Below are 288,358 nucleotides of genomic sequence, written 5' to 3'. Positions count from 1 at the left end.
TGAGTCCGCAGAGCGCTTTGAACGGAGGCAGCGCCGCAAAGTGCTGGGCCGGCTGGAGCCGCCCTCGTTATATCGGATCCCCAGGCGCCGCGCTGCTGGCAGCGGCCATGCAGGGGCATCGCCGGCGGCACAAGACCCACCGCCACTCCACACACACAGCCGCCAGTCGCGCTATGGCGCACGCTGGCCGCCGCTGTCAGCTAAGCGGATTGCCCGAAACTGAGACTTAGACTTGCACGTCGCGTACGACTGAGCAGTTGCGAGCTTCAATCGGAATATTGATGCTTATATTGTAAGTAGGCTGTTTAAGTTTTTATGTTGGTAACGCCACGTAGCGCTCTATATCAAAATCACTGACTGTGCTGTGTGAAGTCTGTGACTCGTTGGCATTGTTGGAATAGTCGCTATTGTAGTGTTGGGCAGTTGGATGTGGCTAGCGCGTAGCGTTGCGCAGTTGTAGGTGAGCCGCCATCAGTGATGGATGTGGGGAGAGACATGGCGGAGTTTTGAGAGTGGATGATCTGAACGTGTGTCCATCAGAGACAGTAAATTTGTAAGACTGGATATATATATATATATATATATATATATATATATATATATATATATATATATATATATATATATATATTTGAACACTATTAAGGTAAATACATTGTTTGTTCTCTATCAAAATCTTTCATTTGCTTCGTATGCCTATCAGTAGTTAGTGCCTTCAGTAGTTAGAACCTTTTATTTAGCTGGCAGTATTGGCGCTCGCTATGTTGCAGTAGTTCGAGAAACGAAGATTTTTGTGAGTTAAGTGATTCATGAAAGGTAATGGTTATTGTTAGTCAGGGACATTGTTTTTTACGGATTATTGAAAGTCAGCTTTCGTGTCAGTTTATTGATGATCTGAATAAGTAAAGAGAGAAATGTCTCAGCACGTTCAGTTTTGCTCAGCTGTTTGAAAAACAAATAACATAAGAGGTTTATCAGCACAGTAATTCATAAATTTTTCTAAGGGGACGTTTACATATCTTTAAATCTGTTACCTCCACAACAACAAAGAATCGCTATTAATACGGTCATCTGTAGAATGGCTAACTGTTTCTTACAGGATTTGGGGATATGTATTAGTACATGGGCTTCAGCTTTCCGACTGTATTTCTCCTATCGTGCGGTGGCCGTTCGAGGCGGAATCTCCCTCACTGCTACTATCATGACGATAATATAAGAGAAATCTGGACTCGCTCAGAAAAATTTAAATGCTCGTTTTTCCAGCGTAGTTCAAGAGTGGAACGACAGAGAGACAGTTTGAAGATGGTTCATTGAACCCTCTGTCAGGCACTGTATTGTGAATAGCAGAGTAATCACGTAGATGTAGATTTGAGCTACCGTAGTGAGCCGTCTCTGCGCTACTAACCAAGTTATTTTGTTTGTACTGAACTCTATTCCCCGTAGAAACATTCAGCCATCCGCATTGATACTGCAACGAATCAGGCACTTTTATTCACTGTGTAATCACAGGTATGTCCAAACATGACAACTCCTTTCCGTCATTTTGTCTCGTTCGAATGACGTCGAGGCAACTCGTTGCTCTGATACTTTACAGCTTACTGCACGGTGACAAAAGTTCCTGCCAAGATGTACGTCAACAATAAGGGTCTCACAAGCTGTGACCTGATACCTTTTCTCGCGCACCGATACAATGATTGAACACCCAGTTCCCTCCCCCCCTCCCCCTCCCACAAAAAGAAAATAGAGTTATGTTGCTGCGTCTATATTTTTATATAATCAGTATCAGTTTCGAAATTTCAGATCTACGTTTTGGAGAAAAACTACAATGAAAAGTAAGACCCTCTAAAATGGGACGAAATTTTACAGTTACAGTGTTCATTTAATAAGAGGGTATTTTCCAGCTGCAAAGGTGAAAGTCAACCCGCATGGATTTGATTACGACCTGACCGGTAACATTCTATCCAGTTATAGGTCACATTCTCAAGCTGACGGTACTTGCTATCAAGAACAAATCTAACAGTGTTCATAAGTGCACAGGTATCATCGACAAAACACAGGAATACATAATTGTTAAGGCTTCCGTGGTCACTTGTTGACAAACTGACTACTGGATTCTTTCTCGGGCTCTTCGGCCAACGTTCGTCCGATGATTTTACTGACGTTTCGCCAGCACGAGTGGCTGGCACTGTCAAAGCACTGGAGGGTGAAGCTTTGACAATGCCAGTTACTCGTAGTCGGCGAAACGTCAGTAAAATCATCGGACGAACGTCGGCCGAAAAAGCCGAGACAAAAGCCAATAGGTAGTTTGTCAAACCAAAGGAAGTTGAATAAGAGAAGACGTAAGGCGAGAGACCATCCAACATGAAAAGAGGTAAACGGAGGACTGACTTTCGGATCGCACGCAGAAACGACTGAAAGAAACCGAATTCTCCTCATTTACACGCTCAAAAAGCGCTAGTTTTCAGATTTGTGTTTACAATGGCATTACTAAGTGAAATTCTGCAAATGCTAGGTGAGGAGATGGGTATGGTATTGCGCAAATTATGAAGTCGTCCACCTAGTGAGACGCTATAAATATTGTAGTTATTTTATAATTTCAGACGCATGTTCTTAAATTTTCGTAAGTACGCTTCTGAAATGGTATATTTCTTCGGATTGTAATTTCTTGTATATTATAAGGAAGCGATGTGCTAAGTAAGGATGTAAACTAATTATTTTATCAACACTTACCTCGTTCGAAGACATTAATGAGGAATTGGTTGTGGCCCTCCTACTGTTGCCCGGCCTTGTCTCAAAGTAGGCTATTATTAGTGCAGAGCCCGGAACTCCGTAGGATTCGGCCGGGAACTAGATGTAAACCATATACTGGTAGATAGGAATACATTCCCAGGAAGTATACCCTTGCAAATTCCTTAAGTACAAGTAACTATTTACAAATATGCAGAAGTGCTATTATTAGGTCGTACTACTCTTGTCTTCAAAGTACAACTCCTATTGTGGCGGTGCCTAGTCAATCTTCACAAGTACTACCTTTTCCAAATAATACAAGTCCAGAACTTGACCCCGAGCGACAGGGAGGTAGTGTCCCAAGCAACTACCGATTTTGTCTCCCACTACAGTCGGTGGTTGGAGTATTTACAAGGAGCCGATCACACAGCACCACACGTGAGTAGCGTTCCATGATGATTGTGTCGACCTGTGTCGACTGCGATCGTCATGCGGTTGCCGCATGACGTCCGTCGTACTTTTACGTCGTGTACTTGTCGGCGTTGATGCCTGTACCGTTCGAGGGTCAAGTTGCTTAGCTCGCTACAAGCCACGTGACGCTACAATGTCCGTCTCTTGTTAGCTGATGAAACATTGCATAGCGGCATCTAACTCGGCACACTAATATTTCACTTTCTCTCGCCAAGAAATGATTTCGCAACTTTCTTACTAAATTAAGCTGAATTTTAAATGAAACAACAAGTTTACTGTTACCAGTCACCGTTTTATTAATCTCCACGGCGAGTTCCAAAGGTTCGAACCTCCATCATCAGGTGGATTTAGATTAGTTAGTATGACATTTTTGTGTGTGTTGTGTTACGATTTTTTGGAGGAACTTGTGGCACTATCTAGTGGAGGAACAAGACACTATTTCAGAACATGGTTTTGGGTTACTTCTGACAAAAAAAAAATGAAACTTATACCTAACAGTAAACATAAAATTAGTAAAATAGAGTACCTCCAGTGGTCACAGGTTCCTTCCGCTGTCATAACACATCACATGTATACCATCATATTTTAAAACAAATATGCCGTCTGGAAACTGCTGGGTGCAATGTTCGTATAGCAGAAGGGAAGAGATTATGGCAAAGTGCAAATAATATATTTCGTAAGAACATTATTACACAACAATATTTTTAAAGTATTGGGAGGTGTTTGTTTTTAAGTGTCGAATACATGTGTAGGAATAAATAGTTCAGGTGGCATATAAATCCGATTTTGACAAGTTAAAATAGCTTAAACTTCATACTCGTTTATACAATCAGGTAAAATGTTAAAATGGCTTAAACTTCGTACTTATTTATAATAATCAGATGAAATGGCTCTGAGCACTATGGGACTTAACTTCTGAGGTCATCAGTCCACGAGAACTTAGAAATACTTCGACTGAACTAACCTAAGGACATCACACGCATCCATGCGCGAGGCAGGACTCGAATCTGCGACCGTAGCGGTCACGCGGTTCCAGACTGAAGCGCCTAGAACCGCACGGCGACACCGGCCGCCAGAGCTGGGCAGACTGAGGAAGAATCTTTGATGACCTCTCTCCCACTGTTGCCCCCTTCCCCCACACCTTTAGTACGGAGCCTTGGATCTGCGTTTGCGAGTTGTATACCATCCACAACGTTGTAGAGAGATCTTTGCGCCCTCTTAAGGGCAGTAATATGTTGTGAGGTGAGCTTCGATTTGATAAGGGAATGTCTAGTAGCTATAAGACCACTGTAGATGTGGAATTGAGGACAGTTTCCGCCGGTCGGTTTCGGAAGTAACGGCCGCTGGAAAGGGGCGACACGGCCATTAGGGGCGCAGGACGGAAGCGCCGCATCCTTTGGAGCGAGCGGCGACGTCTGGCGCTGCCGCCGCCGGCGCGTCCGTGCCATGTGTGCGGGTCGAGTCCGCGCCAGCCGTGCCGCTGTCTTCCGGCGGCGGCGTCTGCAGCGAGGCGTACGGCGCGCGGCCTGACAGCGAAACGAAGTGCCCGCCCGGGTGGGGGTGGAGGGTGCGGGGGCGGGGCCGGGGGCGGAGGAACCGCCTTTGAGCGCTGCGCTGCGCGGCGCTCCTCCAGTCACCCCTGAAAAGGGGCGCGGGATGTCGGGGCGTAACGACTCGGTAACGACGCGTTTGTCTGTCGGCCGCACAATGCCGCGCGCTTCCCGATGCTTCGCTCCGCGGCAGCGGCAGCGGTACGGCTGTGACTGTGTCGACGCGGAAAAGAGGGAGCATGTTGGCCGGATTAGGAGCTACTGGGCGACTCACTTCCAGCAGAAAGTGGCACTCGCTAGCTTCACTGTAGCAGGCACCGACCGCTGGTCATGTTTGGTTGTTTGTTGATTAATACACTCCTGGAAATTGAAATAAGAACACCGTGAATTCATTGTCCCAGGAAGGGGAAACTTTATTGACACATTCCTGGGGTCAGATACATCACATGATCACACTGACAGAACCACAGGCACATAGACACAGGCAACAGAGCATGCACAATGTCGGCACTAGTACAGTGTATATCCACCTTTCGTAGCAATGCAGGCTGCTATTCTCCCATGGAGACGATCGTAGAGATGCTGGATGTAGTCCTGTGGAACGGCTTGCCATGCCATTTCCACCTGGCGCCTCAGTTGGACCAGCGTTCGTGCTGGACGTGCAGACCGCGTGAGACGACGCTTCATCCAGTCCCAAACATGATCAATGGGGGACAGATCCGGAGATCTTGCTGGCCAGGGTAGTTGACTTACACCTTCTAGAGCACGTTGGGTGGCACGGGATACATAGGGACGTGCATTGTCCTGTTGGAACAGCAAGTTCCCTTGCCGGTCTAGGAATGGTAGAACGATGGGTTCGATGACGGTTTGGATGTACCATGCACTATTCAGTGTCCCCTCGACGATCACCAGAGGTGTACGGCCAGTGAAGGAGATCGCTCCCCACACCATGATGCCGGGTGTTGGCCCTGTGTGGCTCGGTCGTATGCAATCCTGATTGTGGCGCTCACCTGCACGGCGCCAAACACGCATACGACCATCATTGGCACCAAGGCAGAAGCGACTCTCATCGCTGAAGACGACACGTCTCCATTCTTCCCTCCATTCACGCCTGTCGCGACACCACTGGAGGCGGGCTGCACGATGTTGGGGCGTGAGCGGAAGACGGCCTAACGGTGTGCGGGACCGTAGCCCAGCTTCATGGAGACGGTTGCGAATGGTCCTCGCCGATAGCCCAGGAGCAACAGTGTCCCTAATTTGCTGGGAAGTGGCGGTGCGGTCCCCTACGGCACTGCGTAGGATCCTACGGTTTTGGCGTGCATCCGTGCGTCGCTGCGGTCCGGTCCCAGGTCGACGGGCACGTGCACCTTCCGCCGACCACTGGCGACAACATCGGTGTACTGTGGAGACCTCACGCCCCACGTATTGAGCAATTCGGCGGTACGTCCACCCGGCCTCCCACATACGGTTCACGTCCACGCTGTCGCGGCATCCTACCAGTGTTAAAGACTGCGATGGAGCTCCCTATGCCACGGAAAACTGGCTGACACTGACGGCGGCGGTGCACAAATGCTGCGCAGCTAGCGCCATTCGACGGCCAACACTGCGGTTCCTGGTGTGTCCGCTGTGCTTGTACAGCCCTCTCGCAGTGTCCGGAGCAAGTATGGTGGGTCTGACACACCGGTGTCAATGTGTTCTTTTTTCCATTTCCAGGAGTGTAGCTCACAGGTTCAGGAGCCAGATTAAAGTTCAGGGTGAAAGATATCACTAAGAGGATTCCCGTTTTAGAAGTCTTCTGTCGATTCTTGGTAGAAAAACTACACACCAGGTATGGAAGTATGATACCGGAATTTCCCTACAGATGGCGCTAACCGTCACCGTACCGCCAGTGAGATCGCGTCTGCAGCGAAATCTGCGTCCTGTAATTGCTAAAAACAAATGTCAAATCGGAGTCACCAAAGTTCCATACATCGGTATCTGTTTCAAACCCGTAAACTGAACGAAAGACAGCAAGGAAATTGGAAGTTCAATTTTGAAATGATGCTCGACAGATACAAAAGTACATCATTTCTCCATCGAATAGTGACAGGTGATGAGAAAGGGTATATTTTGAGAATGCTAAGCGTCGTAAACCATAACTGAATCCAAGGAAACCATCGACATCCACTGCAAGACCAGAATTGCTTTGGAAAGAAGACAATGCTCTGTGTTTGATTGGGTCAGAAGGGTGTAATGTTTTATGAGCTGCTAAAACCCTGTGAAAGCTTTAGCACTGATCGAACCCAACAGTAAATTATTGATTTAAAACACACACAGCAAAACAGGTGAAACCGTTAACAGTGATCGAACCCAACAGTAAATGATCGATTTAAATGAGACACAGCGCCGGCCGCGGTGGTCTCGCGGTTCTAGGCGCGCAGTCCGGAACCGTGCGACTGCTACGGTAACAGGTTCGAATCCTGCCTCGGGCATGGATGTGTGTTATGTCCTTAGCTTAGTTACGTTTAAGTAGTTCTAAGTTCTAGGGGACTAATGACCACAACAGTTGAGTCCCATAGTGCTCAGAGCCATTTGAACCATTTTTTTGAGACACAGCAAAACAGGTCACGGAGGCGCTCAGTTGGAAAATACTACGGTATGCGACTAATTCTCCAGACTTGGCTCCGTCCGATTATCATCTATTTGCATCACTGGGACAATGCTTCAATTCGTATGAAAATGTACCATAATCGCTAGCTGGCTGGTTCGCTTTTTGCCTTAGCATTCACAGCCTGCCGAAGAGGTGGGAGAAATGTATAAATAGCAATGGAGATTGTTTTGAATAAAATACTCTTTATCGGTTTCAAACAACAGACGTGTAATAGTTGCAACTAAATTCCGGCTTCATACTTCTACACCTGGTATTACACGATCCAGTCACATTTATATGACGATCGTCTGTGTTCGACGTTAAAATGCTATAACGACTCACAGACGAAGGTGGCAGCACTAACACTGGAGGGTACATAAAACGGGTCGGGGGTTAAGAGTGCAGACGCTGTGGTATGAGCAAACGCAGCAATTTTCTGACACCAAAAAGAGCATAATCATTTTCTTTTGTTCAAACGGTGCAAATTTGGTTGTTTGTTGATCAATAGCTGACAGGTTCAGGAGCCAGATTATAATTCAGAGTGAAAGATATCACTAAGACGAATCTTCCGTCGATTCTTTTTAGAAATACTATATACCAAGTATAGGAGTATGAAACGAAATTTCCCTACAGTTGGTGGTAGCCGTCAGCGTAGGGTCCGTGAGATCGCGTCTGCAGCGCCATCTGCATCCTGTAACGGCTGAAAACAAATGTAAACTCGCAATAACCGAAGTTCCATACATCGGTATCTGTTTCAAACGCGTAAATTGAATGAAAGACAGCAAGCAAATCGAAAGACCACTTGTGATATGCTGCTCGCCAGATACAAAAAAACGTAATTTCTCCATAGAATAGTAACAGATCATGAAAAAGGTTATATTTTGAGATTGTGAAACGTGGTAAATCATGAGTGAATTCAGGGAAACCATCGACATCCACAGGAAGACCAAATCGCTTTGGAAAGAAGACAGTTCTCTGTATTTGATGGGATCACAAGGGTGTCATCTTTTAAGAGCGGCTAAAACCAGGTGAAACAGTTAACAATGAACCGCTCGGCCACCCCAGCCGGCAAAGATGATACAGTTTGTTTTCTTAGAAACATTAATGAAAGACATATGGGGCGTAAACAGTGTAAGCGCAGATATTTTTATATATGTAGTACCTTAATATGCAATCATATCAGTGTGCTGGTTGTTTTTCGTCTGTATCGTACAGTCTTCCTACAAATACGGCACATAAAACGCTACCTGATGTTCTCTGCGCGATCGTAACTACGCTACTAAGTGGATTACTCCTGTCAGTTTAGACTAACCGTTTGGTGTGCACGTGTACGCACTTCAACACCTGAGTTTCTTCTCAGGGAAAAATAAGCATTAATCTTGCCATATGTAATTGGATGTACTACCCAACGCAAAAACATACGACTTGTAAAACCTATAATGGTTAGTCTCCAAATGACGTAAATACTGATGTAATGTTGTCCAGTACACTGTCCTCACTCACTAACAGAAATACCTGAACTTTTAACCATTACACTCTATATTAGCAGTAATAGGTTTTACCACAGGTGGAACTATAGTAATTTCTGCGGTTACTGTCGTATATCTTTTTAAAGAGACGAATTAACCTGCATTTCATTTTCTGAAATCAGGTACTTATTTTCCGAGAATTTATAGTTTAAGAATTTCAATCTCTGAGATTTTCAAGTCAGACTAATATGTGTCTTAAGCAGATATCGATGAGTACATCCCGAAAAGAGAAAATATTGCACGCCAGATGAAGAGGGAACGAAAAATTGTACTGACGCTCAAGAAGGGTCGTCAGAGAGACAGAAACTGAAAATCGGTACGCAGTTACGACTTGCCGCTGTTCATTTGACTCTCATAGGCAAACCTGATTAAACTGCAGTTAACCTCATACAGGCCGAATAAACGCATTTTGATTCTATGAATAAAATTAATAACTATGATTTCTGGGATAATGTCATTTATTTTTTCTCTTGTGAATCTTAAATATCTAGATGCATACGGTGTTAATAATTTCTGTAGATAATCTTGTCGACCTGAGTTTCTGGCGGTCTTGGGAAACGAAACACGCAAGCTTCGTACAAACATTAGGGCTCCGTGTGGACTGAGGATAAATCATTTCTGAGAACCGGACGTTCGTCTAGCGAGTAGTCTGCATTTACTGTGTGCCGCCATGGCAAACGAATCCGCGCAAGTCCCTGAGACTCTGAACAACACTGCCGTCGGAAAATACATTAAAAAAGCTATGTCCTGCTGACTCGAATGTGTAGTTTTATAGCTTTTAGCCTGAGAGGAAATGTTGAACTGCAAGCTTTCTCCGTCGAGGGCGCACCTGAGGCAGCAGCTGGGCCAATATCAAAAGATAGGGGTTCGGCAGATAAACATCTCCTGACCGACCTAAAATACACCAAACTACTTCTACAATTTTTTCGCTCGGTAAGAAGCCGACAGGCCGGTAGCAGAGAGAAAAACTATTTTGCCTTCTTTTATTTCCTATTCTCGGAGAAATCCGCGCTGACGCCCTAAAGAACGGAAATTTTGCGACTAAAAAAATGACATAATATTTGTGTGTGTGTGTGTGTGTGTGTGTGTGTGTGTGTGTGTGTGAATTCCTAAGGGACCAAACTGCTAAGGTCATCGGTCCATAGACTTACACTCTACTTAAACTAACCGGCTCGAAACCTCAGGCGGGAGGGACCACACTATTCGTGACATGGCGCCTATAACCTCGCGACCACTCCGCGCGGCAATGTTTGAGTCCATAGTTTGTAAAATAGTAGAACGGTTGTCCAGATCATTGGAGTTGTTGTTGTTCTCAGCCTCTAGTCGGAGATTTGCGACAACAGAACAGTTCCGCCATTGGATGGAAACTATTATACACAAAGGAGCCAAATAAACTGGTACACCTTCCTAATATCGTGTACAGCCCCCACGAGCACGCAGAAGTGCGGCAACACGACGTGGCATAGACGCGACTAATACCTGGAGTAGTGCTGGAGTGAACTGACACCATGAATCCTACACTGCTGTCCCTAAATCTATAAGAGTACGAAAGGGCGGAGATCGCTTCTGAGCAGCATGCTGCAAGGCATCCCAGATGTGCTCAGTAACGTTCGTGTCTATGGATTTTGGTGGCCAGCGGAAGTGTTTAAACTCAACACAGTGTTCCTGGAGCCTCTCTGTAGCAATTATGGACGTATGGGGTGTCGCATTGTCCTGCTAGAATTGCCGAAGTCCGTCAGAACGCAAAATTGACATGAATGGTCAGACAGGATGCTTACGTAATTGTCACCTGTCAGTCTTACTTAGACGTATTAGGGGTCCCATAGCAGTTCAACTGCACACGTCCCACGCCATTACACAGCCTCCACCAGCTTGAACATTCCCCATCTGAGATGCAGAGCCGGCCGGTGTGGCCGTGCGGTTATAGGCGCTTCAGTCTGGAACCGCGGGACCGCTACGGTCGCAGGTTCGAATCCTGCCTCGGGCATGGATGTGTGTGATGTCCTTCGGTTAGTTAGGTTTAAGTAGTTCTAAGTTCTAGGGGACTGATGACCACAGATGTTAAGTCCCATAGTGCTCAGAGCCATTTTTTTAGAGATGCAGATTCCATGGATTCGTAAGGTTGTCTTCATACCACTACATGTCCATCCGGTATGTACAATTTCAAACGAGACTCGTGCGACCAGGTAACTTGTTTCCAGTTATTAACAGTCCAATGTCGGTGTTGACGTGGCCAGGCGAGGGGTAAAGTTTTGTGTCGTGCAGTCATCAAGGGTACGCGAGTGGGCCTTCGGCTCCGAAAGCCCATATCGATGATGTTTCGTTGAATGGTTCGCACGCTAGCACTTGTTGACGACCCAAAATGGAAATATGCAACAATTTGTGGAAGGGTTGCACTTGCACTCCTATCACGTTGAACGATTCTCTTCAGTCGCCGTTGGTCCCGTACTTGCAGGACCTTTCTTCGGCTGCAGCGATATCGGAGATAAGATGTTTTATCGGATTCCTGATATTCACGGTACAATCGTAAAACGGTCGTGCGGAAATTCCCCACTTCATCGCTACCTTGGAGATGCTGTGCCCCATAGCTCGTGTGCCGACTATAATACGACGTCCAAATTCTCTTAAATCTTGGTAACCTGCCATTGTAGCAGCATTAACCAAACTAACAACTGCGCCAGACACGTGTTGTCTTAAATAGGTATTGCCGACCGCAGCGCCGTGTCCTGCCTGTTTACATATCTCTATATTTGAATACGCCTTCCTATAATAGTTTATTTGGCGCTTCAGTTTAACTTTTTCAAATCGGTGTACAGAGTTGATAGGTACGAAGCAGGAGAGAGGACAGACTGAGTCTTTTTCTTTTTAAACAGCACTCTGATTCGTGATGGACATTCGGTAAGCACTCTGATTTTTGGTCTCATCTGTCTGAGTCTTGCTGCCTAGGCGGATTCCATCCTGTGGCTCTGTCTCACGATTCCCGAGGTATCTCCTCGTGAGTATGACGCTCTGTCCTGCAGCACAGAAATACTGGGTGCTCTCTTTATGTCAACCATCCACGCCATCAGCAGTCAGCTCACACACTGTGAACGAGTTTGGTGAGAATACCTAGCAGAATCGGCGTGTTAGGGGGAAGCAGTATTAGTAATTTATCATAACTTTTCGACTGGACTTCCCATGATTGGAATACAAGCATAGTGGCTTGTGTAACTTTATTATTCTCACTGAATGACTCACAGTCACAGAGTCGTCGAAATATTGCATGAAATCATTTATGTTAGGGAGCTGATGTTACCAGAATTACACATGATAACTGTGCCAACCATGATTTACTATAACGTCCGCCCCCGGTAGCTGAGTGGTCAGCGTGACAGAATGTCAATCCTAAGAGTCCGGGTACGGTTCTCGGCAGGGTCTGAGATTTTCTCCGCTCAGGGAATGGGTGTTGTGTTGTCCTAATCATCATCATTTCATCCCCATCTACACGCAAGTCGCCGAAATGGCGTCATATCGAAAGACTTGCACCCAGCGAACGGTCTACTCGACGGGAGGCCCTAGTAGCACGACATTTTTATTTATTTACTGAACTGTAATTAATATTTTTGTTTTGTACCAATAAATTTCATGGGAGTACTATGCTCTTAATTTTGCACATCAAAGTTTATAAAGAATTCTGGACTTACCTTGGTCTTGTTTGTAATTTCATAGCTAGTAAAACCATTCTCAGCCAGTAATTTATAATGAATATGTGTGGCTAACCCTACTCAGAATAGAGTGGTAAGCGCCAAAATTCATTTATATCGTTAATCAACCCATTGCGTAACCTTTAATTAAGCTCTGAATCCTGAGGGGCGAGCTCTTTCGTTGCATCAGCTCAATCGAGCTGACATAAGCTTTGTCCCAACGTATTCCTGATTTTCAGCACGTATTATGTCGGCTGATTGGACCTTCTTGAAAGTATCCTCTGTAGGAATCAGTATAGATTTCGCGGACTACAGCGTGTGAAAATGGCTCGATCTGTCCGTCCATGGTCCCCGATAGGCTGTAGACACAGACGCGCTAACTGATGCTTTTCTCCTTGGTTTCATGAAAGCTTTCGATACAGTTCAATACCGTCACCCAGTGAACGAAATACATGCGTAATGAATATCAGACGAGCTTCGTATTCCATCGAAAAGTTCCTAGCAAGAGGAATATAGGATATCTTCTTAAGAGAGAAAAAGATTTTCATACGTTAAAGCTTCAGGTGGACAGCGAGGGACTGTTATAGGACTGTCAATGCTCGCAGCTGATATGACTGACTTTATGGATAACATAAGGAATTCGATAAATGTCAAGGTGCCTCCATGCCACCCCCGATGCGCACGCCAGTGATGTCCTTGGGATTAGATCATTGTCGGATGCAACAGTTTTCTGTCCAGTTCAATCTTCTACAAAAAAGGAGCTGTTCGTTGATACATGCAGGATAATTGAAAGCGTTGTGCACGAGTTGATAGAGCAGTCGAAGTATAACAATTCGGGAATAGGACCTTTTGGTCTTATGAGTAATCCTGAGAAACTGAAAGCTTTGGAAAGACAGTAACATCGAAGACAGTCAGTGCACAAACGCTGTAATTTCAGCAAAAAAATAATGTTTCTGTGTTCGCACAATTGCTTTTGGGACGTACATAAAACCTCGTGTACATAATACCTGTTTCCGACGAACAAACACTTATCGGCAGAATACTGTCTGATGAAGCTAACGCAATACCTGTTATACTTAGTAGAGAAGTTAGTATTTTCTACAAACATGTTATGTCCGAATTAAATACCGTTTTCCCAATTTTGAACACCTTCTGTAGCGTACATCATGGATGAGTAAATGTGCATTATCTTTGCTAAACTTAAGAGCATCTGCATCCATTGCCCTTGTGGTTCCTGACTTCCAGATCATTCATTGGTCGTTGTTTTCCAACTCCTCTATCAGCTCCTTTAATTTTCTCGGTACCTTTATAACATCCCTAGAAGACGTCGCAAAACTCGAAAATTGTAATTAAACGCAGGAAGACACGCCGTATAGCGACCCACGATTCCCGGATTGGCGGTTGGCCGTCAAGGTGTTCGTTACCGAACACAAACGCATTAGAAGGTTTTGATCGAGCACTAGTAGCAAACACCACAAGGGAGGCGTCCTTTACGGTGATGTTTACTATTAAATTCCTAGAGCTTACATTATAGTAAGTCAGCCTATATTTTATTTCCGTCTACCTATGTCTCAAGAGGCGACCATAAAGTTAAAAGTAGACGGATTGTGTATGAGTCGGGGCTTAACAGCGATCGCTGCTGGAGCCGAAAAGGAGGGACGTGGAAGTGGTATACAAAATGCCCTGTGCAACGAAACATAACGTGGCTAACAAAGTAAAGATGGATTTCTTTACGTATGTAGAAATGTCTTTAGTGGAAAAATGTATCTGTTTTAGAAACGGTAGTAAACCTGCGGTGAACACACTAGACATCATCATCATCATGTTCTCTCAAAAGGCAGGTCTTCACGTAGTAGTTCTCCAGACTGTCCAGTCTTCTGCCATCCTCTTCAGCTCTGCACAATTTCCTCTTCCGTTTATGTCGTCTACCATCTTGTATCTCCTTCTTCCACTCAGTCTTCTCCCACAAACCAGTCCCTCCAAAGCGTCTGCTAGCAAGCACTCCCTTCGCAATGTTTGTCCCAATCAGTTCTTTTTCCTTTATCTTACAATCTTCAGCAGACATCTTCTCTCACCAACCCTTTTGTGTACTCACTCTTTCCATCCAGCTTATTCTCTCCATTGTCCTCAAATGCTTCTAACCTTTTTTCACCCTCCCGTCACAGAGTCCATGTTTCTGCTCCATATAGTGCCACACTCCAGACAAAACATTTACCAAGCCTTTTCCTTACACCTTTATGTAATTTGACACGTAAGAGTCTCCTCTTTCTGTTGAATGCCTCCTTCGATATGGAAATTTTCACCTCCTGATGACATCTCAAATCTTCAGTTATTGTGCTTCCAAGATATTTAAATGCACTTACTTGGCTAATGGTAGATGGTCCTATTTTAATATTGGACAATCTGTGTCTTGTACTGATGACCAAACTCTTTGTTTTTACTGTTTTTATTTGTATCCCATATTCCACACAAGCTTCATTCAGATCTTTCAGCATGTTATTTACTTTCTGCCACTAATACCATTTCATCAGAATGGTATTAGTGGCAGAAAGTGAGCGGACTGTATTGAACAGTAGATAAAGTAAAGTAAAACATTTCTAAAGAAATGTACCACATATCTGAAATCTGTAGCTTGCTAGGGGTTCATATTTTTTTACATAGGGCAGATAGAGGGGCAAGAATGATCCTCTAATGGCTCGTGTAATTTACTCCACGAACACACGTTGCCTTCCTTACTCATAAAATTTGTTAAGTATGATTATACAAAAACTATGAAAAGCATTTCTTCAGAAGGGCTTCTTAAGTATAACGATAAAGACATCAGCTGTGTTTACTGACAAACTGCTACGTTTGTAAACAAAAATGATATAGGATTAACAACTACTCAAAATAGTAATGAGTGACTGATTTTGAGAAGACTGCTCTGTAGGAGAGATAGCTCTTTAGCCGCCTCCGTGAAAGGAGTAATTGGTCGTGTCACGTTACTGGGATGTAGTCAGACATAGAATTGTCGGCTGGTGTAGGAGCCGAGAGCGTGATAGAAAAACGTCGTGTCAACGCATTTGATCGCATACAGATGGTGGGTACGCATCGCATGGGACACTCATTGGCGAGATCATGCAGCCGCTGGGGCCTGCACGTGACCTCGTGTCAAGGGTGTACGGTGGTTACCTCGATGTGGTGAGAACTGCTGTCGCCAGAATCCAAAACAGAAGCTAGAAACGTGTTCAGGATGCTGAACTGACTGTCGTGGCTTCTAACAGCGCTTACGTGGACAAGAATGTAGCTACAGACTTGCCAAGTGAATGTCGAACAAAACAGCCAGTGGGACATGCACCACCCATATCCATCTCCTCACTTTCTTAACTGTAACAGCAAGAAGGGGACACATGGCTGAAGTAAACGTGACAGTGCAGGTAAGGCACATAATGAAATTAACTTTGCAGTGTTACAGAACTAGTCCTACACTGATCTCAGAATTTTAAAATTCCGTACATTGTAGATCTCTCATGCGCTGTGATCGGTGTCTCTACAAGACAGTTAAGATGCGTGTGGCTGTATTTACCAATTACTGCAACTCTCTTGACGGAGACGCGACTGAGGGACATCAAAAATTGTAACCATAATTTAAACTACAGGTAATTATGCAGGCGGTGATGTATGAAACAGCTGACGCTTAAGATGCATAACAGAAAAGGGAACGAGCCAGTAAATGTTAATTACGAAAATGCATTGTACAAGTTCAACATGGAATTTATTTAATGGGGACTAAAATTAAAAGTAGAAACGAATAGCTCAAAAAGTTGGAACAATATTTAAAAGCAACACATTCTTTGCGCCATTTTGTTGGTGAGGGCGTGACGTGCGTCAATCACTTTGAGTCGTATTACTTGCAGCAATCAAAGATGGGGACGTTAGCAGTCAGTCCTACATCAGAAGAGACGAAGGTGATTACGTGTCACGACTGCTCATTCAGATTCTTTATAGGTTCTCCTCATTAGTTATCTTGGAAACGGTAAAGCAAATACTTAGATAATGATACGGAGCAGGGGTACGCTACTTGAAAATTGCTGAGGAACAAAGACATTGTTGTACAGGAATAATCTCAGACACTGATGGGCGATATGAAACACAGTACATACGTAATAGAGGTGTGGTGGTATTCTTATAACGAAAAACGGCACGAATTTCACCACGTGGGAAGGCAGAATAACAGACATAAATATCTTTCCATGTTTAACACTGGTCAGACTCCTAATGTAAAGATCAATATCGAACTCACAGTGAGTAACCTGCTCTGCTCTGGGAGTAATGCATATTTTGCATCTGTTACACGCGTTTTCTACGAAACTGTTTAGGAGTCCGGGGCATTATCCTACACCTCTCTGAAGTCGGTTTCACACGGTCTTCCACGATTCGAGGAGGATGTGTTCTTCCAAAAACACGTGTGCCAAGAGCAACTCAGCCATGGTCTATAAGGTTTATATTTGGGGATTTTACAGGCAGTTCCATAGTTCAATATCTTCACGTTACACTGTGTCCAACACCTCAACGGTCCTTTGCGGACGGATATTGTCATCCATAAACAGAATGTCGGGTACTAACGCACTTCTAAATAGACGGACATGATCCAGAATAATCTCCCTGCAATACCGCTGTGCAGTAACGGTACTTATGCAGTGATATTCGGCCATTGTGCATAGGCCATATCGAGGACGTTCATGAACAATCTTCGGTGTGAAACGTGTTTCCCATTCCCTCCACTCTAACGAGCAGGATCACTTACCACAGTGAAGCGTGGTTCGTCGGAGAACATCACTGTGGGCTGCACTTGCTGACACCAACCAACACGATCCCTAAGCAACGAACTCTATCCAAGAAATGGCATGCACTTAATAGGCATTTGTGCACACAACGCAGCTTGATTTAATTGCCTGGAAATACACGTGCACCGGTAGCGTTTGCAAGGTTTGCAACGAACTGGTTAGGAATGCGATGTCTGTTACTTCCCACCAGTAGGGATTGGTACTGATTCTCTTGCTATGTGGAGGTCCGTCTACAACCACTGGAATGCTTTTGTATAGCATTTCCACCCTCGGCGGCCTTTTTAACCGTGAAATAACACTTTTGGATACACCCATTACAGAGGTCACAGTAGTGACACTTTAAACCGGCTTCAAGCCGTCCAACTGCTGTTAAGTATTGAAATAATGTCTTGCATACGTTTGTTGTACCACATGGGATGTCGCAGTAATCGATTCCACAACAATCTTAGTGAAACACTGTACTGCATGAACTGTCGAATGCAAATAGAGAGTTCGTGCACAGGATCTCTGTAGTTAGCATGTCACGCGCTCTACATTTAATTTTACTAACACTGGTCGGGTGTTCCGTAGCAATTGACAGTTGTTCCGTAGCAACTGGGAGTAGTTCCTCAGCAAGCACCATTAGTTCTTTAGCAGTTGCCAAGCAGTGTGTTGAAGAAGAATTTAACAGGGTGAGACAGATAAAACTAGCTGCCCAGATTATACCTAAAATGAGTAAATGTATCGAGGTACGATTTTCTTTGAGTTACAGCGAGTAACTTTTAAAGTTACAGCTGGCGAATTATGGCACCAATATTTTTAATGGGACTATATATTGTTTTCTGTGGTTTTATAAAGAGTATTCGGTGAATTCCCAGCCAAAACATGTAGGCAACTTGATGAGATAATATTAAGATAACAGAAGTGCATTCTACTGCTCCACTAACCTCGAGACAATCAAGTATGAATTTATAAAAATCCAACCATTTGATTTGACATAACACACTCGGGATTACGGAAGTGCACGATTCCACGCGTATGGTTTGACGCATTACTTCATCAATATGGAGGAAATGGCTATGCTAAGCCTCTCCAATATGGCGCATATGATGTCACTACATACACTCTGCAACAAACACGAAAATACGTATAAATAAGACAAGAACATCTTCCTACTAAAATACAATAAAACTAACGGGACAACCGCGGGAAATTGGTATTTTTTGAGAGGGGACAAGTTAAATAAACACTCAAAAAGGCGAACAAAAAAATAATTACAAAGTCTATAGGAGTCAGACACTTCCCTTGACCTTGTTAGGTCAACTGCAGCTGACGATATCAAAACACAAACGTCTAGAGCAAAAACTACGGAAATTGCAATCAGACTTTTCCATTGACCGCTGCTGTCGATACCAAAACACCAATACCTAAATATAAAACTACGAAAATTGGAATCAGTCATTTCCCTTGACCTTCGTAGGACAACCACAACTGTTGATACGAAGAAACCAACAGCTACAACTACGAAAAACAAAGACAAAACCACAACACCTCAAAAATTCTAAAGTCAAACATCCCTACGTAAAATAAAAGGCATTCAATACACAATAAATACAGAGAACATTACCACAAACAGACCAAAAAAAACAGTTACTTATCACCAACAGACACAAGACGACATCTACAAACACAACCAACTCAAACACCGCGCCATAAAGACGTCATACACAGAACCCGTACGTCATGGGTCAAATCAGACTGGTGGAATCGGACGCTTCTGTTGACCGTTCAAAAGTTTGTTACATTGAATGGCATACATCCCATAGTTAAGAAGTAAAGCATAATTTTTTCATAAAAGTGCATAACGTGAGACTCGGTAACATTACGTCTTACTACATCTACAGCGAAGACAGAAGTAAGTTACAAGAAGAGGAAGTCTTCGCTTCTTTAAAAAAATATATTGTTTCTTTCTAGGTAAGCATTGATATTACACCTAATACAATAATTTTTAATAGGTTCAAAACTCTTCGCATTCAGTGTGACAGCAAAAGGTTGTTTTAAAGATACATTTTAAGGATCAAAAAGCTGTCCACAGCCATCCAGAGCGTAAATGTTGATTTACTTGCTTAATCAGAGCAGCCGTAGAAAATAGGACAGAAAATTAAAGTAACCCATCGAAGATCCAAGCAATCTTAGTCGCTCACGAATCACGTATTACCACTCAATTTAAAAAAATATCTTTCGCCTTTAAACCTAAACTGCACAAAAATAACCTTTTCTTCTTCTACAAATAACATGGGATATTCCTGGACCATCAGTAATTAGGTGCTATCAATAATTTTGGACCCTCAATAATTCTGCACCATCACTCTGACTGGCTGGACACACAGCTACAGTGTGTAAGGAGTTGTCAGCCTCACTTCATTCACTACAGAATTATAAAAACGTGTTTTTTAGCGTAAAAAGGAGCTCATGGAGTCATTAAACTCCCTCTATATGCCCATGGTGAAGCTATTCTCAAGGAACTTTCGTACGAAGGTTCGCACAGGCTATAACTAGCGATGACCGCTTGTGTACGATTCATCTGTCACATATGTTATTTCGACCCTATCACTACTGCCTCGGAACGATTATTATGGCTACATGTCGATAGCTTAGAGACTATCAAATCTTTCGTTTGCTCTATCGTCTTCTCCTCATTATATCGTTGAAAATAAATTCCTTCCAAATTTAAAAAGACAGCTGATGGTGTACCTTCTGCCGCAATAACCATCCCTCCAATATACTAGCTTGCTGCTCGCTCTCGTTGATCTTCCCTTCCGCAAAACTTTTTCCTACCCCATTTCAGCACAGCTCTTTCTTTAATTTCTGTTCGTTCCTAATAACCACTTGTACTGTCAGTTCAATCTTTTCCTCTTTCTTGATATCTTTCACTTCTAATACATATAAATTTGCTTCAAAGGTGCTACACTAATCAATACCATTTCTAATGCTCTTTCCTAGTACTGTTGGTACCAATTATTAATATTTTATTAGTTTTGTTATTATTGTTAATACTATTCTAAATGTTTTTGTACTATATATGGTTTTTGTTGGTCCTGGACAGATGTAAGAGAGGGACTTAAGGCCCTAATCTGGACAGGCTAAAACAGCAATAAATAAATAAATATTGCTACGAGATGTCACTCCAAATACCAATTCAATAAGGAACATGTAACAATACAAACTTTTCACATTCATTACACACTCTTTATACGAGCGACGTCCCGAAAATAAGTTTCATCATGGTTTCAGAGACAAAAACTTTATTGCCGAAAACAAATACACCATGGAAGCATGAGCTATACACCTTGCACGATTTTCGGCATCATCGCCACCGGCACTGAGGCATTAGTTGTACTGTGTAGTTCGTTCCACCTGTTTCGCCTCAGCACTGGTGCCGAATCGACGTGTCGAAGGTGCGGCTTCCAATGCAGAGAACACGTGAATGTCCGATGGGACAGAATCAGGGTTGTGGGATGGGTGATCCGATCTCTCCCATCCGAAGCCATGAATATGATTGTATGTGAGCTTTGCTGTGTGCGCTTCCTTCCTTGGAGAGCTCTCGTGTTTTTCGAGGAAGGGCGGCCTGAATCTGATTAGGGTGAAGCAGTGGTTATCCATACTGATGGCCTCTAGCTGGAAGGAATGAAGAGAACTCATAACTATACCGTCCCAGTACCTTGTGGCCACAATCATTCCTGTGGGAGGATGAATTTGAAGTTCTTGCTCACTGGTAAACTGGAATACTTACAAGTCATGGGGGAGGGGAGTGAGGGGTGAGCTGGGATTCTCGAGTATAGTGGTGCACTCATGTCCAGTTGCCTGTGATGATTCTGAACGGGAATTCATTTCTCTCTCGTTAGTACCGTATCAAGAAATCGAGGCTGGTTTCCATTCTTGCTCTCTTCTTACCTCGTGTTAAGGTTTCGCGGTACGCATCTCGCAGACACTCTTCAGTAATCCAACACTTCCTGGAGCATATGACAGGGCTGATAATGCCCAGTACTCAATGTAGACGCCAATCTTGACACCACTATCCGAATATCCGATAACAACACGTCCTGTACTCTAGAAATATTGTTTTCATTGGTGGATGTTGAGGAACGCCGACTTCTAACATCATCCTGCACACTCTGGCTTCCTTCTCTGAACATGCAGCATGAGAGGCCAACCTTTGAGGTTAAGTGGCCTCTTCACCACACTCAGTCTGTAGGCATTCATAGCTGGTTGACACACTAGTCCCACATGCCCATTCCCACCGAAAAACAGCACTCACTTCCAATGGCTACCACTTTGTCTGTACATATCTGTCTGCCATTGCGAAGTGCACTCGAATAATCTCGGGCACGTCATCTGCCAGTACTCTCTCTTTTTCGGCGATCTGCGTAAGCGTCCTTTCTCCGCTAATGCCTCTTCCGTCGTTCAACCAGAAACGGGTGTGGGTTCATATGGCGTTTGTTTGTGTCATCTGATCTACTATCTTCTCTCTCAACGACAAGGACGGAAATTATATTTACACCTAAATGTTCTACTTATGAGACGTTGGTAGCACTTACATGTCGGAGGAAGTTGTGAAGAGGACGTTCTCTGGGGGCATTCAAGCAGTGCCTGAGTACCGAGTCGGCACGGTGTTAGATAGGGAGGGTCGCCTGTGTCCCCTGTGTTTGCATCTGACAAGGAGCCTGGGAGGCAGAGGAGCAGGGAGGGTTGGGCGAATCTGCTCGCTTTTGGGGAGGGAGGGAGGAGGAAGGCAGGAAAGCGTGCGGCGGCACCCGGCCACAAATTCACCACCAACAGCAAGGCTCCAGACCGCAGCAGGCAAAACACGCCCCTGCATCGACCGACTGCTAGGGAAGGCCAAGTCCCACTCAGCTCCCGACTTGTCGAGCGTGGAACACCGCTGTCCACGAACAGAGCTCACAGCTGTAACGCCCAATCGCTGGCCGTAGACTTACACTTGATGACACTACAACGCTTAAATAAGCAGTCTCGATAGACTCATTGCCACCGTGGCTTTGTGCTCTGTTTGAACAGCAGAAGAGCACGCTCCTGCATTCAGAAAACCTGCTAAGCATATCATTCTGGTTCTATAGAGGGACCAAAATGCTGTGATACCACTTTCCTGCAAGAAATTTTAGTAACATAAAGTCGTGAAATTCATAAAATGTAGCTGTAGTATAATTAGTAGCGTCGCTTATCTTAACAGCTCATTTAGATAATGGTTTAATTTCGACATTTGTACAGTTTCTATTGTTCCACTGCAAGTGTAAACATTTCCTCAAAATTAAAATCTCTTCACATTCACTGCACGCCTCTTTCGGCTTTCGACTCATCGTGTACTGGCACATATGAAAGGTCTTCTTAAGTAAGTTACACACGTCGCCCCAGGCTAAGATCACTACTCAACAGGATTGGCGGGTTGTCGGAAGAGACGATATGTTCCGGTTTTCATGCAGACACAGATCTGCAGCTTTACGGACAACAGGTACATTACAGCATGCGTCTGAAATGGTACGGCAATTGGAAACGCACTCCGAAGTTGAAGTACACAAGGCAGCACAACTCTTGTAGGCAAACCGTCTAAATTGTACACAGATTCACTGTGAAATTCTGCCAGTATATGGACCAAATACAGTGTCTCATCCAGCAGTGGTTAAAATGTCCCATCAACATGCGTGACCAAGGAGTAGAGACCTATTATCGATGAATTGAACAACTGGTAGAAGGTTCAGAAGGTTGGTTACACTGACTTAGCGATTACGTAGAAAAATAGTGTTATGTATCTGAAGTCTAGTATAACGTTAACTGAAGTTACTTGTCCTGCCACAATAATTTGGGCCTAGATTTTTGAAGACCTTGCTGTTTATCTCGTGAACCGTTCAAGATATCTAAACGATGTTTACTGGACATCAGAGTACGCACAGTGGAACGTAATTTTATCCCATCATTTATTTACGTAACTCTTGTATCAACTGAGATACTGAAGCCCGATTTGTATGTGAAGGTTCTCTGTGACATTCTTGTTTTAACAGAAGCTGTTCATTTAGTCATGGTTTTGTACACGGTTTCCTACGCACCTTCTTATACGCCAGACGTTAGCATACAGTTCCATTTGCTACAGTCGCAGCTGACCCTGTATCTCTGCAGTATAAAAAAGGGCTAAGAAGAAATACGTTTTATTTCAGCACCATAAGTCTACCTTGTTGCTGCATGTGAAGAAAGTGCCTTGCATGGTGGCCGCACTTCTTGCAGTTAGCACTACACTGTTTCTTTCCAGCCACTTCGCCCTTTTGATTCAGGCGCACTTCCCCGATACCTTGGTTGGATAATCCACTGCCAACCGCCACAAGTCTGACTACTTTTCCAATTTGGTATAGGCGTGTCTTAGCCGACACATTAGTGGATGTATATGTCGAGGGGCAATCGCTGTATTGACAGACTAAAACATTGTCAATAGCAGACATTATGTATGAGTTATCACGTACCACGACCTATCTCTTGTATAATTCGTATCTCCAGAACGCTATATCACCTTTGAAAGAGCAAGGCAGTTCATTAATTAGAAGGATTAGCTTTTATTTCCCATATGAAGTAACTCCCTGTACGAGATATCCACATGAAACCGTTCTGTTTTCTAAAGGGAATTAAAAAATTCCCATGAGACATGGCTGTGGTTTATGGCTTGATGCAAAGTAACTGAAAACGTTTTGTACTTTGTGCAAAACATTAATTAATATACATCTAGATGGGCTCCTTTTGTAACCCGTAAAAGGTCTAAACGATACTCGGTGTCAGCCCATCTGTTTATGACACATGTCTGAGTTGATAAAAGCTACTGTATCCACAATTCTTATTGTAACGTTTCTTCTATGTTGACCGTTCATACGCCTTTTTTTTACTTCCCCTTATAAATTATAAAGCTAGGAGGATGAAAAGAGGATAGTTGTCGAGCGTCAAGATTAAGTCACACGTGGGGAGTCAACCGTATGTTAGTTTGTTCTGAAAAAGTTCTAGGAATAAAGCCACGCAGTAAGCGGAGGTGCTTGGATAGAAGTACCAGGCTACGAGTGAATGTGCTGTAACAGCGAAACGCCATTTCTGGTGCTCTAGAAACAAAATTAACTTTGTGAAATGCCAGTAGATGCTCTAACTAATTTGCAGACTGTGGTAGTATTTTTACGCTACGTCAGACCAGGTCATTTATTCAATTTAACGTTTGACTGAAATGGGTGTTTAAAAAGACATGTAGCGAAAAGACAAAGCTCATTATGTGTGTTATGAAAAGTTCCGTGATATATTAAAAATGTATTCCAGTAATTCTTTGTTCTAGTTAGTAGATTAAATTAAGCTGTGAAGCAGTGATGAAATTTGATAACTGGGAAGAGAAATAATTTGCAGTGCAATTTTGATTTATTTGAAAACAGCTTATAAGAACTACTCGTCATATTTATTCCTTGCAATTGTTAAAATGTGTGAGACCTGAATTTTAAAGTTCGTGTAGGGAAAAAGGTATCTAAGCTGTCTGTCAGATTCAGATCCAAGGCCAAATCACTGAAAATTTCAGTTTAATATCTGTTTCGCTTGTTCAAGGATTTAAATATTACACTGCTATTGCGGGCAGTTTCGTTTGAGACAGAACAGAATTACTGTTTCAACAGGCACGACTGGGAGGTTGGAGATGTAAAACAAACAGTTCACGTTTTATTCCTCCAGCTCACTAACAGGAGGAACGTCACGTTATTGGAAGGTCGACCTAGTCTGGTACATTTGAGGTATACAAAGTATCTATACAGAATCCCGCATGAAAAAATCCAGAGAGCCTATTTCCGAAGACTGCGGTGGCCACTTGATTGGTCCTTCACGATCAATTCATCCTTCTGGTAATGTTCGGTCCAAGCAGTCACTAACACGTAAATTCCACTACGGTGGGAGCCATCCTGTTCGAAAAACAGATACAGCTGCAATGATAGGAGCTGAGGGGCAGTAAAATACTCACGGATGTCCATATAAAAGATGCCTGATACTGCTCACTCCATCAAGAGAATCGGTCGAACTATGGTGTCTTTCATCAGAGACACCATACATTCAACTTTTTGGATTGTCTGTCATGTTATCGAAAACTGTGAAGGTTTGCCGAACACCAGATACGAATGTTGCGCAGATTAAGTTTACCATATTTGTGAAAAGTAGCTTCGTCAGAGAAAACATTTCCTAGATAGTAGGGGCTTTGTCCGATCTGGTGCCACAACTCAACAGCATATTCCTGGCGATGTTGCAATACATTTCACTTCAGTGCTTGCAAAATTTGAACTTTATAAGCGTGCAAGCGAAGTCTTGTATGAAGCAACTTGTGAACTGTTGTACGAGGAATGTTTAGTTCTCGTGATGCTCGGTGGAGTGGCGTTGATGGGCCCCTTTGGAGGGTATCTCTGATCTCCTCTACCACTTCATTAGCTGCGTGTTTTCTGCCAGAAACTGACTGTCTTTTTACACTGCCAGTGGCTGGAAATTTTTCATACCAAGGCTTAAACTTCTTAACGTCTGGTGCCTGCTTTAGAAATTCACGTCGGAAATATCTTTGTAGAGCAATGGGATATTCAGTTTCCGCATACCGCACCACCCATTTGGTTCTCTCTTGAGGTGTGGAGATTCCTGAAAATTATTTAGCTCCTGTAGCAAAACAATAGCGATCGTCTGAAATCAAAAATCTACATAAAATTTTGAGTTACTTTAAACTATGCCGAAACCGCAATTATCTATGTCTCCTAGTTTTTAAAGGTATTTTGGGAATCATGGAGTGTCCATGTGGACGTCGTGCATATTATGTAAAAGAAGGAGACAGTTACTGGTTGTAAATGCGTTCTGGAAAAAAGATGAAACAAACAGACACCGTCCGAAGAGGCCATGAGGGCCCAACCGTATCGACCGGCCGTGTCATCCTCAGCCCTAATGCGTCACTGGATGCGGGTATGGAGGGCCAAGTGGTCAGCACACCGCTCTCCTGGCCATTGTCAGTTTTCGAGACGGGCGCCGTTACTTCTCAGTCAAGTAGCTCCTCTGTGGGCCTCACATGGCCTGAATGCACCCAGCTGGTCGCACGGGGTAGCCGCGCGGTTTGAGGCGCCTTGCCACGGTCCGCGCGGCTCCCCCTGTCGGAGGTTCGAGTCCTCCCTCGGGCATGGGTGTGTGGGTTGTCCTAAGCGTAAGTCAGTTTAAGTTAGGTTAAGTAGTGTGTAAGCCTAGGGACCGATGACTTTACAGCAGTTTGGTCCCATACGAACTTACCACCAATGTAATGTGTGATGCTGACTGCTTCCCAATTGCATTCGACAGATACGGACGGTGACCCGCCCAAGTGCTTGTCAAGTCTGACAGCGCTTAACATCGTTGATATGATTGAAACCGGTGTTGCCACTGCGACATGGCCGTTAGTAAGGAACAAAGATAGCCAGATAATTTATGACACAAGTCGAGCTAATGCCTTACTATGCACAGGTCCAGACTTATATTCAGACAAAATAGAACAGAATAAGTCCTACAAGACGTACAGTAGTATTTTGGAAAATACGGCTTAAATTTCGTATTTATGTTTACATCAGTGAAGCCTTAAGAAACAGTACTCAAAACCACAGAAGAACATGTTAGTACAGAAGCAAACGTACAAAGGGTAAAATATGCGAGCATAGCGCCTCTGACCGCTACCGTCATCACAATCGCATACAGCGATTTATTTTATGAGGTATTATACAAACGAAATTGGCACAAAAATGTAATTAATGCCAAATGTACTTTACTTTGTGTGGAGTGCGTACTGTAAGACCTTCAGTACACACACCATCAGATTATTTGACTTGTCGCTCTAATGAAGTAGGCGAGTGTCAGTAATATGTTTCGTGGTCTTATCGTGGCGTGTTTATCTTCTGCCGTTAGGTCACACGATAGAAATGCCACTTGCATGCTTAGAGTAGCAGATTGACGATGACCAACTTTAAACAGAACTTGATTAATTTTCACACACATTTATTAAAATAATAAAAAGCATATAAATAGCTTAACTTGGTTCAGGATGCTGTTTACAATTGACAATCTGAAGTTCCTTTGGTCTTGGTACGTTAATCTTATTCTCACATATACGTCCGAGACTTGACAAAAGTGTCTACACATTTATCTTCATGGCTATGTACAGGAAATTGATAATCTTACTAGGCGCAGACTGAAACTTGACTACAGACGAATGTAGACTAATGCAGACTGGTACAGACTAATGCTAACTAATGCAGACTGACTAATCGGAGGTCTGTACACTCGTTATAATACCTCGTGCGTTCAGGTATCTGCGCGAGTGTGAACCGCGAGGAGAAAAAGTTCTACGTTAGCAGCAGTCTCATTGGGTGCGTTACATATTTATAAGCGGATCGGCGGAAGCAGAATTTGGTCCGTCTCTAAGACAGCGCCATCTTGTAGTGCGTAGACGGACGAGCGCTGCACCTGCGCTGTTGTGCTTAGCGGGGCGCGCTCTAGTGGGAAAGCTGTGTACGCGCTTGCTACCGGAAACTATGTGCACAACACTTTGAAACATTCCTTTGTTTATCCTCCAAGCTTTTGTGTCTTTGTTTGTAGTTACATTCGTGACACTGGAGAGAATGGACACATTTTGCGATGTGCGACATACGAGTATTGTTCCGCAGATTTACACGGAAACGTCTACTGCAAAGCCGAATGAATCCTCTACAACGCTGTACTATTAAATCCGTCTACACCAAAGTCGCAAACTTCCCTTTGATTTGTGATACAACTTTAAACTTCTCACTACTACCAAGTCAATAACGAATGTCTGTACCAGTCGAACAACCCAGAGAAAGATTCACAAATCTGTCCAAGGTACAGGAAAACGTTTACCGCCACCAGTTAATTCACCGCACCACAGAAACGAAAACAAGAAAACTATTCAAAATCAGCAGGTAGACGTTTCATCGAGACAATGTCCTCAAATTATTCTAGAGATAAATGGAATTTATTGGCTTCAGTTAAATCTCGGCAAATTACTAAGCCCGGGAACGGCAAAGCTCTTGCGCATTCTCAAGGTTTTCCGTGGTGGAACAGCAACGTAACTGAACACTGAGGATGACTAACTCTTGGCATCGAAACGTTTAGCACTCTGAAATACAATCTCCGTTTCAGAGGCCCATGCTTGCCTCCTATTACCCAGATAACTGTCGTCCGACCACTCCAGTTGACCAACTCCGATCAGCTTTTCAACACAGAGGCCTCTCAGCCAGTCAGCCTCCAGCAGGGCAGAATGTAGGCAGCGTCACTGACTAACTCCTACTTACGCTAACAGAAGTTATCACCAATCCGATGTTCCTGTTTTGATCTTTTAATACAGTCTCATGAATTGTTCACTTTAGTGGGTAAAACGATTACTCGCCCGGACATCCGCGAGCGTCAGCACATCGCTACCGGGATTCGGGGAGGCACGCGAGTCCTGGATCGACTCGTACCGACGGATTTACGACTACAGCCAGTGTTACGGGTAGCCTGGTTGTGAATTTTAGGTGGGTCCCCATAGCCAACTATCCAACTACGTGAACATTCGGGCGGTACGACGTCACATCTCAGTTGTACGATTTGAAAACCTCTACAAAAACTGTCGCAGATATTCGCGTTGAAAAACGCAGGCAGATTGAGTATAGAAATTGGGAAACACGTCCGCGAATGGATATGTGTGTGAGAGGGGGGGGAGGGGTAAGTATTCCCTCCTACCGCTAACATTGCTATATCCCGTAATCAACACACCGTCCGCTAGAATATATGAGTAAAAGGAGGAGAACAGGAAAAAGAAGTACAAGAAGTAGATAATAGAATGGCCTTGTTTATAATTAAAAATTAAGAATGAGTACTGAAGAATATATTTCAGCCCAAACAAGTTGCAGGTAGCATTCATACTCGTGGGTGCTTTATAATAGTACTAACCTGTTAAGCGGAGCTACCCTTGTGTATGTCTATGTCACATACGAGATGTCTCCTGAGTCTCCTCTTTCCGTTCATCTCCTCCTCCTTCCTATCTCTGTTTATCACCTCCTTCCCCCTCCTCTCTCTCTCTCTCTCTCTCTCTCTCTCTCTCTCTCTCTCTCTCTCTCTCTCTCTCTCTACATCTCAACGTCCACCTCTAGCTGTCCATCTCCTACCCCTCTCCTTGCCCATCTCTGCCTCTTTCTTCTCCCTCTGTCCAACTACTCCTTTCCATTCTCACTATTCATTTCCTTTCCCAGCCTCTACCTGTTCAACTGTGCACATACATATGTATACTGCTGGAATACATTCCGAAACTGCCACATTACACGCCAACCCTGCAGGGTAGCCCAGATGTCGACGTTACTAACCCTTCCCACACCTACCCCCTCACCGGCACCCCAACGTGAGCTAGCTGGTTCTCACTGCCCAAAGTACGTTTCTCCGCACAGTATGTAGTATGTGTACCAAGTCTCCTTGAAATTGATCCTTTATATTTATGGCTTTCCATTCTGGTCTTTGCCATACTGGAACATTCTCCATGAAAATCTCTAAAGCTGAATTCAAACATAACATAAAATGGCTCTGAGCACTATGGGACTTAACATCTAAGGTCATCAGTCCCCTAGAACTTAGAACCATTTAAACCTAACTAACCTAAGGAGATCACACACATCCATACCCGAGGCAGGATTCGAACCTGCGATCGTAGGGGTAGCGCGGTTCCAGACTGTAGCGCCTAGAACCTCTCGGCCACATCAGCCGGCAAACATGATGTAGTACAATGATTGTTACGTATAATGCACACTTGCTGTTAACCTTGCACTTTCGAGCCACATACTTAAATGCAACTAACTTCGTAACTTTTTATTTACATCTTTTCCTCCGAATTCTCTAGTTTATATTATTCCTTCCGTTAAATATTCATGTCTTATCTATCGCGTGACATTAGTTTCACTTTCACTAAACATTTTATCGTTTACAGCTGTTTTATACATTTGACTTTGATTCTTTGAAGAAAAGGGATAGGGGATTTACTGGTCCACAGTGAAATATAATACACTGAAGCGCCGAAGAACCTATTATAAGCTTGCGTATTCAAATACAGAGATATGTAAACGGGCAGAATAAGGCGATGCGGTCGCAACGCCTGTATAAGACAAGTGTCCGACCCAGTTGTTAAGATCGGTTACTGCTGCTGTAATGGCAGTTTATCACCCTTTAAGTGAGTTTGGACATGGTGTTATAGCAGGGCAACGAGGGATGGGACACAGTATCTCCAAGGTAGCGGTGAAGTGGGGATTTTCCCGTACGACCATTTCAGTAGTGTACCGTGAATATCAGGAATCCGGTAAAACGTCAAATCTCCTATATCGCTGCGGCCGGAAAAAGATCCTGCAAGTACGGGACCAACGACGACTCAAGAGAATCGTTCAACGCGACGGAGTGCAGCTCTCCCCAAATTGCTGCATATTTGAATGCTGGGCCATCAACAAGTGTCAGCGTACGTACCATTCAATGAAATATCACCGATGTGGGTTTTTGGAGCTTATGGTCCACTCATGTACCATTGATGACTGCACGACACAAAGCTTTACGCCTCGCCTGAGCCTTTCAACACAGGCATTGGATGTTGAGAAGTGGAAACAAATTGCTTGGTCGGAAGAGTCTTGTTTCAAAATTGTATCGAGCTGATAGACGTGTACGGATATCAACAACCTCATGAACCCATGGACACTGCTTGTCAGCAGGGGACTGTTCAAGCTGGTGGAGACTCTGTAATGGAGTGGGGTGTGTGCCGTTGGAATGATATGAGACCTCTGATATGTCTAGATACGACTCTGACAGATGATCAGGTGATCCGTCTCCAATGACCTCGTTGTCGATGGGACGTTAAACACTGATCTCCTACTCCTCCTCTGACAGATGACACGCAGATAAGCATCCTCCCTGATCATCAGCATCCATTCATGTCCACTGGGCATTCGAACGGACTTCGGCAATTCCAGCAGGACAAAGCGACCCCCCACACGTCCAAAATTGCTACAGAGTAGCTCCAGGAACACTCTTCTGAGTTTAAATACAACCTCTGGCCACCAAACTCCTCAGACATGAACAGTACTGAGCAAAGCTGGGATGTTTTGCAACGAGCTGTTCAAAAGAGATCTCTACTCCGTCGTACTCTCACGGATTCATGGACAACTCTGTAGGATTCGTGGTGTCAATTCCCTCCAGCACTACTTCAGGCGTTAGTCGAGTCCCTGCCACGTCGTGTTGCGGGAGTTCTGCGTGCTCGCGGGGGCCCAACACGACATTAAGTTAGTGGTGCCAGTTTCTTTGATTCTTCATTGCATCTTACAATTCTGTTCGATTCCAGATTCTGCCTACCACCACTCGCGACGTGACGTAGTTGCTCACTCCACTTCTCCAAAACGCATACGCGATTGAACCGTAAAAACTGCATTGTTACAACAAATGTCTTCCTTCCAAATAATGTCCGCCCCCCCCATCACATACAGGTTGTTACAAAAAGTTTCGGCCAAACTTTCAGGAAACATTCGTCACACACAAATAAAGAAGAGATGTTATGTGGACATGTGTCCGGAAACGCTTAATTTCCATGTTAGAGCTCATTTTAGTTTCGTCCACCTACGCTCAATGGAGCGAGTTATCATGATTTCATACGGGATACTCTACCCGTGCTGCTAGAACATGTGCCTTTACCTGTACGACACAACATGTGGTTCATGCACGATGGAGCTGCTGCACATTTCAGTCGAAGTGTTCGTACGCTTCTCAACAACAGATTCAGTGACCGATGGATTGGTAGAGGCGGACCAATTCCACGCTCTCCTGACCTCAACCCTCTTGACTTTCATTTATGGGGAGCATTTGAAAGCTCTTGTCTACGCAACCCCGGTACCAAATGTAGAGACTCTTCGTGCTCGTATTGTGGAAGGTTGTGATAGAATACGGCATTCTCCAGGGCTGCAACAGCGCATCAGGGATTCCATGCGACGGAGAGTAGATGCATCTATCCTCGCTAACGGAGGACATTTTGAACATCTCCTGTAACAAAGTGTTTGAAGTCACGATGATACGTTCTGTTGCTGTGTGTTTCCATTCCATGATTAATGTGATTTGAAGAGAAGTAATAAAATGAGCTCTAACGTGGAAAGTAAGTGTTTCCGGACACATGTCCACATAACATATTTTCTTTCTTCGTGTGTGAGGAATGTTTCCTGAAAGTTTGGCCGTACCTTTTTGTAACACCCTGGATAGTACAGTTTAATGATGATAAAGAAAGGTACCCAAATTCCACGCTTTTAAAATGAAATGTTGTTCGTCTTCCAGCGAAGATTCTTGCAACACTAGACTGCTGTGCGGGCTGACTGTGTTTGCGATCCCGGAGTGACCAGGGAGCAGTAGCAGCCGCGGCCGCGCTGACGCAGCTCTCGGTCAGAGAGGCTTAAGCCGTCCCTCCCGCCATGAGCCAGCGGTCTGCGACTCCCCACGCGGACGTCTCGGCCCGTCGGATTGGATTTCCTCCCTCGATGCGCTCGGACGCCGTCCCTTTCCGGCTCCATTACTTCCTGCTCCGTTGTCAACACCGGAGAACGGAGAACATTCTCCGTATGAATGGCTACCTAACATAATGTTCCAATCTCACTGAACAGATCTGCTCAGCGGATACTGATAAGTGACGAGTAATTCGCAGTTTCCGACCACTGCGCTTGTTCCGGTTATTACTCGCCGATGACAACGCAGTTGGCGTGCAAATGCAAGCTCAATTAGAGGAAATAGAGGAGGTGAGGGTTAGGAGGTGATCATTTGGTAGCAGTAGAGACCGCCAGGAGATGCGGAGATCCATGTTAGAATACTCAGGCGAGTACGTGCACTACTTTTGTTTTAGTCGTGATGAATAGGAGGTCATGACGGCAAAAATTTATGTTAAAATATCACCTCAGCCACCAAGGTAAAGAACATTAGAATATATGCATTTCGAAGGTCAAGCCTTAATCCTCAGACTTTTTTTTTTAATCATCAGTCTGCTGATTGGTCAGACGCAGCCAGCCATGAATTCCTCTCCTGTGCCAACCTTTTCATTTCAGAGTAGCACTTCCAGCCAATGTCTTCAATTGCTTGCTGGATGTATTCCAATCTCTATCCTGCTCCATAGTTTTTACCCTCTACACCTCCTCCTGATGGTACGGTAGTTATTGTCTGATGTGTGAACAGATCTCCTATCATCCAGTGTTTTCCATATATTCCTTTCCTCGACGATTCTGCAGAGAAACTTCTCATTTCTTACCTTAACAGTTCACCTAACTTTTAACATTCGTCTGTAGCGCCACATCTCAAATGCATTGATTCACTTAAGTTCCGGTTTTCCCACAGTCCATGTTTCACCACCGTACAAAGCCGTACACCAAGCGTACATTCTCACAAACGTTTTCCTCAAACTGAGACCTTTATTTGATACTAGCACGATTCTATTGGCTAAGAATGCCCTCTTTTCCTGTTCTAGTCTGCTTTTGATGTCCTCCTTGCTCCGTCCGTCATTGGTTATTTTGCTGCCTAGGAGGTAGAATTCCTTAACTTCACCTTTTCCGTAACCATCAATCCTGATGTTAAGTTTTTCGCTGTTCTATTTTCTGCTACTTCGTATGAATTTCATCTTTCTCGATTTGTTCTTCATCCGTATTCCGTACTCATTAGACTGTTCATTCCATTCAACACATCCTGTAATTTTTTGTACTTACTGCAAAAGAAATCTCTAAGAGGAGTGAATAGAAAATGTAAACATAAGCTAACTATTAGCCATGGCTAATGGTTATATCAAAGCACTGTCAATAAATCAACATTCGAGGAACGGTGCGTGAATACGAAGGAGAATGCCGCGCGGAGTACAAAGACATTTACAAGTCCAGACTTCGGTAATCTTTCTCAAATCTATAAAGTCATACGCTGTGATTCAAGATAAGAAAGTCCTCATCTTTTATATATTTATTCCATTTAGAGACCATAATCTTACATAAAGGGCAATTACTTTCGGTCTAGGATAATCTCTTCTAAGACCTGAGGGTAAATACTTTCGAAACACACCAGCCAACTTATATAAATATTGCACAATCAGAAAACGATACCATAGTTACATACACCGTCCGTCCCAACAGTTGTGAGACTGATTTCATTCCTGGTATAAATGCGACGTCAGCACTTTAGCTACGGTGGCAATTTTCACTAAGAACTTTAAGCAACAGATATGTATTCTATCAGTCAATTGTGAGCAGGCAGTATCAAGCCGGGGAGACGCGACCACGGTGTGTGAACGATTACGCGTAATAAAAGGCAATGGAGAATCGTCTTCAAAACAACTGTTCAAGATACTCTCTAGAATGTTTAGAAAAAGAGAAAAACTTGTGCAAAGTTTTTCCTGCATATCTTGCCTCCTGAACAAAAATAACAACGTGTGGAAGACAGCCACGACATGACTGAAATGCAAAACACGGAGAATTCTCTTACTGAAAAAAAAAAAAAAATCATCGCGGCTTATGACAAGTGGTATTATTAATATGAAACTGTCACAGAACGACGAAGTGAAGAAATTGACATAAAGGGTCAACACTTTGACGAGCTAGTTCAACAACATTCCGAAGAAGGGCTTTGCTAACAGTTTCACATAGCTGTAAGAACGTCCTGTGCGTTCAGCTCAAGTGGAGTTAGACCGTGGAAAGGACCTGAAGCAGTAAAATCTCCATCTTAAATTTTCTCCACTCTTTATTAAACCGGACTCAGGGCATGTTGGCTGTATGTTTTACAAATTCGTTCCTATTGAAGCCTCGAAAGGGTCATTATATGAAGGATTTTTTTTTAATGTCCAATCGGTCACAAAATTAAAAAAACTGTGAAAATAACACGAAGATTTGCATGGATGTGATAACCTGTGTCTCTAGTATGTCTGTTCATCGCGTCACGTCACACTTTTCAGTTCGACGTATACAGAGAGCATCTAAAGGTGCCTAGGCAATAGTCTCCCTCCAGGTGTGAAGTGCGTGCCGCTTCTTCAAACGGAGGGGTTCAGCCTGATTTTGCGCAGCCCACATAAAGTAACTGCCGTGACACACAGCAAAACGTGACAGTGAGGCAGGAATTTTTAAGCGGGAACGTACAGACATTCACAACCCAGGTGGCCAAGGAAGGAAGCGAGTGTCAAATGGCTCAAATGGCTCTAAGCACTGTGGGACTTAACATCTGTGGTCATCAGTCCCCTAGAACTTAGAACTACTTAAACCTAACTATCCTAAGGACACCACACACATCCATGCCCGAGGCAGGATTCGAACCTGCGACCGTAGCAGTCAGTTAGTGGAACACGAATATTAATGGACCGATCTGTTACTACCTAACCATACCTCCGATACGTATGTAAATATTACACAGGGTGTGTCAAAAAGAATCCTCTGATTTTAAGAAAATCATAACCGTTCAGTTACTTGAAATATGTGCGTGACCAACGTACTGTTGGAAATAGCAAACTCTCGAGTTTTATATGGTTCCCGCTAGGTAGCAGCAGTCTGCGGCCACTTCAGTTCTTGTATAAATGGTGTCGAGACAACAGAAAGCGTTTTGTGTTCTATGATTTACCCAGTGGTGGTCAGGAATAACTGTTCAGTGTGACTGTTGTAAGAGGTACGGTGTGGATTCTCCTGCAGCACAGAAATTTGTGGGACCAAACTGCTGAGGTCATCGGTCTCTAGGCTTACACAATACTTAATCCAACTTAAACTAACTTCACACTAAGAACAACAGACACACCCATGCCCGAGAGAGGAGCCGCGCGAACCGTGGCAAGGCGCCCAAGACCACACGGCTACTCCGTGTGGCTCCTGGAGCACAGAGTATTAGACGATGGGATGAACTGTTCCGAGAAACAAGTTGTTTGTGTAAATATAAATCGCCGGGCCGTCCTCTGGTGTGTGACAGACGTCGAACGCATCCGCCACAATTTCAAAAGGAGTCCGCAGAAATCTTTGTCTTTTCCCGCAGTTGGAGACTGATTCGAACGCGTTCATTTACCAACAGGATGGGGCACCATCACACTAGCATCTGGAAGTCTGGGATTTTTAAATAAAAAGGATTAATGAACGATGGATCGGCCGCACTGGAGCAAATGATTCAGCCTTACATTACTGGCCTTCAAGGTCACCCGACCTGGATGTATTTCTTGTGGGGGTTTATAAAAAGAATTCTGTTTATGTGCCTGCGTTGCCAACAACAATCAATGAACTGAAGCATCGCATAACAGCAGCTGAACTGTAACTCAAGACACACTCGCCGCAGTGTGGAAAATTTTCAAATGTGTGTGAAATCTTATGGTACTTAACTGCTAAGGTCATCAGTCCTTAAGCTTACACACTACTTAACCTAAATTATCCTAAGGACAAACACACACTCCCATGCCCGAGGGAGGACTCGAACCTCCGCCGGGACCAGCCGCTCAGTCCAAGACTGCAGCGCCGAACACTGCTCGACTAACTCCACGCGGCGCGTAATGTAGAAACAATTTGAATACCTTATTGACATATGCCGTGCTTTCAAAGGGGGTTATGTTAATACCTATGGCAATGTATGAAAAAAAAATCTTTTTGAGTTTCCTGCTGATCAAAAACCAAAATGCATTGTACATGTTTATTAGTTTCAGAAGTATAAGCGTGCCAAATCGGATTCTTTTGGTACACCCTGTATTGCAACCTGTTTAACAACTAACGAAAAAGCCTACGGTTGTTTGATGCTAAAGAAGTAGCTTATGACAATATTGAGAGGTATTAATGATCGTCGGATCTACCTCATAGGTCATAAGAACTATTTTGTAGTACTGTCATTGAAGCTTTGGTTCTTCATGTCAGTAACGAAGATTCTTAGACCTCCGTCGTCAATTCTTGAACATGTTGACGCACGAGCAGAGAGGATGCGGTTGTAGGAGCACGTTTCCTCGGTACCAGTTACCACACAATGCAGTACACAGCGCTTGCGTCCTCCGCGGAACACCCTGAATTATTATCTAACGGTCTGGGACCTCCACTTTAACGTAAGCTAGCGACCGCTAGTCGGGAAGTGGATGATAATATTTCACTGTCATAACAAGTATATTAACTGATTACAACATGCAGTGCGCATAGCTGTTAGAGGTTTTTCGTTAATCTACTTTTTTTATAAACTGTCGGACTATAAAAGTTTAATATTATTATATTTTGGCCACATTTTAAATTATATTTCTACATTCTACAATCTTTGCTTTCAAGTCTTTGTTGTCTAAACGAGTCCTTGACTCCCGTTGAGATTACTAGGTCTACAGCTTTGCTTCCGCCGTTTTTTCTCGAAGTTCGAGACTTTATTGTGAAAAACTTACAAAAAATTTCCGATTCAAAGTACTGGCCATCGTTGGCCATTGCTTTCTTCTAGCTTTAGGGCAGCATACGATTTCCGCAGTGTATTAACTGGGCATCTTTCGAGTGGAGCCATGAATAGATCCAGTTTTGCACTTGTTCATATGACCGCAAGTGCTAGTCAGCTCGGTCGTGTGTCGTACATAGAGAAAGGTGGCAGTCAGAGGGAGGAATATTTGGAAAATACAGCGGGTAGGGTAGAACTTCCCATTTGAATGTTTCCAATTATGTCTTGACGGGATTATCGACATGGGTACGTGCACTGTCATGCATCAAAATCATTTTTTTCATGTCTATCGCTGTAGTATGGCCCTTTGTCTTTCAGTTCTCGGCTCAAACACATCAGCTGCTTTCGATAACGATCTCCTGAGGTTGTTCCCGCCGGTTGCAGTAGCACTGAAAGCTTTGTCTCTTTCACAACCAAGCCGGTCTTCAACGTAAAAATCACCATTCTTGAAGCATGGAAGCCATTTTCTGCGAAGTTCTGTCACTAACAGGCATGTCATCATAGGTCTTACCCAGCTCTTTATGAGCCTCAGCCGCAGATTTACTCATACCAAAACAGAAAGTTAAAACCTCCTGCGGATGACGAGAACTGGGCTCATAGGTTGGCGTACTCAGTCGAGAATAACTTTATGTTGCAATCAAAAATCGACCGATATTTTGATAGTGTTATGTTCTTAAATACCTAAGCTCACTGTATGACATGATGAACGGCTTGCACCGCTATTTTCCACACTGCGGTCTATTGCAAAACGACGAAAGCAAAGTTGTAGACCAAATAACATTACTGTAAGTGTACTCCACTCAAACATCTCCTGAAAAACTACTAACAGCTGCATTAAATATGCCTGAAACCTTTAGTTTCAAAGTCTTTCCAGAAATAGAGAGCTACAGCACAGTTTCTTCTGTGGCAGTTCTTATCAGAAGCATAACTAAAACTCCACTAAAGAAACCAATAAAGGAACAGCGTCGATTGCTCGGCTAAAATAGAAAGTTTCAGGCAGAGTTCCGTGATTTACATCAATGGGAGTCCTCAAAAGATCTTATATCCGACCATTAGAGAAGATCCACGGCAGATAGAAGAGGAAGATGTGCCGTTAGCTGACCCGGTACAGCACACCGGGGAATAGCAGGGGCTGGAGATCTTCCCAGATAATCGCTGCGTCTTCCAGGCGATTTAAGCTGTCTGCGCACCAGGACACACGTCCTACTGCCCGCAGTGCTATGTAAACGACTTAAAGAGCGAAAGTTGTGAGGGCCAGAAAACTGTTACGATTTCACTAACGGCATGCATGGCCATGAAAGTTACATGAAACAAGAATAATCTGTGGTAGTGTTGGAAAAGGAGATTGCCACTGATACAGTCTTCTTTCTTAAAATTGTTTTTACGTTCGTGTCGTGTTCACATGTTTTCTTACAATTCAAGATGTGACATGTAGTCTGGCTGGGACACTCACACAGAAACTTTTGATTTGTAGTTAATGCAAGACAATGCTCAGGGGATTCTCCAACACACTTTCCACAGTGCCTGGAAGTATTTATTACTTCTGGATTTTAAACAAATATTTTAAACTCTTTAACAAATTTAAATGCCGTGAACATTAAAAAAGTTAAAAATGTACATTGAAAAGTCTTATTCGCAAGGATGCTGAAGACCAGGCAGTCTGGAATTAAACTCTGAACAACGTTGACTGTGAAGAAAGGGCCAAAACCAATAACGACAACTGAAATCACGGTAGTGTGCCACACTTGGTCTCGGCACCACAAACGTAGAATCTGAAAAAAGCCCCCATATGGAATGGGAAGTGTGTCTAGCGATATCATTAGCGTGGAACTGCACTTAATCGTCGCACACACTGATCCGAAAATATGATACTACATTCTATTGGCGCACGCTCCACGAGTGCAGAGAGATTTTACAGAAAAACAAATATGAATTCGACAAGACACTCGAACTACTAAATCGCAGCAACTAAACTTGAGCAATAGAAGCTTAATTTATAGAATGAGATTTTCACTCTGTAGAAGAATGTGCTCTGATATGAAACTTGCCCGCGAAAGGCCAAGGTTCCGAGTTCGAGTCTCAGTCCGGCACACAGTTTTAATCCACTTAATTTATGTTTTGTGAATTAGAAAGTTGGAACTTGACAGAAACAAGACACTAAAGCTCCAGTTGCAAGCTGCTACTCAAACTCGAGTTACGCAGTTCCCAGCTTCTAAAACATTCACGGAAGAACACATTTTCCACCAATAACATCAAAATAACGAACTCCGTGTAAAGACGGCTGTTGTGCCCTTGAATCCACATAATGTGACTAGCGGAAGTTAAGACACCTTTCCACGAAGATGGTGCGATGTGCACCACCCCTCGTTAAAGACACAGAGACTCCAATTCCAAAATTCGTTCCCTCACAATGTTAAAGCCAATGTACTAATGAGACAAATAGGTGGAGCGTGAGAGAGGACAGGAAAACGCACGCTGTTGTTTGCAGAAATATGCATGGGTATCGCGTTTTTACCCTGCTACAAGGTGACAAACTTAAATATCGTACACCCCTGTAGTACCGAAAGGTTGTCACGTTTCAACCAAAGCACGAGTTATAGTGCTTAAACACCACTTGCATACTGTCTTGTATACACTCTCTTCAGAATACCCACAGTATGTCTGCACAATAATGACGGAGAGTTCATTTCACTCGTTCCCAAGATTCATCAAGACTCACTTTCGTCCGCAACCTGCATTACACGCTCTTGCGGTGTGTGTCTCGGGAGACTAATTACGGAACATACTGCATTACTGTCAACAGTCCGCCCCCTTAGCTGAGGGAGTACCGTAGCTAGTTATATTTTAGCCATGATACAATTTCTATGTACGTTTGCATTACTGGAAGTTTCTGATATGTGGTATTATAGTGTAATCTGTGGTGACAGATAAACCAACTTGGAAAAAAAGAGTGTCCAGCGCGTCTAACTACTATGCAGCGGGACTGGGTTCGATTCCCAGCCGGGCCGTAGATTTTTCTCCACTTGGGGGCTGGGTGTTATCCCCATTATAATCATCTCATTATCACCGACACGCAAATTGCCCAGTGTAGCGTCAGCTGGAAAGATTAGCACCTCGACGATCGAACTTGCCCAGATGTGTACTGCCAACCATCAATACCAGATGATCATTTCACTTGATTTCCCTGATCAATGTGGCACTTTTATCACCGGGTCCCAATCGGCTTTCGACACAGCTGTCGTTGATATAAAGTCTTAATAAATGTCTCCAGCAACTCTTTGAACATTGATACAGGGGTAAAAGGTCGTTGTTTCAGTAGCTATGGAGGTCGCAGCGAAAGACGTCAGTGTTATCCCTTGCACTCTTCAACGTTTATGTGAATGCTTCCCGAACACAGACAATACGATGCTACAATCTACAGACCATACAGCCTTCCTCACTAGCGGCCGTCACCATAAAGCGAACGATCGAAGACTTCAAACCCTGCTGACAGCAGTGCAAGGATGGCGCTGGATGAACAAAGCGCATCTAAACTTCAAGATGTGAACCGCTACTTATTTTACCGCCGAGAGGCCTAGATCGGCGCCAGGCTTTCAGTAAATGGTTGTCCAGTTCATAAGGTGAGAGCTTACCTTCAAGACACAAGTCCAAGAGAAACACTGTGTCTCTGTGTCTGGAGAAGGCGCTACTGCTGTTCTTCTTAAGTCACGGACTTGTAACGAACACACAATACAGCTGTACAAGGCCACGATCCGATCTCTAATTTTCTCAGTTCTCAATGGTTGCTTTTTCTGTGTTCTGCCCAGCGACTATCAACTACGGCAGGAACAGGTCGTCAGAAAGAAAGTTCTCCGATAGGTAGTTAGACGCAGCGAGACAACTGAACATTGCTACCTTACACGACCATAACAGGGAATAATCACAGCAGCTAGTCGACGTAATAGACAAATTAATGGAAGTCATACGACAGGCAAGGTATGTCGGCACAACATCCCCCGAAGCAAGAGATCGCTTTAAGGTGCGAAGATCCATCACTGATAACTTGTATCCAGGAGACTTGCTAACTTAAGGCAGAACAATTAAACTACGTTAAATTGAAAGAGACCTGAGATGGTCCGTGGAAAATTCTTTCAAGAGAATAAATTAGGCATCTACCCATAAACCAAACATGGAAGAAGTAGAGACGCAAGAAACACAGTGGTGGGCTTTCAGACCACGATACAATTTTTTTAAAACATGTTAAATGGCGTGACTGGATATGACCACACTGATAAAGTCAAAGATCCTAAGATCTGACGACCACCAATAGCCACGCTATCACCTCTAACAATATCCTTGAAGCTTTAGTAGAAATCTCCACAAAGACAGAGCAGGATGGCAGTTTTTGACGCTGCAGGGCGAAAGGAATCTCAAAATCACGACACTATTTCTTCATTAGAGCCAGCAGCATGATATATGTCAGATTATGACGAGATTTCATACATGTTATCTTCAAGATTGCAATCGCAGTTAATTGAAAATCGTGATAAAAGCAAAACAGACTGCCGTGAATAAAGATTACGTAGTACAAGTAGCTATTTGGTGCATCTTGACTAAAAATCAGAAATTTTTAAATTTTCAAGCAAACAAATGTATTTTATTATCTTTGGTTAGCCCGTGACAAGAACGTCCTTTACATCAGCCACCACCTTGTACTGATTGATCAGTTCACTATTTCACGCGAAACTTTTGCCCACAAATCACCTATACATTCACCACGATCCTATGGTCGTCTGTAAAATCGCAGGTGAATAATCAGAATTTCCTGCTCATTTGAGCGTTCATGCACGCTTTTTGTAGTGGGAGGGAAAGAGTTGATCATTGTGAATCAGCAACTTTCGACATTAGAGGTCATAAGACATTGTATCCTCACTAACGGGCTCACTACTCGCCTCCCAAACGCTGGAGTCGTTTCAGTTCAATTCCAGACTTCACAGTGGGCGAAGCGCTCCCAAAATTACAAATACCACACCTATGTTACTCAGACTTCAGAACAGAGTGGTTGACTTTTCCTCATAACACGGGCAATCACATTGTCCATCCATCTGCTTCTACTGCTAGCGGGACTTCGTTTGAAAAAGCTGCTTTCTGCAAAGATTTCTGAAAATGTTATTCTCTGATGAATGGAAATGGGACAATACCAGACATCAATGAGAAGTTTCTAATCCTTAAACGAGCATAGTAAAAGGCAAAGCAACATCCAGCATACATTGTGTGTCTCGCCTACAGCACAGTTTTCGTGAATTAGGGAAAACAAATCCTTTACAACCAGGAGGACAGGAAAAAGGAAACCGTTAGCACATCGTACTTATCGGATGGCAACACTCGTTAACAGCCATGCTTAAATCCTATAGGGTGTCCACCTATAGGATCAGACACGACACGAAGGAAAATTATTATTGCAAATTCGTTCTCAATGGAATAATTGTCCTCTAATCCCAGGTTTGGATATAAGAGTTTTCAATATTGTCTCCAGAAATCAAGTGTTTGACTCGACAAAGACTTACACAACTTGGAATCACTATTCAAATGCCTTGGGACGATTAACATTGAAGCAAAGTGGAGAAGAACGACTGTTAGAAGTGTTACTGCAAAGAGATTCTCTGACTGCAAAAGAAATCTGTTTTGAAGACTGATGCATTTACAGATTTCTATGATTTATACAGGAATACTGTTAAAAAAAGTTCATAGCCTCTCTCTCTCTCTCGCTCTTTCTCTCTCTCTCTCTCTCTCTCCCTCTCTCAAGTACGTAACCCTCCCACGGTTACAGAAATAAATCATTCTTCTCGTATGCTGTACTGTGATAGGACTAGTTCTCTGAACAGTGTTCTAGTTTTTCACAATCTTGCCGCGAAAAACAACATTTAACTTGTTTTGTCAACAGGTGAATGCGCTTGAAGAAGTCAAACACTTATAAATAGTGAAACGTGCTGCTGACATGTGAGATAGTATCAATAATGATATCGACATATTTTATAAAACACTGAGCTGACAAAAGTCAAGGGACACTTCCTAACACCGTGTCACACTTTTGCCCGGTGTAGTGAAGCAACTCGACGTGGCATGGAATCGACCAGTCCTCGGAAGTCATATGCGGAAATATTGAGCTATGTTCGAGATATTCGTGTCTGGCGATGTGGCTGACCAAATCAGTCGCTCGAACTGTCCAGAATTTTCTTCAAACAACAGTAGTGGCCCTGTGACATGGTACATTGTTATCTATAAAATACCGTCTTTGTTAGGAAACATGAAGTCCAGGAGAGCTGTCATAGGTCCCCAAGTAGCAGAACATAACAATTACCACTCAGTTACCATGTAAACAAAGCCCATGTCATTATGGAGCCACCACCAGCTTGACCAGCGTCTTGTCGACATGGTTTCGTTGGTTCTGCGTCACTCTTGAACCCTGCCATCAGCTATTACCAACTGAAATCGGGACTCATCTGGCCAGGCTACGGTTCCCCGGTCGTCTAGGATCCAACCTATACGGTCTCGAGCCCAGGAGAGGCACTGCAGGCAATATCATGCTGTTAGCAAAGGCACTCGCGTCCGTCGTCTACTGCCGCAGCCTATCAAGTTTTAACTTCGCCGCACTGCATTAACGGATACGTTCGTCATATGTCCCACATTGATTTCTGCGATTATTTGATGAAGCCTTGCTTGTCTGTTACCACTGAAAACTCTACGCAAATGCCCCTGCTCTCGGTCGTTTAGTGAAGGCCGTCGGCCACTGCGTTGTCCGTGGCGAGACGTAATGCCAAAAATTCATTACTCTCTGCACACTCTAGACACAGTTGATCTCCGAATATCGAATTCCCAAATGATCTCTGAAACTGAATGTCCCATGCGTCTAGCTCCAATTATCGTTCCGCATTCCGAGAATGTTGGTTTTCTTCGTGCAGCCGTCATCACGTCAGAAACCTTTCCACATAACTCATCTGGATACAGATGACAGCACTGCCCATGAATTGCCCTTTCATACCTTGAGTACGGGATGCCACGCCATCTGTGTGGTGTGTGCATATAGCTATACCACGACTTTTGTTACCTTAGTGGGAATGGACAGTTACGTATTACGTGGAATGGTTTTTAGGACCAAGAGAATCTTTACACCTAGTATTCGGGGGAAGGGGTGTCGGGAGGTGAGCGGAGTGAGAAACAGAATAGGAAATTGGGGAAATTTTAAATTAAGCTTAACTAAGAAACACGTGATTAATACACACGTATTACTGAATAAAAATGCTGCTGTTAAAGTAAGAGACCTTTAGGACGCCTGGGACAAGGAAAGAGACAGGAAAGGAGTTGAAATTTAGGTTAAGCGTAATAAATCTATCAGAACTTGCCACGGAGGTGCAATAAATTGTTTGGAAGACGTTTTCTATTCCCTTCTCGGACGTAAGCGGAATACTTCAATGTTTTACTAACTCTATGAAAAATATGCTCCCCTAAGGACCGGAAAAGTAAGAAGGGGACTAGCATCTTGGCTAAATGAAGAACTAAAATAGCTCATGAATCTCAATGACGCTGCATATCGAACAGGCAGACTACGCTACATGCTAGAAAATCATATTGCTTATGGGCAGAACCGTAATAGAGTCAGTCAAGCTGAGAAAGACCAACTGACTGTGGAAAAACCTGTATGGTCCTGATATAGGGAAAGTAAAAGCAGAAGCTAATCACATTGTCCCAGTGGAAAAACTGAAATGGAACTTCACGTTACCTGCAACCACAACTGAATCAGAAAATAAATGGAGACTCACTTGGGTAAACGACTGTAGCCACAAAATTTATATTTAAAGCAAATTATTTGCAATGCCATCTAAAGAGCCCCATGCGTATCAGAACAGCATCTACTGGACATGAAGTCACCAGAGACTAAATGATGCAGCTTGTTACTGCCTCCTGTAACAGGTATTTTCAGCTACTTCTTAACGACAAATGATTTTCCCGCGGTTTTGAACAGAGACTTGTTAAGCCATTACCTAAAAGGACGTCACCACAGCATCTTATGATTACCGACCTAGTAGCATTCTTCCTACACTTTCCCAGGCCTTAGAATATATAGTGCATGACCAGCAAAGAAACTTCAAACAACCATCGAGACGCATTCCAATCAAGTTTCCGTAAACATCGCAGCCTAGCATTTGCCTTAATAAAGGTAACCGATGACCTGAAGCTTTCCATGAATACACAAGAGACTACTCTCATGTGATTCTTCGACTTCAGCGAAGCCTTTGACCTTGTCGACTTCGACGTTGTACTTGCCAGACTCAGCATCCTAGATTCCTCGACAAGTGCATTGCAATGCTTTCCTCATGTTTGACATCTCGCCAGCAATACGTCATGCCCAGCACCAAAAAGTCACAATGGTAGCAAAGGGTATCACGCTTCCCACAGGGTACAGTATTAGATCTTATACTCTTTTCGTTGTACCTAAATGATGTGTCAACATTTTTGTCCTACTGAAAATACCACATACGCTGATGACCTCCAGTTGTATCTAAGTGCAAAACTAATAAACATGAAGAGTGCTGTCGCGAATCTCAGTACCAACTGGCGCAGAATACAGGATTAAAGCTCATCCCAACCAAAACCCAAGTGGTACCATTTAGTCATTCTCAGTTCATTAGCCAGAAATATCGGCAATCCTTACCACTTTTAACCCTAAATGTGACAAATAACTACTTCTCTACCTCAGCAAAGATCTAGGACTCATAATAGATGATACACAAATTTCTGCCGAGCAAGTAACTGCATTGTGCAAGAACGAACTAGCATCTCTCTATGCCTTACAAAAACATAAAAAGCTCTTCCCTCTTGACATCAAAAAGAAATCTTGTACAAACACTTATACTTCCAGTTATAGATTCTATCAATGTTATCCTACAAGGCCTTTCTCAGGAAAGCTCATGGTGCCTGGAACTTTTTATGGGTGTCTGCGTCTGTTTATTTTGTGATATTCGACTCTTTGATCATATTTCACCATCATATGCACAGCAATCGTGGCTGCATGTAGGCAAGAAACGAGATTTCCATGCCCTGTGCCTTTTCTACTGTCTTATCAACGAATACTGTCCGTTGTATCTCTCCTCCCTCTTAACGCTCTTATCCGAACAATATGACCGGAAATCCTTTCCCATCTGAGAAAACTACTTTCTGACCCACTCCAACCTTCAGCCACTCTCTTGAAGTACCGGGTGATAAAAAGACAGTATAAATTTGAAAACTTAATAATCTACGGAATAATGTAGATAGGTAAAAACTGACACACATGCTTGGAATGACATGGGGTTTTATTAGAACAAAACAAAAACGAAGTATTGCTAGACGCATGAAAGATCTCTTGCGCGTGTCTTTTGGTGATGATGGTGTGCTCAGCGGCCACTTTCGTCATGCTAGGCCTCCCAGGTCCCCAGACTTCAGTCCGTGCGATTATTGGCTTTGGGGTTACCTGAAGTCGCAAGTGTATCGTCATCGACCGACATATCTAGGGATGCTGAAAGACAGCATCCGACGCCAATGCCTCACCATAACTCCGGACATGCTTTACACTGCTGTTCACAACATTATTCCTCGACTACAGCTATTGTTAAGGAATGATGGTGGACATATTGAGCATTTCCCGTAACGAACATCATCTTTGCTTTGTCTTACTTTGTTATGCTTATTATTGCTATTCTGACCAGATGAAGCGCCATCTGTCGGACGTTTTTTGAACTTTGTATTTCTTGGGTTCTAATAAAACCCCATGTCATTGTAAGCATGTGTGTCAATTTGCACCTCCCTGTTGTTGTTGTTGTTGTGGTCTTCAGTCCTGAAACTGGTTTGATGCAGCTCTCCATGCTACTCTATCCTGTGCAAGCTTCTTCATCTCCCAGTACCTACTGCACCCTACATCCTTCTGAATCTGCTTAGTGTAGTCATCTCTTGGTCTCCCTCTACGATTTTTACCCTCCACGCTGCCCTCCAATACTAAATTGGTGATCCCTTGATGCCTCAGAACATGTCCTACCAACCGATCCCTTCTTCTGGTCCAGTTGTGCCACAAACTTCTCTTCACCCATATCCGATTCAGTACTTCCTCATTAGTTATGTGATCTACCCATCTAATCTTCAGCATTCTTCTGTAGCACCACATTTCGAAAGCTTCTATTCTCTTCTTGTTCAAACTATTTATCGCCCATGATTCACTTCCATACATGGCTACACTCCATACAAATACTTTCAAAAATGACTTCCTGACACTTAAATCTATACTCGATGTTAACAAACTTCTCTTCTTCAGAAACGCTTTCCTTGCCATTGCCAGCCTACATTTTATATCCTCTCTACGAGGACCATCATCAGTTATTTTGCTCCCCTGCACCTCCCTATCTACATTATTCCGTGATTTATTCAGTTTTCAAATTCATACTGATTTTTTAATCACCCGGTACGTTTCAGAAGCAGAAACTCGACTCTGGATAACCTCTCGCATTATATTAGAGAAATGAATAGCATATCCAGGTTCAGAAAGCAGTTAAATATTATCTACTAAAGCGACAATAAGAATTACTATTGTCACTGTAAGCACTAGTTACATTTGTACATTCTTCTTTCCACCAGAACTTCCTCTTTTCGAAGTATCCTTAGACGGTGCAGTGTCCTTAAATTTCCTATCCCCAGACCTCGCTATATCAGATAGCATCTGTCTCGTACACCTATAAATTCTGTTTATATCTGACAGTATCATTGTTGTTAACATTGTCAGTATTAATATTATTACTGTTACCACTATTAGTGGCAACAGCTACAACAGTACAAGTAGTTCCAGCATTACCTTTGTTAGTAGACAGTCAGTATTATTTACATACGTTGCCAATTTGGTCACTCAGATCATTTTAATACTCTTTGTCATACTCAAATTGTTAATTCTTAGGAAACTGTGACTTAGAAAAGGCACTTTATGCATGGAGCGTTGGTCCGATATTGGAGAGTGCCTGATGGATGTAGGAGAGTGTATGATGGCCCATTCACATGTTACAATAAATAAATAAAATCTACGATGCTTGGAGAAATTTATACCAAGCTACATGGGGAGAAAATGTTCATAAGACATGAAATTTACTGCCATACTTAAACTGTGTGACGGTCTGGAATTCGAACATTTGCCTTCCGCTGGAAAATGTTCTACCTGCTGAGCCACCCGACTACGTCTCACGTCCGATCCACCTTCCAAATTTCACATTGCGGGAACAGCACTCCTGGAAGAAAGGACACTGCGGACATTTGGCGTAATAATAGTCCAAGGGATTCTTTCCAGAATAAATTTCCGCTCTGTACACAGTTTTTAAAGCAGTAACGACGGGTATTGAGTCATTCTTGGGTAGCTCAGTTGCTTTTCCTTGAAAGGTGAAGTTCCTGGGTTCAAGTCCTGATGCGGCACACAGTTGTAATATGCCAAGAGATTTCATATCAGCTACACTCCCCTCCAGAGTAAAACAATTCATTCTGGAGGCGTTAGAAATTTCTATAGATGTAGGGGAAGTTCTGGGAATCCTTAAAAACCTGGTGCTGTAACTCCACTAAAATTTTATTATATATGAAGTAAACAATAGCGTCTTTTCGAACGTTGGCAAATTTACTGCTAGGATTGCTGGTAGATGTAGACAGGTTTCAATAAAATTATCAACTCAAAATGGAATTTTTCTTATCACAATATGTGGAGTCGTTTCTTAGTGTATTTCCTGTAGATGCAATGTAATTCATGAGGAATGCACATAATTTGTGAGATGATACTACACGTGAATATAAACGGAAAAAGTCCTATGAACACGTGTGCTATTTTCGATCTGAAGCGAGTTGAAGACTACACACATCCATGAATGACTATAAAGATAAGTGTGAATATTACATACCTACATTGTGTGTAGGGGCTGTGGTGGACGGAATATAGATCAAACAGGTTATTGACCCATTCTGCAAGTGGTGTTCAAGAAGTCCCCCTCCCATCTCATTGCACTTGTCAACGTGTTGGAGAGTGTACTGTGTTGCACATCGAACATCATCTCGGCGGGGTTTAATGTGAGCTACAGCGTCGGTGCTGCGAGCGACAAGTTCTTCACGTGTATACACCTTCGTAGCGATGCCCATCCCCCTTTAACCAGCCCCATAAACAGAAGTCTAATGGGGTTAGGTCGAATGATCTAGCAGGTCAGTTAATGGGTCCGCCGCGGCCAATCCACTACTGGGGCAATATCATATTCAGATACTAGGCTATTTGTCTGGTACAGTGAACCGGTGATCCATTATGTTGCAGGTTCATTTGCCATCGTTGCTGCAATGTGATATCTTCCAAACGTGCAGAAAGATCTTCTTCCAGTGAATATGCATATGCTATGGCCGTCATGCGATTTGGCAGGAACACAGGCCCTATCACCAGGTCATCAATCACATCACAGCAAACGCTCACTGAGGACCTAACTTGAAATCTTGTTTCTTTAGTGGCATGTGGAATCTCCATTGCCAGTTTATGAGAACTGCGTGTGTTCGCGACACTATAGCGTCTAAATGTAGCCTCAACTGTAAATAAAGTGTTTGCGCGACGTCTCTGTGTACAGCCAACAATTCATAAAACTGTTGTCTGCTTACTGACTCACCTGTATGCAGATGTTCTAGAGGCTGCACGTGGAACGAGTACTATATCTAATTCGTCGTGTACTGGTGGTACCATTGCAATAATGTTTTCCCTCACCTCACCTGACTGGATGGTCTCAGGTTCTGATGTTAGGTGTACACTGAGTAGTGTTCCGAAGTCCCTTAATGTTTGATACAGCCTGTTACGGAGATTTCGTCGATCAGGTCTGTGTCTCTGGTATTCTGTACAGGCACACGCACACCACCATTATAGCACACGCACACAAATAACATGTCTGCGTTTACTACATGGGTGAACGTTTGTGACAGAGACTTTACGGAATGGCTCAATTAAACAACACAAAAGCTCTATACGCACACTGATTGACGTCTGCTCGCTGATCCAACCCACGATTGCACACTGGGTGTGCTTGCAGTTGTTGCGTGGGTACGACGTCATAGTGCTGTCATCTGTTGACGAATCCCCACACCTATTGTAGGACTGATCAATCACCTGTCCACCATTCTTCTGTCCACCACAGCATTTCAGTTAGTATTATTCACACTGTATGAATGATATTTTCACTCTGCAGTGGAGTGTACGCTGACATGAAACTTCCTGGAAGACCAAAACTGTGTGCCGGACCGAGACTCGAACTCGGTATCTTTGCCCTTCGCGTGCAAGTGCTCTAGCAACTGAGCTACCCAAGCACGACTCCCGCCCCCTCCTTACAGCTTTACTTCCTACCATACCTCGTCTCCTACTTATCAAACTTCACAGAAGCTCTCCTGCGAACCTGCAAAACTAGCACTACTGGAAGAAAGGATATAGCGGAGACCTGGCTTAGCTACAGCCTGGGGGATGTTTCCAGAATGAGATTTTCACTGCGCAGTGGAATGTGCGCTGATATGAAACTTCCTGGCAGATTAAAACTGTGTGCCGGACCGAGACTTGAACTCGAGATCTTTGCTTTTTGCGGGCAAGTGCTCTACCAACTTTTTTTTGGTTCGATGTATTTGGTCGAAGCGGACGTCACATGACGTCCACAGAAGTTCGTTGTTGATCTTTTAACTCAGTTTTTTTTTATTTCAGAAACGCGTCAGGTCTCTGACCAAACACGCTGAGCTACCGTGCCGGCGAACCAACTGAGCTACCCAAAAACGACTCACGGCCCGTCCTCCAAGTTTGTCTTCATATTCATTCATGTATGTCTGTAGCCTTCAACCGCTCCAGTTCCGTAACGACCGAAAATCGAATACATGTTCATCAGACTTCTTCGGTTTATTTTCACGTGTAGAATCGCCTGTCTGATTATGTCACATTCTTCCTGAATCACTCGGTATGTCGGTAACGGAACTTATTTAGCTGATTTTCCGCGTGTCTTGTGTTCTGGAACACCATACAGAAGTGCGGTGGCTGCTGTTGCGCCCTGGAGCAACGTCTCTCAGCTCGAGCAGACCAGGCCGCCTGTGACGGGAGCCGCTGTGTGTGCTGGAGACGGTTGCGCCGCCGTTTGACGCGCGCACAAAAGTTTACCCCGCTGCGCCGCCTTATATTAACATTCCGCTCGTTTCAGCTCGTTCCTGCACGGAAATGAAACGTCAATCCTCAGAACGCGGCGTCCTCGGAGGCTGGGTTCCTTCCGCAGACGACAGCTCGAGTTTAATTTAACCACCACTACCACCACCAGCGGAGCCTCAAACTGTCGGTCATGTTGGTCAGTTTCAGGTGTATGACGCCCATGATGTATACCACAGTTATGCAGTTAAAACTAGAGAAAACTGTGTTAATTTCACATGCAAACTAAAATCCTAACCTCAAATAACAAATGAGTTCTCTTTCCTTGTTACTATTCAGCAGGCAAAATGCCTACTGTATTATTTAAAACATAAGTAGCCTATTAGTGTATTATCAGTACCAGTTTCCTCTGCTGATTGGTCGGTTCCATAAAAAAAATTGTCCAACAAAGGACGTATACCATACCGAAAGGTGAAACTGAATGAAAATAATTTTGAAATAAGAAGATGCGTCTGCTTGTTCACCCATCTAGGCAATTTATCAGCGAAAGTCTGCGTTTAAGGACAATCAATATCTGAAGGTTAATGGAAATGGTTTAGCAAGTGAGGAGCTGTGAGTGTCTCAAAAAAGACAATTTTTTAAGAAAACTATTATTGTGGATTTATTTTAAGTCATCAAATGTGTCGAAAACAAATGAATGTAAGAAAATCAGAAATAAGAATTTAATATGTCGAATTTGGGAAATTTTCATTTGAGGTTTGGATTTGTAACATTGCATAGAGATTCTGTCTCAAAGTAAATGGAATTAAGCTTAGTGTGTGAGCAAGAACAGACAAAAACTTTTCAGTTAACACAAGTCCCACAGAAATGCGTGGACCATCAATAAATAATTTGTTTGAACTTAAGTTGATAGCAGATCAGAACCCGCAATGATCAGCTATAAAACAATCTCAAATTAACCATTACTTAAATCGGAGAGGCGTTATTAATACTGAAACGTCCCCTTAGAGAAAATTATACTTGACTGTGCTTAAACTGACACACAGTATTTTTAGCGCAACGCAATCTGACATTCAAAAATCCCTATAAAAGAATGGCCCAGACTAACATTAACATAGACGTTTCACAAATCACTTACCTCACAAAAATCTTGGTTACTCGAACAACTACAATACAGTGAGCGCCACTGCTGCCAGCTAAATAAAAGATTCGAACTACTGAAGGCACTAACTACTGATAGGCATAGTTAGCAAATGAAGATTTTGATAGAGAACAAACAATGTATTTACCTTACTAGTGTTCAAAAGTCATAATGTATATAGCACTTCATGACATCAGGTCTTACAAATTTCAAAACTCCGCCATCTCTCTCCCCACATCCACCACTGCTGGCGGCTCACTTCCAACTGCTGAACGCTACGCGCTCTTAGCATCCAGCTGCCGCTGCCCAACACTACAATGGCAGACAACAATGCAAACCAGCCACAGACTGCACACGGCACAGCCAGTGATTTTCATACAGAGCGCTACGTGGGGGCGGCATTGCCAATAAAAAAAACCTAAACAGCCTACTTACAATACTTTCATAAATTTGTGGCAGTGGTCTCATTAAAGTAGTTAAACATGGGATCCAGAAGAATGCAAATCATAGCCGAGGAGGAATGCAGAGAGTGTATTATGATTTTAAAATACAATAATTCAGGCCAGATTCTGTATGGAAGGCAAAAATTGAATTTAAACAACAACGCCCACATGGCATCAATTAAAACAGTAGGTCCAAACAATGAACTTTCGTTAGCCGTAAGTACGAAATGAATTATGACAACCAGCACAAATAATAATATTACGCACGTCAAAAAAAGTTTTGAATCCTCTAGGTTCCTAGAACTCCTGAAGACAGACGTTGACTGTGGATATTTGTTTCAATGACACAGTCCCTTTGACTGTTCAGAGATGTCACAAAACCCGCCCAAACATGTAAACAACCTTGCATGAGCAGGGCCTATAAGACGGATGGGGATCCGACAGCCCATCAGTATCAGTCATACCACCAGGAAGGAGGTACACGGCTCGCGTTGTCTGTACTTCAACCATGGCTAGACGGACAATACCGCGGTTCGATCGCCTCTGCATTGCTACATTGTGCCAGGAAGAGCTCTCATCATGCGAACTGTCCAGGCGTCTCGGAGTGAACCAAAGCGACGTTCTTCGGACATGAAAGAGCTACAGAGACACAGCTGCCTCGCGCCTCCCAACTGCGACTATTGCAGTGGATGACCTCTACCTACGGATTATGGCTCGGAAGAACAGCAAAGCCATCATTTTGAATAATGGTTTTCGTGCAGCCACAGGACGGCATGTTACGACTCAAACTGCGCGCAATAGGCTGCATGATGTGCAACTTAACTCCCGTCGTCCATGGTGAGGTCCATCTTTGCAACCACGACACAATGCAGCGCGGTACAGATGGGCCCAAAAACATGCCGGGTGGACCGCTCAGGATTGGCTTCACGTTCTATTCACGATTGAGTGTCGCATATGCCTTCAACCAAACAATCGTCGGAGACGTGTTTGGAGGCAACCCGGTCAGGCTGAACGTCTTAGACACACGGAGGCTTTCAGACAGTCGTTCTTCCCGCGAACCATACGCGACTGGAACAGAAAGGGGAGATAATGACAGTGGCACGTAAAGTGCCCTCCGCCACACACAGTTTGGTGGCTTGCGGAGTATGAATGTAGATGTAGATGTAGATGTAGATCATCCAGTCAGTGCAGTAAGGTGGAGGTTTCCTAATGTTTTGGGGTGGTATTATGTGGGGCCGACGTACGTTGCTGGTGATCATGGAAGTCCCCGTAACGGCCATCCTCCAACCGATAGTACAAACATATCGGCAGCATATTGGCCAGGCATTCGTCTTCATGGGCGACAATTCGCACCCCCATTGTGCACATCTTGCGAATGGCTTCCTTCAGGATAACGACATCGCTCTACTAAAGTGGCCAGCATGTTCACCAGACATGAATCCTATGGAACATGCCTGGGACAGATTGGAAAGGGTTGTTTATGGACGACATGATCCACAAACCACACTGACGGACTTACGTTGAATCGCCGTTGAGGAGTGGTATAATGTGGATAAAAAGTGCCTCGATGAACTTGTGGATAGTATGCCACGACGAATACAGGCATGCATCAATGCAAGAAAATGTGCTACTAGGTATTAGAAATACCAGTGGGTACAGCAATGTGGACCACCACCTTTGAGGTCTCGCTGTATGGTGGTACAACATGCTACGTGTGGTTTTCATGAGCAACAAAAAGGGCGGATATGATATTTATGTTGTTCTCTATTCCAATTTTCTGTAGGGATTCGTCAACTCTCTGAACAGAAATAATGAAAAAATTTTTGATGTGTGTAATACTCACAAATTACGAATACGGCGCTAATCTGATAGATAAGAATAGCTGTGGGATAAGCAATTTTAGAAATGTAAGTTAGCCAAGTTAAGACCGGTAAGCTCTTGAAATAAAATTGGGATCAATTGATAATTAAAACAGCATAACACAAACGGTATAAAGAAACCTGAAGTCGAGAGGATAGTTCAGAAGAACTATTTGAACAGCGTACATATTAAGATGCTCATCAAACAAATTCAATAACCGTCGATGTCTATGCCTCAGTAGTCCCATTTTGCCATTGAAAACTGCAGACACATACAGCAAACAAAGAGCAAATTGATTTAATTTAATCAAATACATAATAAGGAAATGAAAACGACAGTTTATCATTTTCTTTGTACATTTGCATACTTCATGTGAAGTCACTGTGACAAATCTTAGCGACATACATAATACATAAAAAAAATCACACAACATACCCTGAACAGATTCGAAACGATTGTGGAAAGGAATTAAACAATTCCTGTCAGAAGACAAGCACGAGCCTAGCATGTCTTACAACTCCATCTGCGCCTTTGGGGTGTCTTTTTCGCACTCCAGTACACACAATGTTTTAGAGGCTCATACTGTGGCGGGTGTTTGGCTTCCAACCTTCTCTTTTTCATGGCACCCTTGATGTGAATGTCTTAGGGGGTGGAGTACTACGTCATGGACCTGCTAGTACCTACTAAACCAGTTAGAATATTTCTTCTAAATTCTTTGAGTCGTAAAGTCCTACCAGGCGTTTACAAAATAAATGAATTTACAAATGATATGTCAACAAAATACTAAAACACTCTTAGCAAGAACCTATTTACTTTTCTATCTGTTGTGTAGAATGATCGCAAAACGTCAGATTTCTCAGCTCATCCCACATTCGCATGATTTAACTTAGCAATGTTTGGACAAGCATTTATTTTATGCTACCATCAAGGTCGCGGTATCCTACTGCAGGGTTGTCGATCCTCATGAACGAGATTCGCTCCACAGAGGCGTCTGCAATCACCGAGTATTCTAACTGCGGTACGGTGTCACTGACCTAATATCCTTCACTAAAAGGATAGGAGAGGGAACTGCCACTAGCCTCAGGATCTTCTCTGTTACTAATTATTATTATTTTCGATTATTCTCTTTTGTGATAGCGATTGAACTTGAGTAGTCATGATTTTTTCTTCTTTCTTCGTGCTTCCCAAATTCTCTTCATAGGTTCACTGTGTTCTCACTTGCATTCTTCCGACCACCTTTTTCCCGTGTGTGTGTTTCTTTATGATGTTCCTAAACTGTTCTCTATTGTTTATGTTGTCTTGTGTGATCCCCAGTTCTTTAATGTCTTCTTCTGCTTCAGTGATCCACTTTGTCTTGTTTTTGATCTTGTTTGCTACCTTAAAGATTTGTCTTGTGAGCCTGCTTTTATTCATACTGCTGATATGTCCATAAAACGGTGTCTGTTATTGTTTCTATGTCTTTGAAAATCTCTCTAGCTGACCTCTTCATCCAAATGCCTTCCCGAAACACTGATCCATATATTTTCCTCAGAATTTTTCTTTCCTGCTTTCAATGTCTCTGATCTTCGTATGACCATGAATCCCGGTAGTTTCTGCAGCATAAAGTGCTTCTGGTAGGACTACTATGTTATAATGCCTTAGCTCCACATTGGCAGAAATAGATTTCTTATTATAGTGATTCCAAGTGGGCTTATATGCTTATTGTAATCTGGATATTCTATCTTTATTGACTATTGAGCTCAGTCCTCGTGGTTGGATTATCTCTCCCAGAAATCTGAAGTGGGCAACTTGTGCCACTTTTCCGTACTGAGTAGTAAATGGGAGATTACCTACAGATTTGTTTTCCATATACAGTGTTTTCTCGTAGCAGATTTGTAGCCCAGTTTTATGTGATATTTTGAGTAGTTTTTCTAATGCTAGTTTGACTTCCTCTCTATTGTTAGTTAGATTGGCAAGATCGTTCGCGAAAGCCAGACACTTCACCCTAATTCTCTGTTCTTTTTTTATCTCAAGCCGAATTCCTTTTATTTTATTTTCCCATGTCCTCGCAATTTTTTCCAAAAATATGGCTCTGACCACCATGGGACTTAACATCTATGGTCATCAGTCCCCTAGAACTTAGAACTACTTAAACCTAACTAACCTAAGGACATCACACAGCACCCAGTCATCACGAGGCAGAGAAAACCCCTGACCCCGCCGGGAATCGAACTCGGGAACCCGGGCGTGGGAAGCGAGAACGCTGCGGACAATTTTTTCCAGAACCATGTTAAACAGAAGGGGGGACGTTCCATCTCCTTGGCGAAAACCAGTATGGATATGAAATGCTTCTGATGTTTCTCCCATGAATTTAAGCTTGGAGGTTGTATCTGTAGTTATCTGAATTACTAATACTGTAACTACAGCTAGTTAGCGCGGTGGACATGGTTATGTGCAGTACCTCACGTTATCGGCGAGTACGTGAAGACAGAGGAGGAGGAGGAGAAGCTGCCGGATCGGGCCGCTGCGAGCAACCTGGTTGCTGCAGCCCTGACCCGCTAGACGGCTAGACCGTGGACGCCAGAGCGGTACTGAGGTGGCGGTTCTCTTGCCGGCGAAGCACGCTGCACGGGGCAGCGTTCAGATGCTGTAGTCTTCGCCGCCGCAGGTACACGAGGCACGCCGTATTGCGGGAATTGTTCGCCTGACGCAGCCGCTGCAGAATAATGAAAAAAAAAAAAAAAACAACGATCCTGACATAGTCTGCTGTCGCTGCTGCTATAGGGAAAGAAAGAATACTGATGATTTGTAAGAAGAGTGAGTGTATAATATTACCTATTTCGCTCTGGCCCCTCGGTATCTCCCTCATCTCCTCACAACGACTAAGATCTTCCTCCATCTCCTCCACCCACTGTGGTATTCCGCCTTTGTCTGAACTGGGGAAGGTGTGTGTGTGTTTTACACTCACATCTCCTTGTCCACTCTAGCATATTTTATTTTTCACTTTCTTGTGTCTTTGTCCCGCATCGGTGAAGGATCGGCACATCTGTTAACGAATTTGGCAAGATGCCGGATGCCCATTCTGTCGTCTCCCTTCCCCCCCCCCCCCCCCTCCCCGCCACCCATCCCCTGGAATGTAATATGTGTTACCCAACTGTCTGTTTGTAGTGTCACTCATGTGAAAGTGAGCCGTTGTTTTCAAAACGTTTGTGAAACAGGACTTGGGTAACACCTCAGTATTCACAATGTAGAGTATGGGAAACAGCCTGAAAACCCCATTGAGGCTGATCGGCTCAGCTCGTCGTTAATCTGATGGATAGATTCGATACGAGGCTGATGTAATTCTCCATCCTGGAAGCGATGCTTCAGCATTCACAGCTATCACGATAGGGTCATCCTCGTCCACTGCGTAGCCAAGGATAATCTCAGCAAGTATGCATGTGTGGACGAGTTTAACCAAATATGCCGGTGAGGTAACAGATTTTCTTGTACTCTCAGCTAGTGTGGTGCTGAACTTGACAACTTTCTCCACAGAGTCTGGCAAAGTTACTTCTCTACAAGTGAGAGCGTGTCCCACTTGTTCGCTCCCGACTACTACGTGGTCCTCCTCCACACCCTTGAAGAAATAGGTCTTCACCGCATCTGCTGATGGCTGGGATTGTTGAACGGAATTCTGGGTTCCATTGCCGAGCTGGTAATCGCGAGTCTTCCTTGGAACATGCTTTTGGTACCATTGTTATTTTGATTTATGAGGGTAGGCACTTGCCTTGCGTTTGGAAATAGCTTCTTCAACTTCCTTAAATGCTCAGGGCTGCTTCTTGATTACAATCATGGAGTTTTTCATTCATTTTCGCGAGAGATATTTGAACTTGAAGTCCTCAACATTGACCCTGAGCCACCAGCATGGGTGTCCCTTTCACTGGGAATATTTCTACATTTATTTAAAAGTAGTGGTAGCTTGTATTTTCGAGCATAACGCGCCTGTTATAAGTTAAATTCTGGCGATATAAGGAAGTAAGGTAAATTTTACACCAGGTTACGCAAAGACATTGCTTTCAGCGATCAACTCATACTTTGATGTGTATTTACGTGAATCATATCGCGGGATACTAAAATGTTTCTCTGTTTCTGGCCGGACCACCACAGGTGAATAAAGTAAAGATATCGTGAGCCCAGACTTCCTTACTGAGTAGAATAAGTGATTACACACAGAGTGAATCTCAGTTTGCATAAATCTAAAGGTTTTATTAATTTTACTATGAAGACTCTGACAGCGACTTCAGCATAGCTCCTAGCTCAATTTCTTTCACCTGTGGGGTTCAGCGGTGGTAGAGATGGAACCTGTTCTTTTACTCACCATTTTGCGCGTGCTTACTCAAACAACAGTTCAAGATTTTTCTCCTCTTTCTATGGTCTCCCAGTTTTCATTTCATTCACATCGGTTCTCCCCTGCACTTTTATTTAAGCGTAGTTATGAAAGAAGTAATGGACTTACAATGTCACCGTTCGTTAGACATCAGCCGATGTAATCCATGTGGATTGTTGATTATTTATAATAGATCACCCGTTTCAACTCTCACTATTCTCTCACACATCCTATAGTCCTTTTAGATTCAAAATAATATTTAATCAAATTTCATGTGTAGTGAGTGTTTATGTGAAGTGCACTATGTCTCCGCGTAGTTGAACCACATCAATGGAGCTTCACCTTTGTGCAACGAAATATCAAGGATTTGATGAAGTCTGTAAACCGTCTCGAACAGTCGGCATTCCACGTACGGTGAAGAAGAGTGATACAAAATTTAGGTAAGTTGCGTACTTCCTCTCTTCATTGCAAGTTTCAGAGTCCATGACTATGTGGGAACTAGTGTACAGTCAGTCTTCAGACATTAATTACCCTTAAATTGCGAGACAGAATATAAACAAATACAGTAGTACATTTTCAACGGGCTTTAACATCAGGTGCTACTACATTTGTATGTTACTTTATATTGTAGTGTCTGCGCAACGGGAGGAGACCTGGAGACAGAGAGCTGAAGCTTTTACCCACACAGTTGCTATTCCAAACGCTATTGTATAAGCAAACGTACTAATTGGCAGACACCCATCACAATTTTTCAGCTGCAGAAAGATATCTGCGGCATAAAATACTGTCAAAGTGTCCTCAGAAATTGATGAATCGACGACAAGGTGTTCTCCTGACAGTGGATAATTTAAACGTTTTTATAGAATATGCAGGAATACGTACAGAGAGCAACAGTATTGGCGAGCGTGAGAAAAAAGGGAGTTACGTTACTAACCAAATAATTACACTGCCGAAGTGAAGAATTGGTGCTGACCATTGAGATATGTGGAAAGACTCAAGGCAAACTTTCAGAATGCTGTGGACGAAATCCTGCTATTGAGGAATATTTCACTGCTATGTTTCATATCAGTAACTTCAACCATTGTTTGGTGGTCGCTCAATATTTGGAGTAAGAATGCAGTGATTATTTTGTGCTCAACACTTCAGCATCACACTGTCAGCTCGCCGCTTTGCATTGCCTGACAATGACAAGCACTGAAGGACTTCAGTATAAATCCAGTTCCCACTTATACCTGTGTCTCATGATAATAGCAACTGTCAGAGAAGAGACTGAGATTTTTATTAATGGAGTGGGTATACTAGGTTTTTTTTTTTTTTTTTTAAAGGAAAAATATTAACTGTCTCCGAATAACTTTTGTTAAGTGTCACTGTGATCGACCTAATCATTATCCAAACAGGTAGATTTGTTGAAGTAAAAAACTTTATTTTAATTCGTGCTACTGACATGCATAATCCAATTGCAAGTACTACGCTCATGGGTAATTATTTTATCATTAATTAGCCCAGTGCCCGCTACTTCGCAAGCTTTTGCATAATAATTACAACAAAAATAATTTTATGAACACATCTTAGACCTACTGAAAAATTACTGCGTTAAAGAGCCGTTTCCCTTTGTATACAAATCTGACAGAGCCGGTTTGACGTGGTGACTGTTGAATACCTTTCTTTAATTTATTCCATACATTTTTGCACCGTTTTCTAAACTTTCACTTTAATTAAGGCATCGGAAGCAGGGTATTTGCCGATTATACATCTGACCAAAAATAGATTCTCGTTGATAGAGATAGAGGTTTTTGTTCGTCCTGCCTTTTGAGTTCTTGTGGTGACTTTTCCATAGGAATTTTCATCCTCTATCACACATTTTTTTCTAACCGACAAGTCAAATACCAGTTTTCATAGATTGAGCTTTAAAAATATTTTACAGTGTAACGAACTACACTCCTGGAAATTGAAATACGAACACCGTGAATTCATTGTCCCAGGAAGGGGAAACTTTATTGACACATTCCTGGGGTCAGATACATCACATGATCACACTGACAGAACCACAGGCACATAGACACAGGCAACAGAGCATGCACAATGTCGGCACTAGTACAGAGTATATCCACCTTTCGCAGCAATGCAGGCTGCTATTCTCCCATGGAGACCATCGTAGAGATGCTGGATGTAGTCCTGTGGAACGGCTTGCCATGCCATTTCCACCTGGCGCCTCAGTTGGACCAGCGTTCGTGCTGGACGTGCAGACCGCGTGAGACGACGCTTCATCCAGTCCCAAACATGCTCAATGGGGGACAGATCCGGAGATCTTGCTGGCCAGGGTAGTTGACTTACACCTTCTAGAGCACGTTGGGTGGCACGGGATACATGCGGACGTGCATTGTCCTGTTGGAACAGCAAGTTCCCTTGCCGGTCTAGGAATGGTACAACGATGGGTTCGATGACGGTTTGGATGTACCGTGCACTATTCAGTGTCCCCTCGACGATCACCAGAGGTGTACGGCCAGTGTAGGAGATCACTCCCCACACCATGATGCCGGGTGTTGGCCCTGTGTGCCTCGGTCGTATGCAGTCCTGATTGTGGCGCTCACCTGCACGGCGCCAAACACGCATACGACCATCATTGGCACCAAGGCAGAAGCGACTCTCATCGCTGAAGACGACACGTCTCCATTCGTCCCTCCATTCACGCCTGTCGCGACACCACTGGAGGCGGGCTGCACGATGTTGGGGCGACAACATCGATGTACTGTGGAGACCTCACGCCCCACGTGTTGAGCAATTCGGCGGTATGTCCACCCGGCCTCCCGCATGCCCACTATACGCCCTCACTCAAAGTCCGTCAACTGCACATACGGTTCACGTCCACGCTGTCGCGGCATGCTACCAGTGTTAAAGACTGCGATGGAGCTCCGTGTGCCACGGCAAATTGGCTGACACTGACGGCGGCGGTGCACAAATGCTGCGCAGCTAGCGCCATTCGACGGCCAACACCGCGGTTCCTGGTGTGTCCGCTGTGCCGTGCGTGTGATCATTGCTTGTACAGCCCTCTCGCAGTGTCCGGAGCACGTATGGTGGGTCTGACACACCGGTGTTAATATGTTCTTTTTTACATTTCCAGGAGTGTATTTTCGTACCAGATTTCACCCCCTATTTCAAACTCTTAGAAGTTTCATTTCCAAAAACACAGAAACATGCATTTTGTTATTTTCAGTCGAGAAACCAAGTGAAGATTTTTCACAAATTTAGTTTTAAATATGCTTTCATAATAAAATATCTTCATAAAAATTTTCATCCCCTCTTTCACCCCATCAAGAGTTGAATTTCTAACGGCAATGAAACACGTATACTTTTATATATGTGTGGTGTCTGTTCTTTCGGACATGTTCGAAAGAACACACACCATTTTTACCCAGCAGCTATTATGAATTAAGACACAGACCAATTACAGACACTGGCTGCAAGCGCGCGTTAATACTATGTGGGGAAGTTGAGAACTTTGTCAGGTGGGAGGTGTGGTGGGGTTGTTCGTGCAGTTGCGATGACCACTGTGTCCGGATAGCAGAGCATCTGCCTTGTTGGCAGGTGACCCGGGTTCATTTCCCAGTCCAGCACAAATTTACACTTTCCTCAATGGCTTAAAGCGATTCCCACTAGTAGCTAGTTTCTGTAGTTCCTTTGTGTCTTGACGTATATTTTTGTTCCTAATCGAGAATACAAATACCACTTTTTATATTTGCAGCTTTAAAAATGGTTAAGTAGTTCTATAATAATGACTTACTTAAAAAAAACTAAAATAAAATAAAATAAGAAAAACAAAAATTAAAACAAATTAAAATAAAGAAAGAAGACTTTCGCCCTTTAAGAGTTTAATTTAGAAAAGTGCTGAGATACTTTGTTTTTAGTTTTGATCAATTAACCAAATAAGAATATTCCTAGTCGTGGCTTCAAAATGACCTAAATAGCGACATATTTTCAAAAAAAATTCTCGTCGCCTCTTTTCGAAAAACCCATTTTTAAACGATGTCTGCACTATACGATCAACACGCTCGCCACATTTCAAGCTGCTGTCCTTAGCGGTTGGGGCTGGACGATGAAAAACCAGTCAGTCCCGACATTTCATTTATACAAAGAGATAAACATGACAGAAGTAGCTCACCAATTAGGAGCTCCACTAATTCATCACATCAGCACTTAAAGAAAGCTTGGTCGGACCTACGGAATAGTAGCACATCCAGCTCTCAACCGTATTTCCCAGAATGATTGACACTAAATTTAGTAGCAGTCGGCATGACGCGGTAACGGTATTTTGCTCGTGCTTGTAAGGAGGGAGATTGTTCTTAAATAAGTCACCTCGATTTAGAACTTCCGTGCTTTCGATTAACCACTTCAGTGAAATGTTGAGATAGGCCCTTCAGAAGAACTACGGCTAATTTCTTCTCGTTCATGCTTATCTAACTGAGGTCTACCTCGGTCTTCAATTACTTTGACTTGGGTAGAATGTTAACATATAACGAGTATGTTTTCCTTGACCGAAATATATCATTTAATTTTCATCATTCTCCTATAAAGATTCTGTCCCGATTTTCCCAAAATCCATGTTGCATAAACACACTCTCAGAAATTTCTTCATCAAATTAAGGCCTATGTTTGATAATAATAGACTTCCGTCAGTCCCCTATTTAGTTTGAGAATGGCCTATTTACTTTGATGGTTTTCTTGTTATACTCATTTGGTCCGTCATGCATAACTGTGATAACATCATAGGAAAAGAAATGGAAGGCATTGTTTAAGACGTGTGGAATTCAGTATTACAGTCACATTTTAACAGAGCTTTGGAAGACTAGAGATCAGTAAGTTAGAAGGGATATATAATTCACCTTCGCAAATTCTAAAATCGTTACGAGAAGTGGCAACCGAAGGTCTATTCAAGTTGGTGTGAAGAATCTCTGAGACTGGAGATATGCCATGAGTCTTCCAAAAAGTATCGTCCAGACTATCCTGAAGATAGTAAAGGTAGATATTTGTTAGACGACTATCAGTTTGGCTATAGTGAGATAAAGGCATCAGTGATAGGTTCTGATACTGCGCTTGATAACGGAAGCAAAACTTTAAAAAAAATCAAAACACGCTCATAAGGTTTGTCGACCTGGAACAAGCGTTCTACAGTGTAAAATAGGGCAAGCCAGTAATATTCACGGGAAAATAGGTGCAAGGTTTTGAGAAAGAAGGTCAGTGCAGAAATATATATGAACGAAACGGGAACAATGCACGAAGTATATAGTGCTGGAACTGAAAAGAGTGTAAGAAAGGGATGGCGTTTTCTGCTCAGCTAAAGCAATAACATCAAAGAAGCAATAACAGAAATGACAGAAAGGTATTCACGGCGAAAGAACACCAACGATAAGATTAACTGACACTGCTATCCACAGGAAAGTGAAGAAGAGTTACGGTACCTGTTGAACGAAATAACCAATCGAATGAGTACAGAATATGGACTTGACAGTACGCCGAAGAAAAACGGAAGTAATGAGGAGTATCAGAATATAGATTAGCGATAAACTTAACATGAAAGTTGGTGGCCACAAAAGAGAAGACGAAGATGATGGATGAAGTCAAGATGACACAAAAATTGATTAATACAGACAAAGAGAGCATTCATGATCAAAACAATTTCGCTAGTATGAAACATTGGCTTTTAAGTTGAGAAAAAAATTCTATGAATGTACGTATGAAGCGTAGCAATATGTGGCAGTGAATGATTAACTGTGGGAAACGCGGAAAGAAGAGAATCAATGAGTCTGAGAAGATGTTCTACAGAAAAATTTTGAAAATTAGGTGCACTGAAAAGATAAGAAATGAGGTTCTCCGCAGAATCAGTGTGGAGGGAAAACGTGTCCTATACTGACGAGGAGAAACGAGGGGATGGTAGGACTTGAGTTAAAACGTTGGGAAATACACTCCTGGAAATTGAAATAAGAACACCGTGAATTCATTGTCCCAGGAAGGGAAACTTTATTGACACATTCCTGGGGTCAGATACATCACATAATCACACTGACAGAACCACAGGCACATAGACACAGGCAACAGAGCATGCACAATGTCGGCACTAGTACAGTGTATATCCACCTTTCGCAGCAATGCAGGCTGCTATTCTCCCATGGAGGCGATCGAAGAGATGCTAGATGTAGTCCTGTGGAACGGCTTGCCATGCCATTTCCACCTGGCGCCTCAGTTGGACCAGCGTTCGTGCTGGACGTGCAGACCGCGTGAGACGACGCTTCATCCAGTCCCAAACATGCTCAATGGGGGACAGATCCGGAGATCTTGCTGGCCAGGGTAGTTGACTTACACCTTCTAGAGCACGTTGGGTGGCACGGGATATATGCGGACGTGCATTGTCCTGTTGGAACAGCAAGTTCCCTTGCCGGTCTAGGAATGGTACAACGATGGGTTCGATGACGGTTTGGATGTACCGTGCACTATTCAGTGTCCCCTCGACGATCACCAGAGCTGTACGCCCAGTGTAGGAGATCGCTCCCCACACCATGATACCGGGTGTTGGCCCTGTGTGCCTCGGTCGTATGAAGTCCTCATTGTGGCGCTCAGGTGCACGGCGGCAAACACGCATACGACCATCATTGGCACCAAGGCAGAAGCGACTCTCATCGCTGAAGACAACACGTCTCCATTCGTCCCTCCATTCACGCCTGTCGCGACACCACTGGAGGCGGGCTGCACGATGTTGGGGCGTGAGCGGAAGACGGCCTAACGGTGTGCGGGACCGTACCCCAGCTTCATGGAGACGGTTGCGAATAGTCCTAATTTGCTGGGAAGTGGCGGTGCGGTCCTCTACGGCACTGCGTAGGATCCTACGGTCTTGGCGTGCAATCGTGCGTCGCTGCGGTCCGGTCCCAGGTTGACGGGCACGTGCACCCTCCGCCGACCACTGACGACAACATCGATGTACTGTGGAGACCTCACGCCCCACGTGTTGAGCAATTCGGCGGTACTTCCACCCGGCCTCCCGCATGCCCACTATACGCCCTCGCTCAGTCCGTCAACTGCACATACGGTTCACGTCCACGCTGTCGCGGCATGCTACCAGTGTTAAAGACTGCGATGGAGCTCCGTATGCCACGGCAAACTGGCTGACACTGACGGCGGCGGTGCACAAATGCTACGCAGCTAGCGCCATTCGACGGCCAACACAGCGGTTCCAGGTGTGTCCACTGTGCCGTGCGTGTGATCATTGCTTGTACAGCCCTCTCGCAGTGTCCGGAGCAAGTATGGTGGGTCTGACACACCGGTGTCAATGTGTTCTTTTTCCATTTCCAGGAGTGTACATTCCATGGATTCAGAAGGAGATGTTGTGGGTAAGACAGGGGATGGAATATATCCAAGAAATAACTGAGTGTTACTCTGAGATGAAGAGGATGGCAAAAGAGATAAATTCATGGCGGCTCGCATCAAACCAGCCAGAGAACTGATGACACTAAAAAACTGCCTTGGTGTCAGACTGCAATAGCATTAATAATAATGGCAATAATAATAGTGCATCTACAATGGGAGAGACACTCTTGCGATCTTCTCTCTACCATGAGGTTATTTCACATCTTCGATGTATTCATCACCATACGTTCAACTGCTCACAGCGCGATGTGTAAACAACTCACCAATTCTTGAAATTGATCGAAATGAGAAAATAACCGTACATTGTGTTATAAAAAAACGTAAATCAGGTGGAGATAGCTGCCATAGCTGCAATTTACGGAACGTTCACAGAAATTAATACAAAGACGAATAAAATGTGTTCGTGATGCATCTCGATCAGAGTAAAATTTGTGCGTCTTCAAATGCATAACCGAAATGCTCCCTACTTGCAGTGAATATCCATGCTATGTACCTAAAACATTTGACCATGCCTGTGAGAATATACGTGGTTTCCAGTTGAGGCGATTATTTGTAGTTGTCCAACGACCTGTAGAACTTCGTACTGGCCGCCTCATCCATAAATTCAAGGCAGCACAAAATAAAAGTAAACGCTTATTTAAATCTTTGTGTGGCATTTCAGTGTTCTCAGCAACAAAACAGTGCTGAAAAATTGCAAATAGATATAGTTGTTTGTTACCGTGGAGTGATACCCAGCGTCAATGTCCACATACTACTTCATATTTCAACAGTAGTGGCCAATCTTCTCCCGACCCTAGGGTCTTCGTCCTTTTCCCGGTACCTCTCTCTTCCTCTCGTTCTAAGCAAGTGACCTTCCACCCACAGATTAAATCACTCGTGTGCTCGCAAAGTAAGTCTCTGCAGTAATTTAAGTAACGTGAAAGTTTTTCGACTTTTATACACTAACGATCTTGCTGTGTCAGCCTATTCTTCTTTATTATTAATCTTACGACTGAAAAACGTCCTCCATCTGGATCTGTTAAAAAATAACACTTTCATTTCGTCATCCTTATTCATCCCTGCGTTATTAGTGGCTTGCTTTAAAAATATCTGTCTGAGTCTCCCTCGTGTTTTCCTTCGTAGTACTGTTCCTTCTATAATTTAGCAGGTTTACAAGGAACTGTTTGTGATATATTACGTGACCTACCCACACATATCTTCTTAGTTTGATTGTCTTCCTTAGCGCTCTTTCCTCGTCAGTTTTTTGAAAGAGTTCCTGGTTAATGTTTCTGTCCAATCATTTCATGTTCGATAGCCATCTCCAACACCATACCGCAAACATTACAAGAGATTTCATTTCCTATTTGCCTCTGGACGACGTACATACTCACAAAGTGCTTTAGATGTAGCTGTTTTTCCTCATCTTAATATTAGTGTTTTTTGAGCACATAATGTTCCTTGCGTACGTCTGCAGACTTTCGTGGCTGTTGTGATTGAAGATAAAATGTTCTAGGTCGTTAGAGTTGGCAGTATCCACAGTTATTGAAGCGGTTAGTGTTCAGCTAACGGGAGGCACCAGAAGGTGCTGTTCCAAGCAGAGGGGCTGAAACTAGATCCTTATGAAGAAACTGAAGAGGAAGATGATGGGTCCTAAAAACCTAGAAGGTCTTTCCTTGATTTTCCTTCTATTCGTAAACGTTAGTTATTCATCTTCAGTTATATTATAGCATAAATATTTGTATGAATCTGTTTCACTTTATTTCTCTAATTGTAACGTTTACTTCTTCTGATACCAGCCTTCCATATCTAGTTTATTTACACGTTGTATTCATTTCTTAATACTGAATGCGTTTCTTCTAAGCCTCTTTTGAGATTTCATCTGGTGCTATCATAGCTGTATCAGCGTGTTACAGTTATAAATACACACATGTATAGTGTGATGTAATGAAGTCTAACGTAAATTAGGAACCGTTCGATACGGGTGGGTATTGTCTATAAATTTCCATAAATGGTATTTAATTTGTGAATTACTGCTTTCGTGTGACATCAACTGAAGAATTTTATAGTTAATTAACAGGAAACATTAATACATTCCTTTTAGAAAATTAGTTACAACAACGTTTTCACTAATTTTTGTAATATTTACATAAAACCTGTCTAAAGTTAACCAAAATACATTCGTCGCCTCCTATGTAAATTCTTCGACTTTCTCTTACAATACCGTATATCTGTTGTTCCATCACTCGCCTTGCGAGAAGATATGTAGTATGAATGAGTCACATGAAGTCGATTTAAAGCGAGGCATCTTTGGACTGTTATATGAAAGAGACATTTTTCCAGTAGGGAACTGAAGGCAGTTATTTTGCTGTGAAACCTCGTTGACGGTTTGCTAGTTTTCAACGACAAAACACGGAAGACGAGAGCTTAGGAGAACTCTTATTATTTACAGGCAGAGGAAGAATAGCCAATACAAAAGAAGCTAAGTACCAGATTTTATAATTGATCAATTTGGGCGTGAGTACTTTGAACTTCACGCAAAATGACAGTCACATGTGAAGTTATACGTCACTGGAAATACAAGCTCTACTGGAAACGTATGTCACAGTTGATAACGCCGTTATCAGGCCGCAGGTTGGTTTGGACAGCTCACAAGGGAACCTTCCTGTCTCGCAAATTCAGTTCGGTATGAGACTTCGCAGGTTAGTGGTACATCACAAGGGTATCCACTCATAATTTTCTTAAGGAGCACTATCCAGAACATTCAGAAAAAGGGCTCTGAAGTTTTAAAGGTAGGGAAATAGTTGAGTCAGTTGTGTGCTAGACTATCATACAACCGAATTGAGTTCGATTCTACCTACCTGCCGATTCAGTACAATTTTTTTTTTTTAATTCTTTTAAATATTGTAAAAACTGCTATATAAAGTTAATGACTTAAAGTATTATCAATTAAATAATAAATTATTTTATTTTATTTATGAAATGGCTGTTACAGCTACTTAAAATGTGAAATACACTCATCACCATTTTCCTTTTAAAAAGCTGATGAATTTAAAATGTATTTTAATGGCGGTAAGTTAATTACTTGAAACTAAGAACTAAACTCCACCCCACAAGCCCATGAAGGCCCAACGGTACCACCCGGTCGCCGTGTCATCCTCAGCCTACAGGCGTCACTGGATGCGGATGGGGAGTGGCATGTGGTGAGCACACCGCTCTCCCGGCCGTATGTCAGTTGCGGAAGAGTTTCAACTATGCAAATCTTTTTACAATATCATGTTTATTTGTCAATTTTGTATCTTATGTCCAAGCACCAGAATAATAATTGTCATAAAAAACACTGAAAACAAAACAAAAAAATTTGGGCGTCTTGCACAATTTATGATGGACAATTGTTTACAGCAATAACGTGTCCGCCTCGATGGCTGAGTGGTCACGGAGGCACTGAGTGTTCGGTCAGAGGGTTAGCTGCCCTCTGAAATAAGAAAACTGAGTGAACGGATTAACGAAGTACCTGAAAGGGTGTCATGGGACGTCCGCCCCGAACAAATACAACGAACAACATAGGACAAAATGAGATAAAAAGAAAAGTGGTGAGCGCGGCCGAATGCTGTGCAAAGGGGCTCCGGCTGGATTCACGGCTGGGTCGGAGATTTTCTCCGCTCAGGGACAGGGTGTTGTGTTGTCGTCTTCAACATCATATCACCGCTGTCGACGCGCAAGTCGCCGAATTGGCGTCATCTCGAACACTTGCACCAGGCGACCGGTCTACCCGACGGGAGGCCGTAGCTACACGACATTTCATTTCAGGAATAACGATTTCTTTTAAAGATATGTTGAAAAACGTACTTCGCTAACATTGCTGTTAACATCGCTCATCAGAAAGCCTGGAAGCATACCAGGCATATCGGACCATTTCCTTAAAAATTGACGATGACAACTGAAGATGGACTATTGATTGTATTTTTATACATATTTCACGAGAATTTATTTCTCTATTATTTTCAACAAGATAAGCGCAATTTTGTATACGCTTTATCAGCTTCTTTACTTGTCTTTAAAAACAGACGTCACATGGGTGAACAAGTGAGTACGTGTCGGAGGAATTACCTTAATTGAACATGCTGGTGGTTTCTCGTCGTCCTGAAAGATTTCGTCTATAATTCAGACGTTGCTTGTCCACCACAACGGTCAATAATTTACAGAAACAGTTCTTGATCCGCAAACCACTGGTTGAAACGGTCAGTGTAAAGTTCCGTCGTCAGCTTCCCAGATTTGGAAGACGTTATAACAACGTTTTTATAATTTTGCTCATATTCTGTTACTGTTTTTTGTACTCGGGGACCAAGGTTACCGGTTGCCTCTTGTAAACAAACAAGATAGCATATTAAACGATATATATATATATATATATGCGTCACTTTGTTTACGTCGTTTCTTTTGAGAAAAATAGTTTTGCTTCCTTTGACAGCCAGAGTCTTGTTGTAAACTGATTAATAATAATACCTTGGAAAGAATAAAGAACCTAAACTGAAGTTTTCTGTCAGACAACCGTAAAAAATAAAGATCACATTGAATTTTTAAATACCCTGGAACAAAAACTTGTCTGATCACTGTTGGTAACAAAATCTTTGTTGAAATTCGGTATCAGTTTTAACGTCTGGGTTAGATAGTGTCTGCAGCAGCCAAGATTTCTTCGATTGTCGCTGTTTCTTTTCTAGAAACAAATCTTGTCATTTTTCGCTAGCGAATACTGTGATTATTTTTGAATCTATGAACCTAGCTGTGGTAAGTTTTTAAATTCAGTATCTGTAAATCGTTGTGCTGCTGCTAAAGGCCGCTGTTGGCAATTCCGTGCAGTCAGTTGCTGATAATTCTTTCTGGCTTCAACAAAATGATCATACGTCCAGGAACTGATTGCTCCTTTTTTATTTCTTCTTCCTACTAGGATAAATATTCCTTCTTTCTTAACTAGCTGCATTCCTTTTTTCCGTAATGTTTGTAGTTTCCACGTGGAGTGAGCCTTTGCGATATAAACAACGTTAATATTGTAATCGAAAGAAAGACCGTCTACTTCTCTTGCCTTCTTTTCTTCTGGTTCATATTCATGCGATGAGTTGTGGTCTTCGTACTTTTCGAAAGGTTCACCTTCATAATTTTCATTTTCGTGAGGAAGCTCATCATCAAAATGGTTCAAATGGCTCTGAGCACTATGGGACTTAACTTCTAAGGTCATCAGTCCCCTAAGGACATCACACACATCCATGCCCGAGGCAGGATTCGAACCTGCAACCGTAGCGGTCATGCAGTTCCAGACTGTAGCGCCTAGAACAGCTCGGCCACCACGCCCGGCAGCTCGTCATCATTCACAAGTATTTTTTCAGCCAACATGCCGATAGTACGTCCGTAAATTTCTTCACCCATCAACATTGCTTCATGAGAATTTTTCGTTGAAGATTTCAACACAATCAAGTTATTTGCAGCAAAAAAGCTTTCGTAATAAACAACTGAATCTCTTAACATCACCTTCGACATTTCACTGTATAATGAACCTGCAGCTTCTGATATTTTCTCGATGTCTTTACTGATAGACATTTTTAATTCACAGTATTGTAAACATTCCGATAGTCGTATTTCACGGTACAGAATGCTCTAATCCCTGCGAAAGTCAGGAATGAACTGGCACTGTAGCAGGAAACGCCCATCGCTGGATTAGTTCAGTGCGCGCCCTGACACTTCCTGAACGCCTGCCTGTTTGTATATACAACAGGGCAACAGCTATACTCTGCTTTTCCACGAAGATATCGGTTCCTCGAATTTACAACGATTATTTATAAACTATCCCAAGCTTATAATAAGGCCCAATTTTGTAATAACATTATAATGTCAGTAATTAACGCTTTAATTTATATCCATTAAAATTCATATGAAATTTCTCTATTTTAAAAAATAAAACATTGACGGGTGTAACTGATATTTTTAGTAGCCTGTCACAGTAATTTCATGTACAAAATAAAGTTATTCATGATTTAATTGATAATAATTTAGGTCACTAAAGTTGTTATAATTTTTAAAACAATTGAGATAACAGGATAAAAGAGAGCCTGTAGGTAGAACCGAATACGAATCAGCTGCATGACATTCTAACGCGCTACCAACAGAGCAATTTCATGTACATACTGCAAAGAGATTTCTGCCTCTATATGAGATGCGTATGAGATGTGTGAGAGCTACGCTTATAACTTTGGAGCCCATTTTCTCGGATCGGAATTTTCTGGACAGTATGTTTTAAGATTTCTATGAGTGGACACCCTCGCGGTATACTACGGACCTGGGAAGTTTCTTTCCGAGCTGAATTTCCGAGACCTGAAGGTCCTCTTGAGGTGCTTTCCTAGGCATGGTGCTATTGGAGGTGGTACGCCTTTGCTCTCCTCCGCCATTGTCTTACGGAGTCAAATATAGAGGGACCTGGAGTTTAACGTCGACTTCGAATCACCATGTAACCAGCAATTTTCAGATTAGCTAACATTACCAGAAGTGATAGAAAGTGTAGATTAGTATTACAAGTTTACGAAATGAACTCAGTAATTATATACTCGAAGGTGGCTGGCTCAAATGGCTCTGAGCACTATGGGACTTAACATTGGAGGTCATTAGTCCCATAGAACTTAGAACTACATAAACCTAACTAACCTAAGGACATCACACACACCCATGACCGAGGCAGGATTCGAAACTACGACCGTAGCAGTCACGTGGTTCCGGACCGAAGCGCCTATAACCGCTCGGCTACCATGGCCGGCTTATACGAAGGTGGGCTTAATGTTAAAGTCATTTATGGCCTCCACATGGTAGGCAACCATTTACATCCACACACACACACACACACACACACACACACACACACACACAGACTTTTCTCATTTTAATGTCGTTCATTGGTTGTTTGATTTGGAAGAGGGGCAAAATAGCGAGATCATCAGTCGCAACGAATTAAGGAAGGATGGGAATGGAAGTGGGCAGTTCACTTTCACAGAAACCATCTCGTCATTTAACTGAAGTGAAAACCTATATCATGATGGCCGGACGTGGGTTTGTAAGTCGTCCTCCCGAATGCGAGTACAGTGTGTTAAGCGCTGCGCCACCTCGCTCGGTTTGATTTTTGTACTCACCGTTCAATAATCCTATAATCTTTTCTGGCTCAATTTTATTTTGACTCCATTTCAGAAGATGAAATAATATTTTTCTTTGCAGAGAGCATCGGTCTGGACTGTAGATGAATCAGAAGGGACAATTACGTTGATCTCTTTTTTTTCTGCTTTCCATTTTTTCCAACTGCTCTTAGCTTTTGGACGGCAGTGTATAATTATACAGACCTTGTCATTATAAATCCACGACGTGATTTCCCTGAGAAGAAACAGCAGATGACGGAGCAAGCCCGTGACACAAAGTATCAACAACAGCCTAAACGAGGCAATTTTGTGATGACACACAGCGCGCCATTTCTGAGGTGATGGCTGGTGAGTCAGTACTCTATCCGAGGGCCGGTATCGTAAAAGACGGTGTGAGGAGACAACACTTCCTACGTCTTCGTCTCGGCAGGCTGTGCTGAAGAGAGCCAATAACGTACGGGTCGGCGCCTTCGTCAAATGTACCGTGTCGTAAGGGAGCAATGTAGGGGTGGCCTCAGAGCGAGGGGTCCTGTTATAGCCCGGAGGTATCCTCATCACTGCCACTATCCTATATATCATTCACCCCACACTCAGCGCTTTACTCCTTAAGATGAAAATATTTTCATCACTCGTATCATAGAATTTGCTGAACTTGAGCTATTGGCAAACTGGCCAGACAATTTCCCTAAAATGTACTTTAGTTCTGTTTCTTCACTACTGCAAACTACAATGTGACTTTAGTAGTAGCTTTGTTTCCATAGCGCATCATCACTGATACATTTGCATCCAAACGTTCTTGTTACACTACTGGCCATTAAAATTGCTACACCAAGAAGAAATGCAGATTTATTTTATCCTATCGTGATTTTATACAATATACAGTTGATACAAGGCAAGTGATTTTATACAGTATAAATATGACATAAGACAATAATAAACCTCAAAGTCCGTGTTTTTCAACCAATTAATTAAGCTGGGTGTGAGAGCGGTAAAGTCGTCGGGAATTCCAGGGTATGAATGAAGTGGACAGCGTTGGTCTAAATGTTCAGTTGTCTGCTCTTCTTGATTACATTCACACAATAGTGAACTCATCCAGCCCCATTTGTACCTGAAGTAACTACAACAACAATGTCCAGTCCTTAACCTGTTGAGGCGGCACAAGAGGTTCCTGGGTAGGTCAAAACCTTTTGGCTTCTTTGTGGAATCAACGTGATGGGCTCTTGTTCCCAATGTTTTTGTTGACCATTCATGCTTCCAGCTTTCATTTAGATCAAAACCATCCTCGATGAGTTGTCCTGCAGTAACACTTGCTGGTCTTCTTGATCGCGATCGTTACTGTGGCGGATGACAGAATTCCTGGTGTAGAGATTTTCTTGGCCTCCCTCAGTTCAGCTTGTTTCCAACTAAAGTGAGGTGGAGGGATGTGACTCAGTACAGGTAACCAGTGGCATGGGGTTGATTTGATGGAACCAATAGTGGAGCGCATTGTGTCGTTCAGTTGTGTGTCTGCCTTCTTCACATGTACACTTTCCAACCAGACATGTGAACAGTACTCAGCAGCAGAGTACACAGGACCGATACCGGTTAAACGCAGACAGTCAGCAGAGGTTCCCCAGGTTGTACCACTGAGCTTATGTGGTATGTTGTTCCTTGCAGCAACTTTATGAGAATGCTTGGTGATGTGCTCTCTGTAGCTCAGGGTTCTATCTAGTCGGTGTAGCAATTTTAATGGCCAGTAGTGCATTTCCCAAACTGGTAGGAATCCAACTTAACTCCAATAATTGAAACGTTCTGACCGACTAAAAGTTTTGCCTAACCTAGAGTCTAACGTACTTTGTTGCACAGAAAGATTTAACTGGAAGAAACACCTTTCGCTGTCGCTAAGTGATTACGCAAGTAGCATTTTCTACAGTTAGGCTTCTGTGGAATTTGACATACGCCAGAGTGTCAATGATTCGGATTATAGTTGTGCGTCAGCAGGTAATATTAACGACAGATATTTTCGTTGCCATTGCGACACATTAGAGGGTGCAATATTCTTTTTCACATCATTAGTTTAAGAACATTTCTGGTTTTGTGTTTGAAATTTAATGTAGACATAAAATAACGTATGCAACTAGTATATTATGAAACTGTACATTTTTTGCATTTCGAGGTGAAGTCCAACAGCCGAAATCCGTAAGCAGTTTACAGAATTAATTAATTTGTGGGAGGATGAACATGTTCATATTATAATTCGGGCCGCCCGCTAGTAGGGTAAGGTGGGGTAAAGTGAATCAGTTCAACTTTCTGGGTCACAGAGTGGCAGTAAATATTTCACTAATCGTATTAAATAGTAATGGTGAATAAATCACAGTTATAAGCTATGTCTGACAGAGGTACAATGCTTCAAGATCTATTTTTCTTTATTGTAAACAACAAAATTTGAAACAACGGATACACGAAAAAGTTTTGGGGTTATTGGAATCGTAAAGAGGGCTACGTGAATCATTGGAAACTGTCATACAGTGCAGTTATACACAATATGGAAGATTGCACTTTTTAACTGTTCCAGTAGATATTACACGTATTTCTCTAGGTGGAATTGGTTAAGACCAGCAGCGCCCACACGAATTTCAGGAAACGACACCTCCCACTCATCTCACCCCATCCATTTCCCTTTCTTCACAGATCTAGGGCCGTAATATCTGATGTTGCAGAAATCACGAGATACATTTTATTGCTCAGACCCAGCTTCGGGTGACGATGAAGATGAATCCTCCTCTGAATTTGAAGGTTACATTTGAACATTCAGCACATGTCTCCAACCCTTGACCTTCTTTTTTAGGGTTTTCAGAATGGATTTTTATATTCCTTCTTGTATGGTAGAGATAAACTTGTGAAATCGGAGCGCAAGCTGAATTTTTCTCTCTGATAGCACTTGTGGTATCAATGGTTTTCGTTGGGGCAGGTAAAACAGAAGAAAATGATGATGATGATGATGATGATGATGATGATGTAGCTGAAGTCTGACTTCCTGAAGTCCTTCAAGGATTGGAAAGAGTTTCAGGGCCTGGATTTACTTCCGATTCCGTGGTAACAGAGTTGTGGACGAAGCAAGGCATTTGTGTGATTTTGTTGATATAGAGGACAAAATTCCCGTGCACTCCAATTTATTCACAGCATTTACTACGTTAACTCCACGTCTTCAGGCGATGTTGCAAATTTTACCAAAAACGGAATATAGGTTGACGGCACCCGAAGGATATCGTACTCTGAGTGAACGTTATGAGTACCCAAGGAGTCCGCACCCCGTAATTCTGGCGGTAAAGTGAAATTCCGGCTGCGGACCGGACGGACGGCGCATGCGCAGTGCAGGAGCCCGGCCGTGTGGCCGGAGAGCTACGAACTCCCCAGCCCCTCGCCCCCGCCTCATTACCAGGTGCCGACTGTTTTAGTGGCGGCCGTTAAGCCCCGCGGATGTGGACGCGGACGTGGCTCGCCCGCTTTCAATTAAGCTGTCGCCATTCGCGGCGCAGTAACGAGCCATTGCGACTGCGACAGCGAAAAGGGATGGTCGCCCTGCGTCGGGGGAATCCTCGCTCCGGACAGTGCGCGGTTTCCATGCAGCAGAGCTGCACGCAGACGCCCGTTGTGTGTGTGTGTGTGTGTGTGTGTGTGTGTGTGTGTGTGTCAGAGCGTAGCGCACGCTCAGCGTTGCAGGCAGGCGACAACTGCAGCAAGTTGTCAATAAGATGCGTGAAAGATTTTTTGTCCGTTTTATCTTTGGTGGCTTCTAAGGATGGCAGGACCATAACAGTGAGAAAATACTGAACATACACACAGCTCCGCCTAATAAACGATTTATTTACTTCAAACCGGTTTCGAAGCCAACACTCGTGCAGCGCCGTGCACTACCTGACAAACAACTAAAGGGTGCATTTACATGTCATTAGCATATAATATTGCAGAACGTGTTTCTGTTACATTATTAAAAAGGTCACAATGTTTTCCAAACATAATGAACAAGGAATAAGTGTATTAAAGTAGAGCAGAACCCTAAATACTTTCTTTGATGCTGTACCACCACGTCTCTAACCACTGGTCCATGGCAAACACATACAATTTTCAACATCTGTGTTTTTCATCTTCTAATCTCCTTAAGGTTTTTACCAACAATGTGTCATTAAAGTACTCCATCTACAGGCCACAAGTGGCTCACCGGGCCCATCCGACCGCCGTGTCATCCTCATCTGAGGATGTGGATAGGAGGGGCGTGTGATCAGGACACCGCTCTCCCTGTCGTTGTGACAGTTTTGTATGACCAGGGCCGCTACTATTCAGTCGAGAAACTCCGCAATTGGCATCACGAGGCTGAGTGCAGCCCGAAAAATACCAACAGCGCGTGTCGGCCCGGATGGTCGCCCATCCAAGCACCAGCCACGCCCGACAGCGCTTAACTTCGGTGATCTGACGGGAACCGGTGTATTCACTGCGCAAGACCGTTGCCAGTGTGTCATTAACCAACATTTAATAATAGCAATTTATGCCAAGAGTGATATGTCTGTCTTAGATGTTGAACTCAATGTTTTCTTTAAATGGCATACTGTCATAACATGCAAGTTACGGCACGAAAACTACGAAAAACGACGAATTTCCATATGACGTCTCCAAAGTGACAAATTTAAGATTTCAGCATAACGCAACTGTAGGTAACTCATCTTAGTTATTCCTTACACAATTTTATACGTTTTCCCTAAGGTATGCTGACACAGGACATTTTATCGGCATCATCTGTCTGCAATATCGTTATCCATCCGGACCGTCGTGCATTTCAAAATGCCGCTTCCACGACAGGGTGGTGCACTGGTACCGGATCGAATCCACCTGGCGGATTAATAACGAGGATCGGTGTGCCATCCAACATGGATGTTGTTGTTAGGTGGTTTCCCACATTGCAGTAGGTGAATTGTTTGCTGGTATCCTAAAACCTACTTAGTTACATGATACATATGGAATAGTCTGTCTGTTCTTGGAGGAAGGTTGACACATTAAAGTGTGAATACAAAGTCTTAATGGTTCACAATAATTACAGTAGGGTATTAATATTTTTATTCAAGTTATTAACTGATGCACAAATATTTAAATAACGTCTGCCCATTTTCTTTTGACTAACACCACACGCAAATAGAGTTGTCGTGTAGATGTTCAGTGCCAGGGGACCGGAGGTGGATTGGGGGTTAACAGGGCGGCGACAGGAAGGATCTTAAACCACACCTTAAACTAACCCTGCACCGGTGTGTGAAAAAACCAAAATTACGAGAAAAACGATGGCCACAATATGGTTGCCATCAACATTTGTGCAATGTGCTTGCAATACACTGCAATTTTGTAGTATGCCTGACGTAGCAAACTGTGTAGTTTAACCTGCCGAGTTGTTGAGAGGTTGCTAGTACTGTTCACGATGGATGGAGAATATTTCATATTGGAGAACAATGTACTGTCCATCCTGCCCATATAGGATGGAGGATATTTCGCACTACACGATAATATTTTTCTCTGTCCCTCTCTGTAAATGCTCCACTCTCGCTCTCACATTTGTTTGCTACTTCTCCCACTGATAACGCTGCTGCCATGTGTATGAGCGAAAATCAATAGCGTTTCGCTTTTATCCGAAAGTTTGTGCCCTTACATACAGAAACCTATTTTCTTAGTTGTTTGTTGTGTAAGTACGGATGTATTGGAATAATTAACATCGGGTGATGGTTTTAAAGTAATTCACATGACATGAAAACTTTGTGGAAATACGTCGATTTACTGGAGGCTAGTTTACCCCAGGGAAGTATTCGAGTTGACCATGGCCGGCTGGGGAACGGTGAAGGGAAGCGAAAATAGGCATCTTAGGGTGGCTCAACCTCTGAGAAAGCAGTAACGGGGTGTGGCCTCCAGCTGCCTTAACTTAGTGACAGTGAGTGGGTGGTTCACCCCAAGCTAGTATACTGGGAAGCAGACAGAAAACTTGTACGCCTGTTGCTAAATGTCCGTCATCTCGTTTCCAGGAAAACATATGAGAAAGTCACACAAAGCTACGGTGGAGAGGTCAACAAAGGTCAAAATATGTGTGTTCATGACTGTATCAACTTCACTCTGAATTCACAGTCTGCAGAGTCTGAAGTAAACCAGGTGAAGAGCGACAGAATGAAATACGCCGGCCTCCGAAGGGAACGTAGGACCAAGGAATTTGAAGTACTCTCCTGGGAGTCAGAATTCCGGAAAAATTGGTGTTTGTGGAGGCGCTAACCTTGATGGGTAGCCTGGGAGGAGCTAAATAGCAGAAGTTGAGAGGAAGGGAAATTTTGTGGGAATCTGTTCACTTCCCAGAGCAGGCATTGGTCAGTGCTGGGAAGCGACGCATAATTAAAGCGACTTGCACTGCAATTGGCGTTAGTGATTCTGCTGGAGGAGAAACTCAGGCAAAGAGCGAACTGGGAGAAGTCTCTGTAGAGGTCTTATGTCCCCAGTTTCCCTAGAGTGCCGAAGTGGCGTTCTTTACTCAGCTTGCCTGAGAAAGAATTAGCATCTCTGCAGTTTAGGACTTATCAAATGGAACGATTGAGCTTGGAGATAAGACGTTTTGGTTCAGCTATGTAATGAGCAAGATGGCTAGGAGTGAATAGACGATTGCAGCCTTGGAGCACCAAAAGGCTGGCTGATGTCCACACAGCTACACCACTCCGCCATGCTAATTCGGTGATATTGCGCCCGCTCCGGCCACTGATTAATTTGTTGGATCACGTCGGCAAAGTTTCCATGAGGGTTTCATAGGCCGGGTATTGTAGAATTCTTCTTGCACTTCGTATTACACCTGGGTCTGTCGATAGGAATTACTTTTGATTTATCGCGCTATACTCCACGCAAACGCAATTTATTACCACTGCCTGTTAGGAGAGTCATGTAATGTGATGATTGAAGGTCGTGAGTTAAAATAAATCCGTGCTAATAGACTGCATCGGTTTTCAATCAAGTAGTTGAAATCCCAAGTCACTTTCTTAATTAATTTTATGTTCAACATTTGCATCTGGTGTTCAATAGCTGAATGTAACATCAATGTGCACCCCTTTTAATTAAAAGGGATCAATTCTGAATCAATTAATGTTAACATTGCCACTGCAGTTCAATCAGGAGTCACAGGGCCTAATTACTTTCTTTGCGTTATCCAACATTGCGGCAATTTTGCACTCTGTGTTGATCTGTTAGTGATTTAGTTGGGGTGAACAAACACCAAAACCAGATAAGTGATGGGTGGGGTGATACAGTTGTTGTACACCAACAGAGAGCTGGACATATACGAGAACTACATATTTCGTAAATGCAGCTCATGTTCTACCGCAGTTATCGTGGATGGAAAGTAACGCATGCACAGGTCGCATTCTGAAAAAGGACAGCTGCCAAGTCGTTGCCGATGAGCGCGGAATTGCGCTTGATAAAGCATATAAACTATCTGAGGTCTTCGTTCTTACCTCAAATGCAACGGAAAAATGTTGTGTAGGAGGAAGGGAAGTGGAGGTGGCTCTTCGTCCACATGATTTGCATTTGATGACATTGAGTTCATACTATGTATATTCATGCCATAAACATGAATTGATGGTGTTAACAGTGCTGCGTTCTTGGGCAGAAAAATAAAATGTCAACAACATTTGGGCATCTGTTTCACACATTCATTAATGATTTCCATCAGCCGCTGTACCAGAGCATTATATACTTCTGGTACCAAGAGGCTTAGTGATGAACTCTGCCATTTAAAGAGGTACATTAATTTCTTGAACGAATCACCAGAGCTAGAAACCGAAGTTTGTCCGCCAGTCGGGTTAACTGTCATACACTGTGTCATTTTTGAATCGGTTTTATGAACTGTCAGACTTATTGCTTGTAGGAAATATTCGAAATAATGTGGCGCGCTTCAGAAATGTATTCCTAATTAACGAGGATGTGTATCTGCCGGCCGCAGTGGTCGAGCTGTTTTAAGCCCTTCAGGCTGGAACCGCACGACCGCTACGGTCGCAGGTTCAGATCCTGCCTCGGGCATGGATGTGTGTGATGTCCTTAGGTTAATTACGTTTAAATAGTTCTAAGTTCTAGGGGACTGAGGACCTCAGATGTTAAGTCCCAATTTGGTCAGAGCCATTTGAACCATTTTCCACAAAGCCTTTGTCCTTTCTAACTTCATTCAAGATGCAAAAGTAGGCAAGTTTCATCACTTACACTAGCTCACGTTCAATTATTCTGTGGAAATACTATGGACCAGCGTAAACACTTGTGGCCTCGCAATGTATTGTTGTACTATAATTATCCGTTAGTACTAAAAAATTTTACAATTTTTTTTTCTTTTAACAAATTTTACCTTGAGGTTTGGAATAACAAGTTAATTTCTGCATTAGGCCGTTTACGAATCTTAGAATCATTGAGATACCCTGTAACATTGGACTGATCATAAGTTTTTACAGATAATTCTTGAAATTATGATGATATTCTTAATTCTAAGACAGAAATGACGTACAGAACAACAAAATCAGAAGAAAATGCTGGTGTATATATGTTTTAGAATGGATATCAAGTAAAGCCTCAAAAAGAAGTTACTTTGTTAAGTCAACTAGAATTTTTAAGCCGTAAAAAAGAAGGAGTAAGAGTGGTAGTGATGGAGTCGAAAATACCGCTACCATTCATGTGGCCGTAATATTGCCGAACAACATTGTCGGGATATACTGTCAGAAATATGCAATTGTTGTGGCCAACGTAATCGTACCTTCAGAGAGGTAGTGTTATGTTTGTAAATTAGCGAGTACAGCCTCCATATAGAAGCTACCTCCATTTAGGCTGACTAGAATTTTTAACCTGATAGATCAAAATATGGTAAAACAGGAAATCTTACACAGAATAGCATTTTTCCTCTTCTTTAACATCAAAGCTTTTTAATATCATTTCCGTGAATGTTTTATGCACACATCCACATCTACACACCTAGACCGACCCACACACACAGAAGTATGTTGAGCACAGTTCATGTAGGCTTATAAAAGAAGTAAATGCTGACTTTCCATTTAATGATTCATTATGCTCTGTCGGCCCATAACATAAGCCACTTCCGCATTTTTTTTTTTTTTTTTTTTTTTGTAAAACTGTCGGAGCAGTCAACGTAAATATTTTTGAACGTTATTTATTGGTTCTTCGACAACCTTTTCTGATTTTCTGAAGAAATTCAGTCACGGTTAAGCCCCCACCGAGGAGTTAAAATTGCTCTGATGTCTGCAGAGCTTATCTGAATTTAAAAACAAACAATTTCAATAATCTGTAGGATATTGCTCTCGGAATAATAGCACAGTTTTTGGAAATTTGACAGAATACTAAAATGGGGGAAGTTTGAAATAAGATGTAGTTTTGTCCCGTGTTTTTGGTCACGTTTTGTGCAGTAACTAATGAATAAGTTAAAAATGTTTAAGAAAAATCGCCTGTTACTCCTCGTGGACGCGCCACAGAAGTAAGTCAGCCGAATATCAGAAACATATCTTTATTAGTGCGCCAGTAGTGCTTTCTGGCAACTTGAAAAACATCAGTGTTAAAATATTCAATGAAATGAAATTAAACAGCTTTTATGTTCTTGTTTATTACTATGATGGCACAAGGAAAAATACTAGTCTCTGAAAATATACGTATCTCACCATATTCTGATCTGTAAGCTTAAAATTCTAGCCGACTCAGCGAAATAACTTCTATACTGAGGCCTTACTTGCTATCCATTCTCAAACATATCTAAAATGCAAAACGATAACATAAGAGCATTATCTTCTGGTGTATTTTTCTGTACATCATTTCTGCCTCAGAATTATGAATATTAACGAATGTTCGCGAATGAAATGGAAAATGTGTATTAAGTGGTACGTCAAAGAGTATCTCAATGACTCTGTGACTCGTGAATAGCCTTACGCCGAAATCAACTTGTTATTGTGATCCGCAAGGTGAAATTTGCTAAAAGAACAAATTTTGTGCAAATTTTTAGTATTAACGGATGATTATGGTACGGCTTAGTAGACAAATACCAAAGTACAAATCCGAACAGCTGAGAGTCACAGATGATCAACGTCTATCCGTTTCATGCAACGGACAGGTGCCTTTCAAAAGGCCATTGCCCACCTAAATATGGGCAAGTTTCAATGGGTCAATGGGCCAAACGAAACTGTACAGTAAGTGACTGGAGGCTTGTAGTGTGGTCGGATCAGTCCCAATTTTAGTTTTCCAATAATGCAATGCATCGAGTGCACCAACGACTCAAACATTCGTTTAATTCGCAGCGTCTGAAGGATGTAGTTCAAGATGGAGATGGTTCGGTTATATTCCAGCTATAAACAAATCTTAACTTAAAAAGTAATTGGGAAATATAAGTATTTGGATGTACAAATTTACTTATCAAGAGATAGGAAAATATGAAAGAGTTGAGATTTATAGATTACCAGGGGGAAGTGAGAATGTCTGAAAGATATTGAACACCCCTCTTCTGGGCAGCCACTGCTCGATTTACTACTACTCGCCATTCAAGGATGTGGCCCTCAACAATACTTTGAGATTCTCGCTCTCGGATGGCGTGATTCTACATCTAGGTTAGGTTACTCTAGTCCTCCACTTCAACGTTTCTCTTACAGTCTAATATTACTGTCATGATACTTGTTTCTGTGGCACTTCGGTGACTACACATTTAGTCCTTAATCTATGTTTGCCTGCCTCCACCTGTGACGCTGTAGCCTTATCCTCCCACTACTACTGTCGTCTGCTTCGCTAATACTCTGTGTGGAGTCATTCGTCGTTTGAGCACACTGCCGCTTGTACTCTCGTCACTGCAAGTACTGTTTATTCAGTGCTCTAGATATTCAGTCTCCACAGTCGCTCTCTAAGTTGTTGCGTGACGTCGTCGTGTGGAGGTGCTAGTCGTCTTTGCTGTGACAAACAACCGCAGTGTAGAAGTACACGTTCAAGAGTCTCTCTTGACAGACACCATCAGCCTCTTGAATGGGGCGTACACACAGCAGATGAGTGGGAAAATGTCCAGGATTGGTTAAGAAATGAACCATGTTCCTGCCGGGATTGATACGTTTCACCCTTAGTCGCTATCTGATTTTGGCCAAGAATTCGTACACCCTATGGGCCTTTTCGCAGCTCTCCTACTTCCTTTACCATGAATTCACTCTCCAGCTTACGGGCTCACTCGGTGTCTTCATTTCCGACCTTGAAGAGGTCTCTGCCTGTACCAGGTCCACCAGTTTTCATCCTTAATGTCGCCGAGCAATACTTCTGAGTTATTCTTATTTCGTATATGGTATATGGTATTTGGTAGAATCATGAAAGAAGATTGTATACATGAAAGAACCCTGGAGATAGTAGAAAGTATCAGAGAGATTATACAATGGCAAGACAGAGATTTAGGAACCAGATTTTAAATTGCAAGACATTTCCAGGGGCAGATGTGGACTCTGACCACAATCTATTGGTTATGAACTGTAGATTAAAAGTGAAGAAACTGCAACAACGTGGGAATTTAAGAAGATGGGACCTAGATAAACTGAAAGAACCAGAGGTTGTACAGGGTTTCAGGGAGAGCATAAGGGAACAATTGACAGGAATGGGGAAAAGAAATACAGTAGAAGAAGAATGGGTAGCTTGGAGGGATGATATAGTGAAGGCAGCAGAGTATCAAGTAGGTAAAAAGACGAGGGCTAGTAAAAATCCTTGGGTAACAGAAGAAACATTGAATTTAATTGACGAAAGGAGAAAATACGAAAATGCAGTAAATGAAGCAGGCAAAAAGGAATACAAACGTCTCAAAAATGAGATCGACAGGAAGTGCAAAGTGGCTAAGATGGGATGGCTAGAGGACAAATGTAACGATTTAGAGGCTTATCTCACTAGAGGTAAGATAGATACTGCCTACAGGAAAATTAAAGAGACCTTTGGAGAAAGGAGAACCACTTGCATGTATGTCAAGAGCTTTGATGGAAACCCAGTTCTAAGCAAACAAGGGAAAGCAGAAAGGTGGAAGGAGTATATAGAGGGTCTATGCAAGGGCGATGTACTTGAGGACAATATTATGGAAATGAAAGAGGATGTAGGTGAAGATGAAATGGGAGATATGATACTGCGTGAAGAGTTTGACAGAGCACTGAAAGACTTGAGACGAAAGAAGGCCCCGGAGTAGACAGCATTCCACTAGAACTACTGACGGCCTTGGGAGAGTCAGTCCTCACAAAACTCTACCATATGGTGAACAAGATGTATGAGACAGGCGATATACCCTCAGACTTCAAGAAGAATATAATAATTCCAATCCCAAAGAAAGCAGGTGTTGACAGACGTGAAAATTGCATAACTATCAGTTTAATAAGTCACTGCTGCAAAATGCTAACGCAAATTCTTTACAGACGAATGGAAAACATGATAGTTTCCGACCTCGGGGAAGATCAGTTTGGATTCCGTAGAAATGACGGACACGTGAGGTAATACTGACCCTACGACTTATCTTAGAAGAAAGATTAAGGAAAGACAAACCCACGTTTCTAGTATCTGTAGACTTAGAGAAAGCTTTTCACAATGTTGATTGGAATACTCTCTTTCAAATTCTGAAGGTGGCAGGGTTAAAATATAGGAAGAGAAAGGCTATTTACAATATGTACAGAAACCAGATGGCACTTATAAAAGTCGAAGGATATGAAAGGGAAACAGTGGTTGAGAAGGGAGTGAGACAGGGTTGTAGCCTATCCCCGCTGTTATTCAATCTGTATATTGAGCAAGCAGTAAAGGAAACAAAAGAAAGTTCGGAGCAGGTATTAAAATCCATGGAGAAGAAATAAAAACTTTGAGGTTCGCCGATGACATTGTAATTCTGTCAGACCCAGTAAAGGACTTGGAAAAGCAGTTGAACGGAATGGACAGTGTCTCGAAAGGCGGGTATAAGAAGAACATCAATAAATTCAAAACGAGGATAATGCAATGCAGTCGATTGAAGTCGGGTGATGCTGAGGGAATTAGATTAGGAAATGAGACACTTAAAGTAGTAAAGGAGTTTTGCTATTTAGGGAGCAAAATAACTGATGATGGTTGAAGTAGAGAGGATATAAAATGTAGACTGGCAATGGCAAGGAAAGCGTTTCTGAAGATGAAAAATTCGTTAACATCGAGTATAGATTTAAATGTCAGGAAGTCGTTTCTGAAAGTATTTGTATGGAGTGTAGCCACGTATGGAAGTGAAACATGGACGATAAATAATTTGCACAAGACGAGAATAGAAGCTTTCGAAATGTGGTGCTACAGAAGAATGCTGAAGACTAAATGGGTAGATCACGTAACTAATGAGGAGGTATTGAAAAGAATTGGGGAGAAGAGGAGCTTGTGGCACAACTTGACTAGAAGAAGGGATCGATTGGTAGGACATGTTCTGAGACATCGAGGGATCACCTATTTAGTATTGGAGAGCAGCGTGGAGGGTAAAAATCGGAGATGGAGACCGAGAGGTGAATACACTAAGCAGATTCAGAAGGATATAGGCTGCAGTCGGTACTCCGAGATGAAGAACCTTGCACAGGATAGAGTAGCTTGGAGAGCTGCATCAAAAACCCGTCTCGAGACTGAAGACCACAACAACAACAACATATCCCGAGTACCGCGCATAATGCCTCCACTGATGTGATACTGAAAGCCCCAGACAGCCGCAGGAGCAAACCGCTCTGCCCGCGCCACACCATCACGATACGAGCAGCGGTGCCCACACACTGGCAACAAAACACATTTTTGACTATAAAAGAGCTCAGTGGTATATTGTAATTTTAGTTATGGTTAATTTGTGGTTCATTGCGTCCATTCACTTGCACCTTATACAGTAGTTTGCATGCCCTTTCTCTGGCTGTTTTAATATGCTTGTTAAACTTTAATTCTTGGGCCTGGTATATATCCAAGTATCTTGTAGCCATATTTCTTTTTATGCTATTTCCATCTGGTTTAACTCTGTAATTTGCCTATCACCGTAATGTAGAGGGTTTTATTTGAGGCAATACTGAGTCTATTTCTAGGACACCAGTTCTAGTACTGCTGATGTGTTCGCTTCAAGCTGCTCTCTTGAGCAGGCCGCACCACAAGAAGCAATTCGTTAGCATGCCAGCAAATGTGAGTTCCCTTATGTGCTATCGTCTTCTTCAATTAAAGTTAGAGGGGGTTCGACAACATTGTCGTAGAAAGGGGCTTACGAGTCGGTAAACCTACGAGTGTCACTTAATGATCATTTTGACCACCCTGCGATTCCCCGCTCACCTCTCGGCGACCCTGTTTCTGTAGTTATCAGGAGGACTACTGTGTAGAGCCTACGAGAGAAGTTGGTGTCAAAGGCGTCGAAAAATCGCGGGCCCCCATCAATTGTTGAGTGCCCTGCAGCGTCTATTAGTAAGGCTACAGCGCATATTATTTCTGTTCTGTTTACCATCTGTACAGCCTGATTAGCCGAATCTTCTATCAATTTTACGAATTGATGTGGACTTGTTCCCTGAGAGTCCTCAGCACCTGAAGACGATCACCAAGGAGTCGCCGCTGCACGGTAGTTAGTGCATTTAGAAGGCATTTCGGTTGATGACATTTCGGTTCTGACAGATTTTTGCCCTGAGAATAGAAGCGCTTGAGATGTTATTCTATAGAAGGACGTGTAAATTTGATTAGATGGATAAGTAAGAAGAAGTTTCTCCGCAAAATCGGCGAGGACAAGAACGTGCAGAAAACGCTGACAAATGGAAAGAACAGAATCAAAGGATACATTTCAAGACATCAGGACATAATTTCCACGATACATATGTGTCATCTGTGATTTGTGGGATAGGAAAGCTCAGAGACAAGGTTACACGAAAAAGAGCGGAAAAACTGGTTAAAACGTGGAAAAAATTGTTCAAATGTCTCTGAGCACTATGCAACTTAACTGATGAGGTCATCAGGCCCATAGAACTTAGAACTACTTAAACCTAACTAACCTAAGGACATCACACACATCCATGCCCGAGGCCGGATTCGTACCTGCGACCGCAGCGGTCGCACGGTTCCAGACTGTAGTGCCTAGAACCGCTCGGCCACTCTGACCGGCAAAACGTGGAGAACACCTTAAAACAGAGAAAAAGAAAGAGAAAGCAAATCGACATAAAATTACACTCACTCTCAGTTAATATCACTTACAATTACTCCACAATCACTCTAGCAAACATCAATCCAAAAAAAGAGTTAAATATGGTAATATGTTGTAAAACCCTCAAGTAAAACACAAGTAACACAAAAAGATAACTCAAATAGCTTCACAGGAATATGCGGCAGGTGGATCACTTACTAAAAAACATAGATAAAACGTTAAATGCGTCGTCCTTAAAATTTTGGGGAACAAGGCAGACGTTGCACAAAACCTTAAAAGGTGAACTAGCTTTTGTAGTTGTCGTTTAAAATAGAGGGCACATCGAATGACAAATAAGCTTCTGCCCTCTTTTCCGAATACAAAGTACAGTCTATAAAACACAGCGCACCGTGATCTGCAAGCCACAAGCAGCACACGTAGGAGTGTCCTCTGGCCGGAGTAAGGAGACATATCTTATCCCGGGTGTGTGGCTATAATGAGGCACACCATGACTGAGTTTTGGGCTTTACAAGACACAGTTAGTGACCTGAAACTTCTGGGCACTCGACTTCCCATCAAAGCATAATCTGTAACTGAACAACCAGGTCATATGCTGCAGGCTGATGGTACACTGAATGAACTGATGGTCGCGACACGCCTCCATGGCTGTTACATCCGCCATGTACCCTGGTGCTCACCAGAAATACACATCCTTCCCCAGAATTTCTAAGTGAAGAACGGCGTCGCAGGGTATCCTGGACCATTTTACCTGCTGGGGACAAGTGTTGTAGAGGTTGAAGGATGAAGGATACTTACGGAGTCGGAACAAATGAATTTAGAAGGCACGACACATATCAGCGCCCTCTCCCCCCCCCCCCCCCACCGCCCCCCCCACCCGGACTGCGTATTATTCGACATCGAAGATAGTGATGTCTTGAGACAACTGGATCGTGAGGTCATGATCATGCAAAACAAGAGGCATCCAACGGAATATCCAGGTTAACGGAATAGCCAAGTTTCGATCCATCCATGAAGACAGGTACATTGCTGTGGAGCTCACTTAAAAAGTGGAAAAAATTGTTTCAGATTCGTATGCAGGAGAGCAGCATCTCCTGTACTGCAATAAATGTACACTGGTATCTACAATTAAAGAAAAAAAACTGATATTTCCCCGACATGTGTCTAATTCGTGATGCTATCATACGAAAATGTCAACAGACGTCGTTACGATCGTGTTCTGCACATAGATGCTCTACAAATCACATTTAAGGGCCTGGCAGAGGATTCATCGAACCACCTTCACAATTCTCTGTTACTCCAATGTCGTATAGCGCGCGGAAAGAAACGAGCACCTATATCTTTCCGTACGTGATCTGATTCCCTTATTTTATCGTGGTGATCGTTTCTCTCTAGGTCTCTGTGTCGACAAAATATATTCGCATTAGGAGATGAAAGTTGGTGATTGGAATTTCGTGAGAAGATTCCGTCGCAACGAAAAACGCCTTTCTTTTAAAGATGTCCGATCCAAATCCTGTATTATTTCAGTGACACTCTCACCCATATTTCGTGATCATACCAAACGTGCTGCCCTTCTTTGAACTTTTTCGATGTACTCTGTCAGTCGTATCTGGTAAGGATCTCACACCACGCAGCAGTACTCTAAAAGAGGACGGACAAGCGTAGTGTAGTCTCCTCTGTAGATCTGTTACATTTTCTAAGTGTCCTGCCAATAAAACGCAGCCTTTGGTTAGCTTTCCCCACAACATTTTCTGTGTGTTCCTTCCGACTTAAGTTGTTAGTAATTGTAATTCCTAGGTATTTTGTTGAATTTACGGCTTTTAGATTACACTGATTTATCGTGTAACCGAAGTTTAACGAATTACTTTTAGCACTCATGTGGATGATCTCACACTTTTCGTTATTCAGGGTCAACTGCCAATTTTTGCACCATTCAGATACCTTTTCTAAATCGTCTTGCAATTTGTTATGATCTTCTGATGATTTTATTAATCGATAAACGACAGCGTCATCTGCAAACAACCTAAGACGGCAGCTCAGATTGTCACCCAAATCATTTATATAGATAAGGAACAGCAAAGGCCTGTAACACTACCTTGAGCAACGCCAGAAATCACTTCTGTTTTACTCGATGGCTTTCCGTCAATAACTACGAATTGGGACCTCTCTGGCAGGAAATCACAGATCCAGTCACATAACTGAGACGATATTCCATAACCACGCAATTTCACTAAAAGCCGCGTGTGTGGTACAGTGTCAAAAGCCTTCCGGAAATCCAGAAATACGAAATCGGTCTGAAATCCCTTGTCAATAGCACTCAACACTACATGTGAATAAAGAGCTAGTTGTGTATCACAGGAACGATGTTTTCTAAACCCATGTTGACTGTGTGTCAATAGAAAGTTTTCTCCGGGGTAATTCATATATGTTCCAAAATACTGCAGCATATCGACGTTAACTATATGGGCCTGTAATTTAGTGGCTTACTACTTCTACGTTCCTTCAATATTGGTGTGACCTGTTCAACGTTCCAGACTGATCTTGGGTACGGATCTTTCGTCGAGCGAACGGTTGTATATGATTGTTAAGTATGGAGCTAATGCATCAGCGTACTCTGAAAGGTATCTAATTAGTATACAGTCTGGACCAGAAGACTTGAGTTTATTAAGTGATTTAAGTTGCTCCACTATTCCGAGGATATCTACCTCTACGTTACTGATGTTGGCAGCTGTTCTTGTTTCAGTTCTGGAATATATACTTCGTCTTCTTTCGTGAAGACATTTCGGGAGACTGTGCTTAGTACCTCTGCTTTGGCAGCACTGGCTTCGATAGTATATCAAGCGGAACAGTGTTTGCAGCTTAGTCCCACTACCACAGTCGCTGTGTACACAGTCACAGACAGCGCTGTATGGCACAGAGAAGACGCCTACTGACTCTCTGCTGTGGAGGTCCACAGGAAGTATGGAAGCACGACCGCCGCTAACTGTTGTGGTCCGATGGCTTAATGTGAATCGTTCTGTTGTTTCTCGGATGGGGGGCAGTTTATAGAGAACGAAACTGCATCCCGGAGACGAAGACAGAGTCGACCACGTGTGAAATCAGGAAGAGTGGACCGTTACTTGACTGTAATGGCACGACCGTAACGAATGAGTACTGCATTGCACATGGCATCTGACCTTGTAGGGTCGCCTGGACGTTTTGTATCGAGGCATCAAGTATACAAAAGGCTTAAGCCGAGTGGCTTTTATTGCTGGAAACCTGCTGTCTGTCTAACTCTGGCGTGTCTTCACAGAGAGGAACGTCTTGTGTGGAGCCGTCAACATGCCACCTGGACAGTCGAACGATGGGCCAATGTTCTTTTCACATATGAGAGCCGATTTTGTGTGGAGAGTGATTCTCGGAGGATTTGCGTCCGGAGGTCTCGTGGAACACGATTTCGGGACCCAAACACTATGGAAAGAGACGAATATCGCGAAGCGTCCCTGAGGATGTGGGCAGGGGTTTTGTTGTCCACTCTAACGACTCTTCATGAAATTGTACGGATAAATCAGCAAGATTTAACTGCTGTCAGGTAGCGCGAGGAGGTTTTGAAGACTCATGGGCATTTGTTGCGAAGTGCTGCGCGTCCAGACTTCGTATTGATGGACAATAATGCTCCACCTCATAGAGCAAGGGTGGTTGACGTGTTTTTGGAAACAGAAGATATTGCATGCATGGTGTGGCCCGCTCGCTATCCCAGTTTGAATACCATACCGCATATATGAGATGCATTACTGAGATGGTTTGCATCACGTCAGCGTCCACCAACCACACTCCAAGACATCTGAGCAGCTCTGAAGGAAGAACGGGCGTCGGTGCCTCAGCATGACATTGATGACATCATTCACGGCATGTCCCCCCATCTTTGCCAAGCTTAAATTGATGCAAGAGGTGACCACGCCCCCTGCTTGTTGCAGCTGAATACGTTCTATATTCCTTACATTGTTTCTACTTTACTATCACTTGTTTACACTGTTTTGTGCCAAAAAAAAACACAAGCTTAACAAATTTCCGTTAGTAGCTTTAATTTTGGACACCAGTGTAAAATGATGCTGGAGGACGCTGCAGAGGTTAAAAACCATAGGGAAGTTGTAGAGACTGAAAACTGTAGGGGAGAACTGGAAGGTATCCAAGAAATAATTGAGGACTTTAGTGCAAGGTTTCCACTCAGTAAAGAGGTTTGCACAGGCGAGGAATTCTTGTAGGTCACATCAAACCATTCGGAAGTCTGATTGCAAAGAAAGTTTCTGTCCTTCATAAATTTACTAGTTATCATTTTGTAAATTACTTACTGCATTATATCATGACCTAATAGTTTTAGTTCAAATGCCTCTAAGAACTATGGGACTTAACATCTGAGGTCGTCAGTCCCCTAGAACTTAGAACTACTTAAACCTAACTAACCTAAGGACATCACACACATCCAAGCCCGAGGCAGGAGTCGAACCTGCGACCGTAGCAGCAGTGCGGTCCCGGACTGAAGCAACTAGAACCGCTCGGCCAAGTAGTTTTGGCTCATATGGTTCCACAGAAAGTAATATATAAGTAAGTATACTGACGGAAAATAATTTCAAGCTCCAAGAAATAATTGTCCGGCATAAACGAATGTTTTCAGGCATCTTTGTACATCTGATATCTTTGTACATCTGATAGGTGATGTATATTCAAATTGGGGACCACTCGCAAAAGAGTGTCGCTAGTAGAGTCGCTATGCGGATGCAAATCAGGTTTGCTTTAAATGCTCTCGCTAACGTTCGTGATCGTCAGTTCTTTAAAACTTGACGTGATGAGTTGATTTCAGTCAAGATTGCCTTTACGGTGCGACAGTGACGCCGTTATCAACACCTCACTGAGCTTGAAGTAGGTGGTGTAACCTGGCTAGAGAAAGCTATATGAAATTTCCTGGCGGGAACCGCGCGACCGCTACGGTCGCTGGTTCGAATCCCGCCTCGGGCATGGATTTGTTTGATGTCCTTTGGTCAGTTAGGTTTAAGTAATTCCATGTTCTAGGGGATTGATGACGTCAGACGTTATGTCCCATGGTGCTCAGACCCATTTGAATCTTTTTTTTTTTTTTTTCAAATTTCCAAGCTGTGAGGAAGGTGCGTGAGTCGTGCTTGGGTAACTCAAACGGTAGAGCACTTGCTCGCGAAAGGCAAAGGTCCCGAGTTCGAGTCTCGGTCCGGAATGTAGCCATGGTACGTGATTGATAGCAGCAGTGCTCACCGGAATGCACGGTCGTAAGAAGACAGGGCTCAATAGGGCTACATGGCACTACAGAGAGGAATGACCATCGTGTTCGGCGTATGGCTCTTGGGCACAGTACCGCATCTATAACAGCAATCTGAGCAGCAGTTGATACCACAGTGACAAAACCAACTGTTATAAATCGGTTACTTCAATTAGAGTTCGTAGCCAGACGCTCTGCACCTTGCATTCCACTCAACCCAAACCGCGCCTTTTGCGACTTCAGGGGTGTCAAGCCAGAGCTCTTTGGAGGACAGGGTACATTACTGTTGTACTTTGGATGGAAGAGGGTTCTGCTTCGGTTCCAGTGACAGCCGTGTTTTGGTTACAATGAGGCCACTTGAGAGCCTACAGCCAACTGGTGAGCTTGCTAGATACGCTGGACGTACACTTGGAGTTATGATCTGGGGTCCGACATCGTATGATAACTGGAGCACTCTCCTGGTTATCTCATGCACCCCGCTGCAAATTTTTGCGTCAGTGTGGTGATTGGACCTGTCGTGCTGCCATTCGTGAACAGCATTCCATAGGGTGTTTTCCAATAGGATAACGCTCGTCCACATACCGCTGTTGTAACGCAATATTTTTCACAGAGTGTCGCTATGTTGCGGTGGCCTGCTCGATCAATAAAATTGTCTGCAGTCGACCACATACGGGACATCATAGAATGACAACTCCAGCGTCATCCACAAAAGCAATTAACCGTCCCTGTATTGACCGACCAAGTGCGACAGGCCTGGAACTACATCCCAAAAACTGACGTCCTGCGCCCGTGCGAAACACTGCATCCACGTTTGCATACTGGCATTCAGCATTCTGATTGTCCCATTAAGTTTCGGTTGTGCAGCCGCAAGAATTCTCCTTATTCTTCTTCTAATATTTCGGCCGTATAACGTTCAGCCACCTTCAGAGTGAGCCGCAAGACTGTCGCTCCAGTGCTCGCTTCGTCCCTTCATACTCGTGTACCGCGCAACTGCGCATGCGGCCACAGACGCAAGTGCGCCAGAGACGTTGGGCAGCGGCAGAGGCGTACACAATGCGCAAGTTACGTCTATGACTCTGCAGTCGACCTGTGTTGGCATGTCGATATATCATTGTGAGCTGCAATGTGACGGCGTCTTTGTGAGTGTATTACATCAAGTCCCGGATTCCATGATTTATCAACGTTGAAACCACTATCCCTATTAATTAAATTCGACGTCAAGAGAATTTCAGTTGCCTCCTTGACCATCAAGTCGAGAAAAGGTGATGTAGTTGCCAAAATTTCCTCGTTGTCATACAACACACTGTGACCAGCTTCAATACAGTGCTCTGCCACTGCCAACTTGTTAGGTTGTAAAAGTCGTTCTGTACATCTTTCTTGAACAGTACGAGTTGTTTGTCCAACGTAAGAAATAACACATTTTGTAAACTCCAGATTTTCGGAGCAGCAAATCATCTTTGACGGAGCCCACGAGTGCAGATGTCTTGGATGGAGGACAAATCCGGCTCTTGCTGTAATAAACTCACGAAGACGTCGTCACAGTGCAGCTCACAATGATATATCGACATGCCAACACAGATCGACTGCGGAGTCGTAGATAAAACTCGCGCATTGTGCACGCCTCTGCCGCCGACACTTGCATCTGTGGCCGCATGCGCATTTGCGCGGTACAGGAGTATAAAGGGACGAAGCGAGCACTGGAGTGTCCCCCCCCCCCCCCCCGAGTCCTTTTGTATTCCCCTCCTCCGCCTTCCCCACTCCCTGTCGCGTCTGTCCAGCACACCCACCCCTCTTATGGGTCCTCATGCTGCTTCAGCTCCTTTCCCGCCTCCCCCCCCCCCCATCGCTTTCCCTATCCTTCCCCACTTTTTTTATTTTCCCATCATCTGTCCAGTTTCCTCCCCCCCTCCCCCCACCTGCTCTCGGCCGTGGTATGTCACATTTGCCAACATTTTAGTGTAGTGTTCCTGTGACTGTTCAGTGTTGTTCGTCTTTCTCGTGTTGCGAACAGGAACCACGCTGTCGCTAGGTGTGAATTTTTTGTCTTTTGCGAACAGAAACCAGACTGTCGCCTTGTTTTTTAACTGTCTGTCTATTGTTTTCCCTGTCTGCTTCGTATGTATTTTATTAGCATCATCATCCACGATTTTTTTTTTTTTTTTTTTTGCCTTCTTACTCTTCAAGTCTCTGATTTTATCGCCTGTTTTTATTATTTATTCTCTTCATATTTTTCACAAAGTCTGTAGGCTGAAGAGCGGCGTACTGAGCTGCTGCCAGCCCGCCCCCTTCGGGGGAATTGAAATTCAATAAAAAAAAAAAAAACTGGAGCGGCAGTATTGCGGCTCACTCTGAAGATGGAAGAACATTATACGGCCGAAATATTAGAAGAAGAAGGAGAATTATTACGGCTGCACACCCGAAACTTAATGGAACAGTCATTGCGGGGCCAAAACCTGAAGATCCAGCATTCTGGTTGTTACACTAGTTATTAATGTACCAGCATTTCACGTTGCAATGGCTTATCTCGAACCTACATTCACCTATAATATTGCAATGTTACGTAAATGTGTTGTCAAGACTAATGTATTGCAGAAATTTCATCAGTCCACATCAATTGTTTTTATTGCAATTTTTTCTCGTCTGTGCAGATACTGCAGTATTAAAAGTGCTCCACAGGGGATTATCGTCCATCCGGACACTGTGAAACAGATTGCTGAATAACAACTGCTTCACTGACAGGGGTAATAAAAGGATTCTGCCCACCAGAGTGAGGGACTAAGCCTGTGCCTACGGCGAGTGTGAAACAGCTTCGGGGTCGCCGGGCAGTACAGACTACGGGCTGCCACTGCTGCGCCGTACGCATCGACACCCCGCGCTTAAGCAGTCGATATCCGCGCGCTGTCGCCAGCCGCGCGGTCCCCTGGCGGGCACAATCAGCCCGTGTCCCGGGGCAGTCGCGCCACAAACAGGTCGTTACCGCAGCCGCCGCGCCTCAAAGGGGCAACCAGCCGCCCCCAACCTTGACGTGCCGCAAAGTTGCCCCGGGACAGCACTCGCTCACCGCGCCTCTTCCCGCCTCCCAGACACTAAACTGCCTCCCCCACCAGTCGCAGCACCTCATCTGTTCCCCGAGGGACCGCGCCAGTAATTTCGTTATACATACTTCTCTCACTTTTATTAAATCCTCACAGACGTGGAGGAGGAACTTTACAAAGTACCGCTTAGTACAGCCGGCCGCTGGTAACGGTGCAGATAAATCGTGAGCTGCAGTAATTCGTGAAGACACGTTTCCTTATTACAGTCAGGTCCCTACACGCTAACCTAGCGAGGAAGCACAGAAGTTAGCACACTGGACTCGCATTCGGCAGGACGACAGCCCAAACCCGCCTCAGGTCATCCGGATTTGGATTTTTCGTGATTTCTGTAAATCGCTCCTGGTAAATGAGGGGATGGTTCCTTTCAAAGTGCACGGCCGATTTCCTTCCCCATCCTTGACACAAACGGAACTTGTGCTCTGTCGCTAATGCCATCGATGTCGACGGCACGTTAAACCCAATCTTTCTTCCTTTGGAAACACACGACCTGTCGAAAATAAATTCCTACTAATTCCACATTTTCAAACTCCAGTAACTCTCCATCAAAAACTCTTTTCGTAAGATGCTTACATTTAGTAATCAACGTTAAAATGTACCTAGTGTTTTTAAGCCCTTCCGAACCTAGGGTGGAAAGTATGTGTGGGTGACTGATATATTAATACTGTTACAAATTTTTCAATCTACCCAATAGTCACCAACATTGTTAGCTATTTTTTTTATCATTTTCATTATTTTATTATTAATGTAAATAAACAGACGGTAGTTTAAATTAGATTGAAGGTAAGTAAAGTAAGTTTAAACTATGATATTTATTTTAAAATTCATCAGTGTTCGATAAAACGTACAACACATGCTAAGTCTCAAAATGATTCAAATGGCTCTGAGCACTATGGGATTAACATCTGAGATAATCAGTACCCTAGAACTTAGAACTACTTAAACCTAACTAACCTAAGGACATCACAAACATCCATGGTCGAGGCAGGATTCGAACCTGCGGCCGTAGCGGTCGCGCGGTTCCAGACTGAAACGCCTACAACCGCTCGGCTTAATCCGCTGGCACATTCTAAGTCTGTCTCAAAGTTGGTGCCTTATTTACTGTCCGCATCAGGCGAGACTGACGGATGACATCGAAAAAATACAAAGAAGGGCAGCTCGTTTTGTATTAGAGCGAAATAGGAGAGATAGTGTGACAGAGATGGTACGAGAACTGTAGTGGCAATCATTAAAACAAAGGCGTTTTTCGTTGCGACGGGAGCTTCTCACGAAATTTAAATCACCAGTTTTCTCCTCCGATTGCAAAAACATTGTGTTGGCACCCGCCTACATAGGGAGAAATGATCATAACGATAAAATAAGAGAAATCAGGGCTCGCGCAGATAAATTTAAGTGCTCGTTTTTCCCGAGTGCCGTTCGAGAGTGGAACGGTAGAGAGACAGCTTGAAAATGGTTCATTGAACCCTCTGCCAGGCACTTTATTCTGAATAGCAGAGTAATCACGTAGATGTAGACGAAGATGTAGATGAATTAAGAAAAGTTTTACTCAGAGGGACTCAATTGGCGAAAATGTCATTTTCAAAGAATAGGAAACAGAAAGAATAGGAAACAGGATGCAATACCGCATTCAAACAATCACGCAAAGATATTTGGTGGGTACACAAGAAAGGAACTGAACCATGAGCAATCCATTCTATTTGAGGCAAGGAAATTCCGCCCGTAGCGTAGTCGTGTTCTCAATAGATAACCACAGACTGGTTTTGGAAGTTCGTACAAAGATCACGTGGTTCGATATAGTGATAGCGATTAATTGAATTTGAATACGCGAAACATTGTGCAAAAGAATAGCTGAGGGCTATTTTTGTTACTACAGCTCATGTTCTACGAGCACAAGTACATTTACAGAAAATGTATAATTCTACAATGATTTTAGTGGCGAAACCATGTCCAAACACATGACTTACAAAAAAAAAAAAAAATTCCGAACTGCGTTAATAACGCCGTAGTATTGACCCGATGGCTCGCTAAACAATTTTTAGGAGCACGTGGTACTTTTACTACAAAGCACACACCACGTGGGTGGAAAACAAAGAGAAATTATTAATATGAAGAATTTCAAAGAGAGAACATCTTACAATCACACGCACATTCACACTAAAGAGCGATAATCATAATTAGAATTACGCGTTATGACAACGTGCTTCCACTTTCCTTTATTGGAGTTGAAACAAAGCAGCTACCGCAATACACTCCTAAACCAACATTGAAATCGCATTTCAACGCGATTTAAAATAATATAAAAAACATTTTCGATGTAGATCTGTAAGAAAAGTAATTAATATTTCAGTTAGGTTGAAAACTTAAGAATTTCAATGTCCTTCGGAATCACCAAACAGGTGCTTACCCAGAGATATTACCACTTGACAAACTGCCCGCAGGCTGGCTAGCTTGGGCCACGTCCAAGGGTGTCCCACAGATACAACAGGAAGTGATCAGAGAGGTAGCTTCCATTACCAACCTGACAAGGGATGGACAGGACCACACCAAGGTAACAAACCTCTTTGCCTTAGGACTCGTATCTAATTACTCAGATGTTGGTACTGTTGTTTTTGTGTCCCGCCTGGAAGGCGGTGCGTGGGTCTGTTCCTGTAAACTGAAAGGTTGGCCAAATGAAGAAAGTGAGTAGAAGCAGGAAAAGGTAATTCACGTCGGTACTGCAAGAAAGTAAAAGTGGTTTACTGGTGCATGAATGTATACAGGGCAAACATAACTTTGTAATGATGAGCAACCCGTCGTGAGTAGAGCACACGGTCGTCGGTGTCTGTCGTAGTGCCAACCTAGCAGAGAGTACCTACGTTGTGGCATCATAGCTATCGATATCACAGCTGTTCTCTAGCAGACATATCTACTCTGTTACCATCGAGCATGCAACTATAAATACTTATACTCATTCACAACAGAAGGGAAGGAGGTGACAATACCTTAAGACATCATATACCATCAGAATTACATACAAAAATGTGTTTGAAAATGTTGTATGGCAAGTTTTTCGTATTTATATGTTAATACACTCCTGGAAATTGAAATAAGAACACCGTGAATTCATTGTCCCAGGAAGGGGAAACTTTATTGACACATTCCTGGGGTCAGATACATCACATGATCACACTGACAGAACCACAGGCAACAGAGCATGCCCAATGTCGGCACTAGAACAGTGTATATCCACCTTTCGCAGCAATGCAGGCTGCTATTCTCCTATGGAGACGATCGTAGAGATGCTGGATGTAGTCCTGTGGAACGGCTTGCCATGCCATTTCCACCTGGCGCCTCAGTTGGACCAGCGTTCGTGCTGGACGTGCAGACCGCGTGAGACGACGCTTCATCCAGTCCCAAACATGCTCAATGGGGGACAGATCCGGAGATCTTGCTGGCCAGGGTAGTTGACTTACACCTTCTAGAGCACGTTGGGTGGCACGGGATACATGCGGACGTGCATTGTCCTGTTTGAACAGCAAGTTCCCTTGCCGGTCTAGGAATGGTAGAACGATGGGTTCGATGACGGTTTGGATGTACCGTGCACTATTCAGTGTCCCCTCGACGATCACCAGAGATGTACGGCCAGTGTAGGAGATCGCTCCCCACACCATGATGCCGGGTGTTGGCCCTGTGTGCCTCGGTCGTATGCAGTCCTGATTGTGGCGCTCACCTGCATGGCGCCAAACACGCATACGACCATCATTGGCACCAAGGCAGAAGCGACTCTCATCGCTGAAGACGACACGTCTCCATTCGTCCCTCCATTCACGCCTGTCGCGACACCACTGGAGGCGGGCTGCACGATGTTGGGGCGTGAGCGGAAGACGGCCTAACGGTGTGCGGGACCTTAGCCCAGCTTCATGGAGACGGTTGCGAATGGTCCTCGCCGATACCCCAAGAGCAACAGTGTCCCTAATTTGCTGGGAAGTGGCGGTGCGGTCCCCTACGGCACTGCGTAGGATCCTACGGTCTTGGCGTGCATCCGTGCGTCGCTGCGGTCCGGTCCCAGGTCGACGGGCACGTGAACCTTCCGCCGACCACTGGCGACAACATCGATGTACTGTGGAGACCTCACGCCCCACGTGTTGAGCAATTCGGCGGTACGTCCACCCGGCCTCCCGCATGCCCACTATACGCCCTCGCTCAAAGTCCGTCAACTGCACATACGGTTCACGTCCACACTGTCGCGGCATGCTACCAGTGTTAAAGACTGCGATGGAGCTCCGTATGCCACGGCAAACTGGCTAACACTGACGGCGGCAGTGCACAAATGCTGCGCAGCTAGCGCCAATCGACGGCCAACACCGCGGTTCCTGGTGTGTCCGCTGTGCCGTGCGTGTGATCATTGCTTGTACAGCCCTCTCGCAGTGTCCGGAGCAAGTATGGTGGGTCTGACACACCGGTGTCAATGTGTTCTTTTTTCCATTTCCAGGAGTGTATAACACATTCCACTGCTCAGTCTCCTCCCAGATAAATTTATAAACACCACAGATAAATTTAAAGGTGCAAATGTATGAAATAAACAACAATAAATCGAGGGAAATAGCATAAAAGGAATATAACAGAAACCTTTCAACGTAGTCAGTCAAAATTTGTTGCCTAAAATACCAAAGCACATTACTAAACATAGTCCTTCTGGAAGTGCTATAGCCGGACTGAGCGGCTCTAGGCACTACAGTCTGGAACCGCGCGACCGCTACGGTCGCAGGTTCGAATTCTGCCTCGGGCATAGATTTGTCTGATGTCCTTAGGTTAATTAGGTTTAAGTAGTTCGAAGTTCTAGGGAACTGATGACCTTAGAAGTTAAGTCCGATAGTGCTCAGAGCCATTTGAACCATTTTGGAAGTGCTATATTTTGCTCTTCGGTCGATCTGGACCTGTTTCACTTTCAACGCAGAGGAAACTGCCTTGTAACATCTACATCCGAATCTCATTCCGAAAACGACCTCACAGTGTGAGGGGCGAAGTGCACTTCTGATATCACTATCCACCTCTGCCCCCTTTCGCTAACCCCCCCCCCCCCCTCCCCACCGCAACATCTCGTCATTTCCTACTTCCATTCTCAAACGGTGAATAAGAAGAATAATTGTCTACGAAGTTCAGCGTTTCAGGAGGCATGTGCCAGAGGAACTAATATGTTGGTCCATTCTTTTCGGGACGTACACGCCCCTTACTTCAACAGTAAGTCTCCCTGTGATACACATAGCTTCTCTAGTAGCATGGGACACTGGAGTGTTTCGATCATCTTCCGTCAGATTCTGCTGATAATTAAGATTTCGTAAAGAAACTCATTAGATCTTATCTACGAGAGGCGTTCAGTGAGTAATGTAATACATTTCTGTTTCCTGGGGTGAAATTGATTTTAGACAGGATTCCAAAACACCATGTTATTCCCCATTCTTTAGGCTACAAAACCGTATTTTTCAAAATAATTTCCATTCAATGCGACGCCCTTACGCCTTACCACATGGTACTACTCCACTGATCGGAGTCTGAGCCAGTGTCTTGGTGCATCAACAACGTCCCCATCATCCATGTACTATTTCCAGCTGAATGCATCCTTTCTTGGGCCAAATGGATGGTCTTCCGTTGCTCTTTAAGATCTTCTATTAGGCGGTGAAGATCCCAGTGGGCATACACCTTTGGATAGCCCAACTAGCGGACGTGTACGTCAGCACTACCGACGAGACGTCCAGTTGAGTAGCGATATATTTCACTGTGATCCATCGATCACCTCGAATAAGAGTGTTCCCATGTTCCAACATTGCACGAGTCACAGATGCGTGTGGCCTCCGGCAGGCGGGAGACCGGACGGGTTTGCAGTACCTAGTTGCGATGATGACAGACGCCTAGCCCGATACCTCGCTGTGCTTTTGTTCACTGCCATGGCACCGTTATCCTATCAATGCGGATGTGCTCTGTTCCCGCTAATAGAAGCTCAGAGGGTTCAAATGGCTCTGAGCACTATGGGACTTAACATCTGTCGTCAGTCCCCTAGAACTTAGAACTACTTAAACCGAACTAACTAGCCTAGAACCGCTCGGCCACTGCGGCCGGCTCAATGACAGCTCTCAGACTGGAACACACCTTAGTTGCAGACACCAATCCGAAGGCTTCGTATAGCGCTGCAAGTTATCTATACTTCGTGAAACTGTAGTGGCAGAAGCTGGAATATTGCACGGTGTCCTACAGAAACTTCCGTATTTCCTCAACTAAAATTGGAGAAGAAAAACGCTGTTCCATTACTTACAAGAATTCTCTCCTATTGCGGCGGCGCGGTTCGTTACTGCTGCGCATGAAGTTCCACACACATCATGGTGAATCTCTTTCAACATGCACGCCTCCTTTAAGTTACTGAAATGCAGCTGTCAGCGGAAAAAAGCTATAGAAAAAAAAACAGCTGTGACCCTCGTAACCACAAGTCGCACTAAAAATTATTTTGCCAATGGAAGGAGTAGTAAAATGATAATATTTACATATGAAAAATTTCACCCCAATTACTACCAAGCCTTGCTCTAAGCCGTACTGTCAGAAAAGTCTACAGGCACGCATCATTTATATACACAGAGAGATTGTTGTAACTATTACTTTTCCGCCGTCCGGTGTGGCCGTGCGGTTCTAGGCGCTTCAGTCTGGAACCGCGTGACCACTACGGTCGCAGGTTCGAATCCTTCCTTGGGCATGGATGTGTGTGATGTCTTTAGGTTAGTTAGGTTTAAATAGTTCTAAGTTCTAGGTGACTGACGACCACAGATGTTAACTCCCATAGTGCTCAGAGCCATTTGAACCATTTTATTACTTTTCCTTCACAGAAAGTTTACAAACGAATTGTTTAATTTAGAATAGCTTGCTCAAACGTTGCTATAACCAGTCTCACGTAACAAAATGTTACGTGAGACTGTAAGCAACACGCCAGGCAGAATTTAGTAATTTAAATGTCAGCAAAAGTCATGAATTTCACAGCATGCTTTAAATCGAAGTCTTTTCCACTCTTCAGGGCACGTCTCAAACATTCTGAGACTAAAATATGACAATATTAAAATTTTTCATCGGAGCACCTACCTATACGTCTTATCACTATGAGATCGAAGCCCCGATTATACTCATCTCTCTACATAAAAAAGAAGTTTCCAGTTCCCAAAATGCGTACGAGTATGCCAGTTTCTGGTTGGCAGAGGAACATCACAACCAGCTGGAAAACAGCATCATACCCGCTGAATCCCGCGCGCAGATATATAGAACCAATCAGAACTTGTCACGGAATCAAAACAGTAAATTAACATAAATAAGTTTTGAAAATCCACAAATTAAAAATTAACTCCCCCATAACGAAACTACTTTAGAGAAATCTAATTTCACTGTCGCATTACCAAAAACTGATGAAATAGTTAGTAACAAACTCCGTGGAACCACTGACTAACCCACACACTCCCTTATTGGATTTCGTTTCCCCCGAAGGGGGTGGGCTGGCTGCAACTTAGTACTCCGCTCTTCAGCCTACAGAATCTCTTTTAAAAATGAAGATAATAAATGATAAAAGCAGGCGATAAAATCGGTGACTTAAAAGGTAAAATGACGGAAAATTGTGGAAATTAAATCATAAAACAAAATGTTGGCGATACTAAGAAAATACACAGGAGGCAGACAGGTAAAATAATATGAGGACAATTAAAAAACACCGGCGACAGTCTGGTTCCTGTTCGCAAGAGATATAAAAATTACACCCCAGTGACAGCATGATTTCTGTTCGCAACACTTACAAGGGAACCTCCCCATCGCACCCCCCTCAGATTTAGTTATAAGTTGGCACAGTGGATAGGCCTTGAAAAACTGAACACAGATCGATCGAGAAAACAGGAAGAAGTTGTGTGGAGCTATGAAAAATATAAGCAAAATATACAAACTGAGTAGTCCAAGGAAGAAGTTGTGTGGAACTATGAAAAATATAAGCAAAATATACAAAATGAGTAGTCCATGAGCAACATATGCAACATCAAGGACAAGCCTGAGCTCTGGAGCGCCGTGGTCCCGTGGTTAGCGTCAGCGGCTGCGGAGTTCGAGGTCCTTGGTTCAAGTCTTCCGTCGAGTGTAGAGTTCAATTTTTTATTTTCAGACAATTATCAAAGGTCAGGCACTCACTCATAATCAACTTCGCTCTCCAAAACTCCAGGACAGGTTCAGATTTGCTTGGACATACGCAGGATTTGACGATCTACACAAGGAAAAACGTTAAAAACCGTTAAAATATATGTTTTGACAGAGCACAGGGAAAACTGCGCGCCTGTGGAACTGTTGCATTCATTTGTTGCAGTTTACGTGACACACTCTTATGTTTTCATCACTTTTTTGGGAATGATTGTCACATCCACAAGAAAACCTAAATCGGGCAAGGTAAAACCCATTCGCCAAGTGTACAAGTTCGGTGGGTTGACAACATATTCCTGTCATGTGACGCACATGTCGTCGCCAGTGTCGTATAGAATATATCAGACGTGTTTTCCTGTGGAGGAATCGGTTGACCTATGACCTTGCGATCAAATGTTTTCGATTCCCATTGGAGAGGCACGTCCTTTCGCCTACTAATCGCACGGTTTTGCGGTGCGGTCGCAAAACACAGACACTAAACTTATTACAGTGAACATAAACGTCAATGAACGAACGGATAGATCGTAACTTCGCGAAAATAAAGTCTTCTCTTGAGGGAAGACTTGAACCAAGGACCTCTACTTCCGCAGCTGCTCACGCTAACCGCAGGACCACGGCGCTCCTGAGCTCCCACTATCCCTGATGTTGCCTATCTTTCTCATGGACTACTCAGTTTGTATATTTCTCTTTTTTTTTCATAGTTCCACACAACTTCTTCCTGTTTTCTTGATTGATCTGTGTTCAGTTTTTCAAAGTCTATCCACTGTGCCAACTTATAACTAAATCTGAGGGGGGTGCGATGGGGAGGTTCCCTTGTTAGGAAAAGACGCACAACACTGAACACTCTCTTCAACACTGCAGTAAAGAGTTGCCCCAAATATGACACACCACAGCCGAAGGCAGACGGGGGGACCATAACATACACGTAAATCTCGAACATTTCTCACGAGACCAGTTATTTCAATGTGCAGTATAATAACTTTACACAAAACATTATTTTACATTCACACCTTCATTCACTCTCATAACCAAGCACAATTATAATAGTAATTAATAAATAATTAGAAAATTAAACAAAGAGAACTGCAAATAAAAATGACAGTATTTTGACTGCAGCTCAAAGAGTGTCCGTCAGCTAGCGACCTCTACCAGAACGCACAGAAACAACTTACACTGGGGCATCTGATGCTACCTGTCCTGCGCGTGACTCATATTGCACTTGTGTTCGCTGCTGTTGCGATATCAATAGGTACGACGGAAGCTACCAGGCCTAACTATCCCAATACATCACCATGCGAGTTTGAGAAGAATAGTTAACCAACAGTTTAATTTCAGCATCGCTCACTGCTGCAAGCCTTCGCATTTAGATACACGACGAGAGGATAACGGGGCCGTTAATTAACGGAGCAGCTCATTTCGACCCCGATGGTCTTTTTGGCAGTCAGACGCATCCCAACGGAAGAACGGTCTAGAAATTGCCAATAAACTCTGCGCTGGAGCAGGACGCGACCTGCTACCTTCAGCTAACGAGAATCTCTTAAAGGAAAAGTGAATTCAAGGGGTAGCTGATGCGTTATTAATTAACTAATTAACATGTAATGGATTTTTGCTTGCGCCAAAGCCGACTTTAATGAAAAGTGACGGCTGAGAGACAGGTGTGCTTTCCATTTACGGCATACAGAATTTGATGCTAGCCGTTGCCATTTTGTCGAGTAATGATGTAGCGAGCCAGCAGCGGTGTCGTACATACAAACAGCTCCTTGTTTATAAAGAAACATCAACCAAGTCTGTTTCCTAGTAAACAAGATATTAGCCGTATTCCTCTTTCTCATGTTTCGTTACATGGCGGCAATAAATTCGATGAACCGTTACTTTTTAATTATCGTTTTGCTTGGTTTTTAACGCTCCCGTAATATTTCCTGATCGATTTTATCGGCACTCGCTCCACCTCGACTCCTTTCTTGGAACTGTTTCTGGAAGGAGGTAATTAATTACTAATAGCCTATATAAATTTACTCTCACAGCGCAGAAGTAGTACGTTTCACATCATTTCTAGTCTGACTCATTTGCTGTAAATCGCGTACTAAGCAAAAAGTAAGGGCACTGTGAAGGAAACAGGATGCACTCGTAATTGGGTAGCAGAACCTTCATCGTCTCGAAGTGGTAAAAAAGAAAGCAAAATAAGATTCCGGAGGCCAGTCTCACGGATGTTGAGAATGTGCTGTTGTGCGAAATCCTTTCAGTATTGCATTGCAGTCAACGTTCACTCAAAATATGTGGAATTAATATTAGCTTATTTGTATCCACGCGCTCATTTTTAAACCATCTTCCTAGCTAAGTTCTTTTTCGGAAGAATCGTGATTTCTGTTCCATTTATCTTTCTTTCTTCTTAAATAATTATGGTGCAGTGGACTTACATTCGAGAAGTACGAGACTCAGGTTCCCATCCGATCATCTTGACTGATGTTTCCTGTCCCTAGGTCACCTGAAAGAGAAAATGGTCTTTTAAAAAAGCCTAAGCCATTTCTTTCACCCGCCCTTGTCGAAATGAGATAGCATTTAGGTTCTAATGACCTAAGTGTGGATGAGGCATTAAATTCGAGTCTTTTTTCTTCCATGCCTTTCACCTTTAAGGTCTTAATTATGTTGTTCCCTTTTGTATCACTCTCCAGACTAGCAATTCATAAACGTTGTAGTACCGCCTCAACTGTCAACTGAGACAGGGTATCATGCTCTTCCATCCGAACTAAACTGTTTATTCAGCCACAGAATGCCCTAACTCACTATTTCCTCCTCGTTTAAGATCACTTGAATCATTTTGATGCATACATTCACTGCCGACAGGTAGTTAATATATTTCAAAACTGAAATAAGGAGTAGCGTTTGTTCTACAGAATCTTACATATTTTGCGATGTAAAATACACGATTCTCGCTGTTTTCTGCCATTAATTCGCTAACCTGGTGTTCTCTAACCATAAGTCTACTGAATTTATTAGACTAATAGAATAGGCGGACGAAAAAAAATCATCTCTTACCCCTTGTGCGATCACTACATTATGGATAAGAAACTGATTCGCAGACTGCGAATCTAAGTTGACGTCAGCTGCACAATTTGTTAGTGAAACGTGGTAATTTCTGTCGGACGAGGACTCGAATCCAGATTCTCCGCTTATCGTGAGACTTCACCTTAATAACTCCGGCTGTCTGTGCATGCTTCGCGGGCCAATCCAAAGCTACGTATGCCGTGAAGTAGCAAGATTTTGTAAAACACAGACACTGTAAACAAACAATTACATTAAATATGGTCACTTACATAACAGTGTAAATAACCATACTGGCTTCTTTGTTGCGGCTATCAAATGTGGTGATATTGTTTTGAGATACTAGAAACAGTCCCATAAAATGGTCGCTCTTTCTATGTGTGACACCATTTGTAATGTTATTTGTTTCCTGATTGCTTGTGGCCAGATGCAGCAGAGAAACAAGTCGGCATTTTGATACAGTAACATGAGATTCATTGAACAGGATTTCATGAGTGTAAGTGCAGATGGTGTGATCATTGGTAACTTAAAATATTTATCATTTCAGTGTGTTCGTTTCTTTTCTGCACCTAACACTCTTCCCACAAACATAATTCCATATCTGATGTTTTCCTGCATGGACGTAACTGCACCAGTCAGTGAACCACACCTGTTAGTGTAGACCAAATATTTTGCGTCCGTAGTTCAGCACCTGACCTCATGTTCTAGAGAAAATTAGAATTAATGGCTTGCTGTTGCCACATATACTTGTAGGTACTGACCAACTTAAAATAATATTACTCCTAACAGCTACCATTGTTAGTGTGCAAATGGAGTTAACACTGATGTAATGTTCAGCGCACTGTCGTCTGTCGTCCGTCCCCAATAAAAATATGTGCACTTGTACCCCCAACACTCTGTATAATCACATAATCTGCAGAGCATGTCTTTTGATCCGTCTGTAATACACGGACATTCATGAAAAATAGCTGCTTACACCTAACATTATGTCACAATTCTTTTATGTTATTTTCAACATAACCGGCAACTTCTTTCCATTACGTTCAACATATATTTGTAGTTAAACAATCTTCTTTTCTGTCTATATTTTCTCCTGGTCTAGGTCACTTTGCTTGCATTAAACCTTTTTCTTATTTTTAAATACTGAAGTAGTATAACAGATAACTGTTTGTAAAAAAAAGAAAACAGTTCCACTAAAACATCTTGAATTAGATCTTCTTCTTTTTCTTGTATTGGCCATCTACGGACCATACTAGATCAACTGCACTTTTCCTTTTCCTTGCTCCTAACTTGAGCGCAGTATTCCCGTGATCGTTCCATGTATTGTTCCTTCCTGTCAACTCCACATTCCACGTTTTTGGTTTTGGATTTCTTGGAAACCGAGGCGTTCTTCGAGTTCATTCAGTTGTAAAATGCGTCTATATATATCCTCCAACCATAACCCCTCACCTTGCAGATTTTTTCGACGTCGGTGAGCCATGCTTACCTACTTTTCCTGATAAAGAAAGCAGTGGAAGTTCGGTATGATCAGCCTTGTTAAATTCATACTTTCATTGTGGCATAGAAAACAATCTCCATCTTGCGAACGATGTATACGGTTCCTGGTTATGAGGCCCCATGAATTCACGATTTTCTTCAATTGGGCCTAGAATTTTATTCAATACCTGTCTTACTCTTATTCCTAATTTCTCGATTATACCTTTTCTATTCTTAGCAAGGAACTCTGCAGTTTATAGTGTCTCCGGTCGTACTACTATGTACTAATGTCATGTCTTTGTATTAACTGATATTGATCTATCTTGTAGGTAGTTTTGCCGGCCGCAGTGGTCTCGCGGTTCTAGGCGCGCAGTCCAGAACCGTGCGACTGCTACGGTCGCAGGTTCGAATCCTGCCTCGGGCATGGATGTGTGTGACGTCCTTAGGTTAGTTAGGTTTAAGTAGTTCTAAGTTCTACGGGACTAATGACCACAGCAGTTGAGTCCCATAGTGCTCAGAGCCATTTGAACCATTTTTTCTTTGTAGGAAGTTTTGCTAGTTGATGTTCCGTTTTCATGTTTATGGTCGCTGATGGACAAGCTTCTTTCTTAGAAGTGTTTGTTTCTATTCAATCTCTCGGGGGTGGGTGTTTAACTTACTCACCCATTTACTTTCCCCTTTTTTCTACCTCCAGCATGGGTGGTAACATACAATTTGTAATAAATTCATTTTCCTTGAAGGAAATCTGTAGTCTCGCCTTTGTTGCTTGCATCTTTATTCATTTGTTCCGCAGCTGTATGAAGCGAATCAGGATAAACTGGAAGTTAATTTACAAAACCCAGACAGTCATTCTTGACTCGATTTTCATTTCAGGGTTAGTAATAACAATAATAACTACAATAATTCTAATTATAATAATACGTGCATAAAATGGGCTATTGTAGCTTCTACGGTTGTTTTTTCCCTTCGTACAATACCAAATGTAAAATTTTATAGTGTTAGTTTGAGTAATGTATTCTCTTAAAATTTCACAATTTTCTCGGGTTTCGAGCGATCATTGATCATTTACGAGGGCATATGAACGTCTTGTACATGCAGAAACTGTTACTTGTTACTGACAGTATACAAACCCGCATATTCAGTAGTCTTGTGCATATACAAAGTGAGTCACGTAAGACGTAACATCCCTTTTATTTTATGAAACGAAATTTTCTATAAATGTTACAGCGTCGAGGGGCACATATGTTTTTATTTGGTTAATTTTTTGCGCTGGTATGAACTGCGATATTGAAGCAAGTAATATTTTTTTTTAAATTGATTGTTTTAAATGGAGCCGTAAACTTTTTATAACTGGATTCGATAATTCTTGAGAAAACAATTACAGTAGTATAGCAGTTGTCAATGTTGACATTGAAACCTGTCGTAAGAAATTCGAGAAATATCCTAGAATTTGAAAGCACAGTGGCCGGAAACGGCATTTGTGGTGCAAATGACGCGCGGAGTGGCCGCGTGGTTCGAGGCGTCATGTCACTGATTGCGGTCCGTCTACCGCCGGTGACTCGAATCCTCCCACAGGGATGGGTGTATGTGTTGTTCTTAGCATAACTTAGTTTAAGTAGTGTATACGTCTAGCGGTCGATGACCTCAGCAGTTTGGTCCCTTAGGAATTCACACACTTTTTTTTGTTGTTGTTGTTTTTTCTTTTTTTGTTTGTTTTGTTTTGCAAACACTGCTAATCAGGGGCCTCGGAAGAGTCTCCGCAGTTGTATACCGTAAGGTAGACCTGCGCGACGTGAATAAAGCTTTATTTCCCTTTGAACCAACTTACGACCCATATGCAGGTTCACCTACGAATGTTGTGTATGGAAATACGACATAGGCTAGAATTTAGCATATCAAGGCTTAGAAAAACTATTCCACATTTGCGTATCATCCTAGATTCACCTGAGCTGAGACAGAGAATTCAAATGTCCATGCGTCAGAAGTAAAGAGGTCTTCTACGACGTAAAAAGCAAATACTGTATTAAATACCTAAATGGTAGATGCAATATTTAAACTATCTTTTCCTGTACGTGTTTGTGTGCTTCTTAGAAATAAATACATGCTGTCGGACAGCTGTCTCTACCTACACTGCTGTAAATTATATCATATGGGATACATTCATTGAACTAAACATTTTACTGAAAATAGTTAGGTGACCACGCCAATTGCAAAAGAAGTATTCTTCTTAACGACATGTCGTTTCATACTGAACGTAAGCGCGTAATGCCAATGTTGGCCGGCCGGTGTGGCAGTGCGGTTCTCGGCGCTTCAGTCTGGAACCGCGTGACCGCTACGGTCGCAGGTTCGAATCCTGCCTCGGGCATGAATGTGTGTGATGTCCTTAGGTTAGTTAGGTTTAAGTAGTTCTTAGTTCTAGGGGACTGATGACCACAGATGTTAAGGCCCATAGTGCTCAGAGCCATTTGAACCACTTGAATGCAAATGTTGGCAGTCACGTGCAATACACAATGTTTACTTATTTGACACTGCAGTGCAATCACGTATACATGTAAATGAAATAAGCACTTTATTAACAATGATTTTGTAACCACCCAAATCACATAACATAAATTTAGTCTTCCAAAGAAATAACTTTATCCTTTATTTAAGCAGGTGTTCAATCTGCTGACTGTGGACTGAAAGGAGCGTTTGCAGTGGCCGTCCGAAAGAACGATGAACAGATGTAATTATAATGGATGATATGGTAAAGCATGCACTGACGTTTCGACGACGTACATCATTAGGCGTAGTTGGCGCTTCGTCATAGATTGCATTTTGAGTGGTCTCCAAGGAAAAAACCAAGGGGAGTCCAATCGGAGGGTCTCGTAGTCCATTTGACAACAAAATTTCGTGCTATCCAACGCCCAGGAGGAAAGTTCTCTACCAGTATTTGCGTTGCAACATGGGACGAGTGAGCTGGGCAACCGTAGTGTTGCAGCCACATAGCCAGTGGTGTCTCTTCTGGCAGAATGTTCGTCAGAATGTGTGGGTACGAATATCAGTTTAGAACACCTGAGACCAAGTAAGGTGTCAAAATGTAATTTTCTAAGTTGCCGCACCACGTATTTACGTTCCACGGCCGCTGATGTCGCACCTAACGAAGCGAGTGTGGATTCTACGCTGCCCAGTAGTGCCTGTTATGCAAATTAACATTAGCGTGGTTAGTAAACATTGCTTCATCGGTAAAGCGCACACAGTGAAAAAACTTAGGATCCCCTCTCAGTTGGTGAACGGCAAACCAACACAATTCTGTACGACGTTCGAAATCACGGTGGTCGGTGGTCGAGTACCTGATGTAGTGACAGACGATGGGGAAAGGAATTCTGCCGACGCAGCATGCAAATGATCTTCGTCTGGCTGATTCCACATTCCTTGGCAGTGCGTCTCGTACCACAGTGCGGCTTCATTAGCGTCGGAGCCAAGACAGCTCCCTCGACTTCTCTGTCAGTTGCAGTCTTCTGCCTTAACTTCCTTTTATTGTTCAAGCAGCCCGTCCGCGCTAGCGTCTTAATAAATTCGTGAATTTCCTGGCGCGTTGCATATTCTCTAGCCCGGTAGGTAGTCCTATACCGTTGTAACATTATTTGGAAATTCTTTTACATTCACCATGTAAAATAGCACATCCAATTTCTCGTTGGCTTACATGTGTGCTCCCAACGAGTACTGAAGCAGAAATGAGAAGCCTGCACTCCAGACAAGTAAACAGGCAAATGTGTTGACATTATGACACAGCGTAACACGAGAGCCCTGCTTCGCGGTGTTTGCACCGCTAATGAGGATTCAGGCTACCACGCTCTCACATTCTAGGATAATTCTCGAATTTTTGCGACAGGTTTCAAGGTCAACATTGCGAAACGTTATGTCACTGCAATCGTCTCCTCATGAGCTATCGAATGCGGTTATACACTCCTGGAAACTGAAATAAGAACACCGTGAATTCATTGTCCCAGGAAGGGGAAACTTTATTGTCACATTCCTGGGGTCAGATACATCACATGATCACACTGACAGAACCACAGGCACATGGACACAGGCAACAGAGCATGCACAATGTCGGCACTAGTATAGTGTATATCCACCTTTCGCAGCAATGCAGGCTGCTATTCTCCCATGGAGACGATCGTAGAGATGCTGGATGTAGTCCTGTGGAACGGCTTGCCATGCCATTGCGGCCGCGGTGGTCTCGCGGTTCTAGTCCCGCAGTCCGGAACCGTGCGACTGCTAAGGTCGCAGGTTCGTATCCAGCCTCGGGCATGGATGTGTGTGATGTCCTTAGGTTAGTTAGGTTTACGTAGTTCTAAGTTCTAGGGGACTAATGACCACAGCAGTTGAGTCCCATAGTGCTCAGAGCCATTTGAACCATTTTTTTGCCATGCCATTTCCACCTGACGCCTCAGTTGGACCAGCGTTCGTGCTGGACGTGCAGACCGCGTGAGACGACGCTTCATCCAGTCCCAAACATGCTCAATGGGGGACAGATCCGGAGATCTTGCTGGCCAGGGTAGTTGACTTACACCTTCTAGAGCACGTTGGGTGGCACGGGATACATGCGGACGTGCATTGTCCTGTTGGAACAGCAAGTTCCCTTGCCGGTCTAGGAATGGTAGAACGATGGGTTCGATGACGGTTTGAATGTACCGTGCACTATTCAGTGTCCCCTCGACGATCACCAGAGGTGTACGGCTGAAGACGACACGTCCCCATTCGTCCCTCCATTCACGCCTGTCGCGACACATCTGGAGGCGGGCTGCACGATGTTGGGGCGTGAGCGGAAGACGGCCTAACGGTGTGCGGGACCTTAGCCCAGCCTCATGGAGACGGTTGCGAATGGTCCTCGCCAATACCCCAGGAGCAACAGTGTCCCTAATTTGCTGGGAAGTGGCGGTGCGGTCCCCTACGGCACTGCGTAGGATCCTACGGTCTTGGCGTGCATCCGTGCGTCGCTGCGGTCCGGTCCCAGGTCGACGGGCACGTGCACCTTCCGCCGACCACTGGCGACAACATCGATGTACTGTGGAGACCTCATTCCCCACGTGTTGAGCAATTCGGCGTTACGTCCACCCGGCCTCCCGCATGCCCACTATACGCCCTCGCTCAAAGTCCGTCAACTGCACATACGGTTCACGTCCACGCTTTCGCGGCATGCTACCAGTGTTTAAGACTGCGATGGAGCTCCGTATGCCACGGCAAACTGGCTTACACTGACGGCGACGGTGCACAAACGCTGCGCAGCTAGCGCCATTCGACGGCCAACACCGCGGTTCCTGGTGTGTCCGCTGTGCCGTACGTGTGATCATTGCTTGTACAGCCCTCTCGCAGTGTCCGGAGCTAGTATGGTGGGTCTGACACACCGGTGTCAATGTGTTCTTTTTTCCATTTCCAGGAGTGTAGAAAGTATTCGGTTCCATTAAAAAAAAGTACTTGCTTCGACATCTCTGTTGATTCCAGAGCTAAAAACATTCACCAAACAAAAAAACACTTGCCCCTCGGTGCTCTACACCACGTTTCGATATGTGTAAACATTTACAAAACGAAGCAGGTGTTACGTCTCACGTTCCAAACGCTCTATACAGGGTGTTCCAAAAAGGTACGGCCAAACTTTCAGGAAACATTCCTCACACACAAATAAAGAAAATATGTTATGTGGACATGTATCCGCAAACGCTTAATTTCCATGTTGGAGCTCATTTTAGTTTCGTAGTTCACCTGCGCTCAATGGAGCACGTTATCATGATTTCATACGGGATACTCTACCTGTGCTGCTAGAACATGTGCCTGTACACGTACGACACAACAAGTGGTTCATGCACGATGGAGCTCCTGCACATTTCAGTCGAGGCGTTCGTACGCTTCTCAACAACAGATTGGGTGACCGATGGATTGGTAGAGGCGTACCATTTCCATGGCCTCCACGCTCTCCTGACCTCAACCCTCTTGACTTTCATTTATGGGGGCATTTGAAAGCTCTTGTCTACGCAAACCCGGTGCCAAATGTAGAGACTCTTCGTGCTCGTATTGTGGACGGCCGTGATACAATACGCCATTCTCCAGGGCTGCATCAGCGCATCAGGGATTCCATGCGGCGGAGGGTGGATGCATGTATCCTCGCTAACGGAAGACATTTTGAACATTTCCTGTAACAAAGTGTTTGAAGTCACGCTGGTACGTTCTGTTGTTGTGTGTTTCCATTCCATGATTAACGTGTTTTGAAGAGAAGTAATAAAATGAGCTCTAACATGGAAAGTAAGCGTTTCCGGACACATGTCCACATAACATATTTTCTTTCTTTGTGTGTGAGGAATGTTTCCCGAAAGTTTGGCAGTACCTTTTTGTAACACCCTGTAGTCACAAATTCCTAGTTATATCAGTATTTGCAAAGCATCTGTAGAAGAGAGAATTTCAGAATTTGAAAGATTAAGATTTATATTTCATCGAAAATATACCAAATTATGAAAGCTCCAGGACTGCATTATGTGAAGCAGATAAGGGAAGCAATTGAGACGACCACAACCCTGGCACTAGTTCGGAGGTTCAGGTAAGCGAAAACACTTTGAAATTAACTGAAGGTAATAGCTTCTTGATAACCGACGATGGCTCTGTTCCTGACAAAATAATTTTGATAAGGTATCACCTATTTTATCTGCTTTTCTCCCAAACAAAAGTCAAAGTATACACAAAAGACTTCTTCTGGGTTGAGAAATAAGATGCCTTGGTGGCCACCGAAAACTGTGGTGCTAGACTTTGAGATGGCTACAAATGAAACTATGAAATCTGTGTACCTCGAAACATGTCTTTAGAGTAGCAGTTTACACTTCAACCAATATGTGCGAAAGAAAATGAACAAAACTGGCATTAATGGAGGAATGCAGGAATGAGAAGAAGTCCGGTTGTTTTGTCGCAAGTGTGCTGCGATAGGATGTTGTCGACTAGTGTTGACTGTGCGTGGGTGGTAAAAATACAGCAAATTCCCAGTCAGAACAGGTCAAGAAGTTTGCAGACTATGTGGTTAGCTGAGTTTAGTTATTTGGGGAGCAAAATAACTGATGATGGTTGAAGTAGAGAGGATGTAAAATGTAGATTGGCAATAGCAAGGAAAGCATTTCTAAAGAAGAGAAATTTGTTAACATCGAGTACAGGTTTAAGTGTCAGGAAGTCTTTTCTGAAAATATTTGTATTGAATAGGATTGGGCACAAGAAAAGCTTGTGGCACAACTTGACTGGAAGAAGGGATCGGTTGGTAGGACATGTTCTGAGGCATCAAGGGATCAACAGTTTAGTATTGAACTTATACAACAGTTTTCTAGAAGGCTGCGCTCGCATCGTGTCAGCTGATTTGTGTCTCGGACAAATCCTAATGTCACAAGCAGAGTACAAGTGAGAATAATTATCGAATATATCAAGTTGTAGAGACGTGTGATATTGAAGTCATGAACACGTGTCTTTTCTCTAGATGCCACTATCACGTTATGCTTGAGTATTTTTCAAAATTTTTCATTTCACCGTGAAGTTATCAAAACTTTCCTTTGCGTTTTCGTGAGACAGTTCAACAATCGCTAACTTCAAAGTGAACGCAAATTTAAACAATTAAAGTTGGATATTAACTAAGTGTGACTGGATCTAAGCTACATTGTGGTGATCCATATTTTCGATGCAATATAGACCTCTTAACGCCATGAGATAGTCGTATATAAAATTTAAGCTTTCATTTACGCTAAGAAACTAGATTACATTAAAGTTCGTATAAACTGCATGACCTGAAATCTTTGGGATTTGTGCCCCCTCTGTTAACACCTGTCTTTGATCCTATGCGATACCATTTAAAAATAAATAGTTAAGTTTTACAAACTATACTTGCTAAAGGAATCAAAATAGCATATCTCATGGATGTGGTTTCTAAGATGATGTGAACCATGACACAGCCGAAAATAAGTTTGGTGAGTGCGTATGGAATGTAGTTACAACGAAAACACTGCCACAGTACTTGCACAAACAAAAAATACTTGGTTTGCTTGTATTGCTGACAGTCTTCCAAATCGTATAAATGCAAAGAAGAAGGCAGAAAGCGACGATTAGTGTTTAAAGTTCAGTCGACGGCGAGGTCACTACGAATTGCAATAAACTGACGATGCTAGGAATTGAATTTTGCGTAGTGAGTTATCTGTACAGTGCCAGGCGGGTGCCGCAAGCTACCGATACTGTTTACGGATCCAGTCCGCTGTGTATGTACTCAAAACGTAAAAATGAAGAAGGCCAAAACAACTGGTGAAGAAAAGAATTTCACAAGCAGCAGCGGAACCTAATGTGGCTGGCCCAAAATATGTACCATATAGTGTATCAGCAAGTCACAATAACTAGGGTGATACACCAACAATAACAATTAAAATTTGTAAGATAGCGGTACAAATAGCACCTTACGATCAAGAAAAGACTGGCTGACACAGGAAATGGAGAATTCATTGCTGCTAAATAATAAAAAACAGCAGAAGCAGGCAGCCTTGTTGAGAAGTGCTTACCTAGCAGAAAACTTGTATCTGCCCACAATTCGTTCTCACTGCTATTCGGAGACTTGGAAGTACTTAATTCTATCGGAGCGTTGGCGTCAGCCACTTTCCATGTACCCTTACCTTTGGTGGACTCCACACGAGAGAAATAACAAACAGGTGGAGTGGTACGTTGTCTTGGAATTGGTACCGGCGATGGAACTCGTTTCTCGGAGTTTCTGAAATCTATATTTCTGCTAAATTGCGAAACATTTGTGCATTTTATTACCACCAAAGTATTAAACGTGCCGACATTTTAACACTGTGCGTGTGCTCTGCTGAAAACACTATTAATGTGAATGTCAACAAAAAAAAAGTTTTACCTAACTGTATGTTTTATTGGAGTGTCCGTATTCATGACTATCTTGTGACAGTATGTAATTGTTGTATTTTAAGGCAGGTTTCTACCGCTATGTGTCGGCTTTTGCGCACAGGGAACAACGCAGGTAAAAGTATATGTACTGTGTAAACATACGCTTCTCACCAATGCCACAGGAGTTTAGAAGATAGAATACAATTTCAGGGTGTGGAAGGAGATCGGCTGCGTTTCTTTTAAGTGAACTCTCCCGGCATTTGCCTTAAGCAGTTTTAAGATACCACGGAAACCCTGTAATTGGATGAGCGGATAGAAATTTTAAGCGGCGTCCTCCTGAATGTGTGTCCAGTGTTCTAACACTGCTTCAACTCGCTCGGTGTCACAAAGAAGCAGCTTCAGTTAGGTAGTGAGTATAACGCCTGCACTGCCTACCAACGGAACCTTGTAGTGCAGCGTCTCGAGAATACTTCTCTAATGAAATATAACGTACGTTATGCTTATGTGTGACGATATGAGCGAGAGAGAGTAAAATCCGGTTGGTATTAATCGAACAAACTGAAATTATGGAGAAACTTCCATAACAGGCTGGATGGTGAAATCACAATATTATTCCTCTCTGAGGGAATTTAACTCAGAAGAACTAAGAAGCCTGGCAGTAGACCAGCTTCATTGGATACTGTTCCTAGCAAAAGCTGCAAATAAAAGTTTGTAAGAGAGACGCTAATTCTTGTGATTGCAAGACGACCAAGTATTATGACTTTGCTGGCAGGATAAAATACTTGAAGTTTCCGTTCTTTGCTGTTTGCACAATGACTGTGTTGGATCAAATGCGTGGAAAAGCTATCATGGCTGTCAAATTTTGTCAATATAAAACTTGACATGCCTACGAAGAAAGGAGAGGTGGTTCCATATTTAAGGTGACCCTTCTGTGCGTCACCTCACGTGTACATCTGCTGTGGTATCTGTTATTTGTTGCAGGCTGATGCAAAGTGTGAATCAGCATTGATGAAAACACTGTGAGGAAACCTTTCAGAAACGATAAAGTCTAAGCCAGATGTAGCCTACAGAAACTTCAGAGCATGAGATCCACCATTTTTCTTGGTAGTCATGCCACAGAAAGGATTTTCATATAAAATTTTGCAACCGGCTTTCAGATTGGCTCATAATGTTTATATCTGTAGAATGTGTGCTTTCCCGCATGTGTTCATGTGTAAGGTCCTTGATTCTGAGATTCAAAATCCTGTCATGGCGTCGCTGAGATTTATTGCCTTCCTCCCCTGCCTTGGCTTCACTGGTTAACCAGAACCAAATCCGTAGGAGTAGGGATTTCTTCAACATAATAACACTATGATTACCGGTTGAAACTCACTAAGCCTATTGCAATTCCCCGGCAAGGTTCCTACATGGACAGAAACATCAAGTTTCAGAAGGTTAAGAGTGAGAACACTTGCGGACGGACGAATTAAGATTACGGTGTGACGAGACTTGTTGTTATACAGAAATATTTCTATACTTTAGTGTTGAGTAGGAGGGAGGACTGGGTATAAGAAAGGTAAGAATGAGGCAGTCACCGAATCAAAGTGGACGCAATGCTAGTTAAGTCTCATCAGAGGTGAGTGTTACAGCTCTAAAGTTAACAATCAACTAGCTGCTTCCATTATGCACTTTGACGATTCTACTAGTGTCAAAGGTATTTTGATGGGTTTTTTCTTTAAATCACTAACCATCTTGGAGTCACTGACAGCGACCGCGATTTTTCACATGATTATGCTTTTACTATACTCATCCACCTGTGCCAAAGTTAGATTTCATAATTATAATCTCCTATCCATTTATTATATTTTCACTTACTTATCTTAGTGGGTAGCTTATATGCTGATGCTTTATGGTAATAAAACAATTTGATAATGTGACTGATTGTTTCTGTTGTAGATAGATGAGGCCCTTGACTAATGTTTCAGTGTTTGGTGTGATACTCATATTTCCATGGACAACCTCTAGTAATAATCATTCAGTAAGACGTTATTGTTTGGCACTTGTATTTCATTAGAAGTTGCACGACCTTATGCACAGCTTGTCTTCTCTGTAAGTCACCAGTGATCGAAGTTACAGCATCTTAGGTACAATTAGATCAACATGCACTTTACACAGTCACAGACAGTGTCATGATTTAGAAGAAGTCATTTCCACGAAACAGCTAGGAGCAGCACAACAGCCAAGCCATCCATCCATCAGGAGCAGTCACTATAGTGACATTTCGATGCTGGTGCAGTAAGTGCTATGAGAAATCTGTAGCCATTCGAGGGAGGACAACCGGGTTTCCGGTAATTTCTCAGCAAGAGTTATTAACTTAAGCAACATGCGATATTTTCTCTGTCAAAATACGGGAAGGAACAAAATGCTGCGTCACACTTGTCTCCTATTGTGGTTAAAGTATTTGATTATGGATTGATGGAACTAGTTGCAGTTGGAGCGGTTGTTTATGACATTAAAAGGTAGAACTCAGGAAGCGGGATTTGCTGAAAGGATTAACAGACAGAGTTGTGGGTGTACTTGTTATTGTGCATCTTGCATATTGTGCATCTAGGACTTGACGAGAACTTTTTTCTTGCAAAGAGATTTGATTTCAGCTTTTAATCAAAGTAAGTTCACCATGTGTTTTCGCTATTTTGACAGATACGATCTGACTCGCTGTTTTACCTTATAAAGTTTAGATCAAAGTTTTCAGAAAGAGTTTTAATGGCCATCGGTTCGTATGTTTAGTCATACGTAAAGCGAGTGTGTGTGTGACCAGTATCTGGCAGTCACAATGGATGCAGTAAGAGGAATACCAACTTGAAGGCCGTACACATTGTTGCAGTAAGTAATAGAATTCGTTATTCGATACAAGTCGCCAACATCACATTACGGAAATAAGCGAGTAACTTCCATGTGCGGTGCTGAAGATGATCCTGAAAAGGTTCGAAAACTAACTCTTAGGAAAAAGCAAATATTTCAAATAGTGACTGGTTACAGTTTTCTGTATTGACATGCAGTGCTCAGTCACAGGTTCTAGAACATCCCTAAAGGATAAGCTTAATTTAAAGGAACAGTGATAGTCGATCCAGCCCTCAGATACATAATAAATAAGGGGATTGCTTGCGAAAAACAGAAAATCTTGGTTGCGGTCCCGATATGGCACAATTTTTCAGTTTTCACCATATATCCAGCTTATTTCATAATCAAGTGCGTTTTGCAGAGCTAGTGGTCATTACACTTGATGTGGCAACATGGGAGACATCGCAAAATTGATTGACGCTGGTGGCAAGCGAACGCAGGCGTTCTTAAGACGGCCCCTGTACGTCTTAACGATCCTACCAGCCACTCAGCTCTCGCCTCGGAGGAGCCGACACCTTTCATCGGACCGCTTCCGCCCCCGCCACCTTCCAGAGCCGCGCTGTGACGGACTTACTGGCGGCGCTCGGCGATAAGGCGCCACTCACCGGCGGTATGCCCGGCTATTAGGACGGCGTCCCTCTTCCTGGCCGTGATTTCCGCCCTTATCTGCGGGTCCTCCCTAAACAAAGGCAACGCCAGGTGAGGCGCTAATCTCCCTGCCGACCGCGGGAAAAGTGAACCTGTGTTGCGGCCAGAGGCGGGTGGCTATCAGGTGCGGTAGGGATGGATAGGAGGGGGGATATTAATAGCCGGCGTGAGTTATCGGCTCGGCGCGCCGCAGCCTAATGGAAGCAATAAATCCGCGGCGGCTCCCTTTCAAGCTGGGAGGTCACGGCCCATCTCGGCCACACCGCCGTATCGTCCTCGCCGCCGCCGCCGCCGCCGCCGCCGTCGCTGCGACAGGGCTCGAGCCTCCGCCCCCGGGCGTCCCTAGTTTTTTCCTGCACGGCTTTTAGTGCTGCTACACGGGACGTCGGGAACCCGACCGTCGACTCCGCTCTTCCTGTCGCCGGCCCTTTACGACTGACGAGCGCCGCCTCACTGCCTGTACACGGAAGGCAGGCGGAACTCTGTGGCTACCTTGTATCACAGAAGCCGTGCCAGCCGTAGGGCGAGGCCAAAAGTAATTCTTGTCTCCATGTGTTCAGTTTAATCTCAACTGCCAGACAACCACTTTCAAGTAGTCAACACTTACGGTCGACAAACCAGTGCCGCAGAACACGCGACGTCTCACTAACCCTACGGCTTAGTCTTGGAAGACAAGACTCAAGAAAGGCAAACGTAGATTTACAGCTACTGTATACTTCCGAGAAATGTTTTTCGTAGGAATATTGCAGTATGAGGACGTCTGACTACTGTGTTTTGCACACATATGTATTTCACGTGATTTTTCAATTAATGACGACGATGTAGCTATACAGGGTGATTCGCATAAGACGTAACACACCCATTATTCCGGGGGCGATTGCACGTATCGACAAGCGGTGTTCGGCGAATCATAGCCGTCTATGGGGCACATACTTTGGTACATGCCCAATAATCACAACGTATATATTGACCGAGATAATGAGGCAAGTACATGTTATTTAAATGGGACTCTACACTTTTTTACCATCATTCGAACGATCTGGAAAAGACACGTATAGTGATGTAACTCATGTTACTATTGTGATACAAACTTCCCTTAAAAGACGCTGGGAAATACTGTATGATTGAAGGTCGAGGCGGTCGGAAGCGGCTGCAGGCCGTAAACAAGCCTCTCTGCAACATGCACGGTCTGCGCTAAGTAGGTAGATCCTCATCCGTCCTCTTTAAAGCAAAGTTTGAATCACAATAGCAACATGCGTTACATCAATATACGTGTCTTTTCCAGAGCGTTCGAATGATGGAAAAAAGTATAGCGCCCCATCTAAAAAAACATGTACGTGACTCATTATCTCGGACAATATAAATGTTGTGATTATTGTGCATGTACCAACGTATGTGCCCCATAGTTCGCTATGATTCGCCGAAAACCGCATGCCGATACGTGCAATCGCCCCCGGAATAAATGGGGTGTTACGTCTTACGTGACTCACCCTGTATATCTTGTGAGACACACTTGTGTATGAGCAATGCCTGAAACCAGTAATGTGAAAAATAAAAAAATAAAAATAAAAAAAATGCATAGTCTGGTGGGAAGACGTCGTTCTTCAAATATTTTGAGGATGTAGGGCCCATGCAGAAGAAAATGATCAAAGTTATCTAAACCTTTTACAGATGTCAGACTGAAGCTATAATAGTCGTAGAGAATCGGTGACTGAGAAGGACAGAAGACCAGGTTGTATCCCAGCGTCGCCGGGAAACGTCAGCGAATGTTTTGACGATGGCTGGTTCAAATGGCTCTGAGCACTATGGGACTTAACTTCTAAGGTAATCAGTCCCCCAGAACTTAGAACTACATAGACCTAACTAACCTAAGGACATCACACACATCCATGCCCGAGGCACGATTCGAACCTGAGACAGTAGCGGTCGCGCGGTTCCAGACGGTAGCGCCTAGAACCGCTGTATTTGAATGATCTAGGGGAAAGGGTCAGAAGCTCTGAAAGACTGTTTGCAGATGATGTAATTATCTGTAAGAAAGTACCAACGCCGGAAGACAGTATCGATTTGTAGAGTGATCTATAGAGAACTGATGAATGGTGGTGGTTATGTCAGTGGGCTCTGAATGTAAATAAATGTAGTATATATCCCACATCGAGAGCAAAAGAAATCCAAGATTGTGTGTTACACTACTGATGATGAAAATGAAATAAAATAATCGTGTGGCATCGATGAGCGGACGCCGCCGGGTTATAAGCCTTATTTCGGGCGACGCCGCCATATTGGGCGACTCGCGTGCTAATGATGATGGAATATTGAAGAGAACGCAACAACCAGTGCACGAGCGGAGAAAATCTCCAAACCGGCATGGAATCGAACCCGGGACCGCTGCATGGTGGGCAAAAATGCTACCACTTTCTTCTTTTTTTTTGGTTGATCTCATTTTGTTCGTTATTGTTAGCTGAATTTGTTCGGGGCGGACATACCATGACACCCGTCTAAGTTCATCGTTGATCTAATCACTCGGTTTTTTTCAATTACAGAGGGCAACCATCCCTCTGACCGAACACGCTGAGCTACCGTGCCTGCGGCACTCAGCTCAGCAGATGGACACTGTTCGTGAGAAATTTCTCTAAATACCATCTACAATAAGGTATCTAGTAGTAAGTGTACTGAGCGACCGTAAGTGGAATGACTAGATAAAAAAGTATTATAAAAGCAAATGACAGGCACAGAGTCATAGGAAGGAACTGAAGAAAATGTAACAGCCACGAAGGAAGTGGGTTACAAAGCGCTTGTTTGAACGATTCTTGATTATTGTTCATCTATATGGGGTCCTTACCAGATAGATATGATGTAAGAGATAGAAAAGATCCAACGAAGAGCGTCTCGATTCGTCACGGGATCCTATAGTTGAGGCGAGAGCGCTACATGGATGCTCAAGATAGTTCGGTGGTAGACATTAAAAGGTAGGTGTTGTGAACCAAGTAGAGGCTTAACATCGAAATTTCGAGCGAGAGCTTTTCAGGATGAGTCAGACAAGATGTTATTTCTTAGCACGTACAGTTCACGAAATGACCACGATGGGAAAACTCTGGAAATTATAGCTGACACAAAGGCGTACGGACCATAACACTTCTCACGCGCAGTTCGCGAGTGCAACCAGGGAGGTGGTCAGTTAGCGATACCAGAAATACCCTGTGCCCCACACCGTCAGGTGAGATAGAGAGCATGACGCAGATATAGATGTCCCTAACAAGGAGTGTTCCCAGTAACGTGATCCATCACGTGAAGAATTTTGATACAAAGACATTGAATCACCCTTCACAGGGTGCTCCAGGAGGAACAGTCAATAACAGAAATATGACAGGAACGATCATTCAGAGAGAAAAAAAGTTGTTAACATCGCCTCTAAAATGCATACCTTAAAGAGTAATGACCAGTTCTTCGTTTTCGAAACTGGGAAATAAAACTGAACTACTACTGCAATCTCTTTGCTTTCCATATTTTGAGAGGTCTTGGTATGGGCCACATCAAGTAAATATGGGCTTTAGAGAACATATTTCTAGGGCTATGAGCACTTGTCCATCTCCTTTATTGTTAATACATCTCTCCTAGTGTGCCCATAGCTCTTAAGATACACATTTCAGTGCCAATGTTTACTGGATTTTCCCTGGTTTTCGTCCACACGTCTGTCTCCTAAAATCTGGAAAGCACAGAAACTGCAGTAAACTACATTTGTTTCAGACTATCGAAGATGAAGAACTGCTCATAGCTCTTAAACAATGCACTGTAGAGACCTTGTTTCCTGTAAGATCCGTGGACATTGACCATTCTTCCTCGGAGGCCCAGTATAAATAATTTTAAGTCTCGAGCCGTTTTTTTCTGTCTGTATATCGAGGGAGGTGGTAAAAATTTATAGGCGATTGTTCAACGAAGACCGCCACCTTCTCAATTATTAACCGCCTTCCAACCATGTGTAAAATTGCTTTACTCACAGCGAGACATCTAATGCAAGCAATCCTAAACACATTGTCCAGTGATCTTCGCTAACTTATAGCTGTGAGTGTGGCGAATTTTGTGACGTAACCAGCCAAATTTTGACGTTTATGGCTCCTGTGTTACGACGCTGTCCTGTTTTTAACTGCCGGAGCTACGTAGCTCTTCTGCTGACAGGCAGCTGTTTGCTGCGCTGTTACATTGTTATTGTTTGATAAAGTTATGTTATGGCGCTCTAATGTTCTTCTCAGGCCACAACGGAAGTGTATAATGACACTGAAAATCTGACGAAGTGCGAGTAGGACTCACACACACTGTGGATGTTTCGTACAAACTTAATTATGTGTATAGATAGCTCATCCATCCTGGGACTCGAGAATCTCTACGATTTTAGCCTGTTATTGATATCGATACTGGCAAGGTACCGATCCTGGGAATTGAAAGACATTCGACACTGTGTTTTTCGTGTGATATAAGTACAAATTAAAATTTTTCTGGTTTTTTCCTTTACTTGTATTGTGAAACCTTTTTTCTTGCCAAATTTTATCGCTCTGGGCCAACAGGAAGCACACTGCTCGTTGTGATAAGTGAGGTTGTGTCTATCAAAACATGAGACATCCATTGCTGCATCTTCTGACTGGATTGTTTTAAAAACAAAATTTTTTTACACCGTCAAGGGACGGGCGACCTTAGTGTATGGTATATATTTCAATGCGATACGCTTATACGCTGCTCATGAAAAGGGGTCTTAACAGACGGACAGACAAATTGACGGGTGACAAATGATCAGAAATAATTGTCTTTTGTGTGTTATAATTAGAAATTAACATTTTTTTCCTTCACTTGTACTACGAAACATTGCTGCCTGTCAAATTTCTAGATTCCGGGTCAACGTAAAGGGCCATATAGATTTTGACCTCTATACTTTAGTCGAAACGTTACCGTGATATTAATGATTAATGGAAAGCACCACAGCTGTATTATTACACATCTATTGTCTTACGGCTGGTTTCGTTCGTTAAAGAACGAACGAAAGCCGGTAGTGACACAATAAATGTTTAATAATGCACCTTAGGTCGTTTTCATAAATTTTTGACATTAGTATAAGCAGTGGTGCTCATGCGAGATTAACACCTCGTTATACACTGACGGAAAAAATTGTAACACCAAAAAATAATTACAGTAAATTTAGGGAGTACATTTGTCTAGTAACATATTTAAGTGATTAAAATTGCAGGATCACAAGTTAATGTAACACGAGATAAGCTATTGCATATATGGAATGTTGATAAATTAATAACCGGTGAAAGCGCCATAACTGCTGAATGCCAGCATGCGAAATTGTACACATTAAGCTGCACGTGTGCCAGATGTCGATTTGTGGGATGGAGTTCCGTGCCTGTTGTACTTGATCGGTCAACATAGTGACGGTTAATTGCTTTCGTGGATGACGCTGGAGTTGTCCGATGACGACCCATATGAGCTCGATTTTAAACAGATCTGGTGATCGAGCAGGCCTACGAAACAAGCCGACACTATGTAGAGCACGTTGGACTACAGCAGAGGTATGTGGGCGAGCGTTAACCTGTTGGAAAACACGGCAACACAACAAGTCGTACGAGCAGACTCAGGTACAACTTTCAGTCTCGGTGCGTCGGTTATCCACGAGCGTACTCCAGCTGTCACGTGAAATATCACCACAGATCATATCTCCCGGCGTAGGTCCGGTGTGTCTAGCACGTAGACAGGCTGGTCGAAGGAACTTCACTGGCCTCCTCCGAATCAATGCACGACCGTCACTGACACCGAGACACAATCAGTTTTCATAAGAAAACACGACAGACCTCCACCCTGCCCTCCACTGAGCTCTCGCTTCCCGCCAGTGAAGGCGCAGATGGCGGTGGTTAGGGGGTCGTTGGAATGCGAGCTACACGGCGTCTAGCTCGGAGCTGTCTTTGCAGTAAGTTGTAACAGTTCGATGCGACACTGTAGTGCCAAATACTGCTCAGGTTACTACTGCAGGCGCAGTACGAAGCGCCAGAGCCCGGAACCCGGTCTTCTTGGGGCCGTACGTTCTCGTGACCACCACTGCCAGCAGTCATGTACATTGACCAAATTCCTGCCAAGTCCTCATGCTGTATCGCAGAAGGAACATCCAGCCTCTACAAAGTCCTGTTACACGACCTCGTTTAAGCTCAGTGAGATGTTGGTGATGACGTCTTTGTCACCTTAAAGCCATTCTTGAATAACCTCAGCCCGCCAGCCTCCTAGCTAGCTAACACTGACGACAGTTACAGCATGTGTTTAAAATCAGACCTGAACCGCATCCTCATAGTGGTCCTACCAGCACCACTCTTACGCGCCTGGTGCGAAACATTAATAGATATCATCTTTGAGATGTAGGAACACGAGTACCAACTTTCGTTTATGTCTTACAACTCCTTCTCAGTGCTGCAACTTCTTTCCGTCGGTGTATTTACTCGTTCTGGTCCTTTAAGTGGCCTGTCTTTGCTGCCTCGAACAGTATGTAGGAGCAGCACTACGATGTAAAAGCCAGCTTGGAGTACTGAAAAGTAATACAGGGAAATTCTGTGGAGAAAAACATAGGTGCATTCCTTGTAAATCCCAGTTCCACTCAGTGAAATAAATTAACCAGTTTAAGTGATTTGCATCGCCCGAAGGAAGCAGCACAACAGGGCATGTGGCTGGTGAAGGTACAAACGAAAGCGGCGAGCAGAGGACTCTGAGATAAACAAATAATCTCAATAAACATAGATCCGGAAATGAACGTTTTCCCAGAAATGACGTATGTACAAGTGCAATCATGCCAGTGTTACAACACTGTTAATCCTTGCAAACTCATAACATCAAAAATTAGATTTCTTTTACTTTTCTTTTTTTGTTAGAGTATTAGGCATACATTGAGGCAGAAAAATGTGAAAAACAAGTGTCGCATACGTTAGCTGAACATACACAAGTTGGTTTCAATTGGAACCACTGTGCATGGAAATAATGTCGTTATTTTTGGCAGTAATGTAAAATGCAGATAGATACAAGGCTACTTGACAGAGAGCACACTTATACCTGGTTGTTTGAGGTTACTTCATTGTGCTACACGTACACAGTGCCTTGAGGTGCCACGTGGCTGTAGATGCTTTCCTTCTGTTCCATGCTTTTAAACTGGAACAACATTTGTCCATTTTTTCTTTGCTAGTGCTTCTGATGATTTACTTCGACGTCCAAAACATTCTGATTAGTCTGGAGAATTATTTTTAATAGCGTACTATCCCCAAATCGGGAGCTGCAGGGGTAGCCCCGCGTTCTGGTGTGTCTTGTCACGGTCCGCGCGGCCACCTTCTTCGGGGGTTCAAGTCCTCTCTCGGCCATGGGGGTGTATGTGTGTGTTGTCCTTAGCGTAAGTTAGTTTAAGTTACATTACGTAGTGTGTATGCTTAGGGACAGATGACCTCAGCAGTTTGGTCCCATAAGACCTTCCCACAAATTTCAAATTTTCAGTTTCCCCAACTTGAGATCATTATCTTCAGTTAACTCATCATCTTCGGTTTCCACTACTACTGTCGGTGTGTGAGTCGGCATGAGAGGGAAACCCATGCAGCAGTTAGGCCACAATGTCCTCTTCCCTTATTCTACGAAAGCGCATCGTGTGAAACTGCTAATGTAACAACCTGTCACTGCTAGTCATGTTGCCCTTAGAGGTTCAGTGGTTACAAAGGGAACCACTATAATAATTTTGAAAAAATGAATTAGTTTAATTATTAACGCAATTTATAGAATATAAATTGGAACGGGACAGTTTTCTCTACGTTAACAATGTACATAATAGGGTTTAGAGAGATTTTGAAAACAAAGACGGCAGTGAACTGCATACAAAACTGGCTCCTACGGTTGCTTGTCTAACTGCCAAGATGTGAAAAACATGAAGTAGTTGAATCTGCAGCTGCTAGAGGGAAGCACATACTGGAGATGTAAAGAATTGCTATAAATGTAGCAACTGTGCATATGCCACGAAATGAAGAAATCCTGGGAGGCTTCAAACGGAACCACATCGTCTGAAAGGGTTAATGTCTAAGCTATGTTTATACTAAAGCTTCGCTGCTGGCATATCGCATCCGATTAGCTTAGTGCGCTACTTTTGTTAATGTGAAGAGAAGAGAGATCTTGAAGAACCAGCCAAAGCCAGAATTCGGACCGTGCCAGCGATATGCGAGGAGCAGAACTGCTACTTAAACAAGGCCTAATTCCAAGTACCTGTGAAAGGCAACCGCATTATGAACGTGAAGCGTTTGATGTTGTTGCCGAGGCCCCACACGTGATTTCATACTAGGAACTAGCTCACATTTCACTTCCAGTACGGTCGTGGAAATGGTAATTCACGAGAGCTATGACTGCATCACGAAGCTCATCCTCAGAGAAGATAGCGTGGCGGCAGCCTTCACTAGGTCCCATCAGCGCCTGCACGAGACTGGTTCATTTGAACCTAACATACTACATGAAGGTTGACCAAGTACAGAGTCGGCAGCACAATTGGATGGGTCTTTATTCCAATAAATGCACGCAGTACCGTTCACAAGTACCAGAAGGCTTTCTGTATCACAATATGACGGATATCACCGGATGGCAATTGTACCCACACCATCTACAAGGTGTGCAAGTCCTGACCGCGTTATCTTCTGCTAATGACTTCTTACACGATGTGGAAATGACCTGTAATACCCAGTCCACGTTTTATTTAAAGAAAAACCGTGCTTTAGCAGAGTCGGTTTTATGAATATGCACAACACAAATGTTACAATAATTCACATGTTACCATTCAGAAACGATTTCAGAGGGAATTTTCCGTTAATATATTGGTAGGCTGATATTACCACATTTTCTAACTGGTCCAATTACTTGTCGTGTGTACCTTGACTTACCGCAGCACAAGGTAATCGAATATTCTGCAGATATTCCTCATGCTGAATGGATGCATTTGCAATACATGATAGGTGGTGCACACTTTCCTGTGGCTGTTGTGGGACAGATAGCGTAAATCTCCGTTATCACGTGTATTGGCTGCAGCTCGCCAAAACCATAGCCTTCCAGGTCCCCCGACTTTAAAACTTTGGTTTCACACTTTTTTTTGGCGGGATTTTTAAAAACCTTGATGTATTTTAGCCCCGTTGATAGTGTCGGTGAACTCAAAGAACGCATTGTGTATGGGTGTCGAAGCATTCGAAAAAGGCCTGGAATTTTTGAACATGAGATGACGCGCCGAAGCCTACCTTCACGTGAACGGTGGCGGCGTGGAAGATTTGCTGTGACGCATCTTCAAGTGTATATCTGCAGTCTGAATTCTTAGGGACTCTGGTATAAGACGTTCATGAAGTCACTTGTAATATCATGGAAATTGTTGGTTAACGTACCTATATTCATTATGATTATTTGCCTATCCGTTGCCTTCACGCTACATGCTACGTTCTCCATAGGTGTGAACTCATCACCACCTCTGCTTCGTGCTGCGCCCGTTGTTTATTGAGATGTTGTATTTTCACACCTCCACATCTAGTCACATAAAACACTGATTTGAGTAACGAAAGTGGCCAAGAGCCATTTATTTGTCAATGTATAATATTTAACGATGCATTGTAATGATGTATTTTAACCATTTACAAGGAGAAATGGATCCAGTGCCACTGACGCGCCTAATAAACTATAGACTAATTGAACGCGCATGTAAAAACATCGATATTAAAGTCAGATTCTGAAGATATCTGATATTGCCGGACGATATCACTCTCTTTTTATCTCCTTTATAATACGGACGCACCATTACACAGGCGTCATTATTAGACTTCTAATTTGTTAAACCCTACAGATAAATATTGTGATTTTGTTGGATGTGGAAGTAGCATGTGTGAAAAACGCTGAGTGGTTAATGAATGGACATTTCTACGTGATTTCTAAACTTTTCGAAGCACTCAAACTCTGTCATTGTTATTGACGTTTGTTAACATGTTTATGGACTTATGGACTTAACTTCCAAGTTCGTAATTATAGTGTCAATTACTCTAAATTTGTGTTCGTTTAATCATTTACTTTCTATGTGCCAAGGTTTTTTTCCGGAGCTAACCGTGTCTGACATGTCATTGTGCGGACAGAGCAATCGAGGCTGACGTTAACATACTACTTATATTCCCCCCTTGTAATATTCTTCAAACTCAGTTTTAAACTGTCCATTAGTACATTTTCAGTTCGACTGACGACAGGAATTTCTTAGCATACTTTACTTCTCCAATCGCACATCGCTCGCACAAAGCCTCATTGTCCAACAATGGAAGCGGCACTTTCTAAACGGGAAAGGGAGCCACGCAAGTCTACGTTGCTTCCCCCTCTCAATCTGATGCTTAATAATATTAATAATAATAATTTTACCTTACATCAGATTATCTTGGACTTGATTCGCTTCCTAAGGAAACTACATCGAATTCGATCTATTGCTATAAGTGTATCGACCTTTCCACACAACTTAACGCCGGCCGCGGTGGTCTCGCGGTTCTAGGCGCGCAGTCAGGAACTGTGCGACTGCTACGGTCGCGGGTTCGAATCCTGCCTCGGGCATGGATGTGTGTTATGTCCTTAGGTTAGTTAGGTTTAAGTAGTTCTAAGTTCTTGGGGACTGATGACCGCAGCAGTTAAGTCCCATAGTGCTCAGAGCCATTTGAACACAACTTAACGACAGCACCTTCGTCTACACTGATGGTTCTAAGACCGACCGTAGTGTTAGGAGTGCCTTCGTCTTGGTACCGACCATTCTCGGTACAGGTTTCAAGTACACTGCTCAATATTTACAGCAGAGCTCTTCTCCCTCTATCAGGCCACACAGCACTTTCGGCAACACAGGATATTCAGTTGTGTCATATGCTCTGGTTCTCTCAGCACCCTTCTGTGCCTCTGTGTGCTGTACTCAGTCCACCCCTTAGAGCAAAGGATTCAAGAAAGTTTCCATTTACTCGCTGCTGAGGGAGACACTGTGATGTTCATGTGAGTTCCTGGTCAACTCGGTTCGACGGGAAATGAGGCCAATGACGGTGCTGCGAAGGTTGCAGTGCTCCTACCTCGGTCCGCTAACTTTTCCGTCCCTTCGGATGAACTCCGTGTAGTCGCCTGTCGGCAGGTGGTGTCACTTTGGAATCACCACTGGTATTCTCTTCACGAGAACAGGCGCCGGGGAATTAAACCTCGATGTCGCCAGTCTTTGACGGTTCGCCATATCCTGGCCAAATGTCCTTTTTGAACAACGTACTTTCTCATGGATGTTTCCTTTCTGAATTATCGGTTGTTTTAGTCAACAATGTGCGGGATAATGACTACGTTTTACTTTTTATCCGTCTTAGCAAAATGGCGGAAGACATTTAATCTTTGGTTCGGGACCTCCACTGTCTCGACAGCGTATTTTTTGGACTTTCCTCCACGAGAAAATCGTTGTCCTTGGCTCGATTTCTCTCGTCCATTGGGCTTAACGTACAGTCGCTTTTAAGTTATTTTACTTCTTGATGATAGCAGGTTATGACATGGGTGCTTATGACCTTAGGCGTTTTTGCGCACTATAACAAACAAACAAACCATTTCATATAGCAGTGGACGACACCGCATCCAACTGGAAGCAAGGGCTATATATACATTGTGACAAAGTCATAAGGCTACTGTGTCATGTGGAAATTTTTAAAATCATTTTTAAAGCAATGATAGTTTAACGATCCTTTGTAGGGTTTCGTAACTCAAGCGGTAAAAACGGAACCCCTTATAGGATCACTCTATTGTTCCTCTGTACGTCTTCTACCTGTCTGTCTGTCCGACTGTAAAAATCTCTTTTTCTCAGGAACCGGTCGGTGTGTCAAGTTGAAATTTATGTCACATAGCAAAAGCTTACCGACTCTTGGCGGTGTAAAAGCCAGGAGTTTCTAAGTCAAAGCAATCAAAAGATGCGGCCATTTATGTCACATTTTTTGATACTCGCATCTCACTCATCATAAAGCGTAGGATACTTCCCTTTGATCTACACTTCTTAAATTAGCGGAGAAGCAAACATTCACAGTAAAGATAAAGAAAAATCCGAAAACTGTTAATTTGTAATTAAATCACACGATTCTTTTTGTTATGTTATCCGACTGTGTGCATATCCGTTATTAAACCACTTTTAATCACGAAGGTTTGATCGATCTAGTTCTGATTTAAGTCACATACTAGGGTCTATGGTGGCTTGGTGATGTGAAAAAACATAAGCTTCTAAGTCAATGCAGTCAAAAGATACAGCCATTTATGTCACATATTTCGTTATTTACAAACTGACTCATTAAAATTAATAATGTACTTCCCGTTGATCTGGAATCACGAAATTAAGCAAGAAGCAATGTGTCACAATAAAAGTATTCAGAAATGTGTGAATTTGTAAAAGTATTCAGAAATGTGTTAATTTGTAATTATATGACACAAGATATATATATATATATATATATATATATATATATATATATATATATATATATTCCATTTGTTATCTGACTTGAAAACATTCTCGAATGTCTTGGAATTCACGCGACCTATATGTTCCCAGAATCAATGTTGATAACAGGTAAAAATCTTCGAGAGGATGGGTGCACCATCTGTGTACATAATTAAATTTGTACGGAACCCTCAGAACACGAGACCCACTCACACCTGGCCAACTTTTTCTTGCAAACAGTATAAACATACTGGCCACAGTAGTGCTGAAGGCATAGCGCTCAAAAATTATTTCTAGTCATTCTACTGTGCCTCAATTGCTGAAAGACAGGGAAAGATTATTTACAAAATCAAAGCTCCTCATGCAGATATCGGAAGAGAGCGAACAAGCAATATGTCGAGGAAATAACGAAAAGATTTTGTTTTTCATGAAGGGTACAATACAGTGATTAAACTTTTTGCAGGAACTGGTGATGGTCTGCTGTTTCCAGTAATCAGTACAATCCATTAAGTCCTCATTTTGCTTAAAATTGTTTCAGTTTTAATCTTTGTGTCAGTTGATGTAGTGTAGGAAATGATTTCCAAATACTGGTACCAATTTTGATTGCACTGCATTCAGCTTTAACAGTTCCCTTCCAACAGCTCTATTCATTTCGAACTGTGAATCGTCAGCGTGAATTTTCTATGAATCGTATGAGCTAATACTCTATATAAAGACACTAATTATCGAATTAATAACTTATCTGTCACATCTTCGAATGTATAGTTGGTTTCCATTTGTCTCTTCTACAGTAATTTACATATTTTGCTCTTCGATTGCTTTCTGTGGGAAATGAGGATAGCTTTGTTTCTTTTGCCGAATTGGTGCTATAATTCCGTGCAGCGCAGCAACCCATTTCAATATTTGGACACTAGAAATTTGCTTTCACTGATTAAAATAATAAATAAAGGGTCTAGTGAAACAGGGGATAAAACCCGTCGGCCTTGACCAATGACCTCAGAATTGGCCAGAGAGCACATATTACACAGATGAAAAAGCTGACAAGACTTTTCAGAAAGAAAGGAATAAGAGACGAAGAATACAGTTTACATATATCAAGCCAAGTAGTATTTTCACGTTAAGGATGTCGCATATTTGTATCATGTTATTTCTGTGGAAAATGAAGGGGAAAAATGGATGGAAATATTGGTAGCATAGAATACCCATATATATGGGTTGTAACTCGAACCTCATTCGAACTGTATTGGTTAAATGCAGTATGGGATACAAGTTTAGCGTCCGTCGATTTCTTCGATTTCGTTAGCATTAATATCCTGTTGTTCAGTTGAACTATATAGATCAACTAAAAGACGGGATACAGTCTGTTCTTACATAGATAGTAGTACTACCGATGACAGAAGGAGCTACGTTCATAATATATTTATCCCATACTTCCGGTGACTTATATATATGCACACTACTAAATAAAACGTGTAAATGGACCTACGTTACATTTTCAGCCTGTACCTCAGTTGAACTAAGCGAAGAGGCAATAAGATGACACTTGTACAATTTCTATCCCTTACTTCACTATGGGGTACAGTTTTTTTCTCGCCTTCCATGCTAATGGTATCAGCTGAAACTTATAGTTTCGATCACAGCGGTGACAACAGTATCCCATTCTTTAGTTGAGCTATATAGCTATAGACAACAATTCTATCCTGCTCTCCAGTTGACGTATATAGCTAAGACTCGTCGATGTTACATATGTCGTTCTTTTCGAGTAGATATCGTCGCTGTAAAGGTCTGCTAATGGACGGGATACAAATTTTAGTTGTGTCGGGCGTTTCGTCTTTAATATTGCTAGTACAGATGCGAAAAAACGTAGTAATACTACGAGGTGCATTCACGTTCTAAGGCCTCCGTTTTTTTTCTAATTAACTACTCACCCGAAATCGATGAAACTGGCGTTACTTCTCGACGTAATCGCCCTGCAGACGTACACATTTTTCACAACGCTGACGCCATGATTCCATGGCAGCGGCGAAGGCTTCTTTAGGAGTCTGTTTTGACCACTGGAAAATCGCTGAGGCAATAGAAGCATGGGTGGTGAATGTGCGGCCACGGAAAGTGTCTTTCATTGTTGGAAAAAGCCGAAAGTCACTAGGAGCCACGTCAGGTGAGTAGGGAGCATCAGGAATCACTTCAAAGCTGTTATCACGAAGAAACTGTTGCGTAACTTTAGCTCGATGTGCGGGTGTGTTGTCTTGGTGAAACAGCACACGCGCAGCCCTTCCCGGACGTTTTTGTTGCAGTGCAAGAAGGAATTTGTTCTTCAAAATATTTTCGTAGGATGTACCTGTCACCGTAGTGCCCTTTGGAACGTAATGGGTAAGGATTACGCCCTCGCTGTCCCAGAACATGAACAGCATCATTTTTTCAGCACTGGTGGTTAGCCGAAATTTTTTTGGTGGCGGTGAATCTGTGAGCTTCCATTGAGCTGACTGGCGCTTTGCGTCCGAATTGAAAAATGGCACCCACGTATCATCCATTGTCACAACCGACGAAAAGAAAGTGCCATTCATGCTGTCGTCGCGCGTCAACATTGCTTGGAAACATGCCACACGGGCAGCCATGTGGTCGTCCGTCAGCATTCGTGTCACCCACCTGGATGACACTTTTCGCATTTTCAGGTCGTCATGCAGGATTGTGTGCACAGAACCCACAGAAATGCCAACTTTGGAGGCGATCTGTTCAACAGTCATTCGGCGATCCCACGAAACAATTCTCCCCACTTTCTCGATCATGTCGTCAGACCGGCTTGTTCGAGCCCGACGTTGTTTCGGTTTGTTGTCAAACGATGTTCTGCCTTCATTAAACTGCCGCACCCACGAACGCACTATCGACACATCCATAACTCCATCACCACATGGCTCCTTAAACTGTCGATGAATTTCAATTGGTTTCACACCACGCAAATTCAGAAAACGAATGATTGCAAGCTGTTCAAGTAAGGACGACGTCGCCATGTTAAGTATTTAAAACAGTTCTCATTCTCGCCGCTCGCGGTAAAATTCCATCTGCCCTAAGGTGCTGCCATCTCTGGGACGTATTGACAATGAACGCGGCCTCATTTTAAAACAATGCGCATATTTCTATTTCTTTCCAGTCTGGCAAAAAAAATCGGAGGCTTTAGAACGTGAATGCACCTCGTACTGCTGGGAAACTAAAGAAGGACGACAGCTGCCAAATGTCTATTACGTACTGAAGTATACGAAAACATGCCTAATGGTGTAATACGACAATGAAATACGTCAAAAAAGTCAAATGCAGTAAAAGAAAGAAAAGGCAAAACTGAACTTACCACACGGGAGATTCTTAAAAGAACCCTCTGCAGCGTGATTTTCAATTAAGCTGATCAAAACTTCCTTCCTTCGATTGGATACTACTTTAAACACTACATCGTCGCACTCCTGACCTAAAAGACACAAAAAAATCGCATACCACATACACAACAAACAAAACATTAAGAAAACACAAACACACACACACAGACTCACATACACGCACAGACACACACATTCACCCCTCAGCCCCCACCCTAATGTGAAATTAGCTAACGTATTTTAGACGGTACATTTGCGCAATACGTTGAACAAAACATTTAAACTGGAAATATGTTTGGGGAATACTACGCCTCCATGAATATTTGTCTAAATGACTTTGAAGTGTGAAAATTTGGCGTTTCCCCTTCCCTAAGAGAGATTTCACCGCTGACCAATAACCCTCTGTGCTATTTGTGTAAGCTCCTGTGGACAATGATCTGAACTCAGTATTGTGATTATCTACGAGATGCTCATAAGCCCTTTTCCCTAAATCCCTATATTAAGGTAAACCATCTGAAATTACAGAGGAATCCTCTGCAGTGTGATCTTCAATTAAGCTGACCAAAACTTCCCTCCATCTATTGGGTACTACTTTAAACATACATCGTCACACTCTTGACCTGAAACTACGGCTGTCCAAACCCATAATCCCACCGGAGCTTCCATCCCTGTTGTACTTGCTTTTGCCAAAATGCGACCAGTCATCTCGACAATAACACCCGGCCCCCTCAACGGTCCCCTATATTTCATGTATTCTCCACAAACTTCCCTACAAGAAAAGTACCAATCTACAATTATCCGTTTACTCACACGACATTCATGGACACCCAGCCACATAGGATATCTCAAACGCAAACAATACGTGATTTTCATAATGTCTCTCAAGAGCGAGCTCAGATTTTTCAAACCACGTCCGTCGTCTGATGGGCCTTCACAACCGATCTTCGCTGCAGCGCCGTACGAATAAGTCGTCAGTATTGTGACGAGAGACACTTGTGCGGCGCATATGTTCGCCGCACTCACAACATCGAACATACTCGGCAACGAGACCACACATTTGTAGAAAACAAATCGTGGCCAACCTGTCTACCCCCATAGCCTCTCTCAAATCATCGATGTTCATCGTAACAGATAAATCCATACCTACAAACGAAAATGAGATACTAAAAATTGTGCTAAAATAAGAAACTAATATTCCAAATTACCTCAATATCACTAACAATGAAATTAAGTACCGAATGAAGAATATTTTGAGCACTGTGTAGCGATCTCTTTTAATATCACGTTCAGTTATTTTAATGTACAATGACAGCGCTTTTCCGGAACACAGAACTGTTTTATTATCTATGCTGAAAGTGAAGACATTATGATCTATGAGTTATGTATGACGTCATTGGTCAAAGCTGACGGGTTGTATCCCCTGCTTCACTAGACCCTAAATGAACGCTGTCTCCACAGTCATATAAAGACCCAAAACAGCTAACAATGCAAAGGACGTGTGTTCTGACCTCTCCGGAATAGACTGTGACCGGTTGGAACGGCGCCATACACAAAGACTGACGGAACGACACCGTACAATATCACAAAGCGCATCTCCAATGAGCAGCCAAGTTCCAAGTTTTTCGGATACTGTGTGGCGCACCAGTAAGCCCAAGTTATCGCCATCAAAACACGAAGCCGGTACCTTAGAACACGCAGACGGATACTCCCATCGTCCGCTGGCCGCGCACAAGACCAGCGATGCAAGTCGCCTCCCTCTTCAGTTGTGCAGCCCTTTTCCAGCTATTCGTCAGGAAGCAATGCACAATCTTGTACATTTCGATCGTCCGTTTCGTTACCGCGGCTGGCCGGTCCCAAACCGGAAACACCCGAACAACCTTCCGTGTCATAAGGCACCACACTACTATCGAGTCGTTCGCATAGCAACAGCCTTCCTCTGTTGTCTGACGTTTATAAAAAGAGAAGTGAAGTGCGACAGGGACTCGTCCAAGAGTTATCTTTGAGAGAGAATGGCGATTCTAACCGTCGGATTTAACCAGTAAGGTAGTGAACTTGTGGCGGAAGACGGAATCATAAAGGAGACCATGACTTGATATGTGTGGTGAGCTTACTCTAAGATCTTCAGTACACACACCATAAGATTAATTGACTTGTCGCTCTAACGAAGTAGGCGAGTGTCAGCAATATGTCTCGTGGTCTTATTGTGGCGTGTTTATCTTCTGCCGTTAGGTCAGACGATAGAAATGCCACTTGCACACTTAGAGTAGCAGATTGACGGTAACCAACTTTCAACAGTACTTGATCAATTTTCACACAAATTTATTAAAATAATAACAAGCATAAAAATTACTTAACTTGGTTCTGGATGCTATTTATAACTGACAATCTGAAGTACCTTTGGTATTGGTACGTTAATCTTATTCTCACATATATCTCTCATACTTGACAAAAGTGTCTATACATTTATCTTCATGGCTATGTACAGGAATATGGTAATCTTATTAGGTGCAGACTGAAACTTGACTATAGACTGGTACAGACAATTGCAGACAGATGCAGACTGGTACAGACTAATGCAGACTGGTACAGACTGATGCAGACTGACTAATCGAAGGTCTGTACACTCGTTATAATACCTCGCGCATTCATGTATCACTGCGCGAGTGTGACCCGCGAGGAGAAAAGGTTCTACATAAGCAGCAATATCATTGGCTGCGTTACATATTTATAAGCGGATCGGCGGAAGCAGATTTTGGTCCGTCTCTAAGACAGCGCCATCTCGTAGTGCGGAGACGGACGAGCGCTGCGCCTGCGCTGTTGTGCTTAGCAGGGCGCGCTCTAGTGGGAAAGTTGTGTACGCGCTGACTACGCGGAACTATGTACACAACAATATGATTAGCGATATTCTGCTGCTATATGTCTGATCCATGGCATAGATCTATTTTTCCCATCTAACGGTGTTTAGAGGCTACAAATGGGTAATTTCTAAGAAGCCTTAGATGTCGAAGTTGCGTTGCATATCGAGGGTGCGCCCGTGATGGCAGCAGTACATATCGAACGTTAGATTGTTGAAGGGCAGATTTGAATATTGTTTTGTGCGTTGAGAAGGGAGTGATATTTAACGTTGCGAAGAGCTGTTAGCGAATCTCTTGTAACAGCGGTTTCTAATTCTCTTACGTGGTGCAATTTAATTCCATGCGTATGTATAGTTGAAAAACGCTTCCTGTTCTGTTGGGAATATTGTTTACTGCCGAAATAACACAATTAATAAAATTTTCCGGGCTATTATGCCATGGTCGAATGGATTTCACTTTAAAATCCGACGTTACGTCCCCATCTGCGGAGGACATTCTCAAGGGGGTTAGTAGGTTTATTGAATGTCCGACACACACCCTGGCTCGTTACTGACTGCAGCAGGCGGCCGGGGTAGCCGAGCGATTTTACGCGCTACAGTCGCGAACTGCGCGACCACTACGGTCGCTGGTTCGAATCCTGCCTCGGGTATGGATGTGTGTGGTGTCCTTAGGTTAGTTAGGTTTAAGTAGTTCTTAGTTCTAGGGGACTGATGACCTCAGAAGTTAAGTCCCAGAGTGTTCCACCTCATCCATTGTGTCAAAGTAGCTTCTGTGATCAACTCTGCACCATCAGCATTTTTTTCTATCTGAAATTCCACCTTGTTATTGACATATTCTGGTCTCATTCTGGTTTTGTGGGTGTGGATCTTTGACAGAAGGCTTGCTGTCCCCAACATATATTCACACAGCTTATAAGAAATCAGCCTCAGAATCCTATGAAACATTCCTGATGTTCATGCATGGAATACAGTTTAAATAATGATCCTGATTCCTCATTCAGTCTGTCTGGTTCACACCAAATGGTTTCTCAATTATGTTCTTGATTCTAAAAGCTTAATAACTTAGACTAGACACAGGGAACTCATATTCTTACAAAGACAAATTTCGTCTACATTAATGTTTATACAGTAAGACACTCATTTTCGCAAACTACTCACAACGATACAAGAATTCAAAATCTCATGGACTCTTTGTTAGTTAACAGATGATTCACTAGTCTAATTCTTTTTAACTATTCTTATTTCTATTAATAAACCATACTGTTAGTACATGGTTCACAGATAGTTCACAAGGGGATACAATTTTTCAATAACGATAAGTGTAGATCACACCAAGAATAACTGGTTATTCATTCCTTTTTAGATTGCATGAATTCAGCTGGTAATGAAAAAGCTCTCTTTTAAAGGCCTAAGAACGGTTAGATTCTGAGTTGGAAAAGCATCTAGCAGCCTTTCCATTCAGTGCAATCCAGGTTGTGTCACATTAGTGGTCATGCCGGTGAAAGTTGCTGGGAGATGGAATGTAATGCCTGCTCTGTCACAGGGTGTGTCGTTGACTAGCATTCTGAACTCCATCCTTGTCATGCCTCAATATTTCCCTTGGTCGTAACAATTCACTATCTTTACTTGTGGAGAGAATATCAAGCAAACCCAATTCATGCTCACTCTCTGAAAGTAAGGGTGTGGCGACAACTTCTTCCTCTGACATTCGGCTGTTTCTGTCTTAACATGAAACAGTTGTAATTCACATACCTGTGCACTAGTGTGAACCATCATAATTTGGAAGACTGTAAGACTCTCCCTTTGGCAACCTCAGACTTCCTCTGCCCACATTATCATTTATTGAAAGACTATGAATCATACTTCCCGGCTACAGCAAAATAAACTGCCAGTTCCGATAATTAATATAGATATTCTCAATATCATCTTCGTGCAGAGTCCTCCCCCTTTCAAAAATGTGTACACACTCTGGACAACATCATAGTCACACAGCTTGACAATATCCTGTATCCTATCATTATAGCTTATAGTACTATAAACAAAGAGAAAAGATTCCAGAAACACAACATTCCACAGTAACAAAGTACACACATAGTATAACTCTATTAGATCAATACATTGACGCAGAAAATAAAGTATCTCACATATTATCCACGAAACACATACCAATGTAATGGAGTTATTCTGTGACATTGACTAAGTGAATACAGCACCTTGTGTATTTGTTTTTCACTGATTTTCAGTCACATTTCTTTCTTCTTGGATCTGACATCCTGCGCTGTTGATGGCACTGGCACTGGTGGTAGAGTCTCTACAACTCCCTTAAATTGCTTGACACTTCCTGCATGCTCAACAGAGGTTTTCGTTAGCAGTTGCAACTCAACTTTGACAGGAGATGTAATCTCTGCAATCTGATACGGTCCTTGATATCACATCAGGAACCGTTTGTTTTTCTCATCAGTGTGTATGGATTCGCCAATAAAACCCATTGTCCGACTCTGTATTGAGATAATTTACTGGGTGCTTGGTTTGTTCTTGTCACTTGAATACTTTCGTGTTCGCCTTTTTTGCTTTCTGCTAAACATCATGCAACATCTTCACAAATTTGCTAACTGAATCCCTATTTTTCCGCAGCTTGGGCTTCACTAAGTAGAAGATGGTGGCATTTTCCTGCCACATTCTACTTCGTATGGTGAGAGCCCAAAATTATTGTGTATTTTAGAAGTATGCATCTACACAACAGATCGGAGACAGATACGATTACGATATGCGTTTACATAGGATCTCAAAATTTTTTTAAATTGTAGAATGAACACATTCCGAGTTTCCATTTCAATGAGGGTAGAAAAAAATTGGTCATAAACTTGTGAATATATAGTAAATGGCATACATGTTTCATTAGCTCAGCCTTAAAATTAGTGCCCTGATCTGTGATTATTGTCTTAGGAACACCGAATTTTAAGGACCAATTGTTCACTGTGGTCGAAGTCAGTGTGTAGACGCCAGGATCTGGATTGAAACAACACATTCAGATCATCCGCTCTCAAAACTCCGCCATCTCTCTCCCCACATCCACCACTGCTGGCGGCTCATCTGCAACTGCGCAACGCTACGCGCTGTTTACAGCCAACTGCCCAACACTACAATGGCGAATAAACGCTACGCGCTGTTTACAGCCAACTGCCCAACACTACAATGGCGAATATTACAACAATGCCAACCAGCCGCAGACTGCACACAGCACAACCAGTGATGTTCATACAGAGCACTACGTGGCGTTACCAATAGAAAAACCTAAACAGACTACTTACAACTTGTGACTATATTTATAGTCGAACCAACAGTATCCTCAGTATACAGTTTCTAACGTATTGTTCTGGGTCTCGTTCTCTGGTTCTCCACAAAAAATTTTCAGCTACACAATCTATTGCTCCCTGTGCACCACGACCTGACAGAACATGGTCTTGTGCTGCCTCAGTACAGCGTCTTTAAAAGCTGTGGGACTATCACCCTGGCCCAGCTTGTGTCTCTGTGAGTAGAAAATCTTTGTGTTCTGCAGTCTGTGACAATCTCGTAAAAACTTTACATTTAACATCAAGAGCCCATTCTTTCTGCCGCACGGCTGTGCTCGTAGACAGTGCTTGTAAGACACCATCATTTCTCCATAAGCTATCAGTATTACGGTGCATTATGGTTGATTTATACGTCATCTCCAACTCAAAATTACTTAATTTCAGATGTCGTGTTTAAGTTTACTTGATGGATCTTGTAATGCCAGAAATGACTTCAACACAGGATGGCTTGTCACTGCTTACACTTTTCTTATGTGCTGGTAACAATGGAAGCATGTAGTACCAAAGATGACAGCCAGGATCTCATTTTCCATAGTAGAGTAATTTAGTTCTGATTTATCTGTCTTGATGCATATACCACTGGGTGTCCATTACCATCCACATTTTGGAAGAAATACACCGTATGACCATATTACTTGCATTGCATGTTAAAATAAGTTCTTTCTGAAAGTTCAGCAACACAAATATAAGACTGCATATTGATGATGGTTTTAACTTATAATATGCCACCAGGCAATCGGCAGACCAATGAAACGTCACACCACTTTCTAACAAATGATTTAACACATTAGCAATTTTGGCAAAACCTTAAACGAATATTCGATAATAATTGCAAAGAGCAATGAATGTTTGAAGCAGCTTTGTTGTTTGTGATGGGAAGAGAACATATACTGCAGCGATTAAAGTTGACTAATTACGTACTGCAGGTAGTTCACTTCCATTGCTGCAAAGTTACATTTGTCTACACCCAGTATAAAATGTTCTGTATCTAGCCTCTTGAACACCTTTCTCAATCATTGTACATGACCATGCCCGGGTTCTCGGGTTCGATTCCCGGCGGAGTCACGGATTTTGTCTACCTCGTGATGACTGGGTGTTGTGTGATGTCCTTAGGTTAGTTAAAGTTAAGTAGTTCTAAGTTCTAGGGGACTGATGATCATAGATGTTAAGTCCCATAGCGCTCAGAGCCATTTGAACCATTGTACATGAGTCTCCATATTTTTGGATAACAGAATTATGTCATCGAGATAAATACGCACTGTTTCGGTTTTAACGTCGACTTACTTCATCCAACAAACTTTGTAAAGTGGCTGCAGCATTTTTTAGACTAAACAGCATTCTATGGTTCTAATAATGACTAGATGGGACCTTAAATGTGGTTTTTTGGAACTACTTCCAACTTCCACAAAATACAACATATAATGTACCAATGTTCAGGAAGCCAGCCCTGGTGGGAGTAGAAGCCACAAGCGCCTGCTTGAAATTTTCTGATCAGGTTGTGGCCTGTAGCCATGGTGGCGGTGGCAGAGGCAGCACACCAGCAACAATGTCGTGATGAAGTTGTTTCCCCATATAGTGAGCGTACATAGCCGTCAGCACTACGCAGGATGGCAAACAGCTTCCCATGGAAGATGTCCATCGTACCCTCAACTCCACCATAGACTGCACACAGGGAGCGTGTCTACCAGCTCTGCTCATAGTACTCCAAGATGTGAAGACAAGGCCCATGCCCTTATGTCTGGAGAGAGAGAAACTAATACCACTGTAGTCTGCCACAGACTAGAGGTGAGTGGCAGCGATGGCATGCCGAAATGGTAAGGACCATGATATGCTGCCAGGACCTGCTAGATAGGCCTGCCAAAGGCCTGCAGAATTTTGATGGTCACAGATCCCTGCCAGTCTTGACTCAGTAGTCGCCAGTTCACTTCGCAGAGGCTGTCTCTCTAGACAGGATTTGCTGCTCCATGGAAGATAGAAGGTGATTAGAAGAGCATGAGATCAGTCAACATAGGCCTTCCCTTTCGACATGAGAGCTGCAAAGTGAGTAGAGCTCCACCAGAACAGAAGAAGTATTTATGCCGGGCAAGCTCATATCCTTTGCTACAGTGAGGTGGCAATGCGTCCGTGCACCATACTTTTGTTTGCCCATCTCCCTTGGTCACTTCCGAATTTCACAACTTGATCTTTAAGACGCTCTTTCTACCATGTCAGTATACTGAAGAGTTACTGTTGTTTCTGGCTTAGGTCTTTGTGCAACACTTTGCATAGTGACCATTATGATATTTACATGCCAGCATGACATCATTGTGCTACATTACTGATTAATGTATTCAGCTTCTCCAGTGTGTCATTACAAGTCTGTGTTCACTGACACGCTATCAGTGAACCGTTCTCTCTGGTATCCTGCTTGGCTATTTACCTGTTCTGCTCTACCTCTGTCGTTGGCGGAAATGATCTCTGAAACTTGTATGGCTGTATCAAACGTACAACACTGAAGTGCAGCAAAATATTCGATGGCCATTTAAAAGCATTACAATAGAGAAAATCTTGTTGATATTGTATTTAATGGTCAATCTGTTACATAATTTTTCTTGTGTCCACCAATTCTCAGTAAGTGAAATCAGATTAAACAGTTACTACTCAAATACCTTTTAAAAAAAGAAGCTATAGGAAAGAAAGATAAATACACATTTACAATACAGGTAAAATAGTTAGGAAATTAAAGAAGCTCAGTTCATTTACAAGAATTACATGTTCTACAGTAAAAGACTTTCTTCTGTTTCAAAAGGCACGATGGCGCATGGCTGACAAAGTGTGGCTTAACTGCCCTTGTGTCATACAAACTGTTCTAAAAAATGTGTAGCGTATTACTCACAATAAAATTCTGTTCCAGAATAATAATACACACAGCAAAAAAAGTTTTGCATCACTCCAGTTCCCAGAACTCCTGAAGATAGAGGTTGACTGTGGATATTGTATCCCAGACAGAGTCCCTTTGATTTTTCAGAGATGTCAGTAGACCCACCCAAAGATGTAAAGTACCATGCATGAGCAGCGCCTGTTAGGAGGAGGGGTCCGACATCCGACCAGTTTCAGTCATTCCACCAGGAAGTAGGTACACGGTTCGTGTTATCTGAAGTTCAAGCATGCTTAGACGGTAAAAACCGCGGTTTGGTCGAGTCCGCATTGTTACTTTGTGCCAGGAAGGGTTACCAACAAGGGAAGTGTCCACGCGTCTCAGAGAGAACCAAAGCGATGTTTTTCGGACATGGAGGAGATACAAAGAGACAGGAACTGTCGATGACATGCCACTCTCAAGCCGCCCAAGGGCTACTACTGCAGTGGATGACAGATACCTACGGATTATGGCTCGGAGGATCCCTAACAGCAACGCCACCATGTTGAAAGATGCTTTTCGTGCAGCCACAGGACGTCGTCTTACGACTCAAACTTCCCGCAATAGGCTCCGTGATGCACAACTTCACTCCCAACGTCCATGACGAGCTCTATTTTTGCAACCACACCATGGAGACCGGTACAGATGCGCCCAACAATATGCAGCATGGACCGCTCAGGATTGGCGTCATTTCTCTTCATCGATGAGTGTCGCGTATGCCTTCAACCAGACAATCGTTCAAAAAATGGTTGAAATGGCTCTGAGCACTATGGGACTTAACATCCATGGTCATCAGTCCCCTAGAACGTAGAACTACTTAAACCTAACTAACCTAAGGACAGCACACAACACCCAGCCATCACGTGGCAGAGAAAATCCCTGACCCCGCCGCGAATCGAACCCGGGAACCCGGGCGTGGGAAGCGAGAACGCTACCGCACGACCACGAGATGCGGTCCAGACAATCGTCCGAGACGTGATTGGAAGTAACCCGGTCAGGCTGAACGCCTTAGACCCACTGCCTACCGAGTGCAGCAAGGCAGAGGTTCCCATATGTTTTGGGGTGGCATTATGTAAGGCCGACGTACGCCGCTGGTGGTTACGGAAGATACCGTAATGGCTGTGCGATACGTGAATTCCATGCTCCGACCGATAGTGCAGCTATATCGGCAGCATATTGGCGAGCCATTCATCTTTATGGACGACAATTCGTGCCAGCATCGTGTACATCTTGTGAATGAATTCCATCAGGATAACGACATCGCTCGACTAGAGTGGCCAGCATATTCGCCAGACATGAACCCTATCGAAAATGCCTGGGATAGATTCTAAAGGGCTGTTTATGGACGACGTGACGCACTAACCACTCTGAGGTACCTACGCCGAATCGTCATTCAGGAGCGGGACAATCTGGACCAACAGTGCCTTGATGAACTTGTGGATGGTATGCCACGACGAATACAGGCATGCATCAATGCAAGAGGACGTGCTACTGGGTATGAGGGGTATCGGTATATACAGCAATCTGGAGCACCACCACTGAAGATCTCAGTGTATGGTGAGGCAACATGCAATGTGTGGTGTTCATGAGCAATGAAAAGAGCGGAAATGATGTTTTTGTTGTTTTCTATTCTATTTTTTTGTAAAGGCTCCGGAACTCTCGGAACCGAGGTGATGCCAAACATATTTGATGTGAGTAGTATATACCAAACAGCTTTAATGCGTTATAGAGCACGTAAATACTTAAAACACGAAATATTTACAGATGATGTGCGAAACACAATGTCATGTCTAACAGCAACAGAAACTGCAGAAAATGATGGAAATTGTCTGTGGCGGTCTCTGGTGCGTATTCCCCTCCTTATTCTAAAATCAGTCGCTATTGTGAAATAACTATCCAAATACATTTGTTTTCCTAGGAACACTACTCTAGGTACAAGACTCTCCCCTATTGGGAAATCAAGCGATAAATTTCGTCGCATTGGTAGGATATCAGAAAGTCACAGCCGTATAGGGTATCGGAAAGCCACATTCCTATGAAGTAGAATCTTATTGTACCGCGTGTAGTATTTATAGGGGAACAGAAATCAACTAACTACGGTTGTAGCTAGCCATTACACAAATCTATACCTAATATATATTCTGAAAACACTTTTACTGCATGTATACACGTGCCAGTATTGATTTTATGACCTGTTAAACTCGTGTATTCGCGTGAAGAAAATTTTCTGTTCATATACGACTATAAGCACATAAACACATCTTGTTTTATTCTTGTGATTTCTACTCGGGTTATGAATATGACGCTGGCAGTACAATCATTGCACACTACTCCATGAATGTCTGGTATGCAAACTTAGCCCATAGGATCTCGTCCACGGATTCCAATTTCAGTTCCCCGAGCAGCTATGTTTCACTTTCTTGTGTAGTACACAAAGCTTTATCAATCCCAGCAGCATACCTCTGGAATCTTTAAATACCTGCTGTGATGGCAACTTGATAAGAACTCAAAAAGCTCTAGAAATGCTCTAGAAATATTTTCACTAGTGTATAGTATGAAATATCATGCGCTGTAGTTACCCAGAACGGTTCCTGTCTTTCACCGACACACTACAAGCTCTACTTTTCCTCAGATCTTCTTTCCGCTTCCTCACATCAGCCCGACTCCGATATTTTCCTGTGGGAAACAACACTGCCATCGAAGAATCTTACAGTGTTCGTTCCCATACGAGCAAATATGAAGAGGAACAGAGCAAAATTCGACATATTACTCTTTGTGATGAAATTAAATGTATCGTGACATTATGTACAGAATATCCAGTTTGCTCAAAAAGTCCTTGGAAAAATTCAAAAACATTTTCTGGCAGGGAGCTACAAGTATTCAATAGACCCTCTGTGCCTCTCCATTCAGGACCTTAGAGATATGATTAGACTAAATAAAGTCGTACAGAGACATGTTAGCACTCATTCTTCAGCGAATCTACAGGAATGTGGCCTGAATATATGATACAATAGGAAGTATCCTTCGAATCTGACTTCAAACAGATTTGCCGCTGAAGTTCTTCTGTGAAAATATTTCAGGCGCTGTGGCAACGGGCAGACAGATTGTATGATATTCGTTGAAACTTTCCACCATTCCCTGACCTCCTTCTCATGACTTAAAATGACCTGAAATTTTAGCATTATTGACAAAAGAAAGAAAGACAGAAATGTCCAGGAAAAGGAAGGAATAGAGCAAGTCACTTATGAAATACATCAGTTAAAAGCGCAGGGAAGCTAAGGTTACAGGACAAAGGTGAATAAATCGGATAGTAAACGTCGTAGGAAGCACAGATTCAAGATATAAAATAGTCAAAACAATTTTATAATTATTATAATTAAAAGCAGGGGAATATTCCTCTAGGGATGAGGATGGGGTAAGGCTTGGCGGGGGGAGGGGGGGGGGGGATGGAGGTCTATATTCTACTGTCATGAGATAGAAGAAGAAAATGACTATCGATCTGAGAGACGTAAACCACCCAGTATTAAATCTTTGCAACACTTGTGACGAAATATGGTGCAAGGGATGCTTAAATTTCTTAGGGATTTCGACAGTCATTGGAGGAAGTGACAAATAAACTATTATTCAGGTTAATGTGCAGACTCCATTAAACTAGCAACATACCGTTTGACTTCCGAAGAATATCATCCACACAGTCTTGAAGATGTAGAAGCCAGAAAAAAGTGAGAAGTATCACACAATCAGCTTAACAAAAAAAATGGCTCTGAGCACTATGGGACTCAACTGCTGTGGTCATCAGTCCCCTAGAACTTAGAACTACTTAAACCTAACTAACCTAAGGACATCACACACATCCATGCCCGAGGCAGGATTCGAACCTGCGACCGTAGCAGTCGCACGGTTCCGGACTGCGCGCCTAGAACCGCGAGACCACCGCGGCCGGCCTCAGCTTAACAACTTACGCATCTCTGTAAGCTGCTAATATACAGAAGAATGGAAACAGATTTGAAGATCTGTTAGAAGACGACAACTTTAATTTCAAGAAAACGCAAAGCCGCCAGAAGCAATTCTGAAGTAACGTTTAGTAATGGAGAAGAAACCTAAGGAATAGACCTAGAAAAAGCTCTCTAAAATGTAAAGTGGTGTAAAGTTTTTTAAACTGTCTGAGAAAATAGGTGTAAGTTGTCGAGAATAGTGCGTAATATGCAGTCTATGCAAGAATTAGAAGAGGAAAATAATGAAGGGAGACTACGATAGAAGTAATCAGATTAAAAAGTCATAAGGAAAGAATAGAGTTATCCTCTTCAGCTGCTAAAAGTTTACCCTGAAGAATCAATGATGAAAATGAAAGAAAGAGTCAGAGGCGCCGTGCAAAACTGTGTGTGAAAGAATATGGTTGGTGAGACTCTCTTGTAACATTGCTATCTAAAGTCAGCGAGCATTGCAAGACATGTTGAATGGAATTAATAGCCTAATCACTGTACATTATTGACAGAGATTACACCAGAGAAAGTTGAAATTAATTAATAATAGCAGAAATGAGATTAGCGATAAATTAAACATCAGCTTTTTCAACCATAAATGAATTGTTTGTTCTACTTTCAAGTAAAATAATGCATGACGAAAGAAGCAGTCTGGGTATAAGGTGTAGACTAGTGCAGATAAAGAGGATGTTCCTCGGTAAAATAAGTGTACTAATGTCAGCGACAGGTCTTAAGTTGGGGAGGAAGTATCTGAGAAAGTAGGCCTCGAGCAGAGCACTAGCTTCTGGTGAATCGTGGACTGTGGATAAACCGGAAGAGAAGAGAATCGAATCGTTTGAGATGTGGTTACGCAGAGAGATGAAAATTATGTGGAATTACAATATAAGAAACGGCGAGTTCCTCCGTTGAGTTTGCGAGTAAAAGAATCTTCTGTAAATACTTGCTGGTATATAGGACAGGGTAGTAGGTAATGTGTTAAGGCATAAAGGATTAACTACCATGGTACCAGGCGGACTCGCAGAGAGGAAAAACTGCTGGGAAAGACAGACTGAAGAAAACAGAAAACACTAATCGCTAATGTTGATTGTAGCTGCTGCCCTGAGACGAAGAAATTGACATAGCAGAGGGAGCTGTGACAGCCGTATCATACCAAGGGGAGGACTGACAAAAAAGGTATAGTAAGACAAGCCATTAAAGGCAGATCAACAAGCTGGAGTTAGTCTTAGGATGTCAAGTCGAGCGAAAACTTACAACAATAAACACGCTCGTAAAAACTGCATCTGGAAGTTATCTGGAAAATACAATAGGGATCTGCCTGTTGTCCCCCGTCGTGTTCGTAAACTTGTGGGATGCCTCCGCGGGGTCGCAGTGCTTTTGCGGAATCTGCTGAGTCTGGCTGCGGCTGACTCATCAAACAGCGGCTTCACAGTACCGGCAGCAATAACGGTCCGCTTCGGAGAACTTCGGAATGGCTCTCTAATGCGCGTCGGCTCCATAAACTGGCCGCCTCTACTGCGGATTATCATCGCTTTGGCTGTCTACCGCTGTTTGCTCCGGTCGTAAAGGGAACTAGCAGGCGCAATCCGCTCGCCCCATTATGTCACTGCACTAAAGCCGTATTCAGTAAATTAACGGTCCTACCTATTTCAGACAATCATCACCAAGTTTAGCTTTTATATTCCCACCTACTTCAGTTTTTAGACAGACATCACCAAATTTTAAAAAAAAGTGTGTATTTATTTCTACATGGACTTCGGACACTTACAATATGTAACAGATCTACTAAGGACACTGTCTACACTACGCTTGTCCATCCTCTTTTAGAATACTGCTGCGCGATGTGCGATCCGTCCCAGATAGGACTGACGGAGTACACCGAAAAGTTCAAATAAGGGCAGCACGTTTTGTATTATGGAGGAGAGTCTGACAGAAATGATAATGGATTTGGGCTGGGACATCATTAAAAGAAAGGCGTTTCTCGTTGCGACGGAAATTTCTCATTAAATTCTAATCAGCAACTTTTTCCCCCGAATGCGAAAACATTTTGTTGACACCGACCTACATAGGGAGAAACGATCACCAAGACAAAATAAGGGAATGATATAGTGTTCGTTGTTTCTGCGCGCTAACGAGATGGGAATAATAGAGAACTGTGAAGGTGGCTCGATGAACCCTCTTCCAGGCACTTTAATGTGATTTCCAGAGTATCCATCTACACTCCTGGAAATGGAAAAAAGAACACATTGACACCGGTGTGTCTTGCTCCGGACACTGCGAGAGGGCTGTACAAGCAATGATCACACGCACGGCACAGCGGACACACCAGGAACCGCGGTGTTGGCCGTCGAATAGCGCTAGCTGCGCAGCATTTGTGCACCGCCGCCGTCAGTGTCAACCAGTTTGCCGTGGCATACGGAGCTCCATCGCTGCCTTTAACACTGGTAGCATGCCGCGACAGCTTGGACGTGAACCGTATGTGCAGTTGACGGACTTTGAGCGAGGGCGTATAGTGGGCATGCGGGAGGCCGGGTGGACGTACCGCCGAATTGCTCAACACGTGGGGCGTGAGGTCTCCACAGTACATCGATGTTGTCGCCAGTGGTCGGCGGAAGGTGCACGTGCCCGTCGCCCTGGGACCGGACCGCAGCGACGCACGGCTGCACGCCAAGACCGTAGAATCCTACGCAGTCCCGTAGGGGACCGCACCGCCACTTCCCAGCAAAATAAGGGACACTGTTGCTCCTGGGGTATCGGCGAGGACCATTCGCAACCGTCTCCATGAAGCTGGGCTACGGTCCCGCACACCTTTAGGCCGTCTTCCGCTCACGCCCCAACATCACGCAGCCCGCCTCCAGTGGTGTCGCGACAGGTGTGAATGGAGGGACGAATGGAGACGTGTCGTCTTCAGCGATGAGAGTCGGTTCTGCCTTGGTGCCAATGATGATCGTATGCGTGTTTGGCGCCGTGCAGTTGAGCGCCACGATCAGGACTGCATACGACCGAGGCACACAGGGCCAACACCCGGCATCATGGTGTGGGGAGCGATCTCCTACACTGGCCGTACACCTCTGGTTATCGTCGAGGGGACACCGAATAGTGCACGGTACATGCAAATCGTCATCGAACCCATCGTTCTACCATTGCTAGACCGGCAAGGGAACTTGCTGTTCCAACAGGACAATGCACGTCCGCATGTATCCAGTGCCACCCAACGTGCTCTAGAAGGTGTAAGTCAACTACCCTGCCAACAAGATCTCCGGATCTGTCCCCCATTGAGCATGTTTGGGACTGGATGAAGCGTCGTCTCACGCGGTCTGCACGTCCAGCACGAACGCTGATCCAACTGAGGCGCCAGGTGGAAATGGCATGGCAAGCCGTTCCACAGGACTACATCCAGCATCTCTACGATCGTCTCCATGGGAGAATAGCAGCCTGCATTACTGCGAAAGGTGGATATACACTGTACTAGTGCCGACATTGTGCATGCTCTGTTGCCTGTGTCTATATGCCTGTGGTTCTGTCTGTGTGATCATGTGATGTATCTGACCCCAGGAATGTGTCAATAAAGTTTCCCCTTCCTGGGACAATGAATTCATGGTGTTCTTATTTCAATTTCCAGGAGTGTATATGAAAAACTTTCAGGTATCAGGTGGCGGGTGTAAAGTGGAGACTGAATATCGCATAATCTGAAAACTAACTGCAGTTTTGTTTCATATCCTTTAGCAGAAATTGAAAGATGTGATCATGCCTACATCATTGGAACTGTGTTAGCAAATTTTTATCATTTGGATATAAACTATAAATTTACGGAGTTAATTCTTTAGGCAAAATAACTGTAAAAATTAATTATCTAAACCAAATCTACATTCAGTGGTTTGAAAGTAAAAAGAGTAATGGGTGATGTAATTCTTTCCAGTGTATATGGGTTTATGAGGTATTGAAAAAGCAGGGAGTGAAAATGTGGATTCCGACAATTAGAAAACGAATTTTAGTGCAAAATAAATTGGATAACATCCAGTATAGTGGCAATATAAAATAACATACTACAATAAATATCTGTAGACGATTAATTCCCATCGAGTTTAATACATATAACAGTAAATAATGCTAATGTTGACTATCTCGCTGAAAAACATGTAAGTAACTTAAAGACCAAAAACCTAGCAAAAACAAACGTCGCCACAGAAAATAGCTGAAATTCTAGAACTAATTCGTGTATAGTATGTACGATATCGATAAGTTTAGCACATCTTTTATTCATTACAGATTTCATTTACAGAAGTCAAAGAAATTATACTGCATTTTTGGCGTGTCGATCGCAGTTTAGAAACTTGTGACTTTGAAAAGCTATCTACAACCGAGTTTCGAATTTTATTTCATGGCAGCATCGTGGTGTGGTGGATGTAGTGCATTACTGATTCATCTACTGAATCACTCTGTCGTGATCCTGTCACGGTGTTAAACAAATGTTGAATTAACATTTTCATTGCTTATCGGTACTCCCCTCGTATTAAGGGCATTTAGTCATTTAATCTACCTTGATGCTGCCTGTAATTTAGTCATGTTATAGGAAGTTAACACAGTTGTAACAGGATAATGCGACAAGTACATGGCTTGACACAAACGAAGCCAACGTACTTTCCAAATCGATCACACACTTAGTTAACACCTCTGACACTCAGAAAAAAGAGTGAAGAAAAGTATTTTTAGTACGTCGCACATCTGTTGCCGTTACGTGCGTAAGAAACACAAAAAGTTATATTACAGAGCAGTTATTGGTGTCGAAAACGGTGTAACATGAGAGGAGAATATCAAAGGTCCAAGTGTAAGGTTTACAATTAAATGCTACAGAGCGTGTTTCATGACGTCCTTCACTTACTCGTAGAACTAAAATGTTAAAAAAAACTAAACCCCTCCTGAAGAGGCCACGAACGCCCAAAGGTACCGACCGGCCGCCGTGTCATCCTCCGACCACAAGAAAACCGGATGCTGATGTGGATGGGCAAGATGTCAGCACACTGCTCTCCCGGCCGTATGTCACTTTCCGAGACCATAGCCGCTACTTCTCAATCAAGTAGCTCCTCAGTTTGCCTCATAAGGTCTGAGTGCACCCCGCTTGCCAACAGCGCTCGGCAGACCGGACTGTCACCCATCCAAGTGCTAGCCCAGCCCGACAGCGCTTAACTTCGGTGATCTGACAGGAACCGGTCTTACCACTGTGGCAAGGTCGTTGGCAGAACTAAAACGTTACTGTTTGCAAATTCCTGTAAATAACGAGTGTGGATACAGTACGGCTAATTCCTTGTGGTCGATGAACGGTCACCAGATTCCTTGAATATAAACTGAGTGTGCAATATTATATGAATCACACCGACATTTGTGAGCATTTAGGGCGTTGACTCCAACGAGTTAGTACATCTCACGACAAAGAGTTTCGTATGTATTTTACTACCGACCCACCAGGGATCTGAACGGGTAACACCAAGCATGTAGGTCGGCCGACGCGTCTGACACATGGGTAATAAATTATAAACACAAACCTTTCTCGTGACTCAATCTAGCAGTGAAAACCATATTAAAAGCCCCACAGCAGTTCCTGATATACGGTAAGCCTTCACATACAGAGAGAAAAAAGTGTCTGTAGAACATAATTTATAATATCAGTATATTTCAAGAGACTTATATATTACAGCGACCTATCAGTTCATCAATAATTATAGCGATATATTACACAAGAAAGAGGAGTCGCCATAATAGATACTTTCACACGTACAACAGTATCACCCACCATGTTCATACACCTCGATGGAGGCATAATCTTCTTGCAAATACCTCTGGGTATCCAAAAGCATTGGCACGAAAGCGAAAAAAAACGGCGTCCCTTGCATATAGCAAAAACTACCATATTGCTTAAAGAATACCTTTATATAGGAAAAAAATAAAAAAAATAAAATGAAAAAGCCATCGTAGGCAGAATTAACTGGACAGTTGATAGATTTTTTGGTAGGTCGTCTAAGTTTAGTGACACAAGGACACAACGCATCACAGTGACGTAAATGAAACACTTTAGGCACTTCGCCGATGTTATGCCGGTTAGGAAGTCTCACATCAGGCTAGCAAACATCCGAACAAATAAAGAAGTGAAATAAATCTGTAGTTGCATCCTAAAATTCAAACAATTCTTCATTTCGCTTTCGGGGACGGGCGCTTCCCATGGGCGTCAGCTGCGGAACCCAGATTGGTAAAGCAACGTATTCCTGAAGCCGATGTACTTTTGATTAGATTAAGAAGTGATGCTCATAGTGGAACGTAGATGCTCTGTCTTACAATAAGAAGAAAATTAATCAGTGTTCTACAGTTGAATCCAGCGTCAATAAATATGCCTCACTCCCTGTCTTGATAATTTCTGGATGACCAATGGGAAAAGTCTCAACGTGGCATGTAGGATACTGGACTTACTGTCAGAGGCTCACCACCGCCATTACGACGCGTAGTTACGTGTGAATGCAGGATGCTGAATCTTCTGTAGAGAGTGATACCTGTCCTTTTAGGAACGAAGAAGAATTCCAAAGGAGATTTTGTGATCACAAAGTGAGCGTTAACGGAACGAAGGTACTATCTGAAAACAAAGACCTGGTAACGTCACTGGCGAAGTAAAAGTTTTGGAAAACAGAATAATCGGTGACATGGAAGGTCTATTGTTTAGCTCCATTCTGATATTCATATAGAGCATCGAAGTTTTAAATACACTGGTGTACAAAATAAAAGAAACAAAGGGAAATTGTGATGGTTGCTTTCCGTCTGTCACAAAACAGTATAGACAGGTAATAGCAAAGGAGAAACAATTTAAAGAATAGAGAACGTCAACAACTGCAACATGCCTAACAGTAGACTAAAATGTTCGTCGTTTCTTCCCAACTTAACAGTTATGCTCACACATTGCGACAAGTGTTTAATGGTCTCACTATGGGATGTTACCACCTCTGGCATCAATACAGGCCTGACAGCGACGGAGCAGTCTTCAAATAACATCATCAGTGTCAAGTTGAAGCAATAAGGCTCATCCTTCCTGTGGAGCTGCTCGCAAGTCTTGGAGAGTGGTTGTTGGATGTTGACGTGACGCAACCCTTCTGCCCAGTGCATCCCGGGCATGCTCTTTGGGATTCAAATCCGGAGAGCTATCACGTCACGCCATGCGTGCAATGTATTTCATTTGCAAGAAAACATCAACCACTCGGCAGGCAAAAAGGAATACAAACGTCTCAAAAATGAGATCGAGAAGAAGTGCAAAATGGCTAAGCAGGGATGGCTACAGGTTAAATGTAAGGATTTAGAGGCTTATCTCACTAGGGGTAAGACGGATACTGCCTACAGGAAAATTAAAGAGACCTTTCGAGATAGGAGAACCACTTGTATGAACACCAAGAGCTCAGATGGAAACCCAGTTCTAAGCAAAGAAGAGAAAGCAGAAAGGTGGAAGGAGTATTTAGAGGGTCTATACAAGAGCGATGTATTTGAGGGCAATATTATGGAAATGGAAGAGGATGTAGATGAAGATGAAATGGGAGATATGATACTGCGTGAAGAGTTTGACAGAGCACTGAAAGACCTGCGTCGAAGCAAGGACCCCGGAGTAGACAACATTGCATTGGAACTACTGACGGCCTTGGGAGAGCCAGTCCTGACAAAATTCTACTATCTGGTGAGCAAGATGTATGAAACAGCGAAATACCCTCAGACTTGAAGAATATAATAATTCCAATCCCAAACATAGCCGGTGTTGACAGATGTGAAAATTACCGAACAATCAGTTTAATAAGCCACAGTTGCAAAATACTGAAACGAATTCTTTACAGACGAATGGAAAAACTGGTAGGAGCCGACCTCGGGGAAGATCAGTTTAGATTCCGTAGAAATACTGGAACACGTGAGGCAATACTGACCTTACGACTTATCTTAGAAGAAAGATTAAGGAATGTCAAACCTACGTTTCTAGCATTTGTAGACTTAGAGAAAGCTTTTGACAATGTTGACTGGAATACTCTCTTTCCAATTCTAAAGGTGACAGGGGTAAAATACAGGGAGCGAAAGGCTATTTACAATTTGTACCGAAACCAGATGGCAGTTATAATAGTCGAGGGACATGAAAGGGAAGCAGTGGTTGGAAAGGGAGTAAGATAGGGTTGTAGCCTCTCCCCGATGTTATTCAATCTATATATTGAGCAAGCAGTAAAGGAAACAAAAGAAGAATTCGGAGTAGGTATTAAAATCAATGGAGACGAAATAAAAACTTTGATGTTCGCCGATGACATTCTAATTCGGTCAGAGACACCAAAGGACTTGGAAGAGCAGTTGAACGGAATGGATAGTGTCTTGAAAGGAGGATATAAGATGAACATCAGCAAAAGCAAAATGAGGATAATGGAGTGTAGTCAAATTAAGTCGGGGGATGCTGAGGGAATTAGATTAGGAAATGAGACACTTAAAGTAGTAAAGGAGTTTTGCTATTTGGGGAGCAAAATAACTGATAATTGTAGAAGTAGAGAGGATATAAAACGTAGACTGGCAATTGCAAGGATAGCGTTTCTGAAGAAGAGAAATTTGATAACGTCGAGTATAGCCATGTATGGAAGTGAAACATGGACGATAAATAGTTTGGACAAGAAGAGAATAGAAGCTTTCGAAATGTGGTGCTACAGAAGAATGCTGAAGATTAGGTGGGTAGATCACATAACTAATGAGAAAGTATTGAATAGGTTTGGGGAAAAAATAAGTTTGTGGCACAACTTGACCATAAGAAGGGATTGGTTGGTAGGACATGTTCTGAGGCATCAAGGGATCATTAATTTAGTTTTGGAGGGAGGCGTGCAGGGTAAAAATCGTAGGGGGAGACCAAGAGATGAATACACTAAGCAGATTCAGAAGGATGTAGCTTGCAGTAGGTACTGGGAGATGAAGAAGCTTGCACAGGGTAGAGTCGCATGGAGAGCTGCATCAAACAAGTCTCAGGACTGAAGACCACAACAACAACAACTCGTTCTCTATGAGATTAAGCACTATCGTCCATCAATAAGAAGCCTGGGCGCTCTGGACCTCGCAACAGCCGTACACGAGGTCCCAAGACCTCTTCACAGCATCTGATTATTGTTAAACCTTTCCGATTCACCAGTATAATTTCATGAACAGGTTTTCGAGTGGTCAACACAATCCCTGCCCACACCATTAGTGATCCTCCTCGATATCGCTACCTTTTCACAATATTCTGGTCTCGAAGTCGTGTTCCACATTCCCTTTGGATGCGTATCCGTCTAGAAACACTCTCCAGACCAAATCGGGACTCATCTGTGAAGAACATTGGTCCACTCTTCGAATATCCAAGTGGCATGTGACAACTTCACTCTGGACTTCCCCTTCTGTGAAGACATGTCAGAGGCCCACATATAGAAGATCTCCTACAATAAAGGCCACTGTGTCGAAGCCTTCTCTACACCATTTTCCTCCATACTGCTGGTAAAGTGGATGCTACGAGGTCTGATGCCAGTTGCTGCTGTGAGCCACCTTTTGCATTTCTGCTTTTATGTTTTCGTTTACTTCAAGGGCAAGAAAAAAGGTGAAGTTGTAGTCCAGGGTAGAACCTGCGCCTACAGTCGTGTATTTTTGATTTTCATCTATTAAAAGACATAAGATCTTTTCCTGTTCCTCGGGAAGAGGAAGGACTCTCTCTCTCTTAATGAACGAATGTAGACGCACTTTATTTTAGAGTGTAATCTGTGGTAGACATTTCGGTTGTGAGAATGAGTAAAAAGTCTGTATTTTTATAGACTATTGCATTATTTTACCTTTAAGTTGTATGAGTCATTATGCCAAGTAGTACTGCAATATATAAAAATCCAAGAAGCTCACCTGTCTGATCACGAAGATCAGATACCAATATCAATGCAACGGTCAAGTTTTTGTAGATGGATACGGCGATCGGACGTAGTATTATTAATGGGTAACCATAAATCTACAACAAGACAAAGACTATTTTCTCCTTGTAGAACTAATATGAAAAGATTACTTACCCATTTACGCGCATTGCCCAGCTTATTGTGCTTGTCCGACACTCCGAAAAATTAATCATTTCCATACATCTAAACATCTGTTTTATATTTTTATTATATTGTAAAGCGGCGACAAGTGACACGAAAAATACGTAGCTGACAAAACTGTGAGTACTAGTAATGTGAAGACAATGAAGATACATATATGGTAATAATTTCTTTATGTTCCATGTACTCTGATGACATGACGGAGACGATGATGCAACACAGGAAAAAATGCTAACTGAAAGAAAAAGAAGTAATAAATAAATTAGAAGGAAGAAGACAACAATACTAAGAGTGGACAACTAAAAGTACAATAGAGGGAAGTACCAGTTGCAAGAGAACAATAATATAGGACCACAGGCGTTCCTAGTTGACCTATCAGAAAATGCAAGCACCTATTTCAAAAAAACCAGGTACATAAATCTTCAGAGGTTAACGCAATTGCAACCAAATGGAGAGGATGACATTTCTTTAGCAGTACGAAAAGTATATTGAGTGAACAATACTTGAGATTACAATTACATACAACTGTATATGCCTTCTGTCGTGCGTGAAGTAGCGCGGAAGTAAAATCCCAACAGAGAAAATACTAATTCTGGTAACAGCAGAGGCATATAGATTTCTATAATGGATGGACAAAACAATAAAAAAATGTCATTCCAAAATCAAAATGCGAATGTAGTAGACTTGCATTTGCAAAAGGTAACAATGTGTGGCTTGGAACGCTGCGCGCGACGTGCCATTGTTGCATTGGACGCCCGTGAATACGGAACACTTCATTACAAGTAATACGTTGATTTTCGTAGACGAAATTAATGATACCTCAAGGATAACGAATGTTTTAAATGAAAGTAGTACACGTAGTACAGACACAGATGCTGACAGGTGTAGACCAGAAATGACTAGGTAAGAATTGCAAGTCTCATTTCGAGCTTTAACAGGAATACAAACAGACATGAACGCAACGAAAACAGACATAAATTCAAAAATGTTGGGTTTGGAGACCAATTTGAACAGAGTAAATTAAAAAATGTCGAGTTTAGAAATAATACAAGCGGACATGCCTAATATGAAAGCAAACATGGTCACAGTAAAGTCCGAGACTGTGAAGGTAAATACAAACATGTCACACATATCAGGCGAAGTAAAAAATTTGCGCACAGAGCTCTATAAACTGGATGCGAAGTTCACATAGCAGATATCTAAATCTCCAAGTAGGTGGATAGGAAAATTAACGAACAAGTACAGACTTCAGTTTACGATATGAGTGAGAAATTAAATGCACAGTGGAAGAAAAATTTGAAATACTCACACGCACGAACAGACAGGAGCTATCGGGAATTAGAGAAACTCAGGATAACTTACAGGTAATTCAAAAGAATACGAAGATTAACACATATAATAAATCCAATCCCAAAGAAAGCAGATGTTGACAGAGGTGAAAATTACTGAACTATCAGTTTAATAAGTCACAGCTGCAAAATACCAACACGAATTCTTTACAGACGAATGGAAAAACTGGTAGAAGTGGGCCTCGGGGAAGATCAGTTTGGATTTCGTAGAAATGTTGGAACACGTGATGCAATACTGACCCTACGACTTATCTTAGAAAATAGATTAAGGAAAGACAAACCAACATTCTAGCACTTGTAGACTTAGAGAAAGCATTTGACAATGTTGAATGGAATACTCTCTTTCAAATTCTGAAGGTGGCTGGGGTAAAATACAGGGAGCGAAAGGCTAATTGCAATTTGTACGGAAATCAGATGGCAGTTATAAGAGTCAAGGTACATGAAAGGGAAGCAGTGGTTGGGAAGGTAGTGAGATAGGGTTGTAGCCTCTCCCCGATGTTATTCAATCTGTATATTGAGCAAGCAGTAAAGGAAACAAAAGAATAATTCGGAGTAGGTATTAAAATCAATGGAGACGAAATAAAGACTTTTAGGTTCGCCGATGATATTGTAACTCTGTCAGTGACAGCAAAGGACTTGGAAGAGCAGTTGAACGGAATGGACAGTGTCTTGAAAGTAGGATGTAAGCTGAACATCAACAAAAGCAAAACGAAGATAATGGAATGTAGTCGAATTAAGTAGGGTGATGCTGAGGGAATTAGATTAGGAAATGAGACACTTAAAATAGTAAAGGAGTTTAGCTATTTGGGGAACAAAATAACTGATGATGGTCGAAGTAGAGAGGATATTAAATGTAGGCTGGCAATGGCAAGGAAAGCGTTTCTGAAGAAGAGAAATTTGATAACATTGAGTATAGATTTAAGTGTCAGGAAGTCGTTTGTGAAAGTATTTGTATGGAGTGTGGCAATGTATTGAAGTGAAACATGGACGATAAATAGTTTGGACAAGAAGAGTATAGAAGCTTTCGAAATGTGGTGCTACAGAAGAATACTGAAGATTAGATGGGTAGATCACATAACTAATGACGAGGTATTGAATAGAATTAGGGAGAAGAGGAGTTTGTGGCACAACTTGACTAGAAGAAGGGATTCGTAGGACCATGTTCTGATGCATCAAGAGATCACCAATTTAGTATTGGAGAGCAGCGTTGAGGGAGAAAATCGTAGAGGGAGACCAAGAGATGAATAGACTGAGCAGATGCAGACGGATGTAGGTTGTAGTAGGTACTGGGAGATGAAGAAGCTTGCAGAGGATATAGGAGCATGGAGAGCTGCATCAAACCACCCTCAGGACTGAAGACCACAACAACAACAGCACAGATAATGTGCAATCAGAACTAGCGAAGCTGCATTCATTCTGTGACGACTTACCGGAGTATGTAGAGAAAACCAAAGTGGAGATAGGATTACTTAAGTTAGGACAAAAAGAATCAAATTAGACATTGTGCACCTTTACGAAAGAGTAAAGGATAATACAAAAGATGAAAACACAACGTTCGCGTAAAATGCGTTGGCGAACTGCGGACTTAAGTGAAAGGAGTAAAGGTAGTAATAGGGGACATGGCAGAAGAAATTTCAAAACGAGTAGAACATGATATCAAACAGGTAGAATAAAGATTAATGGACGAATTAGTTAGCAAAGTAGGATAATACCATAGCCGGGGGCGGTAAGCGTGGCTATAAACAGCCGTCCGCCGGTGAGAGAAATTAGTTCTGCGGACAGCAATGCCCAACCCACGTGTCGCGAGCGCATGCCGACGCGCGACGCGAGCAACGAGCAAAACTTTTATGAGACAGCTATGTCATTACCGCGTGTAAACGCTGTTCCGTCACGTTGGAGAGCGTTTTTGATGAAACACCGACAGTTTCCTATATTTTCGAATGAAACTAAGCGAACGCACCCGTTAGTTTTTGTCCGAGACTTAAGGAAAGTAATGCCCAGTACTTGGACAGTAGGTCATAAAGATAAATAAGTGGTAGGACACGCAGAGGGCGACGCCCTCTTGTGTGCTACCGAGATTTCGGAACTCTGCAAGACGTAAGGTCAATCTGAGAATACATTTTTAGATATATATTGGTCAACAGCTATCCAAGAGAGATTAAGAATAGAGGTAATCAACCCACTATCATATCAGGCAAAATTCTGGGGGCTAAGAAACTATTCTGAAACGTATCTAAACAAGACCCGCTACTAGAACAATCCGATATCTCATGTCAAAAATGGTTCAAATGGCTCTGAGCACTATGGGACTTAACTGCTGAGGTTATCAGTCCTCTAGAACATAGAACTACTTAAACCTAACTAACCTAAGGACATCACACACACACACCCATGCCCGAGGCAGTCTTCGAACCTGCGAACGTAGGGGTCGCATGGTTCCAGAATGTAGCGCCTAGAACCGCTCGGCCACTCCGGCCGGCGATATCTCGTGTCGATGGATTGAAAATCTTAATGAACAAGTTGCCTGGCTGCAGTCATGGACTGTGCAATTGGTCCCGGAGGAGTTTCGAGTCCTCCATCGGGCATGGGTGTGTGTGTGTTTGTCCTTAGGATAATTTATGTTAAGTAGTGTGTAAGCTTAGGGACTGATGACCTTAGCAGTTAAGTCCCATAAGATTTCACACATATTTGAACATTTGAATAATTTGCCTGCAAATGTTACGGAAAAAATTTGTAACCATTCCCGAATATGATCTCGTATATTTTCTCTCAGAGCTCGAGTCAATAGATGTAATTCATGAATATGGGCAAGCCATGCCTAGTTAACGTAACGGTAATGAACAAAAGCCAAATGGGAGGAACAACTACGATAACGGCAATGGCTTTGGACACTATAATGGTCGTGTGCGTATGAATAAATGGCACCGCCTCGCCACAACCGAAATCCGTACACTGGGTTTACCTATCAGCCACCAGGTGACTGAAGGTACGAAAATAAATTTTAGCTTCATTGGTACCGTAATGGCCGAGATAGAAGAAATACGAGAGAAAAATCTGATACTAGGAAACAAGGAAATGTAAAGTACCAGGAGATCTGATGTCAGTAGCTGCGCAGTACTAAGGCGGTACCGTCGTTCCCTAATAGCCAAATAACGGTCTTGTCTTCCTAATGTCACACCTGGTCGGCCTTGCCCTGGTCTCTGGGATACAGTTTCTGTCTCTATAAATTGTTGCCACATCCAAGAATCAACAGAACGATTCACGTTAAGCCGCGGGGCCACATGTGTTTGCGACTGCCCTGCTTCCATTCTTCCTATGGTCCAACATCGCAGAGAGTGGTGGGCGTCTTCTCTGACCCATACTGCAACGTCTGTGGCTCCATTTCCCTATGCACAATTACCAAATTACTACTTCGAATGTCTGTTAATTCACTACACAGTGGTGCTGATAAGCTACGCTCGTCGTCACTATTATTTCTCAGTTTATTTTGGAGCCTAGTGTTACGTTTTTCACACGCCATTATTGTCACAATATTTAACACGATAACACAGAAATGCACAATTTGAAGAGCAAAAATAAGAGAACACATTAACGTAGCACTGAAAATAATATCTCGTTAATTGCAAGCGCAGCTGCGAAATACATGCTGCAAATCTACATGCATGCAACAACTGTTTTACTGTACAACAATGAAAAACTACAACTACAAAGGAAATTCTCTCTATAATTACGCGCTAGCAATAAGAAAAAGCTACACTAATTACACAAACTACAAGAAAAAATCAGAAGATTCCAGTGAGGTATCCTCGGCTAAGGTTCAAATGGCTCTGAGCACTATAGGACTTAACTGCTGTGGTCATCAGTCCCCTAGAACTTAGAACTACTTAAACCTAACTAACCTAAGGGCGTCACACACATCCATGCCCGAGGCAGGATTCGAACCTGCGACCGTAGCAGTCGCGCTGTTCCGGACTGAGCGCCTTAACCGCTAGACCACCGCGGCCGGCCTCGGCTAAGGGTCGACATATGAAACGTCCCCTTAGAAAAACGATACAAGACTGTGCTTAAACTGACACACAATAGTTTTAGCGCAACGCAATCTGACTTTCAAAAATCGGTACAAAAAAATGGCCCTGACTAACATTAACCTATACGTTTTACAAATCGCTTACCTCACAAAAATCTTGCTTACTCGAACTACTGCAATACAGTGAGCGCCACTACTGCCAGCTAAATAAAATATTCAAACTACGGAAGACACTAACTACTGATAGGGATAGTTAGCAAATGAAAGATTTTAATAGAGAACAAACAATGTATTTACCTTAATATCATCAAAAGTCATAATATATATAGCAGTTCATGACATCCAGTCTTACAAATTTCAAAACTCCGCCATTTGTCTCCCCACATCCACCACTGCTGGCGGCTCACTTCCATCTGTGCAACGCTACGCGCTGTTAACAGCCAATTGCGCGACACTACAATGGCGAGTATTACAACAATGCCAACCAGCCACAGACTGCACACAGCACAGCCAGTGATTTTTCATACAGAGTGCTACGTTTCGGCGGCGTTACCAATATAAGAACCTAAACAGCCTACTTACACATGTTGCTGCAAACGTCGTCGAACTGTTCGTGCAGATGGTTGCTGTCTGGCAAACGTCCCCATCTGTTGACTCAGGGATGGAGACGTGGCTGCACGATCCGTTACAGCCATGCGGATAAGATGCCTGTCATCTCGACTGCTTGTGCTACGAGGCCGTTGGGATTCAGCACGGCGTTCCGTATTACCCTCCTGAACCACCGATTCCATATTCTGCTAACAATCATTGGATCTCGACCAACGCGAGCAGCAATGTCGTGATACGATAAACCGCAATCGCGATAGGCTACAATCTGAGCTTTATCAAAGTCGGAAACGTGATGGTACGCCTTTCTCCTCCTTACACGAGGCATCACAACAACGTTTCACCAGGCAACGCCGGTGAACTGCTGTTTGTGTATGAGAAGTCGGTTGGAAACTTTCCTCATGTCAGCACGTTGTAGGTGTCGCCTCCGGCGCCAACCTTGTGTCAATGCTCTGAAAAGCTAATCATTTGCGTATTACAGCATCTTCTTCCTGTCGGTTAAATTTCGCGTCTGTAGCACGTCATCTTCGTGGTGTAGCAATTTTAATGGCCAGTAGTATAGAAAGAACGAAACTCATCTAGCTTGAAGGGTGAAACCTGGGGGCGCTATGGTTGGCCCGCTAAATGGCGCTGCTACAGGTCAAACGGATATCAAATGCATTTTTTAAAATAGTTATTCTCATTTTTATTACACATTCGTGTAGTACGTAAAGAAATATCAATGTTTTAGTTGGACTACATGTTTTCGCTTTGTGATAGATGGCTCTGTAATAATCACAAACATATGGCTCACAGTTTTAGACGAACAGTTGAACAGTTGATAACAGGTAGGTTTTTTAAATTTAAATGCAGGTACGTTTGAACATTTTATATCGGTTGTTCCAATGTGGTACATGTACCTTTGTGAACTTATCATTTCTGAGAACACATGCTGTTACAGTGTGATTTCCTGTAAATACCACATCAATGTAATAAATGCTCAAAATGATGTGCGGCAACCTCAGTGCATTTGGCAATACGTGTAACGACATTCCTCTCAACTGCGAGTAGTTCGCCTTCTGTAATGTTCGTACATGCATTGAAAATGCGCTGACACATGTTGTCAGGCGTTGTCGGTAGATCACGATAGCAAATATTCTTCAACTTTCCCCACAAAAAGAAATCTGGGGACGTCAGATCCGGTGAACGTACTTCGAAGACCAATCCACCTGTCATGAAATATGCTATTCAATACCGCTTCAACTGCACGCGAGCTATGTGCTGGACATCCATAATGTTGGAAGTACATCGCCATTCTGTCATATAGTGAAACATCTGGGGTATCGTCTCAGTTGTGCGACTGGATTCGTAATTTCCTGTCAGGAAGGTCGCAGTTCGTAGTAATAGACGGCAACTCATCGAGTAAAACTGAAGTGATATCAGGTGTTCCCTAGGGAAGCGTCCTGGGACCTCTACTGTTCCTGATCTATATAAATGACCTGGGTGACAATCTGAGCAGTTCTCTTAGACTGTTCGCAGATGATGCTGTAATTTACCGTCTAGTAAGGTCATCCGAAGACCAGTATCAGTTGCAAAGCGATTTAGAAAAGATTGCTGTATGGTGTGTCAGGTGGCAGTTGACGCTAAATAACGAAAAGTGTGAGATGATCCACATGAGTTCCAAAAGAAATCCGTTGGAATTCGATTACTCGATAAATAGCACAATTCTCAAGGCTGTCAATTCAACTAAGTACCTGGGTGTTAAAATTACGAACAACTTCAGTTGGAAGGACCACATAGATAATATTGTCGGGAAGGCGAGCCAAAGGTTGCGTTTCATTGGCAGGACACTTAGAAGATGCAACAAGTCCACTAAAGAGACAGCTTACACTACACTCTTCGTCCTCTGTTAGAATATTGCTGCGCGGTGTGGGATCCTTACCAGGTGGGATTGACGGAGGACATCGAAAGGGTGCAAAAAAGGGCAGCTCGTTTCGTATTATCACGTTATAGGGGAGAGAGTGTGGCAGATATGATACACGAGTTGGGATAGAAGTCATTACAGCATAGACGTTTTTCGTCGCGGCGAGACCTTTTTACGAAATTTCAGTCACCAACTTTCTCTTCCGAATGCGAAAATATTTTGTTGAGCCCAACCTACATAGGTAGGAACGATCATCAAAATAAAATAAGAGAAATCAGAGCTCGAACAGAAAGGTTTAGGTGTTCGTTTTTCCCGCTCGCTGTTCGGGAGTGGAATAGTAGAGAGATAGTATGATTGTGGTTCGATGAACCCTCTGCCAAGCACTTAAATGTGAATTGCAGAGTAGTCATGTAGATGTAGATGTAGATCTTGTAGTAACATCGGTAGAAAATAACATAGGAAATCAGCATACATTGCACCATTTAGAATGCCATCGATTAAATGGGGGCCAATTACCCTTCCTCCCATAATGCCGCACCATAAATTAACCCGCCAAGGTCGCTGATGTTCCACTTCTCGCAGCCATCGTGGATTTTCCGTTGCCTAATAGTGCATATTATGCCGGTTTACGTTACCGCTGCTGGTGAATGACGCTTCGTCGCTAAAAAGAACGAGTGCATAATATCTGCCATCGTCCCGTAATATCTCTTGTGCACCGTGGCATAACTGTACACGACGTTCCAAGTCGTCGCCATGCAATTCCTGGTGCATAGAAATATGATCGGTTGCAATATATGTTGATGTAGCATTCTCGACACCGTCGTTTTTGAGATTCCCGATTCTCGCGCAATTTGTGTGCTACTGGTGTGCGGATAAGCCGCGACAGCAGCTAAAACACCTACTTGGGGGTCATCATTTGTTGTAGGTCGCGGCTGACGTTTCACATGTGGCTGAATACTTGCTGTTTTCTTAAATAACGTAGCTATCCGGCGAACGCTCCGAACACTTGGATGATGTCGTCCAGGATACCGAGCAGCATACATAGCACACGCCCTTTGGGCATTTTGATCACAATAGCCATACATCAACATGATATCGGCCATTCCCGCAATTGGTAAACGGTCCTTTTTAACACTGGTAATGTATCATGGAACAAATACCGTCCGTACTGGCGGAACGTTACGTAATACCACGTACTTATATGTTTGTGACTATTACAGCGCCATGTATCACAAAGCGAAAAAGGTGGTACACCTAAAACTTTCATATTTCTTTACGTACTACACGAATATGTAATAACAATTTAAGGTTCCTATTTAAAAAAAAAACGCATTTTATATCCGTTTGACCAATGGCAGCGCCATCTAGCGGGCCAATCATAGCGCCATTTGGTTTCCTCCTTCAAGCCATACGAGCTTCGTTCTTCGTAGATTTTTTGTTTGATGCTTATATCGTGAGATATTTGGCCTGGTCACTATCAATGGGCCACCCTGTCTATCTCATCAGTGACTGCGAGTCACGTCGATTGCATTTATGTCTCCCATGATCTAGTAGAAGTGACGATGGAAGCAGAAAGAGGGTCGTTAGCCATTACTGATCACAGTGCGTACATCTACACTATCACATTACGTCTTTAGAAGGTATGGAGGAGTCGTGGAAGATGGAAAATCGATGTAGCGCAGCTTCTGGGGACTGAATGTCTTCCTCGTAGTAGACACGTGGACCTCCTACAAAGATCGACTGCTGAGATATCCCTCCACTGAAATGGCGGCTCGAATGAGCAAAACTGGCGCTAATGCGCGATGTTGCAGAGTGATAGCAGTCCGTTTGGTCTCGACAAATGACGGAATATTACTTTACATTGCTCCGAGAACTCATGGAAAGCCCACCGTTCCATGACCAACAGGTAAAGATTCATCACACCAGTGCCCAGATAATCTCACATATACGGCTTCGTCTCGAAAGTATCGAGGTGCGATCATGGTGCCAAGACTGCATTGGCGGTGAATCTCCGTCTATGCAACATATTCTTCGTGAACGTCAACAACAACGACGCACAATAATCCACGTTCATCGCATGCCATATGGTCGACGTTCGACTGCAGAGGCAAACTTTGGAATGAAGTCTTTGACCACCATCGACGATTTTCCCATGAGGAGCATTATGATGGTCCAGCTTTTGCTGTCACACTGGACATCGCGTACCTTCGACAACGTATCTCTTATGGTGCCAGTTACCAGCGCAGGCATCGAGGAAGCCGTAGTGAATAGTGCAAGCGACAAGTCCCGTGTTTCTTATGGTATCCCCTTGGAGTTCTACCGGGCGCTACAAGATTTCATTATTCTTCAATGGTCGTTGATGTATCAGGAATTGATGGCGCCTGCTGTCTCACTGCTTTTGTCTTTTAAAGAAAGTCTAATTATCCCGATCTCCAATCCAACAAGGGGCGTTCCATGACCAACAGGTAAAGATTAATCACATCAGTGCCAATATAATCTCACATATACGGCTTCGTCTCGAAAGTATCGTGGTGCGATCATGGTGTCAAGACTACATTGCCGGTGAACCTCCGTCTATGCAACATATTGTTCGTGAACGTCAACAACAACGACGCACAATAATCCACGTTCATCGCATGCCATATGGTCGACGTTCGACTGCAGAGGCAAACTTTGGAATGAATTCTTAGACCACTATCGACGATTTTGCCACGAGGAGCATTATGATGGTCCAGCTTTTGCTGTCACATTGGACATCGCGTACCTTCGACAACGTATCTCTTATGGTGCCAGTTACCAGCGCAGGCATCGAGGAAGCCGTAGTGAATAGTGCAAGAAACAAGTCCCGTGTTTCTTATGGTATCCCCTTAGAGTTCTACCGGGCGCTACAAGATTTCATTATTCTTCAATGGTCGTTGATGTATCAGGAATTGATGGCAACTGCTGTCTCACTGCTTCTGTCTTTTAAAGAAAGTCTAATTATCCCGATATCCAAGCCAACAAGGGGCGAGGGTTTAAGCATTATTGCCGGTTGACTTTTCTCAACAGCGACCTTAAAATAGTCACAAGGCTTCTGGTGACGCGCCTTAAGAGCATCTTGTCCCAAGTACTTTCTACAGAACAAAGATCTATCGGAGGAGCTAATAATATGCAGACAGCGCTTAGTGACTTTCGGGATGCGACAGCCCACGCAGCAGCTTGTCGCCTCCGTGGTTCCCTGACCACAGTGGACGTTGACCATGCTTTTGACAGGGAGGATCATGATTTTCTTGCGGCGGCGATGGCCAGCCTTCCTTGCCTCCGATCTTTGTCAGCGTCATACTCTCACTTCTCCGTGGTGGATAATCGCAAGTGCTATTCAATGGACGTGTGGTAGAAACTGGAAATTTCGTGCTCGGACCGTTAGGGTTGGCGATTCTCAGTGATCTTATCTGCAGTTGCTTACTCTACTTAACTGTGGAATGAAACATTGTCTGTCGGGGTTAACGCTGTGAGGAACACATTTCATTACATTCTATACGCAGATCATCTGATCCTTCTGGCCCGATCGGGCCATTAGTTAACGTCAGCACTGAATGGCTCACGCGATGTGGGATGTCGGAGGGCAGCTGCATGAGCATAGACAAGTTTCGGGCGATAAACGTGGGCAGAGGCCTCCAGGAGGGCAGTGTAGCGCCACCACAATCGTTTTACACGATTAAATGCCTGAGCGTTCTCTTCACTCGCGAAGTCAGCCGCACGGCGACGTTTGATTATAGATGCCTACTACAGGCTGTTTCAATGGGTGTCTGAAGGCAGTTGTTACGAGCATTGCATGTGGTCCAATGAGTCACCTTCATTGACACCTAGGCGGCATCCAGAACACCGCACCTGGTACGTATTTTCCCAATGACGATCGTGATTGACCCTTAGCAAAATTTGCTGTTTTGAAGAGCGCGCCGTAGCGCGTAGTGTAAAACAGTCGCCTTCCGTTTCTGGCGGTGGCGCCGCTGTGGCAATCGCAGCTTTGGTGTCTCCCTCTGCTGTGAAAGGGGAAAGGTTGCTTGTTCACGTGCATTTAAGGGGCGCTATGAGCTCGTCAGGGGGTCAGTCAGTCGTAGGCAGTTGGTCAGCCAGGGCAGTCTGTCAGTCTGAGCGTGTCTGGTCAGTTGGTCAGCCAAGTTAGCCTGGGTCTGTCTCTCGCCCGAATTGGTGAGGCGGTTAGTGTCTGTCGGTCGTCCGGAATGCTAGTATGTGTTAAGCAGCCAGTCTGCTAGAGTTTGCTCAGGCAATGGGTGTTGGTTGTTGTATCGATCGGTTGGTCGGTCACCCACTGGGACACAAGAAGACTGGTCCGCCTGGAGCGTCGGCGCATGTGAGGTCGCCACGTGAGTCCAGTGACCACGCCGTATGGCGAGACGTTCTGGCTTCGCGGCCAACATGAGAGCAACAGGAGTCAACCCACGACATCTACATCTACATCTACATGACTACTCTGCAATTCACATTTCAGTGCTTGGCAGAGGGTTCATCGAACCACAATCATACTATCTCTCTACTATTCCACTCACAAACAGCGAGCGTGAAAAACGAACACCGAAACCTTTCTGTTCGAGCTCTGATTTCTCTTATTTTATTTTGATGATCATTCCTACCTATGTAGGTTGGGCTCAACAAAATATTTACGCATTCGGAAGAGAAAGTTGGTGACTGAAATTTCGTAAAAAGGTCTCGCCGTGACGAAAAACGTCTATGCTGTAATGACTTCCATCCCAACTCGTGTATCATATCTGCCACACTCTCTCCCCTATAACGTGATAATACGAAACGAGCTGCCCTTTTTTGCACCCTTTCGATGTCCTCCGTCAATCCCACCTGGTAAGGATCCCACACCGCGCAGCAATATTCTAACAGAGGACGAACGAGTGTAGTGTAAGCTGTCTCTTTAGTGGACTTGTTGCATCTTCTAAGTGTCCTGCCAATGAAACGCAACCTTTGGCTCGCCTTCCCGACAATATTATCTATGTGGTCCTTCCAACTGAAGTTGTTCGTAATTTTAACACCCAGGTACTTAGTTGAATTGACAGCTTTGAGAATTGTACTATTTATCGAGTAATCGAATTCCAACGGATTTCTTTTGGAACTCATGTGGATCATCTCACACTTTTCGTTATTTAGCGTCAACTGCCACCTGACACACCATACAGCAATCTTTTCTAAATCGCTTTGCAACTGATACTGGTCTTCGGATGACCTTACTAGACGGTAAATTACAGCATCATCTTCGAACAACCTAAGAGAACTGCTCAGATTGTCACCCAGGTCATTTATATAGATCAGGAACAGTAGAGGTCCCAGGACGCTTCCCTTGGGAACACCTGATATCACTTCAGTTTTACTCGATGATTTGCCGTCTATTACTACGAACTGCGACCTTCCTGACAGAAAATCACGAATCCAGTCGCACAACTGAGACGATACCCCATAGCTCCGCAGCTTGATTAGAAGTCGCTTGTGAGGAACGGTGTCAAAAGCTTTCCGGAAATCTAGAAATATGGAATCAACTTGAGATCCCCTGTCGATAGCGGCCGTTACTTCGTGAGAATAAAGAGCTAGCTGCGTTGCACAAGAGCGATGTTTTCTGAAGCCATGCTGATTACGTGTCAATAGATCGTTCCCTTCGAGGTGATTCGTAATGTTTGAATACAGTATATGCTCCAAAACCCTACTGCAAACCGACGTCAATGATATAGGTCTGTAGTTAAATGGATTACTCCTACTACCATTCTTGAACACTGGTGCGACCTGCGCAATTTTCCAATCTGTAGGTACAGATTTATCGGTGAGCGAGCGGTTGTATATGAGTGCTAAGTAGGGAGCTATAGTATCAGCGTAATATGAAAGGAACCTAATCGGTATACAATCTGGAACTGAAGACTTGCCCGTATCAAGCGATTTGAGTTGCTTCGCAACCCCTAAGGTATCTACTTCTAAGAGACTCATGCTAGCAGATGTTCGTGTTTCAAATTCTGGAATATTCCATTCGTCTTCCCTGGTGAAGGAATTTCGGAAAACTGCGTTCAATAACTCCGCTTTAGCGGCACAGTCGTCGATAACAGTACCATCGGCACTGCGCAGCGAAGGTATTGACTGCGTCTTGCCGCTTGTGTACTTTACATACAACCAGAATATCTTCGGATTTTCTACCAAATTTCGAGACAATGTTTCGTTGTGGAACCTATTAAAGGCATCTCGCATCGAAGTACGTGCCAAATTTCGCGCGTCTGTAAATTTTAGCCCATCTTCGGGATTTCGCGTTCTTCTGAACTTCGCATGCTTTTTCCGTTGCCTCTGGCCGGTGCGAGCTGTGATCCGTGAGACGGGAGATCGGCGCACCCTCTTGCGTCCGTTGAAGCGGCTGGCAGCGGACTGTTCGGGAGAGCTTTTGGGGTGTGCTGCGCCAGACCTTTGCCACTAATCGCATTTATTAGAAATTAAGTGATTAGAGATATGTTGTTTCAGTTACTTGTTAAATTCTACTACTGTTCTTGGTCAGTCTCTCGTCCCCAGCTTGCTCGTCTGTCTCTCATCCGCCTTTGTTAGCCAGTTATTGTCTGTCTGTCAGTCTGTCGGTCTGCCGTACGTTAATAGCTGCTTCTGTCACGTTTGTCGGATTCGGTGTTAGCGATTTCCTTAAATATGTTTTTATCTTGCCTATCATCTTGTGAGGCGGTATATGTGTAATGTAGAGCATGTTGTACACTTTATGTATGTCTGAATTTCATGGGTTTTATTTAAATAGTAATTTTTATAAAGTTGCCACCCTTCCACCGTAAAAACGAATTGCACTTTTGGTGGCAAATAATTTCTTAGTGTGTTTGCACCATCCCTCTTACAGGGTGCATAGTTAATGTGTTTGTGTCAGTTGTTAAAATTTTTAGTTTAAAGTAATCTGTTGTGTTGCAGATTTGCACCAGTGTAGTTTTTCAGAGGTCGTTGTGAGCGGTCGTGACTACAGCCGTGTTGAAAGGGGGCGGAAGCTTCTCAGCCCTAGGGCTCCTACTGAAGAAAAAGAAAAACAAGTTATTTAGCCTCTGAATAAATTTTAACTTGATATTTACAGAGTGTTTTCTGAATATAATTTTCAAATCTGTGTTTTTTTAAGAAGAAAGGTTTTTTTACGAATAAAGTTTTCATTTGTCAAAATTCAATTTGTTTTCTATCAGTTACCCATTGGCAACTAGTTCCACGCTCGCCTGGTGTGATTAAATTTATTAATGTTCTTGATGAAGCGTTAGTAAATAAAGCAACTTCTTTAAGAAAAGGTTTTGAAAGTAAATTCACGGGTCAGTGATAGCACGAGTACTAGCGGCATTCTTTTATTTTGCCACTGCTGGACGTATTCAGAAGATACGGTTGACACCATCAGTCTACACACGCGCGACGGTGGGTTGGGGCAGTGGCACTTTGTCAGCACAGTGGTTAAACTGTGGATTCATTGCTGCAAATCTGTCACTGGTCTCCTGATTGAGGTACTGATGCCTGCATCCCGCTTTCCGCGTACTGCCGTTGCACATATCGCGCCCTCTCTCACACATATCAAGACCTTTCCTCTTGAATACAGCCATCCGTTTGCTAAATTTCCAGGACCAGCGTACCAACAGCGACTGACACACATCATCTAATGATGAACGTCACGCTCAGTATGTGATTGAGAGTCGCCGCACCATGGCTCTATATCCCACGGTGGGGAGTGCCAGCCACAGTGACCATCATCGTACAGCAGTGGTGAGCCTCCTAGTACCTTATCGTTAATGAGAAACACGGGACGTTGATTCGACTGCACAATATCGGTATGATTAACTCCCCACTATGCACGCTGTACTGTTTGATGGATGCAGACGAAAATAGTTTAGTGTGTGTACTCTCAGCAGACATGTGGCTGCCGGTATGCGTCATCATCGCCTTTTATCTTCGAACTAATCCACATGTAATCGAGCCACGGATATTTATTCTGACCAGAAGACACATACATTCCAAGCTCTGACGTGTATCAAAGGACTATCAGTTTACTATATTTTCCGAAACGGTACAAAGGATGTGCTGGACTATTGGGCATTTATACAGGAAGGACATGAATCTTCGAAGAAACTTCTACGATAACGTCAGCTTTTTGTCAGTTATTTGGGTACGCCCCCCCCCCCTTCCCTCCGCGCGCAGTTGGGGCGTACCGGAAGGAGGACACGAGGAGGCGACATGTTGCTGCTGTTGTATTGGACTCTGACATGGAAGACGGAGCTACGAATATATTCACCGAGAAGACGTACCCATCCACACGTCACCCGTACTCCGAGTATCTACCACTCGCTTATCCTTTTCTTTATGTTATGGGCGCCGAAAATGTTTCGCTTTTGCTTGAGGGGCTCTTCCATTTTTTTATTTTGATTGCACAGAACCTAAAACCATTTAAAAAGTGGTTAAGGCGACCTCTACCAATAAGTGGTCCGAATTCTGGTCGGCCACAATTTTTCATACGTGCAAACAGCTGACGTCAATCCACATTCGGAAAACTTGATTCCATTTCGTAATATTTATTATGGTCAAAACAGTGTCTGTTCCTTTATAAATGCTTACATGTCTGAAAGACACTGTAAAGTGAAGATATAGACGCCGTACAAACATAGACATTGTAATCATGGAACATAATATTATGTTGCATGATTATGTTGACTGACATATTAAATGTTGACTTTGAGCATGTACAGGTCGTACGATAAGGCAGTTCCACACGCTGAATCGCTTCTGTACAGCATTACGGATCCGTATTGTACGATCTTCAAGCATCAACGCGGTTACCTTGTAGACAAGGTGTATTAATTTCCCTCGCAGACACTTTAAGCCTGTTGAGCGTCTAGGCCATTTTGATTTTCCCGGACGACTCACTTAAATATCTCCAAATGTTCTGTTGACAAGGTATGAAGCTATCTGTGCGGAACGGTCGTGACACCCTTCTCGCTAGAGCCACATGGATCGTCTTACGTGCTGTGGGATGTCTTCCAGTAAATGCGGCTGCTTATCTGTTAGGAACCATAGACCAACTACGTTGAAAGACTTGTGGGCTAGTACGTCAATACAGCTTTATGGCTTCCCACACCACAACAACGCTGGTCCAACTGAGGCGCCAGGTGGAAGTGGCATGGCAAGCCGTTCCACAGGACTACATCCAGCATCTCTACGATCGTCTCCATGGGAGAATAGCAGCCTGCATTGCTGCAAAAGGTGGATATACACTGTACTAATGCCGACATTGTGCATGCTCTGTTGCCTGTGTCTATGTGCCTGTGGTTCTGTCAGTGTGATCATGTGATGTATCTGACCCCAGGAATGTGTCAATAAAGTTACCCCTTCCTGGGACAATGAATTCACGGTGTTCTTATTTCAATTTCCAGGAGAGTAGGTGACAAATGGGAAGATTAAAGGATAATCTGTTCAATTGGGGATACGCCGAAGAAGAACCCTGCCACTGTGGAGGAAAACAAACGGTGATATACACCTGTTCACCTGTCCATCCTTGCTGGTCCCATGCATGGCCAACGACGCTGCAGCGAAGTGTAGCGAGCGCTGGAGAGAGATATGAGCCTTGCTATAGACAATAATGACGACTTACAAATGTGAAGATCATGAATGGATATATAGATGTATAACGAGTATTAAGTTGTCACCCGCCAGGGTAGCTGAGAGCGCTAAGGCGCTGCTACCTGGTCTCTGGCCCCAGATCGAACATGCCCGGAGGACTAACGACGAGCCCCAGTATACGGCCGGCCTGGATTTGGCTTTTAGGCGGTTTTCCACATCCTGCTAGGTGAATACTGGGCTGGTCCCCACGTTGTGCCTCAGTTCCACGGCTAACAGACATTTGAAACTCGTTCGCACTATTCCATGGGTTACACTAGATGCAGACAGTTGGTGTACACACATTCCATCCCAGAGGGTTATGGGGTGGCGACAGTAAGGGCATCCAGCCACTCCTTAAAATTAACACGCCATATACGGTCAACCATAACAGCAGATCCCGATAGTCGGGATTAATGCTTGGGAAGAGAGAGAATTATTATTTAGTTGTATTTGTAACCTAGTATATATAGCCCATTAATTAATTACAGATGAAGCTCAGATTCGATTAAATAAATAAATAAAACCTCTCGTCATACGAAGATACGTCCAGCAGTGTCGAACATGATCGTTTTGATGAGCTTGGTGTTACGGTGTGGGAAGGCGTCATGTTGCATGGGCGCACTGACCTCCAAATCTTTGAAAACAGTCTTCAAATACAATGCACCCACTTGCCAACAACGCAGCGACACTCTACTCATTTCCCATGTGTGTATTTTTAGGATTGTATTCTGCCGCAATTTTATTTTTATGGAAGAAAATGAACGACCGTATTCGGCTCTTGAATTGGTTTGCTTCTCCCCCGACTTAACATTCCACGAAACAGGTGTGGGATGTGTTATGAAGACCCACTGTATCATGCCCAAGTGCACCAACGATCATCCAACAGTTGTGAACCACGCTGATGGAGGAATGGAACCCTGTTCTACAAGAACTGACCACCAACCTTGTGACCAGCATGAGAACGCGTTGCAGAATATGCATTGCCGTCGGCTGTGATAGAACATCCTAATCAGAACAACGTCCGGCGTTTTATCGTATCCTGAGGAACGCGGCACTTCACTGTAATTATTGTCTTTGAATAAAAGTGTCACACCTGTTCGTCTCACTGCGTATTTATTTCAGTTATCTTCCATACTATACAGTAGCAGTTCTTTCTACATGTCGTCCAAGTTTCAACGAGGTTTGTTACTTGGCAGTGACACGTCGAGAAAAAGCTTCTATCATCCTTAAGTTTTGTATGCCTCTGAATTGGAACTTTATGTTGCCAATAACTTCTTGTTGTGATCAAGGGAGAACTGCGCAACACTTGCTTCGGTCGATACCTGAGATTTCATTGTTTCCTTCGGCAACTAATTCCGGCATGAATTTCAGCGATAAGCTGTTTCCAATATGATATGATTTTCAGATACCGTAATCGTCGCCAAACTGCTGTAGGACCTACACCGTAGTGCAAACACTAAGGACCTCAGAAGTATCTCCTTCACAACCGTATATTGTGATCTCACCAAATTCACATCACGTATTTTTTATGTATGCCTCTACTCTGACTTTTAGTTTCCGCTACCAATTAATAAGTGTTTCTTCTGTTCCCAGGGAGAGATACTGTATCATTCCCTAGACTGTCTGTTAGCCGATAGTGCTATATCCTCGTGTATTTCTACCGTGTAACCAGAATAGCAATTTCATTTCACACATAATTTCTATATTCACATAATTCCGTTTAATTGCATGACATAGACTTTACAATCTGATGATGAGAGCATTGTCGTTTGAAACGCGTTGTTAAAATATATGTATAAGAATCGCGGTTGAATGCTAACAGTGATAACCAGTATAACGAAAACTGCTACCTCGACTCCATAATGGACTATATTAAATCACATAATTCCCGTTCTCTTGCATAATCTAACAGAATTACGTTCACGCGGACGTATTACAAATGTCTATTATCGGATGCTATCTACTTTTACGACAACCACCAGATATATCAACGATGTGATATGTTGCTGACCGGATGATATCTCCACAAAAACTCAATAAAAAAGATATTACATTAAATGTAGGTTTACTTCATTACAGTAAAAATTTCCAGAGACTGTTAGGAGTCGTCATTTTGTCCAATATCTACACTATGAGAGCAAAAAATCCGGACACCCACAAAAAATAGTTTATTCATATTAGGTGCATTCTGCTCCCCCGTACTGCGATGTACTCCGTATCAGCGACCTCAGTAGTCATTAGACATCGTGAGAAAGCAGAATGGGGCGCTCCGTGGAACTCACGGACTTCGAACGTGGTCAGGTGACTGCTTGTCACTGGTTTCGTACGTCTGTACGCGAGATTTCCACACTCCTAAATATCCCTAGGTCCACTGTTTCCGATGTGATAGTGAAGTGAAGGGACACGTACAGCACGAAAGGGTACAGGCCGACCTCGTCCGTTGACTGAAGAGACCGCTGACAGTTCAAGATCGGTCGTAATGTGTAATAAGCAGACATCTAGACCATCTCACAGGAATTTAAAACTGCATCAAGATACACTGCAGGTAGTATGAGTGTTGGGTGGGAGGTGAGAAAACTTGGATTTCATGGTCAAGTGAGTGCTCATAAGCCACACATCACGCCGGTAAATGCCAAACTACACCACGCTTGGAGTAAAGAGCGTAAACATTGGATGATTGAACAGTCGAAAAACGTTGTTTGGAGTGACGAATCACGGTACACAATCTGGCGATCCGAAGACAGGCTGTGGGTATGGGGAATGCCCGGTGAACGCAATCTGTCAGCGTATGTAGTGCCAACAGTAAAATTCGGGGCGGTGGTGTTGGTGTGGGCGTGTTTTTCATGGAGGGGCCTTGTACCCCTCGTTGTTTTGCGAAGTATTATCACGGCACAGCCCTACATTGATGTTTTAAGCACCTTCTTACTTCCAACTGTTGAAGAGCAATTCGGGGATAGCGATTGCTTTATTCGTCACGATCGAGCACCTATTCATAATACAAGGCCTGTGGCGGAGTGGTTACACGACAATAACATTCCTGTAATGGACAGGCCTAGACAGAGCCCTGAATCCTAAAGAACACCTTGGGGATGGTTTTTTAACGCAGACTTCATGTCAGGGTTCACTGACCGACATCGATACTTCTCCGAGTGCAGCAATCCGTGAAGAATGGGCTGCAATTCCTCAAGAAACCTTCCAGCACATGCCTGAACGTATGCCTGGTAGAGCGGAAGCCGTCATCAAGGCTAAGGGTGGGCCAACACCATATTGAATTCCAGCATTACCGATGAAGGGTGCCAGGAACTAGTAAGTCGTCTACAGCCATGTGTACGGATACTTTTGATCACATAGTGTGATTCTTGAAATTTTAATGAAGTTTCGGGTCTGCAACCGGTTGACGTCGACTTCTGTACAATATTTGGGCTGATAACCATCCAGCCACCTTCAGCTGAGTGTTCTGCATTGCAATTCCGAAACTTAACTCAATGTATTTCGTACTGAACGCCCAGGTAGAGGCGCACACTCTCTGCCAAGTCAACGCATTTTAGTCAGAGAATATTTGTTGTGATTATTTTGTGGGAGATGTCATGTTAACTTGACGATTCCATTCCCCTTTAGTAACTTAGCTAACAGTCAGGGCCATATGTGACTGTGAATTTTGTTTTGTGCTTGTTCCTCGTTTTTGACAAATGTTTTATTCCTGTCTGTTGCTATGTTTAATATTACAGTAAACTACGTCTGAGGAAAACGCTATTTCATTTCATCAGTATCCTCTTCCTGATCATTTAAGAATTTATCAATTTTTCTGTGAGTTCAGAATACGTCAGGACGCAGGATTCTTACTCAAAATTCCGAACTTAAGATCACTGCTGGGAGCCACAATTTGATTATTAGCATTTTGTTGTCCATTGCGCGAATATAATCAGCGATGAGCCTTATGGGTGGCTCTGGCGTGGACAGGAAATTCCAGATCAGGTATACCAGTAATTATTTTTCATCTCTTACAGTTTGTGAGCCTCTGTGGGTATTTCTGTGTTAGTTGGCGACGTTTGTGAAGATCTTCTCAATACGATAATACTGTCGTGAGGTTAGCTAAACAAAGTTAACTTTTTAGTATTTCAGGGATTGTGAACAAATAAGTTGTAATTAAGTTGCTGGGCGATATGTGTTAATAATACGTATTCTTTTTTCGAGTGGTCATTTTATTGTATGTTTGCTTCCAGTGGGTTCTGTACCACTTGCGTTTCTTGGTTGTTGGGGTTGACAATGGCTTTGTGAATATTTGGAGGGTTATTTCTTTCTTACACTGGTGTGTTTTAACAGTGATGATGTTTGGAAGAATTATGTCCACTGTAGATTCCGTCTTGCATTGATATGTTTGTTTGATATCTGAATGTTAATCACAAGCGAAGCGAGAGTCGTTAAATCAAGGCGTGAAATGGTGAGCTCTGTTGACATGCAGAACAATCAGAATACAGACCGGGATGAAAATTGGAGACGAGGCGGTTGCTTTTCTCGTGGAACAATCAAATTAGGATGTATAGTAGGAACGTTTTAGCGTCACTTTAAAGGTCACTGAAGCCGATAGTGAAGTGAGTGAGGGTGAAAATATGGAAGAAAAGTATGATGTCGATACAGTAGTTCACATTCGAAAACCGTCAGTGGCTGAAAATAACAGGACGATCACGTCTCTGAGTGCAAATGCGGAAATTAGCAATACGACAGACAGTATTCTTGAGTGTTTAGGGCAATGAAAAACGAAAGGGCTTGAGGAAATAGAAAAGTTAAGAAAGGACTTTGAATAAGTGGAAAGGATGAGGAAAGTGGAAGGGGAAGCGGAAGAAAGAAAAAGAGTGGGCATAGAATAAGAAAGTAGGTTATTGGGAAATATCAAGGATGTGCTAGGAGACTTAGGTAAGAGCTAGAAGCTAGCAGACGATGCACGGGAGGTAGCAAAGTAAGAAAAAAGAAAGCTTAAGTTGCTAGAATGGAGGCAGTTGGTGCCCGGAAGGTCGATTCAAAAAGTGACAGGCGCCACTTAAGAACAATCAGATTAAGCCGATTTATTTATCGTTACGTTACCTGAGTACGTATCCACCTAAACGTCTTACGAAAGAATTGGGCAATTTATGTTGGATATGTAGGGCAAAACAGCACACGACGTGACACTTCTGCCCGAAGGATTTACAGGATATAAAAAACGATGTACGCCTTGGTGTTACAATCATGGGCCCTGTCACAGTTCTTAAGAACCGTCAGCCTATGGACATGACATGAGAAGTCACTGAGTCGTTCCCCCACAACCGAGAACAGAATAGAAAGATAACAGAGTGTGCACTACGTAAGATACGAATTGCAGGGAGAAGAAGAAAAGAATGACAGGAAAGCCCAAGAAAAATAATTCTTCATAGGACAGAAAATGTTGTTCATATCGTTTCAACTCTCCAACACATAGAAGCAGGTGCGCCAAAAGCATTTACTGCCTACACTGGACCAGCACACATCAAAAGAATCGCTTACCTCAATTCTGTAGAACCAGAGATATTAAAATCAAGAAAGTTATTCGGCATCCACCATGTCAGCCACATAAAACATTTTTTTTAAATGAGTGAGATGTTAAAAGTCGGATTTTTATAAGGTTACATTGAATAGTTTTAGGTATTCTGTGTTGTATATTATCGTATGACAAGTTTTGAGGTTTTGAGTCGCGCCACTGAGGCATGGTGCGTTTGTTTTCTTGTGGATGCCTTGGACTGTGTCAGCGCTGTGGATGTGCATATTATTCGAAGTGAGCCTAAACTGTTTAGTACACATGAGGATAGCGGCTGGACCCTGCTTTTGCTGATGTGCAAGAGATTCGCGGATGCCCAAAGTTGTTGGCGAATCCAGTGCCACGGTTCTTGTCCGCAAGATACAAGCCCACGCGATAACCTATCAGGCTGATGACAAGAGTCGCAAAGACCACTCGGACGAAGACCAGCTCGATGGAGATGTGCGTTGATCGAGATCAGGTTGTGGGTGGTCCTATACCACGACGAGGCGACTTCTATCGGTAGGATAGGTAAACTAAAATCAAACTACATTGTTTTCCAGGATATCAATGGCTGTGATGCAAAGATCTGGTGGTAAGGTGTGTCATCGATAAAATAACGGTTCACAGAAAACCTACTGTAACGTAAAATTCAAGTAGGTGCTTCGACAGGAGGAATAAGTCAGACTGGTCAGTCGAAGAACGAAAATAAACGAGTATGTATTAAAACGGTACGCCGTATAAACAACACTGAAGCCTTTACTTTAACATTGAGAAATCTCAACCCTTCAAGGAGACTCGATCTCTTGATGCCGAAGTCGAAAAATATGACTTTCCCAAGAGAAACGACCGGACAGTTGCATCAACTTGCACGCGTAGCGGGAATATTTGTGCAGCATAGTACATTTCGCTCAAAATGTAGGAACCTAAGACACGCACTTTGTGAAGAAGACTAAGGGAACGGCGTTCATTTGCCCCTTGAATACGGTTCGTCACCTCCCGAAAACTGAGTGTAGCCATTTTCATTGGGTAACGATCTACCGTAATTCCCAACGATTTGTGGCCAGCAACCACCGTTTCAGGTGGAGTGACAACGCGTTTAAGACCCTGCAGTGGTAATGGGTACATTTCCGTCCATTAATGCGGGCCTCAGAGAGAGATCAAAAGCAATCCAATACATCCTTGAGCAAGGATATGTCGTCGATATGACGTACCAATGCCATAACATCATTCGCGTACGCTCGTACCGAAAACTTTTCTCCTCATGACTTCCAGCAACAATTCAGCAATACGGCGAAACATAGCGTCAAAGGACAAGACCAAAAACAATGTAGAGAGGGGGCTCCTTTGCGGTTTGCCCCGTCGTATGGTGATCTGGGAAGTGAGTTGTCCGACCGCTACGACAGATGCGTGAATGTTAGTCAAAAGATGGAATAATATCTGACACGCAGTATGAGACCGGTCGCTTTGAGTACCTGCATCAAGAAACCGTGACTGACACTGTCAAATGCCTCATTAAAATCAACATAAGGAATGCTGTAGAGACAGAAGACTCTGTACCAGTAAAGTCACTACGAAGTTCTTCATTCAATGCCGGAGTAACCACGCAATCCAGGAGAAAGTAAATGCATCAGGGGCAATCGTATCAGTACATTGAAGCACCAAAGAAACTGGCATAGGCATACGTATTCAAATACAGAGACATGTAAACAGGAAAAATACGACGTTGCTGTCGGCAGCGCCTATATAGGCTAACAAGTGTCTGACACAGTTTTACTTCCTTTATTGCTGCTAGAATGGCAGTTTATCAAGATTCAAGTAAGATTGAACATGGCGCTATAGCCGGCGCACGAGAGACACAGCACCTCCGAGGTGACGATGATGTGGGCATTTTCCTGTACGACAACTTCACTAGTGGACCGTGAATATCAGGAATCCACTAAAACATCAAATCTCCGACATCGTCGTGGCCGAAAAAAGGTCCTGATGACTGATTAGAGTCATTCAACGTGACGTAAGTGCAACCCTTCCATGAATTGCTACAGATTTCAATGCTCGGTCATCAACAACTGTCAAGCGTGAGAACCATTCAATGACACATCATTGATATGGGCTTTCGGAGCCGAAGGCCCACTCGTGTACGCTCGATAGCTGCACGACACAAAGCTTTACGCCTCGCCTGGGCCTGTGGACGCGGACATTTACTGTTGCTGACTGGAAACATGTTGCCTGATCGGATTATTCTTGTTTCAAATTGCATCGAGCGGAAGGACGCGTACAGGTATGGAGACAACCTCATTAATCCATGGACCCTGCATATCCGAGGGGACCGTTCACGATGGTGGAAACTCTATAATGGCGTGGGGCGTGTGCAGTTGCAGTGATATGGGACCCCTGATACGTCTAGGTACGACTCTGACAGATGACACGTACATAACCATTGTGCCTCATCATCTGCATCCATTCATGTCCATTGTGCATTCCGACAGCCCTGCTCAACTCCAGCAGGACAATGCGTCATCCCACGCCTCCGGAATTGCTACAGAGTGACTCCAGGAACACTCTTCTGAGTTTAAACACTTCCGCTCACCACCGAACTCCCCAGACATGAACATCACTGAACATATCTGGGATGTCTTGCAACGTGCTGTTCAGAAGAGATCTCCACCCGCTCGTGTTCTTACGGATTTATGGACAGGTTTCATGGTGTCAACTCTCTTCAGTACTGCTTCAGACATTAGTCGAAGCCATGCCACGTCGTTTGCCGGCACTTCCTCGTGCTAGCGGGGGCCCTACATGATACTAGGCAGGTGCTCGGGTTTCACTGGTTGTTCCACGTAGATGTGGTTAAGGGACGGGATACATGCTCTTTTCCGAAGCGTCCGGGTAAGATGATATAAGGAGATCAATTCATTCTGCAGGAAGGAGCAGGATATTTTTCGCACCCCGTCCTATTTCTTGTCTCTTTAACTGAAGAAGCTTCATCTTAAGGTGGTGCACATCCATAATCTGTAAGGCAGAGAGTTGGGCCCGTTCATAAAATTGTCGCAAGACGAAACAATAAAACTCCAGAATGTGACAGAAATCAGTATCCCTGCGCCGTAATGAGTTGATGCGAGTTTGGCAGCCCTGACCACGACTCCATACGAGAAGGGCCCCTGCTGTGGGGCCGAACCTCTCGAATGATAATCTCGAGGGAATGATCCTTTGGGAGGGATGTGTTCAATAATAAGGGAAGGCGGTACGTTTTTATTAGCTGCGGCACGTGATTTAAAGTTAACACAGTGATCAGTAAGACAAGTGGGTACCACATCTATCGCTACCAGCTGTTCACATAAAGACTCAGAAACATAGACGCGATGGGGTAGGGTGCCTGAAGTAACTTTAAAATGCGTATACCTGACGAGAGTCGGACAGTGACCGATCGACGAATCGCGTATTTGGTCAAATGACACTTCTAACAAAAATATCACAAATTGAAATAAACTGTCGCAGCGCGGCAAATCTATGCTCGGAACTAATTCTGTTGACATTCAAAGTAAGGAAGGTATGGCTTGGATTAATTTATTAACCAAACTATGCAGTTCATTACTTGCAAGGGACCTCTAAAGCCGTGATTCGCAGTCCATGGCAGAGTCAATGGATGAATCTGAATGTAAAGAGCGGAATCTTTCTCGTTCAGCCTCTTTCTATTTTTCTCTTTTTTAGCGAACAGCACGCTTAGGTTGAAAACTGAAAATGCTGTTTGTTGCGGCTGTGCGGAAGGCGACAGCCACGTGGGACAACGTGGAGTGGATGGTGGCTAGGAGGACGGGACTTCGGGAATCCAGTATCAGGGATATACCCCACTTTTCTACACGTGCGAGATGCGGCTCCTGGGATGTCCGGCAAGTCCGTCGATATAGTACGGAGCTCTAGAACTGATCTATCCTCACGAGATTCTGAAGAGGGAGTCACATCTGTCGGGGTGCAGGAAGCTTTCGAATCTTGAACAGAAACCGACATGTTATCACCTGGTTTGAAGTGGGGAAGGGGAGAGTCCTTCTCCGCCGTAATCTGTTCAGTGGAGCTGAGAATGGAAGAGAAATCCAGCGACTCTTCTTCATCTTGTGTCCGTCTACGCTTGTTTTAAATTGGAGGTTGTGCGCCACGGAAGCGACAGTGACAAAGTCCCTATGCGTGGAAATGCCCTAAGACTGTTTCACAGTAGTTTGCGTTGCCCCTTAGAAACTTGAGTAGGCCCAGTGGCTGTCACTTGGAGAGCCACGTCCGCTAAAGTTAGCCTTTCACGTTGTTTGTAAGTGGATCTTAAGGCCATGAAACGACGCGGGCAATTTATGCAGAAGTTTACATTACTTTATCATAACCCCTGTGGAATGTAGCGCGACAGTGCCCTAATGATAATATCCATACCATAAACCAGTAATGGATTTAATTGATACTTTTCTCAGCATGATGTATAGTTTGACAACTACATAACTATTTGAAAACATGTTCTTTTATGCAATATGTTCGTGTTTGAGGGCGGACGCCTCTACACACAGTGTAGGCTGCCAATATCTTCTGCTCTATGACGATGGTTTTCCTCCGAAGTGTGGTATGGATCCTATCGTTGCCTAGGTGACGGACAGCAGCGTGGCAAAGGAAGCAGCCATATTGCGCCGCTGCCATGACAATAGCGCCCATAGGGCCTGGACTAGGCAACAGATAACATCGGAGCAGAGAGGACAGCCATGATGGGCAGCAACCATGGCAACGGCGTCCATAATGCCTGGACTCTGTATATACGATTCCAGTCCAGCAAGTCCGTCGATATAGTATGGATCACACTTAAACTTGTTACGTTATTAAATAATAGAAATAGGATATAAGTAAGCACAAATTAAATACAATACAAACAGGAAATTGTTTCCTTCCATCATAGTTCATTACGAATGAAGATAGGGTAACTTACTAACGTTCTTTTATAAGAATGACTGAAAAGTATTTCACATACTTTTTTATATCTATTTATATAATAGTGTTTCTTTCAATGAACATGGTTTCTTTAAATTGTTTACAATAAGTATGACATTGAAAACGATTTCACATACTTTTTTACATTTATTTGTATAACAGTGTTTTTTTAAATGGACATGGTTTCTTTAAATTGTTTACAATAAGTATGACATTGAAAAGTATTTCACATACTTTTTATGTTTATTTAAACAATTTAAAGAAACCATGTTCATTTAAATAAGTATACATAAATAAATACAAAAAAGTATGTGAAATACTTTTCAATGTCATACTTATAAAAGAACGTTAGTAAGTTACCTTATCTTCATTCGTAATAAACTATGATAGAAGGAAACAATTTTCTGTTTGTATTGTATTTAATTTGTGCTTACTTATATCCTATTTCTATTATTTAATAACGTAACAAGGCACAAATGCCTTGAGAATGGTAGGGTGTGCTCCAGTCGAAATATCGGCGGTGTCCGACGACGTCACCCGGCGGCAAACCCGTGAGTTATTTGAACATTCGATTCGCCGGGAAAAGTTAAGGTAAACACGAATTGTATTTATACTTTCATTTTTAAGCCTAGACATTCACCATTGCTCCCCGCTGGAGGCATTGCTTACGCTCACGTGCTCATAGCTTGTTATATAACCCCAGGCATAGGGTAAATCCTTTACAGTCTCCTGCCAAACCTTGGTAGATGTGACACCACCAGCAGTAAACAAGTAGGTAAAATATTATATTTACGTAATCCATTCTTATAAGAAGATAGTCGTTAGTTTTGTCTAAGATATATATTGAAAACTTCACAGCATGACCTCCCCTCGATGGGCTGAAACCGAACGGCACTAAATAAGTAGAAAACGCGATTAAGACTGTTTTCTTAATGCTCAGTTAAGCGGACGTGTCCATTCTAATTACATATAAATAGGTTCCTTCCTGTCCCGGGTATATTACATATACCTGGTATGCACACACTTGCAAATGAGAGGCAATATTCCGTTCGACCACCATGACCACGGATCAGACTCCACTATAAAGTTGCCAACGATGTTGAGTGGACCAGCGTTCCCGCCATTTATACGTTATGTCCCCAGGCGGAAGCAGGACACTCTTAAGGAACCTGTCATCAACCCCGGACGGAAGGTTAAACATCCTAACATTCATATACCCCACCTCCACGTTAGGCAGAACAACCATACTATTAAAACCATCTCCGTGAGTGAAAGGGATGTGTTTTCCGTGCCGCAAGAGGAGCCTGTCAACCTGAAGCGAGTCTAGAAACTTGACACAAAACATGTACGATTTAGAACCGAAGTAGGCCGTGTGAACCTGTTCTGAAGTGACCTTGATAGTATTTATAGGCCAATTACGGATATCTAACGAAATTGGCTGAACGGGCCATTTGAATTTGTCAAACTAAAACTGACGGTACCTGTGCATTGAATGTTTCTGGGAGTAAAGGACGACATCATGGCGCATCTCTCTGTGTCAGAACTAAATCATGAACTTAAGACACAGAGAGACAACGATGTGACACACACAACGACTCACGTCATACTAAGGACAAACAAGGAAGCTCTCGCAGCGCTGCGGCAGAAGCGGGAACAGGCAGAACCTACTAGCCGAGCATGCGAAGCGGGGATAAACCCAAGGAAGCTCTACATAACAGATGCCGACAGTTATGCTTTTCGTGTGCTCCGTAGTTCAAATCTTACTTATTAGTTACCGCATACACACGTTCCCCTGGATGACAGCACATAGCACAACCTGTATATGAGTTTTGCTTGATGCTCTGTCGATATACAACGTTTGGAACTGATACGACTCTCCGATATGTGGACGTTGGGGGGTCAACGACAGCTTGTAAGATGGCAGGCCTTCTGGCTCTTCCACACTTGGTAGCACTCCCATCCCGCCATTCCATCTTCCACTATTATGTTTGATTCAGCACACATGAACATTGCCTTTAATAAGAGTAACCTTCTAACATTCTGCGTGGTGTCTGTTGTTCTAAATCGAGTCTCCCTACCACTTTCACGCAACGACGCTCTGAGCGTGTTTTTTTTTTTAGGGAATTGACTGGTTTGAACTTGGGACCTGTTGCTGGTAAGGAGACGCCAGACGACACATGACATGTAGAGTCCAGAAGAGTTCAGTGAGACTAGCCATGATATAACAAAATACTTAATGATTTTGGCGTCAGCTCCACTGCACTCCCTGTAAAAGAATCTTAATACTAACTAAATTTAGTGGAAGGGGTTCAAGGCTTTCCTATTTTTAGTTACCTGGTAAAATAACGCCGAAAAAGCAGTTAAGTTTACCACTGGAAATTTTATTCTACTTACAAAACATTGTTTATAAATTGCACTATTGATAAAAAAAAAATGTTTCAATACAGGATGATAAAAACCAACTGCGTTCAACAAAAATGTGAACGAATGTTCCCTGAATGTGTTTCCAAGTTCTACAATGGATCGAAGGATGACCTATGCCATATCACATCTTTAATCTACGTTTAAATTAAGTTTCACAAGGGAGAACAAGGGAGAAAACTATCAAAATGGTATACAGTGGCCCTCAATTATCTTTAATAACTTATCTAACTTGTCGTAAATTATAGTGGCTGATGTGGCTTCTCAATAATTACATAACAGAAAAGTCATCGCATTTCAGATTTTAACATACGTAGCAAACGTGAATACCATGAGCTTCAATTTACGATCGACACTAGTATTGCGTAAAAAGCGGATATAACAGATGAGACTTGTGCAGTTCTGAATGAAGCCATCTCCGAAGCAGTTCTGAGTGAAGCCGTCTCTGAAGCAACCCTCTCCTAACTTCTCCTTACTACAATTTACTAAAGTTGGTTAAAAAAAAAAACTATTTGGCTGTGTTTTCATCTGACCAATCAGGGTCTCAATGTTAACTTTAAGCTCTGCCCACAAAAAATTCTGTCTATCCAATGAGAAACGTTATACTTTTCGTGGTGGGGCAATGTTTTAAAGTTTGCAACGCAACAGAGACGCGAAAAAGTCTCACGCTAAAACTTGCAGCTTGTGTGGCCCTTTTAATGTTATCGTAAGATCTATACTGTTATCCGGAGCTCGCTAGCTTTTAACATGGGCTGGGGGGTGGTCCTGTCAGTTAGCTGGCGACGTGGGTGTCCGTCCCTTATTGTAGGGCCTTCTAGCTTAACACGGTTCTGCTCTCGGCTTCTGTTCTCGTTTCTCCCCTCAGAAAGGCGTCTGTCTCACGGTGGGAAAGTATGACATGAATTTCTGTGGTATTCCATTTGCTCACTCGTTACTCGTATTACTTTGGTTAATTTAATGTCACGATTTATTCGGAGCTATGTGACATACTACTGGATTTGCTTATCATGTCAGGGTTATCATGGAAGGTGTTGGATTTGCCTGTCACCTTACATATCAACACTCTTCGAACTCAATTTTTGCACTGAAGTTAGGCAATGATTCAATCGTTGTCCAAGCCAGTCAAAAATTATTCCTTTATCTAAATTTTGTTACATACTGTTCAGCCACATTATTCTGGTTCTGTGCTATCTTCTATTACTAATTTATATTTTATATACTTCCACATTATTCTCAAAAATATGTTTATATTAACAAGAGAAGAATATAGTTATGATATTATTATTATTATTAATTTTTAATTATTTTCTTTCTGTATTTAAGTGTGAAGTTTGTTTTTTAAGAAGTTTGTTATCAAAAGTGAGGAGTCTTTCACATCGATTTTCTTAGAAATATTTTTTTAATCAATGTAGTAATTAAGTAAAATCTATTCCTAATACGTTTTCTAAATATCATGTTCAAGTAAAATGTTTTTGTTTCTAGACACTCATTTCAACATTGTTACACTAACAAATAAGAATTATTTCCAAGAATTGCTTTGACAAAGATATATACATACACAAGTATTGAGATATTATCCTAACAAATGGTACAAATGTTAAAAAAAGGGAATACATCAAACAAGATAATTTTTATTCTTTGTTTTTACAAGGAGAAAATAAGTAAAATATAGTTATTGGTTTATTTTTATGAGGAGAAAATAAGTGGCATATAGTTTTAGTGTTTATTATGCCTTGCTTTTGTTCTTTATATACTGTCCATTTCAGAACTAATGAGTTATTTTTATCGACAGTCTATTTTTGACTTAAGTCCATAGTCGATGACTGTTATTTTGTAGTTTATTAACTGTCTGGTGTTCTTAACTTATTTTGTTTTTCACCCGTTTCTTTTGCACAATTCCTACATCACATAATTTGATTTCACACATTCACACAATCCTATGAATGTTTAAGCGTGAGGTTGGCGAATGTTTTTGCACGAAGGTGGTGGACTTGAGCGAGATGGATGTGGGCAAGTATTTGATGTACAGCTTCGTTCGTCATTCCTTGTTGGCTTTGTAACAGTGTGTTGCTGTTGTAGAGGTCCCACAATGGAATGCAGCTGTGAGTGCAGAATCTCGTGGTTTGCTGGCTTTGTATGCGTGAAAGTCATCGTTATGTGTCGCTGAAAGCTGTCGTTTTTCGTTGTAATACTTCGCAGACGACTAGTTTACAATAGTATAGGAATTTAGGAAGGTATGTCGTCTATTCTTCATCCATCTTCTTTCTTGGTCTCTATCTTGCGAATCTTCAACTTCTGTTCTTCCTGCTTTTTCTCAGCTTCTTACTTGATTCTTGGTTCTTCTCTGGGCAGGATATTGAAATATTTATTGATAACTAATCGCTTTGAAGTTTTCCTCTTAGTAACAGTTTGATAAATTGTTTGGGCATGTCATTTTTACTTTGTGGAAGTTTTTTCACTTCTGAGCATCAGCGTGCTGTTTAATAGCAGTAGTGTGACTTTTACACATATTTTTTTGCCAGTGGCGGCTTGCCCAAGCGGTCTTCTCGTCGGGCCGTTTTTTGCTGAGTCGGGGCGTTCCAAGACCCTCTGTCCCAGCAGGGTACCGCCACTCTGTGGTTCCGTGTTCTGACCCCAGCTGGGTTCCGCAACCCCTTGGTTCGGCAGATCTACTGCCCACTTCAACTACAAGATTGGCCTCTGTTGGTCTCGCTGTCCTATCCCTTCTCTTGCTAATTATGTCCTTTTCTTTCTTGACACTTCTCACGTTGCAACTTGTGAGTCATTGCATCTGGTCTTTGCTGGAGTTTTTACAATGGTTCTTACAAAAAGTTTTACTTATAATCATCTAACATATGTCTAGTACCTACATTGTTTTACGCCTTCTTAAAAAGCTTTACAAATTTCGGCGTCCTTTCCATGTTACAATTCTAAGATATTTTGAGTCTTAACTTCTACAAGAATCCTCAAATTCGTTTTTTGTTTTTGTGTAGTGTCACGGTGTATAGCATTTTAGTATTTCATGCTGTTAGACTATCTATGCTTTATCCCTTCACCTTAATCTATGGTACTATTGGTGTTATTTTTGTTTTTGTTTTTATTGAAACTACTTTCTTTTTCCCACCTTCCTCTCTCTTCATTCTTCTTTCACCTGATGATCTTATCTGCAACATAATCTTGAAATGTTGTGCTGATTATTTACCAGTAATAAAATTAATCTTCAAACTTGTACTGAAAGTGTTTAATACTGCCAGTCTTAGGCAAAAATACCTCTGCTTTATCCTGTAAAATGCCCTCTAATTCTCTTTTACTGTGTTCCGAAATACCTTGAACTTCTTGGAATTTTTCGTCGACTTCTTTATGGACTTCTAACATGAGTTGAGGTGATTCCCTCTTTTGTGCATACCATTCTAATTCTTCGCCCTCTTTATCTCCCATCATTTTTAATTGTTTGTTTATAACTGGTATTTCTTCTAATTTTAGCTTTTGCTCAAAGAGAAGTGTGACATTCCCAAATGTTACGCTACCTTTCCCCATATCTATTATGTCTCGTCTCTTATTTAAAAAATTTGCACCTATAATCAAATCTACAGTTAGTTTAGGTATAATCACGAAGTTCGCTTCGATCGTATGACCTTGACATGACAGAGTTAACCTTGTTTGTCTCGTAACTTCCACAGCATTGTTTCTAATAGGCCCCCTTACTTTAATCTTATGTGTTTTCAGAACTGGCAATTTCTCATTGGCATTACACTGCATGAATAAACTTTCCGAGATCGCAGTCAGTTCACTTCTGCTATCAATTACAATACTGACTGGGATATACTTTAACATTGCCTTCATTATTGGTTGAATTTGAAAGGGTTGGGTCTGTTCTTCTTCTTCTTCTTCTTGCATCAACAAATCTTCCACTGAATCATACATGAGTCTTTTCAGCAATTTCCATTGTGAATTCGAACTTCCTGTAGGATAAGCTTCGACTGCTACTTCTCTCTCTTTTATTTCATCTTCTCTATTTCTTCCTTCATTTACACTTTCTTCAACATCCTCTACTTTTTCCTCATCCTCGTCTATCTTCTCCTTCTTTGTTGCTACTTCCACATAATCGCATCTAAATGCTCTAATTATCGCTTCATAACTTCCTTCTTTACATACGTTGGGTTGTGTACCCACTAGTAACTTATTTTCAACTTCTGTTGACTGCGCATTATCCTCATTGAATTCGCTTTCCCTGGTTTCCATCTCAAATAGCTCTGCAATACTCACTACTTTGTCCTGTCCTCCTACATCCGTTGTGCATGCCTCTGGTAATTCATCTTCCTCGTCAGTATTCTCCCAATTAATTTCGTCTCAACACGATATTCTTATTTTCCTGTCTTCGTTTTCATCTAGTCCCTGCGGTTTTGTTTCTTCCTTCTTCTCTTCTCGTGATAAGGTATTTGCTTCTCTGTTCAAGGTGCTGCAATTGTCCTGGGTCGGTGCGTCATTCTCTTTGGCATGGCGCTTAGCTGTAAATTCGAACGTTTTTCGGGGTTTGGTGGTCTTACCACCACCTCTTCTATCTGTATTCTCTTTTCTTGTTCAGCTTGTTGATAGTGGTTTCTTTGTTGATAATTTGTCAGTCTATTGGTTCTCCAGTACCCGTTCTGGTTGTCGTTATTCCCTCTGTAATAGTTGTTGCCGTTCCTGGGTGAATTATAGTTGTTGCCATATTCTCTTCTAAATCCATAACCGGTTCTTTGTTGAAATCTATTGTCGTTTCTTGGTGCGAAGTTATCACGTGGTTCGTAATTATTGTTTCTTAGTACTGTGTCTTGTGGATACCACTGCTTTTTGCTTTCCTTTTCACGTGCGCTTCGTCTTTTTCTTGCGTCATGTTCCGAAAATATGAACTCTAGTTCCCTTAGAATACCTTTAAATGCTTCGACGTCATTGCCTCCGCGACCTACTAATGATTGCTGGTATTTCAATGGTAACTTCATCTCGCATAATTTAATCAAGTCTCCGTCACTGTATGGTACATCTAAGGATTGATTTTTCTTTGCCATTAATTCGAAAATTTTCACGGAGCTCTTCTCGCCTGAATTTTCAAAATATGGATTCTGTAATAATTCGTACTTCACTCCATTCTGTGCTTCGCTGGACCAATATCGTGAGAGAAACTTCTCTCTGAAATCTTCGTACGATCTGCATGTCGCTGCAATATTCTGCATGGTTTTGCGACTGTTCTTGATATGTGTGCACATATAAAGTCTAATTTGTGTGCTAGCGTCCAGTGTTCTGGTAATCCTACTCGGAAATGATCAATAAAAGTTCGTGGATGTAATGAGTTTCCTCCTCGAAAGCGCTGAAATTTTCTGACTGTGACGAAATGATGGTTGTCGTACTTCGTCATAGTTCCATATGAAATTCGCGATTCTTCGCCACTTTTGTTTGTGATCATTTCTCCCGTCGTTCTTTCCGGTTGTGGTAGATCCATTGCATATTGTCCATTGTAACTTTCGCGTACCCACGGTGCAGGCTGTCTGATTTCACGTATGTTTCTTTCCGATAGTGATTGGAATCGCAAATGCATGAATATCTTCGTTAATTGTTTGCTTTCCGGTGCTGTTACAGATACTGATGTGGTTGCATACTCAGTGCTTGTTCAATCCTGGTCACTACGCTCTTCCATGGTTTGCAACCACTCTATTCTCAATATCTGAAATTGTCGCTTTGTTTGCGCTTCCATTTTGACTATGAGGTTATCATATCTTTTCAGCGCTGCTTTTGTGATACGTTTGTGTAACACACTGTTTTCCACAACTTCACGCGCTGTACCTGCTGCTTGTCTAGTAATTTCGTTTATCTGTTTCTCTAGTTTCTTGACTTCTCCCTGGGTGTTGTTATGTAATGTTTTGATCTCGTCCTGAATGTCATTAAGCAATGTTTGTACGTCCACTTGTACCTTGTCAATGTCTGTTCTCAATTGATTGTGACCTGTTATTAAGTTTGCTATCACTTCTCGAGATTCTTTTGCTTCGTCTTCAGTATGACTTAGGTGTAACTGAATTTTTTTGTTTTGTTCTTTCATCTCACGTCATTTGTCTCGAGGTTTCTGCATTCTGAATTTTAATTCGGTTCGCAATTTCTTTATTTTGTCTTGTCATGGTTTCCGTCATTAATTGTAATAATTCTGGCAGATTGGTGGGTCATATTGCGTTTTCTTCCGACGTCCTACGCTCTGTGTTTTCGCCCAAGTGTTGGTTTGCAACCGATTGAATTGAACTGTGCGATGACACGTTTCTGCTCGAATTCCTTGTACTCTGTGATGAGGGAGCTCTGATTACTTGTACTATGGGTTCTACGTATTCAAGACGCAAGTTAGAATCCTCATCGGCTGTCTCTCTACTTTCTGTCGTATGCTGACTTACGTTTTCTATGCCTTGACGTACATTATCCTCGTTATGGTGCGTTATATGTCCTATTTCTCGCGATACTGCATCGTCTTTTGTACTGTCCTCTATTCTCTGTCCATTTTCATGCTGGGTCTCTACCTCAGTTCGGTCAAGGTCTAGATGTGCCATTGCTAATCTTTCCGAATCCCTTATTTTCAGTTTTAAAAGTAATTCACGCGCCCTCCTTCGCGTCAACATGCGCTCATACGATCTCACGCGTTTCATAAACTTTTTGTTCACACGACTTGACAAACCATTCACGTACTTGTTGGGTCAGAACCAACTTGTCAACGATGTATCCACCACCTGTGCGCTTGCATTGGAGACAAAACTTAATTCTAACAATATTAAAATTCATAACTTAATTTTGCTATTGTTTCTACCAGAATGTCTCACTTTCTATTGAATACTTTCTTAATATCTATCGCTGCAGCTACTGTTTTCAACTATTTACGCCTTTCAAAAAAAAAATTATTATGAAAATTTTTTATCAGGCTATTTTTCTGACCTAGTTAGGCAAGTCGTCGACCTTCAATCATGGTATTTTACCTTCCAGGGAAGGTCACCATTCTCTAACTTCCTGCGTAGTGTCTGTTGTTCTAAGCCGTGTCTCCCTACCACTTTCTCGCAACGACGCTCTGAACGTATTTTTTAGGGAATTGACTAGTTTCAACCTGGGACCTGTTGCTGGTAAGGAGATGCCAGACCACACATAACATGTAGAGTTCAGAAGAGTTCAGTGAGACGAGCGATGATATAGCCAAATACTTAATGATTTTGGCGTCAGCTCCACTGCACTCCCTGTAAAAGAATCTTAATACTAACTAAATTTAGTGGAAGGGGTTCAAGGCTTTCCTATTTTTAGTTACCTGGTAAAATAACGCCGAAAAAGCAGTTAAGTTTACCATTGGAAATTTTATTCTACTCACAAAACATTGTTTATAAATTGCACTATTGATAAAATGAGATGTTTCAATTCAGGATGATAAAAACCAACTGCGTTCAACAAAAATGTGAACGAATATTCCCTGGATGGGTTTCCAAGTTCTACAATGGATCGAAGGATGACCTATGCCATATCACATCTATAATCTAGGTTTAAATTAAGTTTCACAAGGGAGAAAGCTAGCAAAATGGTCTACAGTGACCTTCAATTATCTTTAATAACTTATCTAACTTGTCGTAAACTACAGTGGCTGATGCGGCTTCTCAATTATTATATAACAGAAAAATCATCACGTTTCAGATTTTAACTTATGTAGCAAATGTGAATACCATGAGCTTCAATTGACGATCGACAGTAGCATTACGTAAAAAGGGGATGTAACAGATGAGACTTCTGCAGTTCTGAGTGAAGCCTTATGAGCTCAAAAATGCGGCATCGCGTACGTTCATTACCTTGTCGGTGTTCGTCACGGGGCGGCGGCCGGCGCAGCACCATCCAGCTCGCCGTCTTTTCTAACTTCTCCTTACTACAATTTACCGAAGTTGGTTTAAAAAAACTATTTGGCTGTGTTTTCATCTGACCAATCGGGGTCTCAGTGTTAACCTTAAGCTCCACCTACAAAAATTCTATCCATCCAATGAGAAACGTTATACTTTTCGTGGTGGGGCAATGTTTTTAAAATTTGCAACGTAACAGAGATGCGAAAAAGTCTCACCCTAACACTTGCAGCTGATGTGGCCTTTTGGTGTTATCGTAAGATCTGTACTGTTCTTCTGGAGCTCTCTAGCTTTTAACATGGGATGGAGGGTGGTCCTGTCGGTTAGCTGGTGACGTGGGTGTCCGTCCCTTATCGTAGAGCGTTCTAGCTTAACACGGTTCTGCTCTCGGCTTCTGTTCTCATTTCTCCCCTCGGAACAGCTTCTGTCTCACAGTGGGAAGGTCTGACATGCATTTAGGCATTCTTATGTTATTCTGTGGTATTCCATTTGCTCACTCGTTACTCGTATTACTTTGGTTAATTTAATGTCACGATTTATTCGGAGCTATGTGACATACTACTGGATTTGCTTATTATGTCAGAGTATTTATGGAAGGTGTTGGATTTGCCTGACACCTTACAACCTTTCATTAAGAATGTGAGTGCACTAAACGACTGTTCACAGCAAACAGTCGTCCTTTTCTATAAGGTTTCATTGCGCAAATATGGATTTTGGTAAGTGCCTAGCAGTTACCAGTGCACGACAAGTGTTTCATAGTATCAATGCATGTCCTAGTACGTCAGTCCCCTGTTTTTCGAGCTTGTGTCAAACTGCGCTCAAGACAAGCAAATTGAAAATTGCCTTCAATACGGGTTGGACTTACTTCGTTACGCAAATCGGTGAGCGGATGCTCTGTACCAACATGAAAGTAAAATAATTAGCATGGGTGATGGATACAATATTTTTTAAATCACATCTTCTTCCACGTTGCTGCGACGGCTGTGGAGCTTTCAGCTGCCAGCTTTGAGCATGGTCGGCGAGGGGAGGAAGCTAATGATTCCCAGAAATGCGGCTGGCATACACAATAGCCGCGCCGGTCCAGCGTTGAGTAGACTGTGGGTGACTGAGGTTACCGGCCACAGAACAGTTGCCTAAGACGTCAATCGCGGCTCGCCTTCTGACATTAGGAATAGACGGCTAACGTAAGCCCCGTACACCGTTTTACGAGGGCTAATGCTATTGTTCAGAGTGGATTGTTTTGTGAGAGAACAGACGCATTGTCTGGTGGAGCTTTGTGGAAGTTGGCACCAGTCCCGACGGGGCGTGAGCCACGGCAGAGTCTCTCATACTCCGTGTATTGAGCATAGCCTGTAGATGTCCGACACCCGAAAGCTTCCCGCGCAGACGTCTCGAGGAGGCTGAGATTGGAAAGTTGACTCTTACGTCAGCTCATCGCGATGGCCGGTATGGATACTGGCGGGAAGGCCTGTCTTTGGCGACTACGGTGACCGAATTTTACAGCCTGAGATTTACAGTCTCGTTTAAAAGCTATGTTTGGCGGGAAAACTGTTGTTGAACGGCGACTGGCTGCTCACTAGAACAACGGAGCAGATGCTCTGGCAGAGGTGTGACGCAGACAAACAGAGTTTCGTGGTCGAGTGTGAAGCACTATATCTCAGACGCCAACAGCCTGAACGCAGCGCACCAGATTATGAATCTCAGCAGTCGTCAACACGCCGAAATTTAGTGTTTGTGGTAATGTATACTGCTCCGGCTAACGGGGTTTCGGTCAATAGATTTCACTCCCCAGCACAGAAGCCTTGTCCGTACAGCGGATGTACTTAGCACCACTTTCCTCTCATTATCACTAGGGTGGCAAAGTGTTCGATCACTGACACGTTAGCTGAGATTACAATTAATTTGCAACTCATTACGGCCTCAGTCACAGGACGTGACCGTGACTCACCGCCTGAATATGACGAATAGGAAACTTGTCGCCGCGCGGGATTAGCCGAGCGGTCTAAGGTGCTGCATTCATGGACTGTAAGGCTCGCCCCGGCGGAGGTTCGAGTCCTCCCTTGGGCATGGATGTGTGTGTTTGTCCTTAGGATAATTTAGGGACTGATGACTTTAGCAGTTAAGTCCCATGAGATTTCACACACATTTGAACACTTTTTTTTTTTTTAACTTGTCGAAACGTTGCTGCAGAGCGACGACTTGACTCAGCTGATAAGCGCGCGATTGGCCTGGCTGCTGCACATACTGCAGAGGAGTCTGCGGACCAACGTCTATAAAGATATGATCTACATGTGAACTCGTCACTTTACCGAGTATGACGAGTACGAAACTTGTGGCGACGTTGCCAAAGAATGACGCCTTTGCCTTGGGTGATAGGCGCGCAGTTGGCCCAGCTGTTTTAGATGACGCGAAGGTGCCTGCGCTCCAGTGACTATACCTATACGAACTAGATATGAATCCGACATATCGCTTGAATATGACAAGTAGGAAATTTGGCTAAACGTTGCTGCAGACGTCTTGGCTGACAAGCACGCTGTAGTCCCAACTGTTGCAGGAGAAGCAGAGGAGTCGGCAGCCCAGTATCTATAAAAATACGAACTGCACAAGAACACGACGTTGCTGCAGAACGACGTCTTTAGTTGGTTGGTTGGTTGTTTGGGGAAGGAGACCAGACAGTGTGGTCATCGGTCTCATCGGTGTACGGAAGGATGGGGAAGGAAGTCTGCCGTGCCCTTTCAGAGGAACCATCCCGGCATTTGCCTGCAGTGATTTAGGGAAATCATTGAAAACCTAAATCAGGATGGTCGGACGCGGGATTGAACCGTCGTCCTCCCGAATGCGAGTCCAGTGCCTTACCACTGCGCCACCTCGCTCGGTGACGTCTTTAGTCGGCTGATAACCCAAGAAGGCTGCATCATCGAAATTTGCCGAACAAGCCTTCGTTCCCATATACAAGCTGTTTGGTACCTGCTACATCTCAGAGAACCCACGTGTACCCACAGGTACTGAATACACAGGGTGGGACCAGGTCTCGCTGACGGCGGTACCCACCGCCGTTTACGCCTGCGTGGCAGCCTCCCGCCTAATAAACGAGCGCCTATTCAGGCAGCGGGGCGGCGTCGCGCCGGCGGCAGTCCGTCATGCGTAACGGCGCTGCCATTGGGTCGGCCTTTTATCTGCAGCGGCGGGGACACGGCGCACAGAGGCGCGCTGTCGGGGATTGATGCCGCCATCCGCGGGATGGGGCCCATCGCTCCCGCAGGCCAGGCTGCGACCAGAGAAATACGATCGGTAATATCTGGCGCCCCCGGCCGCTGTCTTCAGAGCGGTGGTGGGGCCACGCCTACGTATGAGGCGAGCTACGAAGTGCGACGTCGGACATACCCAGCGTGAAAACCTGCCTTACTGAGCCGTCATCTATCAGTCTGGCTCGTACTTGCCTTCGCCAGTTTTCGCACCCCAGAAGTAAATCTTCGGGAATGCACTCGCTACACTTTCCAGAGGAAATTTCAGTATATACTCAAATATACCGTTGTCGTTCCTATAGTCTTTTTGAGGGTATGTTCGCATCTTTGAAGCAGATTAGTGTTGCAACGACTTTGTTTATCTTGCGGAGCTTCTAAATGAACTATACGAATCCAAACAACAGTGTAGGTAGTTTCAACACTAAATTAAACTATAATTCACTGTTTGACTAATCTCGACCGCATGTTTACCTGGCTGAAATTTAATTTCGCTGTCGAGCTTCTTCTGAAGTGTTTAGTAGGCAAACCACTGGGTCGTTCTCTTTAAGTAGAAAATATTCGAAGCACTTCACTGCTTACTTGATTTCTATTTTCCACTATACACAGTGAGTGCACCCACCGCTAGAACAGGAACTTCGTGAAACGTAAAGCTACAGTTTCCCACATGCAGCTGCCTCGTTCTGACGAATGGAATTTTGAAAGCTATATTTGTTTATTCAGCTTCGAACAGTTACTCAGGTTATTTTTCGATCAAGTTAAAACTTGATTTTGAGAACCAGAATGAAACTGACAAGATATTTATCAACTTGTTTTCGGTATTGAAAGTCTGTCCTAAACTCACTTAAGTTCAAATTTTTCATGAGAATAAATATATACTCGTGTACTCTTACAACTTTAAGAAAATGACCTTATGCAAATGATATATGGATATGGTGTCTGTTCTTTCGGACACGGCTGATCCTGGCGAAGGTTCGAGTCCCGAGTCCTCCCTTTTGCATGGGTGTGTGTGTTTGTCCTTAAGATAATTTAGGTTAAGTAGTGTGTAAGCTTAGGGACTGATTACCTTAGCAGTTACGTCCCATAAGATTTCACACACATTTGAACATTTTTTGTACATCTTTCGGACATGAACGAAAGAACACACACCATTGATCACCTGCAGCAGTCTAGAAAGAAATTAGAATTATATAATAATACCTTCGGCTGTTGACGGACGTTGATATATATCAACGGGGACAGGTGAAAATGTGTGTCCCAACCGGGACTCGAATCCGAGATCTCCTGCTTACATGGCAAACGCTCTATTCATCTGAGCCACCGAGGGCACTACGAATGTAGTGTGTGTATTATAAGGTGATAATGTTGGTCTCAAGGGAGACGTGCGCAAGATAGTCCCTGCAGTCGCACTATACTCTTTGCCCTCGGTGGCTCAGCTGTATAGAGCGTCTGCCATGCAGGCAGGAGAACCCAGGTTCGAGCCCCGATTGGGGCACACATTTTCACCTGTCCCCGTTGATATATATCAACGCCCGTCAGCAGCTAAGGTATTAAGCTTTATTGTATAATTCTAATTCCGTAATTATGCAAATGAGTATTACCGAAGCAATGCAGCAAAGCGACCCGTCAAAAATACGTAACTAAAACATTTCAGCATTAAGAGAACATGGCCGCTACTGTTGCTGCTGTTCTAATCATCGCCGTTACATTTGAACGCAATATTAACGAACAATGAAATGGATACTGAAATCAAATACCTACACTCTGTTCGCATATACGACAATATATTGATCACAGAACGATATGATGTAAGTGGAGGAGGAGGAGATTAGTGTTAACGTCCCGTCGACAACTAGGTCATTAGAGACGGAGCGAAAGTTCGGATGAGGGAAGGATGGGGAAGGAAATCGGCCGTGCCCTTTCGAAGGAACCATCCCGGCATTGGCCTGAAGCGATTTAGGGAAATCACGGAGAACCTAAATCAGGATGGCCGGAGAGGGGATTGAACCGTCGTCCTCCCGAATGCGAGTCCAGTGTGCTAACCACTGCGTCACCTCGTTCGGTTGATGTAAGTGGCTTTTCTTTACAATACTGACAGTTAAACAGTTTGTAGCTTTCCTTGTTATGAGCACTGCAGTCGGGGATGTGGCCCGAAAACCACTTCTCCAGATTCTTTAAATCTGTTGTTAAAACGATATGACCATTGCCAAGACAGTTCACATTCAGTGAGGTTAACGTAAAGTCGTGCAACCGCTGCTAGTTCGTAATTGAGCAAGGCGCGTTTTGAAGCCATGGCTAACAAGTACCAGAGACGAGTTTTTAATTCAGATATATTAATAAACGAATCCCTCCAAAAAGTTCTGCAGATGTTAGCACAAATCCTGAAGTCTTGCCGAGCGCGCTTTATACACAACATTTCACTGTCATTGTCGTCTAGCTACCTCTGCTCTTCTTAGTCTGCCTGCGGTAAATATTTTTCCACGTAAATTTACCCTTATCTTAACATTGTCCACCAGGTCTGCTTACTTTGCCTTTACAGTTGTAGGAAAGGCGTTCATCAAACGGAAATGCCAAGGGCAAAAGCTGGGCCTGATTCTGGTCTAATGCCCTCCTTCTTCCTGGTGTATGTTTTTATATTTTTTATGATAATAATTAATATCAAGTTAACGACAAATCCAAACCGCGTATAAATGATTTGATTTATGTCTTAATTCTAGAACAATAATTTCATTTTGCATTTATGATTCGAATTGAACCTTTACAGAAATTACTGTGAGCACTTCGGACCTAGCCAACACATTTCGCACGTGCACAGTAACCCTGTTCTCTTACAAGGAGCTTATCGAATTTTTTACAGTTATGAGTCAAAACATTGTGACGATTCCCCACCGCGGGACTGGTCGCTATCTGATGGCGTTATGAGCACGTGTCGAGGTAAGGAGAGTATGCTGACGGAGCTGAAACTAGTGGGCAAACATTCCAGCGCCGGCAGAAGCTGCAAATGGTGAAATACATTAACACAAGCGAGTACGAAAAAGGGCAGATGGTTATAGATAGATCCCTGAGAACGACAACCTCGAAAGCTGCGAAGCTTGTAAGTAGCCTGTTTATATGTTTGTATATTGGCAGTGCTATAGACTGTATTAATATCACTGGCAACGCTCTGAGCCCTCGGTAATTGACTCTGTGCTTGGACGGACTTGCAGTTAGTAGTTAGAGAGCGGACGGCTCGGACTTGTGTCCTTCATGGAGACTCAGTATTGGCAGTACGTAATTGTAATATTAAGATGGATGTAGTTGGTAAGGTTTGGGCAGTGGAATGATTGACGACTATATAATTTTTGGAACTGGATGTAACGTTAATAAGGTAAACTCTGCTAAATACATTGTTTGCTCTTCAACAAAATCTTTCTTTTCCTAAGCATATGCCTCTTAGTAGTCAGAGCCAATAGTAGTTGGAATCATTTTATTTAGCTGGTAGTAGTTGCTGCTTGCTGTAATTGCTGTAGTTCGTGTTATGAATATTTTCTGTGAGGTAAATATGAAATATATGGGTTATTGTTACGATTTCTTCCAACTCAGGTCAATTCTTTTGTGTTAATTATTTGAAGTCATGATGTCATTGTAGAGCAGTCTGATTGCATTGCCCTTGTGTATTGTAGGTAATAAATGAATAGGTTACGTTTGAGTTGTCTTTGTCAGCGAAAGTTCTGTAGGTGAGTGTTGAAATGATAAAAATAAGTAAAGAGACAGTATTTTCAATTGCGCTCACCAGTTTCAGTACTAACTAAGAAGTTTCAAGCTGGCTTCTGTCGCGAGAGTCTTTGAAGCGGTTCAAGGATGGCGAAACCACGAGTAGGTGACAAGATGTCAGACGTGCACGTGGCATCACAGAACGTGGAGGATGAAACCTGGCCCACTCTGTACAGCAGGAGAAGCGGAGATGTGTGGCACCAGATTCCACGATGAAATTACGATGACGTGTAGGCACAAGAGTTTTGGAGCACACATTTCAGTGTACATTGAAGAAAATCTGGCTCCGCAAGACCCTTACGTAGTATCATGTTGACCTTTCGACATAGGCACTTACGGCTGCTGTGGGCACAGGACCATAGAGATCGGACCGTGGATCAGTGAAAATGTCTCCATTGATCGGATGAATCACGTTTTCTGATAAACTAGATCGACTGTCGTTTGGTGTACGCCGTCATCCAGGCGCACGCCTGCTCGAAACATGCACCGCGCCACGGAAGCAGGCCGGTTGGGGGATTGATACGGGATGCATTTACCTGGGCTTTCATCGGGTTTATGGTAGTAATCGCAGGCGCCATTACAGCTTTGAGTTAAGTGGACGTTGATGAAGACCACTTCTACCCCTCCGTGCTTGATGTCTTTTCTGACGACGTTGCTGCTTTCAGCAGGATAACTGCGCATATCCCAAGGCCAGAATCGTGCAACTGTAGTCTGAAGAATGTCTTAGCTAACTCAAATTGATGTTTTCGCCGGCAGATTATCTGAGCCGATGAAACACATCTGAAACTCCCTCAGAAGCCATCTCCCCGCGTGCACCAACGGTCCGTAATTTCCACGAAATGCGTAACCTGTGGATAGACATCTATTTCCATAGCCTTCGGAGCCTATCTAATACTTGTCTTATTCTTGAAACCGGAGAACCACAGCTGTATTGCGTTTCAAAGGTAGACAAAGATGTCATTAAACAAATGATAATAATGTCTTAGCTCATCACCGTATGTCTCACGTGATATGAACATCCTAGCAAAATGTGGTTTGAGATAATGAATGTGTAAGGACTATGAGAAATACGATGAGCAATAAACTTGAAACAAAATTTTGTACCCTGTAGTGGGCAAAAGACGTGAATTCTACGCGTTGGAAGCGAATCAACGTATGATGGAGGAAACAAGTAGGATATAACAAAGAGACTAACGCAAGCAGTGGTATTATTCTTCAGTAAAAGAAGTCCTCCAGTACCAAACGTAAGTCTTAAACAGACACAGATCCTTCTGGGAATATACGTCCGTAGCTCAGCGTTGCATGAAGTTCATCTATCGGCTGTCCGAAAACTGTAATGGAAGAGAATTGAAGCGTTCTAAATTTCGTGTTACTGAAGCAAGAAGTGGACTTATAAAACAAAAGTATTCACTCAACAGGCTATTTAAGGAATATGTGGTAACCACTAACTAGAACAGGATGTCACGACACGTGTTAAGGCATGAAAGGATAAATCCATGGCATTTAAGGAGGCTATAAACTTGTACGGGAAGCCAAAGAAAAATAGTAAATGCAACTAATACTTTTGGGAGTTGAATATAAATGCTACTCTGAGATAAACAGATCTATACAAGAAAGAAAGCGTAGTGTATCATATCAAACTATCTATAAGACCATTGTCTTAAAAAGAAAACAAGTAACACTGATCGTTTTTGCATCACTCCCTTAAGTGTGACAAATTGGTCAATACACAATTTACGATAGACAATTCGTAGTAACATGCTCTACTGCATGTGTGCTTTAAGTCTTCCTGCGAAGCTCGATTGCATGTATGGTCTATCTGTTGTCTGAGCTCACTAATATGATACGTTCCAGTGAGACAACCGGCAATGGAAGAGACCATCTTCTAATCTATGAACATGTGTTCCTGAAACGAGACGTCTTGTCTCGTGCCAGTTGGCGGATAATCTGAAATGTTAGAACAGTACACTTGGAGGATTCCATGACGGAGAGCTTTCAGAAATGCACTTCAAGAAACACCCATTCTGTGGCCCACGCTATGGTGACACCTCACGTAACTACTCAGGAGATGTTGTAGAGTACGACGCGAGATACATCATCTTTATTGGGTGGGCCGCTACACTTCGCACCACGTATGCAGTCTAAGCAGTGTTCATTAAAATACTAAGAAGGAATGCAAAAAAAAAACACACACACACACAAAGGTAATGCCCACATACGTGGTTGGTAATCGTCGTCAATGGCCTAGTCTTCCATTAGGACTGTTAATTGGAGCAGCCTAACTTAAGTTTCTTCACACCACACAGAACAGCGTAACATAATACCTTCGGCTTTATGGAGCAACATCCGTTTCCAATACAAAGTAGCCACATCCCATTGGAGGACGAGGAGAAGTGCACTGAGGTGACAAAAGTTACCAAATAGTGCATAATATCGTGTTGGAATTCCTTTTCCGCGGCGTAGTGCAGCATCTCGACATGGCATGGCCACAACAAGTCACTGGAAACCCCTGCAGAAATAATGAGGCATGCTGCCTCTATAGCCATCCGCAACTGTGAAACTGTTTCCGCCGGCCGGAGTGGCCGAGCGGTTACAGGCACTTCAGTCTGGAACCGCGCAGGTTCGAATCCTGCCTCGGGCATGGATGCGTGTTTTGTCCTTAGGATAATTCAGGTTAATTAGTGTGTAAGCTTAAGGCCTGATGACCTTAGCAGTTAAGTTCCGTAGGATTTCACACACATTTGAACATTCTGAAAATTTGTTCTAGGGGACTGATGACCTCAGATGTTAAGTCCCATAGTGCTTAGAGCTAAACTGTTTCCGGTGTAGGGTTTTGTGCACGAACTAACCTCTTGACTCTGTGCTATAAATGTTCGATGGGAATCATGATGGGCTATATGGATGACTAGATCATTCGCTCCAACTGTCCAGAATGTTCTTCAAAGCAATCGCGAACAATTGTGGCCTAGTGACATGGAGCCCTGTCACCCACAAAAATTCCGTCGTTGTTTGGGAGCAGGAATCTCATGAGTGGCTGCAGTTGATCTTCCAGTAGCTCAACATAAACAGTTCCAGTCAGTGATCTGTTCAGTTAGACCAGAGGACTCAGTCCATTCCATGTAAACACAGCCTACACCATTATGGAGCCACCACCAGGTTGGAAAGTGCCTTGTTGAGATCATGGGTCTATGCCTTTGTGACGTCTGCGCCACGTTCAAACCCTACCATCAGCTCTTACCAACTGAAACGAGAACTCATCTTACCAGGCCACGGTTTTCCAGCCTTGTAGGGTCCAATGGATACGGTCACGAGAGCCCAGCAGAGCCACTGTAGGCTATGTCGTGCCGTTAACAAACGAACTCGCGTCGATCGTGTGCTGCCATCACCGTTGAAGCAAAATTTCACCGTACTGTCCTAACGAATACATTCGTCGTATCTTCCATATTGATTTCTGCGATTGTTTTATGCAGTGTTGCTTGTCCGTTAGCATTAACTACGCAAACGCCGCTGCTCTCAGTCGTTAAGTGAAGGACGTCAGCCACTGCATTGTTCGTGCTGAGAGGTTATACCTGAAATTTGGTATTCTCGGCACGATCTTGACACCGTGTGTCTTGGAATATTGAACTCCCCAACGATTTTCGAAATGGAATGTCCCATGCGTTTAGCTCCAACAGCCATACCGTGTCTAAAGCCTGTTAATTTGCATCGAACGGTCATAAACCTTTTCATATAAATCTCAAATGTAAGGTCCTCCAATACACTGCCCTGTTATACCTCGCGCACGTAATGCTGCTGCAATCTGTATATATACATGTCGTTATCCTATAACTTTCGTAACTTCAGTACATACATCCAGCAGGATGTGTGGTCAGTGCATTCACTTGTCTTTTTAACGTCCTTGCAATTTTTCCTCTGGAGATATTTTCTAGTGTCGTAGGTAACACTCCCAAGACTGTAAGCGCTTTAACGAGAGCATGCCTACTTGATGGTGACGCCACTTCACTACATTGGCGATAGCCGATGTTAAGCTACAGCTACACAAGTCACAACCATGTGACCGAGGACGGCTAGTAAAAGGTCGACCTCTCTGTTGACAATCTGTTTTGCCTTATCACTTTCTTCGTGAAATGATGACGTTTCTGATCTGAAAACGGTCTCTTATTCTGGACTTCTCAGTTTTTAACACAAATGCCGTGAAAGAATGTTATTCAGGTCGGTCGATCCACTGGAGCTTCTCTCATTGAGTAACTGCAGCAGCGGCAGCCTGTACTATTTGTTATACAGGGTGTTACAAAAAGGTACGGCCAAACTTTCAGGACACATTCCTCACACACAAAGAAAGAAAATATGTTATGTGGTCATGTGTCCGGAAACGCTTACTTTCCATGTTAGAGCTCATTTTATTACTTCTCTTCAAATCACATTAATCATGGAATGGAAACACACAGCAACAGAAAATACCAGCGTGACTTCAGACACTTAGTTACAGGAAATGTTCAAAATGTCCTTCGTTAGCGAGGACACATGCATCCACCCTCCGTCGCATGGAATTCCTGATGCGCTGATGCAGCCCTGGAGAATGGCGTATTGTATCACAGTCGTCCACAATACGAGCACAAAGAGTCTCCACATTTGGTGCTGGGGTTGTGTAGACAAGAGCTTTCAAATGCCCCCATAAATGAAAGTCAAGAGGGTTGAGGTCAGGCAAGCGTGGAGGCCATGGAATTGGTCCACCTCTATCAATCCATCGGTCACCGAATCTGTTGTTGAGAAGCGTACGAACACTTCGACTGAAATGTGCACGAGCTCCATCGGTCATGAACCACATGGTGTGACGTATTTGTAAAGGCACATATTCTAGCAGCACAGGTAGAGTATCCCGTATGAAATCATGATAACGTGCTCCATTGAGCGTAGGTGAACGACGAAACTAAAATGAGCTCTAACATGGAAATTAAGCGTTTCCGAACACATGTCGACATAACATCTTTTCTTTATTTGTGTGTGAGGAATGTTTCCTCAAAGTTTGGCCGTATCTTTTTGTAACACCCTGTATGTTCTGTAACTACGGTTTTTAAAAAGTGTGTACATTTCTCTACATAATTCCAACCCATAGTCTTTGTTCTGTACTGCATCTTGCTAAAACAAATGCTATTGCTCATGGCAGTTCACGGTATGTCGTGTTTCCAAAGCTCGCGAGACATGAGTGGTTGTAAAGCATTTGTCTTCTGTTTTAGCAAAAATGACCACACGTACAACAGTACCACAATTTTGAGTAGGAGCGCTGATGACTTCGTTGCTTTGCGCTCAACTACATTAAAGTCATTCAGACATCAACGAGACGTGATCTAACTGAACGATTCAATTATGCGTTGTTTTTTTTTTTGTCATCAGTGTACTGACTGGTTTGATGCGGCCACCACGAATACCTTTCCTGTGCTAACCTCTTCATCTCAGAGTAGCACTTGCAACCTACGTCCTCAATTATTTGCTTGACGTATTCCAATCTCTGTCTTCCTCTACAGTTTTTGCCCTCTACAGCTCCCTCTAGTACAATGGAAGTCATTCCCTCATGTCTTAGCAGATGTCCTATCATCCTGTCCCTTCTCCTTATCAGTGTTTTCCACATATTCCATTCCTCTCCGATTCTGGGTAGAACCTCCTCATTCTTTACCTTATCAGTCCATCTAATTTTCAACATTCGTCTATAGCACCACATCTCAAATGCTTCGATTCTCTTCTGTTCCGGTTTTCCCACAGTCCATGTTTCACTACCATACAATGCTGTACTCCAGACGTACATCCTCAGAAATTTCTTCCTCAAATTAAGGCCGGTATTTGATATTAGTAGACTTCTCTTGGCCAGAAATGCCTTTTTTCCAATAGCGAGTCTGCTTTTGATGTCCTCCTTGCTCCGTCCGTCATTGGTTATTTTACTGCCTAGGTAGCAGAATTCCTTAACTTCATTGACTTCGTGACCATCAATCCTGATGTTAAGTTTCTTGCTGTTCTCATTTATACTACTTCTCATTACCTTCGTCTTTCTCCGATTTACTCTCAAACCATACTGTGTACTCATTAGACTGTTCATTCCGTTCAGCAGATCATTTAATTCTTCTTCACTTTCACTCAGGATAGCAATGTCATCAGCGAATCGTATCATTGATATCCTTTCACCTTGTATTTTAATTCCACTCCTGAACCTTTCTTTTATTTCCATCATTGCTTCCTCGATGTACAGATTGAAGAATAGGGGCGAAAGGCTACAGCCTTGTCTTACACCCTTCTTAATACGAGCACTTCGTTCTTGATCGTCCACTCTTATTATTCCCTCTTGGTTGTTGTACATATTGTATATGACCCGTCTCTTCCTATAGCTTACCCCTACTTCTTTCAAAATCTCGAGCAGCTTGCACCATTTTATATTGTCGAACGCTTTTTCCAGGTCGACAAATCCTATGAACGTGTCTTGATTTTTCTTTAGCCTTGCTTCCATTATTAGCCGTAACGTCAGAATTGCCTCTCTCGCGCCTTTACTTTTCCTAAAGCCAAACTGGTCGTCACCTAGCGCATTCTCAATTTTCTTTTCCATTCTTCTGTATATTATTCTTGTGAGCAGCTTCGATGCATGAGCTGTTAAGCTGATTGTGCGATAATTCTCGCACTTGTCAGCGCTTGCCGTCTTCGGAATTGCGTGAATGATGGTTTTCCGAAAGTCAGATGGTATGTCGCCAGACTCATATATTCTACACACCAACGTGAATAGTCGTTTTGTTGCCACTTCCCCTAACGATTTTAGAAATTCTGATGGAATGTTATCTATCTCTTCTGCCTTATTTGACCTAAGTCCTCCAAAGCTCTTTTAAATTCCGATTCTAATACTGGATACCCTATCTCTTCTAAATCGACTCCTGTTTCTTCTTCTATGACATCAGACAAATCTTCACCCTCATAGAGGCTTTCAATGTATTCTTTCCACCTATCTGCTCTCTCCTCTGCATTTAACAGTGGAATTCCCGTTGAACTCTTAATGTTACCACCGTTGCTTTTAATGTCACCAAAGGTTGTTTTGACTTTCCTGTATGCTGAGTCTGTCCTTCCGACAATCATATCTTTTTCGATGTCTTCACATTTTTCCTGCAGCCATTTCGTCTTAGCTTGCCTGCACTTCCTATTTATTTCATTCCTCAGCGACTTGTATTTCTGTATTCCTGATTTTCCCGGAACATGTTTGTACTTCCTCCTTTCATCAATCAACTGAAGTATTTCTTCTGTTACCCATGGTTTCTTCGCAGCTACCTTCTTTGTACCCATGTTTTCCTTCCCAACTTCAGTGATGGCCCTTTTTAGAGATGTCCATTCCTCTTCAACTGTGCTGCCTACTGCGCTATTCCTTATTGCTGTATCTATAGCGTTAGAGAACTTCAAACGTATCTCGTCATTCCTTAGAACTTCCGTATCCCACTTCTTTGCGTATTGATTCTTCCTGACTAATGTCTTGAACTTCAGCCTACTCTTCATCACTTCCATCGAGCGAGGTGGCGCAGTGGTTAGCACACTGGACTCGCATTCGGGAGGACGACGGTTCAATCCCGTCTCCAGCCATCCTGATTTAGGTTTTCCGTGACTTCCCTAAATCGTTTCAGGCAAATGCCGGGATGGTTCCTTTGAAAGGGCACTGCCGAGTTCCCTCCCAATCCTTCCCTAACTCGAGCTTGCGAGGTCTCATGACCTCGTTGTTGACTAGACGTTAAACACTAACCACCACCACCATCATCTTCATCACTACTATATTGCGATCTGAGTCTATATCTGCTCCTGGGTACGCCTTACAATCCAGTATCTGATTTCGGAATCTCTGTCTGACCATGATGTAATGTAATTGAAATCTTCCCGTATCTTCCGGCCTCTTCCAAGTATACCTCCTCCTCTTGTGATTCTTGAACAGGTCAAATGGTTCAAATGGCTCTGAGCACTATGGGACTCAAATGCTGTGGTCATCAGTCCCCTAGAACTTAGAACTACTTAAACCTAACTAACCTAAGGACACCACACACATCCATGCCCGAGGCAGGATTCGAACCTGCGACCGTAGCAGTCGCACGGTTCCGGACTGCGCGCCTAGAACCGCGAGACCACCGCGGCCGTCTCTTGAACAGGGTATTCGCTATTATTAGCTGAAACTTGTTACAGAACTCAATTAGTCTTTCTCCTCTTTCATTCCTTGTCCTAAGCCCATATTCTCCTGTAACGACTTCTTCTACTCCTTCCCCTACAACTGCATTCCAGTCGCCCATGACTATTAGGTTTTCGTCCCCCTTTACATACTGCATTACCCTTTCAATATTCTCATACACTTTCTCTATCTGTTCATCTTCAGCTTGCGACGTCGGCATGTATACTTGAACTATCGTTGTCGGTGTTGGTCTGTGGCGATTCTGATTAGAACAACCCGGTCACTGAACTGTTCACAGTAACACACCCTCTGCCCTACCTTCCTATTCATAACGAATCCTACACCTATTATACCATTTTCTGCTGCTGTTGATATTACCCGATACTCATCTGACCATAAATCCTTATCTTCCTTCCACTTCACTTCACTGACCCCTACTATATCTAGATTGAGCCTTTACATTTCCCTTCTCAGATTTTCTAGTTTCCCTACCACGTTCAAGCTTCTGACATTCCACACCCCGACTCGTAGAACATTATCCTTTCGTTGATTACTCAATCTTTTTCTCATGGTAACCTCCCCCTCGGCAGTCCCCTCCCGGAGACCCGAATGGGGGACTATTCCGGAATCTTTTGCCAATGGAGAGATCATCATGACACTTCGTCAACTACATGCCACATGTCCTGTGGATACACGTTACGTGTATTTAATGCAGTGGTTTCCATTGCCTTCTGCATCCTCATGTCGTTGATCCTTGCTGATTCTTCCGCCTTTAGGGGCAATTTCCCACCCCTAGGACAAGAGAGTTCCCTGAACCTTATCCGCTCCTCCGCCCTCTTTGACAAGGCCGTTGGCAGAATGAGGCTGACTTCTTATGCCGGAAGTCTTCGGCCGCCAATGCTGATTATTTATCAAAATTTAGGCACTGGCGGGGATCGAACCCGGGACCGAAGACGTTTTGATTATGAATCAAAGACGCTACCCCCCCTTTTTTTAACTCTCATTTTGTTCCCATTTGTTCGTTGCATCTGCTCGGGGCGGACGTCGTAAGACATCAATTTATGTTCGTGGTTGATCGATTGACTCAATTTTTTTATTACAGAGGGCACGTAACCCTCTGACCGAACACGCTGAGCTACCGTGCCGGCGCACCCCTAGACCACGGGTACTCGATATGAAACAGTCTCCTGCAGTCGTCTGCAGTTATGAACAGTCATCAATGAAAAGAGGTATATAAGGTATCTGCTCAAGGCAAACCATCTAAACATTCTAGTATCGTTTCAACAAAGTACAGATTGACACACTCATAGTTTTATGGTCGTCCTACGTTGTACTTCATAAAGGATGAATTAAAGTATTACGAAAAATCACGACTTCAGCCGCCTACAGGCATCGAAATAAATCAGTGTGAATGATGAACATTTGTACCAGACTGGGACCAAATGCTCCACCTCTCTAGAACGGTATTGCCGTAACAATTTTTTTTCCGAACTCCGGATATTTGCTTTTTTCGGGAAAGTACTCTATCGAATTTTTTTTATGATCGATTAACTTTCTTGTGAGGGATTTATTTATTTATATATCAAGAAATAGGATGTGATAACAAGTGTTAATGGTGGATACTGTTGTGCACCACTTTGCAGACAGGCACATCTTTGTATTTTTTAAGTTCACAACGGTATCATCCACTTGGCGCTTTTCACATGTTCTCGAATAAAAAATGAAATGATAGAAAAAATTCTTGGCTGAAGGGTGATTATAAGAATGGTCAGCCCATTCCCTGAGGTAATTGGTTACTTCACGCACAAATCACCTTACTCAAGCAGTAAAAGTGGGGCAGCGATGTTAATGCTTCAAGGATACCGGAAATGGATCCCTCCTTTCTACCATCTGCAAGAGGTCTTTCAGTTACAATTCGTGTCACCCGCATTATGAACATCCACACTTTCTCTGGCACAGACCAGCGAAAGGAAAGGACACAGATTTAATCTAGAGACATTGCTCCTCTTTTTTGCCAGCAGGTACCACGACTTTCTACAAAGCGGTATCTGCGCCCTGCCTCCAAAAATCGAACTCCCGATTTTAATATCTGCAAGGAACTACAAGTGATATGGCGGGACTTGAACCTGTGCGAGACATGAGAATGGATCCACGTGAATAGGGAGGGTTTCACATATTTCACTGCACACTTGGCGAACCGTCTTGACCGTATTTATGTCTCTGGCGAAATATAGGCAGCTCCATTGGTGCTGAAATATGACCCACGACTTTTACTGATCATATGGCATGCTTCTCCACCGTAAACCAATTATTGCAGAGTGTGTGGCGGAGTTTAGATCCTTGGGCCTTACATCGCGCACTTATTATGTACGAATGATACAAATGCAGTGGCACTGGCACACTACTCAGTACTATTACACGGTACTTAGTCATCTGCCATTGCAAGCTCCGTCTCCTCACCGCCAGGCTGAAGTCAACCGTGTTAAAGTGGCATTATCACGCTCATGCGACGAAGGGAGGGCCTGCCTACAAGTGCCAGACTGTAGGTCGGTATTGCTGGGGAACCTGCATCAGGCATCATGTGATGCGCGAAAAATGACGCTTCCACCGAACGTTAATCGGCACACACCATATCACGGATGGTCGGCATCTTAAGTCACAAGGAGACATAGCTTCAGCATTTTTGGACAGATTGCATCAGGTGTTCAACGGTGTTCAGAGAGATGGCAGTGCGGGGAGATCATCCGACCACTAAAGGCGAGAGTGACACGAATGGATGAGGAAGTGCACCTAGAAGCAATCATGTAAGATCATATTGGAGGTAGTCAAAAATGGCCAGCAAACAAATCACCAGGACCGGACGGCTTACTCCTAGAATTTTATCAGGCTTCTACAGATATCAGATATCATGATCCGCCGATGGCTGACGATGTGTAATGAGCTCATGCAGTCTGACACGTACGTGCCGCGGGTCTTTGTTGAAGTCTACCTTCTCCACATAACGAAAAAGGCTGGAGGTCACAGTGTGGATCAGTACCGATCGCTCACCACGCTTTATGGTGATTATAAAATCTTTGCCCGAATGATAGCGACACAGCTCAAGACAGTGTTGACACACAGAATTTTGGCAGATCAAACAAGTCTTGGACTACACAGAAACATACAATCGACGCTCAGCGACTACAGAGACGTAGTCGGACTCTACACTGCCTTTAGACTAAGAGCGTCTCTGGTCTCTCTTGATTCTGGTCAGGTTTTTGATAGGATAAATCAGGACTTCCTAATATCGTTCATGTGTCACATGGCATTTCCACACTTTTATATTATGATCATCATGCATCTGCTATTGGGTGCCATCTCCACATCTCCAGAGTGATGGTGGACGGTCGAGATGTAAGTGCTATTCCGATTATGAGCTCAGTAAGACTGGGCTGCCCGCTATAAGTGGTCCTGTTCGTCGTAGCGCTTGAACCGCTCATCAATGATCCGCAGCTGATGCTCACTGGTGTGGAGTTGAGGGGCAACACCTTCATCTGTAGGACGTATAGGGATGGCATTCCTCGGGTGATCGGTAGAAGAAGTGCGAAGGTCCCTCAATTGGATCGCTCAGTATGAAGTTGCTCAAACGGTTCAAATGGCTCTGAGCATTATGGGACTAAACGTCTGAGGTCATCAGTCCCCTAGAACTTAGAACCTAAGGACATCACATACATCCATGCCCTAGGCAGGATTCCAACCTGCGATCCTCTCGGCCACAGCGGTCGGCTATGAAGCTGCAAGCCGGCCGAAGTGGCCGTGCGGTTCTAGCCGCTGCAGTTTGGAACCGCCAGACCGCTACGGTCGCAGGTTCGAATCCTGCCTCGGGCATGGATGTGTCTGATGTCCTTAGGTTAGTTAGGTTTAAGTAGTTCTAAGTTCTAGGGGACTGATGACCACAGCAGTTAAGTCCCATAGTGCTCAGAGCAATTTGAACCTTTTTTTTTTTTTTTTTTTTTTTTTTTTTTTTTTTTTTTTTTTTTGAAGTTGCAGCAGGCAGTTGTTTGGGTATGGTGATATAGGGAAAATGCCCATTGGAATAGGATCTTGTCCCATTGCAACTGGCGGAAATGTTGATATGCCGGTGAATTTCGTTCACCAGTGGTCTACAGAGGATGGCAAAGATGAATTCTGAACACGTGCTTCAAATGATTCTTGTTTGGGTGCCAGATGATTCCTTACAAGTCCTGGACATGATATAAAGTGTACAATATGTCAACCAATATCTTGCGTTGTGGTTGCCACATAATGCATGGATACTTCCACTGCCGTTGGGAATTTTTGATCACATGATGGCGACCTTCGGATACTTTATTAATCACAGAATGATATTCATGATTCATTATACTGAGAGGTTGTAGTTCTAGGACACTGTCACTTCTGATATGGTGTTATGCTTTGTAATGTCCTTAGAGAAGTTAATATTTATTATTTGGCTGCTATACCTGGACATGACCTGACGTACTTTATACGATGAAATGGTTGGCAGTAGTCAACGCTTTTGCTTGTGTGCTCTAGTGAAAGAATAGCGGTAAGCTTTACCTGTGTTCGAAGGAAGAGGGTGCCAATTTAAACGACTGCAGTTAAATCGTGAAGCGGCTGAAGGACGAGGGGAGCGTTTTTTCTGCGGAACCTAAGTGAAAACGCTGCGGACTGCCCAGTTCCTCGGTCTCACTGTGCAGACACGTTGCATGGCGCCGGTCGGTCGGCGGCCACGTCCAAGTAGGGCGACTAGTGCCTAGGAGTCACCGATGCTATGGGCAGAGCATTGTAGACCGGCAATAAAGCAGAGAGCGGGCCCTTGTTAGGCTGAGACGACTTTGCGTTTCTGTGAATTTCCGTGGGAGCGGTCAGTGGCGCCCAGACGTCCAGCCTCTGGTACAAAACAAATTTCTGAAGGCATGAGGATTTTATGGAGTTTATGGCAATTCTTTGGAAAGTTGAAATGCACGCAACAGGCGATATATCGACAGTTTTTTTATGGGGGGCAGTGGTCCCATCCAGGTCATGCTATTAGTAAGAGACATGGAGTAAATGCGTGGGAAAGACGATGCAAAGCTGAATCTTTTTTCCTTTTCTCCAAATTAATTTTAAAAGTCGCTTATTGCTCAAATCTGTCTATGCAGAGCAAGGGTCTCCCAGCTTCGAGTGACACACTCCACCTTGTGATTGGCTTGGGCTAAAGTGGGAGTAGTCTAAGATGTAACTGTGGTAGGTTACCGAACTGGCGAGGAAAGCGGAGAGATGGAGAAGAACTCACTCTTGTACTGACGCTTCACAAGTAAAGAACGGCAGGTCTTTACCTAAACGGTGAGACTTGTGTTCTTTGCTAGTGTGCCACGTGGAGCCTGTGCCAGTCACCATCTGAACCATCAGAGGCACTGCTTCTAGCATCACGCATACAACAAGTGGTGTGTGGGTGTACTTATTTGTCTGGAGTCGGCCATCTAAAAATGACATATTCCGTCATGTGTAGTCGTGGCACAGACTCAAATTGATTTTGCAGACCAGCAAACTGCACACTGGAATCCATTGGGGTTTCAGAAGCTCATTGGGAAGTACCTGCATTCTGAATTAGCTGAATGCGAGATCTTGTACTATAGTGCGCGTCATTTACGACGTGGGCCGAGTTTAGGTTCGTTCTGCGCATCTGACGTCACAAAACACAGTCAGCCAATGAACAGAGAATGATGTTGCCAGAGCTCGACTGCAGTGCAAATCACGGACGAGTATTTTCCGTTTTAGAAACTTCCAGTCATAAATAAAGTAATTGAACAAAAGCAATGTCTTGGTAGCAGACTTTCTTTTATAGGAAGTTTGGAAAAAAGCATTCTTTATACCAATTGCTTCATATTCTATTAATTAATTAAATCAAACAAGAAATAAGCCTCCTAACTCAGGCGATAGCAATGAAAGGTGTTTGTATCATTCTCACAAACCGCTTTTTCGCAATGAAGAACAGTGGTAACTGTTTATTTCCTATTATACTTCGACGAAACGTGAGTAATTCATGGCCATATCAACAGTACTTGTTGGTATTTTGCGTTATATTTTAAACTCCTCCTGGAGGTTGGTTGAATAATGAGCTGCGTTAGCGTATTGGCTAAGGTGTTTGACTATGAAACTCTACGTTCTGTGTTCAAATCTCATTTGGTGCTTAGTATTTTCTTTATTTAAAAACAATATCGAAGTGCCTTACTGCAAGAATTTTATTCGTTAGAATGTAATTCTTTGAAATTTCTAGTGCTTTGTCTCTTCATTATAATCATAATAAGTTTTCGGTTTTTCTAATTTTGTCCTCCAATATTTCTTTCCACATAAATTAAAAACAATATAAAGGCACACATATAATATTCATGTTTTCAGTTTTGTTTGTATACCTTCTCTTCTGCAGCCACTGTTTTACTATTCATATTGAGATATATTCTCTTGCAACGGTATTAAAAGTATTATTTAGAGCAGAATTTCGGCTCGTACGTTGCCGAGCTACTTGATTGTCTGATGCAATTCTTTGCTTCACTGCTTTGGCAATATCATCATATTCAATGTTTTGGTCGACTGATCTATGTTTTGGCAAGTATTTGCTGTCCGTTGTGACAAACACAAATTGTTTGCGCACTGCGCCTCACTGACAATATATTTTAGTTTCTATGTTTTATTGCGTCTACAATTCAGTTTTGTGTACGTCGCCAACTTTGTTTTAATCAGAACTCTTTAGAAAAAAGCGAAATGACTTTTATTACAGTCGCGAAAGACGGAATATTTCTCAATATTACATACGACACCTATCTGGTAGTTAAATATTGTTATACAGTAAATTTTATATGAAATTCAGGTATCTTGTCCACATTTCATTCTCAACATTGTGGCAACTAAAATCGACCATACGGAAAGTATACTCTGTGGACTTTTACCACTGCAAACTCTTCAAAATTTCGTGCAATGGTTTACTACATTTAATGCTGCACAATAACTGTGTTGAACATGGAAACAAAATTCAGCCATTTATGGGAGGAAGGTATCAGTCAAGAAGATGTGTAAAAAGCAAATTTTTGGGCCAAATAGTTTTTGTGAAATCGAATGATAACTGTGTCAAAGCAGTCGGAACACCATGTGTCTGCACAGGCGAGCAGTGCAGTGATGACAAAATCGCGCACAGCGCGGAATGCGGGTAGCACGTCTCTGTAGCAGCGAAAGGTTTAATGCAGCCGTGGTGACTTTACTACACAAACTGCGCCCCCCCCCCCCCCCAAACGTAAGTTTGTGAATTATACTATGGCGCTACTTCTCTTGGCACGTGCGTCGTTTGCAACTGGCAACGCACCAATCTCCCGCGTCTGGGCGGGCATGCGCGAGCCGACAAGATAAAAGAATTGAACTATAGTATTTTTCGGGGGCGCTCCATTACTAACAGATCGCTGCTGTCCATGACTCCAGTCGCCAAGCGCATCATGGTGTGCTGCAGTGACCTGCAGTTTTCTCTGCTATGGTGTAGTGCTCCAACATATGCTTTTCAGCACGCTGTTTTTGGAACCCTATTTTTCTTTATGGTATAGCACAGTATAAATGCTTGATAGCATTTTTGGGTCATACCATTGAGTCACATGTATGAAGGCAGGTAAAGCGATTAGTTCTGGTTAGTGTCGTGTATTGATCCCCAGCTGATCACTTTGTTCACCATCGACTCCACATAACTAAAAAGCGTTTCTTCGATTAAAAAAAAAAATGTTAGTGTGCCGTTTCTTTAGTCGTCTTTTACTTTTTTTGTCTTGTGATGTTAAGAATGAATAAATCTATTGTTATTTAGATCACAATTCCTCCAAGTGTTCTGATTAATATTAACGTCCCCATTTTTATCAAAGTCATTATTAGAATTGGAAGTAGGAAGTTGCAGTACCACTCTAAGCATCGGTATGTGCGATGTGGACTTGGCTTTACAAATGCCTGTCTGAAATCTTCGGCCCTGTTGATGTGGGTTAGGCTCAGAATATGGCACTACCAAACTGATACAATAACATCGGGACTGATTGACGAACTACTGCCATGCTCTTACGAGCTGCCAGCTCCAATCGGCAGTATCTCGTAGACTGTTGATCACATTTTAACGTTTCTTGTAGACTATAGCTGTGTCCGCCATGAGCTGCCATCGTCCAGAGACTGACGTCTCTTAATATTATATCATGACAGAAACATTATGGAATGGCGATACCCGATACGAGCATGAAGATTCCTGATCTCGACGTGATTCGAACTCGGGAAGCGAGAACGTTACCGTAAGACCTAATTTGCCTAAATCATTTTGCAACTGTTTTGGTCAAATTCTGACTTTACATAGCGCTATATGACAGTACCATCAGCAAATAATCCGTCTTCATGAACACAGAAGTCTGCTAGGTGTAAATTTCTCCATCGACACCAAAAGTACATCTATGCCACAGGTGTAAGCTACAGTCCCTATGATTGTCGAGCAGAGCCCTCCTTGCAGCAGCTAGATCACTCGTTCATGTATGTGTTTCTTACCTGTTATGCGTCGATTCGAGATGGCGACAGTAATGCAACAAAACTTAGTGCTCGATTTCAACAGGTGTAATTCAGTTACAACAGGGAGACGTAATTTCAACAGATCAAAGTATTCATCGATGGCACCAGCAGTTTCAAGACACTGCTTGTTTACGTGAGGGGAATTCCTCAGTTCGCCCCCTAGGGCTCATTAGAGACATAGAGAACGTGGCACACAGTTTTTCTGTCTGCCCCTTACTACTTCTCTCACCATACCCGCTGAAATTTAGCCAATCCTCATGTATCTTGTAACAGAATATTTTAAGATTATCCTCACAGCTTCCCGATCACAAGGATATCATGAAGTTTGTATGGTGTGTTCTCTGTTTGAGTTTCATACACTTTTTTGGTAAAATAAATGTTGCTGGCTCAGCATCGGATTTTGTCTTCTTGATAGCGTTATCTTTGTTTGAATGGATTATAAGGGTTGTATCATTTCATTATATAATACTTGACTAAAATTTTAATTTTAGGAGTATTTACTTCAATAATTTTCTATTTAATTTATTCGTCGTCCTAATCTGATTTTTAAATGGTATTTCAGCAATTTATTCGGAGTAGTTGTTCTACATCGGTGGTTTTAGTACGATTACGCAGCTGACTGACCGCCATAGTCGCAGCTTTAAATGCATTTTGCAACAATAAATACTCGAACCTCTCTTCATTCCCAAGTTTTATCACGAAATGTGATTACTTTTTTTACAGCATCATTTTATCACGTGGTCAGTACCGTGTTAAAGGTGTTCTGGCAAAACAGACTTCGTCGATTTTGATTCCTCCCGTAATCAATTTAATCGCTCTGTCTCTCGTTTGCTTATCTTAACCTTTACAACCAACATTTAAAAGTTAAACACGTAGGGACGGCGATTGTGGTTTGCAAAGCGTGTTTTGCCGCAATGTTTGTGTTTCAGGCCATACGGGATTCAGTTACAGAAAGACCTTCGTGATGAAGGTTAAGGATACTAATTTCTTTCCATGTTTAGTGTTAAGTCATGAAACCACGTTCTGTTTAAGTGGAGAAGTGATCCACCACAAGGAGGAATACGGGAATCACTACAGCCAGATATCTCAGTCGAGCAATAGAGAGGTTTTCCAAAGCTTCCAATGTTTTGCTACGGTTCCCGAGAAAATATTTACTGTCCAGTCACTTTTGGCGGACAAGACAGTTACAGTAACAGATACGTTGGAGGTCTGGCTTTTCCCACAACCTGCATGTATGACAATTTCATAGCAGTCAGTTGCCTCACCAATAGATCGGTCGGATGGAGCCTACCGATCTGGCGTTGCACCATTGGGATCAAAGATAGCGTGATTTCACAGTAAGTGTTTTATTGTGAAGCTGTGAAACACCCAATCTATGTGCACCTCGGTTCAACAATTCTGTGTGATCTGCAAGCCCACGTTGCCGCAATAGTGGATGCAGTAAATCCAGACATGACCGCCAAAGTATGGGAAGACTTTCAGTATCATCTGGATGTTCGTCCTGCGTGCGGTGGATGGAGAATTCAACATTTATAGGTGTCAACTAAAAACTTTAAACGTAATCGTAGAAACTATCTCAAGGTGGTAAAAGATATTCTTTCGTAAAATTGAATGGATACTTTCAACTCAGAAGCTTTGAATACCTATGCGTAAGTTAAAATACAACTTAAGTTTCAGTCTTCATTGATGTAGAACATAATCTTGCGATCGGATTAATCTTTTCTGAGAAGCCCTGTACTTGCTTCGAGAATAGAGTAAGTACACGTATGTAGTGTGTGTTAAGCTTCTCTCAGAGGGTAGGTATTTCAACATGAACAGCGCTCGTAATACTGTCGAAATGATGAAAGTAATTGTAAGAATGTGCGAAGAGAAAGGAAAAGAAAATGTGAGTCTCGAGGTTATGATCTCCACACAGAAAGGAACTGTGCTACCAGCATAGGAGAAAAACGTACTCCCTAACTGAAATATGCATGTAACTTGAACATAGCGGAAAGTGTCGGCTACAGCCGTAAAATCTTATTTTATATGCACTTTCTTTGTGAGGCGAGTGTAATGTCTTGCGTAAGTCTACGTAGTTTTAGGCACTTTGAATTTGCCGTTAATGAGCCTCATTCTTAATCTGAGCACAGTTAATGGAACCACACTGATACTAATATTTTAATTAATATAACCTGACTGATAGTAGACTTTTAAATATTAGATCAAGTCGCAAGGATACTCAGTCGAAAGGAAAGAGAACAAAATCAAATACTTAACTAAACTGGAATCCATTGAATTCCAGTGGTACATTGCAGTGTTTGAATGTTCAGACTTAAAGGAGGACAGCAGTCAATCGCACAGTCCATAGTTTAGTGCAGATCTGTACTTCCAATGTAACATAGGCCTCATCGGAGCATTACCGGAAGACTCCTATAGGCATCTCTGAGCACAAACATGTGACATGGTTATGCCTATATTACTCTTCTGGTGATGCACCGACGATGTATATGTTACAGCCATATAGACTTAAACGCATATCCACCCCACAGTATAAACCCGTATCACATTTGTGATTATAAGACGCTTCTGGTACTGCAGCGATGATGACTATTTTATAGTCGAAATCTAGATCTGCAATGAATTACTTATTCCGTGACTGACTGCTGTCCTGTATGTTTGAACCATTTCGTTAAGTTACTGGAGAATGAGGCAGTACCCGAACAAAATTTTAAGCTGCGGCGACCATCAGTTATAGAAACGGGAGAGAACTGCTCATGGCAGGTGTAACACAAAGATGAGACGAGCTGATGCAACCGAAAGATCCTAAACATGTCCGGTCATTTCAACCGATGTCAGATGGCAAGGTGGCTGACCGTCGGCCACCGAATGACTTACTGCAACAGCTGTAGGCCGAAAATTGGGTCAGATTGTAAGGGGTTCACCACCCTGGTGGAGCAAATCTAATCTCGATGTATCGTTCACATGCTAGAACGACAATTCACAGGTGGTGCCTGAGACATAACATATCTTTGCCCCTGTCAAAAGAGAGAGCAATAGAGCCGCAGGTCAGGGCAGTCTCTGCAGCAGTTGCTGTCGCTCGCTGCTACAGTGTAGTTGTATTCTGTTGCTGTTACAGCGCAGTTTATAATTAGTACTTGTTAAAGTCACAGTGAAGAACAAATTGTAAAATTTTACTATATGGAACTGAATAATAATTGTCATCCACCGCAGAGCTAAATGATACCATGGAATGAGTTGAGGATGAACAAATGATTAATTGCCTGTGCAGCTGTGTCACTAAGTAAAATCAATTTTTCTAGTAATTCAGATCTCAGACAAATGTTATCCAGTAGCAGTAGATAGGACAGCATTGCACTAAGCTGATCCATTTACGAGCAGATGTGTAGACAGCGTTATCCGGTGACACCATCACGAGGTAAGAATTTTTCAGATTCAGATTGATTTCACAGGGCCATGGCGTAGCGCTGCTTACATCAACATTTATCAGTTTTTCATGCATTAATATTTATCAGTTTTCATACGTCAGAATTTAATTATCCAAATTTGATTAATTTTATTTTTTTATTTTCTGTTCACGAAGGTTACACATCATTATTATATATATTTTTATTTATACGGGAAGGTAACAAGGCTGGTAGCGTTTTGGACCGGCATCTGAAAAATATTCTGCCCTGTTTCCGAAAACGAAGCTTTATTAGAGACCCTTCCCAGGGTACACTTCTTCAGGAAGTGTGGTCAAACAAGTTTAAGAATTAGTCGTACATTAGTGAACCAAAACATTATGACCACTGCCCACTGCAAGACTGAGTACCTCCTGGTGGCGTTGCAGGTATGCTACACGACAATTAAAATATACATGTCCAGTAACAGAAATGTGGTCACTTGTCAAAAGCCTGAATAACTACACTTCGCAGCGCCGAAATCTGGGAGACGTACAGGGAGACAATCAGTGAGATACTGGAAGGTAACCGTAGAGATGTGGAGGTACGCCGTCACCACTGCCGCGGCCAGTTGCGTTATATTTCTCGGTTGAGAATCCATGGCGCAAACAGGTGGTTCCAAAGATTCTCAACTGTGCTTACAAAATGGTTGAAATGGCTCTGAGCACTATGGGACTTAACTCCTGAGGTCATCAGTCCCCTAGGCTTAGAACTAAGGTCATCACACACATCTATGTCCGAGGCAAGATTCGAACCTGTGACCGTAGCCGCAGCGAGGTTTCCGAGTGAAGAGCTTAGAACCGCTCGGCCACAGTGGCCGGCTCAATTGTGTTTATATCTGGACAATTTGATGTCCATGAGAATACGCTAAAAGCATCCCGGTGCTCTTCGAACTACGCACGTATCCTGCCAGCTGTGCTTCACGTTGAATTGTTGTGCTGGTAGATGCCATCGTGCCGAGGAAAAACGAACTGAATGTGGGGTTTAACACGGTTACCAAGGATAGATATGTACTTGAAATGGCTCAAATGGCTCTGAGCACTATGGGACTTACATCTCAGGTCATCAGTTCCTTAGAACTTCTTAAACCTATTAACCTAAGGACATCACACACATCCATGGCCGAGGCAGGATTCGAACCTGCGACGGTAGCATTCGAGCCTTTCCAGACTGAAGCGCCTAGAACCGCTCGGCCACACCGGCCGGCACTTAATCCACGATGCCATACAAAACGACGAGATCACCCGCGGAATGCAATGAAGACATTCCCTTTCCAAAGATTGCTGCAGGGTGTTTGCTTCCAGTTGTTTCACGCCGAACACGACAACGGTCTTCTGTCCGGTGGACCGTAAAATGTCAAAAGGCCACCTGGCGCCGCTCAGTTGGTTGGTTGGTTTGTGTGACTGAAAGGACCAGACTACTAGGGCCATCGGTCCTTTTTCCACAAAGAATAAAAACAAACAATGGAGATGAAAAGAGACGACACAGGACAAGAAAGACATAGACAGAGACCAGTTGCTGCATTGGTGTACAAATGTGAGACTTCGGCGCAGATGAGCAACAGTCAGTATGGATGCATGAACGAGGTGCCCGCTGCGGATGGCCATATGCAGAAACGTTCGCTGAGTAGTGGCCTAGGAGAGACTACCGGTAGCCCCTTGATTCATCTGGGCGATCAGTTGCTCAACAGTTGCACGCCTATTCGGCTGTACACATCTCCGCAGCCATCGTTCACCACTGTCTTTTATGGCCCGTCGTGAGTCACAGCTGCCACGGCGCCGGTTTCGGATAGTGCCATTTTGCCATGAACGGTATGCATTAACTGCAGCGATACTTGAACAATTATAAACTTTGCCATTTCGGAAATGCTTCCAGCATTGGCCCAAAAACTAATAATCATGCTCTTTTGGGCACATCGCTTCGTTTTCGCATTAGCACGACGACTGCAATGTTCCCTGCGTCGCACACCCTCCCCCCCTCCTCCACCACCAAAAGCTCCTCCTCCCGCGCGAGCTACGCACTGCGTATAGGCTGCTTCCGTAAGAGCGAGCAAAAATTTAACAGGACATAGAGAATGCTTCACTGAACAATTTCAGGTAGAGAACACTGGATCTTAGAAGCCAGCTTAAGGAGGGAATAGGAATAAAATCGTATTACTGTGTACTCTTGACACAATGACTGTACCACTTACTCTGTGCCTAAGATGTGTTGTAACTGACGGCCATCAACCACAATGTAAGCACGACATCTGCGAACAAGATTCTGACGCACCCTCACAAACATCCCTGGGGTGTTTCGAAACACATCACAGGCAGCAAAATTATGGCAATTAATTCCATCCCCTCAATTCAATAAACCTTACCAACTACCGTATACTTTAGGTTATTTTATTTTATTTCGTACCCAACAAGTTTTGTCAATTAATTTTGCCATGTTTAGGCCCCATACGCTTTTTTCGAAGCAACGTGTTTGTCGTATAACGCCATAAAACTGGATACCGTGAATCCTAATCGTTGTGCAATAGATTCATATGAAAAGGTGTCATCCTTTCGTATGAATGTTTCTACTGAAATGAAGGAATGACGAATTCTTCTTCTTTATATTCATTATTTATTGTCATTGTTTTCCGTCTAAAATTAAATGGCAGCATTTCGATTTTTATGCATATCGGTGAACGTTGCGCGTTTGGCAACGTGTTGGGGTTCAGCTTACATTGCACTACAGCCGACGTACATCATTAACTTGTTTTGTCCTCGCAAATTTTTTCTCGTTGGCATAAATCATAAATTTAATTTAAGCCCAGAATAGCAGCCGGAATATTTTGTGACGTGAACGCAGTCTGATTTATGGCGTTGCCTGTGCTTAAATAAAGTTTCATAAATCTTTTTTGTCGTGTTTGGATGAATTGTCTATAATGCTGTGGTACATCACTTAAATATGAGAGCATATCAGCAAGCTGTTTACGAGTAATCTACCATGTTTGCTGCAGTAAATGATCACGAGGAAGTGAAGATTCAGAATTTCATTTAATACTGTTACTAAAACTCCCTGAACTAACTGAGGGAATATTATAGCGTATGTAGTTCAAACTTAAAAGCACAAGGGTGGAAGATTAGGGTTTAATGTCCCGTTGAGAATGAGGTCATTAGATACGCCTACAAAATTAAGATTTTCAGTATGGAGTTGTACCAGCACTTGGTGAAAGTATCCTCGTTCATGATTTTACGGAAAAGACAGGAAAATTTCATTAAAAATATTCTCTCAACATCTACAGCTTAAAACTAGTAATTGGAGCGTAATGGGATATTTTCTTCCTGTTTTTCAAACCAGGGATACACGTTAAAAATAGCAACAAGTATGAAATAACTTTCACGCTCCAGTACCTGCTATAAGAAACCTTACAGAAAAATTAGGCCAGAGGTTGAAAATACCTTTAAATAAAAGAACCATACAACTTTAGCGAAAGAAACATTACACTTACAGCGGTATTTTCAATCTCTGGTATAATGCTCATTTGCAGATGTTCCTCCGTCAGGGTTGTCTGTAGAAGAATTAGTTTTAAAATCGTTGCTTTGCATGCTTTTGTTGTGCAATACAGTTTTTTTCAGTATAACTCACATACTTTAAGAAACGACATGTTCCATATAAGTTTGCAATTTTTTACAGTGAACATATTTATAGCAGAAAATATTGTACTGTGGGGGTCTAAAACTTTCGAATTGTATCATGACGAGAAAGACCGCCTCCATTGTATGATAAATATTTATTTATAAACTAACTAATTTCAGGGCGGTAGAGCCACACCTTCAGGGTTACATCTGTATACAAACAAGAAAATAAACGTTCAGAGTTTGTGTTTCGGTTAAAATGTAGCTGAACTGTTCTCTAAACTATGTAGAAAAATTATAGACTGAAAGTTGCTTGATAACTCGACTTAAGCAATAACGTCTAGACGACCCCACATTCTGTGTCCAACTGTTATAAAAATGTTCAACGGTCAAGCGGTCGGTAGTCAAGTTAGAAAGGAGGCAATAGAAAAAATATCTTTCGTAAAATAAGGATAAATCGGCAGTCTAGATGGATGCAGTTGTACAAAACAAGTAATGCATGTAGATGATGAAAACCTACGTAAAACTAATAAATTAAAGTAGATCCTTAAAACGGGAACCTGTATAACTGTACGATACATAACGAAAGTCAAGCGTAAATAAAATACTGCTTACAAAATACACTATCATCGTGATAAAGGAGAGGTGGAGGAAAGGGTAAATTAAAATATTATATTGACATACCAAAGGCGTAACATTGTCGAGACGACATGAGATACGCAGCGGCCGCCAAGGCTGCAAACAAGCTAAATCAGGGACGGTGAAGGTCAGGAAGAGACCAATTAGAGATCTATTTCACTTTACCAAGTAACGTAGGATTTAGTCACCTACATGTATCACTTGTTTTATATTTTACATCCATGTAGTTGATCTCTTAATCCTCATTCTAAATTTCATTTATTGAGAAATGTTCCCTGCATTCTGCCGCATTTTAAGTAGACTACCAACCGCTTGGTGGTTGAATATTTTTGTTACAAAAATACCGAAAATGCTGGGTCGGCTACTCATTATCGCTTCAATTAAGTTGTGAAATGAACGTGTATATATAATTTTCCTATATAGTTTCGTGTACATTGCACATAGGTTTTAACCGAAACAAGATCTTTATACGTTTTGCTCTTGCTTATATACAAATTTAATCCTGAAGCTGTGGCTCTAACGCCATGAAGCTGGTTGGTTCATAAATAAATATTTATAATGTAGCTGAAGCTTCAAGATTTTAAACATGGCTGCAACAGCAACTGTTGAAATTCTTCACGATAAAGGACCTGTTTTTGGCTGTCATCCTTTATCGTGAAGTAGCTGAAGTTGTCTTTTCCATCGTAGAACATATATATATATTGAAATGAGGTGTCTGCACACGATGTGTTTCAAAGTGAAAAGCAAAAGCAAAAGGTAATCGTGGCACAGCATCCGTAAAGAAATTGTGTTACGAGAAATCAGGACTTCAGCCACTTACAGGTATTAAAAGAAGTTTCTGCCAGATCGGGTCTCCAACCCATAGGCTCTGCTTTTCTCGAAAAATTGACTTCAGTGCCCTTTTTATCTTTTTTTTATCCCTCGAGATGACTGGGTGTTATTGTGTCGTCTTCATCATTATCATTTATGCCCATTGTGGTCGGAGGAAGGCAATGGCAAACCACCTCCACTAGGACCTTGCCTAATACGGCGGCGCCGGTCTCCCGCATCGTCCCCTACGCTCTGTTACGGAGTATCGGACTTCATCATCATCATCGTCATGCTATGTATGGTGCAAAAAGGGGCAATTGACTATAAATCATGGAAAGTGTGAAATCACCCACATGAGTACTGAAAAGAATCCACTAAATTTCAGTTACACGATAAATGACACATCTTTAAGGATTACAATCGCAAGTAACTCAAAGTGGAACGACCACATAGATAACGTTGTGGGAAAGCAAATCGAAGACTGCGATTTATTGGCAGAACACTTAGAAAATATAATAGGTCTACTAAAGTGACTGCTTACACTACGCTTGTTCACCCTTTTTTGATTTATTGCTGTATGATGTGGGATGCGCATCAGATAGGACTGACGGAGGACACTGACAAAATTCAAAGAAGGGTAGTTCGATTTGTATTATTGTGAAATAAGGGGGAGAGTGCCACAGGTATGATACACGAACTGGGGTGGCAGTCATTAAAACAAAGGCGTTTTTCGCTGCAGCATTACCTTCTCGTCAAATTTCAATAGCCAACTTTCTGCTCAGAGAGTGAAAACATTTTGTTGGCGCCCATCTGCATAGGGAGAAATAATCATCATAATGAAATAAAAGAATGTGTGGCTTGGAAAAAAATGTTCAAATGTGTGTGACATCTTATGGGACTTAACCCCTAAGGTCATAGAGTCCCTAAGCTGACACACTACCCAACCTAAATTATCCTAAGCACAAACACACACACCCATGCTCGAGGGAGGGTTCGAACCTTCGCCGGAACTAGCCGCGCAGTCCATGACTGCAGCGCCCTATACCGCTCGGCAAATCCTGAGCGGCTGTGGCATGCACGAAAAATGTAAGTGTGCGTCTTTGGCGGGAGTTGTTCGACAGTGGATCAATGGAAAATTACGTTAAAGGGGGTTCTATGAACACTCTAACGGGCGTTTCATTGTTAATTGCAGAGTAATCATGTAGATGTAGATGTAGACGAAAATTTAGTGATATTTAATTAATATTTTTTCAAACACCTTTTACTTTGGGGGACTTATCTACCACACCGTCGCAGTTATGTGAGCGGTACGTTTTGCGGAATGCGAAGAGCTGTATGAGAGCTTTCCAGTAACGGTGCCTTCGATGTGGACAGCCCTGTAGCCGAGATTCCTCCCTTTCTTGTCCCACAGGATGCCTCGGGCTGGGTTCCACAATTAACGGAGGCGTCGCCCGCCCGCTGATTGCAGTGGACTACTCATTAGCGGCTCCTTCTCGCCTCCGCAGCCACGTTAGGGGATCCCTTCTTCCCTTTTTCTCCCGTGCAAACACGCCGCCCTGTGAGGTCCTCCCATCTGCGAACAGTGCTGTTGGCGAGCCACCGGCAGTTGTAGGCAGCAGAGGTGCGCGCCACAGTAAATGAGGTTCGTTATCATGCTCGGGTAATCGTTAATTCTTTCCTCAGCCGCCCGGATAAGCAGAGTGGAGGAAAGAAGGTGGTTCACTGTGGGAGGTATGTTTGCCATCGGCGACCACTGCTGGCTGCTGGCGGCGATTCGCTAATGGTGTGATAGAAGAGTTAACGGATTCGATTGTAGCACTTTCTGTGTTGTGTATGACTATGCTTCGTGACAAGGCATTTCTGAGCTATAAAACGGGCTAAGAATGTACACTAAATGATCAAAAGTAGCCGGACACCTGGCTGAAAATGTCTTACAGTTTCGTGGTGCCCTCCATCGGTAATTCTGGAATTCAATATGGTGTTCGCCCACCCTTCGTCTTGTTGACAGCTTCAACATTCGCAGGCATACTTTCAGTCAGGTGCTGGAAGGTCCTTGGCTGAGGAGAGGTGTCGATGTCGGTTCGGTGAGACCTGTCACGAAGTCGGCGTTCCAAAACATCCCGGAGGACAGTCCATTACAGGGATGTTATTGTCGTGTAACCACTCCGCCACAGGCCGTGCATTATGAACAGGTGCTCGATCGTGTTGACACATGCAATCGCCATCCCCGAACTGCTCTTCAACAGTGGGAAGCAAAAAGGTGCGTAAAACATCAATGTTGGCCTGTGCTGTGATAGTGCCTCCCAAAACAACAAGGGGTTCAAGCCCCCTCCATGGAAAACACGACCACACCATAACACCACCGCCTCCGTATTTCATTGTTTGCACTATACACGCTGGCAGATGACGTCCAGCGGGCATTCACCATACCCACGCCCTGCCATCGGATCACCACATTGTGTTACGTAATCTGTCACTTCACACAACGTTTTTCCACTGTTCAATCGTCCAATGTTTGCCCTCCTTACACAAAGCGAGGCGTCGTTTGGCATTTACCGGCGTGATGTGTGGCTTATGAGCACCCTCTCGACTATGAAATCTTATTTTTCTCTCCTCCGTGGTAACTGCCACAGTACTTGATGTGGATCGTGATGCAGTTTGGAATTCTTGTCTGATGGTCTGATTTGATGTCTGACTGTTGCACATTACGAACCTCTTCAAATGTCGGCGGTCTCTGTCAGTCAATAGACGAGGTCGGTCTGTACGCTTTTGTGCTGTACGTGTCCCTTCCCGTTTCCACTTCACTATCACGTTGGAAACAGTGGACCTAGTGATGTTTATGGGCGTGGAAATCTCGAGAACAGATGTATGACACAAGTGACACCCAATCAGCTGACCACGTTCGGAGTCGGTGAATTCTGCGGAGCACCCCATTCTGCTCCCTCACGATGTCTAATGGCGACTGAGGTCGCTGATATGGAGTACCAGGCAGTAGGTGGCAGCGCAGTGCACCTAATATGAATAACGTATGTTTCTGGGGCTGTCCGGATACTTTTGATCACGTGGTGTACCTACAAATGACGATCGCAGAGATAAGCATACTATCTTTCGAAGCCGACACTACATAGCATGACGAAAGATCTGTGACCTAAAAGCAGCAGCGATATTTTAATATAACCCAGGTGGAGCGCTGTGTGGGCGATACCGGCGCCGTTTGTCGCGCAGTTGGTCCTTGTCCGTATTGCCGCTGACAATTCCCAAGTTCCCCGTATGAAAAGGAAGATATGTTTATCATTCTGCCTCAATCATAATGCAATTATTTTATCCAGCACGCGTTATGACATTTAAACCATTATCACATGGAAGGCTCGACATGCTTCACGTTTATAGCAACAAGCATTGTCAGAATATTGCATCTGCATCTGTATTCTGCCAGCCATCTCGCAGTTTTTGGCAGAGGATACACAGTAGACGGAGTAAAACCGCTGCTACTGACTTACAACTATAGTTTGGTTTTTTCATTTTACTTTGTAGTCTGAGTCTTCACATTGCATTCCACAATGTTATTTATCATAGCTTTTTAATGATATGCGAGGTGTGACAGTGAAGTAATGAGACTGATTTTCCTTGCAAGATGTGGCAACCCTGCAGGCTTGCGTGGTCACAATATCTTTGACCTTGGTCTATAAGCTGTTTCTAGCCCAAGCAGCACATCGATGCAACTACTCAGTCATGAGTGTGCTCTAATAAGTTAACACATGTTTGTGTCTTTCGTCACGGAAATGAAACAACATAATATTGCGCAACGGTATACCATTTCTTTTTGCGTTAAATAGGGTGAAAACGCGATGACAACTTACGATAAGCTTCAGAAGGCATTTGGAGAGGAGGTTATGTCAAGAGCTCAAGTTTTTCGTTGGCATAAAATGTTCAGTGAAGGCAGAAGGAATGTTGAAGATGAAGATCGCAGTGGACGACCATCAACCTAACAGACGGATGTCAACTTGGTCAGTGTGGGTGAACTCGTACGATCTGATCAAAGGTTATCCGTGAAAATGATTGCAGAAGAACTGAACATCAATCGAGAAGCGGTTCGTATAATAATAAGTGAAGATCTTGGTATGTGAAAGATCTGTGCAAAAACTATCCTCAAAACTCTCACACCACAGCAGCGAGGAACACGGAAAAATGTGGCAGCCGGTGTGTTAGAGAAAACGGAAATCAATCCAGAATTGTTGAGCCATGTTATCACTGGTGATGACAGTTGGTTTTTTCAGTACGATCCAGAGACAAAACGCCAAAGTTCACCCAGACCAAAAAAAGCTCGCATGTCAAAGTCAGAAGTGAAATTCATGGTTGTGTGATTCGTTGATTCCAATGGAATTGTTCATAAAGAGTGGGTGCCTCCTGGACAGACAGTTAACCAATATTACTACAAAGAAAGTTTAGAAAGACTTCGTAAAAGAGTTCTTCGTGTCCGTGCCAACATTACTGATAATGGGATTCTGCATCACGATAATACGCCATCACATACTGCTCTGTCAGTACAGCAATTTTTAACCTCAAAATAAATTTCAGTACTACCACAGCCACCTTATTCACGAGATATCACTCCGTTTGACTTTTTTCTATTTCAAAGAGTCAAAACGGAGGTCAAGGTACACCATTTTCAAACAACACAAGATGTTCAAATACTGTGACGAGGGTCTTGGAGGATATGAGTTCCAAAAATGTTACCATCAATGGCAGAAGCGCTGGAAAAAGTGTGTGCAATCAGAAGGAAACTACTTTGAAGAGACTACGCTAAACTTGAATAAACGGCAAGCAACATTTTTTTCAGATCAGTCTCATTACTTTACTATCGCACCTCGTATTTAGCTCCCGATCGACCTTCTAACTGTTCGTGAACTGCACTGGCGCTCAAAATTAAAGCAACAAACCGCAATTTCCCCGTCCTGTCTCTAATCCACGACATACTCACACAAACTGTCAAAAGATATTCGTATGCTCGTATTCTGCACGAGAGATGGTATTCCAGTCAACGGACAACGACGACAACGATGACGTCAGGGCACCTCTCAAAAGTGGTAGTGTTTGCCGGGTAGTCCCACTCCCACAATTGCTGTAGACGCACTCCCAGACGGTGTAGTATGGTACAGAGAGGAAGCCTACCACTCTCTGCGGTGGAGGGCCTCAGGAGGCATGGAAGCAGGACTGTAGCAAACTGATATGGCCTATAGCTTAATGTGAATTGCCCTATTATTTCTCAGGTGTGGCGACAGTTTATAGAGGCCGAAACTGAGTCCCCAAGGCCTGGTCAGGGCCCACGTGTGAGATCAGAAAGGGAGGACCGTTATTTGGTTGTAAGAGCACGACGGTACCGCGTCAGTACTGCACTGCAACTGGCATCTGACCTCGCAGCATGTCCTGGACGTGTTGTATCGAGACAAACGGTCTGCAGAAGGCTTCAACACAGTGGCTTTTATTGTTGGAGAACAGCTGTCTGTTTACCTCAAGCGTGTCTTCACAAAAGGGAACGTCTAGAGCGGAGCCATCAACGCACCACCTGGACGGTCGAATGGTGGGTCAGCGTTCTTTTCACAGGGGAGTCCCGATTTGGTCTGAAGAGTGATTCTCGACGGATACGTATCTGGAAGGCACGTGGAACACGATTTCGGGCATGAACATTGTGGAAGGATACCGACATCGAGGAGGATACTTAATGGTTCTGGCAGGAATTACGCTGCTCAATTGAACACCTTTTCATGGAATTGTACAGGTAAATCAGCAAGATTTAACTGCTGTCAGGTACCGTGAAGAGATCTTGGGATCTCTTACGCAGCTGTTGCGAGAGGCTGTAGAACCAGATTTCCTACCAATGGACGACAATTCTCGACGTAATAGAGGCCGGGTGACTGTTGTTTTTCTGGAAACGGAAAATACTGCACGCAAAGCGGGGCCTGCCCGCTCTCCAGATTTGAATCCCATAGAGCACGTCTGGGACGCACTGGAGAGACCGGCTGCATCTCGTCAGTATCCACCAACCACTCTCCAAGACTTGGGAGCAGTTCTGCAGAAGGAGTGAGTCGTATTTCCTCAACATGAGATTGATGTCATCAGTGACAGGCCTGTGTTGCTAGCAGAGTTGGCTGCAGCCATGCTGAGCGCATTAACCAATTGTCGGAATGTGTGTGCAGATCTGTTCAGTTGGGGAAAACGAAGAACGTTTACTTCCAGCTTTATGCATATTGCAGTTGTTTACGTTCTGTATTCTTTACATTGTTTCTACTTTACTGTCACCAGATAGCTGAGTGGTCAGCGTGACGGATTGCCGTCCTAGGGGCCCGGGTTCGATTCCCGGCTGGGTCGGGATTTTCTTCGCTCAGGGACTGTGTGTTGTCTTCATCATCATTTCATCCCCAAACCGGGGTGCAGGTCGCGCAATGTGGCGTCGAATGTACAAATACCTGCACCAAGGCGGCCGGACGTGCCCCGTAAGTGGCCTCCGGGCCAATGACGCCAAGCGCTCAATTCCATTTCTTTGTTTTGTGGCAAAATAGTTGCAAAATTTCCATCTGTTGTTTTAATTTTTGACACCAGTGTACAATCTCACAGTGATGAGATCACGCATGTTCTTTATGTTGTATTACACAATCCGAAGTTTATCCTGTCCAAGGATCTTTATCTTCGCGGAACTTCTGCAACCTACATCAATTTATATGTGGATTTTGTATTCAAGCATTGGTCTCCATCTCTACTTTTTCTACCACAACTGCCTTCTAAATAATTTGCTCCAGTTGCGAACTAATGCTAACTTCACGACTCAGCATTTGTCCTTTGAAACGTTCCCTTATTTAAGACAATCTGAGTCCCAAACTTCTTTTCACTCCAGTTTCATTCAGTATTTCTTTATATAATCAACATATCCACGAGATCTTCACCAATCCCCTGAAGCACCATATTTGAAAAGGTTCTTTTCTCCCCTTGCGTGAGCTGTTTATCTATCGTCCACGTTTCATTTCCGTACTACGTTCCACTTCAGGCTCCTCAGAAAAACGTTTCCTAACTCTTAAATTTATATTCGCTGTTAACAAATATCTCGTTTTCAGAAATGCTTTTTATGTACTACTAGTCTGTATTTTCTATCCTCTCCACTTCGACCATAATCAGTTATTTTGCTGCCCAGACAGCAAACTCCCATCTATTAGTTTAATTCTCTCAACAATGCCTGATTTAAGCCGACCGCATCCCATTACCGTGGTTTTACTTTTGGTAATGTCCCTCTTAAAACGTCTTTTCAAGACACCATCAATTCTGTTCAAATGCTCTTTCAAATTCTTCGCCGTCCCTGAAACAATTGCAATGTCATCGATAAAACTAGCTTCTTCTAGTTTTCCTTTACCGCTTGCATAATATGCAGATTGAATAACACCATGGATGAACAACAACGGTGTCTAATTTCCATGTGAACTACAGATTACTTTTCATGTCATTCTACTCTTATAATTGCTGTCTGGTTTCCGTAAAAGTTGTGGGTAAAATTTCGCTTTCTGAAATGCATGCAAAAACGTGAAATTTCTGTTTTCCAGTCCATGACTCCCTTCATATTCAGTCTATCTAGTACTTACGGACTAGAAAGAAATATTCCAACTTTGCTGAACATGCTCTGGGTGGATGTCACACGTACGATATTAAATTTGATGTACTTCATAGAACAAATGAAAGCAGAAGACCAAAATTACACGAAATTCTGGCTATTAATAAACACCAGTCACAGAATCCTGACTTAGTCCTTAATAACCAAATGTAAGTCTAAACATCTACCTATATGCTCCGCAGGCGAACATATGGTATGTGGCGAAGGGTACTCTATACCACTACTAGTCACTTCCTTTCCTGTTCCACTAGCAAATACTGCAAAGAAAATCTGTCTGTATGTCTCCAAATGGGTCCTAATTTCTCGTACCTTATCTTCGTGTTTCTAACTCAAAATATATGTCGGCTACAGTAGAATCGTTCTGCAGTCAGATACAAATGCTGGTTCTCTAGATTTTCTCACAAAGAAGACCGCCTTCCCTCCAGGGATTCTCATTTGAGTTCCCGAAGAATCTTCGTGCTACTTGCGTGTTGTTGGAACCTGCTGTTAAGAAATCTAGCAGCCCGCCTCTTAATTGTTTTGATGTCTTCCTTCAACCTGAATTTTTTCGCCTTCCCTGCCACACTCCTCACTCGCTCGTTCTATTTCATATAGCTTTCTACCGTTACTCCCAAATATTTGAACGACGTAACTGTGCGAAGCAGGGCATTACTAACACTGTATCCGAACATTACGTGTTTGTTTTTCGTACTCGCCCTCATTACCTTACATTTTTCTACATTTAGAGCTAGCCGCCATTCATCACACCAAGTAGAAATTTGTGTATGTCATCTTGTACCCTCCTACAGTCATTAAACTTGAGCACTTCCCCGTACACGACAGCATCATGAACAAAAAATCGCATATTGGTGTCCACCCATCCGACGAGATCGTTTTAAGCATATGGAAAAAAAAGCGGCCCTATCATACATCCCTGGGGTACTCCTGAGGATACCATTGTCAGTGATAGTTCCACTATTCTCTTTTCCTAAAGTAGTAGCCAGTTCTCACCTGTAGTACAAGTTTTCCCAACTCCTCTAATTTCATTGACTCCTTCTGGCCTTCTGTTCTCCCCACCTCACCCTCCCTTCCACCGTCCCTCCTCTTCAGCCCGTTTTTTCACTTTCATTAATCATTTAGTCCAGATGATACGTCAGTCTGTGCCAGTGTAACTTGGTGTACTGTTTTGGGCCTAATATTCTTATGTTTCGATGTTTAAAAGTAACATAAGATTTATTTGCTCATACCTCCTTTGTGTCTCTTTCAAAATGTTTATAATTATTCTTAATGAGATTTTGTCAATTTGCGTATAGTTGAGAGACCTTAACCAACAACACTGTAACTTATTTAATACAACATGTTTTTATCAGTAAGTCAGTGTTCTTAGTGATTTATACTCTTATCTCTCGAGTCTACAACATTTGACACATCACTGCCGAATATTTCTCGTTTTGTATCCACATAAACTCAAAGCACTGCAATTTAAGACTTTCTTATAGATGGATAGTCCTGAAAAGCTCACTGCCTTTATTTCCAAACAAATTTGTACACATAGAAGCTATCTCTGACGTTGTTAGGACGGTCTGTTGAAAGTAAAATTGTCTGATGGTGCCCTAGAAAGCTGAAACACGGTTCTCAACGAAACACAAAATAAATATTATTGTGGAACAATACTACAGTGCTTTTCACTTTTTAATCTTTCATCAATATGAGATGGTGAATCTATAACAGGGTTCTATGTCCGTTCATAAATGAATCGATTTTTCCAGTTAAAGGCAGTTAACTTTAATAGTTAAAAACCAATACTTTTATTTTTCGCTACTTTAAAATTACAACAGAAATTCATTACCATTCTAAAATGTATTCAGTGATATAATTTTAATGGTTAATGAAAGCCAACTCAACTCTATTATTACATACACACATCAAAAAAAGTTTTGCATTACCCCGGTTCTCAGAACTCCTGAAGATAGACTGCTCAGAGATGTCACTAAACCCGCCCAAAGATATAAACAACCATGCATGAGCAGCGCCTATTAGACGCCGAATGGACCATTCAGGATTGGCATCACGTTCTCTTCACCGATGAGTGTCGCATATGCATTCAACCGAACAATCATCGCAGACGTGTTTGGAGGCGATCCGGTCAGGCTGAACGCCTTAGACACACTGTTCAGCGAGTGGAGCAAGGTGGAGGTTCCCTGCTGTTTTGGGGTGGCGTTAAGTGGGGCCGACGTACGTTGCTGGTGGTAATGGAAGACGCCGTAACGGCTGTACGATACGTGAATGCCATCCTCCGACCGACAGTGCGTTAGCATCGTTAGCATATTGGCGAGGCATTCGTCGTCATGGACGACAATTCTCGCCCGCGTTGTACACATCTTGTAAATGACCTCCTTCAGGATAACGACATTGCTCGACTAAAGTGGCCAGCATGTTCTCCAGACGTGAATTCTATCGAAGATGCCTGGGATAGATTGAAAATGGCTGTTTATTGCCGGCGTGACCCACCAGCCGCTCTGAGGGGTCTATGCCGATGCGCCGTTGAGGAGTGGGACAATCTGGACCAACAGTGCCTTGATGACCTTGTGGATAGTACCCCACGAAGAACACAGGCATGCATCTATGCAAGATGATGTGCTACTGAGTATTAGAGGTACCGATGTGTACAGCAATTTGGGCCACCACCTCTGAAGGTCTCGCTGTATCGTGGTAAAACATGAAATGTGTGGCTCTCATGCACAATAAAAGGGCGGAAATGATGTTTATTTTGTTGTCTATTCCAGGTTTCTGTACAGATTCCGGAACTCTCGGAACAGAGGTGATGCAAAACATTTTTTGATGTGTGTATCTGTTGTTCCATTTATCTCCAGCAAATGTGTAACGTAGCAGCTGATGTGGTTTTCATTTATCATTAAAATAAGTGTCAGCTTTGGTGCTCACATCATCAAGATTATTTAAAATTTACTCCATGTCCGTATTCAAATTTCTACATTCAAATGTGTTGAGTCACTTTAATTGCTTGTAACCTAAATGCACGTCCATTGCTGTTCAATGTTGATAAAAACAGTATTGTGCCATATTTGGTTAGCTGGTTTCTGAGGGATAGTAGTAGTGAAATGCCTGCAAAAAGTGTATTCCATTCTCAGTAGGTGGGTATTATGTGTTTTCTAAAGTATGAGTTAAAATCAGGTAACATTTACCGAGTCACAGTCAATTTTGTGACAGTTGATTTCTGTTTACTTACATATAATACATTCGCAAAGTCGGTGTTCCCTTAAGGTGGTGTGTCGTCAGTTCCTAGTGTCTGGTGAAGAGCTTACTAAGTGTAGCAGTGTCGTTCGTAGTCAGATAGTTGAAAGCCACTCCGTTTAAGTCGTTTTACCCAAAGCTAGCTTATGAACTGCGACATTGATAAAAACGCATACCCAGTAAACGTTTCACCACTTATTTACTCATGAGGTCTTGAGAGAGTGCTTTTCCCGCCTCTCACGAATTGATAGAGTACCTAGTTATGTAAATGTTATCGGCGTGGTAGAGCTGTAACAACGTTAAAGTGAGAGAGGCGAACTGGAGGAATAAGATTCAAAGTAGTCAGTAGGATGCTGATGTTACCAACAAATAACGCCAAGGCTCCTGGACAAATGATGATAGACTGCAACGTACAGCGTTGCACAACCTGGACACAAAGTACACGGGATACCTCGAATCACTAAGAAACCACCAAGCGAAGTGGCGTAGTGGCTAGCACGCTGGACTCGCATTCTGGAGGATGATTGATAAATCCCGAGTCCGGCCATCCTGATTTAGGTTTTCCGTGATTTCCCTATATCGCACCAGCCCAATGCCGGGATGGTTCCTTTGAAAGGCAGGGCCGACTTCCTTCCCCGTCTTTCCCTAATCCGATAAAATCGATGACCTGGCTGTTTGGTCTCCTCCCCCAAACCACCCAACCCAACTAAGAAACTAAACTGTGTGATCAAACGTGTCCCGGACACACCTACGTAATGCAGATTTGACCACTAGAAGTCATGAGAAGCGAAGCCGTCAAAATACACTCCTGGAAATTGAAATAAGAACACCATGAATTCATTGTCCCACGAAGGGGAAACTTTATTGACACATTCCTGGGGTCAGATACATCACATGATCACACTGACAGAACCACAGGCACATAGACACAGGCAACAGAGCATTCACAATGTCGGCACTAGTACAGTGTATATCCACCTTTCGCAGCAATGCAGGCTGCTATTCTCCCATGGAGACGATCGTAGAGATGCTGGATGTAGTCCTGTGGAACGGCTTTCCATGCCATTTCCACCTGGCGCCTCAGTTGGACCAGCGTTCGTGCTGGACGTGCAGACCGCGTGAAACGACGCTTCATCCAGTCCCAAACATGCTCAATGGCGGACAGATCCGGAGATCTTGCTGTCCAGGGTAGTTGACTTACACCTTCTAGAGCACGTTGGGTGGCATGGGATAGATGCGGACGTGCATTGTCCTGTTGGAACAGCAAGTTCCCTTGCCGGTCTAGGAATGGTAGAACGATGGGTTCGATGACGGTTTGGATGTACCGTGCACGACGATCACCAGAGGTGTACGGCCAGTGTAGGAGATCGCTCCCCGCACCATGATGCCGGGTGTTGGCCCTGTGTGCCTCGGTCGTATGCAGTCCTGATTGTGGCGCTCACTTGCACGGCGCCAAACACGCATGCGACCATCACTGGCACCAAGGCAGAAGCGACTCTCATCGCTGAAGACGACACGTCTCCATTCGTCCCTCCATTCACGCCTGTCGCGACACCACTGGAGGCGGGCTGCACGATGTTGGGGCGTGAGCGGAAGAAGGCCTTACGGTGTGCGGGACCGTTGCCCAGCTTCATGGAGACGGTTGCGAATGGTCCTCGCCGATACCCCAGGAGCAACAGTGTCCCTAATTTGCTGGGAAGTGGCGGTGCGGTCCCCTACGGCACTGCGTAGGATCCTACGGTCTTGGCGTGCATCCGTGCGTCGCTGCGGTCCGGTCCCAGGTCGATGGGCACGTACACCTTCCGCCAACCACTGGCGACAACATCGATGTACTGTGGAGACTTCACGCCCCACGTGTTGAGCAATTCGGCGGTACGTCCACCCGGCCTCCCGGATGCCCACTATACGCCTCGCTCAAAGTCCGTCAACTGCACATACGGTTCACGTCCACGCTGACGCGGCATGCTACCAGTGTTAAAGACTGCGATGGAGCTCCGTATGCCACGGCAAACTGGCTGACACTGACGGCGGCGGTGCACAAATGCTGCGCAGCTAGCGCCATTCGACGGCCAACACCGCGGTTCCTGGTGTGTCCGCTGTGCCGTGCGTGTGATCATTGCTTGTACAGCCCTCTCGCAGTGTCCGGAGCAAGTACGGTGGGTCTGACACACCGGTGTCAATGTGTTCTTTTTTCCATTTCCAGGAGTGTATAAGCAGGAATCACTAACAGCAGAATGTGTCGGTCAGCAGAGCTCAGCAACTTCGAACCTTGACTAGTCATTGGACGCACCTGAGAAACAAATACAGCTCGGACATTTCAACCCTTCTAAACACGCCCACGTCGTCTGTTAGTGAAGTGATAGTTAAATTAAAACGCGAAACAACAGCGTCAGGTGAACCAAGACCTGGCAGACTTCATGTAGGTCTAAAAATGGCTCTGAGCACTATGGGACTCAACATCTATGGTCATAAGTCCCCTAGAACTCAGAACTACTTAAACCTAACTAACCTAAGGACATCACACACATCCATGTGCGAAGCAGGATTCGAACCTGCAACCGTAGCAGTCGCGCGTTTCCGGACTGAGGGCCGAGAACCGCTAGACCATTTAGCTCTACTGACGGACAGGAAGAGTTGATCATTATGGACAGTTCTTGTAAATCATGAAATCAGAGGAAGGATTTCGAAAGAGCTACCAGAATTCCAGCTAGAGCAATAACTGTATGTAGGGTGTCAGAAAGAATGGGGTAAAGTGGTCGAGCAGTTTTTAATAAGCTTTCGATAAAACACGAAAATTTTAATAACTTTACTGATTACATTTTCATTGACACTGAGTTCCGTTTGCCCTGCATGGAGTCCAGAGTTCGTGATGTGCGGCTATCAACGACTAGTGTGGCGTCACAAATTGGTTCGCTGAGCTCGTAATTCTCGTAGACTCCGACAGTGGACAACTGGAAAAAAGTGATTCGGAGTAATGATCCACGTTAAACCCAGTGCAAAACCGATGCTATGGTGCGGGTCTGGTGAATGGAAAGAAAACGTTACCTACCATCATTTGTAGTACGAACAGTAAAGTACGGAGGGGGTGTTACTCCTGCATCGGGTTGTTTCTCGCCGTTAGTGTATAGTCCCCTCACTGCACTTAACAAAACGTTGAACGTGGCAGGATTTGAATACATTTTACGTGGAGTAGAAGAACAGTTACGAGACGTTTGTTGATTGTATCGCAACTTGCCAGTGCCCCCTCTCGTATATGTGAATAATCGCATTTATTTAGGGGGGGCGGGGGGGGGGGGGGGGGTAGGACGTCAAACGGGCCGACTTGGAGCAGGGGAGTCACCACGGGACATTTTAATTTCTACTGTCTATACGTTTACAAATAAATTCATAAAGCCTTGTCACCATGACCAGGAAGGATTGAGGACTCACACTCATCGCAGTGGAAGTTCCAAAAGTAGCAAAATACCTTTTTTTTTCATGTGAAATTTCATCATTTATTTACTTATTACTTGCTGCATTTGTTGCTTTAGGTACATTTTCTTCCTAAGTATGAGAGAGTCTTCGATGAACTTTTCATAGCATACAAACGGTAGTTACAGGTGTATGAAAGTAGAATTTTCCAAATCTATTAAAAAACTGTGGAAAAATTGAGATAATTAACTATAAAACTTGATTTTTTTCTAAACATGAAGTTTAAAATGTAACAGTTCATTCATTTTTTCATAAATTAAATAACTTCTAGAGTTTCATACACCTGTAACTATGGTTTGTATGCTATGCAAAGGTCATCGAAGAATCTCTCTTACTTAGGAAGAAAAGTGTACCTATAACAACAAATGCATCCAGTAGCAAGTGAAAATAATGATGTAACTTCACATGTAAAAAAAAGTGTTTTGTTACATTTTTGAGATTTAACTGCTTTACGTTTGTATCCTGAATCCTTCCTGATCATGCTGTTAAGGTTTTATGAATTTATTTGTACAAGATTAAAATGTCCTGTGGTGCCTCTCCTGCTCCAAGTTGGCCCGTTTGATTTCCTACCCCCATTAACTGCTATCAAAATGTAAATGTTTCGTTTCGGATGCATTTACTAGGACGGTTAGAAACTTTATACTGATAATTGAAGCTTGAAATTCACCATTATTGCAATTAATCATGGGTGTCAACACAAATTTGTTCAGAGTGGGGAGAAGAAGACTCTAAAATCGTCGTTTTGATATAAATGAGTTGGTCATTCCGGAGTCGGTTCATTCCAACGGCCATAAAACGCTACAATTATATAATGGCGTATAACATGGCTGACTGTGCCTGAGAGGAAACATGCTACAATCAAATTTCAACTTCCGAGAGTTCATCCACACATGGAGCATCCTCTTCTTCGCCATAAAAAAGCCAGAACACTGTGACGTCTACAACAATCTGACACTTTTGTTCAGTGTCATTGCTCACCCTCCAGACAGTCCAATCTTAGCCCGATCAAAGTTTCATTTATTTCCAAACCGTAAAGAACATGCTCAAGGACTTCACTTTCATAGTGATGAAGCAGTGCAAGCAGAAGTGAGGTTAAATGAGATGTTGCTCGGATCACTTCTGGAAGTAGGAGGGTTGTTCGAAAAGTAAGGAACGATCGATTCCAAAATGGAAACTGTTTTTTTTTTTCTTTTTTTCTCTTTTACATTTAGCTACTCCTTCCAGGTACTTTTCTACATAGTCACCGCTCCGACTTAGACATTTGTCAGAGCTTTACACCATCGTCATAGAAGGCACCCGCCTGTGCTTTCCGATAACTCCCTACTCTGGTCTATAGCGTGTAGCCTGCACGCAAGTGTTGTCTTCGTATCCAGAGTTTCATGTGAACAGAGATGACACTCTGGACGAGCCAATTAGGGCTGTGTTGTGGGTGATCGAACACTTCCTATCAAAGAGGCTGCAGTAGCGTCTTCACTGCCCCTGCAGGGTGCGGCTGAGAATTGCCATGAAGAAGGAAGTGCGTGGCAGTTGTGTTAGGTGGGCTGTATTCACTAAGGCGAAGCCTCTCTTGCGGCCCCTCCCACTTGGCGGGAGACATTGTTGTTCTAGGCACCTTTATTCGCTCACAGTGGGCTCACAACTGAAAAGAGTGTTTTGATGTGGTCGATGGGCATACTAAAGACACTGCCAAAAACGTCTATAAAAAGCCTCGTGGGATTTTCACACTGATTCCATTTTGCGACCGATCGTTCCTCACTTTCCGAATAGCCCTCGTATATGAGAATTATGTAATGTATAAAAACTTTGTGCTCTAAATTCATGGGAAGGCAGCGGGGGGAATGGCGGAGCAGAGCAGGTACCCCTCTGTTGCCATTGACGTCATCCACAATTGTGCACATGTATGTAAGGAATTTTTTGTAAAGAATTCACTGTTGCTCGACCGTCCGCACAGACAAACGACTTTCTTGGTACACTTGTGTGTAATTGCTTAAGTCACTCTTCTTCCTTTTTCAGCAACTTGCAACTGATACAAGAATTACTTTCTCCTTTGCTCCCCACGGGAACTAAGAGGTCTCTCATGTAGCACATGGTGACACCCTAACACGGATATCACGAAAAACAATAACGGAAGGCGCAATCCTTTAAGTATACGCGGGACTGATGGTTACATTTACAGTGGAGTGACGCGCCGAGCGTAAAACAACAGGCGCTCGCCTGCTCGCCATAAATCTCCCGCCCCCAGCCGCCCTGCCCCTCCCATACGGCGAACCACTTAACCGCCACTGCCCGGTTAGCGAGCGCTCCTCCCCCGCACTTGGAAGGTGGGCGAGCCGTGGAGCTTAACGAGCCCCAGGGAGTTCCTAGAAAGCGCTTCCTGAGGACGCTGCAGCCGCAAAGGACAGAAGCCCACGCGTCAAAATGTTTTTGCATTTGCTCTCCTTCCAGAAGTATTCGAAACGTTGGTTGCGTTAATTGTGTTTCAGAGTAGTAGTAAATTTTTTAGATATTTCTGAGAGTCGTTCAATAAGAACTGCAGCACATTTTTTTCACGGAAAATTCTGGTGAAAATAAAGCGTTTTTTACTGTTGGACGGCGTGGAATATTCCCGTTTCAGCCCCTGAGGTTTCAGGAAATTCCAATACGTGGCAGCGCTATACGATATATATTCACGATAACGGCCCAGACCTAAATGAACTACCACCCACTGCAGTATTGAGACTGTGCGCTTGAGAAGCATGTTGGTGCATGGCCCCTACACATTCTTGAAAGGTGAACATTTGGTGTTAGATAAACCATGGACCAGTCGGTGATGACATCCTAATGGCAGGATCCAGGTCCCATTCTAAGTGTTCCCTCTCCGCTTTCTTCGCATCTGAAGTATTGTTGCAATGAGTGCCTAGAAGTCAGGCGGACCTTGTGAAGACAGTTGCGTTCCAAAAAGGCACTGCGCAGTTCTGTGGCATACTGCTGGTGGTCTCTAAAGCCATAATGTATACATAATGGGCGGCAGCTGTGACCGAGCGATTCTAGGCGCTACCGTCTGGAACCGCGCTAACGCAACTGTCGCTGGTTCGAATCCTGCCTCGGGAATGGATGTGTGTGATGTCCTCAGGTTAGTTATGTTTAAGCAGTACTAATTTTTAGGGGACTGATGACCTCAGATGTTAAGTCCCATAGTGCTCAGAACCATTTTTTTTTCGTGTGACTAGGGCCTCCCGTTGGGTAGACCGGTCGCCGGATGGAAGTCTTCCGATTTGGCGCCACTTCGGCTACTTGCGCGTTGATAAGGATGAAATGTTCATGATTAGGACAACACAACACCCAGTCCCTGAGCGGAGAAAATCTCCGACCAAGCCGGGAATCGAATTCAGGTCCTTTATTTGTTTACTGGATTACTGTTATTTATTTCTCTGGATACTTTCATACTTCTTTATTTATTGTTTGTTATGGCATGTTTTTAAGAATTATTCTCGCTGTTTGCGGCATATTTTCTGTGCTTTTTTTCTGTTGCCGTTTTTTTTCTCAGCGTACACCATGTTGTCTGGAACCGTGTGAGCGGCTGTTAGTTAACTAATACTAAAAGGTGAACTTTGTATTTCAGCTATATACACTTGGGGTTGCTGTAGTGTTGTGGAACCCAGTTATTTCGTGTGTACTGCGCTGTTACTTGGTTATTCGTGTACTCATGTTGGTTGAACGGCTTGTAGATGATTCTGTACACAGGAAAACGATTCTTTCGCTCTTTGTTTATGATCAAGAAAGTTACGCCTTCTCGCAGTTCGCGTTTGTCGCGAGTGGTGTATCGCACGTTGCGAGAAGGCTATGGAAACATTAGCGCAAATTACGACGAGTTCTGTTCCTTATTTATGTCTCTGTATTTGATAGGGATATGGTTCTTTTGCGTGTGTGTGCCTTCTGATGTGTGTCCTCGTTCAGTTCTATCAGAGCGGTAAATAGTGTGTTGTTGCCAAGTGTTGTATTTTCGTTTATTCCATTTTTCCCTTCCACTATAGCCTTTTGTGTATAGTAATTTTATTCTGTTGTTAGTTGTCGGTACAGACTGTTGCTATTTTTCAAAATGTGTTGATCGTTTACGATCTGAAAACACAGAGGCAGTACACACAGACAACACAGCAGACCACACCACATCAGGAAAAAGAGACAGATAGAACACACTAACATACAATAACAAAAAATCACATAGAACTGGAAACATCTTGAAAAACTTCAGAATATATCAACTGACATGCAATTCTTCCCAGAGTCAATTCATAGGACAAACAAGCAGAAACTTGCGAACGAGATGCACAGAGCTGAAAAGAGTGAGAGCACACATTCCTCTTTCGCAGAACATGTTTTGAACAAAAACCATAACCCCTCTAACATCGAAACTTCTCAGTGTAGTAGGTCCTCAGTTTGCCTCACAAGGGCTGAGTGCACCCCACTTGCCAACAGAGCTCGGAAGACAGGAGGGTCACCCATCCATGTGCTAGCTCAGGTCGAGTGCGCTTAACTTCGGTGATCTGACATGAACCGGTGTTACCACAGCAGCAAGGCAGCTAGCACACCGGTTTCTCCCGCAAGTGAAGTCGAGGAACACAGTAGGTTGGAGTGTTTCAAGGATCATGTTCAGAATGCATTGCACAATGTGTGCCATCGTTTCAGCTATGTCTATAATCGGAGCACTGAACAACATAGACAGAACGCACACGGCTTAACATAAAGTGGCAGGTTGTAGGCAAATTACGGGTGATAATTCTATCATTTGCAAAATACCTCTGCAGCAGACACTTCACTGACTGTGCAATGTATCGAGGAGCCCCATCATGCCCACCACAACGTTGAAGGGTTGGAATGGATTTGGTGCGCGAAAGACTCTCATCGAGATTACCAGTGACGGTATAGGTAATAGCACCAGTAAGTCCCATTTGCTCGAAAAAAGTTGTGGCCCTACAATGAATGATGCTGTCAACCCTCACCACACCATTTCCTTAGCAGAATGAAGTGATTTCTCCAGATCTATGAGCGGAGTTTTCGTTGCCCATATCTTACAATTCTGCACGTTGATACGTTATTGGAGATGGAAATGAGCTTCATCTGTCCACAGAATGTTCCACTGGCGATCACTTTACCCTCCAAGCGGGCAAACAATTCTAGAGCAGATGGTTTTCTTACTGTAGAGTCAGCATCAACTAACTCCTGAACATGGGTAATTCTGTATGAATAGCAATGCATTACGTAGAGTTTTAATGTATTGTGCTCACAGACATGCACAAAGTTTGGCTAATTTTCCGTGCATTGCTTATTTGCACACAACCACTAGAGTGCTCTTCCAATGTTATGGGCGCATCCTCTACTGTCACCGCATTAACTGTTTTCCTCCTCTGCCACACTTCAATTCGAAAGAACCTCTCATTTCGAATTTCGTAATCATGTTCTCCAGCCTTTGGCAGAAACTTGGCCACTGACTTTTTCGATACCCTTGAGTGTCCGTAACTTCTGCAGAGCTGCTGACAGACAGTCACGGAATCGTGAAAGAGCTTTAACAGCAGCGCACGATCCTGCATTGAGACAGTCATACCGAGGAACACCGTCCGGAACATAGTGCTTTATCATCCATATTCTGTCGCTTACACTGTCATATAGCGGCAAATTTTCGTTATTTGTTGTTTCCCCCAGCTCTGATAATATTCCTATCAAATTTGACGTCATTCTGAGATGTGGTTTGTTTTTTACGGGCACCCCGGACTCCATCTCTCTGGGCCGCTTAAGGATTCTATACTGGGAACACACTTTGAAGATGACGAGAGTGTCATTCGTGCAGTGAAAACATGGCTAGGCCTGCGGGACAAGAGCTTTTACAGCAAGCAATACATGCTCTTCCACAACGTTGGCGTACGGCCATTGAACGTGATAGAGACTACTTAGAAAAATAGGACATGTACAAGACATGTTGATGTTGTTACCAAATTCTGACTCTTAACAATAAATATGTTCTGAGAAAAAAAAGTGCTGCATTACTTATCGAAATGCACTGGAAAACAAGGATTGCCGAAATTCCTTCACCAAACATGATGAAGTAAATATTCCAAAATTCTAATGTAGAAAAACTGTCAACATGAGTAGTTAGGAAGTAGATATCCTCAGTGTAACTAAGCAGCTTAAATCACTTAATAAAGGCAAAGCATCCGGTCCAGACTGTATACCAGTCAGGTTCCTTTGAGACTATGCTGATACAATATAACCGGATAAAATCATTGACTCGTCGAAAGATCCGTCCCTAAAGACGGGAACGTTGCACAGGCCACACCAGTACGCAAGAAAGTAAACAGGAGTAATCCGCTGAATTACAAACCCACAAAACTGAAATCTATTTGCTGTGGGAATCTGGAAACATGTTCTCTTTTAGAACATCATGAATTACCTCGAAGACAATGGTTTATTGACAAATAGTCAAAAGGGATTTAGAAAATGTCGTTGTTATGAGACACAAACAGATCTGTATTGTAACGAAGTAATGAGTACTATCGATAGGGCATGTGAAATCGATTCCATCATTTCAGATTTTTAAGGCTATCGACACCATTTCTTACAAGTGTCTTCCAATCAAATTGCGTGTATGCTGAAAATCGTCTCAGTTGTGTCACTTGATTCGTGATTTCGTGTCAGAAAGGTCTAATTTCATAGTAACTCAGGGGAAGTCATCGCGTAAAGTAGAAGTAAGATCTGGCGTTCCCCAAGGAAGTTGTATTGTTGATGGTCTATATAAACGATTTTGGAGACAATCGGGGCAACCCTCTTAGATTGTTTGCAGATGATGCTGTAATTTATCGACTTGTAAGGCCATCAAGTGATCAAATGGTTCAAATGGCTGTAAGCACTATGGGACTTAACATCTGAGGTCATCAGTCCCCTAGACTTAGAACTACTTAAGCCTAACTAACCTAAGGACATCACACACATCGATGCCCGAGGCAGGATTCGAACCTTCGACCGTACCAGGCGCGCGGTTCCAGACTGAAGCACCTGGAACCGCTCGGCCACAGCGGCCGGCATCTCAATATCAAAACGTTTACAATATGATTTTGACAAGTTATCTGCATAGTTCAAAAAGTGCCCCTTTTGACTAAATAATGAAAAGTGTGAAGTCATCCACATGAGTAGTAAAAGAAATCTGCTTAATTTCGGTTACAGATAAATCACACAAATCTAAAAGCTGTAAATTCAGCGAAATACTTGGAACTAAAGTAACATGCTTCTTGGAATCCGCACCGCCGTATTAGGCAAGGTGATTGGCCGTTGCCTTCCCCCGACCGCATTGGAGATGAATGATGAGGATGAAGACGACACAACAACACCAAGTCATCTCGGGGCAGGTAAAAATCCCTGACCCCGTGCTCAAGAAGCGAGAACGCTGCCGCGAGACCAAGAGCTGCGGGCAGCGAAATACTTGGCGATTACAGTTACGAATAATTTAAATTGGAGGGATTCCACAGATAATTTTGAAGAAAAAGCTAACCGAAGACTGTGATTTGTTGACAGGACACCTGAAAAATACAACAGGTGTACTCTGAGCCTGCTTACACCACGCTTGTCCGCCCTCTTCTTGAGTATTCTTGTGCGGTGTGCGATTCGCATCAGATGGGACTGACAGAGGACATCGAAAAAGTTCAAAGAAGCGTAGCTCGCTTAGTATCATAAGGAAAAATGGGAGAAAGTGCCACGAACATGACACGCGAATTGAGACGGCAGTCATTAAAACTAAGGAATTTTTCATGTGGTATGATCTTTCAATCTGTATATTGAGTAAGCAGTAAAGGAAACAAAAGAAAAATTTGGAGGAGGTAATAACATCCAGGGAGAAGAAATAAAAACTTTGAGGTTTTGCCAATGACGTTGTAATTCTGTCAGAGACAGCAAAGGACTTGGAAGAGCAGTTGAACGGAATGGATAGTGTCTTGAAAGGAGGATATAAGATGACCATCAACAAAAGCAAAACGAGGATAATGAAATGTAGTCGAATTAAGTCGGGTGATGCTGAGGGAATTAGATTTGGATGTGAGACACTTAAAGTAGTAAAGGCGTTTTGCTATTTGGGGAGCAAAATAACTGATGATGGTCGAAGTAGAGAGGATATAAAATGTAGACTGGCAATAGCAAGGAAAGCGTTTCTGAAGAAGAGAAGTTTGTTAATATCGAGTATAGACTTAAGTGTCAGGAAGTCATTTCTGAAAGTATTTGTATGGAGTGTAGTCATGTATGGAAGTGAATCGTGGACGATAAATAGGTTGGACAAGAGGAGAATAGAAGCTTTCGCAATGTGGTGCTACAGAAGAATGCTGAAGATTAGATGGGTAGATCACATAACTAATGAGGAAGTATTGAATCGGATTGGGGAGAAGAGAAGTTTGTGGCACAACTTGACCAGAAGAAAGGATCGGTTGGTAGGACATGTTCTGAGACATCGAGGGATCAGCATTTTAGTATTTAAGGGCAGCGTGAAAAAATCGTAGAGGCAGACCAAGAGATGAATACACTAAGCAGATTCAGAACGACATTGGCTGCAGTAGGTACTGGGAGATGAAGGAGCTTGCACAGGATAGAGTGGCATGGAGAGCTGCATCAAACCAGTCTCAGGACTGAAGACCACAACAACAACATGATCTTTCAATAAATACCACGAGTCTCATCCGAGTGCAAAAATATTTTGTTAGAATCCAACAAAATAGTGAGACATGATCATCATGATAAAATAAGAGAAATCAATGGTCGCGCAGAAATATTTAAGTTCGTTAGTTGGCTGATTTGAGTGCAGGAGAGTAAGGCGATGGGGGGATGGAGGGAGGAAGTCGGCCGTGCCCTTTCAAAGGCACCATTCTGAAATTTTGCCTGAAGCGATTCAGAGAAATCATGAAAACCTAAATAGGATTACCGGAATCGGGTTTTGTATCGTCGTCCTCTCGAATACGGAAAGGTTTAAGTGCTAGTTTTTCCCACGCGCGTTTGAGGGTGGAACTGTAGAAAAATGGCCTGAAGGTGGCTCGATGAACCCTCTGGCAGGCACTAAATGGTAAATTGCAGAGTAATCATGTAGACGTGGCTTTGATGTCTGGCACTTTACAAGTGATGGCTAGAGTTAAGTAGATAACGAATGCGAACACACAGTCACAAAATTTTCGTCCAGCGAGTTCCATAGGAGCTTCTATGACGGGAGAACTTGAGGAATGAGGTGCTGTTTCGGTCTGGGGAGAAATTTGTAATCGGGTCACAGCCAACTGGGTGTTGCTCGCAGACGCCTGCAACGGCCCGGGGCGTGGATGTTAATCGGTGCTCGCTGGCGCTAACCAATTGCCGGCCGGCCATTGTCTTTGGGCGCTGGCCCGCGACGGCGCCTTCTCGCTGCGTCCGGCGCTGCGCCGCTCTTCCCTCTTCCCGCCCTTTGCTTCCCGTGGGAAGGCCTGCTCCCTTCCCGCTGCCCCCACACTGCAAGCCCGCGATACCATTTCTGTCCCTACAACTGCGCTCTCCGCCTGCGTAGCGTTCTGCCACGGTGCACGCTCATGCGTGTTACACCGATGGCCGTTAACTCTCTCCTGTAGTCGCCACACACACACACACACACACACACACACACACACACACACACACACACACACGCAGGACAATGCATTCATGAATGCTTGCACACACGCCTTTCTCACGTCATTGGGAGCCACACAATACTGTAAGGAGTGAGGCCTGCGACCGTTGACTGAAGTGTTTTGTTTTATTGTGCGTAGGCATTCGTCCGAACATAATAAGCTTCGGAGCTCAACACCACTTCTTGAGTAGTCATACTGTGGCCTTACGGCCCACTGTTTGGCGTCCGAAGTAAGGCGGAAAGGTGTCCGGTATTAGAATGTTTAACACTACCAGTTTTTAAGATCAGGGCACTTGATGCCAGGACATGAGTTAACCATTTGACTAAGGTCTTCTACATCATTAGTCTCCCGATTGATTGATAACTCTCTGCTTGGCTTAAGTAACAGATTCTATAGTAGTTCAGCAGTAGAAGAAGCCTATTTCGTAATTTGTTTATAGTTGGAGGTTAATGAATTGTGTGCAGGTCGTTTTTAAAATGCCAGACTCCATTTTCTTCTGCCTTTCTTCCCTTTGTGACGTATATTTTTATGTATATAAATTTTCGGTACCTACAGTGTCACGACTTTCAGTGTCACACAAATTTTTATTTTTAGAGGGGATCACTTAAGACTATTTCCATGGGGTCACCCCTCAAAATTCTCCCTCATATCACAAAATTGTCGTCTGATGTAGTACAAACTGAAAAAAATAAATTCCTTTTAAAGCACAGTCTCGTATATAATTTATATTGAAAACCTTACACCTGTGTCACAGAACAAATTCTATATCGAGAATACTTTACACAAGTTTAAGGGAAGAAAAGCTTCCGATAATCATTACAGTATTTAAAGAACATCAAAATATGAACAGGCTGAAATAAAGAAAGAGTACATGAGACTATGTTAATCAATTCAACTGTAAAAAGCTAAGGAGCATGTTATTAGCAAAATGAGAAATATGCAAAAGTGAAATGCCAAAATGAGCGCTTCTCAATTGGGAGTAAATCAAAACAATCAGAATGGCTGAAAGAGAGCATAATAACATGAGCCGTAAACGAATAAGAGCTAAGCAGCTAAGCAAATAAGAGAATAGGCAAAAATGAGATGCCAGCAAACTGAGAGCTGGCCGAACTCCGTCGGTGCTTATATACGGTTGCGCTCTTGGCGGCACCCCGCGGTCCGTGCACAACACGCGCGCCTGCGACCGCAATAAACGATTAGCGCTCGCGGCGGCGTCTAGAGGCCCGTATGCAAGTTGTGCGATTGCTGTCACAGGTCCACCCTTAATCTATGATGTTAAGACATTCACGAGGAAATGGTTGTGTCATGTCATGTAAACGCTGCATTCCTTCTTTCTTCCCTCAACTTCCCTCCTGAATGACTTTTCTACTCCCGTTCTTTGCAGGACTATACGGTTAGTGACTTTTTTTATCCACTTTATTTTTACTAAGCACCCCCAGCGCCGTACATCAAATACTTCAGTGAATTCACTCCATCATTACATACTGTCCAAATGCAGCTCTTAGCCACATTTGTCATCAATTCGGCATTTATATTTTCTCAACACATTATTTTTTCTTTTATTCATGGATGTTGCTGTTGCTTCTATCTTACTTTGTGTAGCTTGCTCATTTCTTTTGACTTCGGACCGACCGAAACGAAAGAACCCTACGCGATGATCTGCTGTTCTCCGGATCGTGAAAACGTCGGATCCTTCTTCAATTACTGCAGAGATATCGATTGCTGATTGAAATTAATTGGATAATGAAGAGAACAAGGAGATACTACAGACCAGTAGTTGGTGGCAAAAGGAAAACGGATCTTTCCTCGGAAACATACTGAAGCAGTCTCGATACAGATAGATGGTAACTAACAGCTCCACAATTTCAGAGTAGACAGGTGATCTGCAGGTCCGCTGTGGGCCAAGCTACAATTACATGGAAAGACACATGAACAAAAATAACGCTAACTATTCCAGTTGCTAGAGGGCGTTTTGATGCTGCTTAGCAAAGATAAACTGGACGATTCTAATTACAAGTTATGGTAAACAGACTAGGGTTGAAAATGCGTTGTGAATCAACAATTAACATTGATAAAGCCGGGGCGCTGACCTCTCAGAGTCTATTCTTCGTCACGAGCATTCCGCCAAGAATGACTTGATACAATCTGAGTTTAATGGTAACCAGATTACTTCCATGGCGCTGGAAACGAATACATGCGGCGCAAAATGGACTTTACTGTCCACAGGATCGCTGGTCGCAAAATAAAGTCTACAGTGTACTGCCACGAACCGTCACTACACGGCCAAGGAATGCAGGTGGAATGCCGACTCTCAGAAGTTTCACAATCCTGGGTCTTCACGTTTTGTGTGCTTCCTCCGACAGAAATGGGTCCCTGTTGCCAACATGAGCGAGGGCAGAAATGCCGACGGTCGCTCAGACCTTCAGCCAAGGAGCTGCTCGTCGCAGCCACGCACAGGCTGGCGTTACTGGGTTGGCGCCTGGTAGGCGTCTGGTCGTCGGAGAGGCCGCTGTCCCTCCGCGCACCAGGAGCCTTGGCGAGGATTCTTGAAACCAATGGCCTACTGGATATTTTGGAGTTCTACGCAGTTTTGATGATTCTATGAATTAAATGACTGATGAATTCAGAAATTCCTCCGTCTTCAACATTTGATAGTTCTGCGCTTAGCCCGCCGGAGTGGCCGTGCTGTTCTAGGAGCTACAGTCTGGTACCGAGCGACCGCTACGGTCGCAGGTTCGAATCCTGCCTCGGGCATGGATGTGTGTGATGTCCTTAGGTTAGTTAGGTTTAAATAGTTCTAAGTTCTAGGCAACTGATTACCTCAGAAGTTAAGTCGCATAGTGCTCAGAGCCATTTGAACCATTTCTGCGCTTAGGTAAGCTACCTGTGCCGACAGATGACTAGAGAAATTTACTTTTAACGCATAAGAAAGCAGATTAAAATCATTACCATTAAACTCACTTCTATAAGCAACCCGAATATCTGACTGGAGCAGCAGTTACTGTAGCCCCTCTCTTTGTATGGGAAGTGGGATGGGCCGCTACAGAAACTTCGACATTTGTTCTAAACATCTGTTGAAGGTCTCTGTGTTACAAGAATTTTGTGTCTTCTTTGCTGCAATCGTCTTCAGTTATGTTACTTCCTTAGTATTTGTAACATCTTGTTTGATTTGTGTCATTTCCTCTAATTTTTATGTTTATTTCGTATTTTTCCTTACAGCATAAGAGCACTTTTTTAGTTTTTTTTGTTGTCATTCCTTGCTAGTGTGTACTTAACTTCTAACATTCTTTCACTTCTCTTCATCTGAAACTATTACAGCTATGTCAGCTGCAAATCTGTGCACTTTCATTCCTTCGTCATTTATTTTGACTGCATTCTTTCTTAAATAGCATGGTATTTGGATCTCCAGAAAAGATTTCAGGTAATTTTATTAAGAACTTCAGTATTTATTTACGACAGGGTATATTTAGTATCATTAAAGAACACTGTAACACGCACGAGAGGTTCATTAACTACTAGTTCGCCATCTGATGTAGCGATTAATACAAACGAGCGCGTGTTTTCAATATTCTAACGGCAGCAGACAACGCAGATCTTCTTCGATATTCATTATCCCAGCAGTCAACGCAGTTATTATTGGCATCCAGGATGAAAATGGTACACTATGAATATTGGATGTTCCTGTCGCGTCCCCGTTGCACGGGAGGAACTGGGGTACTCAGATGGTACATGATATTTGGATCCCCTCAAGAGATGTCAGTTTTACTATCAACTTCAGTATCTATTTACGATACATTATACTTAATAAAATTACAGAACACTCAACACGCACGAGAGATTTCTGCTAGGAGCACGTCATTTATTCGCTCAGCACCTCGTGGTATTGTGGTTAGCGTTGGTGACAGCGTTCATTACAGCGTTCCGGGTTTAATTTCCGGTCGCGTTGGGCTGTCCGGCCGGCCGAGACCCCAGAAGGGGATTCCCGACCAAAAATGCCATACGCACATTTCATTCACTTTCTCTCCAGGAAAACATTTTGTGCAGTGGCTTTTTCATTTCATAACAAACGATTATTATGTGTGTTACGTGAAGTAAACTTTAGGATTTTTTGACAGTTTGTAACACCAATGCTCTATTACTCCACTGATTTATTTTGTAAATGTGTTTGTTTGAATCGATAACATAAAATTGTATACTCCTTTCATTGTAAGAACTTTGATGTCATGATATGATTCTATCCAATGTAGTGTATCAGTCATTTGAATTATTTGTCCCATTTGGAGGGAACAAATCTTACTGTATATAATTGTAATTTCTGTGTGAATAATTTTTTTGAAGAAATGTCAATATGTGCAAATGCTCTGTTTTATTTAATGTATTTCTTTACTGTTATGTAAACTGATGATCCTCACTTAGAGTTCTTAGTTATTCTGTATGTAAAAGTTGTTGAGGTTCCCCTCGGGGACGGAACTGTGTAGCGCGCGCAAATTGTGGTTGGCCTAAGTAGAAAAGGTGGAACAAGAGTCAGTCGGGGACGAGCCACCAGTCGGGGACGAGCTACCAAACTGTGCACTGCCATGTAAATGTTGCAAATTGTGCTGGTCCCGAGAGAGGAATTTTCTGCTCTTTTCCAATGCCTCGGATGGATGGATAAATAGCTGGAACTATTCTGGAATTTGTATCTATCATCGCCACCAAGAAATAACAGAGTCCAGCAATTCTACCTGCAATTCCATCTACCGACATGTAATCGCCACCACATTGCGCAATCACTGTAATGGAGTACTATAATAATGTACAGTGAAGGATCAGCTAAATGGATGTGTTAGTGTGCTCAAATACAAGGTATTTTATAACTGCATTTATGTACCTACCTTGATTTTTCTCCTTATCATAACACCTCTCAGGTTCCTCTCCGTTTGAACTAAAGTGATTTCCGAGTGTCCCTACTGAAAGAACCTTAACAGTGTTTTTGATAATTAATGCCTCTTGAACCTAAAAAAAAGAAAGTTAATAAAAGTAATTTTCCTAATAAAACTGCTTATTAATGTATTGTTGCCAACTTCAAATTAAGAGTTCGTAAGACTGAGGCTTATAAAGTTTTCCTTCGTAAATGATCTCATTACTGCCTGTTGTAAATCACAGAAGGTGAGTCAGTATCTTACATATATGTTAATTTTGTGTCTCAATGTAGTAAAAGTGGAAAACTGCAGTGTGGAACGTTATATACTCAAGTTTGCTAAGTGTTTGTCTCTCCTGTGTATTAGAAGTGCTTATTAATAATATAACAGGATCCACAGTTTGTCTATTGGGTTAATGCTTGGTAACAAGTAACGGAAAGACCACTAATTAGGAAAACCTTAATTTCTTTAATCAAATAATAGTGAGGAGCAACCTGTAAGTGGATTCAAATTAACTTTCATTTTAAATAGTAACGTATTTAACTGAGAGAGACTTAACCTATATCCAATTAATGATTCTGCCGTTAATAGTAATAATAACGTTATAAAGACCATTCAGTTTGTGTAAGCCCTGAAAGTAATAGTGTGTTCCGGTATCTGTTATAAATTTGCAAATAGTTTGTGCTGCTCCAGTTGTTAGCTTCAATCTTAAAACATACGTATGTGTCAAGAGTTCACTGCACTCGCGCGTGACAAAGTATAGGTTGTGTTTTTCCATTAAAGTTACTAAAAACTATTTTCTTGAACAAGAATGTTAATCATTCTCTTGCCTAGTTAGGCTGGCGACCGTTTTCTTTACCCGTTAAACAGTACAGATAGGCAAAATTTTGTTTGTTACTGTTCACGTATTTCCGTAATTCTGACTTTCACTTCCGATAAGTCACCTCCGTTACGTACAACACGGTCAACACAACAAAATTCCTCTCAGAGGGTAACACTGCTCTGTTGCGTTATACCATAATTGCTTTAATAAGATTGTTTTATTTCACAACCTGCTTTAAGGTTATGGTATAGCAGTAGCAGACGGTAGTGTTATAAGTTGTGTAAGTCATGAATGGCTCATTTAACACACGATACTATGGATGAAAGAACAAGAGACAACAAGCTTCCGAAGTAATTAAGAACATAGAGGAATAAGTCGCTGAGGAAGTAAATGAACGCTGGAACTATAAACGCTCTACATCAGACTGGATGAGATAAACATGCAAAGATGTTGAGAAAGATGAAACTATAGGAGTTATCGCGATATCTTACAGGGACATTAAACGTATCTTCGGAAAAGTTAAATGTAAAAATTATTTTCTATTTCCCTGTGTCGAAAGTCTTGAGGTATATTTACAAATGACGAAATTATCCACATGAACTGTTAATGAATGCATTTATTTCTGACCATGATTTCAGCTGTTGTCTCTTTCTCATGTGAATACAATTTAGATATTTCGTGTCATCTGCACAATAAAAAAGGAGTCCTTGTTACCTTTAGTGCTATATCTAAACTTCATACCCACGCGCGAAATTTTCATTTTCTCTCAATCGCTACTCACCAACTGCCGGTCCTACAGAAAAAATGAGCAGGACTTTTTGTATGAAATATGTACTTATACATAACTTTTATACTAGGATACGTTCTCAGTAAAGGTTATGTAAGAAAAACGGACGAAAGTGATCTTCAAACGTACCCTACTCTAACACTCAGACCCCACTCGTCAGGATCTCTAGTATGTCACTCCCTCTTACTACTGTGTAAACATTTGAGACCGCACAAATTATTTCCCACATTCGACCTTCCTTGGTCTTCATTAAATGGGTTTATTACTCCACCGGCTTGGTCGAGAACTTACAAATTGTAAAATTGACGTTTTTGTAAATTTTACGCCACAATTTTGTGAATTTCAGCAGCATAAAATAAACAATTACATCGTTGTATTCGTCAGACTTTATGACTAAGAAACTACTATGCTTGTAAGGATTAAGTGTGGATCGCATTGTCAACGTAATCAGTTTTAGCATAATCTCTACAAAAGTAGTTTGTCATTCATTAAATTCGCAGGCACGTTTAAATTAATAATATTAAAGAAGTTGCCGACTATGTTGGTGACGTTGTAGCCCAACCTTTAGAGACCAAAAAAGGTGGAATATCAGACAGAGTTCGTGTAGTCGGAAACTTTTGTGTTGTTTTGAATACAGTCCAGAGACAGGTAGTGCTATTTTCATTGTTTTTTACAAGAAGTGGTTAGCAATCACAGTTTAGTCAATAATCAGCCGCCTTTAGTGAATTAGCAGTCTAGTTAAAAGTTGATTAAGTCTCTTCAGTAAATTGATTAATTAGGATGGATAGGATGTGTGACTGCTGTTTACGGACGCAGGAGGAGCTGGCCACTCTTCGCGAACAGCTGAGCGTGTTGATGGCCGCGGTCAGCCGTCTTCAGGCTGCTGCCTCGGAGTGTAGCGGCAGTGAGGAGTCTGGTGCGTCGCAAGGTACACCCCAGGTGTTACATGCTTCACCAACTGTCCCTGCTGTCGAGACATCTTCGCGGGTACCGGGCGCGGTTGGGCCACACTCTCCTCAAGTTGAGTGGCGGGTTCAGCGGCGTTCGCGGCGCACGAGGAGGAGGGTGAATGTGGAGGCTGGCCGTGTGGCATCGCCCGCTATGCCTGTGAGTGGACATGTGGCTGCTCCTTCAGCAAGGTCCGAGCAGGCACACGGGGGGAGGGGTTTATTAGTTATTGGGAGCTCCAACGTTAGGCGGGTGATGGAGCCCCTTAGGGAAATAGCGGAAAGGTCGGGGAAGAAGGCCAGTGTTCACTCCATCTGCTTGCCGGGGGGTCTCATCCGAGATGTGGAGGACGCCCTACCGGCGGCGATAGAGAGCACTGGGTGCACCCGACTGCAAATTGTTGCTCACGTCGGCACCAATGACTCCTGACGTCTGGGTTCAGAGGTCATCCTCAGTTCGTACAGGCGGTTAGCGGAGTTGGTGAAGGCGGAAAGCCTCGCTCCCGGGGTGGAATCAGAGCTAACTATTTTTAGTATCGTTCCCAGAACCGGTCGCGGTCCTCTGGTTTGGAGCCGAGTGGAAGGATTAAACCAGAGGCTCAGACGATTCTGCGGAGAGCTGGGGTGCAAATTTCTCGACCTCCACTATCAGGTGGAGAAATGTAGGGTCCCCCTGAATAGGTCAGGCGTGCACTACACGCCAGAAGCGGCTACGAGGGTAGCGGAGTACGCGTGGAGTGCACATAGGGGTTTTTTAGGTTAGAGAATTCCCTCCCTAGGCCCGACAAAACGCCTCCTGAGTCGCGGCAAGGCAGGAGTAGGCAAAATGCAACAAGGAATAACAATATTAATGTGCTAATAGTAAACTGCAGGAGCCTCTCTAGAAAGGTCCCAGAACTGCTCTCATTAATAAACGGTCACAACGCCCATATAGTACTAGGGACAGAAAATTGGCTGAAACCACATGCAAACAGTAATGAAATACTAAACTCAGATTGGAATGTATACCGCAGAGACAGGCTGGACAGTGAAGGGGCAGGCGTGTTTATGGCGTGTTTATAGCGATAATAAGTGCAATAGTATCGAAGGAAATTGGTTAAAGCAGGCTCAGACATGGTAATTGGATGTCTCTATAGGCCCCCGGGCTCAGCAGCTGTTGTGGCTCAGCACCTGAAGAGTAATTTGGAAAATATTTCGAGTAGATTTCCCCACCATGTTATAGTTCTGGGTGGAGATTTTTATTTGCCGGACATAGACTGGGAGACTCAAACGTTCATAACGGGTGGCAGGGACAAAGAATCCAGTGAAATATTTTTAAGTGCTTTATCTGAAAACTATCTTGAGCAGTTAAATAGAGAACCGACTCGTGGCGATAACATATTAGACCTTCTGGTGACAAACAGACCCGAACTATTTGAAACAGTTAACGCAGGACAGGGAATCAGCAATCATGAAGCGGTTACTGCATCGATGATTTCAGCTGTAAATAGAAATATTAAAAAAGGTAGGAAGATTTTTTTTTTATTTAGCAAAAGTGACAAAAAGCAGATTACAGAGTACCTGACGGCTCAACACAAAAGTTTTGTCTCAAGTACAGATAGTGTTGAGGATCAGTGGACAAAGTTCAAAACCATCGTACAATATGCGTAAGATGAGTATGTGCCAAGCAAGATCGTAAGAGATGGGAAAGAGCCATCGTGGTACAACAACCGAGTTAGAAAACTGCTGCGGAAGCAAAGGGAACTTCACAGCAAACATAAACATAGCCAAAGCCTTGCAGACAAACAAAAATTACGCGAAGCGAAATGTAGTTTGAGGAGGGCTATGCGAGAGGCTTTCAATACATTCGAAAGTAAAGTTCTATGTACTGACTTAACATAAAATCCTAAGAAATTTTGGTCCTATGTCAAAGCGGTAGGTGGATCAAAACAAAATGTCCAGACACTCTGTGACCAAAATGGTACTGAAACAGAGGATGAGAGACTAAAGGCCGAAATACTAAATGTCTTCTTCCAAAGCTGTTTCACAGAGTAAGACTGCACTGTGCTTCCTTCTCTAGATTGTCGCACAGTTGACAAAATGGTAGATATCGAAATAGACGACAGAGGGATAGAGAAACAAATAAAATCGCTCAAAAGAGGAAAAGCCGCTGGTCCTGATGGGATACCAGCTCGATTTTACACAGAGTACATCCACATCTACATCCATACTCCGCAAGCCACCTGACGGTGTGTGGCGGAGGGTACCCTGAGTACCTCTATCGGTTCTCCCTTCTATTCCAGTCTCGTATTGTACGTGGAAAGAAAGATTGTCGGTATGCTTCTGTGTGGGCTCTAATCTCTCCGATTTTATCCTCATGGTCTCTTCGCGAGATATACGTAGGAGGGAGCAATATACTACTTGACTCTTCGGTGAAGGTATGTTCTCGATACTTTAACAAAAGCCCGTACCGAGCTACTGAGCGTCTCTCCTGCAGAGTCTTCCACTGGAGTTTATCTATCATCTCCGTAACGCTTTCTCGATTACTAAATGATCCTGTAATGAAGCGCGCTGCTCTCCGTTGGATTTTCTCTGTCTCTTCTATCAACCCTATCTGGTGCGGATCCCACACTGCTGAGCAGTATTCAAGCAGTGGGCGAACAAGCGTACTGTAACCTACTTCCTTTGTTGTCGGATTGCATTTCCTTAGGATTCTTCCAATGAATCTTAGTCTGGCATCTGCTTTACCGACGATCAACTTTATATGATCATTCCATTTTAAATCACTCCTAATGCGTAATCCCAGATAATTTATGGAATTAACTGCTTCCAGTTGCTGACCTGCTATTTTGTTGCTAAATGATAAGGGACCTATCTTTCTATGTATTCGCATCACATTACACTTGTCTACATTGAGATTCAATTGCAATTCCGTGCACCATGCGTTAATTCGCTGCAGATCCTCCTGCATTACAGTACAATTTTCCATTGTTGCAACCTCTCGATACACCACAGCATCATCTGCAAAAAGCCTCAGTGAACTTCCGATGTCATCCACCAGGTCATTTATGTATATTGTGATTAGCAACTGTCCTATGACACTCCCCTGCGGCACACCTGAAATCACTCTTACTTCGGAAGACTTCTCTCCATTGAGAATGACATGCTGCGATCTGTTATCTATGAACTCCTCAATCCAATCACACAATTGATCTGATAGTCCGTATGCTCTTATTTTGTTCATTAAACGACTGTGGGGAACTGTATCAAACGCCTTGCGGAAGTCAAGAAACACGGCATCTACCTGTGAACCCGTGTCTAGGGCCCTCTGAGTCTCGTGGACGAATAGCGCGAGCTGGGTTTCACACGACCGTCTTTTTCGAAACCCATGCTGATTCCTACAGAGCAGATTTCTAGTCTACAGAAAAGACATTATTCTCGAACATAATACGTGTTCCAAAATTCTACAACCGATCGACGTTAGAGATATAGGTCTATAGTTCTGCACATCTGTTCGACGTCCCTTCTTGAAAACGGGGATGACCTGTGTCCTTTTCCAATCCTTTGGAACGCTTCGCTCTTCTAGAGACCTACGGTACACCGCTGAAAGAAGTGGGGCAAGTTCCTTCGCGTACTCTGTGTAAGATCGAACTGGTATCCCATCAGGACCAGCGGCCTTTCCTCTTTAGAGCGATTTTAATTTTTTCTCTATCCCTCTGTCGTCTGTTTCGATATCTACCATTTTGTCAACTGTGCGACAATCTAGAGAAGGAAGCACAGTGCAGTCTTACTCTGTGAAACAGCTTTGGAAGAAGACATTTAGTATTTCGGCCTTTAGTCTCTCATCCTCTGTTTCAGTACCATTTTGGTCACAGAGTGTCTGGACATTTTGTTTTGATCCACCTACCGCTTTGACATAGGACCAAAATTTCTTAGGATTTTCTGTCAAGTCAGTACATAGAACTTTACTTTCGAATGTATTGAAAGTCTCTCGCATAGCCCTCCTCAAACTACATTTCGCTTCGCGTAATTTTTGTTTGTCTGCAAGGCTTTGGCTATGTTTATGTTTGCTGTGAAGTTCCCTTTGCTTCCGCAGCAGTTTTCTAACTCGGTTGTTGTTCCACGATGGCTCTTTCCCATCTCTTACGATCTTGCTTGGCACATACTCATCTAACGCATATTGTACGATGGTCTTGAACTTTGTCCACTGATCCTCAACACTATCTGTACTTGAGACAAAACTTTTGTGTTGAGCCGTCAGGTACTCTGTAATCTGCTTTTTGTCACTTTTGCTAAAGAGAAAAATCTTCCTACCTTTTTTAATATTTCTATTTACGGCTGAAATCATCGAACAGTAACCGCTTTATGATGGCTGATTCCCTGTTCTGCATTAACTGATTAAAATAGTTCGGGTCTGTTTGTCGCCAGAAGGTCTAATATGTTATCGCCTCGAGTCGGTTCTCTGTTTAACTGCTCAAGGTAGTTTTCAGATAAAGCATTTACAAATATTTCACTGGATTCATTGTCCCTGCCACCCGTTATGAACGCTTGAGTCTCCCATTCTATATCCGGCAAATTAAAATCTCCACCCAGAACAAAACGCGAAGGAACTTGCCCCCCTTCTTGCAGCGGTGTACCGTAGGTCTCTAGAAGAGCGAAGCGTGCCAAATGATTGGAAAAGGACACAGGTCATCCCCGTTTTCAAGAAGGGACGTCGAACAGATGTGCAGAACTATAGACCTATATCTCTAACGTCGATCAGTTGTAGAATTTTGGAACACGTATATGTTCGAGAGTAATGTCTTTTCTGGAGACTAGAAATCTACTCAGTAGGAATCAGCATGGGTTTCGAAAAAGAAGGTCGTGTGAAACCCAGCTCGCGCTATTCGTCCACGAGACTCAGAGGGCCTTAGACACGGGTTCACAGGTAGATGCCGTGTATCTTGACTTCCGCAAGGCGTTTGACACAGTTCCCCACAGTCGTTTAATGAACAAAGTAAGAGCATACGGACTATCAGATCAATTGTGTGATTGGATTGAGGAGTTCCTAGATAACAGATCGCAGCATGTCATTCTCAATGGAGAGAAGTCTTCCGAAGTAAGAGTGATTTCAGGTGTGCCGCAGGGGAGTGTCATAGGACCGTTGCTATTCACAATATACATAAATGACCTGGTGGATGACATCGGAAGTTCACTGAGGCTTTTTGCAGATGATGCTGTGGTGTATCGAGAGGTTGCAACAATGGAAAATTGTACTGTAATGCAGGAGGATCTGCAGCGAATTGACGCATGGTGCACGGAATTGCAATTGAATCTCAATGTAGACAAGTGTAATGTGATGCGAATACATAGAAAGATAGGTCCCTTATCATTTAGCAACAAAATAGCAGGTCAGCAACTGGAAGCAGTTAATTCCATAAATTATCTGGGATTACGCATTAGGAGTGATTTAAAATGGAATGATCATATAAAGTTGATCGTCGGTAAAGCAGATGCCAGACTAAGATTCATTGGAAGAATCCTAAGGAAATGCAATCCGACAACAAAGGAAGTAGGTTACAGTACGCTTGTTCGCCCACTGCTTGAATACTGCTGAGCAGTGTGGGATCCGCACCAGATAGGGTTGATAGAAGAGATAGAGAAAATCCAACGGAGAGCAGCGCGCTTCGTTACAGGCTCATTTAGTAATCACGAAAGCGTTACGGAGATGATAGATAAACTCCAGTGGAAGACTCTGCAGGAGAGACGCTCAGTAGCTCGGTATGGGCTTTTGTTAAAGTTTCGAGAACATACCTTCACCGAAGAGTCAAGTAGTATATTGCTCCCTCCTACGTATATCTCGCGAAGAGACCATGAGGATAAAATCGGAGAGATTAGAGCCCACACAGAAGCATACCGACAATCTTTCTTTCCACGTACAATACGAGACTGGAATAGAAGGGAGAACCGATAGAGGTACTCAGGGTACCCTCCGCCACACACCGTCAGGTGGCTTGCGGAGTATGGATGTAGATGTAGATGTCGATGGTAGAAGGGAATGCAAACAAACAACGTACAAGAAATCTTGACTGTTAAGGAACGTGTATGGAGTAGAGGTGCGTATCCAGCATTTTTGTACGTTTCTCTTGAATGATGAAATGCTTGGCTTCCAATGAAAACGTATCACACTACAAAATTTAAATATTTTAAATTTCCTTCAAAAAGATCCTGCAAAATTTTTCTGTGTAGAATGTGCAGTTTGCACGAAGAAGGAGAGAGAATATTATAATCCCGCTGTTTGTTTATGAAGGAGAAATAAAAAAATTGCGGGTTGCATAAAACGACGGCGATAGTGGCAGCTGTATCACCATGTATAATAGTAAGTAGCAATTCATATAATAATTTATGTGGAATTGATGACAATACTATCTCTTATTTATTGATGCAGATATTCAGTATTTTGTGTCTCACGACAGCGATGTGAAGTTCGAATTACGCCATTGTGACATTCGCAAATTCGTCTAGAAATTCCCTGCACTGACAGTCTATTCTCTCCGTAATGTGACATGCACGCACTCCCTAAGCCTGAAATGCTGCTCGTGCCATGTTAACGGTCTGCAAAGTACGTAAGACGTGTTTCCCATTCACGATAGGAGACGTAGAGCACTCTACTGACTACACTATAAACTTGGCATCACTTTCACTTGCATCACCCAGGTGTCTGCAAGCAGATTTTTCTGTGCCACAAAGTGTATCTACTCACAACAAAAAAGTTTTGCATCACCCGGCTCCTAGAACTCCTGAAGGTAGACGTTGACTGTGGATATTGTAGCACAGACGCAGTCCCATGGACTCTTCAGAGATGCCACTATACCCGCCCAAAGATGTAATAAGCCATGCATGAGCAGCTCCTATTAGACGGAGGGGATCCGACAGCCTATCCCTTCGTCATTCCACCAGGAAGGAGGTGCACGGCCCGATTTTTCTGTGGTTCAACTGCGCCTAGACGGTCAATACCACGGTCCGATCGCGTCCGCATTCTTACTTTGTTCCAGGAAGGGCTCTCAACAAGGAAGTTTCCACGCATCTCAGAGTGAACCAAAGCGATGTTGTTCGAACATGTAGCAGATACAGAGACACAGGAACTGTCGATGACACGCCTCGCTCAGGACACCCAAGGGCTACCTACACTGCAGCGGATGACAGCTACTTGCGGATTATGGCTCGGAGAAACCCTGACAGCAACGCCACTATGCTAAATAATGCTTTTCTCGCAGCCACAGGACGTCGTGTTACGACTCAAAATGTGCAAGGGCTGCGGCATGATGTGCAACTACATTCCCGACGTCCATGGCGAGGTCCATCTTTACAACCACGGCCCCATGCAGCGCAGTACAGATGGGTACAGCAACATGCCGAATCGACTGCTCAGGATTGGCATCATGTTCCCTTCACCGATTAGTAGCACATGCCTTCAACCAGACAATCGTCGGAGGCGTGTTTGGAGGCAACCCGGTCAGGCTGAATGCCTTAGACACACTGTTCAGCGAGTGCAGCAAGGTAGAGGTTCCCAGCTGTTTTGGCGTGGCATTATGTAGGGGCCGAAGTACGCCGCTGGTGGTCATGGAGGGCGCCGTAACAGCTGTACGATAGATGCCATCCTCCGACCGACATTACAACCACATCGGCAGCATACTGGCGATGCATTCGTCTTCATGGACGACAATTCGCGCCCCCATCGTGCACATCCTGTGAATGACTTCCTTCAGGATAACGACATCGCTCGACTAAAGTGGCCACCATGTTCTCCAGACATGAACCCTATCGCATACGCCTGGGATAGATTGTAAAGCGCTGTTTATGGAGGACGTGTCCCACCAACCACTCTGAGAAATCTACGCCGAATCGCCATTGAAGAATGGGACAATCTGGACCACCAGTGAGTTTTTGAACTTGTGGATAGTACGCCACGACGAATAGAGTCATGCATCAGTGCAAGAGGATATGCTACTGGGTATGAGAGGTACCGGTGTGCAATGTGGACCTCCACCTGAGAAGGTCTCGCTGTATGGTGGTACAACATGCAATGTGTGGTTTTCATGCACAATAAAGAAGACGGAAATGATGTTTATGTTGATCGCTATTAAAATTTTTTGTACAGGTTCTGGAACTCTCGGAACCGAGGTGATGCAAAACGTTTTTTGATGTGTGTACATGTGTACATCTACATCTACACTACGTAAGCCACTTTACCGTGCGTTGCGGACGTATGTTGAGAAATGTTTTATATTTACAAGAAGGCACAGATACTCACACACACATACACATATACACCAATTTTGTATATTGAGACAGTGAAGCGGATCATTTCGTGTGCTGTTTAGCGCACCAAAAACGTATCATCCTTACGTTTTAAACTTTACTCGTAGATATTGCCTGAATGATATTACAACGATAACGTTATTGCGCCTACTGTACGTGGAAAACTAGCAAAGAATAAATCTTCACTCATTGTGGATAGCTACAAAACATCGTCACCTGACGTCAGCCTATTGCAGTTAACTGTCCATTCGTCGTTACAGCAGCTTCAAAAGCATAATTTATCAGGGAGGTAGCCACACACCCAGACATAGCAAGCTGTATTCACTTGAGAAGGATTACGCAGTTGTCTTATTATCACCTGATTAATAGCGTGACAGTGCATCTTTTGAGGACAATTCAGCACCGATTCTGTGTGGCATGGATTCGACAAATACTTGAAAGATTTACAGAGTCATGTGGCACAAGACGAGTACTCACAGATCAGGCAGCACTCTTAAATTACAGGCCTGGCATTCCAAATGGGTTTCTCTTGGTTCATATCGCGGAATTTTTTGACCAAGGCACCAACGTGAGTTCACTAGCAGGCTTCCGAACAACTGTAGTACTATGTTATCCTTCCAACACGGAGAGTTATCCTGTTGGAAGATTCTGTCGCCGTTGGGGAAACAAAAAGCATTAGAGGATGCAGATGGTCCCCAGCTGTCGTGTTGCCATCGATTACTATCACACGTCCCATGGGAGCCCAGGTGAACGTCCGCTACGCTGTAATACGGCACCCACCGACTTGCGTCTCCGGCGCAAACCTTCGTCCAAGGTATTGTTCACCTGAATTTGGTTCTTCTAAGTAGGTGACACGTATCCATAGATATACAGTCAAATCTCGATGATGGCGCGCCCACTGCAGTCATAACTGAAGATGTTGTTTAGTGAGCACGTGAACACAAAGGTGTCGTCTGCTGTGGAATCCCATTAGCAACCATGTGCACTGAACGGTGTGCCCCAAACCACTTGTACTTACAGCAGCACTGTATTCTGTCGTCAGACATGCAACGAATTGCCACCTACTCTCCTTTACCGTGTGAGCAAACCTCCGGCCTCTACGTTACTTGATGAGGCGTTGACATCCAATTCCTTTTCGTCTTTCTTCAACTACTTTGCGCAGATGCTCACGAGAGCAACACGCTAACAGTTGACGAAATCCGCCCTTTATAAGATGCTCTTTGGCTGTTGCCGATCTATATTAGCTTAACTGGTCACAATTGCTTATGTCGGTTCAGATCCCCAGTTTTGGCCCGTATCGTCACTAGAACGATTAAACCGTCTAGATAACCGCGAGTGTCTGCATGAGGCTTCCAGGATTCGGACAGATGCGCCGGCCCTCGACCGTCCGGCAGATTAACGACAAGATCCTGTCCGACAGTCAGGCTGTAGGTGGTTTTTAGGCGGTTTCCCACGTCCGGCTAGGTGACTAGCGGGCTGGTACCCACCTCCTTCTTTAGTGAAACTACTCGCAGTTATTTAGCAAATGTTTGCAAACTTTTACAAGATTAGCACTGCACGCAGGTAGTTGGGCTACGTATAATCGCTCCCGGTGGGTGTGAAGCAAGGGGGCGGGGGAGAGGAAGGGGAATCGGTTGATTATAGGGAAGGCATTCGGAACCGCCTAAATTAATCATTCCAATCACTATAATAACCACGCTGACGTCACAGAGATGCAGGTTAAAGCAATAAACTAAGAAGAAGACCGTCGGTAGGACGGTTCCCCATTCGTCTCCGTTCACTTCCCATACCGCGCCACATGCCAGCGACGCCAACAGACGGAATTAAGTTCGTGATGGGCACTAGACAATGTTTTGAATGGTAAATGTAAACTTGCCTCATTACAGACTATGCGCACCAAGTGATTCGACCAGTTGGAACCATTGCGAGATATTGAGAAAAGACGAAGAGCGGTGAAGCATGCCATAGTTGAAAGGGCCCCGGACGACAGAAGGACGAATTCTAAATTAGGCATTTCAGTAGCTAGACAGCGCGACCTATAAGAATTTCATAGTGCCGAGTTGCATTATTAACAGCTGAGAAGCAACGTTAATGTTTCTAATATTTGATTTCAGTTCGTTGTTGATGTGATTATGTTGGAGAAAATGGAAATGTTGAATCCGCCAATTGCTCATAACTGTGTTCCGAATTCTCACTTCACCATACTGACTCTTGCAGCCCTCGACTGCGAAATGCGCCTTTCGGCTCCTCTCTCTGGCTACAGTTTGCTGGTGTCTACAGTGGCACTGGCGTTGACCATGGGGCTTCATGTAAGACGAGCATCAGCTTCTACATGTCTAATAATCAGTTCTCTCTTGAAACAAAAAGAGCATTCCTGAACAGTAGCTGACACTTAAAACTCTGAAACTTCCTTATTGCCCAGTTCAACGGAAGCTCTTTGAAATTCCCTTATTCAGCTGTTCATTTCGTGTGACATCAGTCTGCTCCACAAATGTACCGGAAGAGCCAAAACATAGCAACACAGACTTCACACTTGGAGAAATCTACTGGGCCAGATGCCATAAAGATATTCACAGACCAGCCGAAAGTAACGGATCATCCACTTGCGGACAGTGGCAGCTTCACCCAGATTTTCAATCACAGCGGTCGTAATCCTTTCCTCATAATAAGAGACGGACGACGTTACCACTATACAGGCATTGCAGTTCATATTATGAGTACAATGCACAAGATAGTTCAGCTAGTCTCTGGATAACATCGCACCAAAGCCTCCAGCAAAATTAATGAATGGAACTCCTTGAAGACCACTCTACGGGCAGTTCATACCGACTTCAATGCATCCTACCAAATAACTAAAGCGAGAGCATACACATCATGGAAAGAAGAGTGGGAGAAACAAGATGGAAGAATGGTCGTCAGTCCTATAGTCTGCGTCTTGGTCTCGCTCTACACCTACTCCACCAGCAGATGGTGGTCTATGTTTCTAATATTGAACAAATGGCAGACAATACTTAACATCCACCATAAGGAAGAGATTACATCACAGGAACTTACACAGCATAGACGAGATTTAAAATCAGGTGATTTGATTTGTACTTGTATGTTCATCTCATCAGAGGTACTTCTGTGCAAGAGACTAAATTAGGTATGCAAAACCACAGTTCCCCACTAGCGTCAACGTCAAACTCGCATAATAAAATGAGGCAACTTACTCTATCAATGTGAACTTTTTGTGAGATTGTAATCTATATGTGTAATTAGGTGCTTATTACCCTAGACAGATTTTGTAAAGCCCCATCTGTAAGGTGACAGCAACCTATCAATGAAATGCTTAATTCCCAGCAAATGGAAGTCATAATACCATCGGAAGATAAAGTACTAATTGTTCTGTCTCTCGTCCTCTTTTTCTCAGTAAAATTTAAGCATCCTACACTGCTGGCCAATAACATTAGGACACTAAAGAGATGGCATGCAAGAAATTTCAAATTGACAGTGAAAATGATTGGTATTTCTGCACAACCACGCAAAGTAAGGGGAAGTGTTGTATACTGTTTGTAATTACAGAACAGCAGCAGTTATAGTTGTGCTTGCATATCGGTAGTTGTATTATGAGTGATGAGTAAGTTAGGTACTGTGCATGCAGTAAGATCAGTTGCCTTCAAGTGTCTGCCAGTTTAGGTAAGCATAACTACTAATGTGTGCCCCGCTTTGCCCCCTTCCAACCCTTCCCAACGCACGATGCCTCGGAATACGGAGTGTCTCAGCCAAGCAGTACGTACACCAGGGCAGGGGCAGGAGCGCGCGGCAATACTTCGTTCTAGCGAAGTAGCTACACGTCACACGATTTCTGTTCAAAGGCTTCCGGAACTTTGTCCGCAAAGTTTTTGTGCGCTTACCCTTTACTTATTGTTCATGACCTCCTTCGAAATACTCTCCTTCACAGTTAATACACCTCTTCCAACGCAGTTTCCCCTTCAGGAAGCAGTCTTGGTACGACTCTTGCTGGATCGGGCGAAGTGTTGTCTGCGAGTTTTCTTTTATCTCGTATATCGATGCAAATCTTCGTGCTTTAAACGGGGTGTTTTACTTCGGAAAATAAAAACGTCTGCCGGGGCTGGGTCTAGAGGGTACGGAGGATGAGGCAGCACTGTGATTTCGTTCTTTTCATGAAGATTAGATGGGTAGATCACATAACTAATGAGGAGGTATTGAATAGTATTGGAGAGAAGAGAAATTTGCGGCACAACTTGACTAAAAGAAGGGATCGGTTGGTAGGATATATTCTGAGGCATCAAGGGATCACTAATTTGGTATTTGAGGGCAGCGTGGAGGGTAAAAATCGTAGAGGGAGACCAAGAGATGAATACACTAAACAGATTCAGAAGGATGTAGGCTGCAGTAGGTACTGGGAGATGAAGTACCTTGCACAGGATAGAGTAGCATGGAGAGCTGCATCAAACCAGTCTCCTGACCGAAAACCACGACAACAACATGCAATACTCACGGATGACTCATGAGCCGCGAGGTAAACTTGGTGCCGACACGGCGCATGATGCTGTGCCAGAATTGCGTGACATGATCCAACTGAAATACTACATTGTTCTAAAATTTCAATGACAGTCAGTCCTCGATTGGCACGCACAATTTCATTGACGTTCCTGACAATAACGTCATCGGTAAATGTCGAAAGGCGTCCTGAATGAGGATCATCTTCGAATCTTTGACTTCCTTCAGGCCATTTTTAAATCGTATGAATCATTGTTAACACCAATTACGATTTAATAACTTGGCACTATAGGCTTCCTGCATCATTTGGTGTCTCTATGTTGTGTGTCTCTTGAGTTGACGCAAAATGTATTGCAGACGCGTTGCTCCTTTAACTCTGCCATCTCGAAATTCGCGAAATGTGCGTCTCAATACAACACTGAACAATAACTAACATACATACAACTATGAAGCTTCCGACAGTTACACATGAATCATAGACGTGTGCAGGAATGCCAACCCCATTTCGCTCCAACACACCACTGGCGCGAAATTACGAAAGTTCCGGGATTTTTTGAACAGATCTCGTGCAATGTGTACATTTTGCAAAAAAATATAATGGAAGTATGGTTTAAACCCACTAAGAATTTTATAAATATTGTATTCATTACCTTGAGACGTAAATAAAGCATTTTCACGAATATGATGAAGTTCAAAGGTTAAATAGTATATACACTCTTCAAGGAGCAAATATTTTTCTATAATTCGAGTAATATTCTTCAGATCAATAAGTATATTGTACAACACCTTTTGCAAAACAGCCTATGTCCTTCCTCAGAATTAAAAAAATGGTTCAATTGGCTCTGAGCACTATGGGACTTAACATCTGAGGTCATCAGTCCCCTAGAACATAGAACCACTTAAAGCTAACTAACCTAAGGACATCACACACATCAATGTCCAAGGCAGGATTCGAACCTGCGACCGTAGCGGTCACGAGGTTCCAGACTGAAGCGCATAGCACCTCTTGGCCACATCGGCCAGCTCAGAACTCATACTACCTCCATACCAAATTTCACCGAAATCCGTTAGTTGGGTTAGTCGTTAAAACGTAACAGACTTGCTTACTTCAGCGTTTGTAGTATTAGTGTGGATTATGCAGCGGGTTTCTCGTAGATAAAATGCAGTGAATGTTGTTTGTTTGTGAGCAAATCGTGTCATGTCTTCTGTAAAGAGAAAAGCGTACCAGAGCGTTGACGGCGACAGCATCATGGCCTATCGAGATTGTGGTTCAACACAACGGGGTGATAGCACGGTGACCATTTCGGCGATTCCAGTCGACACAGCAGCAGAAAGACGCTCCGGCAGGTGTTGCTCACAACTACAACGACGCAGTGAGAATGCCATACACCAACAGCCTTCGAACCGGCTTCCATCCAACTCAAGCGCCACTAGACAGTTGTTCGTTAGCGAAATCGGCTACGGAGGTGGGTAGCTTCCCTGGCGTTGCAGTTATAGTGGCCAGAGGTGTGCTTCGTGTCACCAACATGTATTACTATAATCTGTTATCGATTGTTTCGTGCGATGAAACGGTAAGTAAATCAGGTCTTTCCAATGAACAGCAGTAAGCTGAACCGAAATTCTGAGATGAAGTTTGCTGTCGAGCAGTAAACAGCCAGAAAAACTGATATCATCAGCTACATGTTCTATTTGTTCCATGTATACTGGATGGTCAGAAACAGTTTGAAAATGTTGTGCGTTACAGGATAGGTTGTGGTGAGAAACAGCTGTTAAAAAAAAAAAAATTCGACACGTTGCGCCGTTTCCGAGATAATTACCACTGAACGTAGTCTGTGACCCCACTGTGCGCACAGATTGAAGCGGTCCGCCAGGGATGCTGCCGCCAGACGACATCTTCGTTTGGTCTCTTAAAAACGAGCAAGTGAGCGATAAAAGAATTGAACGAGGGACAGTGGTAACGAACGTCAGAGCAGTCTCGTGCGAGCTACGACAACATTTCACACTATTTTTATCTGGCGGGCATTCTGAATTTGTGAGCGCAAACTTGTCCTTCAATTTTCGTAATAAACATTGAAGCGCCAAACAAACTAGTACAGGTCTGCTTATTTAAATACAGAGATATGTAAACAGGCAGAATAAGGCGCTGCGGTCGGCAAACACCTGTATAAGACAACAAGAGTCTATAGCAGTTCTTAGACCGGTTTCTGCTGCTACACGTGTAGGTTATCAAAATTTAACTGAGTATGAATGCGGTGTTAAGTCGGCGCACGAGTGAAGGGACACGGCATCTCCGAGGTAGCGATGATTTAGGGATTTTCCCGTACGACCAACTCACGAGTGTGCAGTGGGCACCTTTAATCCGGTAAAACATCACGACATCGATGTGGCCGGAATAGGATCCTGCAAGAACGGGACCAAAGACGAGTGAAGAAAATCGTTCAACGTGGCAGAAGTGTAAACCTTCCGCAAAACTGCTGCAGATTTCAATGCTGGTCCATCACCAAGCGCCAGCATACGAACCATTCAACGAAACATCATCGACATAGGCTTTCGGAGCCGAAGGCCCACTCGTGTACCCTTGATGACTGCACGACAAAAGGCTTTACGCCTCGCCTGGGTCCGTCAACACCGATATGGGATTGTTGATGACTGGAAACAGATTGCATCGTCGGTCGAGTCTCGTTTCAAATTGTGTCGTGCTAATGGACGTGTATGGAGATAACCCCATTAATCGGATCCTACATGTCAGCAGAGGACTGTTCACGCTGGTGAAGGCACTTTAATGGTGTGAACTGGTGCAGTTGGAGTGATATATGAGCCCTGATACGTCTAGATACGACTCTGACATCTGACACATACGTAAGCAGCCCGTCTGATCACCTCCACCTACTCATATCCGTTGTACATTCCGACGGACTTGGGCAATTTCAGCAGGACAATGCGACATCCCACACGTCCAGAATTGCTGCAGAGGGTCTCCAGGAACACTCTTCTGAGTTTAAACACTTCCGCTGGCCACCAAAATCCCCAGGCATGAACATTATTGAGCATATCTTGGATGGCTTGCAGCGTGCTGTTCAAAAGAGATTTCCATTCTCTCGTTCTCTTACAGGTTTATGGACAGCCCTGCTGGATTCATGTTGGTAATCCCCTCCAGCACTACTTCAGATTTTAGTCGAGTCCACGCCATCGGGCTGTGGCACTTCTGCGTTCTCGTGGGGGCCCAACACTATAGTAGGCAGGTGTATCAGTCTATTTCGCTCTTCAGTGCGTATCATAGCTGCGGATCCCGAGCGGTTCCTGTTCTTTGGACATATTCAGAAGAACAGACAACGCACATTCATAGCATCGGCTAAAACTGCCCAGGAAGAGTCGCAATTTCTTTAGATTATGTAATAAATGTCGTTAACTGTTCGGAAACGTTGAGATATTTTCAATCAGTCGTTTTCGTTATCGTACTTCATTCTGTCACTGCATTCTACATCTACATCTACATCTACATCCATACTCCGCAAGCCACCTGGCGGTGTGTGGCGGAGGGTACCCTGAGTACCTCTATCGGTTCTCCCTTCTATTCCAGTCTCGTATTGTACGTGGAAAGAAGGATTGTCGGTATGCTTCTGTGTGGGCTCTAATCTCTCTGATTTTATCCTCATGGTCTCTTCGCGAGATATACGTAGGAGGGAGCAATATACTGCTTGACTCTTCGGTGAAGGTATGTTCTCGAAACTTCAACAAAAGCCCGTACCGAGCTACTGAGCGTCTCTCCTGCAGAGTCTTCCACTGGAGTTTATCTATCATCTCCGTAACGCTTTCTCAATTACTAAATGATCCTGTAACGAAGCACGCTGCTCTCCGTTGGATCTTCTCTATCTCTTCTATCAACCCTATCTGGTGCGGATCCCACACTGCTGAGCAGTATTCAAGCAGTGGGCGAACAAGCGTACTGTAACCTACTTCCTTTGTTGTCGGATTGCATTTCCTTAGGATTCTTCCAATGAATCTCAGTCTGGCATCTGCTTTACCGACGATCAACTTTATATGATCATTCCATTTTAAATCACTCCTAATGAGTACTCCCAGATAATTTATGGAATTAACTGCTTCCAGTTGCTGACCTTCTATTTTGTAGCTAAATGGTAAGGGACCTATCTTTCTATGTATTCGCATCACATTACACTGGTCTACATTGAGATTCAATTGCCATTCCGTGCACCATGCGTCAATTCGCTGCAGATCCTCCTGCATTACAGTACAATTTTCCATTGTTGCAACCTCTCGATACACCACAGCATCATCGGCAAAAAGCCTCAGTGAACTTCCGATGTCATCCACCAGGTCATTTATGTATATTGTGAATAGCAACGGTCCTATGACACTCCCCTGCGGCACACCTGAAATCACTCTTACTTCGGAAGACTTCTCTCCATTGAGAATGACATGCTGCGTTCTGTTATCTAGGAACTCCTCAATCCAATCACACAATTGATCTGATAGTCCGTATGCTCTTACTTTGTTCATTAAACGACTGTGGGGAACTGTGTCAAACGCCTTGCGGAAGTCAAGAAACACGGCATCTACCTGTGAACCCGTGTCTAAGGCCCTCTGAGTCTCGTGGACGAATAGCGCGAACTGGGTTTCACACGACCGTCTTTTTCGAAACCCATGCTGATTCCTACAGAGTAGATTTCTAGTCTCCTGAAAAGACATTATACTCGAACTTAATACGTGTTCCAAAATTCTACAACTGATCGACGTTAGAGATATAGGTCTATAGTTCTGCACATCTGTTCGACGTCCCTTCTTGAAAACGGGGATGACCTGTGCCCTTTTCCAATCCTTTGGAACGCTTCGCTCTTCTAGAGACCTACGGTACACCGCTGCAAGAAGGGGGGCAAGTTCCTTCGCGTACTCTGTGTAAAATCTAACTGGTATTCCAACATGACCAGCGGCCTTTCCTCTTTTGAGCGATTTTAATTGTTTCTCTATCCCTCTGTCGTCTACTTCGATATCTACCATTTTGTCAACTGTGCGACAATCTAGAGAAGGAAGCACAGTGCAGTCTTCCTCTGTGAAACAACTTTGGAAGAAGACATTTAGTATTTCGGCCTTTAGTCTGTCATCCTCTGTTTCAGTACCATTTTGGTCACAGAGTGTCTGGACATTTTGTTTTGATCCACCTACCGCTTTGACATAGGACCAAAATTTCTTAGGATTTTCTGCCAAGTCAGTACATAGAACATTACTTTCGAATTCATTGAAAGCCTCTCGCATAGCCCTCCTCACACTGCATTTCGCTTCGCGTAATTTTTGTTTGTCTGCAGGGCTTTGGCTATGTTTATGTTTGCTGTGAAGTTCCCTTTGCTTCCGCAGCAGTTTTCTAACTCGGTTGTTGTACCAAGGTGGCTCTTTCCCATCTCTTACGATCTTGCTTGGCACATACTCATCTAACGCATATTGTACCATGGTTTTGAACTTTGTCCACTGATCCTCAACACTATCTGCAGTTGAGACAAAACTTTTGTGTTGAGCCGTCAGGTACTCTGTAATCTGCTTTTTGTCACTTTTGCTAAACAGAAAAATCTTCCTACCTTTTTTTAATATTTCTATTTACGGCTGAAATCATCGATGCAGTAACCGCTTTATGATAGCTGATTCCCTGTTCTGCATTAACTGATTCACATAGTTCGGGTCTGTTTGTCACCAGAATGTCTAATATGTTATCGCCACGAGTCGGTTTTCTGTTTAACTGCTCAAGGTAGTTTTCAGATAAAGCACTTAAAAATATTTCACTGGATTCTTTGTCCCTGCCACCCGTTATGAACGTTTGAGTCTCCCAGTCTATATCCGGCAAATTAAAATCTCCACCCAGAAGGGTGAGTGGCTTATTATTAAGGGTAAGGGTGGAGAGAGGAGAGAAATGTAAGGTGTGCGTATATGTTGAAAGTGCGGTTTTCGCGTTTCCACTGGTTCATTTACAGCCTTAGATTATCACAATTACAAATGCCCATGTGTCTCTACTACAGGAAATCCAGTAACATGTCGACTTTTTCGAAGAGCTTCGGCTATTTATTTTAACGACTACAGATTTCTAACGAGCATTCTCCCTCCTGTGTTAGTATGACGAAAGAAATGGTATCCAAGTGACTTTTCACTTTCCACTTCCCCTCGCCCCTCACTCATTTCTGCTTCACAGCCTCCAAAGAAGCCCACGGTTTCAGCGAGGCAGCGCTATCAGCAGCCTTGCACGCTTCCCCAGGGACTGGTCAGTTGGGGAGAATTGGGCTGAGCCTTTCTGGATATCCCGCTGGACCGACCAGGCGCGGAGCTGCAATCCGGCTATCGAGCAGCGACCGCAGAGAAAGTTACTGGCCGTGGAATTGAGCCGAAGAGTTGTCGCGGAGGGGAAACATTCTGGAAGTGCAAGAGCAGGCGCTTTCGCTTTCGAGAGTGCCGACACACTGTACCGAAATAACACTTGCCAGATGGATAATATTTTGGCACTTACACAAACAAGTATGCGGAAGTTCACTGAGGATCTCATTGATACGTTCCAATGAGGCGTCCGAGTTCAGCAACTTGCAACATTTATATTTCAGACGAGAAATCGGTTAGAAAATACTTAATCAAATTTTCTCGAGAATGTTGTAGCTTTAGTCACACAACGTGTGTAGCACTAGTACTTCACGTCAAATAATGTGCGTGCATCATTTCATCGGCACAGGAACTTCCATCATCGTAATTGTTACGCATATTCAGTTAGAATAACTAGCGCTCATCTTATACTGGAGGAGGAATATTAAGTTTAATAGTTCTTCTAATTCTCCAAATTTTAGTTTGTATCTGCTGTGACTGATTTACACCACGATTTTATGTTTGGATTAAATATTAACAGAGATAGCAATCAGTTAAATGAGTATACTTAGTCCAACCAATCGATATCAAAATAACTTGTTCATAAGTTACAATATTAACGCAATTTTGTTAGATACAAGGGTCAGATAATTTGTAAGACGCAAAGTCAGACAACTTTCTCTGGTACTCATAGTGAATTCAAATTAGCAGCGGCAGCACAATGTTGTCCTAATAAGTGTGAATTCAGCCTGAATTAATGAAAATATTACTTCTAATAATTCGTAGGCCAATCTAGATTTTTCAGCAAGGGGCGAGATTTATTTATACACTCCTGGAAATGGAAAAAAGAACACATTGACACCGGTGTGTCAGACCCACCATACTTGCTCCGGACACTAATAGAGGGATGTACAACCAATGATCAAACGCACGGCACAGCGGACACACCAGGAACCGCGGTGTTGGCCGTCGAATGGCGCTAGCTGCGCAGCATTTGTGCACCGCCGCCGTCAGTGTCAGCCAGTTTGCCGTGGCATACGGAGCTCCATCGCAGTCTTTAACACTGCCAGCATGCCGCGACAGCGTGGACGTCAACCGTATGTGCAGTTGACGGACTTTGAGCGAGGGCGTATAGTGGGCATGCGGGAGGCCGGGTGGACGTACCGCCGAATTGCTCAACACGTGGGGCGTGAGGTCTCCACAGTACATCGATATTGTCGCCAGTGGTCGGCGGAAGGTGCACGTGCCCGTCGACCTGGGACCGGACCGCAGCGACGCACGGATGCACGCCAAGACCATAGGATCCTACGCAGTGCCGTAGGGGGCCACACCGCCACTTCCCAGCAAATTAGGGACACTGTTGCTCCTGGGGTATCGGCGAGGACCATTCGCAACCGTCTCCATGAAGCTGGGCTACGGTCCCGCACACCGTTAGGCCGTCTTCCGCTCACGCCCCAACATCGTGCAGCCCGCCTCCAGTGGTGTCGCGACAGGCGTGAATGGAGGGACGAATGGAGACGTGTCGTCTTCAGCGATGAGAGTCGCTTCTGCCTTGGTGCCAATGATGGTCGTATGCGTGTTTGGCGCCGTGCAGGTGAGCGCCACAATCAGGACTGCATACGACCGAGGCACACAGGTCCAACACCCGGCATCATGGTGTGGGGAGCGATCTCCTACACTGGCCGTACACCTCTGGTGATCGTCGAGGGGACACTGAATACTGCACGGTACATCCAAAACGTCATCGAACCCATCGTTCTACCATTCCTAGACCGGCAAGTGAACTTGCTGTTCCAACAGAACAATGCACGTCCGCATGTATCCCGTGCCACCCAACGTGGTCTAGAAGGTGTAAGTCAACTACCCTGGCCAGCAAGATCTCCGGATCTGTCCCCCATTGAGCATGTTTGGGACTGGATGAAGCGTCGTCTCACGCGGTCTGCACGTCCAGCACGAACGCTGGTCCAACTGAGGCGCCAGGTGGAAATGGCATGGCAAGCCGTTCCACAGGACTACATCCAGCATCTCTACGATCGTCTCCATGGGAGAATAGCAGCCTGCATTGCTGCGAAAGGTGGATATACATTGTACTAGTGCCGACATTGTGCATGCTCTGTTGCCTGTGTCTATGTGCCTGTGGTTTTGTCAGTGTGATCATGTGATGTATCTGACCCCAGGAATGTGTCAATAAAGTTTCCCCTTCCTGGGACAATGAATTTACGGTGTTCTTATTTCAATTTCCAGGAGTGTATGTTTACTTCACGCACTGATTTATTCAAGGAATATTTATAGTTGCTATTTTCAAACATGTGCATATTTAACGATATTCAAAACCTTAAGAAGCATATAGAGAAGTTAATACAGACATTTCTTTCAGTGACATTGTAGAAAACGTAAGACTACCATCCCAGTGTACGCTTTGGGTGCGACTGTGATACTGTGTAAACTGAAAGTCGGTTACACTACGTGAATATTTTTACAAAGCCGTTGACAATTTGCCTGGCACAGGAATAATAGTGAAAATGCTTTTTTAATGTAGGGTAGGGAGAGTATTGTACCTGAAGTATAGTGTATCGAGAAACACACCATGTTTCTACATCTACATCTACATCTACATGGATACTCAGCAAATCACATTTAAGAGCCTGGCAGAGGGTTCATCGAACCACCTTTACAATTCTCTCTTACTCCAATGTCGTATAGAGCGCGGAAAGAACGAACACCTGTATCTTGCGTACGAGTTCTGAATTACATTATTTTATCGTGGTGATCGTTTCTCCCTATGTAGGTCGGTGTCAACAAAATATTTTCGCATTTGGAGGAGAAAGTTGGTGGCTGGAAATTCATGAGAGGATTCCGTCGCAACGGAAAACGCCTTTTTTTAAGCGAAGTCCGGCCCAAATCCTGTATCATTTCTGTGACACTCTCTCACATATTTCGCGATAATACAAGACGTGCTGCGCTTCTTCGAACTTTTTCTATGTACCCCGTCATTCCTATTTGGTAAGGATCCCACACTGCGCAGCAGTATTCTAGAAGAGGACGGACAAGCGTAGTGCAGGCAGTCTCTTTAGTAGATCTGTTATATTTTCTATGTGGCCTGCCAATAAACGCAGTCTTTAGTTAGCCTTCCCCACAACAGCTCCTATGTGTTCCTTCCAATTTAAGTTGCTCGTAATTGTAATACCTAGATATTTATTTCAATTTACGGCTTTTAGATTAGACTGATTTTGCTCTCCTTTTTGCACTCATGTGGTTGACCTCATACTTTTCGCACTATTCAGATATATTTTCTAAATCGTCACGCTATTTGTTTTGATTTTCTGATGATTTTATTAGTCGATAAACGACAGTATCATCTGCAATAAACCTAAGACGGCTGCTCAGATTGCCTCCGAAATCGTTTATATAGATAAGGAACAGCAAAGGGCCCAAACACTACCTTGGGGAACGCCAGAAATCACTTCTGTTTTACTCGATGACTTTCTCTCAGTTACTACGAACTGGGACCTCTCTGACAGGATATCACACATCCAGTCACATAACTGAAACGATGTTCCACAAGCACGCCATTTCACTAAAAGCCGCTTGTGTGGTACAGTGTCAAAAGCCTTCCGGAAATCCTGAAATACGAAATCGATCTGAAATCCCTTGTCAATAGCACTCAACACTTCATGTGAATAAAGAGCTAGTTGTCTTTCACAGGAAGGATGTTTTCTAAACCCATGTTGAGTGTGTGTCAATAGAAAGTTTTCTTCGAAGTAATTCATAATGTTTGAACACAATATATGTTCTAAAATCCTGCTGCATATCGACGTTAACGATATGGTCCTGTAATTTAGTGGCTTACTCCTTCTATCTTTCTTCAATATTGGTGTTACCTGTGCAACTTTCCAGACTGATCTTGAGTACGGATCTTTCGTCGAGCAAACGGTTGTATATGATTGTTAAGTATGGAGCTAATGTGTCAGCATACTCCGAAAGGAACCTAACTGGTATACAGTCCGGACCAGAAGACTTGCTTTTATTGAGTGATTTAAGCTGCTTCACTACTCCGAGGATATTTACTTCTACGTTACTCATGTTGGCAGCTGTCCTCAGTTCGAATTCTGGAATATTTTCGTCGTCTTCTTTTGTGAAGGCGTTTCGGAAGGCTGTGTGTAGTAATTCTGCTTTCGCAGCACTGTCTTCGATAGTATCTCCATTGCTATCACCCAGAGAAAGCATCGATTGTTTCTTGCCGTTAACATACGTCACATACGACCAGAATCTCTTTGTATTTTCTGCCAGGTTTTGAGACAAAATTACGTTGTGGAAACTGTTATAAGCATCACTATTGAAATCCGCGCTAAATTTCTAGCTTCTGTTAATGATCGCCTATCTTGGGGATTTTGCGTGTGTTTAAATTTGGCATGTTTGTTTCATCTCGCTACGACAACCCTGTGTTCATTAGTCCCTGTATTGTTTTTGATGCTCTTTGTTAACTCAGGATTATTTGTTGCTAAGAGGTCAAGTGTGTTTTCACAACCGTTTACTATTTGCGTGGCGTCAAGAACTAACTGCTCGAAATAATTTTCAGAGAATGCCTTCAGCACAATTTCGGATAATAATTTATGCGTACCTCCGGAATTAAACATTTATTTTCGTCAACATATCGAATCGGGTTCGTGTTGGAAATCGAACTCAAGTTTTCTTTGAACCTTTCAGCAACTGTATCATATGAATTGGGAGGTCGGTAAAAGGATCCTATTATTAATTTATTCCGGTTGCCAACAATGACCTCTGCCCATACTAACTCACAGGAACCATCTACTTCAATTTCGCGACAAGTTAAACTACTTCTAACAACAACAAATACGCCACCGCCAACCACGTTTAGCCTATCCTAAACCGTTAGGTTCTTCGCAAAAATTTCGGCTGAGCTTATATCCGGCCTTAACCAGCTTTCAGTGCCTATAAAGATTTAAGCATCAGTGCTTTCTATTAGCGCTTGGAGCTCTGGTAGTTTCGCAACACAGCTACGACAATTTACAACTGTTATACCAAAGGTTCCTGT

Source organism: Schistocerca gregaria, chromosome 8, assembly GCF_023897955.1.
Source record: "Schistocerca gregaria isolate iqSchGreg1 chromosome 8, iqSchGreg1.2, whole genome shotgun sequence".
Classification (NCBI taxonomy): Eukaryota; Metazoa; Arthropoda; class Insecta; order Orthoptera; family Acrididae; genus Schistocerca; species Schistocerca gregaria.
This window is presented reverse-complemented; position numbering follows the sequence as displayed.